Source organism: Synchiropus splendidus, chromosome 5, assembly GCF_027744825.2.
Source record: "Synchiropus splendidus isolate RoL2022-P1 chromosome 5, RoL_Sspl_1.0, whole genome shotgun sequence".
NCBI lineage: Eukaryota > Metazoa > Chordata > Actinopteri > Syngnathiformes > Callionymidae > Synchiropus > Synchiropus splendidus.
This window is the reverse complement of record NC_071338.1, coordinates 4433914-4722271: the sequence shown is the minus strand read 5'-3', so window position 1 is coordinate 4722271 and position 288358 is coordinate 4433914. Positions and strand designations below refer to the sequence as shown.

The 288358-nt window shown below is 41.7% G+C and overlaps 14 protein-coding genes across 44 annotated transcripts; 9 read left to right on the top strand and 5 right to left on the bottom strand.

Annotated features, from left to right (window-relative positions):
• Positions 1 to 3672: 3672 nt before the first annotated feature.
• On the bottom strand, positions 3673 to 6744 carry LOC128758598 (uncharacterized). Of its 3 annotated transcripts, none has more exons than XM_053864721.1 (3): positions 5730 to 6697; positions 4887 to 4992; positions 3673 to 4800 (listed from the first exon to the last, which is right to left on the bottom strand). In XM_053864721.1, exons 2-3 carry the CDS (start codon positions 4945 to 4947, stop codon positions 3998 to 4000), a joined length of 864 nt encoding a protein of 287 aa, XP_053720696.1. In that variant the 5' UTR covers positions 4948 to 4992; positions 5730 to 6697; the 3' UTR covers positions 3673 to 3997. The 3 variants fall into 3 exon arrangements, with proteins under 3 accessions (XP_053720696.1, XP_053720695.1, XP_053720694.1); XM_053864720.1 differs by lacking the exon at positions 5730 to 6697 and adding an exon at positions 6708 to 6744 and having other exon boundaries at positions 3674 to 4800; positions 4887 to 5039; XM_053864719.1 differs by having other exon boundaries at positions 3675 to 4800; positions 4887 to 5039; positions 5730 to 6696.
• LOC128758596 (serine/threonine-protein kinase tousled-like 2) lies at positions 5429 to 21759 on the top strand. Of its 2 annotated transcripts, XM_053864715.1 has the most exons (20): positions 5431 to 6200; positions 7346 to 7440; positions 9087 to 9158; positions 10530 to 10602; positions 11740 to 11777; positions 13039 to 13146; positions 13820 to 13912; positions 14729 to 14839; positions 14903 to 15039; positions 15122 to 15274; positions 16613 to 16679; positions 16739 to 16836; positions 17552 to 17633; positions 17709 to 17800; positions 17885 to 17974; positions 18763 to 18932; positions 18999 to 19137; positions 19322 to 19433; positions 19499 to 19606; positions 21024 to 21759. In XM_053864715.1, exons 2-20 carry the CDS (start codon positions 7351 to 7353, stop codon positions 21201 to 21203), a joined length of 2013 nt encoding a protein of 670 aa, XP_053720690.1. In that variant the 5' UTR covers positions 5431 to 6200; positions 7346 to 7350; the 3' UTR covers positions 21204 to 21759. The 2 variants fall into 2 exon arrangements, with proteins under 2 accessions (XP_053720691.1, XP_053720690.1); XM_053864716.1 differs by lacking the exons at positions 17552 to 17633; positions 17709 to 17800 and having other exon boundaries at positions 5429 to 6200.
• Positions 20916 to 26733, bottom strand: becn1 (beclin 1, autophagy related). 2 transcript variants are annotated; one of them, XM_053864717.1, is made up of 13 exons: positions 26374 to 26733; positions 26096 to 26176; positions 25669 to 25801; positions 25525 to 25589; positions 24969 to 25027; positions 24781 to 24874; positions 24118 to 24254; positions 23850 to 24044; positions 23628 to 23774; positions 23318 to 23467; positions 22787 to 22847; positions 22575 to 22717; positions 20916 to 22178 (listed from the first exon to the last, which is right to left on the bottom strand). In XM_053864717.1, exons 3-13 carry the CDS (start codon positions 25793 to 25795, stop codon positions 22010 to 22012), a joined length of 1347 nt encoding a protein of 448 aa, XP_053720692.1. In that variant the 5' UTR covers positions 25796 to 25801; positions 26096 to 26176; positions 26374 to 26733; the 3' UTR covers positions 20916 to 22009. The 2 variants fall into 2 exon arrangements, with proteins under 2 accessions (XP_053720692.1, XP_053720693.1); XM_053864718.1 differs by having other exon boundaries at positions 20917 to 22178; positions 24781 to 24871; positions 26374 to 26731.
• On the top strand, positions 25551 to 47137 carry LOC128758595 (breast cancer type 1 susceptibility protein homolog). 5 transcript variants are annotated; one of them, XM_053864710.1, is made up of 20 exons: positions 25551 to 25624; positions 27641 to 27730; positions 27834 to 27887; positions 29700 to 29780; positions 29857 to 29945; positions 30024 to 30060; positions 30158 to 30270; positions 31195 to 33534; positions 34280 to 34353; positions 35345 to 35447; positions 35878 to 36056; positions 36137 to 36224; positions 38728 to 38805; positions 39725 to 39765; positions 40095 to 40178; positions 40633 to 40690; positions 42561 to 42634; positions 43423 to 43486; positions 44682 to 44709; positions 46940 to 47137. In XM_053864710.1, the coding sequence occupies exons 2-20, from the start codon at positions 27657 to 27659 to the stop codon at positions 47118 to 47120; spliced, it is 3840 nt and encodes a 1279-aa protein (XP_053720685.1). In that variant the 5' UTR covers positions 25551 to 25624; positions 27641 to 27656; the 3' UTR covers positions 47121 to 47137. The 5 variants fall into 5 exon arrangements, with proteins under 5 accessions (XP_053720685.1, XP_053720686.1, XP_053720687.1 ...); XM_053864711.1 differs by lacking the exon at positions 25551 to 25624 and adding an exon at positions 26201 to 26267; XM_053864712.1 differs by lacking the exon at positions 25551 to 25624 and adding an exon at positions 26543 to 26736 and having other exon boundaries at positions 35348 to 35447.
• Positions 47138 to 61403: 14266 nt separating this feature from the next.
• Positions 61404 to 67648, top strand: LOC128759029 (probable phosphatase phospho1). 4 transcript variants are annotated; one of them, XM_053865626.1, is made up of 2 exons: positions 61404 to 61619; positions 64775 to 67648. In XM_053865626.1, exon 2 carries the CDS (start codon positions 64800 to 64802, stop codon positions 65577 to 65579), a length of 780 nt encoding a protein of 259 aa, XP_053721601.1. In that variant the 5' UTR covers positions 61404 to 61619; positions 64775 to 64799; the 3' UTR covers positions 65580 to 67648. The 4 variants fall into 4 exon arrangements, with proteins under 4 accessions (XP_053721601.1, XP_053721599.1, XP_053721598.1 ...); XM_053865624.1 differs by lacking the exon at positions 61404 to 61619 and adding an exon at positions 63439 to 63490; XM_053865623.1 differs by lacking the exon at positions 61404 to 61619 and adding an exon at positions 63452 to 63550.
• A 9770-nt stretch (positions 67649 to 77418) lies between these two features.
• LOC128758894 (gap junction gamma-1 protein-like) lies at positions 77419 to 84543 on the bottom strand. The gene is made up of 2 exons (XM_053865363.1): positions 84407 to 84543; positions 77419 to 78770 (listed from the first exon to the last, which is right to left on the bottom strand). The coding sequence occupies exon 2, from the start codon at positions 78724 to 78726 to the stop codon at positions 77419 to 77421; it is 1308 nt and encodes a 435-aa protein (XP_053721338.1). The 5' UTR covers positions 78727 to 78770; positions 84407 to 84543.
• Positions 84544 to 90633: 6090 nt separating this feature from the next.
• On the top strand, positions 90634 to 102008 carry dbf4b (DBF4 zinc finger B). 4 transcript variants are annotated; one of them, XM_053865266.1, is made up of 12 exons: positions 90634 to 90734; positions 91112 to 91314; positions 94111 to 94275; positions 95919 to 95972; positions 96042 to 96108; positions 96264 to 96325; positions 96418 to 96433; positions 96845 to 96890; positions 98786 to 98914; positions 99682 to 99817; positions 99897 to 100021; positions 100563 to 102008. In XM_053865266.1, the coding sequence occupies exons 2-12, from the start codon at positions 91165 to 91167 to the stop codon at positions 101725 to 101727; spliced, it is 2115 nt and encodes a 704-aa protein (XP_053721241.1). In that variant the 5' UTR covers positions 90634 to 90734; positions 91112 to 91164; the 3' UTR covers positions 101728 to 102008. The 4 variants fall into 4 exon arrangements, with proteins under 4 accessions (XP_053721241.1, XP_053721238.1, XP_053721240.1 ...); XM_053865263.1 differs by having other exon boundaries at positions 96418 to 96448; XM_053865265.1 differs by having other exon boundaries at positions 96415 to 96433.
• Positions 102009 to 102331: 323 nt separating this feature from the next.
• On the top strand, positions 102332 to 133837 carry LOC128758849 (disintegrin and metalloproteinase domain-containing protein 11-like). 13 transcript variants are annotated; one of them, XM_053865251.1, is made up of 27 exons: positions 102332 to 102653; positions 102781 to 102917; positions 103429 to 103505; positions 103999 to 104065; positions 106567 to 106649; positions 106780 to 106837; positions 108152 to 108215; positions 119205 to 119341; positions 121065 to 121139; positions 121520 to 121591; positions 121950 to 122116; positions 122190 to 122274; positions 122344 to 122434; positions 123897 to 123948; positions 124058 to 124157; positions 124226 to 124297; positions 124995 to 125087; positions 126239 to 126319; positions 126392 to 126442; positions 126532 to 126595; positions 127458 to 127563; positions 128205 to 128324; positions 128842 to 129010; positions 129095 to 129209; positions 131768 to 131858; positions 133102 to 133119; positions 133366 to 133837. In XM_053865251.1, exons 1-27 carry the CDS (start codon positions 102593 to 102595, stop codon positions 133379 to 133381), a joined length of 2322 nt encoding a protein of 773 aa, XP_053721226.1. In that variant the 5' UTR covers positions 102332 to 102592; the 3' UTR covers positions 133382 to 133837. The 13 variants fall into 13 exon arrangements, 11 of the variants coding, with proteins under 11 accessions (XP_053721226.1, XP_053721227.1, XP_053721225.1 ...); XM_053865252.1 differs by having other exon boundaries at positions 102332 to 102644; positions 133102 to 133837; XM_053865250.1 differs by having other exon boundaries at positions 133102 to 133837.
• An 11060-nt stretch (positions 133838 to 144897) lies between these two features.
• fkbp10b (FKBP prolyl isomerase 10b) lies at positions 144898 to 152967 on the top strand. The gene is made up of 10 exons (XM_053864758.1): positions 144898 to 146006; positions 146727 to 146872; positions 147631 to 147820; positions 148002 to 148147; positions 148225 to 148414; positions 148490 to 148635; positions 149478 to 149667; positions 149737 to 149879; positions 151053 to 151216; positions 152583 to 152967. The coding sequence occupies exons 1-10, from the start codon at positions 145810 to 145812 to the stop codon at positions 152775 to 152777; spliced, it is 1707 nt and encodes a 568-aa protein (XP_053720733.1). The 5' UTR covers positions 144898 to 145809; the 3' UTR covers positions 152778 to 152967.
• A 2775-nt stretch (positions 152968 to 155742) lies between these two features.
• On the top strand, positions 155743 to 165440 carry fra10ac1 (FRA10A associated CGG repeat 1). Its single transcript, XM_053864759.1, has 14 exons — positions 155743 to 155825; positions 157188 to 157270; positions 157388 to 157477; positions 157540 to 157585; positions 158339 to 158415; positions 158507 to 158590; positions 159049 to 159133; positions 159657 to 159702; positions 161844 to 161957; positions 162479 to 162521; positions 162599 to 162717; positions 162804 to 162851; positions 163139 to 163229; positions 163338 to 165440. The coding sequence occupies exons 1-14, from the start codon at positions 155808 to 155810 to the stop codon at positions 163378 to 163380; spliced, it is 987 nt and encodes a 328-aa protein (XP_053720734.1). The 5' UTR covers positions 155743 to 155807; the 3' UTR covers positions 163381 to 165440.
• On the bottom strand, positions 165105 to 175057 carry pde6c (phosphodiesterase 6C, cGMP-specific, cone, alpha prime). 2 transcript variants are annotated; one of them, XM_053864756.1, is made up of 22 exons: positions 174434 to 175057; positions 174067 to 174219; positions 173577 to 173666; positions 173337 to 173477; positions 173191 to 173265; positions 173035 to 173099; positions 172842 to 172908; positions 172701 to 172748; positions 172456 to 172605; positions 172097 to 172240; positions 171907 to 171972; positions 171673 to 171828; positions 170810 to 170917; positions 170076 to 170185; positions 168045 to 168132; positions 167872 to 167972; positions 167645 to 167752; positions 167475 to 167538; positions 167208 to 167282; positions 167042 to 167125; positions 166409 to 166562; positions 165106 to 166345 (listed from the first exon to the last, which is right to left on the bottom strand). In XM_053864756.1, the coding sequence occupies exons 1-22, from the start codon at positions 174899 to 174901 to the stop codon at positions 166305 to 166307; spliced, it is 2556 nt and encodes an 851-aa protein (XP_053720731.1). In that variant the 5' UTR covers positions 174902 to 175057; the 3' UTR covers positions 165106 to 166304. The 2 variants fall into 2 exon arrangements, with proteins under 2 accessions (XP_053720732.1, XP_053720731.1); XM_053864757.1 differs by lacking the exon at positions 174067 to 174219 and having other exon boundaries at positions 165105 to 166345.
• Positions 175058 to 177557: 2500 nt separating this feature from the next.
• On the top strand, positions 177558 to 179122 carry rbp4 (retinol binding protein 4, plasma). The gene is made up of 5 exons (XM_053865577.1): positions 177558 to 177767; positions 177869 to 178005; positions 178087 to 178193; positions 178520 to 178732; positions 178807 to 179122. Exons 1-5 carry the CDS (start codon positions 177666 to 177668, stop codon positions 178851 to 178853), a joined length of 606 nt encoding a protein of 201 aa, XP_053721552.1. The 5' UTR covers positions 177558 to 177665; the 3' UTR covers positions 178854 to 179122.
• Positions 179123 to 179550: 428 nt separating this feature from the next.
• cep55l (centrosomal protein 55 like) lies at positions 179551 to 194353 on the bottom strand. 3 transcript variants are annotated; one of them, XM_053865904.1, is made up of 11 exons: positions 194210 to 194353; positions 193390 to 193599; positions 190270 to 190377; positions 188417 to 188470; positions 188075 to 188219; positions 187839 to 187960; positions 185964 to 186157; positions 185770 to 185890; positions 184942 to 185013; positions 184150 to 184275; positions 179551 to 180460 (listed from the first exon to the last, which is right to left on the bottom strand). In XM_053865904.1, the coding sequence occupies exons 1-11, from the start codon at positions 194276 to 194278 to the stop codon at positions 180266 to 180268; spliced, it is 1416 nt and encodes a 471-aa protein (XP_053721879.1). In that variant the 5' UTR covers positions 194279 to 194353; the 3' UTR covers positions 179551 to 180265. The 3 variants fall into 3 exon arrangements, with proteins under 3 accessions (XP_053721879.1, XP_053721880.1, XP_053721881.1); XM_053865905.1 differs by having other exon boundaries at positions 187839 to 187954; XM_053865906.1 differs by lacking the exon at positions 194210 to 194353 and adding an exon at positions 194060 to 194178.
• A 15533-nt stretch (positions 194354 to 209886) lies between these two features.
• nrg3b (neuregulin 3b) lies at positions 209887 to 277493 on the top strand. Of its 2 annotated transcripts, XM_053864596.1 has the most exons (9): positions 209887 to 211684; positions 237742 to 237877; positions 242207 to 242280; positions 254296 to 254322; positions 257071 to 257173; positions 259683 to 259809; positions 265228 to 265319; positions 269387 to 269569; positions 276113 to 277493. In XM_053864596.1, the coding sequence occupies exons 1-9, from the start codon at positions 210853 to 210855 to the stop codon at positions 276693 to 276695; spliced, it is 2157 nt and encodes a 718-aa protein (XP_053720571.1). In that variant the 5' UTR covers positions 209887 to 210852; the 3' UTR covers positions 276696 to 277493. The 2 variants fall into 2 exon arrangements, with proteins under 2 accessions (XP_053720571.1, XP_053720572.1); XM_053864597.1 differs by lacking the exon at positions 269387 to 269569 and having other exon boundaries at positions 276113 to 277490.
• Positions 277494 to 288358: the final 10865 nt, after the last annotated feature.

Genomic DNA, 288358 nt, shown 5'->3' with positions numbered 1-288358 from the left:
TTTTGAAGATTCAACCGGACGGGAAAGAACTCACATCTCCTCAGCAAATTAACCGGTTACCACAGACTCTGTTTCAGTGTCTGAGAAAGAGTCAGGCCTAATGACTGTTGTCCCCCCTCTGTTGACCTCTTTTTTTCTAAGTATTTCCTGAGTAAGTAAAAATGCATTGTTTCAAACTCACACAGGGTATAAAATTAAATAGACTAATTCAACAGAAACTCATGCGAGTTGGATAGCTGTGTCATTTGAACTAATGCTGAAAACTAAAGGTATTTCTTTCTTTTGTTTTATCTTTGTTCACTCAACCTTATTTTCTGAAAACTAAAGGTATTTCTTTCTTTTGTTTTATCCTTGTTCACTCAACCTTATTTTCTGAAAAACTAAAAGTATTTTACAAGTAGAAATTATCTGTTTTAAACACATTTTGAAAATGGTGCATGAGTTGTGTAGCTGAGTCATTTGAACTATTAGTGAAGACTAAAAAAAAAAAGTGTTTTCTTTCTACTGTTTTATCTTTAAGAAATATTTCAAGAATGAAAAACTGTTTCATAAGATGTTCAATAACTTCTAAAACGTTTAAACCAGAATTAATATTGTAGCTACTAACACGTTTAGATTATTTAGTCTACAATGCAGAAACAGCTTGAACATTGACTAATGCTGAAACTTTAAAGTTTTATTTTCAATATCTTATTTTTTCTTTTTTCCCCCCACATTCTTAAGATAATCCTCCAGAGCCACTCAAACCCCTCCCCTCGAGCAGACCCTACCTGACCTTCTACCAGACCTAACCGTTTGTTGCGGCTGCGAGGATGTAGCGGCCTCCCACCCATGCATCACACAGGTTGACCTTGACCTTCGAGGGAAGGGTTATTATTTTAATTCCCTGTTGATATAAAAAAGGGGGAGGGGTATTATTTTAATTTCTTTTTTATATAAAAAGGGGGAGGGGTTATTATTTTAATTTCTTTTTTATATAAAAAGGGGGAGGGGTGGTTTTATTACCTCCGGAAGGGGAGGTGTTTTATTATCTCCAGGGTCATAAATCAAACAGTTTTGACATTTTGGTGTATCCTTCTTCTCTCTTACAACATTTTAAAAGTTTGTTCAAAAGGCCTGAAACACGTCCATGCAGGCACACAGGTTGGGGACTAATGTCTGAACTTGATACCTACTGCTCTTGGTTACTGGTTAGTTAATGGTTAGTATGCTAGTATTCAGACAAACATGTTAGGCATGACAATAGTACTTGGTTTTCTAACTAAACAAATGTTATTGCTTGGGTACAGCCATGACTGAAAATAGTAAATTATTGCTAATAGTTTTAAAAACAAAACAGTCAAAAGGCTCCTTACCGTTAAATACATTGTGTTGTTCCACCAATGTTCTGAACTTCAATCATGAATTCCTCACATCTTATTTACATTTATAGTGTTCAAAAAGTGCTGTTTTCACCCTCCAGTAGATCGTCTCTTTTGACAGATCTGCGGACACACGGGCGAAAACTTGAGCGCAGTTTGAGCGCTTTAAAGGTAAATAAAATGCCCATGATGTCATCCGTTTGATGTGACGAGGCTCAATATTTTTGCCAGCATGACGCTCTTGAGACTGTAAAAACTAGGGATGCTCCGAGAGACAGGGAGAGCACTCAGCTGAAGCAGCTGTCTTCATCCTCTTTCATGAAACTTCCCACTCTGGACATTTACAAAAGTTTCAGATTCAGGTGGCCAAAGAACCCTGCATCTGACATACACAAAACAGCAGCGAATTCGGTCCCCGTCGATTCCGTCTTAAAATGACACATGAGAAAGGCTCGATGAAATTAATGATTATTTCTTAAGCCAGACATGTCCAAAGTCCGGCCCGGGGGCCAATGCGGCCCATGGTCAAATATAATCCGGCCCGCAGCCTCTGTCATAAAATCAATAACGTCTGGCCCGCACATAGACTTATTAAATTGAGCAGCAGTACTGCTACCAGCATATGAAGTAGCTTACACACTGAATGCTGTTACTCAATTACCCAATAGAGGGCAGCAGCACTCTGAGCGACATCACTGCGTATGACGCTTTACCCCCAATTTTCTAAAATGGCGACAATAAACAAAAAAAAGGAAAGTTGACTGCGAGGGCCGACGCTTCAATGATAGGTGGAAATTGGACTATTTCTTCACTGAAATACGCAACAACTGTGTCTGCCTCATTTGCCAAGAGACAGTGGCTGTTTTTAAAGAGTTCAATGTCAAGCAACATTACCAAATGAGACACGCTGACGTGCGACAAGATTACAGGGAAGGAACGCAGCAAGAAATTGAAGCAACTTGAAGCTAGTTTAATCTCACAGCAGCAGTATTTTGCAAGAGCCCGAGAGTCAAATGAGAATGCTACAAAGGCTAGTTACGAGGTAGCAGCACTGATCACAAAGCATTGCAAACCTTTCACTGAGAACCTTTCACTGAACCTTGAACTGCCATGGTGATATATTTCATGTTTCATGTAATTTGCACTCAAGAGTACAATTACTTCTTAAGTTATGTGATATTGTGCTGCATGTGATATGCATGTTGAACCAAAACACAAAAACCAAAACACATGCTTAAGATTTTTGAAATTATAATAAAAAAGCAAATGTGAAACACATAATGGCCTGCTAAAATTTGTTTAAATATATTGTTGTTGTACGTAAAGAACGTCAGCCAAGGTCGGCCCCCCACATTTTTACCGCACCAAATCTGGCCCCCTTTGCAAAAAGTTTGGACACCCCTGTCTTAGGAAATATGTTTCCCGTTCCGAATGTCACACTCAGACCGGCGAGTGTCTGCGAGTGACTGCTGGTTCCTGCAGTTTCACTTTCATGGGGAAACCTGAAAACTCTCTGTGCTCCGTCAAGTGCTGGTGTCGTATTGAATTCGTGGCGTTGACGCCTTTTAATGTGCATGTGCTGCAGGATGCAAACTTTACATGACAGACTGAAAAAAACCTCAGCAGTAGACATGCCATTAACAAGCAAGCGGCGAGTCGGCAGGCAGGGAGGGAGGAGCGAACGCATCACAAACAGCGGGCGGTGAGTGCCAGCTGTCACATGTGATCAGATTTTGTGATCAGCAATGACAGTGACAGTCGAGATCAGCCTTTCATAATCGGTGGCCGATCGACTGCAGCATCCCTAGTAAAAATCCATATATTAGCCGCATCATTGTATAAGCCGCAGGGTTCAGACCGCAAGAAGAAAGTTGCGGCTTATAGTCCGGAAAATACGGTACATTAACATAATGCTTTCCCCAACCTCTCACCCTAAACCTAACCATCAAACAAAACAAATGGCTAAACTTAACCTTTACGCTTAACCAAACTAAAACCCAATTATAATAAATAAAAAGCTATTTTGTCGTTTTAACTCTCAAAATGAGGAATGAGAAAGTGAGGACCGGCCCAAATATCCTCACTTTGCAAAAATGTCCACACTCTGTTGATTAAAAAGATATACAGGTTTTCACAAAGACAGAAGTACAAGAACCCACCACACCTGTGGGTAATTTTAGAGTGACTATTTAACCTAGCGAGCATGTCTTCGGGAGGAAATCTGAGAAACCCCACACGCATGCAAGCTCCATGCAGACAGGTGGTCCAACCCAGGGGTTGAACCCACAACCTTCTTGTTGTAAGGGGAGAGTGCTATCCAGGAGGCCGCTGTGTGGTCTTTCACCACCAGATAACATGTTAAATTACTTAACTTATTTACTCAATATGACAGTTCGTAACTTTTGTTCTATTTCAGTCTTTTGATAAATATGTTGTTGAGTGTTGCGCCGGCATCCACTTTCTTGCACTGTTGCTCATTGGGAACTTTCATTGTTCTTCACTGAGAGGAATGTGGCGTGCTGCTTTTCATTGTTCATGAATTTATTTATTTATTTATTTTCAATGGGAAAATAAAATTAAGAAGTCTGAAACCGCAAAACACTGGTTGGCTCCTTGCTGCTGGCATTTGAAGCTTTTCACTCTCCTTCCTCGTCACTTGAATGGTTCTCGGCCATGAAAAGGTGTGAATTGTCATGGGCTTCAACTTCATTCTCATTGACATCATCACCAACATTATTATCAAGGTCACATATGAGGAGGGAGCAGGCAAGATTTTCGCTCTCTCTGCTACTGTCAGAAGAGTTAGACATGTCATAGGAATATTTTTTCACTGTCCTTACACTCCCATCTTGTGTTCTCACTGCCAAGCCACCAAGCAATGGATCTTCTTCTCCACTTAAACTCAGCTCCTCCTCAGGTACAGCAACTTCACCTGACAAATCCTCTGCATTTGTACTATTTATGCTGTCATCATATGGTGCGCTATTGGAGACGTTGTCAGAGTCATGGCTGTTACTGACGTCATTTGCAATATAGTCCACTTCATAGTTGTCTTGTCTGTTTCCTGCATTTTCCTCATTTGAGATATTACCATAGATGTCAGCAACATCGTTATCAATACTCACATACTCCTCATTTTCATCCTCATTTTCATTGCTGTGCTGCAGGTTGTTCCCATCTTGTCCAACATTATCATTGTTTACAATGTGTTCCCCATCCAGGGCATTTTCTTCATCGTCTTGCTCAACGATAATAAAAAACACAACATTGTTGTCATTGTTGTCTGGTGCATTTTGGATGGCGTCCTGTACCACAATGTAGTTTGGTTGCTCAGTTAGTTCCCTGACAAGGTTGCTTATGTACTCCCTCCATGCAATAATCAATAGATCATGTTCATCAGCTGGTGGATAGGTCACAGGTGGATAACGACGGCTTGGGCCTGCAAGAGATTTCAGGGTTAGTTCTTACATTGTGGACAACAGAAAAACTGTGTAGAGCTGTCAAAAAGACACCAAAAACACTTACGGTCACCGCCATTGTGACGTCCATCTCCCCTTTCACCTATTTTTGCAGGAGGAAATCTCATGGACAGGTCAAAGAAAAAAATCTCTGGTTTCTTTTCAAAAGCAACCTATAGTTGAGGACAAGATCCAGGTCAGTCTGGATGTAAAGGTGGCACTGAGAACAATAGATTGGAAAAAGAACAAAGATGTTGAATAAGTGCACTGCTACCTTCTTAACTATGACACCAATTTTATATGCTTCCTCTTCTTTGATCAAAGCAAAAGCTATGACATCACGACATGCTGTATAAGGTAGTGGTCAAAGTAGCAGTGGAACAGTTTGGAGACTTACATTATTTTAGTTTAGACTAGAGCTTGCAGATCCAAATTGTGAGAACAAGTGGAGCGCAACATTGTCTCTAGATTGGCGTATCTATTATCTACCCTGACATCAGTTTGATAAACACATTAGATGTGCAATTGTAGAGTAACACTTTGCAGTTACAATGTTCTGGGCACTTCTTTCATAACAATGTGTTTTTTCATCACTTATTGTTAAGTATGGTCAAACCTGTTAAGTGCATGTTTATGATGCAGCTGTAGCAACTAGGGCTCATAGACACTAGTCTAATTCCAATTGTCTCACTGTCCATTTTAGATGAATACTTGATTGAATTTAACACGAACATTTCCTTCAGTTACACGGTCAAGATGAATTCACATCATGCTTTTTTAAATACACATATTTCTCTTGGTCATTATTCACTTTGAGCGCTATATTTTTGGACATTTCAAAGTTGATTTAGACTGTCACAAAGTGACCCCCGTGACTTCAGTTGCGTCTCGGCCAGAAGAGCAGCATTACCGGTTAATGGGAGCACAGGGACGCGCTCCGGGTCGCTTGTATTCGCATTTCTGTTGTGATCTTTTGCTACGCTTTGAGAATGGACTCCAATTAGGTGACGGAACTTGTGCCGTTGTAAAACCACCAGTAACGCTCCGTAACCTCTTGCAAACGCCTGCAACAAAATCAGAGATGTGACAGCAGTTGACAGCGGGAATAAGGGGTCATCAGCGGCTGTTTCGGTCGTGCGTCAGCACCTAGAAAAACGAGGAAAGCCCGAGGATCAAGGCCTCCGTCCGGATGACACCAGGACCGGCAGCCGGCCACACCACACTTCCTAGCTAGCATTTGCTAAGCTAACCAATGCCTTCCCAGGACTGAAGTTTACTCAAGCCTAGCTCATGGATTTTCCAACTTTCACATCTTTATTTCGGACGTCTTTACAAGATGCATGGTGATACCTGGGGGAAAGACGAAACACCATTTGTTTCGGTGAGTGACTGACTCTTTAAGTTTCCCCAGGTGAGCGACTTCATCAGCTGTTAGCATGGCTGGTCATTGAAAGCTAACTTAGCCACTTAACCCAGTCCATCTTCAACCTCACAACATGTCGCTTGTCCTTAACTGATGAACCACATTTCCATGAGTAACCATTACGGATGAACCGCAAGCTATTAGTTATAGTTCAGCAGCAATACATTTCGTGATTTAAATTAGCATATTCGTCACCTAACGAATTTTAGGTTAAACAATTCTGGTGCCGGCTTTACTCCCTTATTGTGCTCAACTCCCTTAGTTAACACTTCATGCTCTACAAAATCTCCATTTAAACTCATCTTGGAGCTGCGTGGTGTGGTTTGGCGTTTCCACGGACTTTTCCCCCTGAAGGTGGTTGGCCTTGTTCCGATTTATCGCATGATCCTGTTCGTGGTTTTCGTGGCTTACAAATCTCCCATTAGGTAAAGGAGGTTCTCATAATGTGACCTGATGGTGAATTACATTTTTAACGATGAGGTTTTCTTCTTAAGACCCTGTCCGCTGTAGAGGAACTCCCATCTTAGCTTTATCAATCCATCTGAATCATAGATTGTCTACCAGCCCCATTATCACTTTTACTACAAAGAAGTCAGTGAATCAAGACGCTAAGTTGATGCCATAAGCAAAGTTTAATTTCTACCACATCATAAACTTGTTTGTGAAATACCCACATTGTACTGCATCACAGCAGAAGTTAAATAAGCAAATAAATAACTGTCTGTGTTGTGTTGAAGTAGCATCCTGTCCAAATAGCAACATTCTGATTAACTAACTGAACCAGTTTGGGTACTGAGGGTTATTACTAATGTATCTTAACTTCTCTACTCAGTTTTGCGCTGCATTCATTTCCAGGTAAAATGGTCATGTTGATATATGTTATGTTGTTGGGATTCTGAACCCTTTCAAAGCCTACCTCCTCATCTGAACAGGAAAGTGCCCATTACAAGCATCAGCCGCAATGACAGATGGTACAGTGCAAAAATATGTCCTCATGGACATATCAGCCAACCAATCAGTTATAAACAAATAAATGCATGTCTGTTGATAATGCAATCAATGTTGTGGTGTTGTCTAACTTTCATTGGCTTGTCTTTTTCAAGGCGCGATGGATGGACTCAATAGCCAGGCTCTAAGCCTGGACCCACGGAAGCAGGAATTGCTTGAGGCGCGATTCACTGGACTTGGGGTCGCCAAGGTTGGTGTTTGGTCACAAATTTCAAGACTTATTTCAAGGTTTATTGCAAAAATTCAAAGTGAGTTTGAGTTCCCACGTTTAAGTCGCATTTTTCAAAGTAGGGATGCACCAAAAATTTAAATTTGTAGCCAAAGCCAAATAAAACTCTTTAGAACTCCAAAAGTTTTTGTTTTTACAATAACAATGTAAACAGTTAGCTCTAGGTAGATTGATTTAAAAAAAATTCTCGCTCTCTTTCACTTTCGAATAAAAATAAATAAATAAATAAAAGTTTAACACTGTATGCAGACTTCAAATCACAATTGCACAGAAACCTCGCCATCACAATGGAGCCAAAGCACTTAATATTTAACACCATGGTCCACAGAGAAATTATCAAATAAAGAGGAATCGTGTGATACATGGTCCGGAATGCCAAAATAATTTTGACTTGTGTTGAACTGCTTCTGTTAGGCTATTAGTCACGTCTGATGTTTGCTGCCAGAATGTCCCCTTGTCACCTCCGCAATGCATTTTTAAATTTGAAAGGCCCATTTTCTTATATCACATTGTCGATTTGAAGCGAAAAGTGTTGTTCAGGATGTGGTGTGTGTTGTTTCATTCTGTGATTGTGTCACACCACAATCTTCAAATTTTTTTTTCACCATTCGGCTAAATATATTTGGCTGATGAATGACTGTGGTTACGTGACAGCCCAGAAAACAGAATTATTGCGTTCATTGTTAATTCCCACAAGAAGATTAAAACGTGATTTGTTGGTTTGAGGCAGGGGTGTTCTCGCGGTCCTCGAGGGCCGCAGTGGGTGCTGGTTTTTGTTCCTACCCAACTAGCACACACAGCTTCTCCGATCAGGTGTCTGAAGACTGTAGAGTACAGTTCTAATGTACTGAAGACTGTAGACTTGACAGTTGATTGTCAGTCTGGTGCTGCTTGTTTCACCTGACACCTGATTGGTTAAACTGTGTGTGCTTGACTGGTGGGAACGAAAACCGACAACTTGTAGGTTGATGGCGATGACAGCTCCATGATGGTCGCTGTGTTGAACCGTCACTCCGATGTGGTGATTCTGGACCCTCATAATTCAATTAGTTAATCAGTCAACTTCATCGCTTTCTACAATAAAACAGTCTGAATCTGATGGCAACTACTCATAGTTTGATTTTCAGGTCACTGCTTGTAAACCGGGAGAACATGATGCAATTGGAATCGACAGCTTAATCAAGCTATTATCTAAGTCGGGCAACCCTCTGCATACAACCACAGTCAATATTTGGTGCATCTCTAGTTCCAAGTATTGCTTGTTGACGTGTGGATCATGAAGCATGGATCACGGGACACAGTTAGAAAGCTGTGAGATGAAATGTCATCCTCATGAACAATGGCAGGATTTCCTTGTCAATCTATTCCGGCCCTGTCTTACACTTTGAAAGTTGACTTGGATTTGGATGGATGGATGAATAGATAATCAGTACCAATTCTTGGAGGGCAGAGATCTTTTCCATCTGTAGTACTGAGTACTAGTTTGCGAGTTGTCTTTGTGGAAGCAGATCAAGACAAAGCAAATCACTCAATGTGTATATGTGTATAAATAAATAAATAAATGAATGAATAAATAAATAACTGAGTATGAATGTTTTCCCCCCCAGAATTCTGGCAACAGTGAATCATCGAACCAGTCTCTTTGCAGTGCAGGATCCCTCAGTGACAAGGAGCCAGAGGTGCGTAGAAGCCGGCACCAGGCCATGTATTCCAGTGCCTTTCTTTCCTTTCTTTAACTCAGGTTTGGAGATGTTAACAATATTTAATGTAAAAAAATATTTGCCCATATTGTATCTATCAGCGAAAAAAACGAGTAACAAATTAAAATAGCAGACTGCATCTGAAATCAAGCCCACCAATGCAGAGAAACAATAAACCTCTGAGATGCTGTGTGACTGGAAGATTGACAAGAAGAAGATCCATATCATTAAAATTTTTTGTTGTATTTATTTAGGTTATTTTCAGTCTTCACATTTATTTTTTGAATATATTTTATTCAATTGTAGAATACTCTTGATGTTATGTTGAAAGTTAGAATTTATGGAACAAATTAGTTAATAAATAGTTTTTCTCCTGCTGTTGCTGACTTGTTCTCAGTATGACATCAGTAACAACACTTGAAAATGGAATTAAAATATGACATTGAATCAACCAACAATTGGACTCTTTCCCACTGTGTCTGGCAAAACTGAATAGGGTTATTGCTGAGTTATACAACTGTGCCTATGCTTGAATGTCAACCAATTATGATCTCACTTGAACTTTCATGGAGTGGTCATATGGATGGTTTTACAGCGACCATATATGACTTTTATTCATCACTTGGAACAGGAGTTTTACATTTTCCTGCACATGCATACTTAATCAGAGAATTTAAAAAATATATATAGAAGAACACCTTCCAAAGTAACTAAAGGCCTCTGCTTCTGCTACAGAAGAAAGCTTTTAGAATAATGTATAAAGAAGATTACAGAGCTCATACCAATGACCTGTTTGCTAAAGCAAGTGTACTGAAGTTACCTGAACTAGTAGAGAGACAAACACGTTCATGTGTTTGTCTCTGGTTCATGTTTAGAACCAGAGATGGACTGCTACCAGATCATCCACAAAGACTAAGACTCACTCCTGATGAGGAGGAGCAAAACAGGTAACTTCTACCAACCATATGTAACACTAATCTGACTGATGGTGACAAAAAATAAATAAAACAAATAGTAATAAAGTCTGGCTGTAGCACACACTGTGAAGGACCTCATAAAGTTATATAATGATCACACATTTGTCATAAGGTATTTACAACGTGTTGGAGTAGATTGAAATAAATATTCATTCACTGTGTCATACTTGACTGAGATTAACAAATGACTATCCCTCCCAATGACCTAACCATCCATCCTGTCTTCCTTACTCAAGAGAGTGGTTGGTTTGTTACGTCCATGTATTAAAATATGAATGCCTCACGTGTCTTTGTTTTTTTAAGTTAACCTGTGGGCAAATTCTGTGATGTCTTTTTGTTATTTTCAGTAGGTGTCTGTTCTTCTCTTTGACAGACTCCAGAAAAAAAGAGTAGTGAACTGCGAAGCAGGAAGAGAAAAGTGGATCTCTATGATAACAACAGTCAGGGTCAGTCATTCTCTTTAAAAAGTCCTCATAACCTCTGGCAATGTTATTTTTCCCCTGAGCTTTTATTTTTGTATGCACATTTACAACATATACAACTAGTGCACCATAATTGATGACTGTGAATCAAATAGAACAGAATCATGCCAGTAGTCAGAGTCACTTCAAAAGTCAGTGATGCAAAGAAATGGCCATGCTTTTTCAAATACACAGTATACATGCCCCAAAAATTTCATCTTAAAATTACTGCTCTTCAACCCACATGTCTTTTTCCTTATTCTAAAGACGGGCATCCTTCAGAAGATAAGATAAGATGATATTACAGAGGCAAGGTTCTCTGCACAGTACTCATTTCTGAGAATCCTGATGTATTGTTCTTTTGTCATAGTGCCCTTAACTGTGATTAGGTTCCCTGGTCCATTGGCTGAAAAATATCCCCAAAGTATTCGGAATCCACCACAATGTTGGACAGTTGGGATGTTCTCAGGGTTCAAGGTTTCACCTTTTTTACACCAAGAAATTCAAAGGCCAAGAACCTTCTGTGTGCCTTGTCTGGAGAGCCGGCATCCTGTTGGTCTGCCTCTATGGAACCCAGCACTGTGTAGTGTCCGTTGGACTGATTGCATTGAGATATTGCCACCAGCAGATTCCTGATTCGCCAGGATGGCCTTGTGGTGATCCTTGATTCTTTCTCATCTCCCTCTCACTCTCTCTGGCCATCGCAGGTGTCACCTGTCCTGTTGAATTTGATTCGGTACATGTCACTTTTTGTTCAAATCTAAAGGCTAAACATTTTTCCCCACACATGCAACATCTTATCTTCTGGGTGATACCTTCCAATCAAGAAAAAAAACTTTGAAGAAGTAACTAAGTTAAAATTTATGAATCTATCACCTCAAAAACAACTCAACTTGCCCAAATAAAGTCTCTTTATTGGTTGTTGTTTGCATCTTAAGTCATAAGTTTGTGTAATGTGCGTAACTCGGCCCATCACAGACCTTCCACATCAAATAGTAGTTACATGTTGACTGTGTCTGTTCAGAATTCCGCAGTGGAATTAAATGAATTTGAGCTTTTCCTCACAGAACAGCTGTACATTCCAACTTAACTGTTTGTGTTTGTTCCTGTTCTGATTCACAGGAAAAGGAAGGGGGCAGAAAATCAGTGATTATTTTGAGGTGAGTGGAAATCCATCTCTAGTAGTCCAGATTCCAAAGCCAGTGTCTGATAATTACATATAAGAGAAGAATTATACCTGACATTAAGATGAAGTGCAATAACCAAACTGACATCCACCCCATGACCTTCACACCTTCGCATGGTCCTGCTGATGGCTTTAGACCTAGAACTCCTCAATTTAGCGCTCTCTGTCACTCTCACTCTCTCTTACTCTTACTCTGACAGTTTAGAACCTGATAAGTGGGTTCATGGCTTGAACACACAAAAGTTGGCTCAAGCTTGCAAAATATGACGTCATCTTTGGGCATGTCATATTCATGACTCTTGCAAAATATATTGGCACAGACTATATTGCTACATACCAGATTGTATTGATGCAATTATCTACTATGTCTCCTTGTATGTCGGAAAACCGACACTTTGAAAATATCGGTGTCAGAACCAGAACTGTGCTGCATGAACTGCTTCCATGAGGCTGTGTCTCTGACATGCCTAGCTGGGCCTCCTTGACATTCTGGACTGCCTCAGCAGGAGACTTTGGATCCAGAGTCCTCATGAGTGAGGATGCTATGCCGATCAATCTTTCTCTCCCTTGTGTGAGCAACACCCCAAGATACTCCTAAACCTGGGGAAAAAGCATTCAGCTAAGATGGACATGCATCCTTCTTTTTCATTCTTCCTTTTCCAATTGAGACTTAGACTTTCTTCATTGTCATTGCACAAAAACATATCACTGTATTATGGCAACGGAATTTCCGTCTGAGACCTCCGGTTTCCAAAAACAAAAACTATATGTCCAAAATAAATAAATATCATATATATATATATATATATATATATATATATATATATATATATATATATATATATATATATATATATATATGTGTATATATATGTATATGTGTATATATATATATATATATATATATATAATTATTTTTATTTATTTTTTTTTTTTTTTTCAAACAAACAGCTGCAAAGTATTGCAGTTGTCCAACATTCAGCAACCTGACAGCACCAGGAATGAAACTGTTCCTGAATCTGTGGTCTTTGATTTTGAGGAATTGATTTCCATCCTGGCTGCTCTATGTTCTGTAAAGTTTACCACTGAGAGATGAATGTTGGTGTCTGAGGAAGTCTACAGCTCCAGAATTTCTTTAGGCCAGACTGAAAGTGATTATCCACAAATCAACTTAAATGTTGGGCTTTTATATTCTAGTGAACCTGATTCTCTCACTGTCTTTGTGTGTGATTCAGTTCCAGCACAGCAGCCCCTCATCGACAGGCTCTGTCCACACAGACTCTTCCTCTTCCAGCTCTATCAGATTGCCCCACACACACTCCTGCTCCCACAAAGCCACCCAGGTGAGGGTGTATGCCTTTGCCCATTATCATATTCATTCGTGCTGCCAGATAACAGTTATAATTAGCTAACCTTAATTCCTGTACGGGTTATTTATGCTACTTGGGGTAGAAAATTACTAACTCTAATTTATCAATGGTTTAATACCCTTAGACGACACAAATTGTTATTGTGTGGCTAAAATAAATCTGAAAAAGGGATGTTTCGTCCTATTTTAAACATCCTCACAATTCAGAATTACAGAAAACACCCTCCCCCAAATGTGTTTTAATACTTTTGTTCATTCATCTTTTATTTCGCCTCAGTCCTGATCATGATTCCCAAGTGCTCAAGACGGTACAAAGATTTAACGAGTACATCAATTGGATGTCAATGTGATTCCATTCAATGCACGTTTTTACATTTTTCATCAATGTGTGTGTAATATGAGGAGTGCTGAGTGCAATTGTGTGTGGAAGCAACACCCATAGAAGTCTGGTACCAATTCTACCAATTATCTTATATTTTGTTAGTTGGGATTCACTCATCAAAACAACCCTGCCTACTATTCATATTGTCAATGCCTGGTTCTTCTGCATTGCTGGTTGTCTAGTTTGGTAAATGATGTATTTCTCTATGTGTAACATTAGTTGCTATGTATCATATATTTACATTTTTGTAAATGTCATGCTACAGTCAGAACTGACACTGCTGAAACTGACAGCACTGGAAAAAAACAAGAACTCTGACCTGGAGAAGAAAGAGGGGCGTATAGATGACTTGCTCAGGGTAAGAAAATGTGCATATATTTTTAAAACCTGACAGAAGAACCTTTTCATCCTGGTCGATGGCCTCAACACCAATTTAATTATTTCTTTGTTCAGCATTTCATCATGTCAACAATTCTTAAGATTTCTTGTCATTGTGTGTATATTGGTGCAGTATTCTGCCAGTGTCACAGAGAAGAGATGAAACAATCTCTTTGCAACAGAGACTGAGAAGTTACCTTCTTCTGACGTGTCAACAGATACGAGATATCACAGATGAGCCATGTGTGCAAATGCATGTGGTTGGACAAATTAGGTATCAATTGGATATCAAGAAACGCACCAAAGAGTATTTGGAGGTGTTCATTTCTCTTGCTCCAAGAGAAGAGTCTACTGTGCTTCACAAAGATCCTGATGGGCATGTTGAGGGTGGTGTTAGAGATCTTCACTGCGAGGTTAGCACAGGATGATAGGGTGCTGCACATTGTGTTTGGATTGAAATAAAACGTGCATAACTGTGCGATAGATGGAATGTCCTGTCAGAGGCTCTTGGTGCTCAGACCCTTGGATCACAATAGCCTTATGATATACATGCTTTTCAATAGATTTGCCAAAGCGTTCCAGGCACTTCTCATATATCTTATGTTGCTTTATGTGTGTTTTTTGTAAAGTGATGTTCTGGCATTGGATTCCAAACTGAAGACCCAAATCTGTCAGAAATATGTTAATGATGTTGCAGCGTTCTTATTGTTTGTGTGGTTGCCAGAGATCTGATGGGGACCTTACTACATAATAGGTGTAAGTGTTTCATCAATTGACTTGAAATGTTTCTCATCAGGCCAACTGTGACCTGAGGCGACAAGTAGATGAGCAGCAGAAGATGTTGGAGCGCTTTAAGGATCAACTCAACAAGTGTGTGACCATGAGCAAGAAGTTGCTCATAGAAAAGGTGAGATCTATGTTACGTTGTTGTGTTCTAACTGTGTAACTTGTTGATTCTATTACTTTGTAGTCAAAGCAGGAGAAAAGGGCCTGCCGAGACAAGAGCATGCAGGACCGCCTGCGTCTGGGCCATTTTACCACTGTACGCCATGGCGCGTCCTTCACCGAGCAGTGGACAGATGGGTTTGCCTTCCAAAACCTTATCAAGTCAGCCCCCACTCATAAATGTCTTCTGCTTAAAAAAAACACATGCTCACATCCTGCCTACCTATCTACCTGCTTGCTGCAGGCAACAGGAGCGGATCAACTCTCAGCGGGAGGACATTGAGAGACAGAGAAAGCAGCTGGGAAAGAGGAAACCTCCTGCATTGGCCCAGACACCTCCACACAACATAGAGCAGAACAAGAGAAAGAGCCGGAATAACGGCCAGGAGAGCGAAGTGTAAGGTCTCTAGCTGCTCTGTTTTTTAGACTTTGTTTGAGGTCTTCCTGTTCAACTCTATAACATTAACATTAACATGAGATTTTTAGCTGATATTATATCCCGTATAAAATAGTTTTATGTAAAAGTACAACACTGTATGCGAAATTTAAGTGTTCTTCTTCGATTTCATGATATACAATGGCATAAAACTCATGACTCATGAAACACAAAATCGCCTAATAAGAATTGTGTTGGTGAAAACCACCTTGTGTTAATGTTTTAGTGTTAATTAGGCAGGTATGAATGTAAGCGTCAATTGGGCAGGAGCAAGGCAGTAGGCAGAAACTGGTGAACAACAGTGCATTATCAGTGAAATGTAGCAGAAGAATGTTGCAGAAGACGGAATGAAATATGTGTGAACACATTTGGCAGTTAAATGAGCAAGCATTTCATAACAATATGCTGACGCCATTGGCTAGGTCTTGGACAGTTGTAACAGCGATAGGAGAGAAGCAGTTGCTTTACAGCCACATTGAGGTTACATTGAAAATTTGAACACTATTTGTAGTCTCCATGAAAGAAGCATTGCATGTTGTTGTTTGACATGACTAAGTAAAGCAGTAGTAAAGCTCCAATATCACTCAATCTGAAGAATGAGACAATAGTCCGAAGCACAATACATTTAAATCAAATGGCTCAGCAGGTGAAATACAAAATGCTCAACAAGGATATGAGCTGACCAAGTCCATGTGGGAGAAATAAGATCTGACAGAGAAGGTGTGCTGATCAAGAGATCAGGTACAGCTGTGCTGCAAGGGAATTCAACACTCACCTCTCTGAAGCAAAACTGTCGTAACTAGAAAAGCACTCAGAGAGTGTAACACAATCTCCCAATGGCAAAGTAGCCATCAAAAAGGATAACCTCCTCTGCAGAGGTAATTAATGAGCTCACTTGAATGACTACTGAAACCAAACCAGGGACCTCATCTTATATCCAACACTCTCCCAACTGAGCTATTTCCGCATGCATGCAAGCATGACCAAGGTGTTAAATACAGTTACATGTACATTGAATCACATACTCCACATGCGGTTTACATTATAAAAATAGCTGCTCCTTGTGTCATTTCTCATATTTCCCGAAATATTCCATCCATAACTTTTCAAGTTATTCTTAACACAGACAGACAAATAGACAGAAAAGGCCATCGAAATATAATCTCTTTGGCACAGATATCATCAATGAGAGTGAGATGTTACAAATGTATGTCTATTTTGTGACAAGATAAATCCAATCTTAGACTCCTAGATTGTTTGCAGTTTCCATTCTAACCTTTTCATACTCCATTTCCTCAGATTGTCGCTGGCAGAGTACCACGAGCAGGAGGAGATTTTCAAACTTCGTATTGTTTATCTTAAAAAGGTAGTTTTGTTCATGCATATTCCTCTTTTTGAGTTCTAGTCATGCTTGGTTTTCAATAGGAAGAAGCGGAGATCCAAACAGAGTTAGAACATCTGGAGCGGGTTAGAAACCTGCACATACGAGAGCTGAAGAGGATCCACAATGAAGACAAGTCCCAGTGAGTAACGTGTTAATCACCTGGATTTCCACCAGTTGCATTTGTGTTGCATCTGAAGTCTGTACGGTTGCATGTTTGTTGCCATCTGCTGAAGACGTCTTACAAAATCTCTCTATGCGAGTCGAGTTTCACTTGACCATAGTGCATTATAAACACCAATACTCACCCACTCACTCACACACACACTCACTCACACACAAACACACACACACACACGTTTGTATTGCTATCCCTGTGGGGACATTGTGAGGTTTCTCATTGCCATAATGCTTTCCCCAGCCTCTCACTCTTAACTTAACCCTCCTAAACACATGGTTAACCTTAACCAGGACTCTGAACCAAACTGAAACCCAACCATAATCACCTCGTTATTTTGAAGACTTCATAGTCAAATTGAGGTTTGGACCTGTGGGGACCGGCACAAGGTCCCCATGAAGACATAAGGTTCCCACAAGGATAGTGTTTTGTTAAGAATTGGTCCCCACGAGGCAGTATAAACAAGCCCCCACACACACAGGCACGAACATGCGCCCACACACACACACAGACACAAGTGCTTCAAAGCAGCCAACTAGGTTCTTTCTGCTTGATGTGCTGCCATTGAGCAACTTGGCAATGACAGCTGAGCTCTGGAGATAAACTCCCACAAGGCAACGTGGACCTTGAACATAGTCTGTGACGTCACTCGTGTAAAGACGATTCGCTTTGTCTGCAGTTTCAAGGATAACCCCACACTGAATGACAGGTATCTGCTGTTACATTTACTTGGGCGAGGAGGCTTCAGTGAAGTTTACAAGGTGGGCTAAACAAATTGCAGTCCGAGAACTGAAAGTGAAAATATTCTCGTCACTTAAACATGTAGATGTTTTCAGGCATTTGACTTGACCGAGCAAAGATATGTTGCCATTAAAATCCATCAGCTCAACAAAAACTGGAGGGAGGAGAAGAAACAAAATTACCACAAGTGAGACATCAGTCATTTTCACACATCATCCTGCTGATGTCCTGGGAAAATGACTCAACCACCTGCTTGTGTATCCACTTTCAGACACGCCTGCAGAGAATACCGAATCCACAAAGAACTTGACCACCCTCGAATAGTCAAGCTGTATGACTACTTTTCTCAGGACACGGACTCGTGAGTACTTTGACCTTGTGTTCTGTGCCTGGATGTACTTGTGTATAATGCAAAAAAGACATCTTATCATAGAAAAGGTTTCTAATCGGGGGTTATGCATGTAGATAAAAGGCTACATCAGATTATGTTTACACAAAAGCCACAATTTGTGTGGATGTTGCTTGTCAATAATTTCTCTCTATATTTTGAAAGAGAATGGTGGGATGGCAGTTTGAACTGCGTTGTGCACCTTAAGTCATAATGACTTCGATTTATTTGGCACTTTTTAAGACAAAGCTTGTCACCATTCATACATCAGTCACACCAGTGCATACAAGCTACAATTGTAGCCGCAGCTGGCCTGGGGCAGAATGACGGAAGCGTGGCTGCCAATGTGCCCCGAACGGCCTCTCCAATTCATGATTCATGCACATTCACACAAAGCAAGTTGGGTTAGGCGTCTTGCCAAATTGGGATGGAGCGATGATTTGATCATAAAGATGATTTTTTTTAAATTGTCAACTAATGAAATAGGTGGTTTTTCCAAAGCACTTTAGTTGGTGGGATCCTCCTCACTGACCATGGCAATAAAGCTGATTCTGATTAGAAAAGGAAATTGACCTCTCCTTATAGCAGATCATCTATGCATGAGTTTGAGACCTCCGACTCTCATGGTGTTGTGATGACTTCTCTGCTCTGTGAACATTGAGCTCTCTGTACACTCCTCACACCAGGAGAACAGAAAGCAAACCTTTTTTCGTATTAGTGCTGATGCATCGCAAGTGAACTGAACACAGATCCTCTGCCAGGTTCTGCACAGTTCTGGAGTACTGTGAGGGCAACGACTTGGACTTCTACTTGAAGCAGAACAAACTCATGAGTGAGAAGGAAGGTCGCTCCATCGTCATGCAAATAGTAAATGCTCTCAAGTACCTAAACCACATCAGACCACCAATAATCCACTACGACCTTAAGCCTGGTACTGTGACAAAGCAAGTTTGTGTTACGACATGCGCTGATGCTGATGAGTGCCTACTCTGTGTAGGAAACATCCTGCTGGTAAACGGCTCAGCTTCTGGTGAGATCAAGATCACTGATTTTGGTCTGTCCAAGATCATGGATGACGACAGCTACAGCTCTGCAGAGGGGATGGAACTGACCTCACAGGGTGCAGGGACCTACTGGTAAGTAGTAAGTTAGTTCTAGGGTACCTTAAGCTTCCACAATGACAAGTGTTTTTTATATTCTATCATAAACATGTTGACCAAGAAAAAAGTTCTGCGCAAAAGAAAAGTCATGCCTATTAAGAGATGTGCAGGAATCGGCAGCTCTCAGGTTTGTAATGGTGTGATCTTATGTAACACACAGGTACCTCCCACCAGAGTGTTTTGTGGTGGGCAGCGAGCCTCCGAAGATTTCTAACAAAGTGGACGTGTGGTCAGTCGGGGTGATATTTTACCAGAGCTTATATGGACGCAAGGTGAGCGGTGGCTCAAACGTCCTTTGTTGCTCTCTTCCTGACACCTTTGTTTCTGCTCTCTGCAGCCGTTTGGTCATAACCAGTCGCAGCAGGACATTCTCCAGGAGAACACCATCCTGAAAGCCACTGAGGTGCAGTTTCCTCCCAAACCTGTGGTCACCTCAGAAGCCAAGGTTGGTTAAACATAACTCATTCACATGTTCAGGCGTGTTTTGTTTACTAGATATTCAAACTGCAGCACAGCCCTATAGGCAAGTTTTGTTTAATACATTTCTCCGATAGATTTCAAAGACCCGAAGTGTGCTTTGAGCACTCCTTTGTTGTGGTTGGTCTGACTTTGAGTCCTACTCATCTGCTCCATTACAGTTCCTTCATATTAATCTGATCATCGAATCCCAGTAGGGTAGCTGGCAAAAGACTAATTATACAGCAGTCATTTATTATATATAAATATTATATATATATATATATATATATATATTCTTCATGTTAAATGATGGAAGGTTCTTTAACATGAAACACATTTGCAATGTGACTGGGGGGTCCCCGATCATGATCGGCCGATATCGTCATGATCAGTGAATGCTGAACATTACCTGTCATTGCCAATCACAACTGATCATAAGTGTCAGCTGCCACTGTGATGAAGCCTTCTAGCTGTGATGTGTCCGCTTCATTCTACTTGCTTCTCACTCAGCAGCAGCATGTCTGCTGTGGAGGTTCTTTCAATCTGTCATGCGCGGGAAAATGCTGTGCAGGGAAGCACATAAAAATTAAATACGCCATTTAAAGCGCCAGCACTAGACGCATAGAGTTTTCGGGGCTCATGAAAGTGAGACTGCTGGTTCCTCAGCAGGAGGCTGTTAGCGCAGCTAAAGCTTAGCCCAAGAAATAAATATTAATTTTACTCAGCTAGATGACAAGCCTTTCTCATGTGTTGTTTGCATGGAGACCTTCGCCGTTTTTGGAGTTGTGTGCAACGTTCGTCAGCCACCTGAATTTTGAAACACTTGAAAATGTCCGAGGTGGAAACGTTCATAAATGCAGCGCTCTCAGTCTCTGAGTCCAGCTACATGTGGCCAGAATGTAAACATCGAATTCAATGTTTTTCAGTTGTCTTTTAGGCAGAGTAGTTGCTGCATTCTGCAAAGTTTTTCTATTTTTTTTTCCTCCATGAAGAGGTATATAAAAACCTGTCTGAATTAAAATAAATTAATGATTCATTTTTTCACATCATGTACAAAGAAGGTCTCATCATTTTGATTACAAATTCATTGTCTATCGATGTGATTGGTATCAGTGATCAGCACTCTGATCTGGCTGATTGGTGTTTGTGATCGGCTGCAAAAATCCTGATCGGAGCTTCCCTAAATGTGACTTTACCTGGCGTAAGAAAGGAAAATTTTCTTCTTCTTTTTTTCTGATTATCTAGTGTGGAATTGCTGCTTTGAGGAAAAAAAACAACTAATCATGTTCCTGACAGCTTTCTTTATGAAGATTGTTGATAGTGACAAGTGTACATTCATGTCATTACATGCAAACACATTTAAATTAAATCCTTGTGACTCGTCTTTCTTTTACTGTGTCCAGGCTTTCATTCGCCGCTGCCTTGCATATCATAAGGAGGACCGTATAGATGTGCTCCAGCTAGCCAGTGACCCTTTCCTCATGCCACACATCAGGAAGACCCTTGCCAACAGCAACAACCCCTCTGTCACAGTGCCATTCCCCTCTACTTCCACCTGCTTCAGCAACAGTGCCTCCAACTGATGTGAGTGGGGGACCACTGGAGAACCAGAGAGGATTGATCAGCTGTCTGTATGACAAGTGGAACACAAGTGGATGTTGCTGTGTTGAAGCTGTGTGCTGGTGCTTCACCATCGTCCAGCAAGACTAGATGTTGCAATGTGGGCTCAGGAAACCCAAAGATTTTCATGCACTAACAGACTTCTGGTGCAGGCTATGTGGTTCATCCATGGAAGCACCTGCATATTTGCACAAATGGCAGGTGAGTGTGGACCACGCCTACCTACAGATGTTTATCAACAGCATCCCGTGACACACTTGTAGCGGTCAAGTGCTTTTAGAAGTGTTCAGAGACATGACAACCAAAGCTAAATGTTGACCGCAGAATCACCTCCGATGCTGTGGCGTGACCAACAACTTAAAACGTGAAGTTTCTGCTGAATGGAAAATTTACATTTTGTCAATGAACTCCCTTTCTTCATCTTTTTGTTAACCTGAGGAAGGGGCTTCTATAACGAATGGTATTAGTGTCAACACATCTTATTCAGAAAATTGTAAAATAAAAGATATTCAACTTGGACTGTTTGTTTTCTCATGTCATATAATTTAATGTGGTATAATTTATTATATCACATGGTGCAACAATAAGAAAAAAAAAGTTTGACTTGTTTCCTTCAGATTAATGAGAATTGAAGCGAAATCTCACCCCGGCATGAGGAGTATACACACATCATGGCAATCAAAAAATCCTGATGTATCTGCTCGTGATCTCATCCATTCTTTTTTTCAAAACACTCCACTAATCAGTCCACAACTTGGCCTCAAGAGTTCTATCTGTTGTAGAACTGGGAGGTGACCCAAGCCAGGCCCCACTTCAGGTTAGTCAGCATGAACTTGAGTGCTTTTGTCCATTGCTCCTCTGAATTGAACTGGGTTTTGATGGAGTAGGAGCCACCACTGCCACCAGTGTCCTCAATCTTGCCCTTCTCCACGTCCATCCTGCAGAGCACAAAGACACTTGTGTCAAAAATGGCCATCTACATACCAAGTCTTTTGGTTTTTTTTAAAAATCCCTATCATTGCTGACCTGAGAATCTCACAGAGACAAAGACAAACAACATAATTCTCATCAATTCAATGCCTTGAGTGAGAATCTACAACGTAATTACCATATTTTCCAGACTATAAGAAGCTGTTTTTTGATTGTCCTACAACCTACACACAGGTGTCACACTGACCAACATGACAAAGTAAACAATTAATATTCACACATGATTAAGCATCACAAGAAGATATTTTTTTTCTTCTTTATGATGCATTCAAGACCGGAGCAAAAAACATGAGTGATAAGGTGTATAATGACAAACATGAGAGGGTTGTTGTGTAGAGCTTCACCTGTAAGGGAGACAGAATCCAGTGTCTCCTTTTTCCACTTCTTCTTTAAACTGCTGCACACAGTCCAGGAAGGCTACCATAGCGTGATCAAATTTGTTGTCCCAGAAGAACCTCAGGCCTCCAGAACAGTAGAGAGGAAGTTCCTGCATGGATGGATGTGGGCAAAGGTGTAAGATGAAGGGGGAGGAGCTTTTCGAAAGGCCTGTAATTACCTTTGATTTGTCTGTCAAAGACTCCAGATATGAATGGTTCCCATATGGCACAAGACGATATCTGAGGAAACACACAAGACCGTCTTCAGCTGTGACAGCCTGATATCATCGTGTATAACATTGGGAATGGTTTGAATTTCAATGATTCCAGTCCCCAATTACTTCTTCTGATTTCAAACATTTCTCAATTGTCATTCTTTTAATAGGTAGGGTCACATAGGTGCACTCATTTTAAACTTCAACGAGTCCAGAACTCAATTGCCTGCATCATCACCCAAACCCCATCAATCCAGCACATCTCCACTGGCACCCGGTTCACTTCAGACAAACACTGCTGTCTATTCCAACACTAGTGTCTACTGCAATGAAGATACAGAGCGTAGAGGTAATATGAACGCAAATGTAGCAGTTGGGCATTGAAACTAGGGACAGTATCAAAATATATCAATGATTCCAGGAGTATTGGAAAGTTTGTCCTGGTTCCGAATTATGTCCAACCCTTATTGTGTGTGTGTGTCTGTATGTACGTACCTCCGGAAGCACAGCCCCATCTTGTTGGACAGAGCATGCAGCAGCAGCACCGTTTGCCCCCACGCTGCATTGATCTCATTCCACTCCACAGGGACGCTGGGCAGACGACCCAGACGGAAGTTGTTGATGGTACCGAACTGTCCACTGTGCCTGCACAGGAGGAGAACCATCCAGTAACCTTGTGCAGACACTGGCTAATTAATGGTGGTAGTGACACTATCATAACTGGGTATTTTAATTTAGGGTTTTATCCCCAAAATCCATACATGCATTTTGAGATACGTCAAGTAACACAGGAGCATGTGGATACCAGATGTGAAAGGTGGCGTTGAAGACGTTGGTCTTCTTCAGTCGGTCCAGTTGAATCTGACAGTATCGCATCTGATTGTCCACACTCTTGAGCTCATCATCCAACTCCAGCTGCTGGCGTTTGAACTCACTGTACTCCTTCTGGTACCTTATGAAGACGGAGAATGCAATGTCAACAAAGCTCCTCTTCCTCAGCCACCGCCACAGCTCCGACAACACTCACTGCAACTCCTCTGTGTCCAGCTGCTGGGACTGGTTTTTGCTCTGGGCCAGGTCCTGGGCCACTGTAGCCCTCTGGTCCTCCACAGCCTCCAGCTCCTGGACCAGTGCCATCTCTTCTTCCTTCAGCTGCTGCAGCTCTGTCAGGAGCTCATCCTCCTCTTCAACCTGAAGAGTGGAGAGGAGCTCCAGACACTGCCTGCAGACATGCACACAGTTACGGAGCCATTAAAAGAAGACCTTTTATTCAGATGTCAAGTCGCACTACTCACTTGTAGTTCTGGCACTCATTCTCAGTGATGTTGAGCTGTGTGTCCAGGTGATCTAGCAGAGTTTCAGTGCACTCCTCGCACAGAGGATGGTCAACATCAGTTTGACCTGACATGATGTCAAACAGGTCACTGGTTACCTAAGATTAGATCAGTCAAAGAGAAGTGTTTGGATCAACCAGGTGACAAAGCATCATGATCCTGGATAAGAGGAACACTGCATGTCACACTTTTTCGAGCCACCATCATACCACCATTTCACAAGAACATAGAGAAATGCCTCATCAATGTTGCCACAGTTCTATTCACGTCATAATAATAACTTGACCTGTGCTGACAGTGTCAGGAGAAACAGCGTCAATGCATGATATACAAAGTGACTGCATAAATTTCATTTTACCTTCAGATGGCTGTTGACTGTGTTTGATCGACCATATTGCCTGTTGCATAGAATATTATTGCTGTTAGACTAAAGAATCAAGGTAGTTAAGCCTTTTCTCTGCACTGTTATGCTGCTTTCTGCCTGAGATGAAGCCTTGGTGGTGATGGTTGAAGTGAAGCCCCACCTCTTATGCTCACGGTTCATTGAAAATTTACACGTGGAAACCGAAGACTGTCATTGAAAAGGTTCATATCTTGAGTAGCCCAACATACAGAGGCAGTTACCTTGAGTCTCCGGCTGAGGTTCTCCATGGTGCCCCCGTCAGAAGCTTCTCCAATCAGAGTGAAGCTGTTTGTGCTCTCAGTAGACATCATGCTGCTGAAAGAGATAAAACATCAGTTCACAAGTTTCATACGATCTGCTTAAAGAACAGGGCGTGCAAAAGACAACGATTTCGACAAATGTCTCTCACCGTGCAGGAGGGATGTAACGTCTCGAAACTCCATCTTGTTTGTTTTCTACAAAGTTTTCCTAATGATGAAGGAATAATTTCAGCAAACCAAAACACTTTAACATCGTTTTATTTCTGGTCATGCTATTGATTGTAAGCCTCTTTATCACATTTTCACCAAACAAATATTCCACGCATGTGACCCTGTTAATATAACGTTTGGACAAACCTTCTCATTTAATGTCTTTATTATTACTACTTTCTACATTGTAGCTACATGCTAACAACACAGAGCACAAATCTTTTCTCCATTTTAGCTGAATCAATTCAAGAGTCACCACTTCATTTTGGTTAGCAAAACACAGATAATTCAGAAAAGATAGTAGTATTAAAGACAACATACGAAGCAGCAGCGTATGCAGCACGTATGCGTGAATCGTGTGATATTTGTTGTGGCTGTTTGTGATAAGTCCTGTACATAAGAGTATGCAACTGGAAGTATCAATGATAAACCATATCAGTGCTTCTCAAAAACAAAGAAATGTTTTAGTATGCGCCATGAATATGTTTATCTTGCCTCTGCCGATGTCTCTCCTTCGCTGGTGTCTGTCTGTTTAATTGGAGTTATCGTCACTATGGGAGCTGAAGATTGAAAACAAGGCGGTTAATCGAAACAGGTGACGAACTCCAGATGTACACAAGTTAAACTAGACATACGTACCTATAAGCTCCTGGATCGTTAAACGATCGAGTACATTGAAGGAAGTGTCCAGTTTGAGCGGCTGGCAGCAGCGCTGGCACACGAAGCTGACCTGCATCGTTGTGCTTGACGACTTCGAGCCCTCCATCAACAACTACAAAATAGAAAACAGCCTTTGTATACATCTCACAATTGTCATTGATGCTCCGGACGTCACAACAAACGGACGGTTAAGCATGACAAACCATGAGCAGGGCTTAATGTATTGGGTTGTTAGCCGTGGGGCTAATATACGGCTATAACCGAATTAGCATGCTCAAGTACGTTGTTTCTCAGTGCAACTCAGGTCCCTAGAAGAGACATCAACTACTACATTAGCCATGACACGAGTCGACGGAGTGATTATGCATATACATAAAACGTTTCGATAGTCGTCGCATCATTGTACCTTCAGACTCCAACTTCCTTGTTGTTGTGACCCAATTCTTCTTCCTTTGCGAGGAACACACTGTTTCTTAATTACTGCCACCTACTGGTCAAACAAAAAGAAGACAGGAAACATCGGACAAGCAAGTCGAACAACTAACTCTCATCCAGCCTCTGCTCTTTTGTTTATTGGGGTAAGCGCAGGGGCCATATCCTAATAAAAAAAGCACATATTTATCGAATAACCACGAACCACATGGATTCTACGAACTTTTTTTTAACGTTCATATCTGTACTTACTTTTCAATTTGGAGTATCCGTTTGCATGTAACTATCATAAATACTCAAAAAAATGTAAAAATGTCTTAAAATAACGACAGAAGCAAGATTCCGACTGTCACAATTCTGGGCATTATTTGCTGTCTTTACTTGGGGAAATACAAACGTGTCGACGTCAGTAGATGGTGCTGTGGCCCAAATTATTGACATTTAGCTTCGAGTTATGGCCGAGACTCGGACGAAGAAGACAACAATCGCGGGAAAACTCAAGTACAGGAATAGCCTTTGGACGTCCTCAAGCTAAAACACAAGGCGAATACATCGAGTAGTTGCTCTTTCCTGAGAGACGAAAGACGGAGCTGGCTTTATCGCAGTCACCTTTCCGTAAGATAAAACAGCCCTTTGCCTTACTTCTGTTATTTGCTCATGCCTTTTCAACTCTGCTAGTTGTGCAAGCGTTAACGCAGGCGTTATTGTGTTGCACTTTCTCCCAGAATTGAACTGTAAGTTAAACTTCGTCGTAAATCAGCTTCAACTACTAGAATGAAATAACAAGGATTATGGATTGATACTCACCGCGATAGTCTCAAAACAAGAACGTTCAATTAGCTCACGGTATTGCCTCTCTATTCTGTTTTAATCCACTCCCCCTCTATCAAACAACGCTTCATCGTAAGTCGTTACATTTCCATGTTTAAATCGACTACTGTTCAGTTGACGGAGCGATTACGACGCTACTTTCTGCTCCGTGCTGTCAGCTTGTACAACACAACACAAGACCTGATGAAACCGTCGGTCCATTGTTGATTGATTTGTTTATTTATTGTCTATCTATTTGTACAATATATACAGTCTATTAAATTATGTATATATTTGTATGTATAATTTTGTAGTATGCATTTACATATAACGATGTATATTTTATTAATTAATTTATTTTACGATGTGTTGTTTTAATAGCTTGTGACTTAATGCTTTGCCGATGTTTTTGATGTTTGTATGTCTTTAATGTCTGGTATGTGTCACTGCCAAATTTCTTGTCAATAGCTGCTTGAATTCAAGTGACACATTGAATTATGACCTAATGAACTAATTATTATTATTATTAAGAATAACACTTTTATATAACAATAATAATGATATGTTGCAACAGGTTGTGGAGTACTGTACAGAATTTGGCTTGATATCCTGTATGCTACTATTCAGTGTGCAGTATTACTGGAGTAGAACATTGTTTTCTGCACATGTTGACGACCACTATATATTTGCATTATTTTTTCTCGTGCAGATAATATTGCCACACCATGAAAGAAAGAAATGTTGTGGAAGTCAAAAGACAGATTGCAGTCCTCTGGGAGACTCTTCAGTGTCCAATATGGTGAGTGTCATAAAATAAAATTATCCTCAGTCTGTGTTTTGTAACACAACAAAGACATTGTTAGTTTACAAAAAAAAAGCTCATAACTCTTTTTTATTTTTAGCTTGGACCTGCTAACAGAACCTGTTTCAACCAAGTGTGACCATCAATTTTGCAAGTAAGGACCAATTATTTACAGTTTGAAATAAAGGGTACTCAGGCTCCCTGGTGTTCCAAAAATATTGTCATTGCATTTATTTCAGCTCATTGTACCAATGCAGCCAAATTTATTTTTATATCAGTGGTATGTAACCAGTCCTGACTGGGCTGGTGCAGGATTTTGTTCCAAATGAATGTGCACACACAGTTTAACCAATCAGGTGTCAGCTGAAACAAGCAGCACTACAGAGTTCTAGAGAGACCTGGTTGGATGGGTTGGAACAAAAACCTGCACAACCCTGGTCGTTTGCCCATCCCTCTTCTATAGTGTTTAGCATGATTTTTTGCTAGACACCATAGATTACCCAATAGTTAGTTTTTAAAATATTTTCTGACTGCATGCGGATATTTTTATTTATCATAGACAACCAGTTCTAGGACCTAAATTGCTCTCTGATATTGTCAGGTGTCAGAACAAATGAACCATGTGCTGTGTGCAGATGACACTGATTTTACAGACAGTGGAGAGGATCAAAAACAATTGACAGCAACGGAAATGGAGAAAATTAAAAACTTGCTAGTTATAAATCGACTCACCCTGAAAGTAGAAATTCATGTTTTTTTCTAATCAAAATGTGTGCTGTATAAGAATAAAAATATAGACAGTGTGTAATGAAAACATGCAAATCGTACTTAAATGAAAGAGCTGTATTGAACTCTGATACTCCCACACTTACAACACCTACCAAAGTAACACAAAACAACTGCTTCTGCTGCAGAAGACGGCTGTTAGAATAATGTGCAAGGAAGATTACAGAGCGCATACCTATGACCTGTTTGCTAAAGCAAGAGTACTGAAGTTACCTAGCTAGTAGATAGACCAGCACTGTGGGTCATGTTCAGAGCCAGAAATGGACTGCTACTGGATCATCTTCAAAGACAGGTTAAACTAACTCCTGATGAGGAGGAGCAGAGAGAAAGAGGGTCCTTCTACCAACCATATGCTAGAGTCACACTGAGACTAATGTACACTTCAATGGTGGGAGTGTATGGGAAATGTGGAATTCACTGACAAAGGAAATGAAAACCCAAACACAACAACCAGGGGTTCCCATAGTTTAGATCAATGTATCTGAATGGTCCATGGTGCATAGTTGGTGGTATGGATGAAACTGTATAAACAGAAAATGTCAGGAAAACGTGGCTGACAAATGGTTATAAATTATAAGTAGGGTTAGGGTTTATTAATGAATGAATCTTTATTTCAATCTGCTCAAACACATTTTTGATACTTAACATTACAATTTACATTTGGGTGACCAAAGTATTTCTGCATTTTTGCTACATTACATACAATTCAGTTAATATTTTTTCGTACATTTAAATATTAAAAAAGGAGCAGTTTGAAGAACAGTTTGTATCATTTCTGCCCCTTGGTGCTACTTTTCCTTATTTTTTCCTGACAGTGGTTGTAACTGTGTGTACTGTTAGTCATTTAGTTTAGCCATTGAATTAGTTTAGTTAGTGTTAGTGATTTCTTTTTTTTTTTTGTGGCAGCCTGTGTGTTGCTTACTTTGTTTTACCTCTCTTTTCCAGAGTAATCCTTCAGTTTCTGTGTCCATTTTCTTGAAAACCCAGAGTTTCAAGTGAGAGAAAAAATTCCTGTGTTAGCCTGAGAAGAAGCGGAAAACTGTTAACTTTCCTATCTTAGCACTGACAAAAGAGGTCACAACAACACGAAAGTCTTATAATACCCAAATATTACACATTTAAAGTAATTTGTGTTTTTATAATGTTTTACATGTGAACTGACATTGTTTCTTTATTTCAGATTTTGTATGATGAAACTTTTAGAAAGCAACAAACAACGTAGAGCAGCTTGTCCAGTGTGTAAAACAAAAGTAACCAAAAGGTATGAAGGCTTAATATAGGAGTCCAACTTATTTGCATCACCTGCATCATTTCATGTGTGTTTTTCATCTTCTTAGGAGCTTGCAAGAGAGCGCAGCATTTCAGCGGCTCGTCACTGGATTGCAAGACATGATACAAGCTTACGAGAGAGACAGTGGCCTCAACTGTGAGGAAAATGTGTTTTGTTATGGAAAATTGGGAAAGTAGTAATCGTTTTAAAATTTTGCTTGTTTTATTTTTTCAGATTTCACTGGTTTATCCAAGAATAAGGAGCTTTCATTGTAAGAAAAAAAATGCCAAAACCTATTGCACCCATCACTGTTCCCCAATTTCACACTCATTAAGACACGGTGTGTCTTTGTATTCGTCTGTTACCAGTGTCGGGACATGCAGTGAGATTGAAAGTGAGCAGTGTGAAATATCAGATGGAAAAACTGACCAACATGAAGTTGCTCATGATGACCTCACTAGATCCCCATCTACTGTTGCAGGTAAGGAGGAATATATTTTTCCAAGCATTTTTATTTGCTTTATTCCCACTTATCCACCAGATGAGGCACATCTCTGGTCCATATCCTGAGATTTCAGCCTTGATGACTGCTTTGTAGCACATTCCATGAACATATGTATACATGTACATATTTCCATTCAACTCGTGACATCTAATACACAAATCGTGGTACCTTATTACACACAACCCCTAAAGTCCACCTATCCCCAAGTGGATCACTGACCTGTGAACTAACAGGCCATGTCTCAATAAAGTTTGAAATGAACTGAGCTTTTATTTGGCACCAGAAAGTTTTTCAAACTCCCATTTAAGACTTCAACTACGACTTATTAATGTGCTATGTCCACATGAATTCTGTCAAGACCTAATCATTAGTGGTTTTTATTGCCATTGCAACTCTGAACGCTACCTGGGTGTCAAACACTGAAAAACGATGCCAGCGTTCTCTCGCCAACAGAGGCAGCCACATCACCATGGTCACATTTTTTTTTTCAAAGGAGGGGGACACTTCTACTGTATGTACTGTGCTTACTATGCCTTCCATAATGTAAAAACTAGCAAACTAAATAAAACAGAACTGATTGCTATGTACAAATGAGGAACCTCAAAGATACAGTACTGTGCCACTGGGTTAATTCAGAATTGCGTGAAGTTGCATGCAAACAACCTTGCCTCATTGTACACCAGACACACCAATTTGTATACATTAATTACCTGTGAAAAACTGCATTTGAAATGCCTGAAGTTTTTTTGTCAATTGTAAATGCTGACTCACTTAAACACTTATCAAGTAAATATTGCTACACGCAAAAGTCAAGCATATGATCAACCGTTCAGTATAATTGGCTGATGAAAGTGAAATGAACATCTGGTGACTCTCTTTTGTACTGTTCCTGTTTCCTAGCCCAGAATAGATTTGCACTGGTCATGGGATTCGAGGATGACAATCCAGCCCGTCAGCCTGATGGCTTAGACTGTGGACTTGGCGTTGTACAGCAAAGTCCAGCAATCATGCCAGATGGTTGGAAAAACAACGAAGCACTTATAAAAAGCAAAGAAATTGAAGAAGGTGACAAAAATGCTATTTCATATCTCCCAACTGGACACAAGGCGATCCATTCTGAATGTGAGGCTGGGGCTTCAGTAATAATCACGTCAGGTCAGCTGGATGGCCGAACAAGGAGAAGGTGTGCTCGGAAGAAGCAGGCTAAAGAGCCAGAGCATGTCCTAGAGCAGAAACGGAAGAAGAGTATGGAGAAAGTTGCGATGTGGCTCTCGAAAGTTCCAGCAGAGGGAGTGCTTGGACTGGAAAAGTCAACAGAAGAAGCAAACTACTCAGACAGTTCCACTTCAACGCTTGACATAAAATTGTATAATGTGGAAGTCAATTCTTCTAGTAAAGGGGATCAAGCTAAGGTCCTGGAAGAGCAGGTATTTGGGGCAGTTTACAAACGAGGGCGAAGAGCTAACAGATTTAGTTTCCATCCTCAGAAAACACCAACACCCAGTAGACCAAAGAGTATATCAAACCTGGAGAAGTTTTCTGGTGCTAGTCAGTCTGTAAGAAATTGTCATAATGTTGAGGCCAATGAACAACTGGAAAATGAAACCTGCAGCCATGTTGAGAGAGCTGCATGTGAGACTGGGCGCGACGAGACAAAAAAGATCAATGAAAGAATCATGGTTGACAAATTTCTAGAAAATGAAGCCCACAAGTGTCATGATGAAGATCGTGCTTCGCGTCAACCTCGCCGTTCGAGTAAAAGGAAGCGCAACACACTGCAGGAGTTCGACAGCAATTTGAAAGTTCCCAAGCGAGAGGGAAATTGCATGCCAAAAAAAACTGATAAAAGGCAAGGGAAAGGTGTCCAAGTGTCAAAGCCTCTTGTCCTGGAGCAAATAGATTATCAAGAAACTATTCCAAAGGCTAATGTCCAGGCTGAAGTCGTCCAAATCCATATTGAGAATTATCCTAGCAGTGAGGAAACTACTATGAGGACAACTACCAGGAGTAGCAGCCGGTTTCAATTTAATGAGGCCTTCAAAGACAAGAATGCCCCAGAATCAATGAGAAAAAACAGCAAATCGGACAAAGCACAACTTCAGGTCAAACCTCTGAGCATACTCTCAAGTGACCAAAGGAATGGTTGTATATGTGATAATTACATGCAAGGAATCGAAAACATGGATGAAAACGAAGCAGTAACACCTCTAGCGGATAAAAGTCTATGCAAGATTGTTTCTCCATCCCCTGGTTCAGCTACAGGCAAAGCTGTAACGTATCAGCAGCCTAAGGGTAGCATTGTGCATGTGAGTGAAACTACAGAGACTCGAAATGAAAGTGAAGAGGACAAGAACGATAGTGAGATGGACACAGAGCAGCTTGTTAAAAGCTTCAAATCCACAAAACGGAAGTCTTTCCATCTTGGAGATCCCAGTGAGAAGAGAAGTCCTAGTGTCGGTGAAAAGCCAGTGCTCATTAATGAAACAGTGGAGGGCGATGCTACCAGCTCTAAGAGCAAATGTGTCAAAACTACATCTCAATCTTCTGTAGGAGATGTTGACAACTCAAATTGTAGTGCTCTGATCCCGCCTTCCAACATTGAAGCAGAAGATGATCAAGCGCAGCCTTCTGGGCTCGCGTGCAGTCCTGAACAGGACTCCAGAAGTAGCCTGAGCCCTAATAAGGTGTCTAAACTGTTGTCGCATAGTTCTCCTTGCTCCAGTGTAACCCAGATTGGTGATTCAGGACTCTACCATCAGGCTGTTAAGCGTATTTCTCTTGAGCCACTCTCACAAGATGCCCCTGACAGCATGCAGAATTCTGCTTCATTGGATATTGTGAAAGGAGTGCAGAATGAACTGTCACAAGAAACCCATGCTGGTCTCCTAAATGTGTACTCGTTGATCCATGATGGTCTTGATGCCTCGCACGATTCTGTGAGAACCAACAGGCTCAGTCAGTCACTGGGTGTTCTTCCCGCCAACCAAAACCAACGAAAGGAACCCTTGAGGCTTGAGTCCCCATCAGGGTCTGAAAAATGTGACAATGACTTACCAGCTCTTGTCCAGATTTTGGAAGTATCTGCTCACGATCCTCACGATGACAATGACAGAAAACAGGGTGCTGAAAGAACTGGAGTTGTTACAGAAGAGCAGCAGTGCCTTGCACCTTCGTGCTCCAGTCCTGACTATGTTCAGTCCAGCCAAGCCTCGGTTGACTTGTTTGACCCACCAGCTATGGGTAAGTTCAAAATTGCAAACTGCATGTGCACGTATTCCATGTTATTATCCAAATTGGAATTGTGGATTGTGGAATTCACCACTAGTATGGTTCTTCAATTTATGCTATGTTTATCATGTGCTTAGATGGGTTTCGTATTGAGAGGTTTTTGTATTTCGTATTAAGATTTTTTTCACTTGTGAGTTCAACACTTCAAACAGTAACAAAGAGACTGTTTAAAAAAACACATTTTATAATGAATTAACAGCATTGAAAAATGTATTGCTATTTTAACTGAATGATGAATAAACCTCTTGGGGGCTGAATGTATGCACCAACAGATAAGGTTAAGTGGAGTTCTAAGACAAAATCATTTGGGACAACCGGGATAAAATACAATCATGGTATTGTATGCTATGATGTGTTATTAATAATGTATCAGATTTCCCTCTGCCAGAAGATGGAGATGATTTTATTTATACCAACATTTCAATTAAGACAGTTTCCTTGTAATAACTATTATAACTATATAACTATGTTATAACATTGTATAAAAATAATAGCGTCATGAAGACAATTGATTTACATCATACACACACATATTTCTCAAGACTTTGCATACATGGTCACATTACGTCTGCTGACATTTGTAAACATGTAGCACTATACTGTTGTACTAATACTATAGCATTATCACTGTACTGCACTGCTCCACGTTGCATCAATTTTATAACATAGGTTTACATTGTGCTCTCCATTTCTGCAGCTGAAGCACTGGGTCATCATAACAATGTTTACATGGACTCATCCCAGTTTTCCAGTGATGTCCTTGTAACCCAGGTAAGTGTTTTAGATTAAATTAGATAACCTTTATTTGTCCCACAGTGGAGAAATTCAATGTGTTAACAGTTAAGACATTAAAGACAGCAATGGTGGGTCTGCCACTGAAGGTGCTGCCGAGTGTCATCAGAATGTCCTTCAGGGCTTGAGACAGGTTGGCCATCATATGGATGACAGCTTGTCCACAGTCCTCCTGTCTCACACCTATTCCACTGAGTCCAGAGTGCGGACCAGTACACAGCTGCACAGCACACAGCACCAAAAAACCATTGATCACATGGAGTTGTCGTGGGAGTACTTCTGCAGGTGTCAGGATGAGGTGTTGTGGGTAAAGTCTGTGGTGTAGTGGGTGAAGAGGAAAGTAGCCAGGACCATACCCTGCGATGCCCCAGTGCAGTAAAGCTGCGTGTCCGACACACAATTCCCGGTCCTTGCGTACTGTTGTCTACTAGTTGGACAGTCCACTAATTAGCTTGTATGTTCACACCAGCCTGATTCAGCTTGTCCCCCAAGCAGAGAGGATGGTGAAATCAAAGAACGTAATTGTCACAGTGCTCCCAGCCTCCTCCAGGTGAGAGGGAGAGGTGTGGAGAGTTGTGGTGTTGTCCATGTTAAGCCAAGTAAGTTTTCTTAAAAAACAGAACAAAAATAGGTATAGAGAAGCAATAAAACACTGATTTCCTATTTTGAATGTTTGTCTCACAATTTGTGTGTGTGTGCTAAGGTTCCATTTTGCTTGAAATATTTATGTATGACTAACACACAAAACAAAAAACAAATCTGGGCTTCACACAGCTGTTTTTTTATTTTAGGAAGAATGATGCTATGAAGACATCTTCAATCTACCTGAGTGTAATAGTAATTCAGTTGTCAAGGCTATAGTAATTGTTCTTCTCCATGGTCCTCTGTCTTTAGCTGAGCTCCGGGTCTTCACATTCATACATTAATTTACACATTAACTTAACTGTTTTTTTTGTTTGTTTTTACTCAGCAGAAGATAGAAATGCAGAACGATCTGCTGACGCTGAAGAAGCTCATTGGTCTGGTCACTGAAGTTCTCCAGGAAAAGCAGGAGGACCATACAACATTCCCTGGTAAGCTGACAGATGTCTCACTCTAGTATAAGCCCAGAGGTTGTCAGATGTTATTTAATTCTACTTGTAAGCAAGGTCCATTTGGGTCTGTTAAAACTCACTTGGAGCCTCAAACATAATCCAAGTATGATACTGTATATCTGTAAGGAGCAGAGGTCCACCACCAGCACCTTGGTTTTACCTGCATTGTTCTGGAGGTGGTTTCTCAGGCACCAGTCCACAAATGAAATGTTTTCAGTTGTCCTTTTGACAGAATAGTTGCTGCATTCTGCATTTTTTTTCTGTTTTTGGCTTCTTGAAAATGTGTTATATTAAAATGTGTTTGAATTGTCCTCACTATCGATTTGTGATACTCTGATTAAAGCTGGCATGACATTTGTAATTCATAATTGCTCGTCAAACACTGATATTTCCCTTTCTCTACTTTCAGCTGTGCAACCTTTGAATGCCCTGCAGCAGAATGGAACTGTAACTTCTTTGTCACCTATGGCTCCAAAAACTGAAAAGAAGTCCATTTCATTTTCAGAAGATAGGGGAGGCACCAGAGAACAGGATAGACAGAAAGTGAAATTGACTCTGGTGTCATCTGGACTAGAGCCATTGGAGCGGGTGTGTTCTTTTTCGATGAATGAGAACCTGGTGACTACATTAAGATGGTGAGCACAATAACCTTGCTGCTCTGTTGACAGAAAATGGTGAAAATGTTTGCCAAGCAAGTCAATGCTTGTGTGGTTTCCCGGGTAACAACAGACGTCACCCATGTCATCATGTGCACAGGTGGGTGTGTTTTCCTTGATAGTGTGTCTGGAACCAGAGATACAGCAAATGGAAAATAATGAATTCTTCTTCTTTTTTAATGCATCTTTCGTAGCAGTACTGTCCATATCTGAATGGCTCTACATTCTTCAAATGAACAAATAGATTACTTCTATGTAACTTAAAACAGGCCCCAGTCATAATCAGTCAGCGTGATCCAAATTCAGAAATAAAAATAGCCTATATAATAATGTGAGAATGGTGACAGTTACAGTATTTGAATCCCCTTCAGGGTGCAGCTAGGACACATGTTCACTGATCAAGAGTGTTTTTGAGTCTCATCTTTGGACACCTTCACCTGGGCGCAGAGCCAGGGTTGATCAGACTTGTGTCTAAGCAGCGCACTCCACCATCAAATTTCTCTGCTGCCTCACTGATGTTCATGGTGGCTTTTATCACCTGTAAGCCACTGGTTCCGAAGGTGTTAAGTGTTGGGTGCAGACTCTGCCCTGGCAATCCTCTGTGGCCAACCATGAATGGCTTGCAACCGGCTTCTAACAACTCAGCCTGCAGGCCTCAGCCTGCTCCAGTTACTTCGCCCGGCTGCCTTAATCCAGTTTTCCCAACGGATTGTTAGTTCCTGTCGCCCCACTTGCTTTGAACTCCCGGATGTTCAGACCATGTCCACCCTGAGTGTTGTGCTCGTGATATTATCTGGGAACATCAGCTCCATGCAAGGTCCACAGTAGCATATGGCCACCGTTCAGCTGCGGCACTTCTCCTCCACTTCTGCCCGGAACTCACCCTGGATGATCTGCCTCTTCTCTCTCCCTTGGCCTCTGTGGTAGCATGATGTTGTATGGACTACCAAGGCTTGCTTGTCCAACAGCCAGTGAGCCCACCAAAATGCCATGACTCATCAAACTATTCCTGATCGTATTCCTGAGGTTGTTGTGGCTGCACCAGGACACCAGCCAGTCCATCTCTTATGTAAGTGGACTCATTTCCATCTGAGATGAGCCTGATAATGGTGGTGTCATCCGCAAACATGGTCATCTTAACGGACTGGTGGCTGGAGGTGCAGCAGTGAGAAGAGCCATGGAGAGAGTACACAGCCCTGAGGAAACCCAATGTTGAGGGTCCGAGTGTCTGATACAGTTGTCCCCAGCTGCACGCACTGGCTACAGCCACTCAGGAAGTCCGTAATCCACCTTCAGTGGTAGTCAGGCACGTTGAGCTGACCAAGCTTGTCTTGAGAATCGTATTGAAAGCTGAGCTGAGGCCATGAACAGGATCCAGGCATAGGTTCCTGGGGAGTCCAGGTTCCTCAGAAAGAAATGAAGGGCCTGGTTAACTGCATAATCTACTGATCTGTTTGCTCGGTAGGCAAACTGCATTGAATCCAGGAAGGGAGCAGTGATCGATTTCAGGTGGAATCGAACCAGGCGCTCAAAGGATTTAATGACCACAGACATCAGTACCCCTGGTCTGTAGTCATTCAGTCCTGTTAACCTTGGTTTCATTGAGACGGGAACAATAGTGAAGGATTTAAAGCAGGCTGGAACATGACAGGACTTCCGAGGATGCATTGAAGATGTCTGTGAACACCTGAGCTTGTTCATTGGCACAATGCTTCAGGATAGCAGGAAACTCTGTCTGTTCCGAGGGTTCAGCTTCCTAAACTGATGGAGTACGGCCTGCTCCAGAATGTCAAGAGAATGAGGGGAACAAGTGGGTGTGGCTCGTCAGTGACTGTTTTTCATTGTTGTTTCACCAAGAGACGCTACAGTCCTTTGCTGCAAAGTGGAAAGGTTAGGGAGAGTCCACAGAGGTGTTGCGGCAAAATGGCTGCTCGAAACAACGGTAATTCATTCAAGTCCTGCCCAAGAGTGAGGTTGGTCAGAGTGGAAGGTGAACATGCCCTGTAGTTTGTGACTGCCTTGAGCCCTCTCCACACTGCACTTGAGTCATTGGCTGAGAACTGCTGCCTAAGTTTATCGGAATATACAGCCATAGCTTTCTTCAGCTCCCTCCTTAACCGATACCTCAGCTGTTAATATCACTTCCTGTCCCCACTCTTGCCACCGGCCTTTTTCTCCACTCTAATCTGGCTGACTTTCAGGGTGAACCAAGGTTTGTCATTTGCATAACTGACATTGGTGGTATTATTATTATTATTATGCTATTTTTTATTTATGTTCATTTGTATTTGTGGACATTCTAAAGATATACATTACTTCCTGTCACATGACCTGCTGCATAAAAAAACGCACACACACAAGCTGGAACTTTGGGTTTTTCTGCTCTGACAGCAGCAGACTTGACAAATGTCCCAATGATTTTTGAGGGTTTGGAGTTTGATGAGTTTTACAGGCTCAGTATTTGTCTCTTTTGGCTGAGCTGCTAAATGTTGTATGACATATACATGTTTTTCTTATAAAAGAAATTATTGATGACAGTATTTATTCCAAAGACAGATGCCAAAGGTGTCACTGACATGTTCTAATTGTGATCTCCCCTCAAGATGAGCAGTTGGTGTGTGAGCGAACACTCAAGTACTTCCAAGGTATCTCGAGCAGGAAGTGGGTGGTTAGCTTCCATTGTGAGTATCAATTACCATCACATTAATCAACTTTCAGGTACTTTCCATACAGCTGTACACCATTGTTGAGGTCATTGTATAAAAAAAGAACAGACCAAACGCACAAACAGTGACAGTCAGTGACAACCATTCATTTTCTTAGACTACTTTGTAAACTTGTTGTTGAGACCAGCCTTTTTCATGGTCTCCTGTGTTCTCATTAGTCTGTGGACCTGGTCTTGGATTCTCCTGGTGTTACCCATATTGGGCCGACCCAGTAGTCTCAAAGTCTGGTATAATAATATTATTATTATTATTATTATTATTATTATTCTTATTGTGTTAACAAGTCATTCATATAGATCTGTATCATATTTACCATGTCACTGCCAACATTTCCTATAATATGTTTTTTTTTTTTTTTTTTTTTTTAATGTCATGGCATGGTCAATCTCCGAGTGCAGCAAGTTTAGTGGCACACAACCGAACATCAACTGAGACAGATAATGCCACACCAACAAATACTTTATGTATAACAGCAAACCATTTATAGGACAGTTGTAATGTACATTTTTTATTATGGTATTTGGGTGAGATACTGTGACACATAGTGATGGACTTGACAGCAAGTCAATCAATTAAAGAATAATGCATCAGTGTTCTTTTATAGAGTTACAGTGGTGGGAAAACGTTCTCGGGCTCCCCATGCATTCTACTTTGAGTTAATGGCAGGAATCCTTAACACATTTTCCCAGGTTTTTCATTAGACTTTATTTGAGATCACGTCAAATTTTACGGGTGTCCAACTTTTTCCGTCACTTTATAAGCCGATGAGTGATCAGCCAACCTTCAGTCATTTTTACATCTTCACATTTGCCACTGATCTGATCTTCGCTTGTTAACAATTTAGGCTCATCAGCTCTTAATGTTCACTCCACAGGGATTTCTGAGTGCTTCAGACAAAAGAAATTCCTTGATGAGGTATGGCTGCCTTTGTGCATAAAAGTGTAAATGATTTACTGTTCATCCATTCAGCCTGATGACTGCATTTTCTTATTCTGTTTCTCCCTGTAATGCACTACCACGCAGACTTCCAATCTATAAAGTAATTAGATGAGGATTTTGAGGCCTGTCTTGGAGACACATCTGTGGCTTGAATAATCTGTCCATTAAATTCAATATTAGCCCTACCTTCATGTCGCTGAAGTCAATTGTTACAAAGAAGATTTCAGCAGTATTTTAAAAAAAGGATGTATTTATTTTCATTCAAAGAGGTTGCTCCCTCACTTTTCTCTTTCTGTTTTTATTAGCAACCCTTTGAAGTGAAAGGTGACGTTGTGAATGGACATAACCACCTTGGTCCAATGAGAGCTCGAACCAGTGACGAAAGTCATGTAAGACCCTAAAATGGGAATATTAAGCTGTGATTCCTTGTGTGTTGTTCACTTCCTCCAGTGGTGTGTTATTGTTTTTTAGTCAAACAATTATCGTTCATATTATGCCTGATCAATGATAGGAGTAGACCTTACCAATAAGTGTGTTTAAATCTGTATTGCACCTTTTTTAGTGATGATGTAGCAATCAGCCATTGAAGTCAATATGTCAAGGGGAACATAACTGAAACAGAATGAAGCAACACATGCTCAAACCATTTATATACTGGACCAGTAATAGCAGAAAAAAAACAACTCTTATTCACAGTAGAGACAGAAAATTGTACTAAGTGCTGTATTAATTTACTGTAAATAAAGGTCATAATAATAATCTCAATTTACCTCTAAATGTCCATCTAATACAAATTTTTTTTTCGGATTTGCTTTGACCGTGTTCATTTTTCGCTCCCTCCAGCTTCTGATGAAAGGCTACAAGGTCTGCTTCCAAGGGCCTTTTACAGACATGACTATTGGTAAGCAATGACTTCTATTAAGAAAATGTTTGGTTCCCAAGGTGAAGTCAGATGAGTATCATGCATTTTATAATTGAATGCACGAATAAATAATCATTTAGTCAGATTTTGTGAGAAATTGAAACTACATTTGTTTGAACGTTGGGTATCATTACTGCGTGCATCCTTAGTATCTACAATCAGCAAAGAACTCCACCAACTGTGGTCAATGAATCAATGGGTCATGGAAATGTTATTGACCACATGACTAAACTTCACACGGCAGCCTTGGTTTGGGTGTTTGGTGCTCTTAAAATGCTTTTGAACCACCTGACAGCAGCCACTTGGATTGATGGCCAATTTGGGTAAAACTGTAAAAGACTTCATTGACTTTGTGTGATTGAATACAATAAAGAATAAGCATCTTGAAAAACAAATAAGATAAAAAAGAAGTAAATTCACTAAATGCCACTAGTGCCAAAATGTACTGAGTCAGTTGCAGTGTTTTCCTGTTTTTGTTGTACAACAGCCAAACATTTTATGCTCCTTCAAGAGTAATGCGAACTAGTTATTTGAGTTGTAGGACTACTTCGTCTTTGTCATCTACCCTTTCTTTAAGTTCCAGGTCACCTGACACATAGGCTTATACTGTATAGTAAGGCTGAACTCTGTGGGCACAAGTGGATCATCATCAAGTGGTTCTGATGTAATCAGCTATGATGGTCACATCTCAAACATGTTTAGCCTTTGATGATGAAACTTGTATACTTGAGTGCTCCTTCTGCGGTCTCTCTGGAGCTTCAGAATCATGATCGGCTTTATTGCCATGGTCAGTGGGGATCCCACCAACTAGGAAAGTGCAGTCAAAAACATAATAATAGTACTTATCATAATAAAATAAAATAAACTGAAACAACAACTTATAATAAATAACCCACAAACAACAAGGGCTGTTCACAAATTCATCAATGTGACAGCCGAGGGGAAGAAGCTGTTCCTGATTGACTGCCGCCTCCTGCCAGAGGGAAGTGGGACAAATGGTCCATGACCAGGATGAGAAGGGTTGGCTCTGATCCCACCTGCACGTGTCTGGGTCCTGAAGACGTATAGTTAATGAAGAGGTGGCAGACTGCAGCCGATCACCTTCTCAGCAGAACGCACAATGCGATGCAGTCTGCCTTTGTCCCTGGAGGTGGCGCTGCTGTACCACACAGTGATCAAGGAGGTGACGATGGCTGTGTAGAACTCCACCAGCAACTTTGTTGGCAGTTGTTTCCTTAGCTGCCACAAGAAGAACATTCTCTGCTGGGCCTTCGTGATGAGGGACCTGATCGTCAGCTCCCATCTGAGGTCCTTGCGCCACCTTGAGTTATAGATCATGCAGCGTGACACAAGGAACGTTCTGTGTTCTTTACGACTGATCCACTCCCAAATCTTGGTTTAATAATAATGGTTTTTGGAATATCTCCAACATGTAGCTATCACGGCTGTGTCTCCGAACGCTGCATGAGTTTCTACTCCTGTGAGGTTCTGACACTACAGCATCGAAAAGGAAAAAGGAAAGGAAACATTTATTTGACTCAATTTCATTTTTTGACCTATCGTTCAAAAGAACACACAATTCTGATTGAGTTGACAAATCAATTTATTGACCAGCCCAAATTACCACATTATCTTTGTTTTGTTGTGTTTGCATTGTATATCGTTTGAAATATAATGCAAAGAAAAAATTCACAGCATTGTCCAGTTTGCTGCTGGTAGAAAAGACAGCCGATTAGAGAAGCCCTGTTCAGCATGTAACATTGATTTGACCTACCATACAAACGGAACAACTCTCCGTCTAAATTAGCACTAGTTCTTTGAAAGTGACCTGTGTGTGTATCCTTCTCAGATGAAATGGAATGGATGGTTGAGCAATGTGGAGCAGCAGTGGTCAAAGACCCACTTCTCTTCAAAACTAACCAGGTGAGATTGCCTTGTTTTGGTGAAGCCAGTGGTCAGAAGATGAGTCCACACTAGGGATGGGCCATATGGGCAAAACAATAAATAAATCGATTTTTCTGGCACACTACAGTCTGTTTTGAAAGGCCAACTGTTTTAGGATGAAACTTACCTGTTGAAGTTGAAGTCTTAATTGTCATAAGTGGTCAGTTGTTGTGCATTGTGCTGTCTGTCTTCTGTCCCCGATGTATCTCATGTCTCTTAACAGGTTAACTATGGACCCATGTAGACTAATTTCCTCAATGCTATTATAGAAATATTAGAAATAATGTTAATGAATTATCATCAAATAAACCATTTATTAATCCATATTAAATTCTCAAACCTATTATATAAAGTGGCAATTAAGTAATTTTTTTCTGGGATTACAGATAAAAATCCATGATTCTCTTTCCTAAAATAAAGGTTTTTCATTGGCTTGATTGATGATTTCACAAATGAGTGCGAATTTGTTGATGGTCCCTAACTTCTAGTGTTATACCGTTAGCGCCCCATGTGAGACAGTTTGCTTGCAATACACTAATCTCATGATACGACACAATATTCAGCTCACAATAGGATACGATATATTGCTTAAATCTGGACGCTGAAGAGGTTTTGTAGGTTTTAAATGTGTTCAAAATATTTCTCCTTCTATCATTGACCTTTGCACGTCCTAATTACTGAGCAAGCTTTGCATGTTTAAATTAGCCAGTCGATGGGGAACATTCATGCTTCATTTTGCATCTTTCCTTTGTTTTGTTTCCTTCCAGCACAAGTCTGTTCAGTTGGTCATTGTCCAGTCCCGGCCTGAGTTGTGGTTGTCCACACACAGCAGTGAGTCTTCACCTTTGTCTTATGTTTTATGCCCTTGTCTCAGCTACACAAACTTTGTCAATGTTTCTTTCATTCTGATCTTCAAACAGACTGAACATGTGCTGTACCTTGTTTTGTGCTTTAAGTTGTGTACCGTTGCTTTATTTTATGGGCAAATTGATTTTTGGACTAAGTTATATTTGTTTAGTCTTTTTGTTTTTTTTTATTTTCTTGGTGATCCAAAAAATGATCCAATCTGTGAGCCCAAATCTTGATACTGTCTAAACCGTGAGATTTTTGATCTGTTGTACCCCAAGTTACAGGTGGGAAGACCCATCAGTCATTGTATGAATTTCACCCATCTACCTATTGACAGAGTGAAAAGGCAGTCTTTAAAGAGACTGTGTATGAGAGTGGGGGCATGAAGTTCCTTGTCAAAACCGTGAGGCCTAAGACAGTCTGTACTGCAGAGCTAAAGTCTAACGCGACGTCTCACTTCATTTCACTCACACATTTCACTTCACTTTGACACTCGTTTGTTCCATTTCGTGCCGAAAACTAAATGCTGAATTAAATAAATACAAACCAAGATGTAAAGAGATAAATAATCATTGTTATGAAGTTGAGGTAAAGAATGTTAAAATTTGGTCTTGAAATTCCCCAAACTAGAACAATGACAAGTCATGTGAAATTATGATGAAATTGAAATGGTTATTTAAAATAAATAAATATGCATGTTGTCATATAACCCACCCCTTTCTGGAGACATTTTTAAACAAATACATTTAGTTTCAACAAAGAGAGTCACTAGCTGTAATTATTCACAAATTTAAATCTACTGGATTTTCAACTATGCACAATTGTGCTTTGACCAGGTTCCTTTGGTGGTGTGCCTTGGGATGTTTTCTGTCAACCAAGTGTCTCCACCTCTGCCTCTTCTAACTCTGCTTCTTGTCTTTGTGGCAATAAAAACAATGCAAAAACGTTTTGCAAGAACGAAAAAAACCTCCCTTCTCGGTTTTGTTAACTGCACAAGAGGAAGCGCTACAGGTCTATGCCGGCAGAAGTATCCTCTAGTTAGGTGTCCTCTGGTTTTTAATGGGACTGCGTGCCGGAGCATTACTGCGACTGCTGTTGCGTTTAGGGCAGATGTAGAGGTCTGACATTTCATGGTTTACATTTAACACCGTTATTATTTTGTTTGTGTTTCTAATAGATGTAAAACATGAATTTTCAACTGAAAAGTAAGTGTTACTGGACTGAAAAGAATGACTAAAGTGTTTTCGGTAACTCTTGACTTAAAATACAATGAGTTTTCGTTGACTTCCATTTCTAACGTTCTTCCAGCATTTTCCCGGTCTCTCCTGTCCTCCTAGCTCTCTCTCTGTCATTCACAAACATGTATTCTGTCTTGGTTCCACTGAGCTTCATTCCTCTTCTCTTCAGCTTCATTTTCACTCTCACTATAGATCACCGTATCACCAGCAAACATCATGGCCATGGCAACTCCTCCCTAACTTCATCGGTCATTTTGTCCAGAGCAATACCATGTTTATACAGCAACAGTAGACTGTGTGAAACTTCATATCTGGTGAAACCAGGTCTATGCAGTGATGCTGTCTCTCATTGCCTCTGGCAGAATTGGGCGATGTTGTTTTAGTAATAATGCCTGGTTTGGTAGAAACCAGGCCTCAGAGATCATCATTTCTGCAGAAAAAGAGAAATTGTGAGTGTTACTTACAGCAGCAATTTCTCAGTACCAATTTGTCTGGAGACAGTCATGTGTGATGTGACAACATTAGATCATCGCCAAAGTGAAGATATAGTACGGATTGTTCCAGTCACATTCTATAAATCTTTGCCAAGGGCACTGAGCATTTGTCACACAAGCAGATCAAAAGCGCTACTGAGTTGTTATTAAACCTGATGCGCCTCTTATTTGACCTTCATGATAGAATGATTGAAGGTTCCTTCACCTACCCGCAACACCAAATAAATGTGCTCCAAAATGTAAACTCATAAAGAATAATTGTCACGAAGCAAGCTAGGTGAATCAATGTTTGAAACTACTACGAAGCAGAATAGAAATATGGTATAAAGCTGCGGCATCATTAATAATCAGGTTGAATGATCAGTTTGATCTTTTTGTTCTTTTTGGTTATTACTGTTGATTACCTTTCGGTATGTCTAGGTTCTTTGCATATGTTGGCAAAAATCTGTTCATTGGTCTTAGTTGATTTTTTTTTCCTGCCCCAATATTTTTATGATTTTTTTTTTTTTTTTTTTTGCCACGATTACAGTAAAAAGGGTCATGCAAAATCTTATGTGTGGTCTGTAAGACTAATTGCAAATACAGAGTAATAACACAAATAACTGAATAAAACTGAAAAATTGTTCAAAAACCCCAAAGTACATCTTTCAAAGTGGTACAGCGTGTTGCGGAGGGTAGTAATGTTCCTTATTAATAGTCCATCCTCACCCCTACGTTGGAGCAAGAAAATATCTTTTAGAAAGCACTTTCCTTTCCTCACAGTGAAAGAAAGTTCCCATATTCTGACCACATTTTAAGCAGAACAGGAATATTTCCATCAATTTTGTTCTGCTCTTCCCGAGTGTTGCATGTAGGCATTAGCCATTTGTATTTTTAAGGACTGTCGTGCACATTGCTTTCGCTGAGCAGGAACTTGCAAATTAGATTCAGAGGTATGAGTTGGATCATGATAAAATTAAAACTGTGATTTTGAAATAAAATGGTGGCTTTGTTTTTGCCATCCCTTCCATCCCGTTTTATAAGACTGTCTGAAACAAATAAATTTTCTGCAAATAGCATGCCAACTTATTCCAATGACCTTAACCACCAGTGTTACATCAGCGTGCTCTGCCCTCTACCAAGGCTTTGCATCATGGCATAAGCGCGGGGATCTGCCCGGCCACTAAGCCAAAGTAATGTGCTCTTCACCCAGCAGGGGGCAGTGTGCCTCCACCTACAAAAGACGAGCGCACCTGTGCCCTCATCTAATTAAAATAAAACAAATCCGAGCGACCGGACGACAGTCGTGTTGTTGAGTCAGATCTACTCTGGGTGCTGGAGGAGGCAGCTGCGCGGCAGGAAGCTGCCAAGGAGGCGTCAACGACGCTCCAGAAGCACGCACATTCAGGTGCACCGGTGACCCCACGCCAACCTTGTCGCATCCGGTTTGACAATAAAATGCAGACATTGTGCTACACATGTCTGAGATCAGGGGAGAAACAGGACTGCTTATGGAAGTGCATGTTCTCCTCAGCTTTGGCTCAATGCCCAGAGGTTAAACCATGATGCCAAGCCCTGGTAGAGGGCTACGGACACTTTATGGCTTCACAAATTAAAAGGGAATTTCTGCTGTGGCTTAGACAAGTTTGAAAACACTGACTCAATGTATAGTCAATAGAATAAAATGCTGCTCAGTTTTTAATTGAATATTCTTCTCACCTCAGGTGTACAAGCAACAGTTGTGACTCGAGCGTGGTTGTTGGACTCCGTGGCAACCTACACCCTCCAGGACCTCAACAGCTACACAAGATGAATTCACATCACTCTAGCCGTGTTACAAATCTTCATTTGAGCTATTTGTTGACAATGTTGTTTGTTTTGCAGGTGACCCTTGTGTGTGTATAAAGTTTATCCATGTTTGACACGTTGTCTGTCTTTCGAGAAGCACAAACAGATGCATGAAAACACAAACCCTGTACATATCTCTATGCTAGGGGATGAATTAAAAACAAAAAAGAAAAAGCTCCTTAGGCATCATGATATCCAGTGATGCGATACACCAAACAAGAAATGTCAAACGACTGAAGCTGCTTTGGCATTGTTGGTTCTAGGAAGCATTCTACAAGATCTCAGTCCCTACCCGGAGAGAGCAATCCATCCGTTTTTATGGTTGAGAACCATGGTCTCCAACTTGGAGGTGCTGATCCTCATCCCAGCCGCTTCACACTCAGACGCAAACCAATCCAGTGTGAGCTGTAGGTCACGCAATGATGAAGCCATCAGAACCAAATCATCTGCAAAGAGTAGAGACTGGATCATCAGGCCACCAAACCGCAAACCCTCCTCACCAGAGCTGCGCCTCGAAATCCTGTCCATGTAGACCAAGAACAGGATTGGGGACGAAGACCAACCCTCACTGAAAATGACAGTATATCACTCCAATGGGTTAGAGTGTGTCAAAGTGAAACATTGTACATTCATATAACTGAGATTGTGCTAAAAAAAATGACCCCAAACATGGGAAAAACACCCCCAAGAACTCCATCCTCAAAATTGGCATAAAAGATATTGTTTAGGCAATGAGAGCTGTAGTCGGCTGCCAAATGTGACTTGACAAGTAACTTGTAATCTAACTTAGTGACTTTTAAGTTCAAGTAATCACTTAAGTAACTCGGTTAGGGAGTAATCAGTAGTCGGATTACTTTTTCAAAGTAACTGGCAACACTGGTGCTGACACCCACATGCGGGCAGTGCAGAGGTATTGTGTAGGACTGTGGTTCATAGGAATGGGCATCGAGAAACGGTTACTATTCAGAACCGGTTCAAAATTATCAGATTCTCTGGAATTGTTAATTTGAAATGTTAATTTCGGTTCCCGACTGTAAAGTCCGACTACTGGCTGCCGCCACTGCGCCTTCACGGAGCCGTGTCACTGTCGTCGCCTGCAGCTGATCACAGTTATGGAGGAGTTTGAGTGACGACGGATCGTATTGTGTATGGCTTTGTTTCATTTGCAAAGACTTTAGAACGACCAAACCCCTTCGACATCATTGTTTATGGATGAAAGAGTGTTCTGTGTTTGATCAGTGACACTGGACAACCCTGAGCTAAGAGCTGCATTGATGGTTAATATGGCGCTAACTGAGAGTCAGAGGACATTGATATGTTTTTAACAAGGTCACACACGTCAGATTTGTGCAATGACCGTGCCTGTTTTTACAGTGATGTAGAGAAGTGTCCCCTGTCTGTCTCTCCGGGAAGCATGTGTAGTGTCCTGCACCGACCAGAACCAAACTCAGGAGCTACCCTGAACACATCATTTTAGATGTCATGTTGAGATTATTTCAATAAGACCTTTTAAAAATGAGCAGATTTATTAAATGAGATGCAAACATCTACATTGATGTTCTAAGTTCACATGGACCAATAAAGACCTCACTTTAAAAGATCTGAAGTTCTGTTCCAGACGACTCATGTTTCTAAATCCACGGAGCTTTTTGAACTCTAAATGCCAGTTTCTCAAGTTTCCTTGTCCTTTGTGCAACACAGTAAACCGATCAAGAAGTTTAAAAACATCCTTTTTGATCCTGATCTGACTCTTGACTCCTGACTCTTTGCAAACTGTTTCAGTGAGTAGTATCAAAAATGGAGTTGTGAAAATCTAAAACATTACCCACATCTCTTTTGCTTCCTTTTTAGTGCATGTGAAGTTTCCCAATTCTGTTGTTTCTTGTAAGGGGAATCAAATAGCAAATGAAAGTCAGATTACAGAAACATTGAGCATCAGAAATGGCTACATGTTTAGTGAGACACCAGAGTCCTAAAAAGAAGGCCGTCCTGCGAGATGCATTCGCCGCATTTTTTGCACTCCGCAGTCTTCTGACACACAGGATGTGGAAGGAGCGGTACTCGCTCTGGATTAAATCTATAATCTGCATGCATTCTGAGCTGCAGTGGACCCACGACACGTTTATAGAAGTATCCAATCACAGACTACCAACTTGCTAATATCTGCGGTGGCCACAGTTGTGGGAGTGTATGGAGGCGAAGCTACAGTCTGGTGCACGTCATGTTGACTCGCAGCTCTGCTGAAATCAAAGGACTTCACAGCAATCAATGACGAATAATACAAGAAATAAACAAACACCGTTTTAGTTCACTGCAGGTTATAATATGGTGAATCACGTCTTGATCATAGATCAGATGATCACCCAAGTTTGATAACCACAGCAGTGAGCTCTTGTCGGCATTCAGCAAATCCAACCCTACTTACTGAAGAGAGTTTCACATGTTAAAAATGTGTTTAGAACAGAAAAGACTGAGTCACCCAAGTCATCTGAGTCATCGTGTCTCCAGTCAATTGAAGATCTCTTCAGTCTTAACTTCCAAGTCCAAGTTGAGTCTCAAGGCATTCATTTTTTTCTTCGGGTCACAGGTCATCAAAACAGCAACTTGAGTCCAAGTCACAATGACTCGGGTCCCCAAAGTAATATTTCAATGGAGTGGTCTGCACCTTGCAAGCCTGTAGAGCTATGGACTGAAGTGAAATCATTTCCATCCTTGTGACTCCCTTAGAATCAACCAGCTGAATGTGAACTCTGCCTATGGGCATTTATTGAGCCGTGAAAACTACAGTTCGCTGGCCAACTCTGATACATTTCACATGTAACACTATTCCGGTAATACATGAATGATTCAAACCATTGGAGTTCTGGAATGCTGTAATTTCCATATTTGCATGAGTGACTCATTATGTTTCATATGAGCTTCCAAACAACAATCATCAGAGTTGGTCTAGCTCAGACCTGGGCAAAGTGCGGCCCGGGGGCCAAATGCGGCCCTTTGACTGTATTTATGTGGCCCTCCTGGAGTCAGAGCAAAACTATAAAACTGACATTGTTGTTGTCTCTGACATTTTGTCTTATGGATTGTTTTTTGTTTATTATGACGTAACTGAAACATAACCTTCTTGTTTAATTATTTTTTTCTAAATCTTCTCTCGTGGCTATTTTAGGAGCATTTCTTGTCCCTTAAGTAAATTTTGAAATGTATGAGCCACATTGACAATCTTTAAATGGAATGTGGTTTAAATTAAATAAAACACAACAAACCAACAGTTTCTATGCATTTTTACAGTGTAGATTCATAATCACACATGATTTTTATTTTCTATTTTCTCTTGTCCTCCTCTCTTTGTGTTTGACGGCCCTTCTCAACGGTCACAATATATAACCCGGCCCCTTGGGAAATTTAATTGCCCACCTCTGGTCTAGCTGGTGCACAAATTACACAATCCTTATTAACCTCTTTTGCCAATACACTAATATAATCTATCCATAAATTGCCATGATATATTTCTTGCATAGTCATGTCTTCTTCATCATGAAGGTCATCATTAGTTTTAGCCTTTTTAGGTACACCATTCTTCTTTGGAAAGGAATTTAATGCAGGGTGACATTTTGTCGAGAACAGAAGGTGAATCAAACGGACCTGTAGGTTGGTGTCGCTGCTACATTTATATAAGTGTAGCCTGTGGGATCTAACCCTGAAGCAAAAAAGAGAGCTGGGTATTGACCAGAGTTGGACGTTCAAGCTTCAATGATTGTTAGAGTCAGTGGGTAACATTGTTGATCATTTTGGATGCATTCGAATAATAATTACAATAACAATCAACTCACCATAAACAAGAGACGGAATCACAAAAGTAAAATTGAACAGTAGCAGTTATATCAAAATCATTAACTGTGTATCCCTTTTTCTTCAGATGATTTATATGTTGCAGCCCTATGAACACGCTGCAATGAAGCAAAAGAATTGTTTTTGTTATTGAATAGCCACATGGTATTTTCATATTTGTTTTGAGCTGGAACGGAGGCAGGAGTTTGCGGTTTTCTCTCAATATCAAAGGTAACATGATGGTAATAGACAACAGACCTCTCACACGCATTGTTCCTCGCAGACTGCAAAATCTGGGTTGACAGAGGGGACGGCAAAAGCCTTGTTTTAATCTTTCGGCGTCGATAATGAAATGCCAAAATCAGGGCAAGAAGTTATCAGCACATTATCCCCATCCAGCTAGCAGTGTTTTCTAACAATATTTGTTGGGATAGTGGGTGTTTGCATGTGTCTATTCTTGAAGATTCCATCCCTCTGTGTCTTCAACAGATGAACCCTTTACTGCTGGTCACTTTGCCGCCCGCTTTGCTCATTAACATGTTCGGTCGTGTGACACGCCGCCTACTTTGCCGCCCACTTTACTGCCCACTTTGCTCATTAACATATTTGGTCGGGTGATGCGACTTTGCTCATGACCATATTTGGTTGCGTGACGCACCGCCCACTTTGCTCATTAACATATTTGGTTGCATGACGCGATGCCCACTTTGCTGCCCACTTTGCCGCCCACTTTGCTCGCGAACATATGTGGTCACGTGATGCACCACACACTTTGATCATTACTATATTGTGTCGCGTGACGCACCGCCCACTTTCCTCATTCCCATATTTAGTGGCGTGACACACCGCCCACTTTTATCATTACCATATTTGGTTGCGTGACGCACCGCCCACTTTGCTCATTAACATATTTGGTTGAATGACGAGACGCCCACTTTGCCGCCCACTTTGCCGCCCACTTTGCCGCCCACTTTGCTCATTAACATATTTGTTTGAATGACGCGACGCCCACTTTGCCGCCCACTTTGCCCCGCGCTTTGCTCGCGAACATATGTGGTCGCGTGACGCAGCACCCACCTTGCTCATTACCATATTGTGTCGCGTGACGCACCGCCCACTTTCCTCATTCCCATATTTAGTGGCGTGACGCGCCGCCCACTTTTATCATTACCATATTTTTTTTGTGTGACGCGCCGCCCACATTCCTCATTACCATATTGTGTCGCGTGACTCACAGCCGACTTTCCTCATTCCCATATTTAGTGGCGTGACGCGCCACCCACTTTTATCATTACCATATTTGGTTGCGTGACGCACCGCCCACTTTGCTCAATAACATATTTGGTTGCATGACGCGCCGCCCACTTTGCCGCCCACTTTGCCGCCCACTTTGCCGCCCACTTTGCTCATTAACATATTTGGTTGAATGACGCGACGCCCACTTTGCCGCCCACTTTGCCGCCCACTTTGCTCATTAACATATTTGGTTGAATGACGCGACGCCCACTTTGCCGCCCACTTTGCCGCCCACTTTGCCGCCCACTTTGCTCATTAACATATTTGTTTGAATGACGCGAAGCCCACTTTGCCGCCCACTTTGCTCATTACCATATTTGGTTGAATGACGCGACGCCCACTTTGCCGCCCACTTTGCCGCCCACTTTGCCGCCCACTTTGCCCCACGCTTTGCTCGCGAACATATGTGGCCGCGTGACGCACCACCCACCTTGCTCATTACTATATTGTGTCGCGTGACACGACTCCCACTTTCCTCATTCCCATTCCCACTTTTATCATTACCATATTTTTTTCGTGTGACGCACCGCCCACATTCCTCATCACCATATTGTGTCGCGTGACGCACCGCCCACTTCTCTAATTACTATATTTGGTCGTGTGACACGCCGCCCACTTTCCTGCCCACTTTGCCGCCCACTTTGCTGATTAACATATTTGGTCCGGTGATGCGACATTCCTCATTAACATGTTCGTCGTGTGACACGCCGCCCACTTTGCTCATTAACATATTTAGTTGCATGACGCGCCGCCCACTTTGCCGCCCACTATGCCACCCACTTTGCTCATTACCATATTTGGTTGAATGACGCGACGCCCACTTTGCCGCCCACTTTGCCCCCCGCTTTGCTCGTGAACATATGTGGTCGCGTGTCCACCACCCACTTTGATCATTACCATATTGTGTCGCGTGACGCGACGCCTACTTTGCCGTCCACTGTGTTGACCACTTTACCGCCCAGTTTGCCACCCACTTTGCTCATTACCATATTGTGTCGCGTGACGCACCGCCCACCTTTATCATTACCATATTTTTTTCGTGTGACGCGCCGCCCACTTTCCTCATTACCATATTGTGTCACGTGATGCGTCGCCCACTTTTATAATTACCATATTGTTTTCGCGTGACGCACCACCCACTTTGCTCATTACCATATTGTGTCGGGTGACACGACACCCACTTTGCCGCCCACTTTGCTCATTACCATATTGTGTCGCGTGACGCACCGCCCACTTTCCTCATTCCCATATTTATTGGCGTGATGCGCCGCCCACTTTTATCATTACCATAATTTTTTCGTGTGACGCGCCGCCCACTTTCCTCATTACCATATTGTGTCGCGTGACGCACCGCCCACTTTCCTCATTCCCATATTTAGTGGCGTGACGCGCCGCCCACTTTTATCATTACCATATTTTTTTTGTGTGACGCGCCGCCCACATTCCTCATTACCATATTGTGTCGCATGATGCAGCGCCCACTTTCCTCATTCCCATATTTAGTGGCGTGACGCGCCACCCACTTTTATCATTACCATATTTGGTTGCGTGACGCACCGCCCACTTTGCTCATTAACATATTTGGTTGCATGACGCGCCGCCCACTTTGCCGCCCACTTTGCCGCCCACTTTGCCGCCCACTTTGCCGCCCACTTTGCCGCCCACTTTGCTCATTAACATATTTGGTTGAATGACGCGACGCCCACTTTGCCGCCCACTTTGCCGCCCACTTTGCCGCCCACTTTGCTCATTAACATATTTGTTTGAATGACGCGACGCCCACTTTGCCGCCCACTTTGCCGCCCACTTTGCCGCCCACTTTGCCCCACGCTTTGCTCGCGAACATATGTGTCCGCGTGACGCACCACCCACCTTGCTCATTACTATATTGTGTCGCGTGACACGACGCCCACTTTCCTCATTCCCATATTTAGTGGCGTGACGCACCGCCCACTTTTATCATTACCATATTTTTTCGTGTGACGCACCGCCCACTTTCCTCATTACCATATTGTGTCGCGTGATGCAGCGCCCACTTTCCTCATTCCCATATTTAGTGGCGTGACGCGCCGCCCACTTTTATCATTACCATATTTTTTTCGTGTGACGCACCGCCCACATTCCTCATCACCATATTGTGTCGCGTGACGCACCGCCCACTTCTCTAATGACTATATTTGGTCGTGTGACACGCCGCCCACTTTCCTGCCCACTTTGCCGCCCACTTTGTTGCCCACTTTACCGCCCAGTTTGCCACCCACTTTGCTCATTACCATATTGTGTCGCGTGACGCACCGCCCACCTTTATCATTACCATATTTTTTTTGTGTGACGCGCCGCCCACATTCCTCATTACCATATTGTGTCACGTGACGCGTCGCCCACTTTTATAATTACCATATTGTTTTCGCGTGACGCACCACCCACTTTGATCATTACCATATTGTGTCACGTGACGCGTCGCCCACTTTTATAATTACCATATTGTTTTCGCGTGACGCACCACCCACTTTGATCATTACCATATTGTGTCGCGTGACGCGACGCCTACTTTGCCGCCCACTTTGCTGACCACTTTGCCGCCCACTTTGCTCATTACCATATTGTGTCGCGTAATGCACCACCCACTTTTCTCATTACCATATTTTTTCCGTGTGACACTCCGCCCACTTTGCTCATTACCATATTTGGTTGCATGACGCGCAGCCCACTTTGCTCATTAACATATTTAGTTGCATGACGCACCGCCCACTTTGCCGCCCACTTTGCCCCCCACTTTGCCCCCCACTTTGCCCCCCGCTTTGTTCGTGAACATATGTGTTCGCGTGTCACACCACCCACTTTGATCATTACCATATTGTGTCCCGTGACGCGACGCCTACTTTGCCGTCCACTTTGTTGCCCACTTTACCGCCCAGTTTGCCACCCACTTTGGTCATTACCATATTGTGTCACGTGACGCACCGCCCACTTTTATCATTACCATATTTTTTTCGTGTGACGCGCCGCCCACATTCCTCATTACCATATTGTGTCACGTGACGCGTCGCCCACTTTTATAATTACCATATTGTTTTCGCGTGACGCACCACCCACTTTGATCATTACCATATTGTGTCGCGTGACGTGACGCCTACTTTGCCGCCCACTTTGCTGACCACTTTGCCGCCCACTTTGCTCATTACCATATTGTGTCGCGTGACGCACAGCCCACTTTCCTCATTCCCATATTTAATGGCGTGACACGCCGCCCACTTTTATCATTACCATAATTTTTTCGTGTGACGCGCCGCCCACTTTTCTCATTACCATATTTGGTCGTGTGCCACGCCGCCTACTTGCCCGCCCACTTTCCGCCAACTGTGCTAATGAACATATTTGGTTGCACGACGCGACGCCCACTTTGCCACCCACTTTGCCGCCCACTTTGCCGCCCACTTTGCTCATTAACATATTTGGTCGGGTGATGCGACTTTGCTCAATGCCATATTTGTTCGCGTGACGCTCCGCCCACTTTTCTCAATACCATATTAGGTCGTGTGACTCTCCGCCTACTTTGCCGCCCACTTTCCGCCAACTTTGCTCATTAACATATTTGGTCCGGTGACGCAGCCCACTTTGCGGCCCACTTTAATCATTACCATATTGTGTCGCGTGACGCACCGCCCACTTTCCTCATTCCCATATTTAGTGGCGTGACGCGCTGCCCATTTTTATCATTGACAAATTTTTATCATGTGACGCACCGCCCACTTTTCTCATTACCATATTTGGTCGTGTGACGCAGCCCACTTTGCGGCCCACTTTAATCATTACCATATTGTGTCGCGTGACGCACCGCCCACTTTCCTCATTCCCATATTTAGTGGCGTGACGCGCTGCCCATTTTTATCATTGACAAATTTTTATCATGTGACGCACCGCCCACTTTTCTCATTACCATATTTGGTCCTGTGACACAGCCCACTTTGCCGCCCACTTGATCATTACCATATCGTGTCGCGTGACGTGCCGCCCACTTTTCTCATTACCATATTTTTTCCGTGTGACGCGCTGCCCACTTTTCTCATTACCATATTTGGTCGCACGACGCGCCGCCCACTTTGCCGCCCACTTTACCGCCCACTTTGCTCATTACCGTATTAGGTCGTGTGACACGCCGCCCACTTTGCCGCCCACTTTGCCCCCCACCTTGCTCATTAACATATTTGGTTGCATGATGCGCCGCCCACTTTGCCGCCCACTTTGCCGCCCACTTTGCCGGCCACTTTGCTCATTACCATATTTGATCGCGTGACGCGCCGCCCACTTTGCTCATTACCATATTTTTTCCGTTCAACGCGACGCCTACTTTGCCACCCACTTTGCCGCCCACTTTGCCGCCCACTTCGCTCATTACTATATTTTGTTATATATTTATTTTCATTACCATATTTGGTCATTACTGTATTTGGTCATTACTGTATTTGGTCATTACTATATATGGTCGCACGACGTGCCGCCCACTTTTCTCACTGCCATATTTGGTCCTGTGACGCAGCCTACTTTGCCCCTCACTTTGTCGCCCACTTTGCCGCCTACTTTGATCATTACCATATTGTGTCGTGTGACGCGACGCCCGCATTGATGCCCACTTTGCACATTAACATATTTGGTTGCGTGACGCTCCCCCCACTTAGCTCATTACCATATTTTTTCACATTGCCGCCCTCTTTGCTCATTAACATATTTATTTTCATATTTGGTCATTACCATATTTGGTCATTACCATATTTGGTCATTACCATATTTGGTCATTACCATATTTGGTCGTGTGACGCTGCCCACTTTGCTGCCCACTTTGCTCATTAACATATTTGCTCATTGCCATATTTAGTCATTTCCATAGTTGGTCGCACGACGCGCCGCCCAATTTTGTCATTACCATATTTGGTCGTGTGACGCACCCCCCACTATGCTCATTACCATATTTGGTCATTACTATATTTCGCCATTACCATATTTGGTCGTGTGACGTGCCGCCCACTTTGCCGCCCACTTTGCTCATTAACATATTTGGTCGCGTGTCGCGCCGCCCACTTTGCCGCCCACTTTGCCGCCCACTTTGCCGCCCACTTTGCTCATTACCATATTTGGTCATTACCATATTTAGTCATTACCATATTTGGTCATGTGACCTGCCGCCCACTTTTCTCATTACCATATTTGGTCATTACCATATTTGGTCATTACCATATTTGGTCGCGTGAGGCGTCGCCCACTTTGCCCATTGCCATATTTGGTCATTACCATATTTGGTCGTGTGACGCTGCCCACTTTGCCGCCCACTTTGTTCATTAACATATTTGGTCGCGTGTCGCGCCGCCCACTTTGCCGCCCACTTTGCTCATTACCACATTTGGTCGGGTGACGCGCCGCCCACTTTGCTCATTACCATATTTGGTCATTACCATATTTACTCATTACCATATTTGGTCATGTGACCTGCCGCCCACTTTTCTCATTACCATGTTTGGTTATTACCACATTTGGTCGGGTGACGCGCCGCCCACTTTGCTCATTACCATATTTGGTCATTACCATATTTAGTCATTACCATATTTGGTCATGTGACCTGCTGCCCACTTTTCTCATTACCATATTTGGTCATTACCATATTTGGTCATTACCATATTTGGTCGCGTGAGGCGTCGCCCACTTTGCTCATTGCCATATTTGGTCATTACCATATTTGGTCGTGTGACGCTGCCCACTTTGCCGCCCACTTTGCTCATTAACATATTTGGTTGCATGTCGAGACGCCCACTTTGCCGCCCACTTTGCCGCCCACTTTGCTCATTAACATATTTGGTTGCATGTCGTGACGCCCACTTTGCCACCCACTTTGCCGCCCACTTTGCTTATTAACATATTTGGTCGCGTGATGTGCCGCCCACTTTGCTGAATGGAACAAAATAAAAGCGGAATCATGACACACAACCCTTTTTCTTTGTTTGGAAAGAACCTTTCATATGACGGAACTGATGACTTGGAAAATATGATCATGGTTTAGATAGATTTCTCAGTCAGGTCTGTGAAACGAAGAGGAATGGTGGAAATGCTGCTGAAACTGATCTAAATTATAAATGGTCAAGTTATCACTGACTTCTCTCCTCTTGTCTTCTCTCAGGTCGCTGAAGCTATCATTCTTCTGCTAGAACTCCAGAAGGAGGAAGCAGCCCTTACTCACAATGTGGAACTAACACCGAATGCAGTGGAAGAAGACCAAGAAAAAAACGTTCCCCGTATGTATAGCATTTAAGTTGAAGCAGTCGTGTTTCTAATATAAAGAGCCAAAACCAATATTGAGTCAGCATCTGATGTTAAATACAGTCTGCACAAGATAATTTAAAACTATTGTCAGGAGCTCTGTCTTTGTACACAAATCAGTTTCAGTATTTCAGTGTTCAGTATTTGTACACTTTCTAAACTTGTGTATACATACTTAAAGCCTCGTGCACCAAAGGCTGTGGTCAGATCTTTCCCTCACCCCCACTTTCCCTGCATTTATTATATGTTTGGAACGCTTCATACATGTAAACAAAACCCTGCCAAGTCTAAGAACAAGATGTGTCTCCGCATGATGTGGCAGCACTAATCAAAGTTTAACAGTAAGAATGCTTGCATCGAGTAGTATGTTGTTGTCCCAAAATTACAATCCGGATATGATGATTGGTGACCTTGAAGAAGAGGCTGAACAAGACTGCTGTTTTCCTGAAAGGTCAAAAAGTGGCTATGTCTGAAGAACTAAACAGAGGGCTCTTGTCAATTTAAAAAAAAATTGCTTTTGCAACTTGATCCTTGTTACATGCAGCTATATATACAAGACGGACATTGGACATTAAGTGAACCAAAAATTGTTATTTACTGTTTTAGTTTTTTTTTTCTTCTTATCCACTCTGGGTTTTTTTTTTGTAAATAGGTTATATAAATAATAGTTGGGTTTTTTTGTCACACAGCCGAGATCTTGAATGTGTATCTGCATTTATATGATTATTATTGTGGCTGATATAAATGAATAAAAATATTGAAGAAAAAAAATTCCTGCAGTCTGTTGGTCAGGAAGCTGTTCAGTAAAGTCTTTGAATAAACTGATCCATGTTGATCCAAAAGGATTTTTTGCTGAGACCTATATTCATATATTAATTAGATATTAAATAACATTTATAAATATGCTTTCTCACGCATTGTCTCAGTTTGTGATGAAGATAAGCAATGACATGCTTAATAAACACATATATTTGGTTATATTGGTCTAGAATGTCCATTAAACATGATTTACAGCAGTTCACCAGACTTGTTTGTGGAAGCAATTCGGTGTTGCTCACTGAATCTGCGCTAAGAGTCGATGTTTCATCTTAGACGAGTGTGTCACATGGAAACAGCACACAACAAGAAACCTAGTGATTATATTTATTAGGAATAAAGGCAAATGGAGGGAGGGGGGGACACCTACCAAAGTAACACAAGGCCACTGCTCCTGCCACAGAGGAAGGCTATTACAATAATGGATAAGGCAGATCACAGAGCTCATGCCAATGAACTGTATCAGTTACCTGAGCTAGAAAAGAGACAAACGCTGCTGTTCATGTTTAGAGCCAGAATGAACTGCTACTATCTACAAAGACTGTTTCAACTCCTGATGAGGAAGAGAAGAGATGGAAAGGGAACTTCTAAAACCAATATGCTAGAGCCACACTGCGAGAATCGTACACTGCAATAGTGGGAGGGAAAACGTGGACTTCACGCAAAAACACACACTTGAAAAGTAAATAGTTGAAAGTTCACATTCAAAGTTCAGGAAAACTACCATTAGTAAAAGCAGGAATAATTCATATTGTGCAAAACATTTTAGGTCCTTGTGTTTGTTAAATATTTTAGTGGGAGTATCACATTTGTGGGTAGGTCATTGAATTTAGCAAAGTCAAGTTTGACTGACATTTTCAAAAATGTTGTCAAAGCAGATTAAAGACTTAAAGACTTTCAGCCATCAGGCATTCATACATATCAGCCTGTGAATTGTCTTATCACCATTGCGTGCTTATTTTACTTATTTATTTTTTAATTATTATTATTTATTTGCAACATCTCTGCTACATTCGATTAACCGATGTTGTAGTGAATAAACTCGCCACTGGATGGCAGCATTATTCAGCATTTATACTGTTTATGACCGACGCGGGCTTTCATGTTTAGCACTGAGGTCAGACTTCAAGCTCTCGCTTCACCCGAGACGCTATCTAAATAGGTCGCCGATCTCTTGCAACAAGAGTGGACTTTTGGTAAACATGAGTCTCCGATACCGGCCCACGGCCCAAGCCCACAAGTGCATTCGTTAATGAGGAGGGATTGCAACTCCACAACGAAAGATGTAATCACTTACAATAAACAACAATTCAGGCAACCATATGCTCGCAGAGGGATTTCTTCTTACTTCAGGGAAACAGTGGTTAGTGAAGATCAGACACTGTGTCAATACTGCAAATTACTAGTATTATTTGTCTAATAAAATAACAATAATCATAATCATAATCATAATCATAATCATAATAATAATAATAATAATAATAATAATAATAATAATAATAATAATAATAATAAGCGCTTATTCAAGCAAATGTTTATTCTTATTATTATATTATTATTATACGCCCGAATGTCACGGCAAATAATTTGCCTTTTCTAGATGGAGAACTCAGCACTCAGCACATCCTTTGGTCAAGCCTTTAAAAACCTGATAAGTTCAAGGGTTTCCTACAAAGGACGCTGCATTCTTTTTTCTGCAGGTCTGACCTGGGAATGGACACGTTTTTAAAGGAGTTTCCCGGCCGCTCTTATTGCTCAGCTTTGACTTGATAGATAATGATAATAATTCATACATTTCAAAGATGACTTGTACGGTCTTTGTGCCTATGACACATTCCCTTGAGCTCGTGCAGGCTTGACATCTGCAGTGGAAATACGAAACGGACCATGAGCGTCCATGATACCGTTTAAACGCTCAGCTATGGAGCCGTTATTGGAACAAATGCTCCGTGGCAGAAAACCAGATCACTTTGAGCCCTTTGCTCCACTGACACCTTCTTAGATGTGAGGACGTCCTTTAAAACGTCGACATGCCGGGAGAGTGACATTGTGCTGATTCCCCCAGCAACCAGGAAAAGCTCACTGAGGGGCTCTACATCCAAATAGGACAGTGGGTCGTGACGTCACCATTCTGGATCCCGCCTGCGGACGCCGCCGCACTCAGGCTGGGACCCGGCCACTTGCTTTAAATGGGAAGACCCTCTGCACTGTGGAGGGAGTCTTCTTTTCCACCCTGCCGCGTCACTGGGATGCAGTTATTGAAGGCGGGTTCTCGGTCCAACACCTTGGGTGTCCAGCTCGCCACTGGTAGGTCTGCGTTCGTCGCTATTCTATGCAACGCTGTGTTCCTCTGACCTCTTTAATCCGCTACGTGCCGGCCGGCCGGCCCGACGCTTTGACTTTCAGCGGCTGCCTGTCAAGCACCTGGCTAAAATTAGAACGCTTCGTGTGTAAATGGGGATCTATTTATAATGTTGCGAGCGTGAGAGTGCTGCTGCAGACTTGAGATGCGAAGGCAGCGAAAGCAAGCGATGAATGGCAATACACTGGCTTCCTTCTTGTTCATTCTGACCGGCCTCGGTGATCGATGTCGCCGCGACTTGTTACTTGATAACACGCCATTTGTTAAAGCACTGTAACGTGTCATTGGATCTGGAAGAAGAACCATAACACAAGATGAATGTTGTTTTCTGATGACGGTTCTCACTTTTCCGGATTCCGTCCCACTCATTTTATTTAACTTTCAAATGGATATAGTTTTCGTTCTTGCATTTACATTTTATTCACTAAATATCCAATAAGCTTTATTACATTTGACGACCTTCGAGGGAATGTCCACAGTATTTTAACTTCATACCGACGTTTATTGATTTATTTCTTTTTAATAATATCAAACTCAATTTGGACCCCATAATTCATTTTATTGATTCATTATTATTTTATGGGCACTTTCTTTAAAGGCCTATGAACCATATACAACAATAGAAGCTTGTTATCTTTACCCCATCAGTACACTGATTGGTTCAATCAATGTGACAATGGTCAGTCATGACCAAAGACAGGTCATTATGAGCTCACAGAGATTTGACATCTGCCTTTTGAGCCATTACTATAGGCGAACATGCACTAAAGCTGACGGCCAGTGTGTGTTTGCTGCTTGTCAGGTGAGCAGCCCAATCCTTTCCTGCCACATAGAGACGTGACCAATGTATAACGCTGAATAAACATCATTATTGATTCGCACAGGGGAAAAAAAGTGCGTCACAGCAAAAAGACACACATTTAGACACGTTTAGCTAAAAACAGAGTACGATTTAAAGAATCAAATGATTAATTGGTGAGCAGTTTGTGACGAAGTTCCCTCAATACTTATTGAGGGAACTTAATGTGGCCAATATTGTGTTTGACAAGCTACAACTTGCTCTGGGATACGCACAGAGATGCAATGTGAGTAAACCACGGTGCCCTTTGAAAGCAGTTCATTGACTTATATTTTGGGTTCCAACTGACTCGCAACACAAAGAAAGTTTTGGTCGTAACATTTACTGGACAGCCTGTCCATATCAAGCCACACACACACTAAGAGATATGCGATGGACCATTATGATGCGGAGTAGGAGGACAAGACTCGTGTATTCCAACTGGACAGATGCGCGCCTCGACCTCACAAAACTGCCTGTGAAGAGACAGACTCGAAATCTCTGATGAAATTGGAACACGGGAGTCATTGACATCAGGGACGTTAACTAATCACAGTGGGAAGAACTTCAGTCTGATATTGATAAGTGCACTTGTCTAATGCAGATTGTTTGACACAATCATACCAAAGAAAATTATCCAGGTTATTTGGTGGCCAAATGAAATGGCTTTAAGTTGCTTTCACTCACTCACTGTGCAGCAGTGGAACAGCCTTCAGCAGGAGAGGAGAGCAATGCCTGCAGAGTGCCATTTAAAAGCGGTATATGGATGTTGTTTGTGCTCCACAAAGATAAAAGGCAGTTCACAAATACATTCATACATCGTCAGTTAATAAATAAAAGGATTAAAAGAACTTTTATTGGCCCGTACGCCCACGTTGATCCAAAAGACAGTAACAGATAAATACAAGACAACCTGCGTGTAGTGTGTCACAATCTGGAAATCGAGAAGGCTCTAAACAGCTGGGCATGAGGAAACAAGTAATGCTTGTTAATGCACAAGAGTAGGAGGAAACCAGAACAGTATTAGAGCATAGTTAGGTAATACATTAAGAGTGCTACATGACATTCATTCACCTGGGATCAGAGTGGGGGTTAGCAAACCGGAAGAGATACAAAACAATCATGTAAAATAATTTTGATGAAAGTAATTAATAGCGTTGTTACCTCGCAAAAGTTAATCTAACAGCACTTGTCAAATATAAAACAAGTAAAAAAAAAGAATAATGATGCAGATAATAATTGATTGTCATTGTTGAAAGTTTCTAGAAATGTGGACCATGACAGTACAACGAGAATGGATTGACTCTGGAATTATTATCAGTCCAATTTCTTCCAATGGCTGGCACAACTGCCTCTCAACAAAAAGGTTTAGGGTTTGAATCCAGCTCTGGGTCTTTCTGCCTGGAGTTTGTGTGTTCCCCCTGTGCCTGCGTGACTTTCCAAAGACATCTCAGTGGGTTAATTCTCTAAAATTGCCCTTAGGTGTGCATGTGTGTGAATGGTGTGTGTGTCCTGCGATGGACGGGCGACCTGTCCATCGCATGTATTCCTGCCTCTCACCTAATGACTGCTGGGATAGGCTCCAGCACTCCCCACAACCCTGAACAGGACTAAGCGGGTACCTGAAGAAGGGTGCATATACAGTATTTTTCAAGCTGCAAAGAAAAGTAAACTTTTTGGCTACTTTTTCTATTTATCTTTTTTATTGTGATTTCAAACTGAAAAACAGTGCATCAGTTTAACTCTAGTGATGTAAATGCTTCGATCGACTCTCAACAGATGACAACAGCAGCCATGTTTTCCTGACTCAAAGTCGATTATATTTAATGATTGAAAAGTCGACACATGATCAATAATCCAGAAATCTTTCATCTCTTCTTGAGTATTTGCAGTACACGGAGATTTGTCTCTGTCTGTGCTCAGTGTAGATTTGAATGAGAGGTCACTTAGCTCCAGTGTGAAGGAACCAACATTTCTGCTCTGGTATCCCTCTCCTGTCAAAGGTTAGGTAGGAATTCAAGAGGGTATCTGCCATCTGCTCAATTAATGAGCCATTTAAACTCTTTTTTTCAATGCTGTAACGCAATCATTCCCGAAAACATGTTTGTCTCCCTCGATGCCACTTATGTTTCCCTTCATGGCCATCGCAGCACATTAAAACAACTCTTGAAAGAGTTTGACGGAAGCCTGTAACGTTGTCATCATCATCAGTTGTACTTGTTAATGACTAACACTTACACTTTTTGCTTTTTTTTTCTACAGTGTGATCATTTCTAAAATTGGAAAGATGACGTCGCTGCCTATCCCGACATGTGGCGCATCAGACAAACCACGCTTCCTGGTCTTGTTTGATTTCGATGAGACCATTATCAATGAGAGCAGCGATGATGCCGTGATCCAAGCTCTGCCAGGTCAGCGGCTCCCTGACTGGCTTATCAACAGTTACAGAGAGGGTCACTACAGTGAATACAGTCAGCGAGTGTTGGCCTACATGGCAGAGCAGGGTGTAACTGAAGACGCAATCCATGCAGCGGTGAAGAGAATTCCGCCATCACCAGGCTTCCTGGACCTCCTCCAGTACCTGCAGAGCCACCATGAGGACTTTGAGCTGGTGGTTGTCTCTGATGCAAACATGTATTTCATTGAAACCTGGTTGGAATGTGCAGGCGTGCGGCACCTTTTTTTCAAGATTTTCACCAATCCAGGTAGTTTTGATGAGACTGGACGGCTTGTCTTGCAGCCTTTCCACTCGCACCTTTGCTCTGGTTGTCCTGACAACATGTGCAAGCAGTTGATTTTGAGGGAGTATCTGGCTGGGCGGCAGAAGGAGCGTGGTGGTGAACCTTTCCAGAGGATATTCTACATTGGGGACGGTGCCAATGATGTGTGTCCGTCTCGTGTTCTGGGACCTCGTGATACAGCCTTCGCAAGGAAGGAGTTTCCCATGCACAGACTGCTGATGGAGATGAAGACTTCCCAGCCGGCCCAGGTCAAAGCTAATCTGGTCCCGTGGAACAGTGGAGATGATATTGTGGATGCTTTGAAGAAAATCATGGAAGAGAGATAAATGTTGTGAAGTGATAAAACGAGGAGCATTCAAACAACACTAAAGCGATTTTCTTGTTTCTTGTCAACATAATAAGACGAACTAAAGAAATATTTGTTTCTGAATATCTTGTTTCAATTACATTTCCACATATCAACTGTTCAGTGAAGTTTACAATTAAGTAAAGTTGACAGCTTTTTTCCAAGCAATACATATCAGGGCTGATTTATTTCTGAAAAACGGGATTGAGCAGCTCCAATAGCTGCTATATGCTGCAAAAACTAAAATGTTGTACAGACAATTTGCCGTGCGAGAGTGCTTGTTTCACAAGTTTTGGAGAGCAGCACACATGTTTTTATTGCTATCCCTGTGGGGACATTGCGAGGTTTCTCATTTCCATAATGCTTTCCCCAGCCTCTCACCCTTAACCTAACCCCCAAAACACATGGTTAACCTTAAACCAGGACTCTGAACCAAACTAAAACTCAATTATAATAACCCAGCTATTTTGTAGTTTTAACCCTCAAACTGAGGCTTGACCAAGTGAGGACCAGCCAAGATGTCCTCACTCACACACACCCACACACAAACACACTGGTATACACATGCAAGAAGGACTGGTGCAGCACCACCTCTGCCTTTAACGTATGTAAAAAACATCAAGTATAAATATAATAATCCGTTTATAAAACAATCACTGCTACTATGTGCACAAAGTGCTTAAATCAGACGGGTCTCAGCGGTGGTCAGTGATTTTCTCTGGACTTCATTTGATAGTATGAGCAGCAGTAGCTGCAGCGGCTCCTACCTGACTAGTACAAGGGCCACATGTGAAATCTTGGTGTCTAACCCAGACGAGGTTACACATGAACACTATTTGTGCACTCTAGCAGCGATACATGTACTTTCATGACAGAAGTGTAATCCACATCAGCACCAGTTCTAAACTCTAATGCTGTCCAACGTCGGCTCAATAATTTACTGTGGCAGCCATGTCAAACTACCTTCACATCTTGAGTCTGCCAGTGTAAGCTGTCTTCCTTGTGCATATGTACTGTATTTCATACAAATGATTTAAGAGGGGATGGAGTATTTACTTATCAATAATGTTCTTTAACACAAATCTCTTCAAATGATTACATTCATCTCCACACAGTGGTCTTCTCTTTATGAGAAGCTGCTTCTGTCATGTATATGGCTTCATTGTCTGTACAGCTCACATTTGTTTGTTTACTGAATTGTTTACATGCATAGATTCTGATCATCATGAAGTTGTGTACCTTATGTGTGTCCTTTTTTAACTCATACCATAATACGCACAGGAACATGAGGAACATAAAGAGAAGTAAGCATGTTATGTTAGTATTGTCTAGAAACAATGCATGGACTGGTTCAGTTTTTGTTTTCTCAGGGAGAAGAGGATGTCATGTCAGCATTCTAACATCAAATATTGTCTCATTATTTTTTGTTTAACAAGTGCATACTGGCTGATGTGTGAGGTCATCAACCAATATCACTGCTGCTGTATGTGGCATTCAGTCAATGGAGATGAATGACAACAATAACTTCTATTTATTTTTACTGGATTGCACATACAGGTATGACTTTAGGATTCCAGTTGAGTTGAGTCGAGATCAGTGCGATTCAATCACTTGATGGAAAATGTAATGCTGTAATCTAACCATACTATGTGTGATGTGTTGCTGGAAGAGGAATATAAAGCCATTGTAAGTAACTTGTTGGATTTCAGTGTTTGTTTGATTTTTTTGTTGTTGTTTTTATTCTGTCATGTATGATTACTGTGGGCCCATATACAGAAAGTCTTAAATCAAGTACAAAGTCTGAAGCCCAAAGTGCTATAAATACTTTGGAAAATGTGGTAACCAGAAATTGGGATAGCAATGATTGCAACGCCCCTTTCAATTCCGTGAAGGTCGGTCAGAAATGGCAACAACACAAAAGTCTATTTTGCTTCAAATTGAATAATTAAGACGGGATGCGTTTTTGAAATAACGCTGTGGAAGGTCTGGCAACCCACTCCACCAGTCATGGAAACGCCCTGGTACCTGGCGACCCACCCCACCTAGGCATGAGTGTTACGAACAAAAAAAAATCTTGATAAAAGTTGTAATTTCTGCGATAATAATCACAATAAATACATTTTCATTCTATTCCATGTGCTGGACACACTGCAGTCCCTCTTGAGACAGTTTTATGATTAAACTTATTAGTGGTCTTATTATTATTAGTGTCTCCGACATCAACATTTGTTTATGTTTCGATGTAATAGTTCACTAAGTGAGATGAGAAATTCAATGTTTCACATCTCTCGTAGAACCTGGTCGTGTCTGACACACTGCTTTGCCAGCTTTATTTAGGGGTTAAATTGAGCCGTCTGTCAGCTGTCCCCAATGGATCTCACGTCTTGTTTCTCACGTTTACCCATCTGGACACATTTCCTAGATGCTATTGAAGAAATATTAGAAATAATGTGAATAAATAATTTTGCATATTCTCTAGGAGAGTAGGATAGGAATCATTATACAAACTGTCAGTCCCTTGTCTGGTGTGATACAAAACCTTTTCACAATTCTCCCTGCTAAAATGGAATTTATTGATGGTCCCTAACTGATGCTGGCTTGTAGCATCAGCGCTGTCTGTGAGAGTGTGTCCGGGGGGGGACGCAGCCACCAACATTGGAGCGGATGTCCGTCGAATGTCCAACTATTTTCAACACGATGTTTCACCGAAGCACCAGCGCAGCGTGCAGACGGCCGCATCAGAAAACCTACTACGAACACACAATCTAAAAAAAAAACACAGATCCAGAGACCCACAAAAGGGGGATATGTTGGAGAATAATTTGACATGTGTCATTAAGGACACTTGCAGTGGTTAGTTGAATGATAACTTGTTTCTCAGTGCCAATGGAATGTTGAACAGATATCCACCCATTCTGTATTCCATATACACCAGAGGCGGCTCCTTTAGGGTGAAGACAGGAATGCCTGTTTTGTCTGGGGCTCCCAGAAGGTCTTGTCTCGGTGACTCAGCCTGTAGTTTGAAGAATTTGACCGACGCCAAGAAATGAGATGACGTTATGCTGATGTGGAATTAACTGAAAATGAAATATGAATCACGATTTCTCTTCTTCTCTTTTTTTTTCCTCATAAAATACGTGGTTCATTGCACACATAAACCATGACAAAACAAAGTTGCATCAGCAGGCATATGACTTTTGAGGTGCTGATAAAGATTTGTGGTAGAGATGCTCCGATCAGGGTTTTTGTTGCTGATCAGGATACCGAACACATGGACTGACAATTTATTTCAATTATATCAAAAGGACACTACTGAAAAACATTTAATTTGACGTGAGACGTCACAGGTGAATCTCTAGAGACTATGCTGTGTCCGTGAACTATCGACATACCGTGGCGGGATTCCGAGACAGAGCACTGCATTTATGAAAGTTTCCACTTCAGATGTTTTCAACAGTTTCAGATTCAGATGGCAGACGAACACTGCAACTGACTCCAAAACGGCAACGGACTCTGTCGAAAGGCTGCTCATTTAGCTCGGTGAAATTATTGATTATTTGTTTGGCAATTAGCTTAGCGTTCCGAATGTCACTCTGTGACCGGCAGTTGTCAGCTGCGCTAACAGCTGCTGAGGAACCAGCGCTCTCACTTTCATGAGCCCGAACACTCTCCATGCTCCGTCCTTTTTTTGTAACATGTTCATTTTGAGGCTGTTTCGGGGGCTGATTCTCCTCACTCGTTCCCGGTTTGTCATCCATATTCCTTCAGTTTCTATCCTGTCTCCGACCTATCCAATCCCTACCACGTTCACGTCACCAGTGAAACACGTGACTACAAGGCGCTTCGTCATTGGCTGAAGGAGAAGTCACGAGCATTGTGGGAACTCAGAAAGTAGTAGCATGCACCGCCGCTTGGGAGCGTAACACTCACAAAGGAAAGTAGCATTTGCGATGCAAATCCAGTCGGGTTGTTAATCAAATGTGAATCGAAGTTAATCGAAAATTAAATCAGACACAAGGGTGAATCGAAATCGCGATTTATCGATTTATTGTGCTGGCCTATTGTGCACTCCGCTACCCGGGATAATCCTCTCCATGTCCACTCGCTTAGCAATAAGATGGATGAACTGGTGCTGATGTTGAGAAGGAACAGGGACTTTTCCTCCTCTGGTGTTTTGTGTTCCACAGAGACGTGCTTGAGCGATCTCACTGCGCTTCATCTGGAGGGATTCCAGCTTCACCTGGCGGACCGGGTTCCGGAGCTCACCGACAAAACCAAAGGTGGAGGTGTGTGTGTTGAGAACTTTCCCAGACTGCCCTGTTATTGTGCTTGGTGACTTCAATTAGGTGAATCTGAGCGAGGAGCTTCCCAGGTACAGCTAGGTAAGTTGTAAAATGCAGCGCAGAGCATGCTGAATCACTGTTACTCATTGATGCACGACTCTTATACCGCCCTCCTTTGATCTGCACTGGGACTCTCTGACCACTTGATGGTTCATCTTGTTTCAACATACAAGCAGAAGCTGAATCTTGCAAAGACTGTTGTGAGGAGCATGAAGATCTGGACAAGTGAAGTTAAAGAGGAGCTGCAGACTTGTATGGAGACCACTGACTAGGAGGTGTTCAGGGCTGCTACCAATGATCTGGATGAGTATACAGACACTGTGACTTCATGGATCAACTACTGTGAAGAGTGCATAGTTCCAACACCCACTAAGGTAAGTTATGCAAACCTTGGTTCACAGCTAAACTCAGAGAGATTAGACGGAAGAAGGAGGCAGCTCGCAAGAGTGGTAAGAACTGTTAGAAAGAGTTGAAGTATCGGTTTCATAGGGTGCTGAAGACAGCTAAAGCCGTATACTCAGACAAACTTAGGCAGCAGTTCTCAGCCTATGACTCGGCTGCAGTGTGGAGAGGGCTCAAGGTGGTCGCAAACTATAGGCCACGTGCCCCCACCGCCCTGAATAACCTCGCTCTTGCACAGGACTTGAACAACTTCTACTGTCGCTTTGAGCAGCCATTTTGCCTCAACACCTCTGTGGTCTCTCCAGCCCCCTCTTCGACTTTGGCAAAGGGCTATGCGGTTTCTTAGTGACACAAGTAAGATGAACGATGTCAGTGATGAACCACCTCCTCCTTCTCTTGACATCATGGAGCAGGCCGTGCTCTCTCAGTTCAAGAAGCTGAATCTTCGGGAGGCTGAGTTTCCCCTGCCATCCTGAAGCATTGTGCTGCTGAACTGGCTCCAGTGGTCACGGACATCTTCAATGCTTCCTTGGTGTCCTGTCATGTTCCTGCCTGCTTCAAATCATCCACTATCATTCCTGTTCCCAAGAAACACAGGATCACAGGACTGAATGACTACAGACCGGTGGGACTGACCGTTTGTGGTCATGAAGTTTTTTGAGCGCCTGGTTCTCTCTCACCTCAAATCTATCACTGCTTCTCACCAGGACTCATTGCAGTTTGCCAACAGAGCCAACAGATCTGTGGACGATGCAGTAAACCTGGCCCTTCATTTCATTCTGCAGCATCTGGACTCCCCAGGAACCTATGCCAGGATCCTGTTTGTGGACTTCAGCTCTGCTTTTAACACAGTTCGTCCAGCTATGCTAGAAGACAAGCTTCGCCAGCTGGACGTGCCTGACTGCCTCTGCAGATGGACTACAGACTTCCTGACCTGCTGGAGTCAGCGTGTGTGGCTGTGGATGACTGTCTCCGACACTCAGACCCTCAACATCGGGTCTCCTCAGGGCTGACTTCTCTCTCCATGGCTCTTCTCTCTGTACACTAACTGCTGCACCTCCAGCCACGAGTCCGTGAAGCTGATTAAGTTTGCGGATGACACCACCATCTCAAATGGAGATGAGTCGGCTTACAGGAGGGAGGTGGAGCGGCTGGTGTCCTGGTGCAGCCACCACAACCTGGAGCTCAACACCCAGAAGACAGTGGAGATGATCAGTGGACATGATCATGGACTCCGCCACCTCTCATGTTGGCTGGTTCGCCCATTCCCATTGTGGACTCCTTCTGCTTCCTGGGAATCTGAAATGGGAGCTGACCATCAGGTCCCTCATCAGGAAGGCCCAGCAAAGAATGTTCTCCAGAACCCAGAGACGTGCAGGTCAGATCAGAGCCGACCCTTCTCACCCTGGTCATGGACTGTTTGTCCCTCTTCCCTCTGGCAGGAGGCTATGGTCGATCCAGACCAGAACCTCCCGTCTGTTGGATTTTATTTTATTTTATTCAGTACTTAAATCTTGTTGGGATCCCCACTGACCGGGGTAATAAAGTTGATTCTGATTCTGATTTCCCTGGTCAGGAATTTCATTACTGTTTCAGCACTCAAATCTTTAGATGGTGCTGCTTCAACCCAGAGGCTAAACCGATCAATTACCACCGACGTGTAGCATCTCCCTTGAACCAATTTTATCATGTCAACGTAATCAATCACAAGATGTTTAAATGGACCTCCTTGGACTGGAATGTGAGCTGTTGGTGTCTTGATGTTTTTTCGTACAAATCTCACATTGGTTCAGCACTTCATCTGTTGTTGCCTGTAAAAATGGGGACCAATATCCCTGTTGTCTGATTGTCTTCACCACTTCTCCCCGTGCACAGTGATCTGCACTGTGCACCTCAGAAATCAAAATGGTCAGTAGTGCAGCTGGAGCTACGATCAGACCTTCGTGTGATCGCCAGAGACTTTTATTGTCCACAGTAGCAGTCCACAAAACCTTTTCATTTTCATTGGCGTTTTCTTGGATTAAGATGATGTCTTCAGGTGACAAAATGGCTGTTTTACATCTTGACGCTTCTTTTGCTGCTTCGTCTGCCACATAGTTTCTTCTGATGACATCATCATTTGACAATCTTGTTGGCAATATCACTGCATACATTAAAGCTCTGATCTGTTTTCCATGCTGACTTGGGCTTCCATCAGTCTTTCTATACCCTCTTTGCTTCCGAACTGCTCCAAACAGGTGGCACACACCATGTGCATACGCTGAGTCAGTATAGATGTTTGCAACTTTCCATTTAGCCAACTTGCTTCTGTCAGTGCCTTCAATTCCACTAGTTGGGCTGAACATGGCTTATCACAACTCACAGCTTTCACTGTCACAAACCGCTTTCCCTGACCAGTTGGTGGACGGATTCTACTCCATGTACTTCCTCATTCCGCAGAAGTCCAATTGTCGACCTGCGGAGTCTGAACCATTACATCGCCCGACGGACGTTCAGGATGCTATTGATGCACCAGCTGCTGGAGTGCATCAACCACGGGGACTGGATGACGTTGATCGATCTGACGGAGGCTTGTTTCCACGTTCCCATTCTCCTTTTTGCGTTGGGGGAAACATGCTTTCAATTCAACCGTCTCCCCTTTGGATACTCGCTGGCGTTATGGACCTTTACCCAGGTCGTGGAGGTGGCGCTGGAGCCGCGGGATCAGGATTCTCAACTTTCTGGACGATTCTAGCCTCATCCAGGGAAGAAGCGGAAGCCCACACCACCGCTGTTCTGAGCCATGCCAAGTGTTCACGGTGAATATGCAGAAGAGTGTGCTGACACACTGCACCCAACTGCAATACCTGGGGATCTGGCTAGACTCCTAGGAGATGACAGCTCGACTCTTCTCACACAGCTTCGTGAGGTAAGAAGCAGTCCCGAAGTGTGAGCGCACGATGTAATGTCCCTGATGGGTCTGATGGGGGCAGCGCACCCAGTTGTGAGGCTGGGGCTCCTGTACATGAGACGTCTGCAGAGATGGTTTTGCCGGCAGCGACAGCATCCTTTGCGGGACAAGTGCAGGTTACTAACATTGTCTGCACAAGCCAGCCAGGATCTCACATTCTGGGACTCGGCAGACTGTCCGATCACGGGAGTGACTCTCGGATGCATCCCGCGTTATGTAAACGTGTTCACGGACACGTCTCTGACAGGTTGGGTGGAGGGCATGGACCAGTGCAGTGCACCCCCCAGCCCTAACCAGGTGTTCTTTTTAGTTGTTTTGTTAGCATTTAGCAACAATTATTATATTACAGGATTCGGGGGGGGGGGGGGGGGGGGGTCTGACTTAATCCTCCCATCCGTAGAAGCAATTGCAGGCATGAATTTAAAGCCAAGATGTTTCATAGATCAATGTTGCCATTCTGGTCTTTCCTTGATTTGAAAAACAATAAATAAATAAAAAATAGAAAAAAACAGAAAAGAGTGAAAGACAAGGGTTACTTTTCTCTTCAGATAAAATAAACTGACGGTGTGAGACCCCTAGTCCATTTGATAAAAAAATCTTTCCTTCTGAAATGAGAGAGCAAACAACTATTCTGTAGATATCATAAACATGAATTACTTCTTTGCTTTTATACATCATTTCAGTGTCCCGACTGCAGGTTGTGATGATCCCTTTTTTTAATCTTTATAGACAAGTCTGCCATTATGCTAATTTTGTTTGCATTTATTTCATGCAGACCGCAAATATATTTTGCATCAATTACTATAAAAGCAATGTGAAATATTTTAGCCACAACCAAATACAAAATTTAAACCTTGGTCGTATTAATCCTGAAGCAAGAATATGTGTTATTTTTCGTCAATATCCATGACAGGTCTGGATTCAGTGCCTCCATAAGGAAGTCAGAATGTGCAGATACACTGCAGAGGCCATCCTGTTGAAGCCTTACAGGGAGACTGAGGTGCACATGTTATCAATAAAATGTGACAATGGCGACTCAAAGAACATGCGATCAGATTTCAAAACCCTGTCTTCTAAATTTCCGGAGAAATCGATGAGCAAAAGGACACAGATGAGGTAAGGTACATTTAAGTGCAATATATGTGTGTATGTGTATCTAAATACTAGGCCTATTTAAAAAACACACTAAACTTTGAAGTATAAATTGACTTGATATTACTTAAATCGTAAGTACTGTTGATTCAAGATTTGATTATTTTATTTCTTCAATTCATTGACACAGGACGACTTACTTTCACATGACACCAAAGCTGTTGCAGAGTGGTGCCGCATAGGGCAGCACGAAGGAGCGTGTCAGCTGAACCCGACAGATGCAGATCCTCAATGATCCCCACAGCTGGGAGGAAGAATTGGATGAATCATCCAGTAAAACGTCTCTAAAGTACAGTAATGGTGACAGACAATGGCTGGCATCTGGAAGATGACATCTAGGGGATGCCTCGGACTGCTGGCAACTTGCTCCGTCATCTCTCAGCCCCCTCTTGAGTTGCTACGGTAGCTGCCAGTGCCAGCGATTGGGCCTGCTGTCTCTCCGAATATGGCGGTCACATTGCAATTCTAAGGTTTAGCCGCTTGATAGAGACAGTTGACTACTTAAATTTCCCTCCGTTCTGTAACAAATGGAATATTGGTAATGTGTTTTGTTTTCCGTTATCTACCTTCATTCATCTTCATTCAAGCCAAAACTGGCACTATCCTTTTTAACATAAATGTTCTTCTTACATGAAACAACTTCTTCCGGTTTTGGTAGAGTCTGCATTCTTTGAAAGTCTATAAGAATTTATGTTTTTCATCAGCCAGTTTTACATGTTTTTCCTCTCAAGGGGTCTGAAACAACAACAGGCTGGACAGACTGGTGAAGAGGGCCAGCTCACTCCTGGGCTGCTCTCTAGACTCTGAGAGGAGGTTGGAGACAGGACTGTGACCAAGCTGTCACCACCTCCAGGACGCTGTGACAGCACTGGGCAGCATCTTCAGTAGCAGACAGATCCACCCTCATTGCACAAAGGAGCGATTTGATCAGGTTGTACAGATCTGTTGGACCGATCGATGACCATTGTTTAATGTCAATCATTATCTATGTATTATCTGCTTACTTATATTTTATTTATTTCTTTATTTATATTTATTTTATTTGATCACCATTATCGGTATTTATCAGTCTTGTGGTTGTTTGATAGCTCGTGGTTTACTTTTTCTTTCGCTGATGCTTTGTGGATGTATTTGTTGTTTGTCATGTACCTTTAATGTCTTTGAATTTCCCCACTGTGGGACTAATAAAAGCCATCTAATCTAATCTGACCAGCCAGTTCCAAAGCATCTTGAAGCATCTGATAGTCAGGTACAGTCTTAGCAAGTGTGCAAGACAACGTGCCAGCACAGTGTCTTGGTGTGGTGTAGAAATGTCCTCTGCTTATGTTGAACGGCTGGAGAGCTTGAGAATATCTTGGCTATCATAAGTGTCCTCAGCTGCCTTCCTACATGTTAGTTGCCTAGTGAAAAATGATCTTGTGTTCACAGCAGGATTTGTTGGTTAGGAACTGAGGAGGCTCGCCAGCGGTATCTGTCGCACATTTCTAACAAGGTTGACTTCAAGGAAATTTGTGATGTCAAGAGTTCAGACACTAACCAAGATATTGAAGTCTGACAATGGGTATATCTCCTGCGGCAGCTACCAGTGAGCCACCAACACCTTTTCCCCCACCTCACTTTGACTGTAAATCAGTTATAATTACTGGTTCATATTCAGGGATGCCTTAATTTGAGGGAGCCTGTAAGGATCACCAAGTTCAAGTCATCAGTGAGCAACAGAAAGGCCACAGTGGCTGAGGCTCTGGTACACAAGGAGCCAATCACGTTTATTGATCATTGATTTAGCTGTCCATACTCATTGAATCACACATCCCATCAAAAACTGCCATACATTTGCAAAAATATGATTAAATACAGTAACACTGTAACTACATTTTAATTCACTTCACCACGTTTCATCCAGATGACACAAGGGCACCTCAAACTTGTCTCCGTTGACCTAATGTTGAGACTCCAAGTCTAACCTTTCTATTCTTTATCTTACACTTAACTTCCCAAAACATTTTCTCTGTGATGTTCAAGAATAGTAGCACCATTCCTTCATCCACGCAGGAGCTTCATTCTGAAAACAACAAGCAGCTGAACACACTGTCGTTTGTTCAGTCAACATGGGAATAATTTAACCAAATTCAAGAGATGATGATTGCATCATCATGGCACAGAGGAAGAGGATCACTGTTGGGAAATTACATTACCAATAGAAAAAGGAAAGTGCTAGAAAAGCGAGACACAGCGGGAGGGAGATCCCCAAACTTGAGTCGAACAGCCATGTAAGTGCAAGATGCACCTCGTTTCACAGCCTTCATGTGAAAGTGTAATTGGTGGCCAGAGACATCATTTTAGTAATTTAAGTGAAATGTTAAATTCAGACTGCACTGATTTTACTGAGGAAAAAAAATCAACCCGTGTGTTGCATCTATTTAACCCAATTTCATGTGCAAATGGACAGTAGTATTCGATGCAATCATACTAATGTACAACGTATACATTGACTTCTTGAATGACGGATGTGGCCAAATAAGTGAGAAAAATAAATCATAAAATGCTTATGAACTTTGGAATACCTTTTTAAGTCAGATACTTCAAATTTCTTCACATGCTTAAAAAAGCAGGACCACATTTGATCGAGCAGTCAACTGAAACTATACACCAAAACAATGACAGCTCAAAAGGAAAACGTATAGAAAACCGTTGTTTTCTATAACAGCCTTTTGTAAAATACAGGGCTCACAATGTACCAGAATGTCAATATGACACAGCATCTGCATGATGATCATTTCCATTGTTCAAGGATTCCATATTTGATCTCATTAGCACAAAGGATATGGCATTTCTTAGCCCTTCACAATCATGATAAGGCTTTTGCTTTCTCTGACTCGGTAAGATCATTTTGTTAAACCATTCCCATAGTGTCTGAGCTGGTGGACTGCTTTTTATATTTCTGCAATGATCATCTCCATGCAGTGATCATATCATATCCACTCTGTACCTCTGACTTCTCCGTACTTGAGGTTGCTGTTATTGCCGCTGCAACATCTGATGGAGTCTGCTTTGCTGGAGCAATGTTTGGAGGTTTGCCTTTGTTTACGTTCTTGCTGAGACTTGTTCCTCATGGTTTTTTGAAGCTGTGGGCTGTCCATAGGGACTCGACAGGAAACACCTCTTCTGGCAGCAGAAATGTCTTTATTGTTGGAGTTCTGCTGGCGCTCTTCTTGGGCAATGTTCACGCTGTTCTGTTGGTGGACTATCTTGGAATGAGTTAAGTTATTGCTCAGTAAAGCTTGTTCACCAGGTGCTGTAGACACCAGGAGGGGCTTGACAGTGAAATTGTAGCCTGGTGGTGCAGAGGGTATGTCCCAAGAGCACGGCTGACCATCATACTCTCTGCACTTAAATGCCGGATCTTCCAGACTGCCGGCCGGTTTTGTGAGCCTGTAACACTTAGCTGACTGGTTTTGGTGAGACTGCATTTCCTCACAGAAAGAACCAAAACCAAGGTGAAGCATCTCCCAAATGTTGATGGCGAGACAAAGAAAAGAGACAGCATACATAATGAGGAGAAAGATAGTTTTCTCAGTGGGCCGTGACACATAGCAGTTGACTGTGTGAGGACAGGGCAGAGATGTACACTCATAGGAGGGAGGGACAGTAAATCCATACAGAGCATATTGACCACACAAGAAGCCCACTTCCAGAGCAACTCGTACCAGAAGTTGCAAAACATAAATTTGCATCAGGCCATCCTTTTGAAGCAGCTTACGGCCATCGTGGCGCATCCTGACCTCGCTCTGCTTTTCTCCAACCCCTCCTTTCACTACACCATCATTCTCCATGTCTATTATCTCATAGATCATTGGGTCCTCCACATTGCCATCTTCAGCCTCTTCAGTGCATCTTTGTTGGCTTCTCCCCCCAACATATTGCTTCTTTCTGAGAGACAGAGTAGCCCCTGCTCCACTGTCATCATGCTCCTCCATTTGTGCAATTTTATTGACCGTATAGACCAGATACATAAGAGAAGGAGCTGTAACCACAATTGTCTGGAAGACCCAGAAGCGCACGTGAGAGAGCGGAGCAAAGCTGTCATAGCACACATTCTCACAACCCGGTTGCCCTGTATTGCAAACAAACTTGCTCTGTTCGTCATAGTAGATGGACTCTCCCCCAACAACGGTCAGCACGATACGGAAAACGATGAGGACGGTCAGCCAGATCTTGCCCACAAATGTTGAGTGATTATGGATTTCTTCCAGCAGTCCAGTCAGGAAATTCCAACCCATCACAGCAGTAGCACTTGAGTTGAAGAGGAACAGACTGTACTCGACTGCAGAGAGAAAGGAGACCATGACAATGTGAGTTGGCGAGAAAAAGAACGAACAACTCAAAAAATATCAAAAGCATGAAACATGATCATTGTGACTGGCTGCTCTCTTGAGCATGTTATCCGGAATACCTTCAATAGGCACACTTCATGAAATCTGCCTCAGCCTTCAGCCTTCAATCAAAACAGATACCCCGGCCCGCTGTAAGTGAATGGACACAGTACGTTCACATGACCAATCACGTCGCGAGTGTTTAATTTCTGGGCCCTGGCACTGGCGCATGTAGAAGTCAACGCATATGTGTCCTGTGATTGGATAAGCTCTCCTGGAAGTCTGACAACGTCATTCTGTGACACTGAATCTGAACAGATTTGTCTGCTACCGACAGGTGTTACTGTTGCAGTGGATCAGCAGATGTACTTGACAATACAATTTGCAAGACAGACCTTCCAGGATAAACTGGACGTTGTGAGCAGAGGTTGGCTGACATTTCTAACCAAACCAAGGTTCCCAGTCAAAACATTTATTGACAAAAATAGACACATTACTGTACATAAACTTAAATAGACTTTCATCATGAAAGGAGCTTGCCTGGAGGAATGAGGGACTTGAGTGAGAAGAGGAAGGACAGGGAGCCTGGTTCCTATGATCCAGAAATTGGAAATGAAAAATACATAAATAGATAAAAAAATAAAAGAAATTGAACAATGACATACTTTAATAACCTAATTAGCTGCTTGCTTGTCTTGTACGCTCATAAACTAAATTGTGAATGTCCAACAGAAGAGATTTTGCTGACTTCCCTCCAGACAAGATACTTTCTGTTTCTGTCCCGGTAAAAGGGGCATTGCGGGTCGTAAAGGACGGGACATGCAGCCACCGCAGAAATTAGGGTGTCTTCCATTTTGTCCATTTCTTTTCCAATTTCACCCTCATGCATTACGCCACTCGGAGATCTGGTGTCTGATTGGTTTCTACATATCTCAATGCCAGGTGGAGAACTTCGACAACCCAAACTCTGCCATGGACTTTGTCAATAGTAAACTCGAAGGAGTCTATCTCCAGGTCCAAGTTTTTCTATTACATGTTAGCAACTGTTTCAAATGGTTCTTTTTTTCTTCAGCTTGCAATAACTATTTGTTAACAATCGAATTACTGTAATTTCTGGACTATAAACCGCTACCTTTTTTCTCATGGTCTGAACCCTGCGGATTATACAACGATGCTGCTAATATATGGATCTCGACAGCCTAGCGTCATGCTACCAAAATATTCAGCCTTGTCACATCAAACCAATGACATCACAGGCGTTTTACTGACCTTAAAGCACTCAAAATGCATCGTTTCCAGACGGGCTGTGATGTCAGAACTTCTGACACACGGACGAAAACAGCACATTTTGAGCGCTTTAATGTAAATAAAAGATGAGAGGAGTTCATTGAAGTTGAGAACATTGCCCAGTTTGTTTCATGAGTTAGTGTCAATGCTGGATCCTGTTTTCAAAACTAGTTTAGAAGTGATGCTCATGCATTTTAGAACCACTGACCTTTCTAAGCCGCAAACGGGAACCACTGCACCTGCGGCTTATAGACATGTGTGGCTCATGTATGAACAATATCTATTTCCCCACATAAATTTAGTGGGTGCAGTTAATATCTGGTGCCCTCTATAGTCCGGAATTTAGTAGGCAGTAGGTAGGCACTTTATGTCTGTTTTATTTTATTACCATTTACCATTTCGCACAGCTTTCAGTCATATATTGCACTTTCATTTCCTGAGCATGGAGACAAACAGAGTAAATGATTGGCACATTAAATCTAAACAAACAAACAAAAAAAATCTAAAGCATCTGACCTTGACAGCAAATGGCAAGAATGAGAACAGTTAATTTTTAACACCATTTTGATTGATCCGTTTGACCTTTTCTCTCACCTTTTTTATGTTGCATGTGTGTGAAAAGTGTCTCTCAAAGTAAAGTATGTTAGTTTTGCCTTTTGTGTATACTAGTTTGAAGTACATGTTGTGATGAGTTGTTTGTAGAGCTTGTGCTCTGTGTGCTCAGCTGTCACAACTTATAACTAATATTTTGTTAGTTGATTTGGAATCTGGATTTGGTATGTGAAGATATTAAATTTTGGCTCTAACTTTATAACTTGGAGTAAACTACTCTACTACTCCACAAGCTACTGTAATGACCAATGTCTTAAACTCAGACAAGACAGGGATGTCTACTCAGTCCTTATTTGCTATAGTCATAGAGCCTTTGTCCATTGCCATTCGTAGTCACCTGGAATTCACAGGAATTCCCAGAAATGGAGTAGAATCTCCAAGGTTTCTCTATATACAGATGAACTGCAATTATTTACTTCAAATACAGCACAGTTTTTCAATTCTTGATTCCTTCTACAAAACTCTCAGGACATGTGGTGAATTTTGGGCGAAGTGAGTTATTTCTTATGAATTATTTGAAAGACCTTTCAGTGCACTCATGATTGAAATTACCAATATTTATTCCCTGTTCTTTCCTTCGAGAACTTGATATAATTTTTTTAATAATATTTTTTAATTCATTAGGGATACAGACACAGATTAAAGCTTCACTCTCTTCACAGTGCAAAAGGGGTAGGAGGCATGGCACTTCCATTGGGTGCTTTGCTTAACATAAAAAAAATGAACTTTCTGGATTCAATATGAATCTCTTAAAGATCCACCATTAAGGCTTACCATAGAGGCACAGTCTTCATATCCAGCCTCACTACAATCTTTGTTACACTCCAAGATTTCTTCCATTTCTAGGTATCATTGTCAGGTCATCATTGAAAATATGGGTCCAGTTTCCTCAGTATTTGGGCTTTCAATCAATGTCGACTAAATGCCCACTTGATAATAATCATTCAATTACTCCTTCATTGATGGATAATGCCTTTTCAAAATGGGCCGAACTGGGAGTGAAGTGTATCAAGAACCTGTTCATAGATGGGACATTTGCCTCTTTCCAACAATTAGTCAACAAATTTTCTTTGTCTAAGAGTAATTTTTTTTCCATACCTGCAAGTATGAAATTTTGTCTTAAAAACATGCTTGCTTCCCGACTTTATCTATTCACTCTAAAATCGACATATGTTTGAGTGCTTTTTCATCTTTTAAAGGTGCTGTATCGTCTAATCTATCTAATATACAAAGTCGTTCATAAAACAACTTGGGAAGCCAGCTTAGGAATGGAAATATCTGAAGGCATTACCATCTATGCATGGACAATCTGAGAAGTTTAATAAAATTTGGAAACCTCTTTTTGTTTTAATCCTGGTGATAATAATGGTGAAAACACTTGGATATTGGACTGACCTCCGCTCCGTTATTGGTGGCGGCGTCCGCTTCCGCATCCCCGATTAGGGTTCACTGATCGCAGACACACTCACACAGGTAGCGCTAATACTACGACCCGGCATCAGTGAGGGACCATTAACAAATTCTAAAACATTCAAAGTATTTGTGAACTATTCAATAAGGCAAAGAAAAACAACTATTTTAGGAGAAAGAATTGTGAAAGTGTTTTTCATCACACAAGAGAAAGGACTGACACTTTGCATCATGATTTTGAGAATAGAATATGAGTAAATAATCATTTATTGAGATACAGCAGACAGACGGCTCAATTTAACCCCTAAATAAAACGACCGGGTTCTACGAGAGACATGACACATTGAATTTCTCATCTCTACACTTGGTTAACTATTACATTTAGACATAAACAAATAATGATGTTGGAGTCAAACTCCAGTAATCATTTTCATCGTGAAACAGTTTCAAGTGAGACTGTAGTGTGTACAACACATGGAATGGAATGAAAATGAATTTATTGTGATAATTATCATTATCGCCGAAATTACCACATTTATCGTGATAACTTTTTTTGTCTATATCGCCCAACCCTAGTAAACAAGAAGTATAATTGTCATTAAATTCCACTTACCACTGTATTATAAAGGATATGAATACAACCCTGATGTCAAAACAGGCAGAACATACAGGGCTTCTATTTCTGTCTGCGTCAAGACTGGGTTGCACATTAATATAAAGCACAATGGGTTTCTCAGGCAGGGAGACAGAGGATGGAAGGCAAAGCGTATCCAGTAAATTTTCAATGTTCAACACTGTTATCAGACTTTCAATCACACTTTACTCTGAAGCATCACCAGGACGACGGTGGCCGTTGCACTACACGTTTGACACCAAGGGTGACCAAAATGATCAAATAAAGAGGGAACGTGACACCTTGTGCTTCATTCAACCAAATTGCAGTAACGTGTCACTTCACATGCATTTTAATGATAAGGCAGTTGCAATGACGGAAAAAGAAATGAATTACTTGTTATTAAAAAAACAAACAGCGTTTGTAATTACACACTATATTCCGAACTATATTTGTATTATTTTTTAATAATATAGGAATAATCCCACCTGTTCTTTAATGTTATTTCACACTGACCAAATGACCAAAGAGTAAACATTACCATACGCCGGTGACCCAAACACCGGTGTAATGTAATCAGTGCCCTGATCATCTTGATTCTCTCCAGCCAGTGTTTGAGAAGGTAATTCTCCAAGTCAGAAATCTTGCATGAATACCCGTGATGGTCTCCACAACAGGTAAACACAGTACGTATCATAGAAGTGGACGTGATTATTCTGGTGTTTTAAAATGGACAATACAGAGACAAACATAATAATAAAATTATACTAACACTACCGCTGCTCGCAGAACTTAAGTGTGTGTGTGTGCAGCCCAGACACCTGAAGGGATGGCCCAGTGAGAGCGGTTGTAGATGTGTGATATTTATTTTTGAAAGCTGGTATTTTTTTATGACTAAAAGCAAGTATTTTTAAGGTAATCACTGCAATGAATATGAAAAATCTTTCATTCTTTCACTGCTTCCTTGTTTCTAGTCCGCCCACTTCTTGGCTGTGTTTCGATCCACGCCACAGTTCCAAGTCAGGAGCGATGAATACATATGACTTTGAGGGAGAACATTTGTGGTGTTACTGCTTGAAGCAAAGAATTTTGTAAGGTAAATTTTGCCAAAAGAACGCGACTTTTTATTTGCAAAATTCTGAAAATGTCATCTGTGATGTAGCTCAACACTGGAGAAGCGACAAACCAGTTGCTGTAGCAGCAGGTAACACAGCTCATCCTTTCAAGCTGAGTAGGGAGCAAGAGGGAGGACAGGAGCAGGAGAAAAGCTGGCTTGGCTTCACTAGAAGATAGTACTCAGTAGTTTCCCAGTGTTACTTATTTTCATGATTAGTCTGATTAAATAGCTGGCTTCACAGTCTTTGAGCAGAAAGTCAAGTATTAATACAGTTTTGTTTGAAGTAGTTGTAGTTAATTTACACTGTTGACATTTATGTTAGAAATTTTATTTATAAAGTCAAGAAAACAAAAAAACCCTCAATAATTTTAGAAAAGGTATACATAAAACCACCCACTCACTCGAGTATTTCATTCGCTACGAAAGTTAGCAAATAGTACTTTCAGTATTACCGTAACTAGTGAACAAAGACTATTGCAAGAACGATCCCGTCTCCCCCGCAAAATACAGTCCACTCAGAGATATGAATTAAGAAAGTGTTTCCTTACCGTTTTTGTTGCGAGCCTTGACAGTGGGGGATGAGAGATTTAATGTACCAGTTGCGTAAAATATTAGAAAACAATCAAACTTGGCGGTTTTACCCAGTAGCGTCCGCCGAAATTCCGTTCGAGTCTCTTCGTCAGCCTCCGTGCCAAACCTTCGTAGTGTATAAGAAGAAACGTGAGTCGACAAAGGAGGGAGGATGGGTAAGCGTGCGCGGGCGGGTTCACGCGGGCAGCGTGTACATGTGTGGGATTCAGAAAGCACAATAACTGCTTGCGTCACATTGTAAAATATTGTATATAATGCAATAGTGTTTATTATTTTTATTATTTATTTTGACGACGATTACTAGGATGCATTGCCAAAAAATGAGATAGATTGAGTTTCCAACTTCTGAGAAAACTGTGGAGTGAGACATCACATTGGACTGGGTGGAAGACAAATGAACTGATTTTAAAATATGCAATAACTTGTTGATAGTATGTGTCATGTTTACAATAGGTTCAGGCGTATACATTCAGTGTGAGTGTGTGAGTGTGTGTGTGCGCGCGTGTGTCTTGACAAGCCACCTTCTTGCGAGGACATTTGGCTTGTCCTCACGAGGTTTAGAGGGTTAAAACACAAGTTAAAGTAGTTTATTACAATGGGTTTGTTTGGTTCAGAGTCCTGGTTAAGGTTAGCCATTTGTTTTGGATGGTTCAGTTAAGTTAAGTTCCCACAAGTTTAAGCCTCAATTTGAGGGTTAAAATGTCAAAGTAACTGGGTCATTATAACCAGGGCTCTAAATTTGGTTCAGAGTCCTGGTAAAGGTTAGCCATTTGTTTCGGATGGTTGGGTTATGGGTTAGAGGCTGGGGAAAGCATGAAAGTCAATGAGAGACCGTCAGAAGTCCTAACAAGGATAGTAATATGACAATGAGTGTGTGTGTGTGTGTTCACTGAAATTTAATTTCAGTGAACACACACACACTCAAATAGTTCATTCAGATTTCAGTAACTTTGTGAAGCTATCAGGCAGAACAACTGGCCTGCACTCATCTTCATCCCACATAGCGAATATTTGGACACAAGGCATAGGAATCAGACATTTCACTCACAATCATTGCTATCACCGGGTCTGCATAGCGTCTGAATCTCTTCAAAATGAGTCTTCATTTTGCTCATTTTCAATCTGTGTGAAATGTTTAAAAATGCCAAGAATTGTAAATTATGGAGATGTCCATTGTAGTTACAACTAAACATCCATTCATCCAGAAATGATGTGATTGATACCTCCTCTACCTCACTTGAGGACATAGCATCAAATACAGCAGATATTTTTTATATTTTGATTCTAGTAGCTTCTCAGCGTCTTCTTCCATTTGCCCTCAGTATTTTATCTAAATGAAGAAATCAGAAGCACGAATGCAATATGTGAGGGATATACAGGACATGCATGAAGACAGTAGTGCTATAGGAGTGCTGTCGGATTAAATCAGGGATGTGCTCTGAGCCAATTCTTGTCTGCAATTGATGGTGATGCTGGAGAGGTGGAGGTATGAGCTGAGTCAGTAGAAGCAGTCTTGCTTTGTGTGTGAGTGAGAGAGTTGATGGAGGGTTGTTAGATTTTGGGAGCAATTATTTGGGTTCAGTCCTGCAGAGTAATAGACAACAAACCCTTCTGACCCTTTCAGCCTTTTCTGCTGTTCATCTCCAGGACCAATGCCTGCTCAAACTGCTCCTCTCTTCTTTTGCTGCTCCTGCAACTGACCAACAAGGCCAATGCCCACTGCTATCAGTCCGACTTGTGGCGCACATCGTTTTCTTTCACCGTCAGCAAAATGACACTCTGTGGACATGAAATGCTAACAACATTAATCAGCCTGAGAGCACTTTGGCATTGGAAACCCATGTTCTAATCTGGAGTGACCTCTTACAAGATTCCAGTCCTTTAACCATGTTATCGTTTCACCTCGGGAGGATAATTGAATGGAGAGAAATCAATAGGTTTTATCAGATATGCAATCACCGGAAGGCAGTTATTTAAGAATATAGTGTCACTTGTGATTGGAGATAATGAATCAACAAGTTTATTACTTTTGACGTCAAGAGCAGCAGCATTTGACAATTTTCCACTCCTCTAATAAAATTAATTTGTGGTCCTCTCCTGGCTGATGTCAATTTAGTCTATTTGTTCACTTAGCTCACGGAGGTCATTGGAAAACATCCCTGGGTGAAAGTAATATTTGGCCTATTTGCTCTAACGTACGCAAATTGTACTCCTCGACACACAATGTCAGGATTAATTGAGGGATCAATAATGTTTGCATCCAACATTACTGGGAACTGAAATATGCAAGAGAAAGAGGTCATGTCTTATATAAAAACGAATGATGAAAAAATGTGTTCTTTACAGTCACCTGGTGATTCTTTTCAGGGACTCCCTCAAGGCTCACCACAGGAAATGACATGTCACTTAATAGCGTCTGCATAACCAAGGAGTAAAGTGACCTCAAGTCTGTGGAAAGTCAGCAGGGATCAGATATGAAGGGAGATGGCGTCTAACATGATTGTGCGATGTGAATAGGACCAGTCGAGTGGGAAAGGTCAGGGTCAGGTCAAGCCAAATTAGCAAGTCAGCTGAAACAACAAGCACATCTCAAAGGCAAATCCCTTCGTCGCCCGCCAGTTTTGAGAGTGCAGCGTCATTATCAAGACTTGCTGATGAACTGTCAACTTAAATACTGTAACAACATACACAACTACATACAACTACAGACAACTTCTCTTACGTACTTGTGAAACAGGTTCAATAATAATTAAAATAAGTTTTACGTTGACAAGCATGATATAGTGCACCAAAAACAGTTCAGGTTTCATTTCTTTTTTTTAAATCTTAAGTCACTGTCTTGAAATGAAGAACCATCAATGCCTTCAAGATCACCCTGGCAGGCGTGGATCCAATCACTGCCAGTCGCTGTGCAGTCAATTATGTCAAGTCACGGTGTACAGTTTGATTCTTGGGTGAAAAACACATTTTTAATCACTTTAATAATGTTCAATTTATGAATTGACTGACAGTAAAATATCCTAATAAAACTCATCAATACTATAGTACAACATCAATGCCTGAAGGGAAACTATATATATGCTGATGTCTTGCAACAGCGTCTTAAATACATATATTAAATAAATATTTCACTTCACTTCACTTAAAATCAAGTGAGATTTTATTGAGAACTTGAGAAACATGTCATGGCCTGGACCCAACTACACTGTAGAAATGCAGAGCCCCTACAAGCCATCCAAGATCCTACAATCCACAGGGGGGTATCTGCAAATTGTTCCGAAGTCAAGCTTTAACTCTGGATCCTTGATACTGCAACATGATTCCAGAGGAGATTCAACACGCAACATATACCTCCACTTGTAAAATGATGTGAAAAGGTGTCTTTCAGGGCGAATTGTAATGATTTGTTCAAGAAATTAATTACTGTCGGGAATCACGTGTGCACAGAGCCGAAGTGTGAGTGCTAACCGGTAGGAAAGAGACTTGACAACGAGAACACAATTTAACAACTTACTAATTCAATAAATAACACATTGAAGAAGGAAGAACTCAGAGTGTCACTGAATCAGGAGCAAAACACAAACAGAGCCGAGGAGTAAATCTGGAAACAAACAAGAATTGGAACACAATCACATGGAGGTCATGCTCATGGAAAACAAGTCCATAAAGACACAATGGTGGTGATAAACAAAGTCCAGTAAAAAGCAATAGACAGTTACATGGTGGTCAAAGACACAGAGGAAAAAGGGAGGAATGAACAACACACAAAACATGCTCGTGGTGGAAACACGCAGCAGTAAACACAGGAAGAACAAAGGGAGAAAAAACGGAAAGTGCATGGCAGAACCTCACTGACTTAGGATAAAGTTGACTATTAAAGCTCTAGGAGCAAAGAAGCGAACACAAATGGACTGCACTGACAATTTAGCGCAGGACAGGAACTGCAGAGCAGGTAACCTCGGTGAAGTTGATTGTGGGATCAGTCCCAGGCGTGTGCCATGAGTGGATCAAGCTTGGGTGGACAAAGAGGGGAGAACAAAGAATAGAACCAAAATAAAAGCAGATCAACTCAGATATTTTAAGGACGTATATTCTAATCAATCTTATGAGTACAACTGCTGCCGACGGCGAGATGAGGATTGTCACGTGGTTTCAAGCCACAACTGCACCCTCAGATGAAACGTTGAAAATCTTAGTCATGCATCGTGATTTGTAGTGACTCTACAGCACTTGTATCACATCTCTTGAACTGTAGGGAGCTATGGCTGCTGTAAAATTATGAGGCAGCAGATTTGTTTTATACCGCCCTCTGCTGGAAAAATAATAGTAGCTGCAACAATTATTAATTATTGTATTCTCTCCCTTACCTTTTTTCATTAGTCATTCAAATTGTAAATTTACTTGTTCAACAGCATTCCTTTAGAAGCATTGATTTCAATGACAAAGAGTTACAAACATCACAGTTTGCTGATGACACCATTATTTTTGGTAAATAAATCAAAAGTTGCATATGCCTTATGTGTCATAGATACTTAAAAAAAAATGTCTGGTTTAAACTTAAATTTAAACACATGTCACATTCTTTCTTTGAAAATCTGATACCAATATTTGCACAATTCTGGAAGAAGAGAAATACTTGGGAATTTGCATTACAAAAAATAGTGAACAATAAATACTGAAAGATTTTGACCCTGTTATGAGCAGTATTAAATCTAAATTTAATCGCAGGCTAACAGGAGATCTTTTCTATTCTACTCAGTAAAGCAAATTGCTTATAAAGAGTGCTGTACCCTTTCTCTGCTGTTGATGTAATGAAACCTAAAACTACTGTTTAGCTTCATTAGGAATAGACGGAATAGACCACACAAAGTGAAAAAAATAAACCCCAAAACAAATCATTTCGCTAACTGTAACTGATGGAGGATGAAATGTGTTACATTTGTCCACTCATAAGTATACTATTAAAATTAACTGGAACAAAAGATTCTGAAAAGACCGATGACGTGGAGGAGAAAAACAAGTTATTTTGACTGAAGATAAGTTGAGTCGAAATGAGCCTCAGTGGTGAATTTTATTGATCAGATTAAAACAAAATACAGATTTCTGCATGTGTGAGTGCTGACAGACATGAGCAAAAAACATGTCCTCACCAGACTGCTTCAGGACAGAAGATTGTTTCCCCTTTTTTTTACACTCAGGGTGTGGCCTAAGAGGCTAACTTTAGTGTAACTCAAATTCATTAGTTCTCATTCACTATTTTGTCCCTAGTTAACCACAGTATTATCATGATTTTTGGTTCAACATCTATACCCATTCACATTCCCAGTACTAGAACATCCACAAAATATAAGTGAACTAACGGCTCACTAAAGATGTTGTTTGGAATAAGATCATTGAATTACCCTTAAGCATGTACTTTCAAACTCAATTAAAGAACTACCATTCAAAATAAATCACATATATTGTGATTTATAGATAACCTGACCTTGTTAACTCATAGTCATATGTTCATTTATTTGTCATGTAGAGGACAAATGATCATGCTGTCACACAACTGAATCACACTATGAACAATTGAAGATCTATTTCTCCAAAGCAAACATGTAGAGACCTTTTGGATAGATGTTCAGACTGACCTAGACTCATTAAATGGGAAGAACTTTTTTCAATAACCTGCTTTGCTGCCCTAATGAAGTTGACATTATAAAGTTGATTTTTTTTATTATTTATATATTTATAGTTGTTATTTTTTTTTATATAAATCCAAAATAAACTGACCTTTCCGTGTACTATGACACTCTATTATCCCTAAAAGGATTTAATTAAAAAAGCCATGAAAATAAACTAAAAACTCACTGCTGTGTTTTCCTGTGCAATGACAATAAAGGAAGTCTAAGTCTCTAAACAAACATTCATTCATTCAGTCTGGAAAGCATTGTTTCGAAATGTGCTTATTACTATTGTTATTGCAATACAACATAATTAGATGAAAGTTTTATGATGCTTTCAAGTACGCCTTCATATAATTTGACCTGCATTTTGATTTTGTGTAATACTTGGAATACGTTCATAATGCAATATGAGTAGCAGTGTTGATAATAACCCTGAAACGAATCATGAGACGAAGCCTCAAATGACAATATTTCAGCGGAAGTGACGACGACGTCGTCCATTTTTTTTCCAAATTTACTGCGTGTTTTAAACGGTGGCGGTTTCGTTCCAACCTACGGCAGTGTGTTTGAGAAAATATATTACCTGGTCCTATTTACAGATACAGGACTCAAGGTAAGTTATCAAATTGTGACATCAGTACGTAATAGTAGGATTCTTCTGCCGAAAGTCAATTTTATTGTCTTTGAGGGGCATAGATTAGCTCATTTAGCACCGGAGCTAACATTCTAGCTGTCCGGTAATGTGCCTGCTTCCGATCTCATTATGCAAAGAAGTGCAGTGATGTACTCATGTGTATTCCTCGACGTATTATTATGCACGGTTAACTTTTTCTGTTCAGACACGTTCAGATGTTATGTGTTGTTGTTTTTGTGTGAAGTGCCGCGTGTCCACATATTTATGGTGGATATTGTCTTCACATGATTTCATTTGTTTTTGTTAAGATTTTGTTGCTGATCTTATTATTCACTCTCACATTTACTGATTTTCAGGCTCTTGTTCACCTTGACAAGGGAGCTGGCACGTTTCTCATTCAAGGACAGGTATGCATCAACACCAGGAAGCCTCGACCAAGGGCCTCTTGGGGAAACTGTGTTCTGGAGAGAAGAAACTCGCGGGGAAAGTATTTTATTTGGACAACTTGAAGAAACGACCAGCAGCACTTCTTGTAGAGGCAATTTATTTCCAAGGAGGAGTGAGTATGACAATAAAGTTACCTTACCTTACCTAGTATTGGGAGGGACATTTACAAGACAACCAAAGTACAACTAAATTAAGGATCATAGCGAGGCTACTTTTGTTCATGAACACACTCAACACACAATAACAGTGGTGGTTACTGAGGCTCTAAACCATAGTTGGCTTGGTAGCAAGAGCTGTGCTGATGTGACATTTCTGATGTAATCGTATGACTTGAATATTATCAGGAATCGCATGAATTAAAATTGGTTCGTTCAGCATTTCACTTCAGTGTCTAAATTAGAATTATCGCAATGAAGTATTTTTTTATTCAGTGTAGCAGTGACTTGCTGTCATGAGCTTCACATTCTGGATGTGACGCTCGGACCACCGGGTGTTGCTAAGCGTCAGCTGCGCTAACACTTTGTTCTTTGTCAAGTGCTGGAGCTTTAAATGTGTGTCATCTTTAAGTGACAAATTGAGAGAATCTTCATGACAGACTGCTGCTTCATGGCTGCTGCTGAGTGAGCAGCGAGTAGGGAAGAGCGGTTGCGTGACAACCTGCGGGGCTTCATCAGAGCGCCAGCTGTCACGTGATCGTTTGTTATGATTGGCAATGACAGGTAGTGATCAGCATTCACCAGTCACGCTGAAATCGGCCGATCACGATAGGTGACCGATCCACCTGAGCATCCCTAGTTTTTTCATCTCCTCGAATGCAGCATTTCTGTGATGGCGGATCACTGCATTTAAATTAAGTGATGTCATTATTATTATTGTTATTATTATACTACTACTACTACTTTAGTATCTATCATATTTGCAAAAAAAGTCAGGCTTCCACATTGAAACAACACTTAAGAACTTTCAGTTTTGGACGATTTTGGCAGCACCAGTGGACTAAAACGGTAGTGTTTTGCCTGAAGACAACCAAATTTCCTATGAGCACCAGCAAGCGCATTGTGTTAAAAAATCCACTCCAGTCATCTCCAGTCGCCTTCGGTTGGAGCGTGCTTTCTGCTTCCAGTGTGAAAGATGAACAGCAATATGGTAACGCATGTAATTATGGCTAAACATTATCATTTGACAAATGAAACATTTAACTTTGTTACAGCCCTGGCCCGTCTTTGCTGTCGTCGGGTGACGCGCTTACAAGTTTAGAACAATGATACATAGATAGATAGATAGATAGATAGATAGATACTTTATTGATCTCCGAAGAGAAATTCCCAAAACACATGGAACACATAAAAAAAAATTTATGTCAGTAAACACACGCGCCGACCCCGTTAGGAAGGTGCACCATATCCTGAATATAAACTGTGCCCAACTTGCACAAATATTTAGTTTAGTCTTTCTGGGAAAGTACTATTCATTCTAAAAAGAGATCATTTTGAAAATTACTAAACACTGCCCAAAACAAAAACATGCATTCCCAAGAAAACACAAAGTACCCATTATACTATTGGCTGTAGTGGTTGCAGGTGTTGCTTGCGCGGTGTAGACATTGCTTGCTTCTAATAGCTGTAGAGAAATGGTGTTTCTCTTGCATTGGTCTTGATCACTATTCATTGCCAACATGCTAACGAATACACAGTGGAAATAGAGGCACTATGTAAACATTACACAATGTTATAGGTTATCAGACTGACTTCAAGTTTACTGGCTGACTGAAACTGTCAGTTTTAGACCTCCAAAGTTTGTTGCTTGATGCTAATGAACTGTGTTACAAACAGACCCTTCCAAACTGACTAAATAAACGTTGCATGTCAATTTTTAAACAGCTACACTCAGCACAAGGTGCTACTGATAAGCAGGTCTATGAAACGTCACATTACACACCGGTATTGTCCTGCTTAGTCAGAGCAACATGTTTTACTTATTAGCAAATCCTGCAATCAAATAAATATAACATGACAAAAAAATCCAGTTTTCAAGGAAACTATTACATAAAAATAATGGGAAACTAGTGTCACGTAAAATACAAACTAACACAGTAATACCAGCATGCTTCAGTATTCACAGTTAGTTGCGTGGCTGATAGTAACGGAACTCCGAAAACTACTCATTTGTCCAGCAGGAACACAGCCAAAGCAGAATCGGTAGGAAAACCCTCCTCATCTCTGAGATCAGGCCAGCGAGTGAAAGCCGAGCCAATGTTGAGTCTTGATGGCGCTTTTGTCCGGTTGCTCTCTCTTTCTTTTCATCCATGTTAGCAGTAATGATGATTAGACGTTTGCGTCGTGTTTTAAGCAGCGAGGGTAGGTGGAAGTGACATATGCAGTAAAACAATTCAGCAAATTTGTAGTTTTTTTGGAGGTTAGAGTTACTACCAACCTCCTTGAAGTTATTTTGTGATTATAAAATCATTATAAACGGTCACAATGCAACAACGGCATCAGATGTTACTCAATATATTGCCACAATTTCTCCGCCACATCTTTCGCTAGACTCTACGAAGATACAATCAACCCTGAGCACTCACCGTCTCTCACAGCCACAATATCTACGACGTAAATTAAACTGGCTGATGTTATAAACACAACAGCATTCTACAAGAGACATGAGACATTTAAGTGCCCATCTCTATATTTGTTTAACTATTACCATTAGCAGAAAATGTATTCTTTCCTTCAAATATTTTAAACCTAAGATTATTTCATCTGCAACAGTGAGGTCCACTATTGATTGCATTTGACTATTTTTTTTAGCCATATAAATTATACAAAGTAGATGAGGGTCAATAAATAATATAAAGTCTTAACTTGTTTCACTTACCTAAAATTAATGTATTTATTTTTTCTATCTACAGAGGGTTGAGAGTTTTCTGCACAACGGCGTAAGCTTTGTTGTCACTGGAAATCGAGATGTTTTAAATGTTGCAAAAAAGGAGAGTGAAGAAGCCAAAGGTCCAGTGGTGCAGGAAGATAATATCCTCATCAAAGACAAACAACAACCTAGGCATTCAAAGCTGAAGGTAATTGTCATGTTTTATTTTTTATTTATTTATTTATTTTTTTATAAATCAATTTGTGTTCCCTCCTCTTTCTCTGTATTCTCAATTGGTGTCTTCTGATCCTTGCCATAACTGAAAAAACATGTGACCTATGACACCTAAAACATTGTTACTCTGTACTATCGGGGATAAAACGGACATAAAGGTTATGTTTGACAAAGTTGGCACTATATGCTAATAGGAATACAATGGTATGAATGTTTATATGTGTGTGTGCATGTGTGCGTGCGTGCGTGCGTGCGTGCAGGCGAGCGAGCGTGGCCCAAACACCAAAATTTATCAAGCGATTCCATTTTATTTTATTATAGATGATTTAGTAATGTAGCAGAGCAGTGACAATATACTAGATATGTGTATAGAGAAAATGTTAACTGAATGATTATATAACTGTAGTTAAAAGTTGAGAGCATTTTAATGCTCAATATGTTTTATGTTGTCTGGTTAAATAAAACGTATTGTTGGTACCCGTCGCAGGGAAATGTTTGAAGTTTGTTTCCCGGAAGGGAAAAAAATTTCCCGAGATGACATGCTGAACAATTGAGCAGCTTTTAGCTTAGCTTGGCAAATGTAAGCGAACGCAAAACCAATCGTGAATAACCTCCCAAACCCAAGCACTTGAACAAATGTAGAATGATGAACTTCAACAATCAAAAACAATTTTCAGCATGATGATGCTTCAAATATTAGACAAAGACAAATGCATCATGGGATAATGAGTGGTCAAGGCAGAATGAAGTACAGCAAAGTAAATACACATCTCATTTCATGTCACATGAAAGTAATTATGAAGTGTTTGTTGCTCAAGGGAAAACATTAATTAATATGATCAGATAACAGTGCGATCAGATCATCTTGAAACTTTTTGTTGTCACCGTCAAAGTCCTCCATATAATTGTACAAAGGTCTGGAGCAGGGATGAGATGTGGTTGCCTGGCGAGCAAAATATCTCTCTTCCTGTTCTTGCCTGACTGTCTATTTGTCATGGCCTGAAACCCACCCAGAACTGTATCTTTGTGGTAGTTATCCAAGTCCCTTTCTAGCTCCTGACTAACTCAACAAATCCCAAATACATTGTTAAATAAGTTGGTCAACATCTGATTTGTTCTCATTGTTTTTATTTCATTCAACCAAACAATGCTTCCAGTTTTCTTATTTACAGTGCAACAATTTGTTAGATGTCTGACATACAGTGACCTGTCCCCTTGAGCTGGGAACAGCCATACATTCAAACCGAGATGAGGTGCTCAATTAGACTTAGTCTGTAGAGAAATAACAAAGAGTCTTGTTAATATCAACATTTACATTATTTTCAAAGTCTCCATTTTTTAACTGTTTCTGTTAGGGATGATCTATAATTCTTCATTTCCATTTCTCTGAGAGCATCTAGATAGTTTCCACTGTTCAAAGTGTTTTACATTCATTGTTGTATTTTGTCATGTTCACTTGTGTTAATATGTGTTCAATATTATATGCCTCTGTTTTTGCTGTTGTCCTCGCCGTGTCTTCTGGTGATCAGTGTTTCCAAATCATCAAAGTCTTAGTTTTGTAATCTGTTGTACTTTAACAAGTTTCCTCTGAATGCTTCTTTTCATGCATCTTTTCAGGCCTGTGGCAGTCGAGGGAGGGCTTTGCTGGAAAAAGCCATTCGCAACAACAATGTAAGTCATTACACATTGACAGACAAAAATAACATGAATGTATCATCAACCATTTTCCTTTGTCTGAAGGAGCGGCTGGGAAGCAGTATTTTGGCCAACGCCAAGGCATGGGGAGTTGAAATTTTGTTTGTGGATGGTATCCTTTTGTTGCGAGACCAAGATCAAGTTGACTAATTGATCACAGACGTCACACATAAATATCAACAATGCAAGACTTGACTAGCTGTCTGCATATTTTTGTGTAGTTTCCCAGTTTAGTGGCTTACAGTTTTTTCCTTCATGCTTCTCTAGCTGTACTTCTGTATTTAAAACATTTGAACAAGGACACTCAAAGAAAACAGAAAAAGACTGATGTAAGTTTGCTACTGCTGCTTTCTCACTTTCTCACTTATTTATGCAAACATTTATACAGCGTGATGACTTTTTCTTTCTTTTGCTATAGCAGAATCCTGCTGTCAAAGGTCAGTTCACTATAGGTACAGTATGCACACACAGACAGACAGACACCAGACCTGTTTTTACTTGCCGAATGATAAAACATTTATGGATTGCCTTTTACTCAACACTGCATGATCAATGAATGATGGAAACCAAGCGCTCAGGTGAAAGAGGAGACAATCGCGACATGGTTGACCACTCCAGGGGAGCTTTGTGTGCAGAGAAATGCTCTTGATGAAAAAAAAATAGTGGAACAGTTACAGTATTTTGTTCAGTGTATCATAAAATAAATGATCATGTTAGTCTTTAATTATTGATTCGTTTTTTTTTGGTAGTGTGATTCATATTACAGTTTTATTGAATGTTATCTGAAGAATACAGCTATAACACCGCCTGTATGTAGCTAATCTCTGTCCTTCTCATCATTTTTGCAGCAATTGCTTTGAGATCACCCTTCATTAAAATTGAAGATGTCAGCAGGTGAGCTTCGTTTTCACTCTGTACAATGACTTAAAGTGATAAAAAGTGAAACGGGGGAAAAGCATAAACAATCTAGTCTGTCATTTTGGTAATCATTTTGTCTCTAAATGAGAGTTAGGTTGCAGTAAACAATTTTGTTTTGCTCTCTGCGGCTGCATTTTTATTGACCCTGTGCTGTCTTTTAATGAGTTGCCTCTATTTAGATTGTTTCCTTGTCTGGTGAGGTTATCTGGGGATAATAGTCCCAAATAGTGTGATAAGGAGCAGGCTAATAAGGAATTTTGGTACAATAAAAATGAATTTGCACATTTATAAAGGCCTCTTTCTTGCTAGCTACTACATAAGACTAGGCATGCTCCGATCGATCGGTCACCAATCATGAACAGCCGATTTCAGAGTGATCAGTGAATGGCGATCGCTACCTGTCACTGACGCACACAACAACTGATCACGTGTGACAGCGGGCGCAGAAAGCCCCGCTGGTTGTGATGTGTCTGCTCCTCCCTACTCGCTGCTCACTAAGGGTGGTTTCACACTGCGGGTTCTTTCATGCAGGGCCTGAGTTCGATTCGTCCCCTGCTGTGCAGCTTCGCACCTCTGTGCCTCAGGCGATGTCCTTTTTTTTCTCCCCAGCTGGCCCTCTGCGCGAAATAGCTGGTTTGTGACCCACGATGAAGCACGTCTCAAGGAAGTTGTCATCAGTCGCGCGACAACTTATTTACCACCATCGGGTTGACCACCTTATTTCTCAGTCAGTTCTTAGCTCTACCAGTCATCATCACCTTAGATATTAACTGATGACGGACCTCCGTAACGGCTGGAACAGTGTGGCATTTCACAGCCAAAACTAAACATGAAAGAGTCTCGTCATGTTTAATTTACAAGGAAATAGCGAAACAAGCTGTGTAATACGGAGCGTCTTGATTGATCCACACCACTCTTGCAACCCATTGAACAAAGTGAGCGAGATTACTGACGATTTAGAGGATTTTAGTTAGTGAAGTAAAGATCCAGACGTCATAAGTGAGCAATGAATAGTCTGGTGATCTTCAGTAACTTGGGTAAAATCAGCGTCTTTCCTAGTCGCTGTTTTCAGTTGTCCTTTTGACAGAATTTAGAAGTTAATATTGGAAAATATAAGCACATAACTCATTCACATTTTGTTTTCAGAAATGAGGAACCAGAATTCAAATGTCTTCTAGATTGATTCTTTTGGAACTCATTTCTATGAATCTCCCACCCTGTATGGTGGTTCTCGGTGGTCTACTCAACTGTGCTTTCATTTCCTAATTGAACCATCACAGTGCTGCGGCATAATGTGACAGCCCCTTAGTGCTAAAGCTCCCCAGGAGCATAGCTGTCGCAGATAAGATTTCAACCAGACGAGGTTGCGCAAGCTTCACTGGCTGCTCGACTCTGCAGGGGATCTCCTTGTGCGCAACTCTTTTCATCTGTCCTCTCATTTTCACCTCATTAAAGTGCTTCACTGAAGCTGGTTGTTATTGAAACCACCCCTGCTGTATCTTTGGCTGAACTACCCTTCTGGTTATATCATGGTTGGATACCTTTGTACTAATACACAGTTTACAAGTGCAAAGCATAACTGAGGTAACGGCGCAGGGAAGACATTTGCCAGTGTTACATGTTTCCACTGCTTTTAGAGACGAGCAGGTTAGTCGCCGCATACTCAGAAAGAACAGAGTTCTGCTTGGAATTATGGGGTTATGGCATTGAACTATCTGCAATCCTTAACAACAAGTAATTACCCTTTAAGTTAAGTTATAAATCAGTCAGTTTGTGTACATGTGAAGGTTTAGGGGAAAACGACTTGTGCATTTATTGTGTTTTCGTATTAATTAGATGTAAATATGTGTAATGTTCTCTTGTATCTGCAGGAAGTACAAGCCCTTACATGTGCAGGCCATGAACTTCCCCATTCTGCACTTTTCAAATAGATTTAGTCCCTTTGAGTCTCCGTCGCGTGTACTTGTTAAGCAGGCAGAAAAGGCTCCAGTAAAAAACAGGTGGGTAAATCTCTTCATCCTTTTATATATTTTTATATATATATATATATATATATATATATATATATATATATATATATATATATTAGGGGTGGGATTTGATTAAACAATTAATCTAATTAATTTGGGAATTTGTGATTAATCTCAATTCATCACAGTGTAATGGTATAAGAATATTTGCCACAAGAAGCCACATTTTTCAATTTGAATGAATTTGGTATATTAGTCAAACTAATAATGGACACATACATTTAAACACCAAAATATTGTCTATTTTGCATCAGTTTGACAAAAGCACAATAAATCACAATGGTGGCTATATTCAAGTTTTTACATAACCTTATTTAAACTAAAGCTCTTTGAATGTCTTAAATATTTGTATAAGAATTTCAATTTTATAAGAATTTCAAGTACATTCAGAGTAGGGGAAACCCTGTCCATTGTGTAGCGCAAAACATCCCTGAACAAAAGCAAACAGACTTCTTTTGTTCAGAGATTCCTCCATCCTGCATCAGTGTGATCAGTGGATCAGGAACTCATGCACTTAGAAAGGTTCCATGTTGTCTGGAGAGCAAACTGTTCAATTAAATTAAAACGATTAAATGTGATTAAAATATTTTAACGTGTTAATTACGATTAACAAATCAACTTGTTAAAGTCCCACCACTAATATCTATATATCTATATATATATGTATATATATATAAGGTCTATTTGGTTTCTTCTAGTGTAATGTTTGATATGTGAACATTGGTTGTGCTTATCAGGGAAAGGAGTCATGCTGAAAGTGGTGCAACAGTAGAAGACTCTCACTCGGCGCTGAGCCCGTCACCCTGGCATTATCGAAAAAGGGATCATTCTTTCTGTGAATGTTGCCACCAGCCCTTCTCCAATTTTGAAGAAGTAAAGTGCAAAAATTTGAGATTAGATGGTTGGAGAGGATTTGATATATTAACTAATCCTGTCTTTGTTTTCCTTTCAGCACCTACAGTCTGGTCAGCATCGGGCCTTTGTTCAAGACTCTTCCAACTACAGTCTTGTAGACCAACTGGTGTCTCAGATGCTTCCAGGCTTCAGCCTCATTTCACTACTGTCAGTTAGTGACAGGTACCCACCGTCCAGCTCTTGCCTCAGGAGTCATTCCTGTGGGTCCGGTGTCACATACATATTGGCCGCCTTTATTCTGTACAAATATGGCATACTTCACATTCTCTGCTACTTTATTTTTTATTTTTTTGCAGGAATTAATGTGCTAGAAATTACACATATATTGCACAAGTACTTTTGTTTCGGTCCCAACACTTCATAGAATGGTTTCTTGAGGCATGGTAACTTTTTCTAATGGAATCTTAAATGATCTTTATTCTTTTGCTTTACGGATTACTTTTTCCAGATATACTCTGTTTCTTTTTGTCTCAACTTTGAAGTAATAAGAATAAAACACAAAAAACAAATGTTAATTGGAAGATATGAATATAGACTTGGCACTCTTAATATATCTGAAATTCACAGGCACTGACCTGCTGCTATAAGAATCAACTGTGGCAAATGCATTATCAATTCGTTTAAATTCTGTTGATTGATGAAAGTCTCTGTTGTTCACTGTTGTGCAGCCCAATTCTAACTTCAAGTCATATCATTGTTCTAGGCATTCCGCACCTTCACCGATTCCCTATATGGATGAATTGTTGCCTCTGACTGACGCTGATGGTGCCAACGTAGGTTCTCTCTCCTCCAACCCCAGATGGATGGCTGCGTCTGGCTCTCCTGCTGCCTCTGACCAAGTGGGACCATATCCAATCCCAGATGTAGAGACTCCTCCTGCGAAATTATCCTCCCTGTGCCACGTCCAAGTGAAAGAACCAGATATTTCATCATCAATGGTCATAATGGAAAAGAATTTAGAATTCAACCACCATGACCCAGAGAGCCAACAAACTCAACAGCTCGACCTGTTTCCCTCTTGTGATCCATATTCCCAGCCCCCTGTCCTCAGCCCTCAGATTCCTAATTCTGATGAGTTCTTGGAGCCACACTGCCTGTATTCAGAACCTCCAGCCCTGAGTCCTCAGTGCTATAGTACTGTCGGTGCCTGTAAAGTGGACTCCTACTTGGACTCTTTGCCTCAATCAAACCTGGAAAATCCTTCTCTACAAAAAGTGGATTTCTGGCCCAGTAATAATTCTGACAGGACAACCAAAAAACGTCACATTTCCACTCCTAAGCACGTGCAATGCAAAAGAAGGAGAACCACGACAACCAGTGGTGGCGGTTTGCCTGAAGGCGCTGATGAAATTTTGTCAGGAAAATCCAATGTGGACATTGCTTGCAAAAGTCATTTATCACCTAGTTTGTTTTTTGAGCATTGTGCTGCACAGATTTGTCCACAAAAGCAAGAGCAATCAAACATATCCCGTCTTAGTAAAGTTCAGCCTGTATGGTTGGGTCCTTATATTCAGTTATTTAATGAACCACTTGCATGTCAAGACACCAAGCCATCACAATCCACCTCCTTCTGTATCGATTCCACTCTCATCCCGGATGTGGGGAAGCTCGTGTCATCATCAGACTCAGATTGGGACTGTGAGCTGCTGCCTCAGCTGGAGTCCACTGCAGCTCCAGGACACAGAAACCTTAATTTGCAGAACTGCGAACTTGACAAGGATGTCCTCCAACGACCGCATGCATGGATGCATGACAGCACATATGAGTCCCGCTTACACACCGTTCTTCAGCCAGAGAAATCTGCAGCAACACTCCTTAACAATGCTTCATCCAGGGCTTTGGTGCAGATTGTGGAGGTCCAGCACTGAAAATTCACAAGAATGGCAAAAAATCGTATTTGAACTGCGCAAATGAACAGTGAACACTTTTTAATGTTTTTAATTGCATTTATTATGAAGCTCTATGACAATGCTGTAAACTATGTGCTTCAACTGAGCACATTAAGATGGTTTGACATAAACCGTTTATTGTTCTCTGTCCTTTTTACCTAAAGTACAAGTGGGTCATGAGACTTTTTTTCTCCAGGATTTTTATTTTTTTTGCCATTGTCATTTTTTTAATCCAATGCCCTCCATGTTCTAATAAATTATTATTAATTTAAAGCATACTCTGTTGTCACAAGTTTTAGAGATAGTTGTCTCTTTTAAGCAATCGAGATTAAAAGAAGAAAAAAACTTCATTTCATTTCAGATAGACGAACCTTGACCTACCCGGAAATTGGAATGAGGAGCGTTAGTCACTATTTGCGCATGAATGGAAATTGAAAACACATTTCAATGAGATCGATAAAATCTGCAAGTGTCAGTCGCTTTGCGTCGCTCTCAGACGGTCTGCACTGCTGTCGCCTCCCCCGCCCCCTGCAACTATCCGTGCTCTCCGCTGCTTTCTGTCCTCCAGATGGGTTGCGTTACTCCCAAACCGCACACAGCTGAAGCAAACTTACTCACATTATTAGATAATATTCCTCAACTCGTAGCTCGCTACAACTTTAGGACCAGAGTGAACATTTGGATAACGGGTGATTTCTTTAGCTACCGCTCTCAGTCGGCCTGCGTCCCTCGCACATCGCGCCGCCGCCTTTGATGTGCTGAAGGCGTCGTTGAACGGTCACGCGGCGTCTGCACCTCAGCTGGGACACCGCGTGTCTCGCGAACCACGCCGGACCGAGGAGACATGCTGACAGTGAGATGCCTGCTGTTCACCACATTCTGGACTCGGTTCTACGGTGTGTCTGGTGGGTTTTGGCTCCGTGCGTAAATTTCAATAAAAGACCGACTATCTGTTGTAGTTAGCCGAACGTGAGTTTCAGATCCAGTATCACCCACCGTACGACTCCTGTTCTCCGTATCTTTGTGGTGAAGGTGTTCCGGCAGAATTGCAACCTTTTCCTGAGGAGATTGTACAGCCGAAGAGACTTGTGCAGCAGACCAACTCTCAGGATGAACTGTTCCACGGACACCTGGACACCCGGGTCAAAAACTACTCACGGCACTATCAAGTAAGTGCGGCGTGATTCGTTTACACATAAAATTGATATGCATGTGCCACTTCTAGGACCCTCCCGTTTCTCCTTAGACAGCCGAAGTTAGTTCGTCTTTGCACCGTCATACCAGACCCACAACGCGTTGGTCAGTAACTTTACCTGGGTGTTAATCCGCTGGTGGGTGGGTATGCGCGTATTTAGCCGTCTCTCATGGAGTCCAATGAGGACCCAGGACTTGCCCTCTAATGGTCTGAAACCGACTACAACGAAGGCCGACGGGACGAATGAATTCCCAGATGGACCGACACTATCGATCTCTAACGACCTGTAACGTGAGATTGGTCTGCTGAATAATGGAAGACGAATACCGCCTCTATGAAAAGGGCAGTGGATTATGAAGTCGTCATAACAGTGGAGCTTAGGTTGTTTAAGCGTCCATCTTATTTTAGACATACTTACTTACTTTACTCATGTTTTAACGTTACAAATTTAACTCAATTGTTTTGTGTGTGTGTGTGTTCCTCAGCCCATCCATTTGGCCCAGACCAGCCTCCTGGTTGAAACCTTTGGCAGGAGGTTCATCCTTGACCTGGAACTGAATCAGTGAGTGCACTCACACCAAACGTGATTTGTGATGGGATTGTTTTATTCAACATCAATGGAAATCCCTCACATGGGATATAGTCTCTTTGCAAATGAGTTAGTGTTGGAATTTTCTAATATTGCAGTGGTGTTGTCTTCTTCACCCATATTACCTGCATAGCCTGTTCTGGGGTGTAAATACTGCGTCTTGCCTGTGGAGTCTGTGAACTTACTACTGGATGATGGACTATTGAATATTGATAAATTGCAGTGTGTTTCGTGTATTTTTCCATCCAATTGTGTAGCCTGATTAAAACTGCACTTTTTCCTACTGCTGTTCTCTCTCATTGCACGCAACAATGTTATATGCACATTCTGAAATCTGACCACGCTGCAACCAGTGGTTGCTAATAATGATTACATAATATAATCTTCTACTGCCCTTCCACCCACCGTGTTAAACTCTCTGCAAAAAGAAATTATGAAATGTTTGTCTTCTCTTGTGTTTTGTCAGCAACCTTCTGGCCACTGGCTATGTGGAGCGCCACTACAACAAGGATGGGGAGCCCACCCAACGGAAGGTGATGTGTGGTCTTTTTTGTTCTCAAAAAGCAATAAGCTTTGTGCAGATTGGTCACTTGTAATCTCCCAATAAACTGACTTGGTTGGTGAGGAGACACCAGTAAATTTAAGTACTTTTCCACCGACGAGATTGTCAGGAACACTCAAGGTGCTGTGGTTTTGAATTAAGGAAAATCAGTCTGAATGGAAATCATTAGAGACAATTTGCTGTCGTTCCCAAACACTTCCATGTTTTTAATATGCAGTTGACATTTGACCTAGGAATATTGAGGACTGAGACTGTTTCATGACTGGATTTGTTGCACAGGTGGCAGCCTATCACAGTTCCACACTGGAATTCAATGAGCTTATGGGAGTGACCCATTCTTTCACAAATAGTATAACAGTCTGCATCCCCATGTACTTGGTTTTATATACCTGTGCTCATGGAAATGATTCGAGCACCTGATTCTGAACATCTGGATGGATGAGCAATATAGTGAATATGGAAATATATAATATATATATTGCTTTTCTCATTATCTTCTCACAAGAATTCAGGTTCAGATCTCACTCTCACATCAATAACTAAGGTCTTGTTGAGAATTTTGTAGGCCTCATGTGTCGCAGTTTCAGGTTCAGTTTTGAACGGTGTGATGGTGATCTGGCTGATGATGATCCACCAATTGATCTGATCTTGATCTTCATTTTTTGGAGCACATATCTGCCAGGTACAGGTCTTTCCTTACCCCTTACCTCTCACGGTCCGTGTGCATCTGCTGCATCAGATAATTACATATCCTGCTTTTAGTCCAGTAACTCAACCTCTTATTTATAGTACTTCTCCTTGCTAAGTGCCTTGATGGAGTTAGTGAGTTATGATTTATTTCTCTACCAGAGGAGAGATAAAGATAAAAGACATTCATAAATCCAAAAACAAAGCATGGACACTAAACAGAGCTTGTTGCATGTTGTTTCAGTCTCACAGGGAACATCATCTTGATGTAGTGGTCAGTCATAATTTCCGTTGCCTTTCTGTTCGGGGACGGACGGACGGTATTGGCGGAGGCGTCCTCTTCCTGGTCCCGATTAGGGTTCGCTGATCATGGACACACTCACTGTCACAGGCAGCGTTAATACTACGACCCGGCATCAGTTAGGGACCATCAAGAAATTCTAAAACAGTCGAAGTATTGGTGAAATCAAATCTACTTTAGGAGAGAATTGTGAAAATATTTTTAATCACACTAGTCAAAAGACTGTCAGTTGATTTCGAGAATAGAACTAGGGATGTTCCGATCAGGGTTTTTGCTGTCGATACCGATACCGATCACATGTATTGGCAATGAATTTGTAGTCAAAATGGTGAGACCTGTGTACATGACGTGAAAACATAAACCCTTAAAACATTTTAATTCAGACACCGTTTAATATACCTCTTCAAGAAGGAAAAAAAACGAAAAAAAACGTGCAGAATGCAGCTACTATTATGTCAAAAGGACAACTGAAAAACATTAATTTCATTTGAGATGTCGCAGTTTGGTGAATCTATTGAGACTCTGCTATGTCCGTGAAATATTTACATAATGGCCGTTTGTTGCGGGACTCTGAGACAGCACTGCATTTATGAAAGTTTCCATCGCGGACCTTTTTAAAAGTTTCAGATTCAGCTGGATAACAGATGCTGCACCTGACTCCAAAATGGCGACGGATGCGGTCGTTTCCGTTTCTGCGTAAATGACATCTGAGGAAGGCTGCTCATCCAGCTCGGTGAAATTAATGGTTATATCTTAGAGCTGCACCAACAGCCCGCTGCGCTAACAGCCTGCTCCGCTAACAGCCTGCTGCTGAGGAACCAGCGGTCTGCTTTCATGAGCCCGGTAAACTCTGTGCTCCAACAAGTGCTGCTGGGAGCAAATTTTGAAATCTTCACGGCAGACTGCTGAGGCTATCGGTTGTTGTGATCAGCAACGACAGTTAGTTACTAGGAAATGTGTCCAGAAGGGTCCATATTTAAAGTAAACAGTTGAGACATGAGATACAGCAGACAGCTCAATTTTAGCCCTAAATAAATCTGGCGACCTATTACTGTCTCTCACCCAATGCTCCAACACTCCCCGCAACCCTGTACAGGACTAAGCGGTAGGTACATGAAGATGTATGCATGATTAGATGTGAATTATTTCCTAACGTGGGTTTTTTTTTTATGCCACAGTGAATTTAAAGGGCGTTGCATGGTTTTGAAAACAGATGAGGTCAAATATTCGGTATCAGTCACAGAGTAATGGTCCGAGAGTACAGAGAGCACAAATGCTGATCACTTTAACATAGTGAATCATCAATGTTTGTGACTGTATTGTTTACTTTTGTGTACTTTTTTCATGACTTCAGAAGCCTTCTGATTAGGGAACTCTCAGTCATTACTCTTCATTCTTGCTCATCTGCCCTTGTCAGTGCAGCAGTGGGCATGAAATGCTGCGTCTGAGTTTTGGTAGATTTCTGATACTGTTGTGGTTTTCAGGGTGGAGAACACTGCTACTACCACGGGCAGGTTCGAGGACTGCCGGACTCTTGGGCTGCCCTGTCCACCTGCCACGGCGTGCGGTCAGTTTGTTAAATAATATTCCCATCAAAATGATATTGCTAATTTTTACCACAAAAAGAATATGATGATTCCAGATCAAGACAAAACACATCTTTAAAACTATCACATTCCTGTCCGCTATCATTTCAGAGGGATGTTTTCTGATGGAAACTTTTCCTTTGGAATTGAACCTGCAGCCACAGGAGAGGTAGGCATGTTTTACGCTCACTACGGTCATTACGGTCACTGTCAGATGAATTTGAGTGTACACTTATCTATTAATTATTATTTTTCTTTTAAATGTTGATAAATGTGTTTTCGTTCTGTTTGTGTCGAGATGGCAATTTTGATTTTCACACACATGAATATATGAATATTAATTCCTCTTGTATTCTAAAAATAATATATTATTATTCTGTCATGTATAACAGGTTAAAGGTTAGACAGTCTCGTCGAATGCTGCCAATCCTGTCAAATGTCGAATTTCCGACTGACCTCTCCAGGGACTGCGATATTAAGATGCACTAACATTAAAACTAGCTGAACACAAATGGCAGGATTGAAAGGACGGCTCCACATGTTTTTCAGAAGCTGCCGTGATGGTGTATAATATCATTACATTTTCATTCATCTATTCATGCGATTACTAACAATTGAAAAAAAAAAGCCTCATGGGCCAATAAAAGATCTGTCCATGTTCCCGACCCAAAAGAGTAAGCAAAGATGTCAGAGCCAAGTCTGTGGATTTGAGATCACCCAGGCAGGCGGAGCACCGCCTCCCAGGACATGCTCAGAATAAGCAGCTAACCACTCCTGATTATACCTTAGGTTTGTCAACAGCTTTGTTCGTCAGAGTTTGATTTGTGACTGAAAAAGGATTATATCCCTGCCGTCAGACACAGTGATGAAATGAAGTGCATGTCTTCTGTCATTTCCAAAGTCAGTCAGTGTTTGTAAGTCTGATGTCAATGAGCATCACAGTTCTTCAAGCTTTATTATTCTGTTATTGTAAAGTTTTTTAGGGTCAATCCACAGTATTAGAAGAGACTTGTTTGTCAGAATTATTGACTGTTGAAGTGGTCAAGGTGTCGTTTCTGTTAAACGGGTTTCTGCCATCAGTTTCCGATTCAGAATCTTCTGCTTTCCATCGTCAGACTGCAAGTTATGTATGGAGATCAGTGAAGTACAAGTTGCCGACAGACGCATCTGGAAGTCATCACTTGGCAATTAAATAACCTTGTATCTGCCTAAGAACTTCCGCAGTGTCCGCTAGCTCATCATGGCCTTGGCACTGACCTTGCAATGGCCACCTGGTCACACAAGCTCTCGCCCATTGGAGCAGTGCCCGCCTGTGATTTCCAATGCACCCTATCTGTCGACCCTTAAAAGTTCATATTCAAATAAGCCTGAATTATCTGACTGGAGAACTGATAATGTAACTGCTCAGTCTACAGAGATGCATTTTTCAGTGACCATGTTATCATTAATCTTTCACTTGGGGATATTGTCTGCTTCCCATCAGGACGCAAACCATCATGTTGTGTACCGAATGCCTGCGGTTGAACTCTCCACGCCTCCATGTCCAGGTAAGCTCCAAAACCTAATTTCCCGAGTTTGAATCTTGAAATCGAGCACAGATTTTAGCGTAACTTTTTTCTTCATCGTTAGATATACAGATTGTTTAAATATACTTTTTTGCCAGAGACAATAGTGCTCATCATGTAAGACAAATATATTTACTTTGAATGTTTAGGGTGAAATTTAAAGTGGACTTAATTTACATCAAATGTCTAACGCATTACAAGGTACATGGAGTACGGGAGATGGTTAAATACTGACCCCACACACCTGGCCAGTGTACTCTCCGGCAGATGGTGCAAAGTAACAAACTTAAACGAAGAGTGACACCAAAATTGCATTTAATACTGCATTAAGATAATACAATAGCAAATTGTTCAGTGAGTACAAAATGTCTTATTTAGCTTGCAATGGCTACACAGCTTAGCTCATCTTTAAGATCTTTCATATATCTTTCATGAAATTAAAGCCATTTAGATAATTCACAAGAAGGTGCTTGTGTAATTGGATTTGCACTTATTACACTTGTCCAATCCTCTCTAGATACAGCTACGGTAGGAGCAGTTCAATTGTTACCCTCCCAACACAGTCCCAGCACAGTCCCAGCACAGTTCCAGCACAGTTCCAGCCACGAGAGTGACCCCCCTCTTCTTGAGGGAGCGGTTAAAGTGCATCCCTGTGTGTCACAAGATTGCTGGTTCGTGTCTGGCGTATGCCTTTGTGCATGTATTTTTGAAAGTCATGCATTTTACCATAATCCTCCTTGAAATATCAAGAGGTGTACGTGTTAATGTGTGCGCCATATATTTGACTTTTTTTTTTTTATGTGGCTCATGCCACCAATAACGTCGGCCCGGTCTGTGTGTGTGAGTGAGTCTTTGAGTCCGTATTGAACATGCTGCGGCTTGGAGAACGTGTGGCAAGGTTTATTGTTTATGTTTCAGTCTTTGAACAATACTTTGATATTTCGGGGGAATAGCTCTTACTTTTTCCACCTTATTTCCTGTATAAACAATCATCTCACTAGCAACTTGACAAAAATATCAGCTTTGACGGCCCTTTTGGTGAAGAACCACAAGAAACTGGGGCTCGGGAGCCACGTGTTGGCCAGGCCTGATCTATCTGTTCTCATCCACTTTGATCTGTTCATGAGCCTGGGCCTCTCAGGTAACCCAAAACAAAAGTGTCCCTGACTTTACCTCATGATTCTTATGCTATTATTTGTCAGAAGGAGGCTGAGCAGCACACAGCCCTTTTGGAATTGTAAATGACTTCATATCACGCAATACACACACCCATCCAGACACATTAGCACATGAATATTCCTGTCCATCAAGTCAACTGACCTGGATCACCATTCATTTACCATTTATTTACACTGCACAAAGACGGCCTTTGCTGCACTCGACCTGGGTGTTTGCCTGGTTCGCCCATACCAAGACCCGTCATCTGAGCATAAAAAAATAGTTAGTTACAGTTACAAAATTACTTCTTTCAACATTCACCTTGCACAGAAACAGTGTTCCTCGCAATCCTGGAATCTCATCAACATCATTCAATAATCAGCATGTGAACAGTGAGCTTGTTGCGACAGACAGCAGTGAAAGGCCCAGAACAAAACAGCTTCCCAACCCCGGCTTCACACCTGAGCCTCAAACAACATATTAACACAATATGTTTCTTGAGGCAACATCTTTTTTTTATCACACTTGATCAACTTCTGTCCAGAAATTGTGTGTGATCAAGTTCTGGACAGTGATTCCAGACCAATAGCAAAGCCTTGTTTGTGCTCAAATCGTTTGGGATCTCTGCACTTTGAGTAACCAACGTCAGATGACCATCAATAGTTCCCACATATTAATGAATGAATGTTGCGAGTGGTCACCTCGTTGCACTGGTTTATTTAAATCGTGATTCACGGAAGCAAAAATCAGAACACGACACACAACACTGATATCAGTGCCAAGACGTTCAATGGTGAAAGTGACCGCTTGCAACAATTGCCTCGCTAATATCTTTGATCATAGCTCCAGAGGTCATACTGTTTTGTCCGAGCGGCTTCTGTGCCGAGTGGTGCTTAGCGCGCACGCTCCGTGCATTGAGGAGCCCGGTTTTGCCACGCATGACTGTCAAGTCCATATGGGTTCAGTCTTGTCATTGCAGGGGATTAAATTGCTGCTGCAGAGCAGCAGGGGTCCGTGAAAGGAGTGGTCACAAACCAGTCACAGACCTTTCACCTTTCTTTCGCGGAGGCATCATGGGAAGATGGGAACTTTTGAGCTGCTTCATCTGTATAGATATTCCACTGGGATGTTGGAGACTCCAGCAGCTGTCAACCATACAATTTTATGTATTCATACGAGGTAGACATCATGACTGATTCCTTGCGTCGAAAACCATTCTATCAACTTTTTCTGATTTGCACTGTCGTAACGTTGGTTTGCATTTCCTAATTTACTCTCTTTGGCGTAAATGTATTCTGGTGCTGGGGACTTTATACATCAATATTTAACCATTCATTTGCTCAGATTGGAACAACTCTTTGGAGTGGTCTCCTTTTAGGGCACATTTAGGCAGTTCTGCATTTAGTTTTAAGGCTAGTATTGAACAATGAGGCAAACCTTGATGCTCTAAGATTGTCAATAAAGGTTTCAAGTGAGACAACACGTTAGCCACCTGCTCTGCAGTGCAGACCAATTTTGGCACCGATTTTAGTGATGTGAAGGTGTGTGGTCAAGCTAGAGCCGCATCAGCTTAAAAAACTTAGATTTAGACTTAGACTTTCTTTATTGTCATTGCACAAAAACATATCACTATATGATGGCAACGAAATTTCGATCTGAGGCCTCCAGTTTCCAAAAACAAAACTATACGTCCAAAAATAAATAAATAGATAGATAAATAATAATAAAATAATAATAATAGATAAATACTAGTTCAGAAGATGTACAAATAAACAAATAAACAGTATTGCAGCTAACATTAACACATCTAACATTCAGCAGCCTGACAGCACCAGGAATGAAACTATTGGTGGTTCTGCATCTGATGCTGCGGAACCATCTGCCGGATGGCAGGAGGGAGAACAGTGCATAGTGGGGATGAGTAGAGTCCGCGATGATCCTTTGTGCCCTGGATAAGCAGCGAACATCTGCTATATCCTGGATGGCAGGGAGCGGGGTCCCGATGATTTTCTCTGCTGTCCTCACCACCCTCTGCAGAGCCTTCCAGTCTGATGCATTGCAGCTCCCAGACCAGACGGAGATGCAGCTGGTCAGCAGGCTCTCGATTGTCCCTCTTTAGAAGGTGGTCAGGATGGGGGGGGGGGGCAGGGAAGCTCTTCTCATCTGCCTCAGGAAGTGCAGACGCTGTGCCTACTTAGCCAGGGAGGAGGTGTGGAGTGACCAGCTAAGACCGTCTGTGATGTGCACACCCAGGTATTTGGTTGTGCTCACCACTCACAGCCCTGTCGTTGATGTAAAGAGGGGCATAGCTGTGTCTCGATCTCCCGAAGTCCACGACAATCTCCTTCGTCTTGTCAAGATTCAGGGCCAGATTGTTCGCCTCACACCAGTCCACCAGATGTCGCACCTCCTCCCTGTAGGCCAGCTCATCATTGTCCTGGATGAGACCCACAACCATTGTGTCGTCCGCGTAATTCAGGATGTGGTTGCTGCTATACTTGGGGCGACAGTCGTGGGGCAGCGGTGTGAACAGCAGTGGGCTGACGACACAGCGGATGTTCCGGGAGATGACACTTGACGTGTTACTTTCTACTCGGACAGACTGGGTTCTGTTGGTGAGAAAGTCCAGCAGCCAGTTGCACATGGAGGTCTCCACTCCTAGGTGCTCCAATTTATGTACCAGGTCCTGTGGGATGATGGTATTAAAAGCTGAGCTGAAGTCCAGGAACTGCATCCGAACCAGAGTGTTCTTCTTCTCTAGGTGCTCCAGGCTCAGGTGGAGAGCAGTAGAGATGGCGTCCTCAGTGGAGCGGTTCGGCTGGTACGCAAACTGGAATGGGTCGAATGATGCGGGGAGTATGGAGACGATGTGGTCCTTCACCACCCTCTCGAAGCAGTTCATGATGGTGGATGTTAGTGCAAGCCTCAGTAGCCGCTGCCTGACGAGGCGCCGCCATTTTTTAATATGAAAAAAAAAAAAAACAAAAAACGAACGAACGACTTATCCACACAGACAGTGAGTGTGTGGCAGGACAACATGCACTAGTGCAGTGTCTCCTGGTGGGCACATTATTATGCAATTCATTGTGGGCTTCGGTTGCTGTGAGCGGTCAGCAGGCTGTTCACAGTCACTGTGTAGTCCATCGCTTTGAGACAGGAATATATCAGCGCAACAAAAAAACAAAAGTTGTTGATCGACCAAACTGGACCCACATTCAAAGACTCACTTCACAGAACTCACGGAATTGATACCTATTTGGTGAACTATGAAGAAAATCAATGAGTAATGAGGTGGTTGACTCTGCCTTTGATTGCTACTCATCAAACAGCACAACAAATGTTTGGATAGAATTTGTGATTAAAACTTTCCATGAACTCGCTGCTCAGCCTCTTTTTCCTCTCAGCCTTTGACTTGTGATCATCATCGGGTGCTACGGTACGTAACTATGTCTCGTTCCTGCAAGTCATGTGAGCTTGTTCTTGACGCTGCTGACCAGCACAACGCCTGTGTTGCGTGTTTGGGCTCTACAAATTTGCAGCTGAGAATAAAACCTGTGTGCGCCGCATGTGGGTGACCAAGTCGTGGGTGAGCACGGTTCCAGAGACCCCTTCTTCCCCCGTGGTCGAGTCCCATCCTCCTGCGTCGCTGTGACCCAAATCCAACATCACATGGCAATAGCAGATAGTCATCTTTTTCGTACACTGACAAAAATTTAGCAGTAACCCATTTGACATCACCTCCTTTGAGACAAGCAGGAGAGTTGTATGGAAATGCTTTTTTTGCAATCTGCATTCTCACCTAAACACAGTCGCAGAGTGTGTGTTGGAGTGAGGTCATCTGTGTTGGATGGATTAATGCAACAGGTTTATAGAGATTTCCACTTTTGGTTCTGAAGGAATTAGCTCTGAGATAGGAATTACAATATCCTGTGCAAGGTGGAAGAAGTGACCGGTATACAGACCAACCATTTCGACTTTTGGTAGAATTTGTCATAGACAACAAAGAACAGTGAGGTTTGATTGGCAGAGAGCCAGCTGCATTGTGGAAAAACTGCACAAGCATAACAATCGGACAAATTGTGGCTAAATTAGTCCAGGTTCTAACTGTGTGCCACCACATGTTATTTGACATGTCAGCAGGGTCAACGTTGTTATCAACAATGTCGTCGGTCATGTGAACAGAAGAGATAATGTCATGTCTCATCACTGTTGATAAAAGGAATAGAACTGATTGATTCAGGTGATTGAACTTCAAGGTACGCCGGGGTCAGTACCAGTAACATTTCACAGATGGAATAATAACATGATTCAGAAAGCTGTGGCCTTTGGATATAAAACAAAATTTGAGCATCACATAAGGAGATCTTATCAATACGCTCTGTTAACCCTGACATGTCCTTGGGAACTGTGAATCCCCAATCCTCATCTCCAGGGTGCCAGACAGCCTTTCTTCGTGAGATGAAGCTTCTTGAAGTACTGAGGCATTGAGAGGAATTGGTTCCACCTCCTGCACAAGTTTCAGGGTTGTTTGGCCCATCAGAACTTGCATCTGGCTGAGCTGCTCCTGTAAGATTTGTCAAGAATGTGTCATTATGGCAAAGTACAATCAGTAACACTGTGCTGAAATGAAGGATCTCACCTTTGCAGTTATGCTGCTCTTAAAATATCCCACTAGCCTCCTTGCATCAGTGCGGATTTTGGACAGCCACACCTTGTACGGCTTGTATAAAGCATTATATCGAAATACACTTAATGCTTTCAAGGCTGTGCTTCTTGTGAAAAAGATACATATTGTATGACTAATTATGTATCTTTTGTCTTCGTTTGATTCAGAGGTCAGTCATGAAACAAGGTTTAGGAGGTCCAGCAACAGGTAGCAGCCATTTGTTATTCACATCTGCTGGTGTGCTGATCACATCATACAAATATTTTGTTGCCATCCTACTCTTATGGAGGTAATGAAATCTGAGACAAAACCTTTTATGGGTGAGTTAATTCAGCACTCATGTTTTAAATCATGAAACAAAGAGAAATGTTGATAAACACATCCGTTTTTTTGGGATGTCTTATTAAATCAGACAAGTGACCTTCAATAACAGGAATTGAAATGTGTAAAAGCTCACAATGATAATAAATCTAAATATGGATTTCGTTTTTTTGCTTGCAATGATTCAAACAATTTCTTCATTTTCTGCTCTTCAGTCAGACACTGACCATCTTCACAGTGGGTTTGGGCTTTAATAGGTGAGAAGTTCACAAAGAAAGAAAATGAATTATTGTCAACATTTTATGCACTTAATAATTCATCAGGGTCGATATGTGTGGTTTTGAATAACTAAATCCAAATACATTTCACCAACCGTTTCTCTGATGTCCATGTCCTCTATATCTTCAAGGGTGATAGTGACTGTCTGTAGATAGTTGTCTAACAGCACATGAAAGACTGCTGGACTCAAACCTGTCAGACAAGGACCCCGTGAAGAAACAAGTGCCCTATCATTCTTCCTGCCACAACAAATAGCTCATTTTGAACATGGAATCAAATGATCTGGTTGACCCTTGAAAAGTGCTGTATCACATGCTGGCCCTGGGGAAAGAACAATAGATAAAGTTGGCTTTTAAAATTTTGACATACATTGTGATAAAAAAAAAAATCAGTCGTCCAACCATACTGCACCTTGTGCATTGCCATAGTTAAGAAATGTCGGGTGACACCATCTCCCCTGGCTCCTTCTCCTGTGAAATGCAAGTGCTTTGAATGATTTACCACCACTCTCTGTCTTAACTCTAATGTCACTTGAACATTTGTTCAAGAGATCCATAGAGCTCTTGAACTCTTGAACTTAACAGATGGCCTTTGAATCCAGAATTTTATATTAAATAGATTTGTTTATACCTTTTTACCTTGGATCAAGAAACCCTGTTTTGCGTCTTGCGACTTTTTTTGCGTCATATACACTACCAATCAAACGTTGGGACTCACCTTCTCGTCTGATTTCTTGGCTGTTTATTAATAACAGATTCTCACTGAAGACATCAGAGCTATGAATTAACACGAGGAATTTAAAAAAGTGAGTAATTACTCAAAACACATTTTCTATTTTAGATTCTTCAAAAATCTCCACCTTTTCTTTGATTACTGTTTTGCCCTTTCTTGGCATTCTCTTGATGAGCTTCATGAGGTCATCACCTGAAAATTGTTCTCCTACTGATAGATAGATAGATAGATAGATAGATAGATAGATAGATAGATAGATAGATAGATAGATAGATAGATAGATACTTTATTAATCTCCGAAGAGAAATTCCCATTTCACCTGCAGCATGACAGGTGGATAGTACAAATAAAGACAAGAAAAAAGTAAAATAAACAACAGTCCAGCATGTGAATGTGTGTGTGTGTCGCGAAATAAAGTGCATGTGTGTCTATGGTGTGAGTGTGTAGTGAGTCCGTAGTGTATTTGTCCATTTTATTGTCCTCCCTGAAATATGTTGAAGAGCCGAATGGCGTGAGGGAGGAACGATCTCCTCAGTCTGTCTGTGGAGCAGGACAATGACAGCAGTCACTGAAACTGATCCTCTGTCTGGAGATGGTGTTGTGCAGAGGATGACTAGGATTGTCAATGATGGACAGAAGCCTGTTCAATGTCCGTCGCTCTGCCTCTAATGTTAGGCTGTCCAGCTCTGTGCCAACAACAGAACCTGCCTTCCTCACCAGTTTGTCCAGGCGTGCAGCATCCTTCTTCTTCAAGCTGCTCCCCCAGCACACTACTGCATACATGAGGGCGCTCGCTACCACAGACTGGTAGAAGATCTGTAGCAGCTTCTTGCAGGAGCAGGTGGTTGGAGTCGCACCATGTGACGAAGTCCTGCATCAGTTTCCTGTACTCATCCTCTTGTCCACTCCTGATGCACCCTGATCCTGATGAAATCTCACGAGTGGATTTGTTGCACAGGTGGCATCCTATGACAGTTCCACATTGGAAATCACTGAGCTCCTGAGAACGGCCCATTCTTTCACAAACGTTTGTCAAAACAGTCTGCATGCCTATACACCTTTGGCCAGGCCAAGTGATTATGATACCTGATTCTGATCACTTGGATGGATGAGCAAATGCTTTTGGTAATATAGTGTAGATAACAACAGAAAGAACTAAGATGGACACATAAAATTAAAAGCGAGAATGGTTTAAAGTACAAAATACATTTCAGATAAATGGCTTTAAACTTTCAAAAAAACATAGCCCTTGTTGGAGTCTTCAGGAGATTATACAGTATAGGTGCTGGTTCTGGCTTGTTTAAGTTCTGTTTGGCCTGGTGTGTCGGTCAGAACATGAGGAATGGAGGTGGAGGTCCGGTTTCAACACTTTACTGAAGTAGTAGCACAGCAATGGTAACAGGTGTTATGACGTATTTAGGTAGGTGTGGGTGTGTTTGTGTGGTTCTGTAACAGAAGAAAATGATCAATAATGAATATGCATATATACAGGCAGTAGAATGTGTCTTACATAATGCAAACCCAACATTTCTGCAATAATATCATTATTTAGATTATACAGAGTACAGCACTCTCTCGCAACATGTAGGCCATGGCAAGACAGCGCAACACTTGGCAGCACATGTGAATTACCAGCAAACAACACAGCCCTGCAACAGTCGTAGGAATGTGGTGAAGGGAACACGTACGTTAGAACACAGTAAACCTCCACAAATAAGTACCCCGAATTCACAAGTGCTTTATTGTTGCTTTAATTAACTCTTCCTATTAGAACATATACATTCTCAAATTCTCAAACTTAAAAACCAAACTGGGGTGGAAACCATTCAAGTCCAAACCATTTAAACAATGTTTAACAATGAGGATAAGGCTTGGCTGCTGTTTCTTGTGTAGAGGTCAGTCAGGGCGCTGCAAAAATACGCAAAAATACAGCAGCCGTAACACTAGATGACTACCTAGGATTCCCTAAATCCCTAAAAAATTACGCAGCACTGTAAGCTGCCGTCTGTGAGCGGCAGAGCAACAGTTAGATTCCAACATCATTTGTTTCAGAGAGCTTCCCGAGACAAGGTGCAGCTCGTATTTAAAGCAGAACGGACTTTGTCTAGAGACAGAGTGTGCTGTGTGATAACCCCTTGTTTTTTCTAAACCACGCAGAACTTATGGATGAAAGAGCCACATCTGGCTCCGGAGCTGTGGGTTGCCGATCCCTGGACTATTTTGGCTTTTTAAAACTCCAGTTTCAGTTACATGCCGGTCTATGACACAATGTTGAGGGACCAAGTGTCATCCCCAGCCACATGCACTGGCTCCAGCCATTCAGGATGTCCAGGTAATCCACCTGCAGAGGGAGGCATTTGAGCCGATGAAGCCTGTCTTGAAGCGGAGCTGGGAGAATCATATTGAAAGCAGAGCTGAAGCTGTTGCTAATCAGCATCAGCATCAGCATCATCTGTAGTTTGTGACTACTTTGAGTCCTTTCTATAGTGCAGCTGAGTCATTGGCCGAGAGCTGCTGCCTAGGTTTGTCTGAGTGTATGGCCTTAGCTTTCTTCAGCTCCCTCCGTAATCGATATTTCAACTCTTTGTAGCAGTTCCTGTCCCCACTCTTGTGAGTGCATTTCTCCCGTCTAATCTGTGTGTCCCTGTGAACCAAGGTTTGTCATTAGCATAACTCACCTTGGTGAACGTTGGAACTATGGACTCTTCACACCAACTGATCCATGAAGTCACAGTGTCTGTATACTCGTTCCGGTTTATTGGTAGCAGCCCTGAACAACTCCCAGTCTGTGGTCTCCATACAAATCTGCCGCTACTCTATAGCTTCACTTGTCCAGATCCTCATGCTCTTCACAACAGGCTTTGCAAGATTCAATCTCTGCTTGTATGTGGGTACAAGATGAACCATCAAGTGGTCAGAGAGTCTTAGTGCAGCTCGAGGGAGGGCGGTATAAGAGTTGCGGAGCGATGTGTAACAGTGATCCAACACGCTCTGGTGGGACATTTTACAACCTGCCTGTACCTGGGAAGCTCCTCCCTCAGATTCGCCTAGTTGAAATCACTAAGCACAGTTACAGAGGAGTCTGGAAAGGTTTGCTCCACATGCAGGAGCAGGTCCGTTGGCACGGGCTGTGCCTCATGAACGTCCACGCTCTGATGTGGAAACACTGAAACACGCTGATGTAAAAACACACTCCTCCGCCGTTAGTTTTGCCGGTGAGCTCCAGAACCTGGTCTGTGAAGCTGGAATCCCTCCAGATGAAGCGCATTGTCTGGGATGAGTTCGCTCTACCTCGTCTCCATGAAATACAAAACACAAGAGGAGGAAAAAGTAATATTTTGTGCTGCATCTGTTGTTCAAGGGAGTCAATACAATTATTTAATAAGAAAATACAAAAATATACCAAATAGACCAAAATGAAAGAGGAATCATGACAGCATCAAGTGTTTCAAATGCTTTTTAGTTTATTTGTCTGTAGTTAAACCATTGATGGTACAAAGTACAATTTTGCAAAAATTGATTCCCCAATGCAGGTTGGCAATTTGACAGTCACAAGATATTACATTTTCTATTTTGTTTTTCGTCCTTGATTCAAGGTGTCTTTCACTCTTCTCTCTCTGTCCCTCCGTGTCACCCCCTCCTCTTCCTGCCTGCACAAGCCCTGTGTTCAAATGGCTGTGCATGTGTAGTTGCTTTGGTATTGATTACTTCTCCATTGCACTAAAATAGAATTACCATCAATCTCTGGACTGATGACTCACCAACCTTCTATACCCTTCGCCATTTCATTAAGCCAGTGTGTGCTTCTTTGTCAGAGTGCGTCCAGCAGCAGACCATCCAAGACAGTAGAGGGGAAGCAGAGCTGGAGGTTGGGAAGACTGGCTCAGGAGTCAGTTGGACTCAGGAGGAGAGACCTGCCATTTCAGAAGAATTGAAACGTTCAAAAAGACAAGTCAGTCATGCACACACTCACATGTTTGTTTTTCTATCCTTGTGATGACATTGTGAGGTTTCTCATTGCCGTAATGCTTACCACAGCCTCTCACCCTAAACCTAATCATCCAAAACAAATGGCTTAACCGGGACTCTAAACCAAACTGAAACCAAAGTCTTCATCCTCAAATTGAGGCTTAACCTTGTGGGGACCAGCCGAATGTCCCCACAAAGTCATTACATGTACACGCACACACACACACACACACACACACACACACACACACACACACATACACATACAGACACGTGTAAATGTGGACTTGCGTAGTCTGTCGTACTTTGGTATAGTGTATTTTTAGATAGCGTTGCCGTATAGCATTACTATCTTGCCATCATTCTAATAATGGATACTAGTGGATAATAGTGGTAGTTAGAGGTTGATAGTGTCTGTAAAAGATTCATTTCAACAAAAGTTCTACTCTCATCATGGTTTGGGTTTGCTGATATGTTTCAAGGATGACACGACAGCAGCTCACCATCTCAACAGCATCAGAGTCACATACAGTTAGCTGAAAAACAAACAATGCTAGTTAAGCACCTGAACAAAGTATTTTTTAAATTATCATGTGTAGATATGGAATATTTGCAGTTGCAACCTAACTGATCGACAACCTTTTTTTTTTGGTCAAAACACTTGTTGGAGTGACTGTAGAGTGTCTGCAGTTGGTGTGTTGTTCATGTATGTTTGTGTGGCCGCTGCATGTGGGAGGGATTGACGAGTGATGTCTCTCAAAAAGTTACCAGTACCAGTCTGTACAGTTTGGCTGCGACAAAGAAATAAACCAAAGTAACGCCCTGTCCAAGAATTTTCTTGTCCCTGTCCTCAGCTGGAGCTCGGACAAACCGAGCACCTCCCTGACAGGAAAGGTTTTACACTTATCTTACAATGCATTCCCGCTACAAAGCTTGTTAAACAGTGGATCGTTTGTTCTCAAACTAAATTATAAAATCAATTCATGCTGATTTATATGACAAAAAAAGAAATAAAAAAATCAAATCCATCAGTCAATTAGGTTGCAACTGCATTGCCCTGGTTCCATCTGGTTTTGTCTGTATCAAAACCAACATGATTGACTGCTAGTATTATGCATTGCATGAGTTAGCTCGTTGTTAACCTTGATCATTTCTGAGTTAATAGTACATAGATTGTCTGCACCAGACCAGTGCTACTGATGTGGCAGTCAGTCTTCCAGGCAAACTGGAAGCTCTTACTCTTTGACATGTCGGCGTATTCATCAACTGGTACACCTCATGGCCATCAAAATAGTCATTGGTTGCAGCCCTGGTAAAGTTACAATTCAAATATCATAATAAAGTGCAGCATTTCTTCAGGTTAACTGACAGTCGTACAACCTGCTTCTCTGCTAAGTTTAATGAACAAACAACAGCGCACCCATGTTTGGATGGCAGCTCATGTGAGCGCAGTGCTGGAGATGCCTTATTGGTCTGACAGGGAGATTTGTCTGTTGCACTTCTACTTAACTTATTCTTTACACATTCTTTAAACCGCAACAACATTCTTTTTTAGTCTAACTAAAACTCTAATTTCACAAGCCCATGGAATAGAATTTCACTGACATCAGCATGTTGTGTACCTGTAATCTGTAACTGTCCTTGGTGGAGGGTATTGTGGGGCCAGACTTAATCGCCCCAACATTGTGGGTGTGTGATACATACAGGTCCGTCGAGGCCATCGCACAGTCCAGACGGAGACCAAGTACATTGAGCTGATGGTTGTAAACGACCATGAACTTGTAAGTAACAGCCCTGAGTAATTTATATCATATACACATTACTCCAAATAATTTATCCGATATTGAAGAGACAACACCAGAGAAACAGAGGAGAACTGGAACTTTTTAAACATTAGGGAACATAGTGCTGTAAAGTCCTGCTCAGTAATTCTTAATTTATTCTTACAGTTACTCATGCTCTGCTTCATGCTTACAGCATGATTGCCGGAGTGGAAGAGTTGAAATTGAGAGTTGAAATAAATGTTTATGTTACCATAACACAATGCTTAAGGACTGAACGTCAGTATGATTTTGTTATCTCCTTACAGTCACTTTTCATTTTCATGCTGTCTATATCTGAAAATTTTAAATAAAGTAACTTTCCTTTCCTCTCCTTTTAGTTTGTCCAGCTCCGGCACTCAACCACTAAGACCAAGAACTTTGCCAAAGCAGTGGTGAACATGGTAGATGCGGTGAGAACTCGAATAATGAGGAATTACTTAGGAATAAATGCCTTGCTATTACAGGCTCATTTTTAATCGGAATGTGCAATTATAATAGCATCTTCATGGACAATAATTTATGGGATTAATGTTTATCTTTTTATTGTGTATGGCCTTGTTTTACCCACAAACTTGGAGACCAGGTGACCTGTCAACGAGAGCCTGATCATCCACGTTCTCAATGCTTGGAGAAAAAAACTGCATGTTTTTTTATTTATTAATTTAAAAAAGTAACTCTCATTACAGTTACTTGCGAATACATTTGTACGCGACTGTGTGTCTCTGGTGCTCCAGAGACACACAGTCAGTAAGGAAACTGTGTGCTCAGATTTACAAGGACCAGCTCAACACTCGAATCGTCCTGGTGGCCATGGAGACCTGGTCATCAGAGAACAGGATCTCCGTTGGGGACGATGCCCTCCTCACACTGCGGGACTTCATGAAGTACAGAAGGGAGAGCATCAAGGAGCGCTTTGACACCGTGCACCTGCTCTCGTTCGTGGTCCTCGTTTCTGCCTGCATGACGTTTCCCATCCGTTCTTCTAATGGACGTTTCTGTTTCCTTCAGTGGGAGGACGTTCATGAACAACCGTGGTGAGGCTGCTTACATAGGGGGCATTTGTTCTTTCAGCAGGGGTGGTGGAGTCAATGAGGTGAGACTTTGTTTTCCATCAGTGTTGGCGTGAATTAATTCTCCCGATTTCACTTGTGTGTGCCTATAGTATGGTGGTGTTGGACCAATGGCCATTACCTTGAGTCAGAGTCTGGGACAGAACATTGGCATGCTCAAGAACCAGGAGAGATCTTCGGCTGGTGAGTCACTGGGACAATTGCTATTGGGTTATTCACAGTTATATATCGTGAGTTTGTGTCTCAGTATTTACAACAGTTTCTCCCCCTACTTGGGGGACAAGCAAAAACTGTCCAAGACACCTCATGCACACTTCTCTCTACATTTATATCAGCAAGCACTCTGAGGACAGTGACAAACAACACTCTTCATCAGTCTTTGTCTAACTGCATTTTCATTCGATATCCATCTCATATTCAACTGGATTGAGATTCTGGCCTATTTGCTTGACATTGTTGAATGTGTTCCTCTTGGAAAATTTGCACCAGTTTCCTCTATGGCAAAATGCATGATTTATTTTTCTCCAAAAAGCACTGTCATCAAAATCTTTGTCCAAAAATGTCAGGTAAAATGTTGATGCAATGACAACCCAGTGCTTTACCTGACAGGCAGCAGATTTGTAGATTCAGTGAATATCTGTTTCACACTGTCGTCTGCAGCCCACCATTACTTTTCATTAACCCGATTGTGTCCTTGTTTTTCTTTGAAGTTCTTAATGATGACTTTTGTTCAATCGTTGATGGTTCTGCAGCATCACATGGGCATAAGCGCAATTTTCGAGACCTGCCTCCAGGAGATTCGATTGTTTCTTTGGCCTCATCTAGTGAGGTAAAAGTGAATCAATGTAGTCAAGTTGTTCCCCCCATATTTCTGCTATTGTTACTTGAGGGCAAGGCAGATTGGCGTTTCTGGCTCAACCAAGCCAATCGCCTCTGGACTCTGTTGTGGAGGAAGATGGTATCTTCAGTCAAACGTACGCTGGCAGCAGCCTACGTAACTTGGTATGTAACTGGTAACTAACTTTTTTTTGTCGGCATGATATATCCCCCTCCCAGGTTATAACCTTGACTGCACACATCCAATGTGTCTGGCCCCTGTCACATCAATGACTGGAGATTCATTTGCTCCTTTTCTATCTCTGAAACCACAATGAAAGGACAGAGTTGTTATACATTTGATGTGGGATTGAAATAATCACCTTCTTTCTCACATTCATAAGCCTCAATGGTCATTTGTCTCTCCTCCTTTTGCCCATTATTTCCATTCCCAACATTCTTGGGCTAACGTCCTCTCTGCCTCCCCTCTCCACATGCCCTAATCATCAGAGTCTGACCTCCCCAACTTCATCTCCAAACCTTGTCAAATGGTCTATCCCCGGTTTTCATAGTGACTAGGAAGGACAACCTGCATGGAATCCCAGTCGTGACAAAATAAGGAAATCAATAAGGAAATAAATGAGGAAATAAAATGAGAAATTCGCTGTTGAAAGTTGAAATAAAAATGGCAAAATAAACAGAAATAAATATAAACAGAAACATGCTAAAATGAAAATAAACTAATAAATCAGTGTGATTCATTCCATTGTGTGATTCTTTTTCAGTATGCTTCCCAGTCATTGTGAACTTTTGTTTTGTCTGTGTACAGCTGGCTGCAGATGCCCTGACCCGTGGCTGGGGTGTATCATGGAGGATACCGGGTATGGAATTCAAGATGTAAACAATTTGTTGTAGATACTATTTGAATTCTTCAATTTTATATGATCACAGTTTCAGTGAGTAATGCCCTTTCCCCCCTTTTGCATGAAGCTATTACCTGCCCAGGAAGTTCTCCCGCTGCAGTATTGACGAGTATCTTCGCTTCCTCCAGCAAGGGAGTGGCAGCTGCCTCTTCAATAAGCCCACACGAGTAAAAAGAGCGTCTCTTCTCTTTATCAAACCATGCCTTTATGAATGAGCAAATATGTGGTTGTCTAGCTGCTGGATCCACCGGAGTGTGGGAATGGATATGTGGAGCTGGGAGAGGAGTGTGACTGTGGATCGCTCTTGGTAAGCACTGTATGCACTCACAGGCTCATCCTTAACAGTGGGGATATCTTTGAATTTCAGTTTACTTGTTATTAAGTAAGCATTGTGTGTGAACACTACATCTTTGCTGAGTGGTGTGAGGTGTGCTGGAGGAGGTAGGGGGGCGTCAAACTGAGAATAGGTGTGCATCAGGGACCAGCTGTCAGACCCTTCCTATTTGACATTGTTGACAGAATCACTGATGTGGTTGGTGAGGAGCCTCCATAGGCCATGATATTTGCTGATGATATAGTGATCTGTCGTGAAGCTAAAGATGAGTTGGAGGAAAAGTTGGGCAGGCAGAGGTACAAGCTGGAGAGAAGAGGAATGTGGAAAACTCTGGCTTGCTGCGCAACCCCAGATGGGGAATGTGAGAGGACGAGTAATTCGCAAATCTCCTAATAATTCGCAAAAATCAAAGCTCCTTATAGGTGTAGCAGCATAAAAATGTTAATTCAATCAGGCAAACATCTAGACAGCACCCCAAATCTGCTGCACAATACATGCTTAGTACTTTGTATGTGCAGATTACATCATGCCATTTCCCAGATCATTTTATTTTGAATTTTAAAGTGACTTCCAATGCTGCATAAGCACCTTCTACAAAGGCCTATAGTTGGCTGTTCCCCTCATTACTCCGTACCCTACTTTTACATCTGTACTCATGTCTGTCCTGCAGGAGTGCGCCAAGGATGGAGCTAATTGCTGTAAGAAGTGTACACTGACCCACAATGCAATGTGCAGCAATGGCCCATGCTGCCGGGACTGCAGGGTGAGCTACATGCCTTTAAGTAGGACTTACGAAAGTATAGAGAGTTTCATGTGAGTTTTTCAGTCACTATACATTTTCCTTGAAGTCCAAATCATTGAAAGTTGAGACTATAATCATGTCTTCTGGCCTTGTGATGGTGCATGCTATGCAAAATGCTGGCAGTAGAAGGGCCTTGTAGTCATTGTACACACAACTTTCTAAGACTACTACTGTGGTTCTAACGACAATCATACTCAATCACCAACTAATTGCCAAAATCAAAACAAAATCAAACCACTTCTGAAGCTCACATGTTCACTTGTAGCCAGTTATTTATTTATTTATGTATTTTTTTTCAGAAAAAAAGAAAGTTTTGTTGTTAGTCAACAGAATAACTCATGCACAAATCAACCTACACTTTTTGAAATTTTTATTATGACGGCCAGAATAGGTTAAAGAGAGGTTTTTGTTTATGAAAAACATCTTTACCCCCTAATGTATGCACCTGTGTACACTTAGCTTGCACCAGGGTATGACCCCTTTTGCCATGAGATGGCATTTTGAACTCATCTCTGATGCTTTATTTGTAAAATATAGGGCTTTAAAGAAGATGTTTTAAATGTTTACAGTCATGAATAACAGCCTGTGATGAGGTTTCTAAAGTATTAGGTGCACAATTTGAGAGAGCAGTGCTGTGATGTAATCTCATACGTAATGGCTGTGTTAGGGTTAGGAATCGTATTTCTTCAGTCGTAACTAGATTAGGGTAAGTCCACAATTTATTTATGGTACTTTATTAACCGCAAGGCATAAATTATCGCACATGAGAATTCTTTACATCTTCTTTGAAGAAAGTTCTTTTTCGAGCCACCCGTCTTCCTTTGTCCTGTTGTGGACATTGCTGTCTTTTTCAGAGGGCCCAGCCACATAGGGAATGACGATGCCAATGCATTGCTCGGCATCTTCTTAGTTGTCTATCTTGTTCCTCTGAGGGCATTAGCTCATTTTCAGGTTGTCATAACCAACTCACCAGTTCATGGTGCTGTGTATTTGTCTGATAATGATGATAAATAACTGTGACCAGGCGATAGGTGAGGAGTGGAAACATTCATGTCATTGTCTTTGACTGCTGTTGTCATGTAATAGTCTTTGACTGCTGTTGTTGTTGTCAGTACGAGCTCAGAGGTGTGACCTGCCGTGAGGCTGTCAATGACTGTGATATCCCTGAGACGTGTCCTGGTGATTCAAGCCAGGTGAATTTTCACCCAAGTAATTCAATTAAAAAGGACTAGTCGGCTTCCTGATCCTATCATATTCTCTTTCAGTGTCCTCGTAATGTCCACAAGCTGGATGGCTACACATGTGATGCTGGCCAGGCAAAGTCTATTATTTGATTTATTTTATTTTTATTTTTCTAAAAAGTCTAATTATAGTAATGAATCGAAAAAAATGCTCTCATCAATAGGGCCGCTGTTACGGAGGCCGTTGTAAGACCAGAGACGGACAGTGCCGAAATCTGTGGGGATATGGTATGTTGTGATCATGGTGAGAGTGAATGCTTTGACTTGTATTAGAGTAAACACAGGTTTATTTTATGCCGCCAACCTGGTCTCAAGGCAATTCTTTCATGTGGTCACTAATATTTAATCTATTGAATCGTGCATGGGGTCACGAAAAATGCCTTTTTTTACGTTCTGAACACGTAAAAAAAATGAATGGGGCTCCAGACGCGGCTCATTCACATGCTATAACGTCGTACTGCTGCAATTTATTTGAGCTTCTCCGACCTTGTTACAACAGGATCCCAGGGACAGACAAACCAGTGGACCTACTTCTGAACAGGTAAGTTGTCGTGTTACTCTGGTCCTCACTTCTTCTAGCCTCATTTTGATGGGAAATAACTTTAAATTAAATTGTGAATAAGAACCAAAATCAAAGTCAAACTGGTGAAATTAGTGACTCGTGTGGCTGCAATGTTGTAACAGGGGTCGGAGAAGCTCAAATAAATTGCAGCAGTACAACGTTATAGCATGTGAATGAGCCGCAATTGGAGCTCCATTGATTTTTTTCGTGGTCCACAGAACGTCAAAAAAGGTTTTTTTCGTGGCCCCATGCACGATTCAATAGATTAAATATTCGTGACCACATGAACAAATTGCCTTGAGACCGGGTTGATGCAGTAGTTACAATGTTAATGCTTGATTTTGAGAAGGCGTGACTTGTGTCACTCTAAATGCAAATATTTACATACTTATATTTATATTTATGTTTATATTATTTACTTTTTGCTTTGTATTTCTTATTTACAGCACGTTTTATTTTTTTTAATTAGGCTTAAGTGTAAGTTCTTAGAGTTAAGCTTCAATTTGGAGGACTGACTTGTCTCCTCAGACTCTGCTGACAAATCCTGCTATGAAAAGCTGAACTCTGAAGGTTCTGACAAAGGAAACTGTGGTGTGGACAGCAGTGGACAGGGATGGGTTCCATGCTACAAACAGTGAGTGGATTCCAACATTTCACATACTAAAATCAGTATAGCCATAGCTGTTGCTTTACTGTGTTGTTTTACTGTCTTGAGTCTGTCAACAATGGTTGCTGAAATGTGTTCCCTCTGATGTTTCATCTGTTTTCCTCATGTTGTAAACATGCACAGAGGTGTTGATGAACTTCAGTTCTTCACTTTAAACATTATATCATTTCAATTTATATATTTATGCCATTATTTTAGCCGTTAGCGTCTCGATATATATGCCATGTGGCCAATACTAGTGAAAACTGACAAAATCACGTAACACAATGGATTCCTGTTAACGATGCGTTTAGATTTTTCTCATGAATATTTGTAAATGCACAGATGGTGATTTACAAATTGTCAATGGTTTACACATGTGTTTTGATATCCACAATTGTACATTTAATATTTGCAAGTTGTATTTTGGTCTTTACAAGTAAATGTGTGTTTGTAAATATGTAATTTTTCACTTTCAAAACAAAAATATGTTTATGAAACAGAAAATTCCGTTAACGAAAAGAGATTTGCATTTGTGGATCAGCAATTACAACTCAATGACTCAGATCACTGCATAACAATAATCCACTGCACGTTTTCCCCACTTCTAATGTGTTGTCTTCTTCTAGAGATGTTTTGTGTGGGTTACTGCTGTGCACCAACCTGACTGAGAAACCCATGTTTGGTGAGCTTCTGGGGAAGCCCACTAGCCTAACTATCCATCACAACAACAGATACATGGACTGCAGGTGACCAGACTCTTCACTCTGTAGTGGCCAAGATAGTAATGTACAATTTACGGGCCACACGTCAGCCTAGCGGTTAACACTCTCACCTTGTGCCAAGAAGGTTGTGGGTTTGATTCTCGGACTCTCGAACTCTTGGCCTTTGTGCATGGAGTTTGCATGTTCTTCCTGTGTGTATGTGGGTGTTGTTAACCATATGGAATCCTGGAGAGAGGCAGGTGTAGGGCTGGGCCAGTTTCTGCCTTCTTATTGGCCTCTTTCAGATGTCTCGCTCTCTTACCCTTTCTTGTGTTCTGTGACACTGTCATTGTCTCAGACTGGTGATTGCGAATTATAATTTTTAGGCAGCTACACCCACTGGACGTATTTGGTATATCATTATATGCAATATCCACGAACATCGGCTACTGTCTGTGCTGAGATACAGACGATTCACTGTGTCAGTTGTTGATATTTGCTGGAGAGAGTGATGTCATCTTGTCATCGTATAAGTGAACCAGCTCTCCCGTCAACTCCATAGAGCGGGTCATGCTGTACTTGACGACGGTGTGGATCTGGGATATGTGGAGGACGGGACACCGTGTGGGCCCAACATGATGTGTCTGGAACGGCGCTGCCTCTCTATCATAACTTTTAACCTCAGTAAATGCTCAGGATCCTCATACTTGCATGTCTGCTCACATCATGGGGTGAGGCAGCCCTTTTGACTGGCTCAGATCTGATCGCACTGGAAAATAATGACTAGAGTTGACAGCAGTATTTGTACCCGACAGACCTGCAGCAATGAGATGAAGTGCATCTGTGATGCTGACTACACTGGGAAAGACTGCAGTGTGTTTGACCCCATCCCTATCCCCACCCCACCTGACAACCCAGAGAAGTACAGAGGTCAGACACTTGACTTTCAGTTTGACAATGATTATCCCATAGTCTGTGCATGTTTGTGTGGTGTACATGTATGTTCATGAATTGAATTGAATCTGCAATTCGTTGTAGATGATCCAGTAGCAGTCAATTCTGATGCTAAACATGACCAGCAGTGCTTGTCTCTACTAGCTAGGTAACTTCAGTACCCTTGCTTTAGCTAACAGGTCATTGGTATGAGCTCTGTAATCTTCCCTGTACATTATTCTAACAGCCTTCTTCTGTAGCAGAAGCAGTTGTTTTGTGTTACTTTGGTAGGTGTTCCCTCACACCTCAACTCCGTAGAGCAAGTGTGCAAGTACAGTGCAGTGTTGTCAACGCTCTTTCATTCAAGTTGTACTTTTATTAGTTGTATGACCTGTTACAATGGGAGCCTTTCGTCCGTACTGAAACCAAGAAATTATGACAGACTGAAGAAACTGTGAGCAGCGAGTTTAAAAGCGGTTGGACCACATCAAGCTTAAAATCTAAAAGGGAACTGTCAAAAATGCATAAAATACTGGGCCCAACTGTTAAAATTTTACCTTTTGGGGGGATCACATCAAGTGCAGAGGTAGTTATTTTCTTCCTGGTCAAAATCTTAGCTAAAACATGCAAGGTTGGTGAATAAAACGATGGAAATCAGAGCTGACGCTGCAGCTGATATAAAATGTATGTGACAGTGTTGGCAACAGAAGTGCTAGATTTTTCAAAGGGAAAGATGCTGTTTAAAACCTGGAATAAAACACAGGGGGTTGACTGATTTGTTAAAATGAGATTGGAAAAATGACATCTTTTTTCTTCCTTAAATGCCATCTGCTAGTGGTTTAACCACTGTATGTGGATATTGTAAGATAACATGCAGCTTCCTGGTTTACTAGAGTGAAGCCCATTGGTTCAGCAATAATCAGTGTTTATAGATAGTAGAAAAGACAGATGCAGATAATTGCAGATTTTCTTGTTGAACAAACAGCCATACAGATGGATGAATGACTGAATGAATGATTGAATGAATGTATTTGTGGGTGGGTCAATAAATACAGTGCCTATCATAAGTATTCACCCCCTTGGATGTTTTACCCTTTTACTGCTTTCATAAATCAATCATGGTCAATAAAATGTGGCTTTTTTAACACAAAAATGTATTGGAAAAAACTCAAATGTCAAAGTGAAAAGAGATTTCTACAACGTAATGTCAATGAAATAAAAATATATAAAGAAATAGAATTGTTTGCATAATTAATCACCCCCTTTTTAAGTTAATGGTCTAATTCAACAGAGGTCCATCAAATTATTGTAAATAGTCTCACAATTAGTGAAATGAAGATCACTTGAGTGGTGTGGGTGTGCTTCAAGTGACTGAGTCTAAAACACCGGTGTCCAAATAGTCCAGCTGGTGGCTCAATAGTCTTGGCTACAATACAACACCATGAAGACAGAAGAACACTCCAAGCAACTCAGGGAAAGGGCGATTGAGAAGTACAATTCAGGGAATGGATACAAAAAAATTTCCAAGGCATTGAACATCCCCCAGAGTTCAGTGAAATCCTTTATCAAGAAATGGAAAGAATATGGCACTTGTGTGAATCTGCCTAGATCTGAGCTTTATGGGAGAGTGGCAATGAGAGTGGCACTGTTGAAGAAAAGTCCTATTAGATCTCAACTAGAGTTTGCCAAAAAGCACGTGGAAGACTCCATGGTCAAGTGGAAGAAGTTTCTTTGGTGTGATGAGACCAAAATAAAGCTTTTTAGCCATCAGACAAGACGTCATGTTCGGTGGAAACCAAACACTGCACATCACCAAAAACACACTGTTCAGCATGGTGGTGGTAGCATCATGCTGTGGGGATGTTTCTCAGCAGCCGGACCTGGAAGGCTTGTAAACATAGAGGGCAGGATGAATGCTGCAAAATACACTGAAATCCTGGGGGACAATCTTATTCAGTCTGCACGAGAACTTAGATTTACTTTCCAGCAAGACAATGATCTGAAGCATACTGCAAAAGCTACACAGGAATGGTTAAAGAAGAACCAGGTAAATGTTCTGGAGTGGCCGAGTCAAAGCCCAGACCTCAATCCTATAGAGAATTTGTGGCTGGACTTAAAAAGGGCTGTTCATGCCCGATACCCACGCAACCTGACAGAGCTTGAGCGGTTTTGCAAGGAAGAATGGAGCAAAATTGCTGTGGGCAGTACAAGACTTATCGAGACTTATCCACACAGACTCGCTGCTGTGATTGCATCCAAAGGTGCATCTACAAAATACTGACCGGAAGGGGGTGTTTAATTATGCAAACAATTATATTTCTTTGTATATTTTTATTTCATTGACATTACTTTGTAGAAATCTATTTTCACTTTGACATTGAAGAGTTTTTTCCAATACATCTTTGTGTTAAAAAAGCCAAATTTTATTGACCATGATTGATTTATGAAAGCAGTAAAAGGGTAAAACATCCAAGGGCGTGACTACTTATGATAGGCTCTGTATCTTCGTCTCAAACACTGGTAGTGTCCACTGACTGACATCTTCCATCCTGTAGGTCCCAGTGGCACCAATATCATTATTGGTTCGGTTGCTGGTGCGATTCTGGTGGCAGCAATAGTTTTGGGTGGGACTGGCTGGGGATTTAAGTAAGTATTGGGTCGCTGTTGTTTATTATATCAATCAAAGTATAAATTTGCCAATACTTTTTGTACTTTCCCTCTATATTCAGAAGTTTTTCTACCCCTCCTGTATTCTAGCATGTAAATCACAATATGTTGATGGATATAGAGCAGCAGTGCTGGCGGTACTTGTACGTCCATTCCTATTGGGCCACTGTCCTGCAGCGTTTTCTTCCTATGCTGTTATTAAGGGTGATGTCACTTCCAGTCCATTAGGCACCGAACGTCATTAGAATATACTGTCGATGTTATTAATGGGAGAGTAAAAAAGTTTTCTCAAATGACTGACAATAACGTAATCGAATGTTTACACAGTTTTGCTAGCATGTGCTAACCTTACCACTAAGTTGTCTTGTTTTCTCAAATTCTAACTTACCTTATTAGCTTCAGCCATTTCCTCTTCTCTCTTTCTTTCGCAGGGAAGCGATAGAATGAGAGGTTAGAATCTTTTTTTTGTTTCACTTCTGTTAAAACAGAGTGGAGCACAACATGGAGGCATATTGACAAGACAACATATTGACAAGAGAGCAGTTCGGACCCAGTTGCGACGTCAGGACTGCTAGAGACGTCACGATTTAAAGAGCGGATAGCCAAGGTCTTCTTTATGTAGAGGAACAATTCCATTTCTCAGAGGGTTCTTTGGCATGAGGGGCGATTTTAAACTTCCAGTGACCAGAATGAGAGGGTTAATTACCTGCTCCCCATTCACTCCTGAGACCTTGTAACACTAACGTGTCACATGACACAGAGGAGCAAAAATGGCTAATTGCGCCTAGTTTGAACACATTCATCCTCGGGTGTACTCACGTTTGTTGCCAGCGGATAGACATCAGTGGCTGTGAGATATTGAGAGGGGACAGTAAATCTACCATGCTACCTGTATGGTTAAACAAAAGTAGCAGAAAGATAAAAATGTTGTAATGATATCAACAGTGATAAGACATATTCCTCAGTTCAGTTGGTTATAAAGTAAAGCATTGGAGCAGCAATGCAAGATCATAGTGTAGTTTTTGGGTATTGCTCCTTTGGACCCTTCTCCAGTCTTGTTAAACGGTAACATCAGTTTCACACTAGCAATGACTCCTGCCCATAAACCACACTTTTGTGGGGTGTTTTTTTCCTGGCAAAAAATAATTCTCTGCTTAATGGCAAAGGCGTGTAACCAGTGTTTGTTTGGTCGTCTGACACACTCTTCCCCATGTGTCTGCAGGAACATCCGGCGGGGAAGGTATGATGACTGCTGTGAAAGCTGATAGTGTCACAGAACAAGCCACTCGCTTCTGTCCCATTTTTTGTTTTACTAAGTTTTGTGTTGTGGTTGGATGTCAGTTTTATAAGGTGTACATTAATAAATAACCCAACCCCCTTTTTAAATTGCTGGTTGCCATTTCGCAACAATGTATTTCTGCAATCATAACCCATATTTCATCTCCCTTTTCTTTTCCCTTTTCTTACTTTATCTCTCCTCATGTAGAACTTCCGGAGTTTGATAATCGGCATGTCCTCATGCAGGACAACAGGAGAGGATCTTTGTTCCTTCTCTAATCTTTTTTATTATTTTATTGTTCTCATTTTCAAATACTCTTCATTTTAGAAATCTAATCCTTGCTCCTCTGTACTTCCTGGGTTTCCTTGCATCTAAGGTGTATCATTATAAACACTGAGGTACAGCACCTGTTTTAGCACGATTAAATTAGTGCTGGACAACATTTTTTACATCATAATTAATCACTTAATTTCCTTTGACTAATTGTGATTAGTCATAATTTGTGTATATGCAGTCACAAGTATGACAGTAAAGAATAATGAATCTCAAAGGTGGCATGTTGTGTGTGTTATTTACATCATATACTTTAGATGTCCCAGTACTTTATCAATTGTTAATCAGTGTCTTTCTGAAGGAACATTCCCAACAGCGTTTAAACATACAATGATCCTGCCTCTCCTAAATGTCCATACTTAGCTATGGTCTTGTGTCTTCTCAACTTGTAGAATTGATGAATGAATGAATCTCTTTTTGAAGAATTCCAGTCTGGTTCCAGATCAGGACATAGCAGAGAAGCTGCTCTTCTAAAAGTAACCAACAACCGTCTCTTAGCAACAGACCAAGGTGAAAACTCTAACTTCTGTTTGATCTTAGTGCAGCATTTGATACAGTTGACCACGAAATTATGCTCCACTGTCTTCGCTCCCAGGTGGGAATCAAAAACACTGCTCTTAGCTGGTTCCAGTCTTATCTCTCTGACAGGAAATCTTCGGTCACCACATGAACTTCATCAAATTTACACGGCGTGTGCCACAATGTTTCAGTTAGGTCCCATTTTATTTTCAATCTAGATGCTACGTACTTGTCCTGCGTCAACCTGTGTACCTCCACTGCTATGCGGATGACACATAGATTTACTTACCCACAAAGTAAATCTAAACCAATTCTCAAACAGGCCGAGCTTCCCTGATAGCAGCCTTGTCCCCCTGTCCTCCTGTCCCCTGTACGGTGGTTTACGGGTTGTGAATGGTTGAGTCAAAGTCGATCCGCATTCAGCTCAACCCTGGATGTACCTGAGGATGTAGAATGTCATAAGCTGGAAAAGAGTGTTTTCAATCCTTGTCAGACAATTTCATGTATTGGGCCATCACCTTAGCAACAGGTGGCTCCTTCCACTTGTGCGCTGCAGAGGCAAATCATTCATGACTGCATATGCGGAAAATTAATACATTGAAAAAAGAAATGTGTTTTGTCTTGAGTGCTTGAGCACACCCAGCAGACACTGAATGGATTTGTCAGCAACTGAAGAAGTGTGACAAAATAAGTTACCTTTAAATACTGTAATTTCCAGACTACATTTTTTCATATGGCGCGAGAATATGCAGCTTAAACAATGCTGCAGCTAATATATATATTTTACCGGGAATTGTCCTTCTTGCTTTATTTACTAAATTCACACATAATATGAACTGCTCAATTCCCAGCCCGCCACTGTTACAGTGATCCAAGTCCAAGTTGCATCTCAGGCAGGAGGGTTCTCTTTCATAGCATTCGTTTCATGTCTCACGTTGGGAACAAGCTCAGCCTAACATCAGGGAACGCGAAGCCCTGATCGACGTATTCCAACACTTCTTCTTGCTTTGAGCAGAAGTTCGAAATCGTTCACCAGGGCCCACCTACGGAAAGCTTAACAGTCCACAGACATGGGACAGGCGCCAGTCAGTGGGTCTGTTCTGATACTGGCACCAAACAGTGACAGACAATCTGTGGAAACAGCAATATTCTCATGATAAAGTAGTGATACTTAATGAGTATTAAGCCTTGAAGCTAATGGCCATGAGGCTAACAAACATGGTTACGACAACGGACAAAGAGAAATCAGACTAAAGTCTGCTCCTGCGGAAACACCATCTCAAACTGGGAAACGCAATTTCTTGACTTCAATAAAGTGAGAATTGTATTTTATAAATATTTATTGAATAATCTTTTCAAAGGGAGTGAGAACACAAGTTCTCAGTAGGAGGTTGAAACTCTCACTGAGGAATTCTCAGCGAGCATACACTTTAATCACTGGACGGGAGAGGTACACAGGAACATTGGAGATAACAAGCAAGAATGTAGCAACCTTGAGCATCACTCTGCACTCAGAGTTCTGAAAACAAGAAGGAATGGTACAACCAAAAAACAATGAGGCAGCCTTCACCAGAAACTTTCCACTAGTCTGAACAGTAACAATTATTTTTCCATCACATGTACCTAGGACTAAATCAAGACAAAGCGGCTTATGATTCAATGGAGGACATTGCGATCTACTCTCACTCAAAGTGCTTTGTCGTCATCTAGTACAACTGACTCATGCCTCTGCCGACGACCCGCTCTTGTCCTCGACAAGAACCGCAGCGGAGCCAATGGACGACTCTATTATGACGCCGCCTGGCGGCACACAGGACTTTTCTGGGGGAACCTGTTTTTGCTGCGGGCCCATCATCGCGTCTGCTAGAGGATGACTGATGAAAACTCCAACAACTTTGCCAGTGGCTCAATGTCAAATGTACACTCAAACAGTGACGTGACCCCCTCCCAGTGAGCAGAAAGCGGGAACACCATTGTTGGATCCACAATATTGATTTTGTTAAACAGCATCTTTTATTGTTTTAAGTGTAGTTTTTTTGGTTTGACCTAGGGGTGGTTCACTTACGAGCCTGGCTATTTAGGACGGTGATGAGCACCAGTTGTTTTTTTGTTTGAACTTGCGCAGGCATATTTTAACATGCCTGCGGCATATTAAAGGTTCCATTTCTTTTTTGTGCAATTGGAAAAAAAATTTTGGAAAGAAGTCTAACTTTATTTGTGTTACTTTACCTTCTGGAATATTGGACATAAAAGAGCTGTGCACAACAAGAAAACAGGTATTGGCTCGTCATTGCTGACAGAACACGTGTACAACTGAGTTGAGCCACACTCAGTGTAGCACAAGAACACCGAAGGACACTACACCCATCTTCACTCACTGCACATACATTACCTAGATATGCTAGCAATGTTTCTGTACTTGTAAAGTATTTTCTGTCGTTTCGGTCTCGAGGCAATTCGTTCATGTAGTCACGAATATTTTATCCAATGAATCGTGCATGGGGTCACGAGTAACGCCTTTTTTATGTTCCGAGGAACCCCAAAAAAATATTCTTGACACATGAAAGAATTGCCTTGAGACCGGGTTGTTCTGAAGGGACACCATGTGTTAGTCAGAACAGGCAACACAACAGTAGTAGCATATATAAAGCGACAAGGAAGTCTAGGAGCCCTCCAGTTACACATGGTAGCCCGCAAACTAATTGTTCAGTGCAGCAGGTACTTTCTATCATTTAAAGCCACTCATGTTCAGGAAGTCCTAAACAGAGGTGCAGACCTTCTGTCCAGGGGAAATTTACTGTACGCACAGTGGAAATTGCATCCAGACACAGTGAAACATTTTTGGGAGCGCTACAGATGCTGACTTGGGAGAACACTCATTGTCGCCTGTTCTTCTCACTTCACAATCTGGATGCACCGCTTGGGGTGGATGCATTAGCTCATCATTGCCCTAAGGCTCTGCTGTATGCTTTTACTCCAATTGCTCTGATCACAATTACACTCACTAGAGTACGACAGGATGGATTGAGAATGATGAATCTCATTGGTCTCAAATGGCCAGCAAAACACTGGTTGGTGGAAATATCGCAGCTCCTCTACAGGGACCCATGGCATGTGCCGATACACAGAGATCTGTTGTCTCAGAGCCAGGGGGAGATATTCCATCCACACCCAGGGAGAGTGGCTATGTGCACTTGGCCTGTGAGTGGTTTAAACTGAAATCCACTAGTCTATTTTCAGGGGTCATAGAAACAATACAATGTGCACTGCCCCCTCAAAAGGGTCCCTTTACCATTATAAGTGGACTGTCTTTTAGAGGTGGTGTACTGAACGGAATATTTCATATCAGTGTTCACCGACTATAATTCTGGCATTTTATAAGACATGGTGGAGAAGAAGAAAGCGTTCTCCACTATCAAATACACGTAGATCACATCTCCTTAATTTGCTGCTTCATGAAAGGTGAATGTCATAAACTTAAAAACAGTTTCGAAATCACTGGTGCCTTCATGGGATTTACCAGGTGTATTTGACACATTATCCGTTGGAGCAGGTGGAAATTAAAATAGTGGCTATGACAATAGCACTTTCACTGTCTCTATCCACAACTGAAAGAGTGGGCAAGATGCATGCTCTCATCAGTGAACAAGGTGTGTACAATATTTTCGCAGGTGACTTCACACCCCAACCCCACTTCTCCGATTGAACTTCCATCTCTTTACCCACCACTATTCTTGTCTGAAGAACATCTGTACCTTCGCATGTTGTGTAGGCCGGGGGCCGTGTTTGTGCTTTGATCCAGCTGACCATGAGGAACGTCTGGCTGGGTCATACCATTCTCAAGGAGAAGGAGCGTTGTGTGCTCATCGGAGCACCGATCTCGAAGGACTCCTTGTTCGGTCCGGTGGAGGACGTCATCGCCAGGGTGCGCACAAGACGAAGAAAGTTCTGGGCCATATTGTGCTCTGGTCCCCGCCCCGAACACTTTCAAGGTTCGTTGATCAGGGATGCGTAGTCCACCATGGTAGCGGCCAGGCATCCTCAGCGAGACGGGGACTGTATCCGAGGCCAGGGATGGGAGAGGCTCGGCACCAGGACAAACCGGACTCCAACGACAGAGTAGGTCATTCCCAACGCCACCTCCTGTGTTTAAATTTGTTTATTCTTTACCACCTAGATTAAAGCCTCCAACGATGGTTGGAGTTCTGTGTTCACCAGCTCTTTTGTTGTGAGCCAGCCATCAATCGATCATGGATGCGTATTTCCACGTTCCCATTCTCCCCCGTCACAGGGGATACCTCCGGTTCGCGATGGGGGAGACATGCTTTCAATTCAACCGTCTCGCCTTTGGATACTCGTTGGCGCTACGGACCTTTACCTAGGATCTAGGATTGTCACCTATCTGGATGATTGGCTGATTCTAGCGTCATCGAGAGAGGAAGCAGAAGTCCACACCACCGCTGTCCTGAGACATGTCAAGTGTCTGGCCTTCGTGGTGAATAAGCAGAAGAGCGCTGCGCCCAACTGCAATACCTGGGGATCTGGCTAGACTCATTGCCGATGACAGCTCAACTGTCGGATATGAGAATGACGTCACTTCTCACCCAGCTTCACAAGGTAAGAAATTGTCCCAATGTGCGAGTGCACATGATAATGTCGCTTCTGGGTCTGATGGCGTATGGAAAAGGAATTATGAACCACAGAGCCAGACAGACACCGGACGAGCCAGTCAACCAGCAGAAGCAAGCCAATCAGAAGAGTTTGGCTTGAAATGGATAACATCAGAAGAATGTGGCAACCAGGACCTAAAGTGACCAGGCCCAATCAATGGAGACTGTGCCTTAAAAGATGAACTGAAAGTGTATGAGAAGGATCAGGGCCAGATACTCTTTGTCTCACGACACTGTAGTAGTTAGTTATTGTGATTGTTACGTAATGTTTGCAGGCTATCCACGCGATCACGGTACCCGTATGGACCACTGCTTGTGCTCTGTGCATGTGCAGGAAAAAGCGTTCCAAGTAAAAGACATACAAAACCTGACTCCAGACCCTGTGTATTGTTGTTGCACCAAAACACTGCAGTGGCGAGAAGGCAGTAAATAATCCACATCAGAGAAGCTTGTGGAAGATTTTGGATGACTGAAACTGCTCCTGTAGGTGTGTTTTCATCTGTTTTGACCGAAAGTGCTAGCAGCTAACCTGGCAAAGCGAGCCACGGTGTTTGAAGAAACAGGTGAAAGACTAACGAAAAGAAAAAAAGACGACGGAGGTAATAACTTTAAAAATGTTAATTCCAGAATTTGACAGAGCAAGAGAAGATTTTGATTCATATTTGGAACGATTTGAGAGATGGCTGGTAGCAAATGACATAGATCGAGAGAAGACAGCAGATACATTCATAAGTGTTCTGGGCCCAACAGATTACTTCGAAAGAACTTGATCGCACCACAAAAAGTGAAGGATGTGGACTATGAAGACCTCACAAAAGCTCTCTCACTGCATTTCAAGCCAAAGCCTATTCTGATTGCAGAATGCTTCCGATTTTATAAACGACAGCAGCTACTAGATGTCACTATTACACGCACAAAGGCCTCTTCAGATACCACCGTCTTGCCTATGGTGTTTCTACAGCGCCATCAGTGTTTCAACACACAATGGATCAGATTCTTCATGGGATGGAAAACGTTGTGTGTTTCATGGATGACATTTTGGTCTCTGCACCAACAAAAGAAAAACACGTGGAAATACTAGATTAAGTCATGGAAAGACTGGAAAAACAGGGAATAAGAATTAAGAAATCAAAGTGTGCATTCTTGCAAGACTCAGGATCGATGCACAGGGACTTCACCCATTGGCAAACAAGGTGGAAGCCATAGTAAATGCACCGGCTCCACAGAATGTTACAGAGTTAAGATCATTCCTTGGATTGCTTAATTATTATGGCGAGTTTGTGGCAAATCTGCCTACATTACTGCATCCACTTCACCAGCTGTTACAAGGAGACACACCATGGAAATTGACTCAGCAATGTGAAGATGCATTCAAGGCTTGCAAACCGCAGCTTCTGAACAGTGAGAGTCTTGCACACTATGATCCAGAGAAGCCACTTAGGCTTGCGTGTGATGCCAGTCCATACGGTGTTCCCGCGGTAATTTCACATGTGCTACCTTCTGGTGAAGAGCAACCCATTGGTTTTGCTTCAAGAACTCTTACATCAAGTGAACGGAATTATGCTCAAATAGACAAAGAAGCATTGAGCATAACATGTGGTGCACCTTTATGGGCGGAAGTTCATGCTGTTGACAGACCACAAACCTCTTTTGGCCATACTTGGCCCTAAATCGACTGTTCCAACTCTTGCAGCACTGCACATGCAGAGCTGGGCTTTAATCTTACTGGTATATGATTATGACATTCACTATAGATGCTCGAGTGACCATGCTAATGCTGATGAATGATCACAACTTCCATGCCAGCAGGACACTGATGAAAGCACAATTGTGAGTGAGATTTTCTGTGTGTCACATCTTGATGAGTTGCCTGTCTCAGCGAAAGAGAAAGCAGAGGAGACCAGACATGACCCACTGCTCTCAGAGGTCATGGATTTGTCACTGTCAGGCCAAAGTATGTGCAACATACAGAGCTCAAGTCATTTAGCATGAGGAAAGGCCATCTTTCTACAGATAAGGGATGTGTTCTCTGGGGGTCAAGAGTCATCATACCACCATCATACCACCAGAATCAGAAGGCGACTGTTGTCAGATTTGTTTGTAGGCGATGTTTACTCAAAATGGATTGAAGTCCTGCCTACACAGCTCACGACTGCTGAGAAGACTGTGATTGTTCTCAGGAACCTTTTTGCATTATATGGACTGCCAAAGGTGCTTGTGTCTGACAATGGCCCCTCTTTTTCATCAGCAGAGTTCAGACGGTGTCTTAAAACGAACACACCACCCTACCATTCTGCATCTAATGGAGCAAGCCTGAATGGAAGCACAATCTGTGTCACCCCAGCATCGACTTGCTCAGTTCCTGTTCACTTATAGGAACGCCCCTCACACAGTCACTGAAGAGACAACCACGCACTCGCCTGTCATAACTGAAGCCGGACATGTCAGAAGTGGTGGTCTAACATCAGCTGCAACATGACAAGCAGGTAAAACCTCTTCTGATGTTTAATCCAAGAGACAGGGTGTTAGTTGAAGATTTCAGACATCCTAAGAAACTGTGGATTGCACGGGAAGTTTTACAACAAAGAGGTCCAACGACCTCTGATGAGCGAATAGGTCAACGTCAAGCCATTGTACATGTGGATCACCTTTGTGAATCTAATGGTGTGATGACTCCGAGCAGAATGGGTGATGGTGATTTCCTGGATTACACAGACAGAAGATGCAGCTGCTCATCCACGTCAAGAAACTCAACCAGAGCATTGTTATCTACATAGGCAGAGAAGCGTAACAAACACACTAAATCTCTAAGTGTTCATGTAGAGAGATTGAGTTATATATTTAGCAAATAATCTAAGGCGGAGGAGTGTAGTAGTTAGTTCGTATGATTGTTACGTAATGTTTGCAAGCTATCCACGCGATCACAGTACCTGTATGGACCACTGAGTGTGCTCTGTGCATGTGCAGGAAAAATCATTCCAAGTAAAAGACATACAAAACTTCGACTCCGGACCCTGTGTATTATTCTTGCACCCAAAACAGTACAGTCAGGCGTAGTTGTTGACCCAGTGCTCCGGGTAATTAGACTCCTCTGTCAGGAAATAAATTATTTTAACTTGGTTTCTTGGTAGTCACTCTCATGAGTAAATGGATGCGTGGAAGATACACTGAAGGTATGTTCGCACAGGCAGCTACATACGCGAGCGACACAACTGATTTGCACACAGGGTCAATGGAGTTGGGCCAATTGACGGCGATCAGTGGTGACCAACATGGCCGTGACGCTACTGGAGTCGGTGACGTTATGTGATTTGAGCTTCAGACAGCGATTCCAGCTACTCAAGTCGACACAACTGAGCTACCATGACAGTAGTTCAAAAAGTTGAACTACTGCGGCCAGTCGCAGTTCATTGACCAATGCCAGAGTGACGTGTGCAGGAGGAGGAGAAGCTATCAATCTCACTAGGTTGCCCTACTTGTTTGTGCAAAGCGAGAAGAGGCGTTCCTGAATGGGTAGACCCCAGATCTCATAAAGACCCCTGTCCTACAGCAAATACTGCAACAAAATCAGGCAATTTTGGCGGTAACAACTGAAAAAAGTCTGCTGAATCCAGGACAGACTGATTAGTGCCTGCAGTTAATAATTCAGCAAGCTTCACTTTGTCTCCTGTGCCTCTTTAGGCCGGTTTCTGTCTCGGGGGGCCTGAGTTCGATTCACCCCCTGCTGTGCAGCCTCGCACCTCTGTGCCTTAGGCGTTGTCCTTTTTTTTCCTGCTCAGCTAGCGGCGTTTTGCACAAAATAGCTTGTTTGTGACCAACGACGAAGCACGTCACCACCACCAAATCTCGAGAGACCCCTGAGAACAGGGGTGGGACCCAGGCGCCGCGCACTGAACCACTGCACCACCTGATTGGCTCTAGAGTTCGACAACAATCGGATGTTTCAGTCACAAAGTTATTTGCAGATACAATGCGAAATACGATGACAATTGTAATCAACGCATTGGAAACAAATTGCAAAATTCCCATGAAATGTTAGATTGAGTTATAGTTTAAAAGTAAAATGATAATTTGAACACTACTTCATCATGTAAACATATGCTGTCACACAATATTCAAAGACATTTGTTTGTAAGCTCACAAATTGTAATAGCACACTAAGGTCTTTTTTGTTCCCTATTTTCATCTTGTATGTGACAATCTTTTGTATGTACCACAAAACATTTGACAGTGATCTGGAGGTCTATTGAAAGTGATGCCATGGTATTTGAGTCTCTCATCATCACCATGTCATTCCAGGTGTTGAGGTGTTGTAATCCATTTAATAAGCAATGCTCCAGCAAACTGCTACAAGAGGCAGATTCTGTCAAATATTTAACCATGTCAAATGAGTTACCTATTCCAGAACCCCTCCTGTGGCTTGACATTCACATTGATGATGTTATTGTGTATAACGCAGCCTCTGTATGCAGTCGTGTCCCGTTAGCTACATTTACTGACTGTTTTTTCTTCATATTGAGGTGTAAAACCTTTCCAGTCTCCGCACTGGACCATGGTAGAGTGTCACAGGGGAGGTGCTCCTCGACACCTCCGAGGCTGGAGCGCGCACTCCAGTTTTATGTCCTGTTTTCGGCTGGAGCTCGGACAGGGATGAGGCGAGTCTCGGACAGAGCGTTACTTGGTTTATTACTTTGTCACAGCCAAACTGCACAGAATCGTGATACAGATTTTGAACAAATCGCTTCTCGAACGGCTGTCTGGAACGGATTGTGGTCGAGAACCGAGGTATCACTGTACATACCTAGTACACTTTCCAGTCCTGCTGAAAATGAGCCTAATGTAGTAAGAAGACCATTTGCTGAGAAACATATGAAAGAGGTGTGACATTTCAAGTTGCGCTGCTGCCTGAAGCTGTTCTTTGATTTTGGATAATTGCGCAGTATTAATCAGCAATTAGAACCATTGGTTAGAAAAATAACTACTATAACAAGCGTTGTTTGCTTAGGTTTTCGATAGCACATTAGTTTTACACCAGGCGGGTGTGCAGGTTTCTACTGACCTACTATCTAAGGAACTGACCAAACCTGGATTATTTTGATTAAACATGATGGAGAAGGTCACTGTTTTCTTAAGATATTCCGAGGGTGCTGTCCAGATGCAGGTCAGCAGGCAGACTCCTGAAAGAATGAAGATGGGGGAGTAAAACTGTGGAATAGGATGTTGCGCAATTGCTGAGTAGAAGTGCATAACATTAAGAAATATGCAACAGATAATTTCAGACATGTAAAAGATGTTGTGAATCACATTTGGTAATAAAGTAGTAGTACATGCATTAAAGAGAATGGACTACAGTCATTACAATGGTTTAGAATTTTTTCACAAAGTAAAGCTGGAGAACAGCCATAGATCTGTACACATGTTCATCTTCATTTGTATTGACAATAATTTGGCCTCCGGAGTTTTGGCACAAATCAGAGCTGCTGGTCACCATTTAGGTAAAGTACCTTAAATTGTGGACAATATGAGTCTATAGTGTGCTTTGGATGACACATTCTCCATAGTGCCAGTGCCCAGTGGCATGGAGCTGACTTCTCAGTCACCTGAAGAGACCTCAGCTCATGAAGGTCCTCCTGAGCTCACTCAGGTCCCCTCCACTTCCACCTCATTAAAGCAGAATTCTGCAATGAAGCTGGAGTTGGAGCAACAGAAAGGTAGAGTTACTGTTTGAATCTGAATTTGAAATTGAGTTATGACACACTGTAATTCTGAACAATACTAATGTTACAGAGTCCACACATGAAGCCACCCTTCTGCAGCCGGACCTCACACGTAGTCACCTTGGTCTGTAAAGTAACACAGAAAACTTCTGTCACCACCGTCCACTTGATCTCTTGTCTGAAATGGCTCTTGAAGTCTGACAGACTGCATAAGGATTGTTTCACGTCGATATATATATGTTTCATGTCTCTCTCTCTCTCTCTCTCTATATATATATATATATATATATACACACACACACACACACACACATATATATATATATATATATATATATATATATATATATATATATATATATATATATATATATATATATATATATATATATATATATATATATATATATATATATATATATATATATATATATATATATATGGGACACTCGCATGGTGATTGTGCATTTCTAAATTTTCGGGTAATTTGACTTGCACTCCGATAAAGAAGAGTTCCTCCGCCTCCAATTCCTCAGCCAATAAATCCGCACAAGCGATTTCCTCCATCGCGTTCCTCGTACAAACTACAAAGTGACTACAACAAACTGAGCTCTCCCGTAGTATCCGCCCATCGCCCACTTCGCCATCATCTCGGGACCGCGCAGCCTGGTCTGCGGACGCAGCACTGACCGGCGATACAGTACCTGCTACCCGGTTCCCCACTGTACTAACACTGTACCATTCTGGGTAATGAAGTTCCCCATTCACCAACTTCATCACGTCACAAAGACGATGCAAACGACCTGGTCTATTCCACAGAGAGAACCACACCGACTTGGAAGAACGTGTCTGGTGTGGTAGTGGTCGGCTGCAAGGCTATCGTGGTTACATCAACGTGCCATTCAAGGGGGTTTTGTCATTTCTCCGGAGACAATACGGATAATCCTCAAGATTGTGGATCCAGAGGGAGTGGCGAGCAAGGCGTCTCCGTTACGAGATTAATGTCGACGTAGTAGTACGTGATTAAACTAGTCATATCACGATATAATCTCGTAATATTACGACTTTAATCACGTAATGTTACATTAATTTTGTGTGTGTGTGGGCCCTAATCCTCCGTCGCAGTTGACATACATCCGCGCTGGAACCCAATAAGAAGTAAAGAGCCGGGATCACGCCTCTCAGTGGAGAGTTTTGTCTGGCGTAGGCACCAGGCTCCTCCCATATCCCTTACGGCCCAACATTCCTCCGCCTCGGTGAGAGAAGGATGTCCACGTTTACAGCTGTGAGAGCAAGGAAACCTCTGGCTTGACGCCGTTCCGCGTCTTCACATCTCAGCAGCCTCCGGCGACTCACTTCCTGTAACACGGTTGTTTTTCACTGAACGCTTCTACGTTACTGACAATCACATAATGTTCTCCTACTGCGTGCCTCTTCTGCTCCTTTTTTCGTGGGTTTCCGTGGAGTGTAACCCGAGTCCAGTGGTATCTGAAGTGATCGTGGACAGATATGCCATTCCCGAAATCTGCTCCAGAGAGGCCAAGAAAGGAGATTATGTCCGTTATCACTACAACGCTTCTTTTGTGGACGGGAAAACGTTTGACTCGAGGTGCGTGCAATGATGTTCTTATGGTCTTTCAACTTTCGTCATTACTGTGTTGAACCAGCTAGAAGAGCAACATCCAGTATGGAGGTTACAAAAAGTTAACTGGTGACATTCACACCGTAGAGTCACTCGTTGAACTAAGAACCGCAAAACGTGTCCGGGATTTCTAAGCCGTTTCTATGTGCATTGAAGGATGTAGACGTCCAAGCACAAGAGTGTGAAATGATAATAATGTTGTCAATAATTCGAGAAATGCATGAACTGTAAAAAAAAAAAAAGAAGAAAGAAACATGTATTGAAATATGTCCGTTATACTAATCTGGAAGTAAAAATACATTTATTAATTCCACAATTAAAAAAGCAGTTTTTGCCGTTTCAGTGTAATTGTTCTTCGTTCAGTATTTCTTGAAACTTGAACTAAACCTACACACATTGCTGTAAACTCAAGACCAGATCTAAGTCGTCATTGACAAATCAATGTCATTATTGTGGAGGCTGGAGACTGTCATTTAGTTGTTGCTCTGCATCGATGCATTTCTTGTCCCATTTTTAAAATGGATTATTTTACTCAGAACTCCTTAATATAAAGTTTTACTGGCATATATACCATTGTGTTGGTTGAATTTCTGTTTCAATTCTCCTGGGCTACCATGCAAATATGTGTTTCCTGAAGTGTTCAACATGAATTCTCCATCAGTAGCCCACTTCACTGCTTATTTCCAGTCTTCAGAAAGGAATTGCTAAAGTTGGCTTGATTGGGGAGGGACGCCTGATCGCTGGTGTGGACAGAGGGCTGCAGGGCATGTGTGTCAACGAGCGCAGGACCATTACCGTTCCACCACATCTGGCCTATGGAAGTGCTGGTGCAGGTCAGTGCATCATTTAACCTCTGAAGACCTGAGCATTTGTTGAGTTTTGATTTTGCAATTTGAGATAGGAATTACAGGCACTTCATGTTGTCTAGTAAGGAAACTTGTTTTTGCCAAGAAGAATGACCTTGTTTGTGGAGAATTATTAGTCACACTGCTGTTATTAATAATGATTATCTCCTTCATCCAGGAGTTGTTGTTGCAGGAGTCTTGTGTCTTTGTGTGAGCTTGTGTTCCTTCCTTCTTTTTTCTCACTGAAAAGGCTCCATGTGCATGGACAGTGTCCCTAAATGTGGCTAGTGAATCAAATCTTTAAAAAACAAAGTATAAACTGATGATGAAATGTAATGTCTGTGTTAGTGGGCCAAAGTTGAGATTAGCTAAATGAAATCATGTATAATGTGCGAGTTGTATGCATGTTTTTCCTTGTCCATGCCCTTTAGTTATTATAGTTGTTATAGTTATTTCAGATGGGAGTGATCTGTGCCCATTAAATTATTGTAGTCTTTAGCAACTGTTGAGTGAAAAGTGAGTGAAAATGACTAATTTGTGCTGTTCTTGAAAGTAGTATACAAAACTCAGTTTTAAAATTGAGCTAGAATTGCATTAATGCATGGGTAAAAAGACATATCACTTGGCTTTGTGTTTGGAACATGACATTTGCCGGCTGAAAGTGAAAGATTGGTGAAGAAAAAATGTGCATTGTCAAGTTTCCTTACATGTCATTTGAACGAAGAATGAAGCATGTTTCTTTGTAGATGGTGTGGTTCCGCCTGACACCACCCTGGTGTTTGACATCCATCTGTTGGACCTGTGGAACCAGGCAGATCTGGTGGTCACTGAAACAATCACCACGCCAAAGGATTGCAAGCGCTCTGTGATGCGGACTGACTTTGTACGTTACCATTTTAATGGCACACTCCTCAACGGGACCCCCTTTGACTCCAGGTGAGGGCATATTCAAATCATAAAATTAAATAAGGTTCTCTTCATTCAACGTATCTGATTCACCAGTGAGATTGTTTAACTTGTGTCTGAATGACAGCTTCTTGTGTTTGTATTTGTCATGCAGGTATGTTTCTGTGTCAGGTTTTGTGTTTGACTTTGCTCTTGTATGAGCCCTACGCAGCTACAGCAGGAAGCAGACTCAGAACTCCCTGGTGGGTGAAGGTTGGCTCATTAAGGGCATGGATGAAGGTCTGTTGGGCATGTGTGTGGGGGAGATAAGACATATTGTCATTCCGCCCTTCAAAGCCTATGGCGAAAAAGGATCAGGTGAATATCAGTTATGTTCTTAGGTTATATTCAAGTTGTAATATCAGTACTGACGTCCTAATACCTCAACCCACCAGGGTCAGAGATACCACCCCAAGCCACCCTGGTGTTCGATGTCCTGCTAGTTGACATTCACAACCCTAAAGACAATCTTACAGTGGAGCAGCAGGTTGTGCCGCAGTTTTGCAGTCGCAGAACCGTTGCTGGAGATTACATCCGCTACCACTACAATGGCACCTTCCTCAATGGAGTCACTTTTGATACCAGGTGAGATAAACTGGAGGTGATATTTGAATGGAGAGCTCTGACTTTCTTTTTTTTTAATACTTTTTCTGTGAGTAGCTATCAGAGGAACAACACGTACAACACTTACATTGGATTGGGCTATGTGATTGCTGGTATGGATCAGGCTCTCCTGGGGGTCTGTGTGGGTGAAAGGAGGCGGGTCATTTTGCCACCACATTTGGCCTATGGAGATCAAGGAGCAGGTCAGTTGATCGATGTGATTGATGTCTACACTAGAAAGGAAAGAAAAGGACAGAAAATCAGCCTTTTTAAAAAAATGTGGATCCTTGAAAAAAATCATAGCAAGACACATTTTGCATTTTTTTGTGAAAGTGCTACAGGATGTGACATTTCTCCATGACACATGGACTGCGACTCTGTGTTGTGGGAAACAACACCAAAGTACGGCAGCAGAGCGTGCGAGGACTTGTGTTAATTATTGTGATTTGAATTGTACTTTTAACTCAAAGGACATTGTGAGGTATCCCATTGCCATAATGCTTTCCCCAGCCTCTCACCCTGAACTTAACCCTCCAAAACAAATGGCTAACCTGAACCAGGACTCTGAACCAAACTTAAGCCTAATTGTTAAGACCCAGTTATTTTGAAGCCCACACACAGACACTGCATCATTAAAGCGAGTCCGTGAGAAATAGTGAACTACTATTTTATGGTGAGCAGATTGTAGAACTAAATAAGTACACTGAATGCGGATGAAAGTATCTGTGATTCAATCCGGAGTGATCTCATCCTCTGACATGGAGTGACAAGTCAGAGGATGACAAGTATCATGTGATCTGCACACACATGACTGAGTGGATAACTATTTCTCCACCTTCCAGTGGAAATCGGGGGTCGTTGTCGCTTCCCTGCAGGAAATTGTGAATTCTCCACTGCTGTGTCTCCTTCATTGTTTGATCCAGTTTCTAATAGCTCTTTGTCATTGTCTCTGTTTGCACTTTGTAGCTGGGTGTCCAACTTGTAATGGCTGTCATGCTGTAACTCTCTATTGATTTGTCATTCAACAATGGTCTCCAACTTTTAGGAGACATCATCCCTCCATCAGCTGTGCTCGTCTTTGACATTCACGTTATTGACTTTCACAACCCCAAGGACACCGTGGAGATTAAAGTCCTCCACAGGCCTGAGGTGTGCAATGAGACCACAGCAGTCGACGACCTGGTACGCTATCACTACAACTGTACCCTGCTGGACGGCACTCGACTCTTTTCTTCGTGAGTACACGGTTATGTGAATTTGCAAGGGCGGCCATTTTTCCTTCCTAACAATGAACTATTCTCTAGGCACGACTACGAAAACCTTCAGGACGCTGTGTTGGGTTCAGACAAGGTTATCGATGGACTTGACGAGGGTCTGAAGGGCATGTGTTTGGGCGAGAGAAGAATGATCACAGTGCCACCTCACCTGGGTCATGGAGAGAGAGGAGGTCTGTTGTTTTGGCTTCTTCCAGCAAAGGGGTCAACTGTTTCTTCGTCTTCTTCTTAATATAGATTACAAAAGTGCTATATGTATCTATGAGGCAACATGTCCATTCACTTTGGTTGTAATATCATGAGGTCAATGTTCTTTTCCATGTCGCTAATTGACTCAATTTTTAAATTAAGTTTGCGTTCAAACAGGCATCTCCTCCTTTTCTTTCAGGAAGCAGGAAGTACAATGTCTCACATAGGCTCTCAGACCAGGCATTTACACTTCATGTTAATCTTTGAAATTTGAATTTAATTGAATTTGCATTTATTGTGTGAGCAGGACAAATACCAATATATGGAGCAAGGCTCTCAAGAGTTGCCACCTTTTATATACACTCCACATTTGAACAATTATAAGACTTGCTCTGTTCCATGTTTGTTGCATATTTTGAGGGCAGCACAATGTGTCAGCTCTGTCTCTTTTCAATGTGACCCTCGTCTTCCTCTCTTCCTGCTAGTAGTAGTTGCCAGATCGAATCACAGCCAGACATGGAGAATGAATGTTGTAGCTCTGAAATTGGTCACGAGCTTACCAAGCTCTTCAAATCATTTCTTGTTCACGTGTACTGCTCTGTTTCTTAAGCAATGTGATAATAATTGGTGCCGTTTCAGTGGTTGAACATGTTTGCTATTACTCCTATTCAGATCATTTAACATATTTTGGACCACAGGAGTTAAACATATTTAACTAAATAGTAGCAATTTCCCCACAATAACATTTTAGCATAGATGGCTCTTGGAGCTAATTTCCTTTGTTGTTTTTGTTGTTAGTACGTGAAAAATTAAGTATGACCTTCATAAACTTTCACCTTCACGTTGCAGATATTGGATATATTGTTTTTTTTCATGTAATGTCACATCATTAATCAGAATCTTACTTCACTTCATATAACATTTTATTAGGACCATTGCATGTTTTTTACAAAGTGAACTTTTTTTTTTTTGATGACTTTGATGTGCTTGGCGTGTTTTTCTGCATGAACCATTAACTCCTGATGGAGTCAAACTTTGCTAATAATGATGTTAGTTAAAAAAGAGGTCACATCTCAGAAATTCTTTATGGAGCGTTATATTCATGATAATAATTTGATGCACGGTGACTGCTGACCTAGTTTGTGTCTGTGTTTCAGCCGCAGGTGTGCCAGGCAGTGCTGTGCTGGTGTTTGAGGTTGAAATGTTGAGCTTTGAGAAGGGTGTCCCACCGGGCTACCTGTTTGTCTGGCTGCAGGACAGTCCTGCTCAGCTGTTTGAGGCCATGGACACCAACAAGGACAACCAGGTTCCCCAGGAGGAGGCAAGTGATATTTGTATTTGTCGAATTGATATTTATATTTAGTTTAAGAATGAAACTTTTTTCTTTGGGGGGATGGGAACAAATGGTTCTTTTGTTTATAGAGGTTGCCAATCCTTTAATTTCTGTTCACACTGAACAGGAATGATGCATTTAAAGTACTATATTCATATTTTGTGCTGCAAAGTGCTTTTAGTCAAACTACTGAAATTCCAAACTTCTTATCTTGGAATATACATTATGAATGTTATGAATGTGAATGTTTTTGTAGCCTAATATATTTTGCTTATACAAACTACAGTTTTGCTGGAAATGCAAATTGGGTTCCCCTAAATTGCAAGAGACGTTAAAAAAATTATACATATTCCATTTGAGGAGTCAAGGCTTGATGACGATCAGTATGAGTGACTGTTGGTAATTTCAGGTATTTTTCCCTCTCTCTAAAGCAAAGCAGAACGATTAGGACAGTGAAATGTGAAAGCAGCATTGTTCAGTCAACAAAGCAGTTAATCCTTCACAAGTCTGGTGGTTAGCAGGCAGCAAGTCTTATGTCCGCAGGGTGAAGACCAATGGGCACGTACCCTTGTGCAGCCCCTGTGCTGAGTGATTGTTCCGTGCCCTCTTTGGGACACTCATCACTTTTGTATGCACCCTATACAGATGCAGTCATCCCATTGAATGGGTGGCTTTCAGATTACATATGATCCATTCATACAGACCAATATGCTCCTCCTGTGCGTACTGGTTAGTGTGAAGGCCCGTTATCGCTCATGCTATGAGGGCCTCATAGTTGGTTCATAATGCGATAACCATCCCTTTTCATGATCAGGATGAGGGCCGGTTCAAAGCTGCATGGCTGTTTTTCATGCCATAATACCAAGTTCATCTCACTTTGGGATCAGTAGTGATATATGCTTGCTCATTTAGCCATCCTCTTCAGTCAGGATGGCCAAAATGTTTTTGATACATCATTATAATTGACCAGACGCCACCAATCCGGCAATGGAAAAAAACTGTTTTGAAATGAATAATTAATTGCAGCAAAACTTATTTTATAAGGAATTTATCCCTCCCTCATTGAATGGTGTCATCGCTACTGATCTACCGCACAGTAGGAACCTACTGGCTTGACTAAATGGGTGATGCATATTATCAAAAACTCCCATTAAATGGGGTGATTTTGTGTTGAATGCTGAATGAAAATCCAATAACATTTATGGACATTTTAAAGGGTATTTTCATAGTTTCCAGGGGTATTATTCACAATGAATTTCAAAACTACGTGGACATCAAACTTTCAAAGTGGACACAAAATGGACAATGAGTTTTTGTAGTTATTGTGTCATTTGCTTTTCATGTGTTATTGCAGTTTGGCGAGTTCATTAAGCTGCAGGTGAATGAAGGAAAAGGTCGCTTGAAGCCAGGACTGCCAACTTTTCAGGTATTATCAGACATGTTCCAAAACCAGGACCGAAACAAAGATGGAGTCATCACCCCAGATGAGCTGAAGCTGAAAGCAGAAGAGGATAATGAGAGGGAGCAGACGAGACACGAGGAGCTGTAAGAAAAACACATTCACTGATACCAAAAATGTGCAACATACTTTCCTTGTTCTGCACCACATTGAACCGTCTGTGGTGATGACAAGACTGTAGTGTCATGTATGTTTTGATTTGTCTGCATCTGAGTTGCATTGAACTGATGTTTTTATTTGTTGATGAAATAAATGAACACCTTCAGTTGTCCTAGTTTACAACGTGGAAACACTCTCCCCTTTTCTTTAAAAAATCATCTAAAACTATAATATTTGTCTCTTTAAAAAAAGTTCCATGAAGAAGTGAAAAAATCTGATGACACTATGATAGCAGAGACATGCTGATGAATTTTGATCTGTTGCACTGCAAGTAGTAGTAGCCCAACACCTGGGATTATTTCCCAGATTGAAGTTTTTAAGATAATAGTTCAGACATTTCTGACATTATTCGTGTTATATAATGGCACTATTGCTTGTCTCCTCAAATATTTTTTTCTTCATCGTGATCTATACAGTAGAATGTGGGTGATTAGCTTTCTGTATGTGTACAGAGAAATGATGCAGTGATGAAGACTGACTTCCTACCTTATCAAGGATGATACAAGTAGATGTGTACTTGGACCAACCTGTTCAGGAACTAGATCATGTAGTTTTCTATACACATAAGCTGTCTCAGTCGATACACAAATTTTGACAACATAGAAGACTTCCTGTGTATGATAAACATTGACTACTGGTCGTGTAGAAATACAGATCACAAAAGCCATCGCTCACTAGAGGTTTAAAAAGAGAGAAGAACAAGAGCAACACCAAGAAGACCTGGAAGACACTTTACAGAATATTAGAACACGAAAAAGAGAGGATAAAACACACACACTAGAGTGGGAGGAGCCACAGATGTTTAGGACTGGAGCAATAGATGTGGTATCTCGTTTTGAGAATAAGACATCTGTTGACCTTTGACTCACATCTGTAACGTCTTACAAGAAACTGCAACATTTCTGAGCAGGATGAAAGTCACAAAAGTCATCACCCTCCCCTAAGAAGGTGACAAGCAAAACTTAATCACAGACCAGTGTCACTATTGCCTCAAGTCTCCCAAATACTACAAAAACTGTTCTCAGACTAGATACATTCTTAGATATTCAGCTGGAGACCACAGCTACATTCTCACTCGTTCGAGTGAAAAATGCATACGTGTTCACAGCAGGATTTGTTGGGACTGAGGAGGCTCTCTTCAGATATCTACTGTACAAACTTGGTCCCCATCAAAGTGAGCTCCGGAGGTGTGGTGACACATTGTCATGAAAAGTATTTTAGTTCAGAGAACATGTTGTAGGAACTCAGTCTGTCGTCGGTTTTGAGGTGGCACCATACTTCACGGAAGTGCCAGAGAAGTAGCTGCCACTAGGCTGATTCGTCAGTCCTGTACCAACAGAAACCAACTGCAAATCCTTTGTGTGTCATTGTCGTTTTTCACAGCAAAAGATGTCCCCATACCAGTTTTTTGCCAACCGTGTACCAGTACTGACAGTTAGTATTTGCTGGCACTGAGTACAAATACAAGTAATTAATAATGCGGTAACAACCATTATATATCGTGATTTATATTTTGCCAGCACATGTTCCCTGAGCGATCATGACACCACTGCCGGAGATTTCACTTATTTCAAGTTTAGCCTGGGCATATGCTGACATATTAATCCCCATATTTCTGCCATCAACTGAGTCAACAACTATCATACAATCAAGACAATTCAGCACACAATATGCTAACCAAACCAAAATACTACATTTTAAACATTAAACACATAATAATATCATTGGGAGGAAACAAGCATAACAGCTTGATAATAGACAATAGATAAGTCAAGTCCAAATGTTTTAAATAGACAACAAAGTCCAATTTTTCACTGAATTTCAGTAAGTTTGAACATACTGCGTTGTCAATTATAAACAATAAATACTGTAGCGTGAATTACTAGGATGGCACTAAATTAACAGAAAAAAGTAAGTAAGAGTAAACATAATAGCGACACTTTAAACTTAGACTTTAGACTTCCTTTATTGTCATTGCACAGGAAAACACAGCAATGAGACCTCAGCAACGAAATGTCATTCCTTGGCTTCTGGTTCCAATATTAATACTTACATAACAATAATAATTATACAACCAATGAGTGCAAAAACTGATACTACTGAGTGCACAGTAAGGGTAAGTAAGTAAAGTGCGAAACTGAATGACCTGTATGTAAAATGTACGAACAAAAACCGAACCATTGAAGTAGCTGGGGAGGTTACTGCACGAATAGGAGACAGCTACATCCATTTTGTAGGGGTGTGTAGCTGGGTTTCGATCTCCCGAAGTCCACAATGGTCTCTTCAATATAGTTGACATTCAGGACCAGGTTGTTCCTCTTGCACCAGCCCAATAGATGTCGCACTTCCCCCCGGTATGCCAGTCCGTTGTTGTCCTGCCTGATATACTACTATACAGCATACTGTGCCTGGGTCGACAGTCATGGGTCCTCGGGGTGAACAGCAGGGGGCTCAGAACACATGCCTAGGGGGATCCGGTGTTCAGAGAGATGACACTGGTACTGTCGGCGAGGAAGTCCAGCAGCCAGTTGCACAGAGGGGTATTGAGACCTAGAGCCCCCAATTCATGTACCAGGTCCTGGGACATGATCCTGTTGACTGCTGAGCTGGAGTCCAGGAACACCATCCGTACATATACACGCCGTATACAAACCCGTACGCAGGCGCGATTATCCAAGCCAAATGTATGCGCATGCGCTTTTACGTGCTTACGTGTAACGTGGTTCTTCATAACCCTCATCTCTGTATTATACATGTCCATCTATATATACATGTACCGCGATTTGACATTGTAAGGGGCTTGTAGTATCTTCCATTTTTTTGCAATTAAAATAAATAAATCTGTATTACACACCGTTCCGCCAGATGGCAGTAAAGAGACCTACAGCCAATATGCATACACTCATAACAAAAAGAAGAAAACGTACTTGTTTTGGATGTTGACGTTGTCGTAGCAGACAAATGGAGAATCTAGCTAAAGTAAGTCCATGTGTGTGACATGAACTGAATCGGATGCATGTGAATTAGTTTACTGTGTATTTTTCGCCTGGACCTGTGCTTAGTTGCCCGGCATATACTTGGTTGTCCTCCCGTGAGGAGGGATATTAAGTATGAAAATATTCTGACCTATGAATGGTGGCGTAAAGGATGAAAGGAATTTTCGCAAACATGTCTTAAGTACAATTAACCTCTTCTATAAAGGTTGGCCAGTTCACTAGAGAACTCTGACAACTCGGATATTGCCGTCCTACAATAAATTCAGACATTTAGTTCGTGGATAGCACATTCAATGCGAAACATGCTGAATCCATCACAAGTTAAGGCTGGTCAATTAATCGATTTTTTAAATTACGATTATGTCTTCCTCCGATCATGAAAACGTGATAATCGTCATGAAACGATTATGTAGCCGGACACCCGTCTCCCCAGATTCTCTCATTCTGTCCCGATGCACCCAAACGCTGCACCACGCTTCGTCAACGTGAAAATAGCGCTGTGGGAAGCTGCTCTGTAAAGCACAGTGAAGAGCCTCTCGAGATCGAGGCTCTTCCTGCTCTGTAAAGCACAGTGAAGAGCCTCTCGAGATCGAGGCTCTTCCTATCAGCGTCTGTTTACACGGCGTGCTAATATTAGCCACTGTGAGCTACAGACTGGGTCATCTGTACAATGGAACGGCAGCATTCAGCGTCAGAACATCCGATTGGCAGACGCTCATCCAGCGTTCTGAGTCACAACGGCAGTGAGACAGTGGCGATGAAATCAAGCGCTCCATGTCATTCATCACGCTGCAGAGACGCAGGGAGAGCGCTCACATATAGTTTGGAGTTTTATCATCAAAGGAGTGACTTCTCTCATGATCTCATGAAAAATGACCAAAAGTCAAGCTTGTAATGTGAATTCACATCTTTCAACATCAGAACCGCAGACGAATCTATGCATCCCAAGTGCCTGCTCAACTTCAAATATTTTCTCGTCTCCACTGATCTCCAAACCCAGGCCATGCAGATTGGAGTTTCTCGAGAGAAACATTGAACCTACATGATGAGGGTTTAATATAACTGTTAAATTATTATTAATAATTTGCACATTGTCTTATTGTATTATTGTTCAATAAAGTTTGAAAGTTCAATGACATGAAAACCTTATATCCTTGAATAATTGTGATTATGATTTGAATCAAAATAATCGCCATTATCATTTTTGCTATAATTGTCCAGCCCTATCACAAATGCAAATACAATATTCAGTATTTATTTTGATTCACTGCACTCCACTGCTTCCCCATTCCCTCCAACTGAAGTTTTTCTTTTCTTTTTTTTTTTGACCAAACACCTGGTCTAGGTGCACGGAGCTGCTGGTGGCTATGACTCTGATTTCAGTGATGAGGATTTACATGGAGAGACCTTGCATAAAGGTCATAAACGGTAAAACTACCAATTTTATTGTTGTGGCCTGAACATTTTAAATTTTGTCATCTGTCTTTCATGTTTTAAAGAGGCAAAAAAAGCAATACACTGCAGTTGTGCTTTACTATTCTTCAGGAAACCTGATGAGATCCTCCAGAAACCATTTCGCCACAATCCACATTCTCAGGTGACTCATCAGAGTTTCCATTCTGATGAGCTGGATAGGTAAGATAAGTACGTTCATTTCAATACATAAACCGTAATTTTTCTCTTATCCTGTTTTGCAGGGAGGAGGCCCGGAACAGAAGAGCCCACTTGATATCAATGAATGCAGTATCCTTTCTCAAATGAGGGACCCATTGTGCATCTCATTGTCATTTTACTCTCCTGACATGCACCAAAATTGCCTGTACTGCTGATGCAACTGTTTATACTAGTCAGTGGTTATTAACCAACTTGGCACTTCACTAAGTGTCTCCAATAAGGGAACCACTAAGTGTTCCGTCGTTGAGTTTAATTCAAAATGACAATGCTATGAAAATTAGTGAAACATATACCCTCACAGATATTTGGTAGTGTAGCATATCATACACTAGTTGCTGTTCAATGGATCTGTCACACTCAGTGTGTGTCACACAAATTCAAGGCTTCACTTGCTCCAGGTGCTGCCCTGCACAAGTCACTTGATTGATACAGGACAACCATAGAGTAGATGGTGAAACAGCAGTGTTTTTCTCTGGGTGGATCACCACAGCTTGGTCTACATTAGTAGCTTCCACTCAGTTGTAGGGCTAATATAAATAACACACCCTATAAGTTGTTGTGCCTTTCTGATCATATCGTCAACCAGAATACTTGGAAAAAAACAAAAAATTAAAATACTACATAGGCTATATATAATATATAGACTATGTATAATAAATAGACTAATAAAAACATAACCGATGCGGGCGGGGTCTGGCTAACCCCATAATAAAGCATGTTGCATTAGTCCATCCGTGAAGTAATAAAAGCATGGACGAGTTTTTCACAATATGCTGTAATTTACATGGTTCATAATCAAAAGTGCTCCTTAATCAGCAACAGTTCGAAAGACATAAAAAGTTTGTTGGTGACTACATACTGTATTATGGAGGCCAGATGAGTGACTTTAGACGCTCTGTGTAAGTTTCTTGACCCCGTTATACTGTTAACTGTTTAGCATTGTAATCTTAAATTGATGTCTTTATTTATTTATTTATTTTTTTTACCCAGGGGCAATGATAAAAACGACCTGGATATTTTGCTTGAGAATCATCGTTTTCTCTGGAGGGACGAGGATGAAGAGGACATGACTTGGTCTTTTTTCTTGTTTATTTTTTGTACATAAGAAATGCATTTTCAAATTTTCTCTTTCTCATTATTATAGTTATGGTATCTTATTCTTAATAAGATTATTTTCACTTTTCTAATGTCATTGCTGGCAGTGAGCTTAGACTACAGGTGGCAGTGTTGCTCACACAGCACAGAGCATAGGCTAAGTGGAAAGTGTATCTGCTCTCTTTACTTAGAGACTAACAAATGCCTCAAAGTATTTGTGGGTTCAGATGGTGGTTCAGAACATTTACTGCAAATTTCATTCTGTTGTACTGTTTTTTTTGTTGTGCTAACAGACATGCCACCATGGCGGAGATACTATCTTGCCAGAATCAAGTTGTTGCCCGAGGTCTAACCGGTGGCTCTCAATAGTATAACAATGCAGGCAATGCGTTAACAGACTACCTCACAGTCCAGTGAATGCTCCCCCTTTTCCCCAGGGAGAAAGAATTGGCCAAAAAGTATTATGACAAGCTGTTTAAAGAATACTGCATAGCTGACCTCAGCAAATACAAGGAAAACAAGGTAGGTGTATGGAGGTATGCCCTCCACCAGTGTCTCCCATTGTTATTGGATGACTATGTCTGATCCCCTTTCACAATGAATGAAAATCCTGGGTCGCATTGAACGACGTAGGTGTAGGGGGTTACCTTGATTCTCTTGCAGTGGGCAGATTTCAAGTTGAATGAGTCCATTTCTTTTCCACTTTGCACATATGAGATTATTGGTCTGTGTCCCCATCCTATTGCCAATCCCCATCCCCCGCGGAGCAAGCCTGTGCGCACTGGTTTAGCACACACTTTCGACGGTGTTCTTGCAAACTTTCTTGCTATGTCACATACGCAATACTCTAGCCGTGTAGTGTGCTGGCCGCCACTGGAAAACACTTTATCCAGTCCTGCTTATTGATTCTACTTTCCTACCTCTTCCCGTTATTATGCTCATAACCAAGTATTTATATGGAGGGCAATGGAATTGGAAATTTATTTTGAAATGATGCATGGCTACAGATTTATATAATGAATACAAAAAAATTGTTTTACCACAGTTCGGATTTCGTTGGCGGAGCGAAAAGGAGGTGGTTTCTGGGAAAGGTATGTGGACATATTTTTTGTACAAGAACTGAAATTGTGGCTTATTCATTGCATATGTTATAGCATGTACGGTTTAGGTACAGAAATTAATTAAGCCTTATGTTTGTTGTTTTCTGCATTGAACATCAGATATTTAAAAGTGCATAGCCTCGGTGCTATCAAGAACTCATGCAGGGCATACTGGTTTGAATATACCTGAGCACTTACTTGCCAGATACCAAAAACAAAAAGTAAGAAAAGAAAGAAAAGTAAAGTAAATCATGCTGGAATTTTCAACTTTATATAATATGGTATGAACTCTAAAACCACAAGACTGGAGAAAACTAAATCTGAACAGTCAACTATTCTGCAGATTTACGATGGCAGCCTTTGAAAACTGGACATTTTGTATTCACGTTTATACCGATTGATGTACTGGTGTTTTTATCTAGTCTGGGTGAGACTGACCAACCTGCTGGACAATGACAACATTGCTTAGGAATGTGAAACAAAGTTCTCAAACTAAACTACTATTGTTTCCAACTAATGTAGTAAAATTCACTGACATTCACTCACTTTGCAAGTACACTGATTTCTGCTTAGCTCCTAGAGCCAACGCAGCTGGAGCCAAACGCAGTATCAGGTCTAGGTGGTGTACCAGCAAATGGAGGAGGGGCCAGCTGCGGTAGTATGCAGAGGGTTCCCGGAGTAGCTCACCTACCTTGAGAGAGGCACATCTCATTCCTGAGCGTTTCATTATGTTGTGATATAATTAACCAACTTGTGATAAGTTTCTACCTAAAGAGTGCATTTGAAATGCTGTACATCATAAACATTATTCTTTTCTACACTCATGATCGGTGCAGGATTGAAGGATCCCCAAGGTAGCAGGTTGCATTGTGAGCCCATAAATTATTCCCAGGCGGATCCATGCAGTGCAGTGCTTATTATTATTATGGGTCCATATGTACTGGTACAGTTTTTAGTTATTTCTCTGTTAAGAATTGTAACGATTCCTTTTCTTCTTTCTTCTACTTTCTTATATTTCTTTCCACTAGGCGGTGACAAACACAAGTCAATTCAGAGGTTTTTTTTTTCCTAAGGGACATTTCACACCGATTTAAATGCGGTTGTTGTTTAGCCATGGAACAACCAGTTTATCAAAGCAATGGAGTCTTTTGTAGGTCTTTATTTCTTGAGCTGTAAGACATAATGGTCAATGAGCATGTGGTGTTTGTAACTTTTGGTGGTGCCGACAGAAATTGCTGTTCACTGAAAAAGAGGATTTTGCCCCCCTGTAGATATTACTCAATCATTACCTTTTTTCTCCAGTGGACAACAATTTGACAATTTTCTTTGAGCAGTCTCGCCATTTAAGAATACACAGTTAAAACAGTAGGAGTAGTAGTGGATAGGTGAGCACAGCAGATTTTTACTGTACCATTTTATTCCCATTTAATTGTACCCAATAGATAACCCTTGATCAGTAGTTTTGCAGGTCTTGTCAGTGGCCAGTTATTTATTTGTTTTTACTTGGATGTCGCATAAAGGGATTCCACTGTGACAATCTTGCACTTCTTAGACAAGACTAGCTCTGGCTCCTAACACTGCGTTGTGACATCATCCAGTGAATGGTAATCATGCCCGCACCTGTTGTGCCTTCATTCTATCTAGATCTTAGGCTGCTTACTTGTGGATTTAAGTGCCAATGACGTAGGAAGATGGTAGTCTCTTTTACCTGGCTTATTTAACTTTACTCACGTGTAGCTCTCCTGATGTGTCGGGGTGCCCCTCAGCTGCCAAACAAACAGCATGGAGATCCCGTGATTTCTTTCAGCTGCGTGAGCCTTTCCAGCAGGAACTCATTTACCTTTACAATCATCGTAGACATAGAAACGTGCTGTGTTCATGGCTCACATTTGTGAAAACTCTGAGAGGGCCAGTTCTATTTGAGGACAGCAACTTCTGTTAGTGTTATTGTCCTCATTATATCAGCTCATGTCTCATTTGCTGGGCTTAACGGCTGAATTCAATGTGAGGCAGTAATTAATGTCTTTGACCTTATTTTTTTTTTTCTCCTTAGCAATGCATTTTTGTGCTTTGCATAACATTTACATTGATACAGTAATTGGATAGTCATTGTCTGTTCTTTCTTGATCCAGGTCAGTTTCAATGCGGAAACAAGCACTGCGCAAAGGAGGAAGGCCTCAAAAGCTGGGAGGTGAATTTCGGCTATGTGGAACAGGGCGAGAAGAGAAATGCTTTGGTGAAACTCAGTACGTTTTTCTTCCCATTTTCTTTCATTATTCTGTTCAACTTGACTTGCAAGAGGATTGGTTTAATGTCTGACTCATAATAATCCTCCTTTCGGTGTCATATTGCGGGAATCCCCTTTCAAAGATTACGGCTAGAAGACCAAGTAGTCATAATGAGCTCATCGACTTTTGACGGGTTGCAGGCAGACACTTTGACCTCCTTTTAAATAGTCCGTGGGCAGACGGGATGCTGCCCTCCCACCAGCATGGGATGAAACACTGGGCTCCCAAGCAAAAGTGTTAAAGGCTATACAACATGAAGCACCTGTAAGGCCACATTGAATTTCACGATGAATTTTCTGCGCTTTAATGGATTTAATAAATTATGTTTATGAAAGTATTCATTGGACCTGGTGTAGGAGGGCGTGCCTAGGTACCTTGTAGCAAATGGCAAGGTACTTCTACCCTGATGTCCAAATTTTGTCTGAAATCTCTGAATTGCCATGTAAATCCATAAAAGCTTTGCTTCATTTACATTCCAGGGCTGTGTCCAGAATGCTCTTTTAAACTCAACTACCATCACAAGTAAGCTGCACACCATCAGAAGAGAGATGTTTATTGTCTTATTGTTTATGATAATCACAGCTGCTCTCCGTTCTCAGGAGGAGAGAGGCCAAAACGACCAAAAACCTCCGTCAGGAGGACAAAGAGGTTTTGGAGAGGAAGAAAAGAAGAATGTCATCCTCCGACACCAACAGACAAGAATGCAAGCACAAGCGAGGTTTGTTTCCTTATTTTCATTGTTGGTGTCTTATTTCATCTTGACACTTTTGACTGAATGTTGTGTTTACTGTAAAACCTTTGCAGATCACTCCTCCTCCTGCAGTTCTGACCTATCAAATAAAGCAAATAAAGGTGACTACATTTGTGTGTGTGTTGTGTGTGTGTGTATTGTTGTTTCACTCCATGTGTGGTTTTATTTATATATATATATATATATATATATATATATATATATATATATATATATATATATAGTTACTAACCACACATGGAGTCTAACATTTATGTTCGAGTAGTATGTTCTTGTAGTGGATGCTGGAACAAGGAAACCTTCTCTTCACCTACAATATTTTTTTTCAGTGTGTTTAAATGATTGCATTCCATGCAGCCACTTATCGATTTTGTCTCTGCCTCATTAGACTCTAAGGCTTCTGAGGATCAGGAGCAGGAGGGCCAATCAGAGTCTGATCACTGGCGAGGACCAGCCCCTGTGCTGGAGGAGAAGTCCAGGTGAGGCTTCTTTTACACCCTGTGTGTTTGCTTGATGCTTCTGAGACCAGCTAGTATACAGTTGGTTATGAATAATAAATTATATTTCTCTGTTCTCTGTGCGCTCAGGAATGAGGAATTTGATCAGTACTTTGAGGACCTTTTCCTTTGACTTACACGGGAGACGCCTGTCAGCATGAGGAACACTCTGAGGACGCAAGATCAGCAAACCACATTATTACATTGATGTGTGGGGGACGCACTGAATTGTCTGTCTCAACATATGAGCTGTTGTTAACATGTTAACACCAAAACAAAATGAATGTTTTCACTTTGTGTCACCATACTGCTTCCCAAATGTGCTGAGAGTCTAATGTGATTGTGTCCTCACCTTGTTCGTTTATGCCCTGGTCAACCTAAATAATCGGAGTCATGACACTTTAGAAACAGGAGTCTTGGATTACAGACTTCATGAAGACCTAATGATCACCAAACACGACTTTGATGTTGTTCCTGCCATGTGTGGCGTTTAGATGGGGAGGTGGCATGCACAAGTGATAAGTGGAGCGAAATTAGCAATGCCAGAGAGAAAATAGAAGAAGGATTAGCGCTCAGTGTCCCTCTGACCTAGGACAGCCGAGCCTTGATTTCCGTTCACCAAGAGGCAAAGTGCGTGAGATTCCTGTGAGATTAGTCTATGGCTTAAACAAGAAGACCCACAATAACCTTCACTATACTGTGTCTGGAGTCTTAACAGGAGAAGAGATTCTGAGTGTGATTTGTTTTATTGTCAAGTTCAATGTCTTGGACAATGGGGCTTGGGACTAAATGTTGGAAGCATTGTTTCTTTTGAGGAAACATGATGCAGTGCAGCATGTCCTCACCATGTTTGGTTGGTTTTTTTTTTTTTTTTTTCCTCCTTGATTATTGTATATTGTTAATTACCACACATCATGCATAAGCTTTCACCTTGAGGCAAATCCACAGAATTCAAGTGGAAGGAACGTAGTTCAAATATAGACATTTATCCCTCTGTGTGCAGCGCATGTGAGATGATGTGTCTTGTTTTACTTTCTGAACAGCAACGATGGCAGAAACACAGCCTTTGATTGATCCAATTTTATCTTCATGTGGGACTCAGAAACTGTGAAAAGCACCTTGTTTCTTGCTTCAACTTCTTCCAGATCACACAGAGAAGCCATGTCATAGGCATAACAAGGTGCTCTCCTTTTGTCATGCTAGTGTGTCTGAAACGGCTAGTTATAAGAATGTAAACCAAATGTAAACCAAATGTGACTATCTTCCAACAGATTGAACAGATTAATCATGACAATTTCTGAATTATGTTGAGCCGCTCTAGAATGACCTGTGCGAAGCTGGGATGCAGTCACTGAAGCCACTCAGGCTAACTTGTCTTTTTTCATCACCAATAACATTTCCCTGCATGAGGGAGGGGAACCCAATGTCAAGAGTAAAATTTCATGAAATCACTGCTTTCCATCAGGAGGTGGAACAGTTCCAGACTGAAAAAAAACCCCCATCCAGAACAGTTTTTGCGCATTTGTTGCGTTCAGCAAGCAGCAAGAGACACCATGAAGTGCCTCATGTTTGCAGGAAATCAAGGGCTATGTGCAGGATTCTGCTTGCCAAGCAGAAGCATGGATGCTGAACTCAGCCTGACGCTGTTGTACTGCGCTGGGATCAGAATCAATCCACTGATCCGCTTTCCCTGATGGCTCATCCAGCTTTGGAGACTTTAAGATCCTGGCACGATAATACACTAAGACTGAATGTTGATGCAACTAAGCTCAAAGTTCGTCTGTTGGACCGTGATGTGTGCGTGAAGAAGAGATCAATTCACACCTTTGTACTTCTGTGTCAGTTTGCAGGGAAAAAAAAACACTGTATAGATCACTCATTTTTATTTGCCAGCACACATGCGATGACATACAGTTTTGGGTTTGTTTGTTTTTTTTTCACATTAAACTGACTGCAGTGGGGTAACATACTGTGTTCACATGGAAAGTTACAGAGAGTGACAGGGACCGCTGTGTGAAAGAGGAGCATGTATTAAACAAATGTCTTTGAAGGATTTCAATAGTCTCCCAAGTTCACAACGAAAGGGTTCCATGTAGTCCCTAAGCTTCCTTAGAAAGATTAGGTTCCCTTGATTGATGCCCTTTGTGGCTGGCGATGACGTAAGTGATGTCTGGGCTGCCGAGTTGAGAGTGATCCTTAAGCCGTTGCCCAGAAGCGAACAGGTACATTTCTCCAAAAATACCGTCTTCCGGTTAGGTGACCCATCATTCCCCTCAGATTTGAGAGGGGGAGGTAAAATCTACACCTATTTCGCTCTAATATCATCAACTTTCTGCTGGTCATTCACTTCAGGCTGTCAAACATTTCCCAACAAGGACTGAATACAGTGTTGTTTAGAAACTATTTCACATTTGAAAAAGAAATCCAGTTTTGTTATACATGAATGTACAAAATAAATACAATACATACTGTATTGTTCTTAAAAGCTGGACATTACAAGCCTGTTTAAAGTGTAACATCTTCTTACCCCTGATATTGCCTCAGCTTTTTGTTTTCTAAACAATTACCTTCATAACTTTTTTTCTTACCCAAAATTAAAATGGCTATGTTATACAATTTTTCTGTCAAATATTCTGTTCTGATCATTCACTCTGCTGTTCATCATACTGCCAATACAAGCAGCAACATGCACCATGCAACGTCAAACAGACTTCAGAAGTATTCTTCTCAACAGTTCACGAGTGCGTGCAAATACGTCCTCTATGCTATGGGAGGTCATGAAACTGCATACATATTTCTGCTAGAGCCACACATTTTGCCAACTCCCTCTGGTTTCTCAAGAACATTTAGGATAACCGTATTTTGGAGGGTGGGTCCATTTTGTCTACAAACTGGCAAGTAGTAGTGGGCTAGTCAAAATCCTAATTTGAATTTATGATAAATAAAGCTGCTAACTTCTGCTTTTTACAAAAATATCCAAAAATGAATATGGCTCTTTTCACCATGCTGAAGTCGCCCGGAATATCTCTTACCACTTGTCCAAACCGGGAATAGAAGTTAAGAAACTGTACATGTTTTGGATTTTCCTCCATCACCAGCTGTCAAAACAAACATGAGGGTTAAAGAACTGATGTTCTCCCCTTTGAAGGTATCTCACATACCTTTCCTGGCTTCCTCTTCTTCCAACTTCTTCTTCTCGTCTTCAATGGCTTTCATCTTGGCGTTGTACACCTCAGCCAGCTCATTCCAGTGTGACCTGTTGTTGTTCAGGCCATCAAACATGGGCTGGATCTCTTTGTGGAATCTGGCAAACTCCTGCAGCACAAAGAACATTGCAAATAAAAACCTTCACAAGTGTGCACATCACCAAATGCAAATTAAAGGATTTCTACTTTAGGTTCATACAAAGTTCACATTTGCTTCCAAGAAAACTGGTAATGTAACCCACTGTTCACCTGCAGTGAGAAAGATTGAGTGATTATGATGTGTATAATCATAAATACATGCTATGCAAGTGTTTTTTTGAGCCTGTTACACTATGTGCAGTTGTTGAATGGCAGTCTGTCAGAGACATTCTGATCACTGGTGCCTGTGCAGGCTTTCTTGTTATCACGTCTCTCCAGCATCCTTGAATGACCAGATCTGGTACAATACCATTAGAACCAGACTAGAGCAGTCCAAATGAGGACTAGTGTGTTAACCCATGGAACTGCAGTACATGAAGCCATATTTGTCCCTTCCATGGCATGGCAAGTTGTCCTCACATATTCTAGGAAGCTACTTTAAGCCCTTACCTTGTAAACAAATGAACACACAAAGTCAATGAAACCACATTGCATCTTGGGCAGCTGCTCAGAACAGTTCCTGTCCATCATGGGCTGAAAAAGAGTCATCAAAATATTTTAAGTTCCTTTTCTGGGAAGAGTGATTGAAAAGCAGATGATGTATTGCTCCACTTACAATTGGTTGTTGGTCCAAAACCGATCGCTCCAAATCTCCTTGCTCCCAGAATTCAGCAGCAACCATCAGAGCTACCTGTGGAAGGTAATAATAACAATAATAACAACAGCAATAATAATAGAATAACATGTGATCTATTTGTCCCCATTTCACCCCACCATTCCTCCCACCCCACTCACCAGACCAGCTTTAAGAAAGCACTCATTAGATAAGGCATACTTTGTGAAGGGGACACAAAGATGAAGGAGATGAAAATCCTGGACCCACCTTGCTCTGAACCTCCCACGGTTTAGTGATAGCTGACAGGTCACAGCCTGTCATCATCATTGCCCTGGAGGAAAAGGAAAGCAAATGTTAGCCACATTGCTATTTTTGAGGTTGTTGCTCTGGGCTCAGGCAGTGGTTATATTTGAATAAAGCATGCAGAAGACACCCACATAACAATCTCCTTTCTGATTGAGTTATTTGAAACATAGGCAGTGGCCTCCTTCTCATCTGTCATGGGCTCAGTGGCGTTGACTATGTTTTGGAACATAGTCCTCTTTCTGTATGACCAGAGAGAAAGAGAGCTTAGCAAAATGAACAGCAGCCAGGCAGTATTAAGATGGTCATCAGCTTCTAAAATGCAAAATGAGTAGGGGCAGAGGGACAGAGTGTCACACACTTGAAGTAGAGGGCCAGGTCTGTGGCGATGATGCAAACATCAAACAGGTGCTGCACGTTCTCAAACTGGCGCTTCTGAAGGTTGCAGAAGATGTTCAAGCTCTGTTGGAAACAACAGTGAATAATGAGGTTTTCCCATAAAGCACCTGTCCAAAGCATGATGCAGCCTCATACCTCCTGAGCCATCAGTGTTTTACTGTACTCCAAATGGTGCCTTTCCATGATCGATGAGCCATGTAGTTTGGCCAGTGGAGCTGCACTCCTGGTGTCAAACCACATGTTGATTTAGAAGACTGACGGGAAACATAGGCTAATAGTAGCAACTGTGGCATCAATCCAAAACTGGACCTTGAACTACCTGAGTAAATTTAGATTTTTCATTAAAAAAAAATGGTGTCAAAGGACTATACATGTTCATATGTATATATATGAGACATATATAAGAAAAAAATGTTTTTTTCAAATGTTTAGACACATTATTCAAAAACAAAAACAATCACAGAATGATAGACAGTTTGGAATCAGGAGCAGGAGATCCACTGCCACGGCATTGATGAGTGTAACAGATGACATAACGGCAGCAACTGACCAAAAACGGTATACGATTGCAATATGAATGTGCTTTAAAAAAAAAAAAAAGCATTCAACACTATCAAGCATGAACTGCTGATCTCAAAAGACTACATGGAGGTAGATAATGTTAAATCAAGACAGAGAGAGATAAAATGTGGAGTGCGTCGAGGCTCAGTTCTGGGATCCACATGGTTCATGCTACACATTAATGATATCTGTGAGGCTTCAGAACAAATTAATCATGTTGCTTTTTTTTTGCAGATGACACGTTTTATCAACAGTGGAGAGGATTTAAAAACATTAAATGAGAGAACTTTTCATTGTGTCTGGCAATGTGCTTACATTAATAACTTCTGGTTTGATGTTAAATGTAAGACTTTGATTTGAATTTAATTAATTAATTTAATTTAATTTAATTTTTTTTTAATTTAATTTAATTAATTTTTAATTTAAAAATTTGATTTGTGTACATAGGATCTCTTCAGATCCTATGTACACAAATCAAATTTGATGCTAAAATGTTTTTATTAGGTATTTATCCTGCAGGAAATAACTATACCAAATGTCAACGGATATGTATGGATCTTTGTTTTTCGGAAGCGAAGCGCATGATCGCACTGAAGTGGAAATGTGTAAATCCTCCAAGTATTCAAAACTGGTTGGCTGAACTGAGCTCCTGTGTTGCCATGGAAAAGATGTCTTTTTTGATCAAAGGGAAGGAAAGTGTTTTCAAAGGGATCTGGGGTTCATTTCTTGAATATCTCAAACATGGAAATCTAGACTAATGTGGACTGATGTTAAGAGATCCTCTTACCCTTTGCAACTTGATGCTTGTTACATGCAACTATATGTACAAGACGGACATTTTTACGTGAAGTAAACAAATGATTATTTACTGTTTTTGTTTTTTGATTATTTTTTTATTTTATTTTATTTTAATTTTCTATTTTCTTTTTTTTTTTTCCTCTTTTTATCCACGCTGGGTTTTAGGTTAATAGGTTATATAAATAATAGTTGGGTCTTTTGTCAGACAGCCGAGATCTTCAACGTGTATGTGCATTTATATGATTATTATTGTGGCTTATATAAATGAATAAAAATATTGAAAAAAATAATAATAAGAGAACAAGCCAATAGAATGAAAAAAAGACCTTAATAGAGCTTAAATGTGCACAAAAAAAAACGATTCAAAGTAACTGAAGGTTAGCAACACACAAAAGGACTGAAACACACAACACACTCAAAAAACTAATACACACACTGACGTGCACAAAAATCTGACTCTATCAGACAAATTATCAGTGAAATCTGCTTCATTCTCTGTATCATGTAAGATGAACTATTGACTGAATTGTATGCGGTGCAGCAATTAAGAAGCCATGTGATAATAGTTGTACAATTGTCATATAAATTGTCATGCGTCATCAGCAATGTTTTACAGGAAATTGAAATAAACATTCATTCATTCAAGTTAATGTTGCCTAGCAACTAGTGGTTGAGATTCAGTGTGTTTCTTTTTTTGTCATAAATATAGGATTTAATTACCCTATAATAGGACATGTGCTATGTGGCTTTATCTTGGTTTAAGAGACTCTAATGGACATGAAAAGCCTCCATGTTGTTTTCACTTGCTTTGTCTGGTAGAGGTTGTTTGTTCCTCTGTGGTCGATGTCATGGCAGAATGCAGCCGCAACCATGGCGAAGGCATCTAGATCAGAGTAGTACTTCCTCAACTTTCCAGTCTGTTGAAACAAAAAGATTTTGTGTTCAGATTAGTGACATCAGCACTGGCCTTTGCCTTCTCTGTGAATGAATGCACACAATTAAACTCACGAGAGCGCAACGCCAGGTCATTTTGAAACCCTCATTCTCAAATTGAGGCTTAACCTTGTGGTGACCGGCAAAAGGGCTTTTCCCCAAAATTGGACTGCACTATGATAGATATGCTTAAACACACATACACACACAACACACTGGTTTGTCAGACCGTCGTTGTGGGGACCTCTTATTGCCATAGTGAATTCCCCAGCCTCTCACCCTGAACCTAACCGTCCGAAACAAATGGCTAAGCTTAACCAGGGCAAAAACCAAACTGAAACCCAATTACAATGAGCTTCTTTTTTTGAAGACTGAGGCTTAACCTTGTGGGGTCCGGTAAAAGGGCCACAAGAAGGTGTTTATCCTAAAGTTGGTCCTCGCCAGGCTAGATATGCTTAAACACACACACCGCTCAGAATGATCACATCAGGAATAACAATCTAATTTTACCGACTGACATCTGGCCTGAGGGTTTTCTTTCAGCGTTGGTTATCCTAACTGAGCAATATTATCAAGTGTTCCTGGGCATCAACGACAAGATGGATTACCTGCAGCAGACAAAACATTGTGTGGCCTACGTTGAAGCCATGTCTCCAGTTGTGGTAGGTGATAGAACGATAACCCTTCCTTACTGTGTACATCCATCTGGTCAGAGTCTGGATGAGGGTTTCCAGAGAGAGAGAGAGAGAGAAACACCATCAATAAAGTCATCTTGCAAAATGTAAGGTCTTCAGCGAGAAGTGACAAAGTTCAAATCAGCAGTCCAGTCCAGCAATCCAGTGGGTGTCCGTGTTAAGAAAAACAAATAATCCAGGAAAAGAACATTGCCCCAGTCCAAAAACAAAACCCATTTATACCATCAACTGGTGTGCTGTAGGAAATGATCCAGTTTCACCCACTTTGTTTGGAGGTAGAGGTGGGCGATATGGTGACATCAAATCATGAACAATTAGAATGCATTGGTGAGCTACCATTGTGAGTAGACCACATGGATTCTGTCTCATTCTTTCTATACACTAAGATCTATGTTGACGCAACTGGTCCATCACTTGCTGCTAAGCTGCACACACACAGACATACACACACTCACAGCAAAGATGCCGCTCAAATTTGTCTGAAAATTCCCCATGACAATAAAATCATGCAAAATAGATTTAAATTTTAATGAATTTAAAATAAATAAATCATGATGTATTTTTTGCCATATGGCCCACCCCTTTCTAGAGACATTTTTCTGAGGTTCCTTTGGTGGTGTGCTTTGGGATTTTTTCAATCATCGGAGTGTGTCGTGGCTTTAAAAAGGTAGAGAACAGTGACTTATACTGACCAGTCCCACGTTTTCTATATACCCCAGTTTGTCTTTTTGCTAACAGTGTTTTACATGAATTCATTGTAGCGTGGCCTTCCATACCTCTGCAGGAACTTTGAACTTTTCCACCACACCAAGCTCAAAGAACATGCGAATGCCTGCCTTGATGAGTTCAAATTCTGAAGAAGGAAAATCACTGAATGCAAATGAGTACAGATTTTCTCCTGCAACGTTATCAGCTGGTGGGCAGGTTCCTCGCTGGAAAAACAAGATTAGGTAGATATGATAATTCAATTTAGTCACACTGTAGTACTTTTAAGGTGGATGGAAACTTACCAAAAGCTTGTACATTTCCTTCTGATCGCAGTCCTCAGGATCGGCATCAAACTTCTCCTTAGTGTTCTGATGAGGAAATGAGGAGAAGAACAAAGAGTTGATAAAAGACTCCGTTATGAGATGCATCTTGACGAAAAGCCTGGCAGTTCAATGACATGCTATTGAGACGTGCTGATGGGGAAATACTGACCAAAATGGACTGCATCTCATCATTGGTGCATCTTGTCTGGTACATAAGCATCTCCTGGGCAATGTCTTTCCTGTATTCCATGCGATTAAGCTTGTCATAGGTGTCGCAGTTCAGTACAGACCAGCCAAGGAACTGTGTTAAAGCCTGCAGCACATGTTAGTATATATAGCACATATTATATCACAAAACATCATTCACGTCATATATATATATATATCTATATATATGACGTGAATGACGTCATATATATAGATATATATATAGATAGATAGATAGATAGATACACAATACACACCTCAGTGAAACATCTAGCATAGCTTTCATATCAAAACACTTTGAACAACGTATGCATTGCTGACCTCAGTGATCTGTTCATCGTATTCATCAAAAGGCTTGCCATCTTTCCTGTTGAAGAATGTGGCAATGCCCACGATTTCCTCTTTTTTGTTGACGATGGGTAGTGACAGGACATTTTTGATAACAAATCCTGTCTCATCCACTGCCTCTTTCTGAAATGAAACCCCATTTTGCCAACATTAATACTACTACTGTTACTGAATCAACTCAGCAGTGCTCAGTAGTGAGGCACACTGGAGCACTCTACCTGGAATGTGAAGTATTCATCAGCTGCCACATTCATCATGTTGCAAATCTGCAAACAGTAACATTAACAACTCATTATTCCCACAAGATAAGCATGACATCATATTTCAGTGATGCTGGTGCCAAGTTTGTGGGGACTTACAAAGCCGTTCTCTGCCACATAAGTTGGAAGTCCACTAACAAGGGCCCAGTGGTCTGCAGGTGGAGCCCTGAGAGAACACAGTAATTACTGCAAACAGGGAAAGGGAGTGTGTTCTACTGAGCTTTCTAGATGAACAATGAAGGGAAAAAACTGTCTCTAGGTTTTGTTCAACCGGGAAGTAAATGCTGCTCACGGTATGACTTTGATTTCCTCTTTGCCTTCAAGCAGGTAATCAATGATTTTGTAAAAGTTGACTTCCTTGATAAAAACACAGAGTCATAAATGTAGTTTTATTGAACCTTAAAGAGAAATAGAGGCCAAAAATTTGAATGACATTGATATTGTTTACCCTTCCATCTGGAGTTTTTGGTCCTTTGTACGGTTCAACATCCCCCAGTTTTACTGGCCATTCATCGTAGAATTCCTGTATCATAGAAGCATATTAGAGTGCAGCGGCCCACCGAGGTCAGGTCAGACCTTAGGTTATGAACAAACCTTCTCTTTGGTCATGTCCAAAAGTCCAACTGAGTACCTGTCACAGTTCAGATAGGTCCTCACAGTGTAAAGGGCTTTGTGGAACTGCCGCTCTATGTCTGTCAATTCTTCAAAGACTTTACTAGCTGACCAAAGTAGAACCTGGAACAATGTTATTTGTCAACAGCTTTCTTGTGGACGCAAATGTGTGGAAATCACACTTCAAGTGATTTAGCAACGGAAGGTTATAGCAGCTGTTACCTGACTCCTTCGTGACTCCACGTTGAACATGTAGGCCGTGTGATGCTGCAGGGCAATGACTTGAGCAAAGTTCATGTATTTATGGAAGAGCTTTGAATAAAACAGAGTGAAGCTCCATTAGCATGCTAAAACATGTTTTTTGTTCTCCATCTCTTTATCTGAAATTGTAGCAATATATTGGCACATTGGTGCATCAATAACAAAACATTTTGAAAACGTATTTGATGCAAGACTGTGTTATGGAGTGATTTCTCAGCCTGCACACAAGAAAAACACACCTGTGATTGAGTCGCTAAATGAAAGGGAGTTATATCAACGGCGTCAACGTAGTGTAACTGTTTTTGTGCTGCAAAACAGTGAATTCAGGTGCACTAGATATCTTTCACTTCTAATGGTATAAAAGCTAACAGGTGAGAAAAAAGACGACACCACCACACATTCATAGTCAGGCTTGCGTAGCTGACAATGGCACGAGAAGAGTCATACTTACTGCTTCATCCTCGGGAGTAAAACTATTGGCTCCTATCTTATTTAATACTGTGACAACTCCGAGACATTCTTTATCCGCCACCAACGGAAAAGTGAGCATGCATTTGGTCTTGTATCCAGTTTGCCTGTCCACAAAGTCGCAAAACTTCTTATTCTGCAAAATAAATAAATATTTCGATGAATGAAGTCCACTTCTCTGCCTATCTTCTTTTCAGCAGTGCAAGGTGAATATTTTTCATTCAAATAAAGACACAAATAAATAATGCCATCTCCAGCTCAGATATTGGTCAGGATAAATTATGTTTTCTAAACAATCAACTCTAGAATGAAACACACCGGCATTGCATCGCTTTTTTGGCTGTTCTCACCTGAGTGACATCGGGAACATTTTGTGGCTTTTTGGACGATGCAGTCAAACCAACAATGCCCATTTCAAGTGGTATAACAATTTCACTTTGTGGGTGAACCAAGTTACTCTCAAACTTGGATGTTGGGGTTACGTCAAAGATGTTGGTAGAAAGCTCTGCAGTCCCATTTCTTGACCGGCAAAGGTAGTAGCCAGCCCTGTCCGCTTGTAAAATCAATGTCAACCGCTGTAAGACTTTGTGGATAGACTGCTCCATGTTTCCTTGTTTCTGCAACTCCTGGACCAACTCAAAAATAATGGCTGCTTCCTGTACGGAGTTGACATCCTTGAACGAAGCGGTGTCTTTGACCTCAACCTGAGTCGAAAAGGCTGCTGTCAGCACCTCCGCACGGACCTTCTTATCGAAGTATTCTTTGGCAAATTGGGGGTTGTTCTCCAGGTATTTTTCCACGCTATCTTTGTCTGCCATGGTGAACAGATGGTTTTCAAGCCTTTATCCCAGAAGCATCACCCAGGGCGGATGAAAAAGCAAGTTTGGTTGGTAGGCTATTGGCTCTGATGGCAGAGTAGCAGCATCCTAGAACACGGTCCTTGAAGGAGTCATTGATGGTTACAGTGTTCCTCAAAGAGCAGAACAGGATCTACCGAGGCTAAGAGGCTGAAAGGATCAAAGTAGCGGCTAATTAATGTGACGTCATGACATTAAACCCCTGCTTTAAGCATCTTTAACCTGCAAATCCCAGCCTGATAATTTTATATTGGACAATCCTCTCCACCTGGGTAGGACACAGAAGGAAGTGAAAGGGTGGCATTCTGGAACGTGACATTTCACTGCTCTTCACATTGACTACAAAGGTTCAAGCACATTGAACACATGCTTGCTCCTATTTACAAGAGAGACTGGAAGGCAGGGAGAGTGGGGAGAGTAAAGGGAGTGTGCTCATGTAATTCAAGGAGAGCCAGTACTGAGTTATTTAAATGACAACAGAGATGGCAAAAAGTGAAATAAAAGCTACACTTGAATACTCAATAGGGAAAAAAAATGAAGATATGGATGTATGTTCTCCAATTACCGCGATTTTGGTATTGACAGCTAACTACAGTAGTTTGGCACTCTGGTCCTCGGCAGTGCAATCCGTGCTATAAAATGAGAAGGAATGAGATAAGTCAGGAGAAGCAGATCAGTTGCAGGAACTACTGCACTGAGGGGAAAAAGATGAGTTCAAGTATTTGGGGTCAGCCATGTAGAGTGATTGACAGGTCACAGGAGGGGGAGTGGAGAGAGAGTGCAGGCAGGTTGGAACATGAGGAGCAATGATTATATTGACAAGTGAAAGCTCAAATGTGGTTGTTGCTATTAAAGACAGTGTGAACTCATTGGAAAACAATGGCACAAAACCAACATGCTTGCTTAATTATATAACTGCCTTAATTATAGACCTGGTCAGGTTTGGGATTAGACGTGCTCTGCATCTTTAGTTCTGATACCACCAAAGTACTTGCTGAAGCTGACGCTTGAAAAATGGTTGTTGTGTGGATGAGCTAATATTCTCAAACATTGTCAGATGAGGACATTTCAGTGCTGGTTTCTAAAATCTGTCACAAGTGGAAAACAAAAAGGGTTAAAAATAGCCCAGGTAAGGTGTCTGGTCAACACTTTGCCAAGTGATCAGACAAGGAGTTCCTTACTATCTTTTGTTGTGGGGATTAAGGCAAGCTTATTAAGTGAGCAAGACAAAGGGTTTGTGGGCGCACTCTCTGTGGTGCATTGTGCCTTTACACAAGAAGTTCAAAATGATACGACGATTGCAAACAAAGGTTTTTATTTTTACAAATGTATGGAATTGGTTTTCTGCATATATCACCTAAGATGACTACAATTTCAAAGTCAATCAATGGAAAGAGATTAGCTTGAGTAATATAGGTGACATTTCTGGGTTTCAATATAGACAAGCAGCTCACAAGGAAAGAGCACATAACTAACAGAATGAAAATATCCAGACAGATGTATATGATGAGCAAATGCAAATGCTACTTGGATGAGAGCCTGAATGATCTGTTTGCTAAAGCAAAGGTACTGAAGTGACCTGAGTGAGTAGAGAGACAAGAACTGGACTGCTCATGAACTGCAACTGGGTCATCAACAAAGTGTTGAGGAGCAGAAAAGAAGACAGACCTTCTACCAACCACATGCTAACTAGTAGGAGTGAAAATCAGACAGCCTTTCATGGCACACTGGTTGAAAAGCACTGCTCTTCAAAAGTAAGTGACAGTAAAACACGACACAACATTAACACATAAGCACACAACTGATTGACACTTACACAACATAAGGGAAAACAGGGAAAACTGTCTGAAAATAAAAATACAAAACATCAACATATGAACTTCTCACATCTAGTGTTCACAAAGTGCATCTTTCAACACAGTTTTTGTTCATCGTGAACATACGTCAACAAAATCTGACGTATGTAGGGATTCGTAGTGTGGGGACTCAAATCAAATAGTACTTTTTCAAAATACTGACGCTCCTCTTTCTATAACAACAAGTTCATCCAAGACCATTCATATAAGCCCTGACATGCAAACAAGGGTGCAGAAATTATTTCACAACATCATGTCAGAATGAATTACTGCTCAGCCACCGGCCAAATTCCAGATGTTTTTTTGTTCTTCCTGTGTTGCTTGACAAGCAGAGGCCTGTGGTTATGTAAGTGGCAGATGTCTGACTGTTGTTTATGCAACAAGATCTTCTGACATTTTCACGTTTCCTCACTTTCATATATATATATATATATATGTATATATATATTACTGCTCGGTCAGGTTTGTATTGCAGACACATTTATGTCCACCCACACATACACACAATTATACAGTATATATACTGTGAACATATATGTGTCTGCGTTACAAGCCTGACTGTGCTATGTTGCAACACTCGGAACGCATCGATCTCGGGCTCAGCACTTGGTCAATAGTGCTTCAACATAAACCAATAGGACTGTGCTCTGTAGTTATGTAAATGTTTGTCCAATAGAAGGGAAGCTTGCAGTGGAGGCAGAATTGGGGGTGGCTGTGGGGGGGTTCAGCACTACATTACGCAACAGAGGGAAAGTGAATATAAAGACAACAAGCAGAGACCCAAACATCTGTGAGAGCAGGCCACTTCAATAGTCACAGTCTGACTCTTCTCCTTCTCTCTTCAGATTGACATCCTTTGTCAAGACAGAATGCTGCGGTATATTGTGGCCCTTGGGCTCTTTGTTCTCTCCTGTGCACAGGACTGCCAGGTGGCTAACATCCAGGTCATGCAGAACTTTGACAGGACCAGAGTGAGTACAGACCGATCTGCTGGGCAGTATTATTGTTTTAACTGACTGCTTCACCGGTGCTTATAGTCCAGAAATCTGACGCCAAGATATTTCTGTTTAAGTACGCAGGCACTTGGTACGCTGTAGCAAAGAAGGATCCAGAGGGTTTGTTCTTATTGGACAACATCGTAGCCCAGTTCACCATCAGTGACACTGGCAGCATGACAGCGACTGCCGAAGGCAGGGTCATCATCCTCAAGTGAGTCTTCTTTTCAAAAGTCAAAGTCTGCTCTCTTCTTCAATGATGTGACCTAAAGGGATTCTTGCCTATTGATTTTAGTAATTGGGAAATGTGCGCAAACATGTTTGCCACATTTCAAGAAACCGCTGACCCAGCAAAGTTCAGGATGCGGTACTGGGGAGTTGCAGAATACCTGCAAAAAGGAAGTAAGTTTGATTTAATGTCATCGAAGATGTATAGTCAAGGAGCCTGGTTTGTTTGTTTGTAACGGTTTGATGTAACGGGTGATGCCAACTGCATGTCAATCATTTCAATTATGATGAACAGCCTCTTCAGTTATGTGGTTGACAGGTTACAAAATCAGGTATGTTTGGAAAAACGAAAATAGTTCCACAAAACACTTCCAGTTAAGGACAATGGTCAGATGAAATAATCGATTAGTCATCCATTACTGTGCCAGGAATGTTTGTTGAATTGTTGCTGGACAACCTTTGAGCTTGTTTAAGCAACTTGTTTTCTTTTTTGTCCAAAGATGACGACCACTGGGTTATTGACACAGACTATGACAACTATGCCGTCCACTACTCCTGCAGACTGCTAGACAGTGATGGCACTTGTTTGGACAGCTACTCCTTTATATTCTCTCGTCATCCAACTGGTCTTAGAGCACAGGACCAGCCCATTGTCACACAAAGGAAAACTGAACTTTGCCTGCTCGGCAAATACAGGCGCGTCGGACACTCTGGTGAGTGATCTTAACCAATGGCCATGTAACGACTCCTCATTGATAAGAGAATGTGTCCTTTGCTTCATCCACAGGATTCTGTGAAAGAGATGCGCAGGCTTTGCCGAACAGCAGTGTTTAATTTCACAGACTTGATTCTCTCTTTTCCCATGGAAGCGGCAATTTCATTTTCACTGTTTAAATTGAATTCTGTATAATATACACTGTACAATTGTTGCCGCAAGACCATTGACAGCTTGTGGGGAAAAAAAGCCTTTTTATTTTTCAAATGTGTCAAGTATATTTATTTAGGATAGTTAGCACAATCTAATCCCAAATACCACTTACATGTATACTTCTTGAGAAAATGGAAGCAACATGTCAAGACTCTGAAATAAACAATTCATACTCGCCCAGTCCATTTCTTACCTTATACATTTGTATTCTCAAAATGTGTTCTATTGACATAATTGACAGTTGTGTGTATATATATAAATATATCACAACATTCACATACCTATGAATAATCGCAAAGGAGTTGGATTACAATGAATGTTTTGAATGGACTAACAAGAGGAGAGGGCTGTTCAGGTGGATCACTTAGTGCATGGGAAAATAAATAGCACACCTTAGCTAATAGCACACCTTAAATGGTAGTTTAGAGATCAAGGGAAACAGTGCTAAGCTTAAAGCATCCAGGTGAAAGGAAATGACACGTTTTCTTGCGGTAGAGGATGTTAATATCCAACGGCTCAAAATCAACTATGGAACAATGCTCAGCAATGATCAGTTGTACATAGAGAACAACGGAAAACCCTGAAAGTAGCACTACACCAGGCAACACAAGAAAAATGCCTTTATTGCATATTTCATTACAACAAAGAAGTGAAAAATAAATTCCATATTCATAAAGCCACAAATTCCACCGCATGTATAACTGACATAAGTCTAGCTGGTCACATTGCAGAGCCAGCAGGAATAAAGACACATTAACCTCTATTCCCCTACCAAGAGGTCCATCACTAATCTGCTGCTTTAAATAGTTGAGTACAAGGAATTACCTCAAGCAATCGCATTCCAGATTTACAGAGTCAGACTTTAAATGTCAAGGTGGTGGGGGGGGGGCAAAAAAACTGGTAACACGTGATTTCATGATCACAACAATCACATCAATAACAGCAAATATGGCACTTAGAATTTAAAGATTTTATTTCACCATCCAAAAGTACTGTCTAAAAAGCTCTGATAATTGTAGAAAGACTTCTGTCAGAGATCAGGTCTGAAGTTTGAGTTGAAAAGAACAGCTACAAATAAATAACATTTCTAGGCACACAAGAATAAAAAAAGGTATAAATACTACTAGATGATAAAGTTCTCCATAAACCAGCTGCAAAGTTTAACCATGATCTTGTGACAGATAAAATACATTTTACTGCTTCCTTCAAATGCAGTTAATGCCAAATAAGAAAAAATAAAAAATAAAAAAACAATGATTTAGAAACAGAAGAAACATTTCCTCTGAAGGAGTGTCAAGGGTTCAGGCAACCGGCCAGCTCAAGAAACACACAATTCGATGTGAGCTAGAAGCTCTCTGTAGCGGCTCGCAGGGTATGTCGACTGACAGTTGGGGCACTCCAGGAAACTCTCATCAAGCAGGTCGGTAACTCTGGAGCAAGACCTCATGTCATCAATGACATGCTGATGCTTGTTGTGAGAACTTGGCTTGGAGAAACAGATCTTTTCCTTTTTCTGAAACACAAAAACAGCTTGGTTATGTCCTGCATATTATCCAAAGTGCCAGGCATGTCCACAGACATTTAGGGGGCTGGTGCTCAAGCTAGGAAAAAAACACGTCAAATGATGAGGGCAGGACTGACTTTATTCAACACAACATGCAATCAAACAGAGAAGTACTTTTATAGTGTATTTATTGATTCAACACCACCGTCTTCAGAACTATACGCATTAGTATTGTGGCTTACTGATCAGGGCACGTCGTCAGAGATCATTAGGTTGCAGTCCAACGCAAGTCTATAAATGAAATGCATTCTACAGTCTGTCAAAAATAGTAAACAAAAACAAGGTCACTTAGCGTGCCTTTTAACAACCAAAGAGCAAATAAAAAATGAAAAATATCCTAATAAAAACATCAATACATTGGCTCAAGGAGATTGTACAAACACTGTTTTTCTGTCAGATTCTGGGTTGGATGAACTGACTGCTACTCTCGGCATCATGAGGAGGCGTGGGAGGAGTAGCAGCACTAGGTTGTGAACGCTGCAGTGCAGGTCAAGAAACAAGTCCCACACAAACTCAAATAATGCCCTGTCAAACACCCAAATACATTTGGGCAGAATTGATGAGAGTAACTTTTCTATCTTAAGGATTTACTAATGAAGGGAAAAAAAGGGCTCCAGCCGGGGCACTCTTCTCTTGCAGGGTACAGGGTGGGGATGCACCGATGCCGATCCGGGTATTGAGTATCAACCCTTAAAGCTGGATCAGGTATCGGTGAAAAATTGCCAATCCGGGAGCCAATTCTGGCATTAAAATTTATGTTTAGTGCACACGTTGATGTCATACACGGCGACCGTGAGCCAGTAGCTCACAACAGATATAGTGTTGCTGAGTTTTCAATTTCTACCCGAAGCTGAGTGGATCACAAGTTTGCTGGTGACTTGAATGAATGAATGTCTGCAGCAGTCATGTCATGTCATGTCATGTCATGTCATGTCATGTCATGTCATGTCAACAACTAACAACTTGCTTTGTAATAAACAAAGCTGTAAACATCTATTTGGACCAAAATAACTTATAACAATATAACAACAATAATAACAAATAAATACGCATCTGAGTCAAACAAACGTTAACAGACATGAACTCAGTAACTGTTGCCACAGTAACACTTTGAGATGCAGAGGTTCCCTGGGCAATTGTTTTACTTGGCTGACCCTGATTAATTAAAAAAAAAAAATATATATATATACATTTTTTTATAATGATTCTTTCCCTTACTACAAGCCACTGTGTTAACAGCTTTGTGTGTACATCTTTTTTCATATATTTATGCAAGAGAAGCATGCAGTTGTATCAGCTGTGACAAACATTCCTCCGATTAGAAAGCAATGAGTTAGTTTTGTGAACGATTGTTTTGAAGTTTGCAGTTTCCTCCCGTCATCGGTGTCAGGCGGTAAACAAGTATCGCGACAGCGATGGGCCAAAATACAGTTGTGAAAGCTTCGAGAATCTGCAAATTTGGATCATATTCGGCAAAATAACAATTTAAACACAATTTAATGAAAACCAATGAGATCGCACTACAAGTCGGGCATTATACAGGCACTAATTAAGACATCCTGCTGAGAAAACTGGGCGTCTGGTTTTGAGTCCTGGAGGACATCCGTTATTTTATGTTTTTGTAGTTTAGGACGCCCTCTAGCTAAAAGCCTGTTTTGGTTTCATACAGCGCGAAGTGCATTCCCATGGTAGGATTTCCCAGATAGTATTTTGAAGCTGTGCAGCAGCTGTGATGTAGCGCAGGCAACATATGGTTGCCTGCCAAATATTACAAACTTGGTATTTATTGTTTCAATAAATATCAAGTTTGTAATTCCGCAAGAGGTCATTTTTGCTTAAAGCATGACCAGTGTTATCCTACAACAAGTACTAATACTTTAACACTTGAATTGGATCGGTATTGGTCGATAGCCGAGGACCAGGAATCAGTATCGGGAACATAAAAGTCGGATCGGTGCAGCCCTAGAACAGGGGGCTAACCACTGGGGTCCATCTGTGCTCATCCCTGCATAAAATACCATTTGCCAAAATTAGAAGCAAATGACGCTGTTGTATGTCAATCATCTTATAAGCAAAGAACGATCAAGGGATGATGATGATGACGATGAATGTTAAGGTTTCTAGTAAATCATAACTGGCAACTTCCAAACGGTTAGGGATTAAATCTTGCACCCATCATGCCATCCATCCCATGATCCATTGTCGGTTAAATGAACAAGCTCTCGTGTCATCAGGTCTAAAGTCATAATAAGAAATGTAGGCAAACGGAATCTGTGAAGCAGAGCATTTTGTCTCTGTGCCACACAGCTTCTGCTACACGTAAATGATAATGGTGCATGGCGACCATAATGAGAACTTTAAATTATATTCAGAAAAGGTTTGCTGCTCTGCAAATAATCAAATAGGAAAACACACACTGGAGTCTCAAGTGGAAACATCATAGCCAGTGATGAACAACAGGCCCGAAGGAAGTGGCCATGATGATGGTGGTATTAGGCACTTTAAATGGAAAAATCCCCAAATGAACATCAGAATTCAATGTCTATAATGAGTGAGCGGCAGGGCAACCAGCGGAGAGGAGGGAGTAGAAAATGGAGTTCAAGTATTCAGAATTAGTTGTAGAGGCTTGTGCGAAGCGTGACTGTGAAAGGGGAGCTTCAATGTCACTGTATGGTTTAGAGACACACAGTTGAAGCTGATCAGGTTTCAGGTTTGGGACGGACTAGCCCAAAAAACGCTTCCCCAATTTCCTTCCATGCATCAATAAAAATCGGTTTTCATATATAAACCATGAGGCAGTGCCAGGATCTCACATTATATTTTCATTTTATACATGCAGCATGTGAACAGATTGCCCAGGCTAAACTTGAAATGTTAGAAGTAAAATCTGTGGCAGTGGCGTCATGTTTGCTCAGGGAACGTGCTGAGAAAAAAACATTGTCATAATTTAAAATGGTTGTTATGGTATTACTAATTACTTGTATCGAAACTCTGGATCAGCAAGTACTCAGATGTCGAGACATTCCTAATGTCCCATTTCGCGTAGAACGAGCATTTTCGGTATTTGGGTTGTTACTTAGGGACTAAGGTGATTCGGCATGCTGGAAAGCATATACAGTGACATTTTAAATAAACGAATTGAACTGCATCAGAGGTTCAAATAGACTCACAATTGGGTTATTGTTTTGTTTAGTTGCTTTATTTATTGCGAGTGCATTTTCAGTGCCTGCACAACAGTGTGATAAATAAGGTTAATAGATGGCTATCAGGGATTCTGCCAGGACTTTTTTGTGCCTCTTCGCCCCCTCCACTCTTGTGCAAAAGGCAGTACAACAGGATCCGATAGTGTGCGCTTTAAAATAAAACTATTTGCAGAGCAGCGTCACTATTCTGAATACAGTTTAAGGTTCTTATTGCGGTCCAACAATGTGCACTGATAAAGACTTATCCTCATAAAAATGATCTATACAATATTATTTACATTTGCAATGTCTAAATCATTACCCACAAGGTGCGCCATGGTTGTTTACCGGTACATGTAACGCAAACACCTGACTGTTAAGGTTTGCCTTTGAGCCAAAGCAACCGCAAATAGGATCATCAAAGTGGTCTGACCTGCATTATTACACAGTACTTACTGCATGGTCCAGATGAGAGATGTCATCACGTGCCTTGCGTAACTCCTTAAGCACTTTATGCAACTCCTCATGGATACACTGACGATTGGCCTTCTCACTTTCAAAGTCCTTGGTGGACAGCAAGACCTGAAGACAAGGTAGTGCGGGAGTGAGACTTCAGAAATGTTCATTGGTCAGTCAGTTTGACAGACAAGTTTCCAATGAGTCTTGGTTAAATGTTTGAATGTACATTTGAGTCAGTTGGAGGAGTTTAGCTGTTACTGTCTGCTGTTTAAAATGAATTCAATCAAATTAAATTAATCAAATTAATACAAATGTGGGAATCATAACACAAAAACATCCATAGCGAGATAAATACAAAACTGCAAACATTCAAAAATACAGAGGCTTTATTTCAAAACCTTAACATTTAATATTAGTGTTGCAGCCTCACAGGTATTGTGGTCTACCCCTGCAAAAGAGAAGTCAAATATTTCTAACTCAATCATCCAACTGATTGGATTGTGCTTTTTCTGAGAACAAATTTAGCTTACACAACGTTAGAACAGTGGGGCACTGCAATAAAAGTAGGTCATTTATTGATTCCACAACAGGTGATAAGTGATGTGGAAAAAACGTCAGCATTTATTGGTATCAGCTAATGTATCTCCCCATTGTGGACGAATCAAGTCATTTATCTATTTATCTATCTCATCACGCTACAACGGACACTTGCGGTGACAGAACAGTGAGAAATAAGTTGAACAGAAACATAAGTCATTAAGTGGTGCTCAACAAAGTCTTAACATGTACCTGTTGCTCAAGTGAGGCCATTTGTCTTTGTTGGTCCACCTGGGAGAGAAGAGACTCCTGAAGCATTTTCACCTGAAAGCAAGTTAGATCTGTGAAGCAGAGCATTTTGCGTCTGTGCCACACAGCTTCTGCCACACGTAAATCATCATGGTGCATGGCCATAATGAGAACTTTAAATTGTATTCAGAAAAGGTTTGCTGCTCCACAAATAATTAAATCAGGAAAACGCACACTGGAGTCTCAAGTGGAAACATCATAGCCAGTGATGAACAACAGGCACGAAGGAAGTGGCCATGATTATGGTGGTAAATGAACATCATAATACAATGTCTATAATGAGTGAGCGGCAGGACAACCAGTGGAGAGGAGGGAGTAGAACAAGTGAAAACAGAGTTCAAGTATTCAGAATTAGTTGTAGATGTGAAGAGTGACTGTGAAAGGGGAGCATCAATGCCACTGTACGGTTTAGAGACACACAGCTGAAGCTGATCAGGTTTCAGGGTTTGGGATGGACTAGCCCAAAAACGTGTAAGAAAATGTTAGAAAAGGAAGCACAGAAAGAAGAGGAAGGTGATCTTTGGGGTTCATAGATAAGGTGAAAGAGGACATGAAATGGATAGTTGTGACTAGGGAAGAGGTACAAGAGAGAGCTGACAGCTGACGAGACATGCAGAAAGACAAAGAAGTACAAACACTTTCTTATATAAAATACGTTCAATCTGTCCAGCTCAGTCGTGGTAGCGTTATCCAGGCAAATGCATGGATCTAATAAGGCAAGTTGATTTATAGAAGACAGTAATAGGAAGATAAGATTAAGGAAAACGTTACCTGCTGCAAAAGTCCAGTGGATTTTTTTCTTTCGACTTCCAATAGCATGTTAATTCTCTCCAAATCCTCTTTCATCCTAACTTCTTGCTCCGAATCCCATCTCTCCACAAACCGTATGTTTCTGGAATATACATTTCTCCAACAAGTTCATCAGCTATAATGAGATTGGGTGTTTTCAAACTTCAGCAGAATACCTGTCATCTTGTTGCACTTTTTGCAGATGGAATTTAACCTTCTCCAGCTCGCTGCACTTCTCCATGTATTTATCAGAGAAACTGGACAACTCGCCACACTTGTCCTCATACACTTTCTTTTGAACCATCAGCTCCCCTTGCAGCCTGATGACCTGCTCTCTTTGAGACTGAAGCTCCGCTTGAGTTTGACTAGTCTGAAAGCAGCAACAAAATGGAATCAATGCAAGGGCTGTGAAGATGCAGACGCATGATGATGAAGGAGTGTGTTTTAAATTGTTCAGCAAAGTGGCTCAAATGACAAGATTTGATTGCAGTGTAGTGACAGTGAACAAAGTGGTTTATTTGAACACTGCTTCTCTTACACAGCCAAATAAGCGATGACATCATCCCCAGGTGACTGACAGGAACAAGCAATGCTCCAATTTGTTGACATTCTTCTCCTCATACCCTAGTGTCACCGTCACCCCATTTAGCAACTATGAGTTCTCCCGGCGACCCCCATTGAATACAACTGATATTTTACACATTCTCAGCTATCTTAAAAGCATTCTGGGTGTCATTATATACGTGCCTCAACAAGCCGACATCCATCAGCAATGGCATCCAAAAACATTCAGAATGTCACGCTCGGACTGGCGGGTGTTGCTCAACATCAGCTGCGCTAACAGCCTGCTCCTGAGGAACCAGCGGTCTCACTTTCATGACCCTGGAAAACTCAGTCAAGTGCTGGCATATTTAATTTTTACGTGCTTCTCTGTACAACATTTTCCCATGCATGTGCTGCAGGAATCAAAGTTTAAATGACAGATTAAAATAATCTTCACAGCAGGTGCTGCTTCACAGCTGCTGCTAAGTGAGCAGCGAGTTGGGAGGAGCGGACACGAACACAACCAGCGGGTCTTCAGAGCGCCGGTTGTCACATGTGATCGGTTGTTGTGATCAGCAATGACAGGTAGTGATCGACATTCACTGATCACGCTGAAATTGTCATGATCATGATTGGTTGATCAATTGGAGCATCCCTAGTTTTCTGTATTAAAGATAAGTTTAAAACTGTGAACCGAAGTCCAAACTCTCCACAACACACAGCTGTCGGCTGTCAAACGCCGCGGACCAAAAGAGCACAGTGTGACATCATGGTCTCATCACGTTCATGTAGGCTAGTACATTGTGGAGACTGTGTTTGGCGGTATATTGTGTACGACAAGTTATCGCCCATTCCTACTTGACACCATGCAAAGTGGTCAGTATACATTTACCTCAAAACAACTCAACACACAGGCACTAATTTCTAAACTGCACAGTACAGCCCAAAATGAAAATTTTCGAATTGTGTACAATTAACCATTTTCCATTACTCATGAATGTTGCAAAGTCTCAGGTGTAAATGGGGAGCAGGTGATTAAATTTGCCATCATTGTTCTCACACTCATACAATACTTGTCATTGGAAGTTTAACATGGCACCTCCTGCCAGAGCATCTATGAGGATCTAAGCAATAGAAATGCTGCTCGACAGGCGTACCCAAACTGTTCCAGGAAGAGCCACAGTGGGTTCTGGTTTTTGTTCTAACCACCTACATCACCAACTCAGGTGGTAAAGATGGTAAACCGTTCATTGTCAGTGATACCTCATTGGTTATTGTGTGTGCTTGATGGGTTGGAAAAAAAAAAAACATGCACCCACTGCACTTTTGTTAAACAAGGTGTACACTGACTACTTTACAATGCATCAAAGTGTCATTTCTTCAGTTTGTCCCATGAAAAGATATGATTAAATATTTGCAGAAATGTGAGGCATGTGCACACTATTGTGATATACTGTATATGTCATCCTTGAGTCCCAATGGATAAGATACATCAATGAATAGATTACCTGTGCCTTCTGCTGGATGAGTTCATCTTGTGTTCGGCTAACCTGGTCTTTCTGGCTCTGCACTTCCAAAATCAATTGTTTATAGTCCACTTGCAGTTGAGCTTCTTTGTCGGAACCTGTTGCTTTAGGAGAAAAAAAACCCAGAATCAAACTGTTTAGCCATAAGCCTGAACAGACCTGGTGATTTTGCAAATAATTTCCAGCCAAGTGTGTAATGCACATTTTAAAGGTTTTACCATCTAAACTGGTCTCATTTTTTTCTTGCTGCAGTTTCACATTTGCCAACTGCTTCTCCAACTCCAGAGAACGTGCAACAACAGACTGGACGTAGGCTTCTCGCTGCTGGTCGTACACCAACCAATGCCGGTTCTTCTCAAGAGCCTAGATGACAAAAACATCTTTATACACTGGATTAGGGATAGATCCTGGAGATTCCCAGCTACCAAGAAAAAGTATGCGAAAATAATCACAAGCAAAATAGTCCTTGAACAAGATGAGCCACTGGCCAACTTCGGCTTATAATGATCAAAAGAACAGGTGACATGTAAATGAATGAATGTGCAACAAAGTGGACTCACATCTCTCAGCTGGTCCTGCACCACGGACAGACCTCCAACAGTTGCTTGTTGGTTCTGCAATGGGAAAAATAATTTTGATACACTGTTACTGATGTGCAGCACAAAAATTACCGCACACCACCAAGCCAGCTACCAAAACCATAGTTGCTGTTTCAAGGGGACTTTCCAGTATTTCCAGCCTCTCTGACTCATTCAGGTTTCAAATGTTAAAACTTAACCGTGGCTCTTAACCAAACTTAAACCCAATTATAATGACCAAGTTATTTTGAAGGCTACATACTCAAATTGAGGACTAACCTTGCGGGGTCTGGCAAAAGCGCCCCAGAAGGGGGTGTTTTCCCCAAAATTGGACCTCACTAGGATAGATATGCTTAAACACACACCCACCCACCCACGCAAACACAGGTTTGTCACACCATCTTTGTGGAGTCTGCTCATTGCCATAATGCTTTCCCTAGCCTCTCACTTTAAACCTAACCACTCAAAACAAATGGCAAACCTTAAGCAGGACCTAAACCAAACTAAAATTAAATTATAATTATGTTATTTTGAAGTTTTAATCCTTAAATTGAGGCTTAAACTTGTGGGGACTGATTCTGAATCAGGGGCTAGAGAGTCCGCGAAAAGCTCGAAACGCAGCCGCACTCATCCTCTGTCGCCCTAAAAAAAGATCAGAGCCAAGTTGTATCGTTTGTCCAGAAATCTGGCTCAAAGGAGGAGAGATTTGGCAAAAATCGAAAAGTTAGAGTGAGCAATTAAGCTGCTTAGAGTGGAGCAGGAGAGGGGAAAAAAAGTTGGTTTTGCGTTTGTAAACTGCGATTGTGGGCAAACGGTGGCGCAGAAACATGAAAATCACCAGTTTTGTATTCACACTTGTCCTCTCGTAAAATGTTCTCAGAATTACTGCAGCACTTGCAGCCGCTGCAACCGTGACATTCACCTCCATTGAAATTGCATTGAGGAGGAGAGGCTGTTGCGCGAAAATTGCAGCACAGTTACTCGTTTTTAACTCAGCATCCTGGCCAAACGGTAGACTGTAGACACATGAAAATCGGGTCAGTTTTCTCACGGTGTGCTCGGTTTTTCTGGTCTTACTGAATTCTCAGACGCTTGATGGTTTCCATCAAACCAGTCCACGTTCAGTCAGAAACAACACACCAGCAAAACAACAAGTCGCACAGATAGTCTGAAGGTGTTTGTTGCTTCACCGAAAATATAAGTTTCCATCCAACTTTCAAGCCTACAAATTTTGATGATGAAGAGCAGTAGAAGACTATTACATCGGAGACTTTGGGTATCTAACAAGTATGTGTGTATATAGGCTGATCTATTTCGCATGACTGTCATCTGAGCAAACGTAGCTGACCTACGCCAGACTGACCAAAACATTTCCACTACCTCATCCACATCCTGCTCATTTTGCAAAAACAGAATACGCCCACGTATGATGTCACGGTTCCCGAGTTCGAATCAACTTCTGTGGATTCCAGCCGTGAACCTGAATATCAGGTTTCAAACCAGTTTTTTTTCTCCGGTCTGAACAAGTTGTCTGGTTCAGAATTGCATTTGGGAACAACAGTAAAGTCCTCTCAGAGTACGGTGTTTTTCAGTATCCTATCACTATTTTGTGAATTTAGATTCCTATACAACTCCATTAGCAAGCGAATGAGACTTACATACGATAACTGGTAAATTGTTGAGACTGAAAACACAAACAACTTCATACAAATGTACAACATATGTCCAACCAATTAATAGCACATGGAAAAATTCTATAGTTTAGCTGCTTTTTCTAGGAAAGAACATACCGCCAGCTGATTCAGGGAGTCATAGAAGGTTGTAACACTACTCACCATGGATTTCAGGCTTTCCATCTCCTTTGACATGCTCTGAAGCAATTCATCCTTCTGCTCTACTGCCTGTTTTTGTTGTGTCAATTGAGCTTGCAATGATGCTACTACCTGAAACAACAATATACAACAACAGATATACAAATATAAAAAATGTATTTCATTCCAAAGATATTTCAGTATGTAATGTATTTTGTACTGTATTTGTTTGGAGAAGAAGACATATATGGACAGGCGACAAAATGAACATCTAAAAAAATAAAAAATAGGTACGTACATACATGTTACTGTTTTGCATGTCTCCTCTCGTATTTTTGCCCATTCATTTTCAGTGATGAGCTCTAATTGAGCTGTAACTTGTTCAGGTAGGAAGGTCTCCTTGCCATCACCCTGATCTTTAGCTGCCTCCACAGATTCTCAATTTGTCCACTACTGTTCTAGAATTTTGGATTTACATACAGACTTTGGCACTTTGCAAAGGGTATGCATAATTTGGGACACGTCACTTTCTGTTCAAATCCAAATAAAAGCTAAGGCTTTTCTTGTACAATTGTGTCTTGTACATCATGTAATCATCTTCTGGGAGATACACCTGTCCTTTCCAATGACCGATCAAGAAAACACCAATTGGTTTAAGAAAAGTGACCAAGTCAAAATTTGCCGGGGGTATGAATAATTTCAGTCTGTATATGAGGCTCTGGAACAAATTAACCTTATGTTGTTCACAGACGACAAACATTTTATCAACAGTGGAGTGAATCTGACAATTTAAGACATTGAATTGAGTATCAGAGGTAAAATTTCTGGGTTTCAGTGAAGACTCTTCAGGACTAGTCACCTGAACAACAAACTGGACTGGACTAAAAACATGGACAGAGTGCAGTGAACAGTCCTATGACTCTGTGGTCGCATCAGCCATTTTCTATGGAGTCGTGTGCGGGACGGGCACTATTATGGACTTGGACAGAAAGTGGCTGGACAGACTGGTGAAGAGCTCAGTCCTAGGTTGCTCTCTCCACTCGGTGGAGGAAACTGGACACAGGACGACTCTGGCCACGCTGTCATCCATGATGGTCAACCTGTCTTGTAACCTTCAGAACACCTGATGGCACTGGGCAGCACCTTCAGTGGCAGGCAGCTCCACCTTTGCTGTATGAATCAGCGATTTTATAGCTCCTTTCTGCCAATTGCTGTCAGATTGTACAACAGTAAAATGTGATGGACTGATTGATAGCAACTGATGATTGTCAATCATCTGTTTACATCACAACATCACCCACCCCCTCCATGAGCTCCTGGTCCAATACAGAAGCACATAGACCAACAGACTGAGACTACCCAACTCAAAGACTGAGCGCCACAGGACGTCCTTTCTTCCCGTGGCAATAAAAAAACGTACAATTCATCTATGAAAAAAATCACAATGAAGGATTCTTCTTGCATCTGCATTTTCTTGCACATTGTTCACATGGTTTTTAAGCTCTTTAGTATAGCTTTTTTGCACTTTATAATATTATTTCTTTTTAATTTATTGTGATATGTTGAGTACAGAGCATGTTACAAACATAATTTCCCTTGGGATTAATAAACTTTTTCTGATTCTGATTTATACTAGGGATACTCCGATTGATCAGTCACCAACCGTGATCGGCCAATTTCAGCGTGATCAGTGAATGCCGATCACTACCTGTCATTGCTGATCACAACAGCTGATCATGTGTGACAGCCAGCACACTGATGAAGTCCCGCTGGTTGTGATGCGTCCGCTCCTCTCTACTTGCCGCTCATTCGGCAGCAGCACGTCTGCTGTGAATTTCTTTTAATCTTTCATGTAAAGTCTGCAGCGTACAGCACATTTTTTGGGCCTCATGAAAGTGAGCCCACTGGTTCCTCAGCAGCAGACTGTTAGTGCAGCTAATGCTTGGCAACACTCCCCAGTCCGAGCGTGACATTCGGAAAGCTAAGCAAATTGACCAAGAAATTACTGTTAATAGCTAGCTAGATGACCAGCCTTTAGCAGGTGTCGTTTACGCGGAGACGGAAACAACTGGATCTGTCGCTGTTTTGGAGTCATGTGCAGCGTGAGTATGAAACTTACGTCCAGAGTGGAAACTTTAACAAATGCAGTGCTCTCTGTCTCGGTGTCCCGCTACAAGCTGCCACTATGTAAATATTTCACGGACATAGCAAAGCCTCTTGACATTCACCAAAGTGTGACGTCGCCCATCGGATTAAATGTTTTTCAGTGGTCCTTTTGACAGAATAGTTGCTGCATTCTGCAAGATTTTCTATTTGTTGCCTCCTTGAAGACATGTCTGAATCAATGATTTAATGGTCCACTTTTTCACGTCATCTTCACAGAAGGTCTCATCATTTTGATTACAAATTCATTGTCAATCCGTGTGATCGGTATTGGTAATCAGCATCAAAAATCCTGATCAGAGCATACCCAATTTATGCAATGTATCATTTATATATTTTATCATTAGCTATGCATTATCTATTCACTCATCTTTACTTTTATTTATGTACTCATTTAGTCATGATATTTGTTTATATATTATGGGCATTTCTTTGTCTTGTGCTTGCCTATGTTGATTTGCGTGTTGTGCTGATGCTTTGTGGACGTCTTTCATGTTTGTATCTTTAATGTCTTTGATATGTGTCAGTGTCTATGTTTTATGTTGGCTGCTGTGACATGTTGAGTTTATCCACTGTGGCACATGTAGCAGCTCACATGGAAAAGCACATAAAGAGCAGAAAGAAAATATCAAGATAGCTGTATATTCTGAACAAATGCAAATATTACTTGAATGATTGCATTGATGAGCGTTGAGAACACTGTACTGTACTCTGATAATCCCATGCCCCATGGAGTCGGGGTGTTAGAGAACTACCAAGACCACTGCTTCTGCTACTGAAGGTTATTAGAGTACTGAAGTGTAAAAATTTAAAAAAAGGAAAGCATCTTTGAATTAGGATCTCGATTAGAGAAGCATGTTATAAATGCCCAATTTATTCTGCATTTGCTGGAAAAAAAGCAACCCCTCTTCGACCTATGATAAAATAAGTATAAAATGAACGCATTGACATTTATAACGGAAGAATGATCACACTCTTTACCTCCAGCAGCTTGGGTCTTTCAGAGTCTGGTGATTTCACATGACACTTCAGTTCATCAAGCTTCTTCTTGAGGTGGGCATTTTCTTTCCTGACCCGTTCCAACTCCATCTCACTCTTGGCGACAGAGCCATGTGACCTGATTCCAAACTTATTGACGAGCGAGTCTTTCACACCTTTGGATGCCATTGCTGACTGCCCACAGTGGATAACCTGAATCGAGGAATGAAAACACAGTTAAATGTCATATTTTGATGCAAATTCATGAGGAGTGGCAAAACCCATACTTGTCAGAAATGAAAGAATCAGTGAAAAATTAAAAGGCCAAAATTCTAGTGTCAGTATTTTTGAAAATCAAAAGAGAAATGATGTGCTTGCTTTCAGTCTCACAACAGCGGAAAAAGAAGAAACAGTAAAATCCCTACAACCCCAGAAAGACACAAATGACTCAACTTGGCATTAATAAGCAAACGTTCATCTCCTTCCCCATTGTTCAAATCCCAATAAATTAAACTATCAACCAACTGGTTTTGATTAGGAATAACAAGGGTTTTACCATAAAGCAGAGCTAACACGACGTATTTGAAAAACGACACGAAATTTTTAGTTTCATGAGTCAAACAAGACGGAGGCGCAATACTATACACAAATTCACTTCCTGAAAGCTTCCTACCCTTTGACTTAAACGTTGTAGGTCAGAAAACCTGTGACCATTTCACCTTTATTTCAGAAACAACTGTCATTCACACACGAGTAGTTTCGTAGTACGAAGTACACCACACGTTATGTAAGTCACCGCAACGAATGAAAACATAACACTTACAAAAGTGATGTAGTTGTTACCGACTTCTCCAGTCGCGCCCTTCTTCTTCTGAGATTTGAATCGTAGCATACGTCATATCCGTTCCATAGAAGGATGTGCGTGTTAACAATAGGTCGAAATGATAGGTTGCTGAATAGTAGGTTTTCCTGAATGCAATGTCACTGCGGCCGCATTGAATCCACACACACATATACAGAACGATCTGATCCTTGCATTTCTTAAGATCGTATATTGACGTTTGTGAAGACTTAGTCAGTACAAGTAAAGATCCGGACAGCGCACGCGCGCGCAGACGCATTGGCCTCTCTCTATTCGCCATAATTCTATAGCAACTCTACGGGGACAAATGGCAACACAGACCGCACGATTCTCGAAAAAAATGTTTTACATCAATAAAAGCTTATACGTTGCTAATTAAAACCACATTATTGTTTAAATTACCTCACGTTATACTAAAACTTCTCTTTATGCGAGATAATATGAAACACGAATCATTGAGTCATATAGTAGACGTAGTAATGCCGTCATAGAACTACCAACAGTGACATCTCGTGGTGAAATGCGTATAGTGCATAAGTGTGTATAGTGTGTGTGTCACTTCGTTGTGACACAACAATGTTGTTTGATTCGATTGATAGTCTTCATCAGTTGACATTACAGTTAAATAGACTCGAATGTAATATGTTAGTATTTTTTATTTGATAATATTCGCTCAGCATACAAAATACCCACACACACAAAAAAAACTATAATTACAACAAAAGTAACCCAGAAAGAGGTCATTTGACTTCAGTCATCCTTTCAAATATTTTGAGGAAATAATTTTATTTGGTTATTATTATTTTAAGAAGAGGTAATGTTCACAGTAGAGCCATTTCTCGGAACTGAAAACATTGGGGGTTGAGCCCAGACACATTTAGGGGAGTCTATGCAAGGATCCTATCAATCTCTATGCTTTGTTCTACTGTCAGTCAAAATTAAATTCAATTATATTGATAGAAACAGAATGATGCACTAAAGGCTATCTAATCTTATAAAAGCCAGAAATAAACTTGAAAATCAGCAGGTTTAAAAACAGAGGGCATGATCTCAGACAGGTCAGGGAGTGCCTGGACCTCCACATCCTCACATGAGTTTCAAGAACAGATCTACTGACTGCCCAGATGTCCTCAACCAGATCCAAGCTGTCCTTCTCAGACTGAGAGGTGGAACCTAAACTGCACTGGGATACGCAAAGAAAACATACAATTCTGTTTGACTGGAAGAGAGAGAAGTACACCAGCATCGCTTTCTGTGTCGTGACTCAGAGAATGAGGAGATTGAAGACAATATCATCAGCAGCAACAATAGTGGTGATATCTCCAAACCAATGTGTGAGGAAGCTAATAAAACACTTGGCCTCAGCTGCATTGTGGTGGATGAAAAACTTCATGTCATAGTTTCAGTTAACTTCTCAAAGAGGAGGGCGATGAACCTTTCAGGAGACAAGACATGCAAATATCAAAAATAAGAGAAACCTGGAACACGACTCTTGGACTGCCTCAGGGAAGATTCAATCAAGCTCTTTGAAGAATACGACTCAATTTGGCAAGATTAAGTTGTCGTCACAGCCACATCTCCCGAAGGTTTAAATACCGGACCAACCTGCCAGTCTCCGCCTGTTCGTCAACCCTTCATGGTTTGTCTTCAAGCTGGATGTTCCGCTGCTTGCCACTGCCTGCTGATACCCTAGTCTGAGTTATCTTAACCAAACTTCTCGGTCTCAGAACTTCAGCCTGCCTGCATCTCCTGCACCCCAACTCCACAGCCTGCACCTCCTGCACTTGAACTGCACAGCCAGCTTCACCACTGGACTCCTGGACCCTCACCAGCCACTCATCTGGGATCTCCACCACAGCACTAGAAGCCGACTCTTGCTTTTCTGCACAATTAAATATCCAAATCCTGATTTCCAGTCTGCGTTTGAGTTGCCTGCTTCAAACACGTCAAAAGTTTGATATAAAGCAAGAGGGGTGACTATTCTTGGTAACAAGAGAATATAGTTTACAGCCAATATACTTATGGCAGACAAAAATGGATATGTTATTGTGGATGACACACTTAAGCAAGTATGTTTTTTTTCTACAGTGCTGGAACAGGGCACTAGGGGTATGACCAACAGCGAAGCCTCTGGAGTGCCGAGCATACTGAAGAACCGTTAAAAGGCAAGGCATGTACCAAATAGAACGGGGGATGCTCCCAAATCATCCCCAAAGGTTTGATTGCCAAGAAGAATGAAAATGAAGACAGGGAAAACCTTTACTTCCAGATCTTTAAGCTTAATGGCTTTCAAATTGTACTGTTGCTCTTAATGTGACTCCTGACCAGTGATGCCCATAATGCCCATAGTACTTGGTACTTAGTTAGTAATGCGTTACTCTTTTATCAGCACTTTTTAACTAAAGAGTAATTTTGTGCTTTCAATGCATGTACGTCAACTTACGTAAACAACAGCAGCGTGAGAGAGATACACATAGTCAAAAATACAGCCACTACTTTGAATTTCTATCTGCTGTGATTTTCACCCTTTTTTACATTTACGAAATCCTGGGGCACACAAGCAACCAAAATCAAACAAAATGACACTCTTACACAGGACAGAGATAATATAGTTTATAAATGTATTTTGTACTCAGTGTGAAACCTGGGCCTGTTTGGATAAACTCAAAATGAATATCCTGGCAGGAATGGTAGAAAGACACACACAAAGGTCTTCCTCAACAGATCTAAGTCTCACTTTACTTTACTTTTGAGAATGGGGAACTTCTTGGCAACAGATAACCAAAAACTGTCCAAGGGAAGATGCGCGAAGTTTAGCTTAAAACCACGATCCTGTTTCAGTTCAATGAATTTGTCTTGCTCCTTCAAAGTCATGTCCTTTCCAGCAACGGATGCTGAGCTGAATGGGTCCCTAACCCAGTCAAGGCACTCTGCGAAGGCTGAAGAGAAGTAAAATGACAACCTCTCCTCAAGAGTTTTCAAATGCGTGACAATCACCTCACACATTGCAGCAGTGTTGCCATCATGCAGTTTCTCTGTGAGTGGGAACATCTCAAGGTTTCCGTACTGCACATGTTGCCAGAGCTGCACCTTTAAATGGAATCCGTTAATTTTATCATTACTGGTAAGCAGGTTTTCATTTCGGCCTTGCATCCGTGTGTTCAGCTGATTGATTGATTGATTCCGCTGATGAGATATATCAGCCATGTTTACCAGCTTTGCACACCACACTTCCATCACTTGCTAGCAGCTTTGAGTAATCGGACCTCTCGTTGGTCAGAAAAACCTCTTGTAGCTCATACACACTGGTCAGTGCTTTGCAGATCTACAGCCACCGGACTTCCATGTGGAGCAGTAGGACTTTATGTTCCACTCTCATTTCGTCGCACAAAGATGCAAATAAGCAACATTTGAAAGGTTGCGTCTTCACATAGTTAACTATGCTCTCAACATCATCCAACACTGAAGCTAGATCTGCTGGTTAGGTCTTTGCAACGAGGGCAAAAAACAGCGCGTAATGATAACTCCTGGGGTTTTTTCTTTCACCCCACTTACAAAGCCTTTGATGCGCCTGATCATTGCAGACACTTGTGGAGTTTTCCCATGTAAGTTCAGTTTTGTCAAGATATTCTGACGTGACCAGAAATATTTCCTCTCCTGTTGATTTTTCTGGCAGTGCCTAGCAAAATGGGAAGTTCTATTTCATATGTGCTCTGCCCTCTAACGGCCTTCACTATTGGTTAATCCACATCAAGGCACTGGCCTCGGCCTGAGACTTCAATTGATTGGCTCTCCGCCGAAGAAGGCATCACCCACCACGTATAACTGTCCCCTACTCCCGCCGCTCTGCTCCTTTTTCCACTCAGCCTGCGACTACAACCATCGAGTTAACATGGAGCCTTCCTGTTCGTCCTGTGCTGATTCTCTTGGTGAGTCGGACAAGCATGACACCTGCGTCCTCTGCTTGGGCCCTGACCACCTGAGACTGCTAGACTCGTGTCCCGCCTGTGTGGCTTTTCCAGGAGAAGAGCGCCACAGGCGGGCGGACCTAGCATGCTGGAAGGGAGTCGACCAGGAGTCTGCCTCCCTTCCAGCGACTCAGCCTCCTCAACCCGCTCCCAAACCAGCTCCAGCGAAGATGGTTTGGGCGGACCTCACGGAGGAGGATGAGCGTTGTTTTTACGAGGAGGAGGTCCACCTGAAAATTTTCCCGGACGACGACGACGACCTGGGAGTGGTGGACGAGGGGGAGAATATTCCAGTGGGGCCTAGCCAGAGCAGGTACCCAATGGATGAAATGCCCCAACTTTTCCGTGAGGCAGCGGAGGAGTGTCCCTCCCTGTCCAGATGGAACCGGAGAAGGAGGATTTTTCTGTGCCTTTTTTTGTACGCAAAGGCAGCGAAGAAGGCGTCCAGACTCATGGTCTCTGTCCCTAAGATGACCAGGCTTTGGGCCCACTCGGCAAAAGACCTTCAGGCGCCCTTGACAATCAAGGTGCCGCCAAGGGGCTACGCCGTTTATTCTATGGTGGACAGCGTTGATCCTACCAGGGGGCTGCCACCTCTGGGGGACACGCTGGGGTTTTGTCTGGTGCCCAACTCCTCTCTCTGGACTGGCAGTAAGCAACGGCTCCCTGAGGAGAAAGACCATACTACCGGCACCTTCCTGGACCGGAGTTATGCGTGCGGTATGCATGTTCGCACCCTTGCTAACAACATGACCTCCTGGCTGCGGCCATGGACAGGCTGTTGTATGAAAAGGAAACTCTGCAAGGGCACGAGCTCCGGAGGATCCAGGTGTCGACTGCGGCCTTCCAGGGGATGGCGTTGGCTGCCTCAGTCGACGGAGCGCGCACGCTCTTGCCCAGATAGCGGCTCGTAACCGGTGGCTCGCCAAGACGGGACTGAAGGGGCCGGAGAAGCGGAACCTCATCGGAGCCCCTATCACAGACGACACGCTGTTTGGCTCCAATGTTTCGGGTTTGGTGGAGAAGCTTGAGACACAGAAGTCGTCTGCTCAGCTCTCCAAGCATTTCCGCCTGGCTCAATGTGGGCCCCAGCCCTCACGTTCCAGAACATTCAGGCCACAGAGACGTCCGGGAGGAGCCATTTCGCCTCCGCGAAGCCGACAAGCCCTCCACTTTATTCGCTGGATCTTCGTCTGCACCTCGTGGCATAGCACCCGCTCACAAACGCCAAAGGTCTGCATCTGTTGTCAATAAACCACAGAAAAAGTATCTTGTGTCGTCAGATACTTTTATTGCATGTGGGTCATTGCATTCGGGTGCCGCTTTTACTTGCCGGCCTGAGCCCGGTTCCGTAGGCCTCACTCGTGTTCAAGCTTCAGGTTCGCTAGCTAAAAAAGCTAGGCTAACACTAGCTCCTTCGACCTCCGGCCATCTTGCACCGCCCGTGTCAAGTCGGCCTGGTCCGAGTTCTTGGATCTGTGGATCTGTGCGGCCCCTTGGTTGAACAGAACATTGAGCAGGGGCTGCACACTTCAGTTCTGTTGCCGTCCCCCCGAGTTCGTGGGGATCCGTCTCACGTCTCCTCGCTCCCCAGCAGAACATCTGTGTCTGGAGCAGGAGGTGGAGTCGCTCCTCCAGAAACGAGCGATCTCCCTGGTTCCTCAGGACGACTGCGGGAGAGGGTTCTATTCTGTGTACTTTCTGGTCCCCAAGAGGTCAGGAGGTCTCAGACCCATTCTGGATCTGCGACAGCTGAATGCCTTCATCTCTTCCCGCTCGTTCAGGATGCTGACAATAAAGCAACTGCTCGAGTGCATCAGGCCAGGGGACTGGATGACCTCCGTGGATCTGACGGATGCGTACTTCCACGTCCCCATCCTGCAGCGCCACAGGCGCTACCTGAGGTTTGCAGTGGGAAACAACTGTTATCAGTTCGACCGGCTGCCCTTTGGGTACTCTCTACTGGTCCAACGGACCTTCTCGAAGGTGGTGAATGCAGCGTTGGTGCCGCTCAGCTCTGCGGGCATAAGAATTCTGACATATCTGGGCGACGGGCTCATTCTAGTGGCTTCGTACAGCGAAGCGCATCGTCACACGGAGATTGTGCTGTGGCACATCAGACGTCTGTGCTTTGCGGTCAACCTCCAGAAGAGTGCGCTGCAGCCCAGCACTTGCACTCAATATCGGGGGTTTCTCCTCGACTTTCAGTCGATAGCGCATCTGTCAGACAAGAGGTTGCCGAAACTTGTCCTCGCAGTGACGGTGGCGAGAAGATTAAGAGATTAAGAGGGAGCGAGGTGATGACCTTGTTAGGCCTCATGTCAGCTGCACACTCGGTGGTCAAGCTGGGTCTCTTGCACATGAGACACTTTCAACGTTGGTTTGCGCGTCTCAGGTTCGACCCAGTCAGAGACAGATCGAAGTTGGTGGTCCTTCCAGCCCAGGTTCGACTGGATCTGATCTTCTGGGCCTCCAGCAGTCGTCTCCAAGAAGGTGTCCGTATGGGCTGCATCCAGCGATACGTGCACGTGTTCACGGATGCATCCCTGTCGGGATGGGGAGGCACGCTGGGAGAGGAGTGCGTGGGAGGACTCCCACGCACATAAACCAGCTGGAGTTGCTGGCGGTGGAGAGAGTGCTGGAGCACTTTGTGCCGCGTCTGGAAGGCCATCACATGATGGTCAGGTCAGTCAACTCCACGACGGTTGCCTACATCAACCACCAGGGGGGAGTGAGAGCTCCCTCGTTGCACAGAGTGGCAGCACGCATTCTACTGTGGGCGTCCTCTCATCTTCTGTCTTTGAGAACGCGTCACTTTCCAGGTGTGCTGAACGTGGACACGGACAGAATGTCCAGAGGAGGTGTGCGGCAGAAGAATGGGGTCTCGTGCCACACGTGGTAAGGGCGGTCTGGGCTCGCTTCGGGGTTCCGGTCGTGGACTTGTTTGCGTCAAAGGAGAACTACAAAGCCCCTCTATGGTTCTCCTTGAGGGCGTTGGACAACCCCACCCTTGGGGTGGATGCTCTAGCTCACGCAAGTTGGCCGCAGGGACTTCTGTGTGCTCTGTTTCCTCCGCTGAGACTGTTGATGCCATTCCTTCTTTGCGTGAGGACGCAGAAGTTGACGGTGATCACGGTGGCCCCTGACAGTCCCGGGACCAGATGGTTTCCGGACCTGGCCAGCATGGCGACGGGTCCACCCTGGATGATTCCGAACTTTCACGGGGCTCTGGTGCAGGATCAGGGCTGGGTTCGGTCCCATCCTGTTCTGGGTCGACCTCTCAAGGTCTGGTTGCTGAAAGGGTGAGACTGCTGGACATGGGGCTGTCGAACGCAGTCATCCATATGGTGCAGAGCTCCCGTGCACCAGCCACTAACAAGCTTTACACTTCCAAGTGGCGTGTATTTGCTAACTGGTGTGCAGCGAGACAGCTTTCGCCGTCTAACTGCTCTGTGGCGGAGGTCTTGTCCTTCCTACAGGAGCTGTTGGACAAAGGCCGGGCGGTGTCCACACACAATGTGTTTGCGGCCGCCATTTCGGCTGGGCACCAAGGTTTTGGCCAGGTCTCTGTGAGGAGTCACCCGATCATTAAGAGATTTCTGCTTGGCGCTCGGCGCATTAGGCCTCCGGTGAGGAGCCTAATTCCGCCCTGGAGTTTGCAGGTGGTTCTAGAAGGGCTGTGTAGGGCTCCGTTCGAACCACTGGTGGCCGCTTCGCTGGATGTTTTGTCCTTGAAGACGGCTCTTCTTCTAGCCTTAGCTTCAGCTAAGAGAGTGGGCGATCTGACAGCCTTGTCTGTGAGCTCACGGTGTATGTCGTTTGGTGAAGGTCTGACCTCTGTGACCCTTCATCCAAACCCAGCTTTCAGAACGAAGGTCATTACGACTTCTTATCGATCTCAAGTCATGATGTTAAGGGCTTTTTATTCCCCACCTCATCAGACTGATCAGGAGGCTAGGATAGCTTGCTATGTGGACAGGACCAAAGACTTTCATGTGACTGATGTCTGTTTGTCTGCTGTGGAAACCTGTAGGGCAAAGCTGTCACTTCACAGCGTCTTGCCCACTGGGTTTGTATGGCCATTTCTGCAGCATACTAAGCTGAAGGCTCTGTGGCCCCGGAGGGCCACAGGGCTCATTGAACTAGGGCCATTTCCTCATCTGCTGCGCTTTTCGGAGGTGCTTCTATGGAAGACATCTGTCAAGCTGCTTCTTGGTCATCTGCTTCAACCTTTGCTCAGAACTATCTGAGAGACATGACGGACACTTCAGTGGCTCACACTGTTTTGTCTGTGCGGGGATCTTCGACCATGGCTGGACACTCTGGTCGTTGAGTTGTTTTTTCCCTTGACTGGTCTTCTGTAAGGCCATGCTGGAAGTGAACTAATCCCTACACCTACCGCCGTGGTTTTTAACCAATAGCGAAGGCCGTTATAGGGCGGAGCACATATGAAATAGAAATTATGGTTACTCACGTAACCCAGGTTCTATGAATATGTGCGTTGCCCTCTAACTTGCCCAGCAGGCCTGTTTCCACTGAGTTCCAAAAGGAGCAGAGCGGCGGGAGCAGGGGAGAGTTATACGTGGTGGGTGGTGTCTTCCTGGGCGGAGAGTCAATCAATCAAAGTCTCAAGCTGAGGCCAGTGCCTTGATGTGGATTAACCAATAGCGAAGGCCGTTAGAGGGCGGAGGACATATTCATAGAACCTGGGTTACTTGAGTAACCATCATTTTACTCTTACAGCTTGTCCATCCACAAAACGTGCTGGCAATGTCCACTAATAACCATTTACTCATCGAGTTGCAAGGCACTTTTCTTACTGATGCGCATCTTTTCCAAAACAACACTTCCAATGTCCGCAGACATGTAATCAATATGTCTTAGCGATTGTATTATCTGAGTGAGGTCGCGTCAGGGCCCAGCATCTCATTTACAATAACTTTGCAAGCTGGCAGTATTAATGTTTCAGCCACTATGTGGGACTTTTTTGATTTAGCTACAAGTTCAGAACAAGGTAGCTGGCTGTGAGTGCATGCTCATTTACCGTTTTTTCTCCAAAACGTTGCCTGTCTCTCATTGTTTGTACGTAAGCATAAAAAATAGTCCATTGGCTTGTTTTGAACAGAAGGGTGTTTTGTTTGGAGACACTGTTTAAGTTTGCTTGGCACAATGTCGCTGTTAGATAGCTTCTCACCACACACCAAGCACAGGGGATTCGGTGCCGTTGCATCCCAGTGAAAGTAAATCCAAGTGAAAGATAGCTTTCGCTGTATTGCCTCAACTTCACCATGTCTTTTTTCTTGTGTCCGACTCGTACAAGGGCCTTTATCTTGGTCAGAAATTTATCTAGGACCATGTTTGGCATTTGTAGTTTCCCTTCTCAAAAACTTCTCCATCACTGTCACTTGTTTTTTTTATTATTATTGCAAAAAATCAAACATATAGTCATGAGCACGTCCATTACATGTCAAATGGCTGTCACAAAGCATAGACATATACAATTATACAAACAAGACCATCTTTTACAAACATCAACATCTTCTAACAAATTACTATTGAGTTTCCAAAATGAATTCCTGAATTTTTTGAAAGAGATCCATTAATTTTAATTAAAAATGGCTTTGTGATCAGTAAGAGGGGTGGGCCAAATGTCCACACTCACATCTTCCTTTTCAAGATTTTCTGAGATTACTTGACAGATTGGAGCCAGATACATTGCTCCATGTAAACTGTTTTTTATTTGGATACTTAACTCTCCAGATGTCGACAAGATTGAAGGTGCTAATAAAAGTAACTAGATTTGCATTGGATTTATGGCTTCTGCTGGGAGGCCACTTGTCCATTGTATAATTTAAAACAACATTGAAGTCGCCCCCTACTAATAACACCACTTCCGGATATTTAGTTAGAAAATTGGTTAGAATGGCTGTAATGGATGATAAAAGCACATCATTCTCCTTTTTTGAATTATAACCATAGATATTTGAAATGATTAAAATTCTTTCCCTAATGTACTTGTGAGATGAATCATAATGTGTGTGTAAAATCTCACCACCAAAAGTGTTTTTAAGAATAGTTACTCCACCCAATCGTTCTGTTCCATGAGAGAACCATAAAGTATTTCCCCACTGACTTCTCCAAAAAGAGGCATCCTGTGCCACAGAGTGAGATTATTGAAAAAAAAACCAAAATCTGATTTAAACTGCTTGACGAAAAGAAAGGAAGCTTTCCTTTTAGTGTTATCACGCAACCGCGTTAAGAGAAACAATCGAAAACGATTGTCAAGAGGCTATTTAGCGAGTAGTACAGGTGTCACCGAGATCAGCGCTTTTAAAGGCATTACATAAACTTAAGCATTCATAATCAAGTTTAAGTAACTTGTAGTATAAACAGAACAAAAAATATCCAGCAATTCAATACCAGTATATACAAATGGTAAATGAATGAACTCTGAGTAAATAAAAGCCGAAACCCCATTTATCAATAACGTATCCTCTTGAGTCAAGTCCTCTCGAAGCACAGTCCGTTACTGGTGAGAAACTGGTTGTTCTTGGCAGCTTTCCAAATGGCGTCTCCGTAGCGCTGTGACAGTAACCTAATGAAGATGCTTCGTGGCTTTGCCGCTCCTTGAATCTTCTTTCCCAGCCGATAGGTAATGTCGATCGTATCTTGTAGCGTCTCCTTCTCAGACGGTAAAACGTCTTGGCAGGCTTTTAATACCTCTTCATGGGCGTTCTCCTTCAGCTCGGGCACTCCGTTGAGTCTTGAAACAACGATTTGATCTTTCCAAGTCTGAAATCCGACTGGTACAGTTGATGTTGGCTTCTTCATTGACTTTCACTTTACTTTCAATGTTCATGATCCTTTCATTGATATCCATTAGCTCACAAACATTTTTTCCAGCGAATCACTTTGTCAGTTAATAAGGTCTGAAAGCGCCATCATTGGACTGAACAGACATACCGGTCGGCTTCTTGACTGCAGGGAGTTTACATACTTACGCATGCCAGTAAAAACGTATAATTTCCAGATTTTACTGTTAAAGATAGACTATTTTGACAACTATTCAAAAAACATATGATATAACCAGTAAACACAATTCGTAGACCTTGCGCATGCGTGTTTCTAACATCCGGTTCCAGTCCCGGAACTTCCGGCACACCGCATCAGGCAGGCGGACCACATCCAGGCAGTCACAGCGACAACTGCCGAATGAACGAGCGGAGACGCGTCGATACAACAATCCAATTCAGTGTTCAGCGTTTAGCGTTCGCGTAGAACGATGCACTTGCTTACCGAGAGAGATTCGGAATCAGCATATTTTTAATTTTTAACCGCCTCCTGATGCATCATTACAACCCTATTAATTAGGTCATATTTGACCATTTCCCATGGCACACCTGACAATCTCTCATGGCACCCCAGTGTGCCGCGGCAACCCGGTGTCCACAGTGTCATGCTTCTGCGTAAGGGAGCTGGATCCAAATGCAAATCCATCACAGAGAAAGCTAGCAGTAAAAGGTTCATCATACAGAACACAAAATAAACACAAACAATAACGGCAACCGATGACATTGGAGCAAACATGGAGCAAAGAGACAACATGCAGGGAAGGGGGAAAACAAGCGGGTGTCAATTTACAGCCAAAATCTGGGAAAACAAAAACGGGCTAACGGCCTGAGTGAAGGAAACAAGTAGCAGGTGGTCGAGGTGTTTATAAGGAAGGCTTGCCAGTAAAAAGTAATTTCTTAGACTCTTGTGATGTAGCCAATCGGGAAGCCCAATAGAGGGCACAGCACACAGGAATTAGAAATTCACACCAGTGAAACAAGACGGTACTGCTCATTGCCTCTGGCTGCAATGCGCGACATCATTATAACTGTGCCTGCATTTTTAGGGAAGACAGGAAAAAAGCATGTGCGTGAGCCATCAAGACTTGTGCTCAGCGTGTTTTCAGATTAAAATTGACAATGAGATCCAGTTGACAGAGTGATTCAAAGACACATTCTCACTCATCCCACTCATTTTTTTTCTCAATGTGACCACTATGAAATACTTTGAGTTACATCCATTTACAACAACCTTTCCAGTTCTGTTGAGACAGACTGCATGAGAGTGAGCGGAAGCCTCTGTAACTTTTGTTGAACACTCTGGACACCCTCACTGACCATTATTTGGTGGCTAAATCCTCTAGCATGGCCCAGTTTCACCCCAGACTGTTCCAATTTTGGTTATAAGGTAGCTTATATGTTGCTGGTACTGTTGTGTTTTCATGCTGCACTGTAGCTGATAGGCTTCAATGTGGAGTAGCGGCAGCACCTCACTGAAAGACTTTTGTTCAAGAATGATTGATACAGCCAAAACGTCTACCACTAATGTCACAGGGCAGGAATTGGACTTTGCTTATGACGTATGTCTCTCCACCATAACATTTGTTGCTGGAATGAAATGGGCAAACAATGCCGCTACTTCTGACTCATGTCGTACATGCATTTGTAATTATATAGAACAGATGCTATCCTTCAGTGCCCAGACAGTTCCTAGTGTTGGTTGACTCAACTCCCTTCGCATGAATTGTAAGCAGGTAATTTGTGAATGAATGAATGAATTATTATTAGCAATTACTAATTAATTTATTTTGTCCATTAACTTTGTAAACATTGAAATAAATCAAATAAATAAGGCAATGTGTTCATTTTGACAGTGTTTATCCTCCCTCTTAGTCAAAGTGGGAAATTCCCCAGTGTGGGTCAAACAAGGGACCTAATCTAAACTTCCAGCGCATTGGATCTTCTTTAATTACTGCTAGTTATACTAGTATTACTACAATCAACAGAAGTTGACAGTGTTGAGCTCTTTAAATGCGTATGTTGCCCAGACGCCCAAATATTTAAATAGTGAATGGCTCAATGGCAAGAGCGAACAGTAAAGTAACATTGTCTGGTGCCTCAATGTATTTGGACAAAAGAAGGAATATTGTTATGTTGCAACTGGTGAATTATAGAGGATGTGATCCTTCCTCACTTCACCCGTCAAAAGAGATGAAAACCTCCAAGACATCAAGTATCTTCTTCTTCTTTTCCTTTCGGCTTCTCCCTTTAGGGGTCGCCACAGCGGATCATCCTCCTCCATCTCACCCTGTCCTCTGCTTCCTCTTCTCTCAAACCTACAAACCTCATGTCCTCCTTCACCACATCCATAAATCTCCTCTTTGGCCTTCCTCTTGACCTTCTGCCTGGCAGTTCCAACCTCAGCATCTTCCTACCAATGTACTGGCTACCTCTCCTCTGTACATGTCCAAACCATCTCAATCTCAATCTCTCTAACTTTGTCTCCTAAACACCTGACATGTGCTGTCCCTCTGATATACTGGTTCCCGATCCTATCCATCCTGGTCACTCCCAGAGAGAACCTCAGCATCTTCATCTCTGCTCCCTCCAGCTCTGCCTCCTGTCTTTTCCTCAGTGCCACTGTTTCCAAACCATACAACATTGCTGGCCTGACCTCCGTTTTGTACACCTTCCCTTTCATCCTTGCCGACACCCTTTGTCACACATCACACCTGACGCTTTTCTCCAATTATTCAATCCTGCCTGCACCCGCTTCTTCACCTCTTTGTCACACTCTCCATCACCCTGGACAGTTGAGTCGAAGTACTTAAAATCCTCTACCTTTTTTATCTCTACATCCTGTAACTTCACCTGTCCACTTGGCTCCCTCTCATTCACACACATGTATTCCGTTTCACTGCGGCTAACCTTCATTCCTCTCCTTTCTAAGGCAAACCTCCACCTCTCTGGCTTATCTTCCACTTGCTCCCTGCTATCGCAATGTCATCTGCAAACATCATTGTCCAAGGGGCTTCTTGTCTAACGTCATCTGTCAACCTGTCCATCACCATCTCAAAGAGGAAGGGGCTCAGAGCTGAGCCTTGGTGCAGTCCCACCTCCACCTTGAACTCCTCTGTTACATCTCACCACTGTCTTACACCTGCCACTCCAGACCTCCTCATACAATACCACAACTCTTCACTTGGCACTCTGTCGTACGCTTTCTCCAGGTCCACAAAGACACAACCTTCTGACCTTCTCTGTACTTCTCCATAAATATCCTCAAAGTAATCTGTGGTGCTCTTTTTTGGCATGAATATGGTAACTTCTGCTCTTAGTATACTTTCCACTACTCTTTACCACAACTTCATCGTATGGCTCATCAACTTTATCCCTCGATAGTTGCCACAACACTGGACATCTCCCTTGTTCTTGAAGATGGGCACCAGCACACATCTCCTCCATTCCTCAGGAATCCACTCACTCTCAAAGACCTTGTTAAATGTTCTAGTCAAGAAGTCTACTGCCACCTCTCCTAAACACTTCCACACCTCCACAGGTATATCATTAGGACCCACTGCCTTTCCACTCTTCATCCTCTTTAATGCCCTTCTCCCTTCAGCCTCACTAATCTTTGCCATGTCCTGATCTACGATGGTCACTCCTTCTTCTCTTTGTTCTCTCTCATTTTCCTCATTCATCAGCGTTTCAAAGGACTGTTTCCATCTCAGCAAACCAACTTCTGTTATCAGTCAAAACATTTCCCTCTCTATCCTCGATCACCGTAACCTGCTGCACGTCCTTCCCATCTCTATTTCTCTGCCTTGCAATCCTGTACAAATCTCTCTCACGCTCCTTACTGTCCAACCTCGCATCCTCGTAGGCCCTCTGTTTGGCTATTGACACCACTACCTTTGTCTTTTGCTGAGCCTCCCTGTACTCCTGTCTACTCTCTTCTGTTCTCTCAACATCCACTTTTTCTTAGCTAACCTCTTGCTTTGAACACACTCACTGCACTTCTTCGTTCCACCACCAAGTCTCCTTATCCACTTTTCTTTCAGATGACACACCAAGAACTCTTCTCCCTGATAATCTCAGTAGTTGTCCTGTCATCTGGAAGTCCATCTTGGCCACCGAAAGCCTGCTTCAATTCCTCCCTGAAGGCAACACAATAGTCTTCCTCTTTCAGCTTCCACCACTTCTTCTTCTCTGCCTTTGCCCTCTTCACCTTCCTCACCACCATGGTCATCCTGCACACCACCATCCTATGTTGTCTGGCCACACTCTCACCCACTAGTACTTTACAATCACTAATCTCCTTCAAGTGACACCGTCTACACAAGACAAGACATCAAGTATGGTGGGATTTAAAAAAAAATTGCAGATTTTTTTCCCCATTCTGCGTAGGTTTGACTGAATCATTGTGTTTGTCTGAAAAGAAAATGAGCATCCAATGCTGTGGATGTTCAATTGTCCATGTCAACTATATTAATGTTATAAAAAAAATCATATTCATTCATATTGTGTTTCATGTATTCTTTTTGTGATTTGTTTCCTTGGCTAGATCGGTGTTGACAGAAAAACCAGGTCTTCATCCCACTACCTATTGAACTAACCAGTCACGTTAGCGACGAGCTTATAAATTGTAATCCTGGTGGATGTCAGCTGTTCAGTGCTGCTGGTGGAAGATTCCTCACACTAGCTTCCTCCTCCCATCTCATCGCTCCCTGGGGTGTGTCTATGCCAGTGCCTCCTCTTCTCACACGAGCGTGTGTGTAATGGTGATGCTTCCCCCTCCCCCTTGCCGTCTGCCTCTGCTGCAGTGCCCCAGCATCCGTGCCGTCTCACTGTTTCAGTCTGCTTTATTTCGCCTCTGCAACGCTGAGACGGATGGAGTAATATGTTACGAGCAAGACGGTGTGGATGATAACAGGCGCAGCTGTCCTATCGAGGACGCTGATGTAGACGAAGGCACAGCCGTGGAGCCACTTGACACGGACGCACAGCCTCCCTTGCTTCCTCCTTTCCATCGCTTCCTGTCGCCTTCACCACTGTGGGAATGCAGCGTAGGTAGAGGAACACTGACGCGTAAGCACACACACACCATCAGAGACTAGCTAGGAGTTGGGCTAAACGCGGTCTCCTCCGGACAACCCCCTCCCTGGACACGGATGAAGGAGGTCTGCGTAACGAATCGACCCTCGACGGATCATTGGGATTATTCCATCGACACACCCGCCCATATCGTTGGCGGAAACGGTCCATCGTCGCCGCTGTCTGGATTTCATCTTCCATCATTTGTATTCTGGATTATGACATGGAAACTCGATAATGGACACGCATTCGATTATCCGAAAATGAAAGGTGACGTAGAAACGCGGGCATAGCGGGCCGACTGTTAGCATATCAAGAGCCGTGCAGCCATGTATATAGCTATGGAAAAGGGCGGTTGTTGATCGGCTCACTTGGAAATCAATGGCGCCAGTCCTCAGCTCAGTACGCAGCTAATGACTTACCACAGTTTTTTGTTTTCGTTTGTGCATTTCTTTTAATTGTACCAAGGCATTACAGTATTTGGATTATTTGGATTAACCATAGCTTTGTTAGTGGTAAATTACCGTGAGGCCCCCCACAACACAGTGACGATTCGCCAACCCTCCACCGACCACCAGTCCATAAATATGAATTGTGTATTTCTTCGTTTGCATTTTGTTAATGAACCATACTCTCTTATTTTGTGCCCCTGGGCAAACTGGCCACCTGTTTGACCTCAGCAATAGCTAAGAGTGGTCAAACTATCACAAGCATGAGTGACAGATCGGGTACTGGCACACTAGCACCGATGATGCTGGATGAGACTGGTAATGGACAGGCTTCTCCCCGAGCCCCAGGGCCCCTACGCTGTGGTCCCTGTGCCATATGGCCTCGTCAGCAGACCTGGCTGTGTGCCGTCCCACTGATTATGGGCTTCGTGGGACTTGGCCTCAGTCTCATGTTGTTGAAATGGATTGTTGTTGGATCTGTTCGAGATTATGTTCCAACTGATCTTGTGGATCCTAAAGGTAGCATTGGGCAGGACCCAATATTTCTTTCCAAACCCAGTGCCATGCCCAAAGGGCCAGATTCGTTAAACATTACCACGACAACAGCTGCAGCTGCCACAGAAACGATAGTAAGTACAACACCTCTAGCTGCAGATGTAACTGCCCGTGCACCAAGATCTCGATCTGGACCACCAGCTAACCACTCATCAAATGGCAGTACTGCCAACGGAGAGAGCAACCGAGCCCCGCATCTTCACAACCAAATTGGCAGCCGTTTTAGCGAGACTGTTGTTGCTACTTTTACCACTCCTTCGACACATTTTACGTCTGTATTTAGTGGCAAGGAGGGTACACCTCGCAGTAACGTGAGAAAAGGAATTCGGAATGGACGACATGGACCTGGGAACATGAGGCCTGGATCAGGCTCCACATCAGTTACACCTACTTTTTATACAACTACTGCAAGTACTGGGAAGACTGACACCAAGGTGACTACCTCGCTGCCATCGGCCCCTGTAAAGCCAACGTCGCGCTTGAGTCATGGTCGCCAAGGCAAGGTTTCAGTGACAAGGCCACACCACCGCTTTAAAACACGTGAGTTCATGTTCTTCTCTTTTGTCTTGTCATTTTACTTTCAATGTATGCTTCATGGATTACACTTGGAGACGATCGCTACCCATCTCTATACACAAATAATCTGCTCTAAGACAGATGTGACTCAAAGGAATCCTGGTGGTCATTGTGATCATTGTCAGTTGACTAGTCACAAATACAGACGAAATGCCGCAATAACAAGTCGACAGAATGCATTATTCAATCTATCCAAACAGATAATGATCTTCTATGTTCAAAATTGTCCTAATTTTAACTGGAATGTGAGTGAGGCATACTGTTTTGTTTATTTGCTTGAATGCACAAGTGAGCCACAGCACACCCAGGAGCTTTTTTTTGGTAGTATTGCTTAATATGACACTTGTTTATCATGATACATTTTGCTAATTTAATGGCTTATTTGGTGTGTTGGTTGGACTGTTGGTACTTGCGTATGAGCCTGAGAAAAAACACATTTTCTAGACATTGCATCTCTTAACGTGTCTCTTTGACTGTGTTATTTCATGTCAACAAATGTCTTGGGACGTCTGAGTGTATTTTTTTTTGTATTTTATTTTTAATTGAACTCAACACATTTCTGACTGTGAAATAGAAGCTACACCATAACACATCTTTATTAATGCAAATTATCATTGAATTAAATTTGACTATAACTAAAAGTCAATTAAGTTAATTAAGGGCGAGACAAAGCTCCTTTGGCTCAGACATGATCCTGGCTGGAGAGCTGCACCTTGTCTTGGGAAATTTCTCCACGGGGTGAGCTTTTCACCTCAGGCGACTGAACAACGTGTCCAGCGCGACTCCACACAAACATGATAGATGCCGGGCAGTAAAGGGTGTGATCACTGTCTGGGCGCACAACATTGTTCAAAAACAACTTCTCAAACTCCCAGAACACTGAGGTGTGCAGCTTCAGGTGCAGGAAAATGGTGCTGGGTAGAGGGAGCGCTGCGTGGCAGTCCAGGACTCGCAATCAATGTTCCTTCCAAGCTGCGCGCGTGCGCAATTGCGCACAGCTGATACGATCTCAGCACACGAAATATGAAAATATATGAAAATGAAGCCCTGAGTCCTTAACCGGCAGTTTCCACAGGTCCTTCGGTGCAGTGTTGCTTAAGACCATCCGCAGAGTGACACCACCACATACACAATAGAACTAACAGCAACTAAAATAGCTGCTATTTGAAGTGAGCTATTGGAGCTGGATGATGTTCGCTTGTGGTCCAAAATGTGCGCATGCACTGAACCTATTGGGGCGGCGGAGTTACGCACAGGAGAGAGAATCATTACAGCGCAGGTTTCAGACTACACAGACTACACAGACTACACAATACATGGAAACTACACGCTAGTCAGGTGAGGAAATTCAGCTTGACAATTCTGTTTAGAGATGTAAGGATTACCGGTGTAAATGGAATACCAAAATCAGTGTTTCCCTAAGGTTTTTGTGTTTGGAGGGGTGGGACCTAGCGATCAGTCAACTTCATCTGACCATTGTACATACATACATTGTCAATTAACCACTGCTTAGTCCTCTTCAGGGTTGCAGGGAGTGCTGAAGCCTATCCCAACAGTCATGGGGTGAGAGGCGGGAATACACCCTGGACAGGTCGCAGATCTATCGCAGGGCACACATACACACACCATTCACACACACATGCACACCTAGGGGCAATTTTAGTGTCCAATTAACCTAGTGAGCTTGTCTTTGGACTGTGGGAGGAACAGACCATTGTAATAGTTCACAAATGTTTAAAACAACGATGGATTAATGAGCAATTTGCATTATTCTCATTGAATAATGGAAAATGCATGAAATTAAATAAAAGCAGTTTATGAACTATATAGATTTCTTTAATATACTGTATTTTTAACTTAATAATAATATTATATTCAAAAGCTATGTCTAGAATCTTCATGTACGAGTAAACTGACATTGAACCATCTTGATGTTGAAGTCAGATTACACAGTTGATGGTGCTGGACACTCAAAGAACTTGAAGCAACTTTTATCAGTTTATCCTCATTATTTATTCTTTGTTAAACTGATGAATGGACCTCATGATACCATCTATTGTGAGATCTACATTTTATCCATTTGAGGCCACCATGGCAGTTCCTGCCTGTGCCTATTCAGACTGCCCAGTTATATCTTATATCTCAAATTTTTTCACCTGACCAGCCTATTGTCTATTGTAATGCAATGGCCCAGCACTTGCCTCTCTCCTGTGCAAGCGGACGATTATCTAAATACTCTGTGTGCAATGGTTAAAATACATGTGTTACATTCAGAATGTCAGACACTTGAGAGCCTGGTGTATTGCACATACCACACAGATGGAAATGAGGACAACTGAATCTGCACAGAGAAGAGAGACGTGACACTTTGGGCGGGACCGGAGAGCCAGCTTTACGACAGCCTGCAATTACACTCATTTACCTGTGGCGCCGCGAAAGGCAAATATTCTCATCTAATACACGACTGCTTTCACAAACATGAGTCTTCATGACCCCTCAGTCACCAAGACTAACGCAATTTGTGCTTCAGCAAAAACTGAAGGCACTTTGTTTCTACTCCAGGCAACATGGAGCAGCATGCTCTTCTGCATTTCTTTTGTTTTGGTGAATTTGAAATGAAATTTTAGTCTGTTAATTACACAAATGTATTTTTTCCACCGGTGATTTTATTTTATTTATTTTGTTTTGCTGGGTGACAATTTTTCTCTCCGACTGATTTTTTTGGGGGGCGAATGCCCTTCCATACATGTGTCCTCATCTTGAAAGAAAAATTATGACTGCACTAGAAGTCTTTCCATGGTGTCTGTGAGTAATGCGCAGGTGTTTATCCTGTGTCCATGATCCTTTGCATGAAGTGCTTGTATTGCCACAAATGTAGTCTCAGCCGATGTGGCAAATAAATTGTCTTATTTTAAAGATTACATTTCTCATAAATAGGTGAACATTGTTCTTCCACATTGTTATGCTGTTAAGGTGACATTTAATCTTTACAAAACCATAAATACAACATGAGAGAGACGGGACCCAGTGTTGTGACCTTAAGGGAGTAGAGTTGACAACATCAAATTAAATATTACTTACTTATCATATCATATCATAGTTAAGTGCTGATGAACGATATTGTGACTTAGTTGGAGCCTAAAATATTTCAAAACGGTTTTACTGTAGAAAAGAGGGGTGATGTTGTAATCAGTCAGGACAAATGAAATGTTCTGCAATATGCATTCATTTTCCTGGCTTGCGAGCTACTCATAAGTTACTTGGTTTGAATGAATGAATAAATATTAATTTCAGTCCCAAATCAAACACACATACAACTACAGTCTTTCATCTGATCTTGTATCTGACTTGTGAATCTTCCTCCATAATGATTTTTGAATGTTTATATAATCCAATTTTATACATTTGCTGTTAAGGCCATCTAATCTCATCAAATATTGATATTCATATTTGTCATTGTCTTTCATTTTTATAGCACTGTTTTCTTATCTGTTATGAAGCATGTGAAAAGAACAGTCCATGTTTGTGTACCAGAGTTGTGAAATGTCTGGGATATAGATTCTTGAACGGATCCTGAAGATACTCTTTGAAACCTGGTTGTAGAGTGGCTCAATTTGAAAGTGCTGGATCGTTCTCTTTATGACATGAATAATAAACAAACAGATAAATTACTGTCTTTGATTGATTAATGACAGTGTTTTGGTAAAATATGCAAATAAGTCTGAAGAAGCTGGAGCTTGAGAATGAACCTCATAGAATGATTTCAAAGAAAGCTCTGTTCCAGGTGCCATAGGGCTCAGCCTGTGTGCTAGAGAGTGAATGTTTTGTGCAGAGGGGACATGATTTGCAGAAAATGGAAAGCAGCACATCCACTCTCATCCAAAGAAAAAAAATCTAATCTTCCTGCTTGTTTTTGGATTTCAAACTATCCAGAACACAGTGTGTAAGAGAAGAACAATATGTGACACTGCTGCAGTCCAGTTCAACAAAGACATTTTATCTTAAATCCGTTATCAAGTACTGCTTCCCTTCCTCTCTGGATAGACTGCACGGCAGAAACATCTCATTAAAATCAAGTTCAAATCAAATTCTTAGCTGTTTTTGAAATTAGAACCTACACAGTAAAATGCTCTTGACTGATATTTAATGTGAGTAATCCATTTTTAATGATAGTTTGTTGTCAGTTTTGGGGAGACAACTGATAAATTTTAGGTTTGCACCGAACATTCAATGGCTAAATGTTTTTGGCTGAATAGTACAAACAAAGGCAACAATGTGAAGTGTGACGTGATCAAACACCGTGCAGTAGGGATGGGCGATATGGATGAAAAAAAATTATTGCGATACATACATTTTCATTCTATTCCATGTGTTAGACACACTACACTCACTCTTGAAACTGCTTTATGATTAAACTTTTTAGTGGACTTCGTCTCCAACATCATTACTTGTTTATGTTCATTTAGTGTAGGTAACTAAGTGTAATTCAATGTTTCACGTCTGTCGTAGAACCCGCTCGTGTCTGACAGACTGCTCTGCCAGTTTTATTTAGGGGTTAAATTGAGCCGTCTGTCTGCTGTATCTCATGTTTCTTCACAGTTTGCTTAAAGTATGGACCCGTCTGGATGCATTTTCTAGATGCTGTTAAAGAAATTTTAGAAATAATGTCAATAAATGATCATTTAGTCATATTCTAATCTCAAAATCATTATTCAAACTCTCGGTCCTTACTTCAGTGCAGAGGTGGGCAATTAAATTTCCTTAAGGGCCACATTAGAAACTTAATGGTTGTGAGGGGCCATCACAACCCCCTCACAATGTAGTCATCATGTAGTGATGATTACATGATGGAGAAATATCTATTAAAATATACACTTAAGTAACAAAGACAAAATGAACCTAAGAAGATGAAAAGTAAGTAAAGAAAGTCAGATTCAGAAGTGTAAATGTGCCATGAAACCTACTGAAATATTTTATCTTATAAGCACTTAATTTGAATATTAATCATCTATGGACTAGACGTTCAAGATAAAAGGGCAATTTATTTCTAAATATATTTTTAATATTCCTGCAATGTATTTTGAGGAATAAGAAAAAACACAAAATGGTTAAGGAAAAGAAGATTTTTTTTATTTTAAAACAAGAAATCCAATATTGCTGCTGAAGTGGTGGTGGTGACTAAAAGAGAAAGAACAAGAGACATAAAGAGAAAGAACAAAAAATGGCAGAAAAAATAGGACATATTAGTTATAGTTTTAGCCTGACATCAAACTGCATGTGTTGATATGAAAATAGGCAGACGACCGCGTCAGGAAACATATTAGGACAGAGTGTGCCGCGTGTTTATTGAGTTTATCATGATAAGCAAAATTCTCATCATGGAGATTGTGTCTCAAATTTGACAAACATGTATGTTAATGTTGTTGTCAACTATTTATGCAATATTTAAAAAAAAGTGAAAAATGTAACCACGTTGGATATTCACTATTATTTTGCATTTGGCCAAGCATTTTAAATTTTATTTGACTGTAATTTTGGCCCAAATAAAGAAATGACACATGATTATGTTTAAAAAAACGAACCACAGAACAGTGTCTCCAACAGACACGGAAGTAAATCGAATCAAATGCTCATCTGTGGGGGATGTCAGCGATAATCATGTAAATATGTTTGGTGAAATTAATTGAGCAGAATAAAAAACAAATAATGGATGACATACAAAAATACTTCTAATTCTAATTCTCGTACGTCTTCGTATTTGGTTTCATCACCTTTTTAAAAAATTCTTGGAATTTCATGGCAGTAGAGTTCTGTCCCTGGTGTCTGTGAGTAATGCACAGGTGTTTATCCTGTGTGGTGCGTCATCGATCTCATGATCCTTCGCAAGAAGTGCTTGTATTGCCACAAACGTAGTCTCAGCAGATGTAGCAAATATATTATCTTATTTTTAACATTACATTTCTCCTAAGTGGGTGAACATTGTTCTTCCACATTGTTAAGGTGACATCTAATCTTAACAAAATCATAAATACAACATGGGAGAGCAGAGAAGGGCCCCATTGTTGTGACCTCAAGGGAGTCGAGTTGACAATATCAAATTAGTTATTACTTACTTAATATCATATTTAAGTGCTGATGAACATAAATATTGATTCCATAACAATATTTTGATTCAGTTGGAGCCTAATGTATTTTAAAACAGTTTTACTGTTGAAAAGAGGGGTGTAATCTGACAGGACATTTAAATGTTCTGCAATATGCATTCTTTTCCTGGCCTGTGGGCTACTCATAAGTTACTTGATTTGAATGAATGAATGAATACATGTTAATTTCAGTCCCAAATCAAACACACATACAACTACAGTCTTTCATCTGATCTTGTATCTGACTGAATCTTCCTCAGTAATGATTTTTAAATGTTTATATAATCCAGCTTTCAACGTTTGCTGTTAAGGCCATCTAATCTAATCAAATATATACGGGGGTTGGACAAAATAATGGAAAATAATGTTTCCATTATTTTGTCCAACCCCTGTATATTCATATTCATCATTGTCTTTCATTTTTATATATAGCCTTCGTCTGTTATGAAACATGTGAAAAGAACAGTCCATGTTTGTGTACCAGAGTTGTGAAATGTCTCCTCGCACATAGATTCTTGGATGGATCCTGAAGATACTCTTTGAAACCTGGTTGTAGAGTGGCTCAATTTGAAAACGCTGGATCGGTCTCTTCATGTCATGAATAAGAAACAAACAGATAAATTACTGTCCTCTATTGATTAAGGACAGTGTTTTGGTAAAATATGCAAATAAGTCTGAAGAAGCTTGACCTTGAGGTTGAACCCCATAGAATGATTTCAAAGAAAGCTCTGTTCCAGGTGCCATAGGGCTCAGCCTGTATGCTAGAGAGTCAATGTTTTTATTCCATGCGTGCAGAATGGAATTGATTTGCAGAAAATGGAAAACTTTTATTTCATACGTCTTGATATTTGGTTTCATCACCTTTTTTAATTTCTTGAAATTTCATAGCACCCATAGTGCGTGCACTTGTTTATCATAGGGGTTACCTCCTGGGAACACTCGCAATAGCTGAAGCAACATAATGGAAGGAAGTACCAGCATCATAATGTAAGTTCAGAGCAGTAACTACTCTGTAATAAAAAAAAAAAAAAACACTGAATGGAATTCAGATAATCCAGAAGCGATACAGAAACAATGATGCACATAGGAAAGTTTTGACATTTACTAAATTGGTGACAATAAAAACACTAGTTTTTAATCATGAGAAGTAAACTTCTCTCCAGTCTGTAGCTGTTGTCACATGGTCCGTCTCTTCATACAGTAGGAGCTGTTCAATAGTTACTCTCCCGGCACAGTTCCAGCCGCTGGAGTGATCCCCCTCTTCATGAGGGAGTGTCTTTGAATAATGTAAACCCCACCTACTCATTTCATACACAAAGCCCAGAGTGACTAGTGAGAGCTGGTCTCACATCAACTTTGGTTGTGTTTTGAGACAACTCCACAGCGTGACTAGGGCCACACATCATCACTCCACTCAGTAAAGAGTACCATGTCTCAGGAATAGGTTACTTGAGGAGCCCGTCTGTGGCAAGCTCAGGTGTGAAGCCGGGGTTGGGGAGCGATTTTGTTCTGGGCCTTTCACTGCTGTCTGTCCCAACAAGCTCACTGTTCACATGCTGATTATTGAATGATGTTGATGAGATTCCTGGATTGTGAGGAACACTGTTTCTCTGTGGGGTGAATGGTGAAAGAAGTAATTTTGTAACTGTAACTACTTTTTTATGCTAACATGACCAACACTGGGCGGTTCTTGGTATGGCTGAACCTGGTAAACACCCAGGTTGGCATGCTAAACTGCAACAAATGGCCATCGTGCAGTGTAAATAACTGATAATCCAGGTCAGTTGTTTGATATATTGGACAGATATGTTCATGCGCTAATTTGTCTGGATGAGCGTATATAATGTTAGCATAAGAATCATGAGGTCACACAGAGTCAAAGACACTTGTGTATTGGGTTACCTGAGAGCCCCTTGCTCATGAACAGATCAAAGTAGATGAGAATAGAGTGGTGACATATACATATACATATGATGATATACATATACTGTACTATATCACTTTTTGAGTTTATCAAACAGATTTATGGCTAGTCGATTATTTTGACTCAGGTCTGTCACATCCAACAGACTTTGTGAGTTTGTGTGGCTTGATGCTGACAGACCAGTGGAACTTAAGTGCTGTCATGAATAGCCAACATCTCCCTGGAAATATAATGAATTTTGTCTAAAACTCTATATTATAACTATATTGTTGTCATGAATCAGTCAACTGTGTGCTATTTAAACAACACATTGCAGTTTGGAGTGTCGTGTGGTGAGATTATGCAGCAAAATTAACTGCTGGTTTTATACAATTTATTTATTTATTTAAAAAAATGTGCAAGTAAAAAGGCAAAGTGCGCAGACAGTTTGCAACTGCAAAATGTTGACTCAAAATTGTGGTGTTGGGTCTCAGGTGTGAAGGAAGGAAGGGATGAGGCGAGCTCCTTGATTGGACGTTCATTGTTGTTGTCAGTGACAACAAGCTCTCTTTTCTCATGTTGATCGACCATTCGGGTGAATAGTGCGTGTGATGCAGTCTGACCGGAAGATATGGAATATGTTCCACTGGATTTAATGATTTCACAGCAATCGCTAATGAATAATAATACATATACATATATAATACATATATAATACACATATAATACATCGCACAAGTTTCACTTAGATTGTGACGAATATCTGAATTTTGAGCTACACCGTCCATGGGGTGACCGTGTCTTGGTGCACACCACTCCCACACCCATCAGTGCGATCAAGTTCTGGACAGTGACTCCAGATCAATTGAAAAGCCTAATTTGTGCTTGGATCGTTTTGGATTTCCGCTCATTGAGTAACTAATGTGACCATCATTAGTTCTCACATATTAATGAATGAACGTGGCGAGTAATCGCCTTGCCACGCTGGTTTGTTTTAATTGTGATTCATGGAAGGCACTGATGCCAGTGCCAGGATGGTGAAAGTGACTGATCTTGACGGCTTACAACAATTGTCTCGCTAATATCTCAACCATTCTTTCATCAGCGCTCGTGGGTTCATACTATTTTGTCCGAGCAGCTTTTGTGTCGAGCGGTGCTCAGCGCGCACGCTCTGTGCATTAAGGAGCACTGTCAAATCCATACACAGTTACAGTCACGTGTTGTTTTTAAGCGATCTGCAGAAAGGTTCAGTTTTACTATTGAAATCACTGAGGGCCAAATGTATCCGCGCATTTTGGCCATGATCTGCAGTACTACTGTTTGTCACCATATAATTCTGTAGTTTCCAATCACCAAACCACATTGATGACACTGTCATCAATTAATGTTTAATAAATGAGGATTAATGCGGCAGTGTTTCAGGTGCTTTTTAGCTTTTGACAGATTACAGTTGGCAAGTGCATTCTATGATATAGCAATGCCAATTTGAATGAAAAAGAATTGTTCAGGTCTAGTTAAAGGGGATGTTGAAAATTAAATATTAATGTGTGGATGTGTGTAGCTAGAAGAGTAAATAATTAATAGTTTTTCTGTTTCATCATACTCCTCTGAACAAGGGCTTAATGTCTCAAACGCGGTGATGGATGTTCCTGATTGTTGGCTGGTCTTTGCTTGCTCACTGTGAGAGGTAATGGCTTTCAGGATACTATGTCAAGACACTAGAAATGCAAACTCGAAAACCCAGAAATATACTCAATAGCGTTCTGAATACCCAAGGTATTAAAAATGATTCATACTTAAAAAGGCTATGACTCATTTTTTATACACAAGAAAAACAGCATCACAGACCTCTTAAGTAAGTATATTACATAAATAAATAATATAATGAGAAAATGAAAAAAACACACGAGTTGAAGTTTTCACTTGCAGTGTGTAATGCAAAATTAATAACGCAAGTATACATTAGAGCTACTTGACACTAATACATGTTCTCTGCCATAGCTCTTTTCATTTTCAAAGGAAAATCCAAATAATATTTTTGTTGTTTTTCAAACAATGGGAGTGTTGGCTGAAAGGTTTTACTGTATTAATTCCAAGTCGACTTTTCTGCTCCATTCTACATCGTTAATGCAAGAAAACCCTTCTGAGTAATGGTAGCAAGCTCAGAATGGCAAACTAAATGCAGCTTGTGTGGACAACACCGGTTTTGGTTTCTCTTAGCTGACAAACATCATCATCAGTTTAATACTATTGTAAATGACAAATGAGAGCTTTACTTAACTGTCGGAAGTCATCTTGAATACTAGGGTGCTTAGTGCACCCAGTGGGTGCGTGCAGAGTAGTGGGCGTGTGCGGTCTTGTAGCGCTCGTGTCAGCTCCTTGGCACATTTTTGTTTTTCAAATTGCAGAGAGTTGACAAGTGTGCTAGTGTCGATGTGGTCTTCCGTACAATGTCAGCATTGTTTTCTGTGTCAGAACTTCACTGGAGCAGACTCTCATCAGCACTTCTAGCTGCTTGTTGGAGATGTTCCAAAAATCAATAATGAAAGGAAGTTGATAAGTGCATAACAACAATTGCAGACAACAGTCTGCAGAAAGAACGCTCAAGTACATAAATTTTAATATCAATAGAGTGACTTCTTCTCAAAAGGATCTCGTAGAACGACACCTGAGAAATGTTGGTCTTCTAGCTGGGTGAAGTTAATTACTTTTGGGGCAATTTTCTTAGCTCTACGAATGTCACGATCAGACATGCTAAGCGTTAGCTTTGCTAACTGCTTCCTGCTGAGGAACCAACGTTCTCACTTTCATGAAAACTGAACTATGTCAAGTGATGGTGTTTTAAACGCTGTATTAAATTTGTGGCGTTGAAGCCTTCTAACGTGTTTGCCCGCAGAGCATTTTTCCCTTGCATGTGCTGCAGGATGCAAACTTTACATGACAGATTGAAAAAAAACTCCACAGCGATCTACCTCTACAGTACTGTCGTACCTATAACCCTCACGTCGGCTATTTTGAATGGCATTCGACTTATGTCCAATCCATCTTACGACCCCTTGGTCGGAACCGATCCCAGTCGTAAGTAATATGTTTACTGTCTTGCCCATGGAGTTCCTGTCATTAGTTAGTCAGTAGTCAGTTAATTTGGGACAATTTGAACAGAGCAATGTACTTTCCAAACTGGAATCTGGACACTGTGGGTAATGGATTTGGCCAGCTTTCTGGGTTCCACAATAAAGCTGTTGGTGCTGTTAATGGTTATCACATAGGGAGTTAACCTCCATCGCTCCAGAGATTGGACTATAATCATTACCCAAAATCCAGGTATTGGTATTGGTATCGTGAACATAAAAGTTGGATTCAAAGCAGCTAACCCACACAAACCTGCCATCACCACCATCATTCTGTCCAATGTACGCCCGCTGGAGAACAAGCTGGACCACATTTATTCCGGGATACGCTGAAGGCGGTGAGAGACTGCTGTGGCTCCACAATAGCATGCCTGATGGGGTTATACAACTCAACCAGCTAATATGCTGTTGGACAGACAGAACTCTTATTGAAGGAGGTAAGACTCATGGTGGGGGACACCAGGCTAATTGCTGTCTGTGCCTACCAGAAACCATGGCTCACAGGAGAGGGCTACATACTGCTGAGGGTGAGGAACGTTGCCTTCAGAGCTAGAGACTGGGAAGGATGACAGCAAAAACAAACCTGTCACATGGCATCAGAGAGGAAAAGCATCAGTACTCCAGGAGGATACAGAACTTCACAGACTACACGCCCAGTCCACAAAATGTTTGAGCGGCTGTTCAGCAGATTTTGCAGTGAAAACAAGTCTGCTAGACTGCACAGACACACTTATTTAATCATTTTGCATCATCATATTGCAATATCACAACAATTGAAGAACAAGTCACTAACATCTCTTATATGATTGGAGGATGTCCTAACATGGACTGTCAACAAGCTGAGAGATTAAGTGTTTGGGGGTAGGTTATTTTGAGACACTATTGTAATATTAAGTCCTGTTTGTTTCACATTAAAAAAAAAAAATCATCAATGAGGTTATTTAACTGTAGATTTGACTTTGGAAATGACGCTGCTGCTGGTGACACGCTGACTAGATACTAGATTGTTGGTTCCAATGACCTATATGCACATGGTTGCTTCTAGGAAAAAAAAAAAAGGTCATTCAAGGTTTTGCCCTTTTGCACCCAGAATATTGAATGCTTCTCTCATGACATTTAAAGAATATTAAAATGACCTCTACTGTATGCAATCCGTTCTTTTGTTATTGTCATGCAGTATGATTTTTTTTTATTACTTTTTAATTTATTGGAGTTTATCAAAAATATAATTTTAATGATTATTGACTTAGATTAATATGAACCTACTATTCAAAACTGGCTTAAGATTACTTGTAGTTCACGCGGCTGCTTGGTTGAGTATTGAGCCAGATGTGACCTTAGTGGATGGTGTTTGTGGTCTGCTGGATATACAGGACATGAAAGATGCCAAGCCCCTGTGATTACTGCTTAATCCTCTCGAGCATATCATGTGCTCCATGGTACAGCGGCGATCCTTTGTGACATTATGGTGGCGGATGATGCTCAACAGCTTTGTCCCTGGTACTCTATCTTGCTAACATCATTTCTTTTTCTTAAAAAAAAAATTACGCACTTTTTATTGCTTCTTGACTTTGTGTATGTCTACCAGCTTCTCTCCTCATATCTATTGCCTGATGTTTGGGAGGATGGTCAGAGACGGAGAAGAGATCAGTGGGGATTATCACTGTCTGAAGAATACAAATACATTTCTTTCTGGTAGAAAGCCATAACACCCTGCCCCCCAGAATCACATCGCAGTAGTGCTGGAGGAAAATGCTTTAAATAAATCGCAACCTCGTGCAACAGGCAGTGAACAATGTGAATAAAAACCTGAACCTGAATCAGGCTATTAAAATAATGGGTCAAATTTTCTCCACCCTTAATCTATTATTTGCTTCATTGACCCAATGACTGTTAATAGCAATGTAAACGCCAAATGCCAAATGAGGCAAATGTTTATTTTTTAAAATAGCATCATCCCACAGGCGGTGCATTGGTTGATCTAACATTGTATGCCTTAATGTTTTGATAATTGCAGTTAGCCAGAAAATGAAGCATGAATCCCTCAGCACTGCTTATTGAATCTGTTCCCAGTTCCCTACCTTATGTCTTCCCATTCGGCCTCAAAAATGAATCAATCACTCAACTTGAAAAAAAGAACTCAAAAGGAAAACTGATGTGCAAAAAATCCCAGAACTATGAATCCTCTTTGAATTTTCATGCCCTTCTACAAAGTAGACATTGTTACAGGCACCTATCACAGATTGTCAGATTGCACTGTGTGAAGGTTGGCATACAGTTTCTGATTTACTTAACTAAATTACTAAATCTAAATACAAAATTATAAAATCTTTTGTGGAGTTTGTGGAGTTGCAGAAAAATGAAGCATTGACAGATTGACAGATAACACTGAGAACTCTTTTGAGTGTATTCATTTTGGACTCATTTATTGAGTATTGCATTTTGTTTTAAGCCAACTATTTAACAGTGAAGTAAACCGGGATGCTCTTGTTTAATTCATTGTTTTATCCATCGTTAACAGCACAATTGTGGGTAATGTTTGTAACGAAGAAGAGCACGGTGTAGCACGGATGACTCCAGAACATAATAAGAGTCTATTTTTCGCTCTGATCTTGGGAACGTTTGCAAAATAAGTCACAGATGACATCATTGGTTCATATATGTTAATGGGGCTATGGTTAGGAGCAATCGTGACGATGTGTGGTGTATTGAAATGTTCAAATCAACTGAGGTCACATTTCAGTTGTTTTATTATCATATATTTGATGGATTTGATGATGACAATCAACCTCTCGCTCCGCAACCTCGCTCGTCCTTCTCTCTGATGACAGCACTGCGTGAACGCTCTTCATACGAGTTGTCGGGGATTTTACCATGGTTAACCATTGCCTGCTAACAGTTACATACCTAGAATGTAGTCAAAGGAGCCGCCTGCATGTGCTGGTCTGATCCAAACCAAACTTGTCAGAAAACTAAGCTAACAAAACCAAGACTAACTTAGACTCTCAGTAGCTACTAATGTCATCATTGAGCGGTTCTTGTATTCCAAGTGTATAAAACTACAATCCTGGACCAAAGGCCAATGTTTCTAATAAGTACACGGTTGGTTTGAACCTTAAATTCTCATCATGGAGATTGTTTTCAGTGATCAAACTAACATGGATTAGTCCATTCTATCATCTTCACTATTGCCCAAGAAATCGTGTCGGCTAATCTTTTTGAATTATTCAATCACCAAATTATGATGCTGGATGAGTGTAATGAAGACAGTGGATGCTATTATTTCTCTGGAAAAAATGACATGAATGAATTTTTCATCCCCACAGGTAATTTCTTCTTCCCACCATATGTAGAAGTGAGAGCCCATGGCACAGGAGTTGATGCACAAGTCAGGTGTCATGATGAACTGTAGAAGAGGAGAGAATTAGTAAAAAAGAAATACAGCTTCTATGTGAAGTTTGAAGTATAGCTGTACGATATCAGTTTAAAAAAAAAGACCTTTATTTGTGATATATGTTGTGATATTAACTAGCAAGAATTCTCACCTGTGATATTTTAACATAATTTGGTTTAAGTCAACAAATTTATATGGCTCACTATATTTCAAGTACTCAAGTGTTTTGTTCACAAAACCCAACAATAAAATAGAAATTAGAGGTAAAGTTGATGAAAATTTGTGAAAAGATGAGAAAAATAAAAATGGCTGTATAATTCTGTTACGGGGTAGAAGGCCTGTGTGGTCAATGGTCCAGAAGAGTGTTATTGATTGACTGGATGGGCGGTTGCCATAAAAAAGAGTGTATTCCTCATAAGATCCCATAATGATGATGCTGAAAGGCAGTTTCAAGTTCTTTAATAGTAAGGTGAGGTCCTGAAGTTTGAGGAAAAAAAGAGAAGAGTAAATGAGAGAACACCAAAATGAATGTTGTCTATTATCCATGGCACCGCCCTATTCCTCTTTGCATTTGTGAAAGATGAACTTTTCCAAGTTTGTGACTTTTAGATATATATATATATATATATATATATATATATAGTTTTTTTTAATATATATTTTTTCTTTATCAGATTGTTCACTTGAACACGTTGGTTATAATGCCATGTTAAACATTTAATTGATGCAGCTGTTCGGGGGAGAACTTATTATGCTTCTGAAATGTATGCTTCTTATGAGCTCAGAGCAGAGCTGCCTGGTAAACTCCAAGAGTCTCCAAAGAGAATATCTGAAGAACACAGGCCAGAATAGTCCAAAATGTAAACACGAAAGCCAAGAAACACATCTGGACCTCTTAGACACTGGGCCACGGATTATGCTTCTGTTTTGATGTGGATTGGGGAAAAAAACGTTTTTTCAGACAGGTTTGAACCCATGGAAGACAGTGTGGGAAAACAGTTGCCCAGTGTGTTCAGCTATGCATATTGTGAACACATATAACATAAGTAAAAATTGAATGAAAATTCAATTTGGAGTGGATTTAGAGTAAGAGTTTGAGTAGTAGTTGGGGTTAGAATACAAGTTAGAGTATGTAGGTAATGGTTAGATTTTAGATGTAGAGGTTTGGGTTAGAATTTCAGTTAGGTGGTGTGCTGCAGACATGAGAGAGATTAATGCAGTTTTTAATTTGTGTTACAGCATTGTGTGGATTTGGGAATATTTCTCTTGTACTGTAAGTGAATGCCCATTTGAATCTCACAAGAATTCCTGGTAAAAGTGTTTTTAATCAATATTATAGAGACATGGGGCATCAATTTAGCCCTAACTAATAGTGATTTAAGGTGTGGATGTTTTTCATATGCAATGACCACAGTTTGCTCATGGATAAGTAACAAGTTATTCTCAATATTGGTAAATGTTGATTCAATTGGTCCATCAAGGTTATATGAGGATGGGGTGAATACGATAAAGGAATAATTATGTTGAGGTTTTATGATTAAAAAGGTTTTATTACAAGATCTGAATATGTTCTCATGGCTGCGTACAAGTGGGACTGATGAGTCCAAATGTGATGGAATCTGAATAATTGTCATTTTATAATATTATAGAAGGCCTGTTTAGGATGGTGACTGGTTTCATGGAGCAGTGCATGGTGGGGATGGGCGATAAACTTATTGTACACAATATACCGCCAAAAACACTATCCACGATGACAATTCTGCATCTCATGACAAATTCAATAAACACGGGGCGCACTCACTGCATTGGACCTGCATGCATGAACATGACAGCGCACATGCTCTCCAGCGCAGAGGCGTTTGACAGCCGACACTGCCATGTGACAGTTGTGGAGAGTGTGGTGAACTTTGGTTCACAACCGTGGTTTTAAACCGATTTTTAATACAGAGAAGCATTGATAATGACATTGGTCGACTCTGAGTCTCTGGATCAGTGTTTGTTTTATAAGATGGATTTATAAGATTGATAGGTATTCTGATATGTGTGTCTGCCTTGGTTCATATCATCACATGCTGTCACCCTGCCTCTGTCAGACATGAGCGGGTTCTATGAGCGACGTGAAACATTGAATTTCTCACCTCTACACTTGGTTAACTATTATATTTAGACATAAACAAATAATGATGTTGAAGACAAAATCCACAAATAAGTTTCATCATAAAAAAGTTTCATGAGAGACTGTAGTGTGTCCAACACATGGAATAGAATTAAAATGTATTTATCGTGATTTTTATCGTTATTGCTGAACTTTATCGCAATAACTTTTTTTGTCCATATCGCTGATCCCTAGTGCATTGGTGTCAGTAGGTTTAAAATATGAAATAATATTAATAATAATAGTGTCTAGGAGATTGGATATGCGAAATTGAGTACCTCTGAATGTAGTAATATCTAAAAAAAACATTTTTTTTGGAATGGATTTCTACGGAGCCCTGGAAGTGACATGCATGACTTTATTTTTTTTTAGCCGAAATAACAGTTATCTCGAGATAAATTTTATACACTCGTAAATGTCATTGCGTGCGTAACTGCCTCTCTGGCAAAGCATTTTCTTACACATCCTCCTGTAACCACTATGTCTCCTATGGCTTTGTAATTTCGTCAACATTGTCAATCACTGTCTGCAAGTCAGAATATTGCAGATGGCAAAGTCCCTGCGCTTTTAGCACTCTGATCAAGTGCCTTCTATTCACTCAATACCACATACAGCTAAGCTATACGTATTGGAATTGGCATGCATGACTTAATTTTTTTTTTATCCCGAGGTTATCTCAAGATAATTTTTATATCGTGATAATTTGTATCTTGAGATATTTTTCATCTCGTGATAAAAAAAAAAAAAAAAAAAAAAGTCATGCATGTCGCTACCAGGGACGCGTCATACATATAGCTTAGCCACGTGGTATTGTTTTGAGTAGAAGGTACTTGATCAGAGTGTTGAAAGCGCACAGACTTGCAGACAGTAACTGATAACGTTGACGAACAGTTACAAAGCCATGGGAGACATAGTGGTTACAGGACAATGTATACAAAATGCTTTGCCAGAGAGGCAGCTACGCATGTGAGATAACACTTATCTCAAGATAAAAATTATCACGAGATATGCATTATCATGAGATAATTGTTATCTCGGGCAGAATAAAATAAAGTCATGCATGCCACATCCAAAAAATATGTTTTTTCACTTCAAATTCCAATTTTGATAAACAATAATAATAATAAATAAAGAAAGAAATCCATTAATTGCCCAGCCCTACTCTAACAGGTATCTTACAGGTAAAAGGAATTAAAAAGAAAATAAGTCATTGTCGTCTTAAATGCTCAAGGATTACCATGATGTCAAAGCAGTTTGGTCGTCCTATAGTTGCATTGTCCCTGCAAACGAAACAAAGCCTTATGAATGCTTTATCTTTATCTGTCGCTGCACAAACTCCTTCATACCTGTGATTAGCTGCAGCCAGCGGTGGTGATGCGGCTCAGTGAACGCGCAGTGGCAACAGTGAGTAGGGTCGGACTTCACAGTCGGGAATCGATAAGGGGAACCAAAATTAAAATTTCTTAGCAATTCCAGAGAATCTGACAATTTTCAACGTCCATCTCTACTTGGACTTGATACCGAGTACAGGATATCCTATGATACCATTATATAATACGCTGATAATGTAAACACAAGACTCTAGATAGTTGAACTTTCATTGCAAACTGCAATTCTGATCTTGCACTGTAACCTAAAAAGCACCAAAAACTTGATCGCACTGAAGCATCGCCATGGCGATGGTCGGCACCGGCCCATCCCAATTCCAGAGACCTTATACAACAAAGAAAGACAGAAAGTCAAAATCATTTCGACTTGTGTTGAACCACTCCTGTTTGGTCCCCAGCCGACCTGGCATTAGGCCAGGGACTTGGTGCTGTCACCGCTGACAGTGTAGTTCAAGCTTCGATGCGTGTTGCTTGATCACTCTCTTGGCCAATATATTTAACCACAGAATGTTCGGTCTATCCCTGTTTATTTTAGGTTATGAGGTTATGACGGTTAACAAATATGGCAACCATAATGGCCAAGCTACGGCTGCAAAAGGGTTGAGAATCATATTCAGCAAAATAACTGGGCAGAAACGCCCTTTTCATGGACACCAGTGTGATGACGCTACGATACAGGCACTAATAATTGTCCTGCCGTGAAAAACTAGGTGACCATTTTTGATATTTTGCAGGACACCCCCTAGCTAAAAGCCTGCCTGACAACTTTGTTAGTTGTCAGGCAGGCTGTTAAAAGGAAGACTGCGCAGTGACCTGAGCCATCATTGAACCAAACAGTCATTGTATTTGCCCTCTAGATAGTGTTTGTACCAGTCTATGAATAACCTTGGAGATTTCTTTGACTTATATAAGTGTTTTAGATTTGTTCTAGCTGCGCTGACTGCATGGCCAATTGATTCGGTTTTCTTCAGAAAATAGCATTTCCTCATTTCCTGGTTTTATTAAGATGGATCTGTGTGAGCTGGTGTGGTTTCCACTCACTCAACTTTAGCAAGGCCATTGGGTGACAGAATGAATGTTGGTTGAAGATGTACAGTGTAGCAAAAGCCCTCAAAACTAAACGACATTGTCATACTCAAAACATCTCATGCTCACTTACTCGCATGAACGCTACTTCTACAGGATTCTTTTCCACTGTCATTTCACAAGGCACTTCTTTGTCACATCAAATACCTTTTTTGTTTCATCAAATGAGTTGGACTTTCAGTTCTGGATTCCTCTCAGATGCCAGAGGCAGCAATCTTCTGTACTTTCCACAGTACTATAATAATTCTTTACCTCCATCTCATGAATGCATTAGTATGCTCACACGTGCTTAAAATCCTGGATTGAGATAAGGAGGTAGACAGGAGGTAACAGTACAGCGCAATGTAGGATGTTCAAGTCGTTTGCTAATGCTTGATTGTGTATGTTACTGCTAATAGTTGTCACAGCTTGACAACATGAACATGACTCATAGAGAATTTGGCAAATACGTGTCCATATATATGACTTTGTAAGTTTTAGTCATCAAGACGTTTTGTGCGTGCGCAAACTTTTTCAACGTATGCCAGCCTATTTCTCATACATTCTACATACACAGATGCAAGTTGTTGCAAGCATGTAAGTTTTGTGATCGTTGACACACATGACAAATATAACTTGCAAGTTCCTCTGATGACGTGTTATCGGAAAGATGATCCAGTTCTTTGGTCAGTTTATCAGTGACTGACGTCTCATTTTGGGAAAATATTCTGTGTGTAAAAATAAAACGTGTAAATAAAATGTGTAAAAATAAAACAAGTGTATGAGGATGACACACACGCAGACACACACACAGGTTGGTCACATCTTTGTTGAGACCCCTCATTGACATAATGCTCTCCCCTGCCTCCCACCCTAAACCTAAACATCCAAAACAAATGGCTTTACTTACTCTTGGGTTTAAGTTAATTATTTGTGACATGCACACGCACAAACACAATCTCAGCTCAGCTTTTTCCCCTCTAAAGAATAAAGCTGATTTCTGTAGTATTATCATAAAACATTTTTTCACACCAACTTGATTGCATATTACAGATTAATCCAAATCTTAAAACTCCAGAAGTGGCAATATCATAGAAATACGACAGATGGAGAGAGAAACAACTCCTAATAACAGTTTGATTAGAATCCAGTTGCAACAGATTCTTTTGATTATCTGTAACAAAATGGATTTAGATGAAGTTTGCGTACTCTAGCTATTGATAATTCAAGGCTGAAGGTAATGTGCTTGCTTTCTTTGCGAGTGACTGGCTCTGATAAAGCCCTGTGTCTAATTAATGCACCAACAGCACGTCACTCTGGGTTTTTGTGCTTTTCCACTGAAGTAAAGTAGTTCAGGAAATCACTGACCTGAGGGGAGTGCGGCAGGAATGTTGATTTGGCAAGTGTTGCTGCCAAGACTGTGTCCTGGCAGCACCACTTGCTAAAATAAAATAAAATATAATAATGTAATAATAATGTAAATAATAAATAAATAACCCACAAACAACAAGGGCTATTCACGAATTTATCAGTCTGACAGCCGAGGGGAAGAAGCTGTTCCTGTGATGGGAGGTTCTGGTCTGGATTGAGCATAGCCTCCAGCCAGAGGGAAGAGCGACAAACAGTCCATAACTAGGGTGAGAAGGGTCGGCTCTGATCTGACCTGCATGTCTCTGGGTCCTGGAGACATACAAGTCATGAAGAGGTGGCAATCTGCAACCGATCACCTGTGCTGCGGTCTGGCCTTGACTCTGGAGATGGTGCTGCTGTACCACATGGTGATAAAGAAGGTGAGGATGGACTCGATGATGGCTGTGTAGAACTGTGTAGAACACCAGCATCTTCGTCGGCAGTGATAATTTTCGTAGCTGCCACAAGAAGAACAGTCTCTGCTGGGCCTTCTTGATGAGGGACCTGATGGTCAGCTCCCATTTGAGTGATGGTGGTTCCCAGGAAGTGGAAGGAGTCCACAATGGAAATGGCCATTCAGCTCCAGGTTGAGGTTGCTGCACCAGTACAGCAGCCGCTCCACCTCCCTCCATCTCTATCTGAGATGAGCCCATTGATGATATCAACTTGTTCAGCTTCACTGGTGGCTGGAGGTGCAGAAGTTGATGTACAGGGAGAAGAGCCATTGAGACAGTACACAGCCCTGAGGAGACCCATCAGGGTCAGAGTGTCGGAGACAGTCGTTCCCAGCCGCATGCACTGACTCCGACTAGTCAGGAAGTCTGTAATCCACCTGCAGAGGGAGTCGGACACGTAGCGCTGGCGAAGCTTGTCTTCAAGCAGAGCTGGGAGAATCGTGTTGAAAGCAGAGCTGAAGTCTACAAACAGGATCCTGGCATAGGTTCCTGGGGAGTTCAGATGCTCCAGAACGAAATGAAGATCCTAGTTTACTGCATAATCTACAGATCTGTTGGCTCGATAGGAAACTGCATTGAGTCCAGGAGGGGAGTAGTGATGGATTTCAGGTGAGAGAGAACCAGGCGCTCAAAGGACTTCATGACCACAGACGTCAGTGCCACCGGTCTGTAGTCATACAGTCCTGCGATCCTGGGTTTCTTTGGAACAGGAATAATAGTGGAGAATTTAAAGCAGACTGGAACATGATAGGACTCCAAGGTTGCACTGAAGATCCGTGAACGTTTCAGGATGGCAGGGTCAAGTCTGTCCGGACCCGCAACCTTCCGAAGATTGTCAAGAGACGGAGGATGGAGGTGAGGGGGTTGCTCTTCAGTGACTTTGGTCATCTTTCTTGTGTCACTATGGGACACATTGATGTAAAGTGGAAGGGGGGCTGAAGTGACCACAGAGGTGTTGGGGCAAAATGGCTGCTCGAAGCGACAGTAAAAGTTGTTCAAGTCCCGTGCAAGAGCAAGGTTGTTCAGAGTAACATTGACACATTATTCTGGATTCAGGTCACTCCTGGGCTGATTTCCTGTCTGAACGATCCATCGTTGTGCGGAGTCACGTAAAAAATGGAACTGTCGCAGGCCTGAAGCAGAGTGGAGGTCCGCCATTGCGCCGCGCACACTGATAGGGAGTATCTTTTTGTGTATGGACAATACATACCTGTGACCTTGTGTGAGAGTTGACAGCACTGTAGACACTGTAGTCAGCACAGAATATCGTGAGGGAACACTGTAGTAGATATCGGGTGCTGGCATGAGCAAGTATTTGTTAACTACAACTACGGTGAAACAGGCCAGTATCGGTGCAAGTACCTGTATTGATGGTGCGACTTCCCTAGTAACAAATTTACAAACGTAATAGAGGTGAATTAAATAAACAGTAAGACAGTGTTTTTCAACCTTTATTAAGCCATGGCACACTCACTGAAAAAATCCCAAAGCACACCACCAAAGGAACCTCAGCTAAAGCGCAATTAGTTAAAAGTCCTGTAGAAAATCTGTTTTATTTGGCGAAAATAATTAGCTACTGACACTCGGCTAAAATTGTCTCCAGAAATGGGTGGGTAATATGGCAAAATATGTCATAATAAATAAAGTTTCAAGTTCATCATAATCTCAGATGTATTTTGGAGACAAACTCGCAAGGTTCTGGTCAGTGTTAGTCATAAAGGAAAAACAAAAATATGACAATTTAGGCCAAATAACTTTATTGTTCCAATTTGGGTAATTTCCAGACACATCTTTTACATTACTGTATTTGCATCAGCTTGCTTGATACCGACAACTGTTCTTTCTTGCCTCACATTGTGGAGAAAATATGTTTGGTTCTGCATTTAGTTTTTAGGCAACTTGTTAACCATGGAGCAAACACGATACTTTACGAGTGTCAATAATGAAGTGAGTGAAGTGAGACGTCACGTTAGCTGTTAGCTCTGTTAGCTCTGTTAGCACTGTTAACTCTGCTAGCTCTGCAGTCTTTAGGTTCAGGAGCACTCCATAATTCGGTTGTGAAGGTGTGTGGTCAAGTTAGAGGCATCGGGTTTAAAAACAGCTCAGTTACACATTAGACCGGCTTCTTCGCTTTAAGTGAGTGGGAAGAGGAGCACTATGCGCAGCTGCACTGCAAGTGATGGACGAATCAGCGCCTCAGCGATCTTTAGTTTATAGAAAGAATGAGACTGAATCCACGTAATCTTCTCACTCACTTCTTGGTAGGACGTCAACACGTTATGATTTTTCATGATTTTTGTCATCATATTGCCCACCACTGTGTCCGGACAGATTAGGTGAAATTTAGAATTTCCCATGGCACACCTGATCACCTGATCATCACACCAGTCTCTCACGACACACTAGTGTGCAGCAACTGACTGACAAATGCTGCAGTAAGGGACACAAATATTTGATGAAACTGTTCTCATGCTTGCATCTTATTTTGAAATGGATGTCAACACTGAGCCAGGGGTTTACATTGCTGAAAACAAAATTAAAAGACTTGTCTGCATCCGAGCATAGCCCATCAGCTCTGTGGAGAAATTGAATGTGGCTGCATTGGGGAGGGAGTTGAGAATTTATTTCTGTGGTGGCTTGGCCTGCTATGTGAGTATAGGTTCATTGTTCCGGTTTACTTGAATCGTTATCCAGCTTGTACTGCAGGTGTTGTGCTTTGTGAATAAAAAACATAATGAGGCTTGTGAGGAGCATGAGACATCACTGTCCAGTTGTCATTGTGGCAAATGGTGGAAACAGCCACTACTGACTTTGCCAATTTTGCTTATTTGAGGCTGTCTTTGCTATTGTCTGCATTGCTGGGATAAATATTGAACTGATGATAAGTTGGTTTTGAGTGTTAAAGCAGCTGTAGGTAGGAATGGAAATATTTGCTTTTGGCGGAGCCACAGGTAAATGAGTGTAATTGCAGGCTGTTGTAAAAGCTGGGTCTCCGCTCCTGCCCCCCATCCCACGTTTGTTTTTGAGGAAAGTGAAAAATGTTATCACAGAATGCAATATGCACAACACTGTCCAGCTTATACTTGCAAAGACAACTCTAGAAGCATTTATCATTCAACATCAGAGGCCGAACTCCGTCATGCAGTCAGTGAGGAGAGGCAGGATCCAGCGAGAGGTGGAAGCACCGAGATTATAAAACTTTATTTCGACTTTCAGAATGAAGCAAAGGTGAAAGTTTGAACATTTACTGATTAGCTGATGACAGACAACAAACAACTATCTTTTAGTTATGAGAAATAAATTTTTAAGATCTTTAAGATGCAACGTCATCAGGGTCAGTCTCCTTCACATGTCCGCCTGGAATGCATGGAATACACACTTGAGTTCCACGAGCAACGGACTTATGTCGTTGTGCTATTTTTCTCTTCCCTTTTTTGCACCGCAGTTTATCTGTTTCGCTGCAAACATATATACACTACACTTACATACAAACAACAAGCATAAAGACATTTGTTTAATGATTTGGCAACACAACAGAGACAGCAGTGAACACAAAATTGACTTACAAGTCGAGTAGAAACATCGCCACTTCAGAATCAGAAGAAAATCCTTTGGTAGCTCTCAGTTCTCGCCAGGCTGTAAATGCACCGATATTGACTCTTGTCTGAGATCTTGCTCTTTCGGTGTCACACTTTCTCTTCTTGGACTCTTCACTACTTCACTCTTGCTTCTGCCATGGTGTAAATTGCAGGTAGCCCTGCCCTTTTGCCGTAAAGTGTTGCGGTGGGGGTGGAGTTGGGGCAGTGATGCCACTTACAGAACACGCCTCCGGGCAGCTCGCCCAAACAAAGTTACAAACTCCAAGGGAGCGTTCAACAGAGAGCTGTTTCAGTGATTGCGACCCTGTGTCATTTAGAGATCTCTGCTCAGACTGAATTAAATAACCAGCATACAACTAATTTCACCTCAGTTCTACAACCGATTATGACCCTCGATCGCACCGATGTGTTAATCCTGAATCTACAACTCCTGGAGAGACCAACGAGTCCCTTGGTATACATTGACCCCAAGTTCTTGATTGAGTTGGGTTTTAAAATAAATGCCTCAAATATTAAACTTGGGTGTTTGATTGGCTGCTCTTTTCAGCATGTTTTTATCCGTCATGTGCAGACAGTGGGCACCTGGTGGGGCGGGCTGGTCACCGTGCTTTCTCTCGTTGAGATAGTGACTGACTTTCACACATTTGTAGATGTAGATAAAATTGGTCTGTCTGATTCATTTAGAAAAAAAAAATGCTAATGCCGCTATGATCAAAAGCATAAGTCAGGTGTGATTTTTTTGGTGTTCAATTTATTACATGCAACCTATGTAACCTCGTTGAGGCTAATCAACATGAGCTCTGATACAAATAGTCATGTCTGTTACACTTAGCACCTGTTATAAATTGAAAGCATAATCTCGGTAAATCATCCACAACTCATATCTGAACTTCCTACATTTACAAACCAGGATTTTCCTAAATCTCCCTTATCTCCCTAAATCTTGTAATAGTCAGAATGTTTATTATGGCACCAGTTGGTCCTCTTGTTTTGTGGTGTGTGGTCACGTGGGTGTATGCTAGATCCTGTTTTTCAGTCCCCTCTAGATATTTTGCAATACACCCCAACGGTGACAGTGGAACTTTAATACAATCAATTAAATCAATTGGGGAACCGCCTCGTTGGCTGGCTATGCCAGGCTATACCTGCTGACGGTGCTCATCTCCCCGGCTGTACGCTGATCATCACACTGTACAACAGTATGTAACTAATTGTATAAAGAGAGCCAGACACCTTGTCTGACTGTTAGTTTTGTCCTTGTGAATGTGTGAATGAGGACGTGCAGGACCAAACCAAGCAAAAATATATAACCAAATCCTGAATGTTTATCCTTCAGTACGGACCCCAGATCTTAACTAATCTTTTGATGCTTCCACAGCTAGCGCACCCACCTCGCCCAGCATTCGTTCTGAGGTCTTCAAGCCATGCGTGGAAGACAAAGATCTGGCCTTCTGTCTGAATGAGGGTGTTTGTTCCATCATCGAAACAGTTGCTGGAGTACATCGACACTGCAGGTGAGTTAGTCTGAGCTGCTCTACTCTTTGAGCAGAGCTGATGCCACCAATCTCAGGCGAGGAAATTACACCATATTGTCTAGTTTCTCCTAGACTTCAAACGTTTACATCACACTGACATATTTCTGCAACCGTTTACATGTATGGATTAATCTATCTGTTCAAACAATATGTTTAATTTGAGGTTGTATCATACACAGTTGATCTGCAAAACACAGGTGAGAGTTGAGTTCCAAGATGGCAAGGTGGAAATTTAGAAAGAAGTGTAATGACACAGTCAATAAGATTCATCATTCTCTCACACTATGATATGCAATGCTCCCTCGTTGATCGCGAGGGTTACGTTCCGAGACACATGGTAGTTGAAGCACCATAATGGAAGAAAATAGCTGCACCATAATGTAATTCTGGGTTAGCGCGTGACAGGGCTGATCATCAGATTAAATCTCTACATCTACTGATGTAAATATTGAGCCTTTTATTGAATTAAATATATTTAAAACTTCAATCATGAAAAAAATCTCCAGTATATCTCTGTTGTTTCTCTCGCAGTGAAGCTGGACTGGGTCAAAACACAGCTGAGTTGCTTGTGTTAAAAGTACAATTGAATGAAATTGAATAATCATGGAAGTCATTTGCGGTTTTCATGGCATTTTTGTCAAAGAAATTAACTTGTATGCGAGGTTGGACAGTGGGGGTAGTGAAAGAGATTTGTACAGGATTGTAAGGCCGAGAGATAGAGATGGGGAGGACGTGCAGCCGGTTAGGGTGATCAAGGATAGAGGGGGAACTGGTTTGACTGATAAGAGAAGTGTGTTGCTGAGATGGAAAGAGTACTTTGAAGAGCTGATGAATGAGGAAAATGAGAGAGAACAAAGACTAGAAGGAGTGAACATGATAGATTAGGACGTGGCAAAGATTACTAAGGCTGTAGTGAGAAGGGCATTGAAGAGGGTGAAGAGAGGAAAGGCAGTGGGTCCTGATGATATACCTGTGGAGGTGTGGAAGTGTTTAGGAGAGTTGGCAGTAGACTTCTTGACTAGAACATTTAACAAGGTCTTTGAGAGTGAGTGGATTCCTGAGGAATGGAGGAGATGTGTGCTGGTGCCCATCTTCAAGAACAAGGGAGATATCCAGTGTTGTACAGAGGGATAAAGTTGATGAGCCATACGATGAAGTTGTAGGAAAGAGTAGTGGAAAGTAGATTAAGGGCAGAAGTTAGCTTATGTGAGCAAAAGTTTGGCTTCATGCCAAAAAAGAGCACCACAGATGCAGTGTTTGCTTTGAGGATGTTCATGGAGAAGCAAAGAGAAGGTCAGGAGGAGCTCCATTGTGTCTTTGTGGACCTGGAGAAAGCTTACGACTGAGTGCCAAGAGAAGAGTTGTGGTATTGTGTGAGGAAGTCTGGAGTGGCAGAGAAGTATCTTCGAGTGGTGGAGGACATGTGTGCCAGGTGTAAGACAGTGGTGACGTGTGCTGCAGGTGCAACAGAGAAGTTCAAGGTGGAGGTGGGACTGCACCATGGCTCAGCTATGAGCCCATTCTTCTTTGCCATGGTGATGGCCGGGTTGAAAGATGAGGTTAGACAAGAAGCTCCTTGGACAATGATGTTTGCAGATGACATTGCGATCTGTGGTGAGATCAGAGAGGAAGTGGAAGATAAGCTAGAGAGGTGGAGGTTTGCCTTAGAAAGGAGAGCAATGAAGGTTAGCTGCAGTAAGATGGAATACATGTGTGTGTGAATGAGAGGGACCCAAGTGGACAGGTGAAGTTACAGGATGCAGAGAACAAGAAGGTGGGGGATTTGAAGTACTTCAGCTCAACTGTCCAGGACAATGGAGAGTGTGAGAAGGAGGTGAAGAAGTGGGTGATGGCAGAATGGAATAATTGGAGGAAAGTGTCAGGTGTGATGTGTGACAAAAGGGTGTCGGCAAGGATGAAAGGGAAGGTGTACAAAACAGTAGTCAGGCCAGCAATGTTGTATGGTTTGGAAACAGTGGCACTGAGGAAAAGACAGGAGGCAGAGCTGGAGGTAGCAGAGATGAAGATGCTGAGGTTCTCTCTGGGAGTGACCAGGATGGATAGGATCGGGAACAAGTTTATCAGAGGGACAGCACATGTCAAGTGTTCAGGAGACAAAGTCAGAGAGGCTAGATTGAGGTGGTTTGGACATGTACAGACGAGGGATAGCGAGTACATTGGTAGGAAGATGTTGAGGTTGGAACTGCCAGGCAGAAGGTGGAGAATAAGGCCAAAGAGGAGGTTTATGGATGTGGTGAAGGAGAACATGAGGTTTGTAGGTTTAAGAGAAGAGGAAGCAGAGGACAGGGTGAGATGGAGGAAGATGAGAAGCCGAAAATAAAAGAAGAAATAACAAGAGAATAACAATGAGATTAATAAATTAAAATTGTTTTCATTCTCTTTATTGTCTGCAGAGCAAAACACCTTCGCAGGGTCACACTGTGCCCATTTTATGCAGTCAAATTGTTTCTGATCAAATTGGTTATCTTCATTTGGTGACATCCCAGCATGACAGTGACACTCAAAAACAACTCAAACTAGCCTAACGAAAATTAAATTGTATTCCAACTCCAACTTGTATTTTCTAACGCCAAAGCATTCAATGAACCAGTGCTGCTGCACAATTCTCTGTACCCCTTCTTCTCAGTAAACTTTTTGCAGAAACCCTGTATTTTAATTTATTTTTTTTATTATTTTAATCGATATTTGTGTGTATGTTAAAGGGAATTGCAAGGTTATTGTTTTCTGCTCTCAGGAATATTTTTTTCAATTGTCTTTCAAATGTTTTCTAGTTTTCAATATCTGATCTTATCTGAAAAATCTTCTGAGTCAAAGTTTCACATAAGGTGTTGAAGATCACAGATCTGTTAAGTTATAAGTAATGAAAGCGTTTTCAGTGAGGACTCTTCAGTGACCAGCAATAAGATTGGTGTGAGAAATACCAATTACGCAACTTCATCTAAAATCTTGCAGATCTCTTCTCTACCAAGATGTTCTGTGCACAAAAAGTTTGGAAACGGGGTAGATTAAACTACCCCGTTTTGAAACCAAAAACTCATTTCTGTTCTGCTCAGCGTTGGACTACGTGCCCATTTTCTTTCGTTTTGTGTTTTTGTCTTGGTTAACCAACTTCTTGAATTATGCCTTTGGTCTTTTTTTCTATAACCATGCCCCAAAACAGTACATTACATATTGACACCTGTAAAGTGCACTTTTTGTCATGGCTGTCTGTGGGATCAGACCCAGTCGCTGGATTGTTGCAGGCTGAAGATTCGGGAGATTGAGGGTAGATTTAACAAGGTTTATTGACAATTACACAAGATATCAAAAGACGAACAGGAACGGAGAACCAAGGACGCCGATCCCAGAACACGGAACGGGAAATACACTCAAGGGCAGGAGAGAAACCTGAAACAGAAAAGAGGCGAATTATAATGAAGCCTAACTAACGGGGACAACGCAAACGCACTCGGAAATTAACTCATGAGGCCCAAATAACAGAAAGCGCTCGGTTGTGGTTCCACACCCCCCCCCACACACACACGAGGAAATAACTATTACGAGAGGAAAATAAAAGGTGAGTTGTACAAAGAACTCACACACAATCAAATAGCGAGAAATGAAAAACAGAAAACTGAAAGAGGAAAACAAACAAAGGAGGTGACAGAAAGAAGATCAAGCACGCACGGAATTTGGAATATAAACTGGAGTACGAGAGAGCGAAAGACGGAGAGAGAGCGTTTGCGGTGTAAAAGTCAGTGGAGTCTGATCAGCGGAATGGGATCCAGCTGCTGCGCTGCTGTGAAGCTGACAAGAGAGAAGGAAAAGGAAACGACACACCAGAACAGGAAAATAACAAAATGAAAGCACAAGAGAAACGAAACATAACACTTTGCACGAAGGAGTGATTTTTCACTACTGTTACACAGGTTACACATCTCTGAACTTTGATTGGACTCAAAGTGCATTTTTTCTGTCACTGTTATTATTTATTTTTCATTTAGTCATGTTTATTTATTTATAGCATTTATTAATTCGTCGTATCTTGATTGATAATTTGGGCCTTCATTATTCATTGTCAATAAAGGCAATCAATCAAACATTTATTTAATGTGTGTATATATGCAATGTAGTGTAGCTTTGTATTTTTCTTTTTACTGAACGAGATTCAATGAACTGAGTCACTAAAAATAAATGCTTTACCCATCACTAGTTTGTTCATTTCATGTTTTCTAGTCCTTCTTAGTTTATCCGATATATTTGCTTGACTTGTTTTCACTCTAAAAGAGACATCTCTCTCTTCATTAGGTGCAAGGAAGGCTACCATGGATTGCGTTGTGACCAGTTTGTGCCAAAGACAGATGCCCTTCTGTCAGACCCAAGTATGTTTCCTTCTTTTCTTACTTGCAGTTATTAAGTTGTTTATGAAACTGTGATAGCGTTACAGTCCATTATTGAACAGTCCATTATTGATTGACGGCACACATCCCTTTGTGTGGTACATAAGATAAAATATCCTGTTCTTTCTAATATTGATTACTTAATTTTATAGTGAAAAGTTCTTAATGAATAGCGTTAATTAAAATGGCGTAGTCACTCTTCAGCTGAAGTCACTATTTAGCTGTTGTGATGTAATGATCTTTACCGATCAGAGGCTCTTAGATTGATTATAATACGTTCCAAAGTAAAGCAAATATGACAGACGGAATTTTTGTAGTTTATTAAAGAAGAGCAATCATTCAGAAATGATTCAGAGAGAGTGGGTCAGCTGGGCAGCACGGTTAGAGGGTGTTGTGAAGTGCTGTTGAAAATACAACTGTGTGCCAACTGTCGTGATGAAGCCGCTTACCCCAACCAAAAAAACACACACATTCTGTGTGTCTGAGCCTTTCAACTGTCCTCCAGTAGCAGGCGAACACACAAACTGGATACCGTTGGTCTAGCTGCTCCTGCTGAGGTTCACTATGAAGAGGAGATTTACGGAAAGAGGACATGGTAGGTTTGAGAGAAGAGAAGCATAGGACGGGCTGAAATGGAGGAAGATGATCCGCTGTGGTGACCCCTGCAGGGAGAAGCCAAAAGGAAAAGAGGAAGATCTCAGCCCAGCTGATAGCATTGTCTCACGTTGCAGACAAAGGAGGGACTAGTGTCTTAGAGTCCTGGGGCTTGTTCTCTTAAATAGAGAATGAGAGACCCATTAGAAAAGAAAAGAAAGAAAAAAACAGCTGTCACATTCATATGAAGGTCTTTGTGAGTGCTGATCACAATGTGCCTCGTGACCAACACTCTGATGTGACTGTGATATGATGATGTGATTGTGACTGAGAAACCAATGCACACCGGCCACCCCGGGCAAACTGACTCGCTGAGCCTCCTCTATAGAGAGGAAGCCTTGCTCCGAAATCTGCTGGGAGCAGGAAGAACAGGAGGAGAGGCAGGTCACAAGAGGCAGGTGAACAAGAATTTATCCAAAAGCAGCACCTGTCATCACAGATCAGGTTAGAGCAGCGCCTAGGTTTCACATACCTCTATGAAGAGATGAAAACTTAACAGGAAGAGTTCTACGACTTGCTGAGGGGAAGCTTGCCCAGGCAAAAGAAACACCGCTTGTATGCTGACTATGGGGGTCTGCACCACGAACATCACACACACATCAGAGCTCTGGACAATGAGTGAGTGACCGCTTGTCACACGTTGAGAAGTTAAACTTCAGTGGTTTACTTGCTACCCCCACAACTCACTGAAGCACTCACAACTCAATACTAACAAATCTTGCTAACACACCAAAACAACAACAGACACCCGCAATAGCACAACAACAATTCCACATTTTCATGACATTTTACAATATTCATACTCCGTGACACGCACACTCACCTCTCAGTTCACAGCACAGACTGAGGTGAAAACAAAAAAAAGTAAGTTTTACAAAATAAAATAATTGTGGTGAAATTTATGGCAAAACAAAACAGTATTTTCCACTTGCTATATTCACCCCCACTAAATTTCACCAAAATAAACCATTTCCCATCACAAAACAATGACAAATTGCACATCAATTTACTTGGCTATTATGCAAGGAAACAATGCAAGGAGTTCAACAGTAATTTAATCTAGGGCTGGTCAATTAATCATATTTTTATCACGATTACGATTATTGCTTCCTACGATTATGAAAATATGATAATTGTCATGAAACGATTATTTAGCTGTCAGTCAACTCTGCTGCTCTCATTCTGACCTGAGGCACTGCAAACGCCGCACCGCTCACCGCCCCGCCCCTTGCTGAGACGCTATGCACCTAACACTCCCGATAAGGATGGAGCAGGCAAGGCAGCCGTTGGTGCCGAAGAGTGCCGTTGGTTATCTGGTCTCACTTTGGATTCCTTGAATGACACACAGAATAAACTCAATGCCGGTGTAAGGTTTGTGATGCCTTTGTGGCTGCTCCAACGAGCAACACGACCAATTTGTTTATCACTTGAAGGCGAATCACGAAGTTATACATGACCAAGTAATGAAGGAGCAGAAAAAGCAAGGCAAGGAAGGTAAGGAAGCTTTGTTGTCTTCTGCCTCTTGCAATCAGACATAGATCAAAGACACTCTTTATAATTCAACAGCCTATCCATCCAGCTCTCTGAGACATCAATAAATTACCAACACCATCACGTTCGTGCTAGCCAAAGATGTGTCCAATTAACACCGTTAGCAAGTCAGGATTCCAAAAACTGGTGACTACTTTGGACAAGCGCTACACGCTACCGTCATGTCATCACTTCAACTGAGTTGGCTGCCTTCACTGGTGGAGGTATGTCGAAAAAAGTTGCACACAATGTTGGTAAGGCTGAATGTTACGCTGCTACAACGGACCTGTGGTCAAGCTACACCATGGACCTATACTTAAGTTTTACGCTGCACTACATCTACACTGACTTCAAAAAACAAGGTGCCTCGAGGCTTAACCACATACACAAAACATTGCCGATTGCCTGAGGCAAACGATGGCTGCGTGGGATTTAAAGGCTTAGGACCTTGTCTGTATTACCAGAGATAATGCCGAAAATATCAAGCTGGCAGCTGAAATCAATGGCTGGATATGGTTGTAGTACTTCGGTCACAGGCTACACCTGGCCATAGGTAAGGTGGCTCCCATCTCACGGAGTAATTAGTAATGTGCTCCCAACATGTTTCCTGATGTCCAGTTGAACCGTTCTTTGCCCAAATTGCCCATGGGATGATAGGCTTTGGTGTGAGATTTGGAGACACCTGACAACTGCAACAACTCCGACATCAATTCATTCTCAAAACTGGGTCTTTGGTCTGAGTGAATTCTTTACGGAAATCCATATACACTAAACACATAATCCCACAGTTTCCTTGCTTGGCTGTCTGATTGTGGCACGGAAAGGCATGTGGCATAAGTGATCTGTTATCACCAGAACATTAACTGAGCGCTTGTGCTTGTATTCTTCCAACCCAAGACAGAAGTCAAGACAGACATCAGCTCCATCAGGGCTGAGGTTTTGATACTTTCTAAAGGAGCATGAGCAGACGGTTCAGCCAAAACATATCTCTCACAGCACTGTACATACTCCTTTACATTCCTTGCCATATTGGGCCAAAAAACCAAAACGCTGCCTTGCAAGATGGACACCGTCCAAGGTCGTTCCTATCAAACGAGGAGGCAAGACCAACTCCATTCTCTTCAGCTTGCTGACAGGGTCCCTTATTTCCCTGTATAGAATCCCATCTTGTAGCTTCACCCACTGCCAATGTTTAAGTAAAGACAATGTTTTCTAACTGAAATGCTGCCTCTCTCGTCCAGAGGGTTGTCGTTTGCGCACTACAAATAGTAGAACACATGAGATGTCGGGATCTTGCGACTGGTGACCTTCCAACTCGCTCAGTGACAGTGATGGCAAAGTGTTGAGACCACAAACATGTAGATTCTGGACACATTGGGCAAAATGAACAACTCTAGTCTCAACAGCATTTTCCCAATCCTCATGGCTCTGGGGGACTGCCTTAACATCAGTAGAAGTCGAAAGCAGCTTTGTTGTCTGTCCATCAAACTTAGGCTTCATCATAATGTGAGTGAGTGAGGCACTTGAGAAAAGACTGCCCCCAAACTGTCAAGGTACGAGGGACTAGGGAACTAAAGACCATGTATAGAGGACGTGACCAGGACCCAAACGCAAGCGGTGATAGGCACAGGAAGGCAGGAACGCGTTACAAATAATATTTTAGTAATTAACAAATAAACAGAAAACGTCACAGAACCGGGAGAAAACTAACTTAATTACAAATTAGATCAGGAAGCACAAAGAAAACAGGAAGAAACTGAAACACTAACTCAGGCACTTCAGTTCAACACAGAGAAATCCAAAAAGCTAGCCAACAGAACAAAAGACCGAAAATAAGGAGAAACAGGAGTTAAACGAGCTAGCTAGCACACAGAACAAGAAGCCGAACACAGGGAGAGACACGAGAACCAGGAGTTACCACGGGGAACGAGAGGAGTCCAAAATCACAGGAACCAGAGGACACGTCACAGGGAACATGGAAACACACATGGACTAGGAGAACTGGCATGGAACAAAGACAACGATCTGGCGCACGTTGCTGGAGCCCAGGTGTTTTTGAAGACAGTTCGTCAGGGGTTAATCGGTTCCAGCCGTGTGCCAAAGGAACAGAGGGAAAAAAGCAAAACCAGGACTCGGAGCCTGGAAGTGGAGCCATGACACAAACCATCCAATGATGCATCGATAGACAGTAAAAAAAGGTTTTTGTAAAGGCTGGGTGAGCCAATACAACACTGCCCAACAAATCTCCCAACAGCATCACAGTCAGATGTAGTGCTGTTTAAAAAATCGATTTTCCGATTCTGAATCGATTCGTACATCAATTCCATAAAATCGATTCGAATGTCCAAAGATCAGATTAATTAATTTACGTTTCAACACATATTCTCCGGGTGAAGTCCAACCCCTTTGACGACCTCACGAATAACGTGACGCGAACTTTACCACTAGCGGGTAATTCTGCACGCTCTGTCAAAATAACTGAAGCGATTGCGGGCTTCATTTGCAAAGATATGCGCCCGTCTTCCGTCGTTAAACGAGGGCTTCAGGCGGCTATTGAAAGTAACAGAGCCACACTACGTTATGGTGTCTCGCAATTTTTTACATTTTCACTGGCTGAGAATATCTTTTTTTTCATTTTGATAATAACATAAAAATGCATTAGTATTAAACAGCAGCATCTTTTGGGTGAATTTTTAATGTCCTATTTCTAATAATGCACCAGTCCCATGAGCAGTCACATCTGGCGTTCTGTGTCTGGATCTTTATTATCATTTACTATGAATCCTTCATTCATTTCCTGTTGAATGTCAATATGATACTAGTATTAATACGTTGCGTAACTTGTCATGTGATTATGGCAACAGCTCAGAAAATGGTTTAAATACTAACCTGAATCGAGATTGGATCGGATCGGATCGAATCGAATTGAATCGTGATAATCGATTCTAAGTCATGAGAATCGGAATCGAATCGATTCTTGAAATTAGAATCGATACCCAGCCCTAGTCAGATGTCCAGTCAGTAGGTGTACGTTTCCGAAACATGCCAGCGCCCTTTGCTGGTTGTTTCCCTTGCCTCGTACTCCTCATACTGTTAGAGCAAGCAAAGGTTTTGCAAGAGCTGAGCAACCTGGAATGAAACTCTGATAGAAAAAGCTCATGCCCAAGAAAGACTTAATCCTTTTCACCAACCTTGGTGGGAGTTGTGTCTCCCTTCCATCTAGTAGAGCACGACATCACATCCAAAAACTGCCTACACTCACAGAACTTGTTATTGCAACTGGCAGACACCAATTTCCAATAACCTGCATCACCTCTCATGGCGTGCATCAGATACTTGAGAACATTGGAACCAACAATAAGGCTATCACATTGACCAGGTACGAACAGAACAGGGACTTCACATTTTATCCCGTAGATTGTCAGTGTCAAGTCATAAACACATTTAGGATGGGATTGCTTTCCATCACACTCAACCAAAACAATCCTATCAACAACCCGGGGTTCTTTCTTAAGAGCACCAGCTTCCCTAAGAAACCGCTCTGCATGCCATATATCCTGAATCCATCATGCCCTTTAATTCAGCAATGTCATTCACAGTAACCAGCATGTAAAAAAGTTCAAAACATAAAAAACTCATGAGATGGTGATAGTGCGTGGACAGGAGTCTATACATTCTGGAGTGACATCATTTGATTCAGGAGACTAAACAAGGAGTTTATGTCGCTCAAATCAGTATTGTGTGTGTAGGTATTTGCTGCTGGTGTTGCACAGGGTGATACAGCAGGGGGCGGTGTCAGAGCCTGGGTTACTGGAGAAGTGAGTACTGGACCTGGCTCTTGTAAAGTAGTTGGGGCAGAGAGATGCCTGAGCAAATGCATCTCGCTCCTCCAACAAGGTCGTTTGAACATGATCACATACTCACTACATGTCTCAGAGAAACTTGTAAATCAGCCTAGTTACGCATTCTGAGCTCACGTTAAAAGCTGTTAATGCACTCCTGAACCTCACTTGTAGACCACTGTTATGCCGCCTTGAAACTCAGCCTATTGTGTTCAATGGGATCGGGACAGTACTTGATAAACATCATTGACACTTCTCTGCCAGGATCCTCAATGCAGCGCCCCAGTTGTCTTTTTGTGTTGGCATTTGTCCGCAACGTCATTCGCCTCGTTCAGTCTAATCCGATATTCCATCACACTCATTTTGTCGTGGTTTGGTACTGTAAAAGTCATTGTTATGGATGAATAAGTCAGATCCCCATAGTGTTGCTTCAGTGGTTCAAAAATAAAGTCTGGACCCTGTTTAAAGTCATGTGAAGCGCTATATCGCAGTGTCACCTTCACTATGTCTTTTGTCTTTCCCATAAGTTTTGCTAACACATCCTGTGACTGCTCATGTACTGGTGTGTTAGTCTTCCTGAAATACATTTCAACCATATCTATCCATTCACGGGCCCTGACTTTATCACTGCCGTCACCCTTGAACACTGGTGGTTGTTTGGGATCAGCCTGCATCACAAGTCTAACACCAAACAGATTCAACTGAGAAGGCACCTGCTTTACACTGTCACCCTCAGATGAAACAGAATCAGCACGTTTCTTGCCAGTTTGTAGCTGCGTCGCAATAGATTGACCAATCTTATCTGCCAAATCTGTGATTAGAGCAGCCAGCTCATTTTCTGGGAATGACTCTACCCATTGAGGTGCAAATGTCTGTACACAGGTAGATGTGAGCCTTGGAGTACTCAACCCACCAACTATGTTGTGTACGATGTTGTGTGCTGTTGTTCTCCCGGCGGAAACTGACATTTGTGGGAATATTATCGTTGTCAGCCATTTTAGGTTGATGTACAGTGTTCACAAATAAACAACGAAAACGTTGAAAAACCACTACAGATATTCAACTGTACTGAAACAAAGAAGAACTACTGGAGAATCTAATAAGTTCAATTAAATGTCCTCCTTGATGACACTCACTGAAATACAATGAAGAAGTATGATGAAATGGATGAGCATCCCACGGTGATCGAGCTGTCATTGGTGCTTGTAGAGATCTCACTCTCAGGGTTTCTTTGACGTCTTTTTCCATCTTGGTCCTGTAGTTGGCCATTTTAAACTTGATGCTTTTTATCGAGCCAATCCATCTGCTGTTAATTCCCGTTTTTTTTTTTTTAAACAGGGATGTTTACTCACAAGTGCTTCAGCTACCACTGCAATCTCTCTATCACTAGGGTAAGCCTTGAAGCGATATATGGTAGATGCCATTTTCTCTAAAATATTATGCCTTTGATCCCTTGACAGCTGAAGAGGTTCATCATTCTTTTTAAACTTAGAATTTCCTGCTTGAAGTGTCAGCTTGACGTCATATGCAAATGTGGGAATTTCAAAAGCACCTGCAGGCGATCTGCTTAGACGTTCAGGCGATGACACGTCGGAAAGAAATATGAACACAGGCATTTTGTGGTAATTCTTGAATGTCAACGAGGCAAGCGAGTTTTCCATCAAAGTCTGGATCTTCATATTTCAAATCAAATCTCAATCAATTCATCTACAGAGGCTGGACGGGAGCTGAGTTTCTGAATTTTCTGACGTGGTCTTCCTCCATCATTCGGAGAATCGTGTTTTCCGGGGCTTCAGCTGCTATTGCTTTAAAAAATAAAATCAGAGGTTAAAAACACAACAACATGCAACATTATGGTGCATCTATAAGGTTTTTTAAATGTTTATAATGATATATACGTATAGTGTTAGATTATACTGAGCACAGCTTACAATAAATGTTTCTAATTTGTGAACAATTACTTAGCACAGATTGGTTTTAATGTTGTCACATTTGTATGAACCTCTTGGGAGTCACCAACAGCTGCCCATCTATTTTGTATGCAGAGAGTGGGCTTGTATCATTGAATTCCAATTGCAGGTGGATAGACAGGCTTCCCTGTGTGGCTGACAGCTCATAGGATCGAAGATGATCTACACACCAGGAGTCACAATCACATCACAGAAAAGAGACATTGTAACTCACAAGGTAGATCTGTGGTGGTCTGCAAAATTTAGACAGTCCCCCGCTGACTCCAACAGACACAAACGTTCTATTGTCTGTGCCATCAATGGTCACTTTGACCTACGATAGTACAAAGAGCAACTTCAGTAGGAATGATTCCTTCTAAAAGATCATGTAGTAGATCTGGAGGAAGACGTGATACGGTGGAAGTAATCAAGTAACTCACGCAAGACACAACCACTTTTGACTCCAAACTGGCTGCTTGAACTCTCATCTTGTACATCATCATTTTGTACATGAAGGTCATGACTAGCATTGGTTCTCAGAACAAATTCATCCTTTTTTACCTCAGTTGCTTGAAACTGTTCGCTTGTGGCTATACAGAACCTGCTAACATAATCTGCTCTGAATGACTCCATAAAGCCGCCTAACCCATGTGCAGCCAGATTGTCAGCAGAAATACAGAAGGTTGTGCATTTCACATTCTGACCAACAGATTTAATGAAAACACCATCCAGTTCAAGTGTGTGAACATCATGGAACAGTGGAGCAAATACAGCTGCGTATCCACATTTCGGGAGGTCTGTTACTTTAGCTAGCACAACTAGTTGTATAGTGTGCATTTCTGATCGATACTTCTGATCGATCGGCACTTTTGCTAGGACCCAGTATACAGCACAAAGTTTGTAAACTTTATGTGATGTGCCGAGAGGGATAGCTTTTCCAGATTGTCAATATATAGCTGGATTGCCAGGTGGAACATACATGATTCTAAATGGTACTCTACTGGAATTACCAATAATATAATAATAACAAATAAATAAATAGTTGTGCTCTATAAATGTCTTTCTTTGCTTATAAAAGGACAACTCTCCGCCGTTACAGGTAGTGCTTAATACAACATTATAATCCATGACAGCACTGACGATGTCAGTGAGTGTGGAATCTGTGATATTGTGACCGTGTCTTTGCAGTATATCATTAATAACATCCTTGCTCAACGGCTGAGATAAAGAGAAGATCTGATTCAAGTTGTCAACTATTTCTTGGGTGCTCTGAACTGAACGCCCATCATCTGAATCAATGGTGACATTAGAGCAAGTAGCATGGAGATTCTGCTCTGAGTATGCTCACAGACAATGTCACTAGAAAAGTGTGATGCAAGACTCCTTTGGTGCTCTCTACGTTTATGGGAGTTAAATGAAGAGTATACATTTGTGCTATAGTCACAACCTGTGTATGGACATACCACTGTCTAATGCTTTGTGTGATCTTATATGACTGAGGACTATAGACTCTGAAAATGGTTGCTCAAATGTGCATCAAGAACATCTGAAAGTTCCTGTCATATTTGTTGCAGCAACATGAAAACACACAAAAATATTATTTTACAGGACACCTGAGATCAGAACTATCAAACTATCAGATATCAGATAAGTAAAGTAACTAACTATCAAATACACTGAGATTGCTTAAAACAAAATTATGTGTTAGCCTGTTAGGCTAAATCTGCAAAATTTTCCACAAATAGTGTACATTAGATAGTGCCACTGCATTTTCCAAAGCATTTATGCACGCATGTGCACACTGTCTGGCAGTTTAACCTGAATTTGCTGAATAAAAAACGCTTTTATTCAAACCACACAAATTAACATTTTAACTTTTAGCAAAGTGGTGCTACAGTTAGCTTCTGGAGCAGAGAATAGTTTTTAGCTAAACACAACCTCATAATGTTAGCCATTTTGATTTTCAAAAGGCCTTTATTTTGGCGGAGCTCAGCATGGGTGTACCTCAACGCTGAGCTCCGCCCCGTTCGCTAGGCTGCAGGACCGCGGTTGTTAGTCCTTTTTAAAAGTACGTTGAACCACCAGAAACAAACATTCAACTGATTTTTATTTGACTACGGTACTTACATTTCATCAAATGGAGCGGATCTGAGTGCTAAAGTCGCCTCCTTCTGTCCCTTGGTGTGCTGGTACGATGATCCTGGTCTAATCACGAGTCCTCCGCCTCCCTGGAAGAGGAAGTGCACAGGAAACAAAGTTATCTGTACTTATTCCAATGGATTATTTTGAGCATTCAGATTTATCGCGCACATAGTTGTATGTAAGTCAGTCTAACTTAATATAAACCATCGTTCAATTGAATCAAAATAAAGCAGTTCAAATTACTCAAAATAGAACAACATGTCATATGAACTTCACATAATTAAGTTAATTACGAGAACATAAAAAAATTGAGTTACCATAAGATTCGGGTTTACAGTGCACAGAAGTGTGGTTGACTTGTTCCCTTTGTTTTTTGAGCAGTGTGTGTATATGCCATATGCAGCTGGTGTGGCGTATTGAACAGGTTTACAGGTTTATACGTATATTCTACTTGTACTGCAGAGATTATGATGTGGCTGACCGGTAAACGAATATGATATGATAAATGTTGAAGCTTTAACACATGGCCGTGAATAAGTAAGAGGTAGTTTCACCATGCATGTTTCCCGAGGTCACTTACTTGAGTTATTGACAAACTATCGGGCTGGTGGAGGATTGTGTCATCAGTAACTGAGTCAGTCAAGTTATTCATGGACAGTAGATGGAAATTGCGTGGCTGACAGATTGACCAAACTTTCACTGCAGACACACCGCTGCCGTGTGCTGCCACAATGCTGCCACAATGCTGCGCAGTGAGGAGCGGAGTGGGGCTTCATCACATGATCAGTTGTTGTGATCGGTAGTGATCAGCATTCATCAATCGCGCTGAAATCGGCCCATCATGATTGGTGACCGATCGATCGGAGCATCCCTACTATATACACAGGCCATTCTGTCTGTGTAATAGTGACTGTTTCCCATTGCAGATTGGACTCCATCTAGGCTGGCCGTTGTCAATGGTCATGGTTTTGATTCATGGAACGTCGGGTCTCATCATTGCTTTCCATAGATGATGTGGTGCTATTGTGTCTAACAGGCCGAGACCTCCCATTCTCACTGGGGTAGTTTGAAGCTGATTGTGAAGTATCCATCCAAAGGAGGCTGAGGTCAGAACTGCTGCTCCTCTGCAACAAGAGAAATCTGAGGATTATGGATATCAGGATGTTTTTGCTACTTCATCTGGCTTTAGGTTCTAGAGGCCTTTTTATTCATTATCTATTACGTTTTCAACTTCTGCAACACATGAAGACAGCCAAACTAGACATTTCACATATTGTTATGATTTGTTTTGTCTTATTTTTCGATGTTCTTTTTATTTCAAGTAAGTCCACCGCAGTGTGTCATAGAACCAATGTTTTATAAGCAATTTATTGTTCAGGTTCCATTTTGAGGCGGAAGAGAGACGTGATGAAATGATAACAAACATTGATGATAGAGGAACCAATTATTGGACAGACTCGTGTATAATTCTTTGCGTGGGTTGAAGTTTGAAAAGCAAAACAAACAAAAAAGAAATGATTCATTATAAAGAAAAGCTCACGTTTTGTGTAACTACTGTATTTGCGCACAACAAGTATGACTCTGGCTTCTTACTGCAAGTGATTTGGGTTAAGGGAGGAGTGGTGCTTCGGCCATCGCATACAGTTCTCGACTAAAATAAGTATTGGATGACCTTCCCTTAAACTCCATTGTAAGAGTTCATTACCTGCTGCTCAGGGGGCAGCATGTCTGTAGAGGGTGTCAACTTCACTTTTGGGTTCTAGCTTCCTGAGTCAGTTATGTTTTGAGTGAGATTAAGTTGTAACAGTTTTACTCTTTTGTCTCTCCCTTTTTCCCCACCTCTAATTTCTCACCACACCATGTCGCGTGGAATGGAATAGCGGATGAACTTGGGATTGAGTTTATGGGTAAGACGTCTTTCCCTCAAATGTCACGTGTGTCAATACTGAGAAATGTTGCATGCAAAGCATAAACACTTTTTGGAAAAAGAATATGGGCCAGTTGCCAGTGGGAAATTAGCTACGTGTGCCTGTAAGAATGATAGAGTCGTAAAGATAAACAAAAGCATAACACACCCAGCATTCCTCTATAGTTAACAAAAATGATCACACCAGCATTAGTTAATTAATTATTGTTTGATTTCCTATCAGCACTCACGTACACATCACACAGACTATTCAGGTCTCACACAACCATAAGAAAAATAGGTCAGACGACTTGATAAGTTTGAAATTGCCGACATTTCTGCCCGATTTTAAGAGTTTTTACTTGATGCTTACTTTTAATTTTTAAATGTGGAATTTGAGAAAAAAAATACACATGAATCTTCAAACACAGATGAGTCATGAATAACGCACAAGTCCTGATACACGGACTAGTTCCAAAAAAACGTGATGACCCTCAGTCTCACTACGAGAGAGATAATCAGGACCAGCCTTGAACCAATGGTAGACATCTGTGTCGATCTGTCTCAATGTGATGAAGACATCATGAGTATGATCCAGGCCAAGCTCCACCTTATCTGGGAGATGGAGTAACACCAGAATGTTCACAGGCCATGAGAGTGTAAGAAGGGGCCAAGTATAACCGTTGGAAATTACAAAAAAAAAGCGCTATGCAAAAAAAGTATTGTTCAAGAAGAGTAAGTACTAAGCCTCAAGAATAACAACTGAAGATGTATGTTTGTAAGGTATGGTGTGAGAGAACTTTAGCAGGCGCGATAATTTTAAGCAACTTTAGGTTAATCGATGCTTACAAAAATAATTGATATGGTAGATTAGAACAGTGATTTTCAACCACTGTGCCGCGGCACACTAGTGTGCCGTGAGAGATCGTCAGGTGTGCCGTGAGAAATTATCCAATATCACTTTTTTTTTTTTTAATTAACATTTATTAATAATTTTCTGCAAATATTATGTCATTGTCCAGTGTCCGTGCTGTAAAGGCTGGCAGAGTAATGTAATATTTGTCCGTGTGGCAACACGTAGCTGATTGCCTCGTTCCTCCAAGAGAATTAGTGATGCACCTGAGCTGTTGAAGAAGAGCTTCGTGTGTGTCTTTCTTCTATTCCTGCCAGGATATCGGCTTTGTGTTCATCTAAACAGGCCCAGGTTTCACACTGACTGAGTATAAATAAATTGAGAAATTATATTGTAATTAAATATACTATACAGAGTGTCATTTTGTAACATTTTTGGTTAGTGGTGTGCCACAAAATTTTTCCAATGTAAAAAATGTGCTGTGGCTCAAAAAAGGTTGAAAAACACTGGATTAGAAGACAACTAAAATAATTGTCAAAACACATAACATTTGACACTGCAAGTTGTAATCGACAAAATAGAGAAAATTGGGGAGGGACTGAAACAGTCAACGCATTGAATGAAAAAAAAAGTGCCAAGACAATGGAAGGTAGATGAAAGAATGCTAATTATATTTGGAAGAAGGAGATAAGAAATGTGTGTGATAAATTTAAAGAAAAGCATTTTATAGCTACTTAAAAGGGATCAAAATAATGACGCCAAATGCGTAACAAAAATATGGGAAAAAGCTAGCGGCAGAAAAAGCTGCTGGATAAGGAGTGTTCAGTAATTTGGTAATCAGTAAATGTGATATGCTGTGAATACTCGTTTAATTAATGTTATTAATTGGGGATATTTTTAGGATGATTAAAACTGTATTAAGAATAAGTGAGATATTATTGTGGAAAATGTAAAAGGTACTGGTGGTGATCAGGCAATGTTGGACCAAAGATCTTTATGGATTTGTTCATCGGTCATGTAAGACGTCTGTTTCATGTCTTGAGTATGAGTGTTTTTCTTACAGATTCTGTTGAAGGAAACAAATCATGTAATATTGAGAAAAATAATTTCAAATTTGTATAAGTTAAGATGATTTCATGGAAGGAAAGAGATGACACAAAATTCATTGCAGGTCCTCATGGTTTGTTCGGAATAGGAAAGTCTTGAGTTACACAAAACACTCACACGCGATAAAAGATAAACAGAAAACAAAGCGAGTAGAGCAGAGAAGGAAAAAGGACAAAAAAGAACAAGCATGCATGAACGAGGAACAGTCAAAGAGAATAGGAGGTGTGAGTCATGAAACAAAGAGTTTTACCATCTGGCAACACAAACTGTTATACAGCTGGGCTGATAGGTGAATGGGGCACATGAAAACGAACACAACACAACTAAACAAACAAACCCACACCCCACTGCGTCAGTATAAATTACTTGAAAACCTAATTTAGACACAAATTCTGTAATACACACAAATATATATTTACAGCAGGACTGGCAAAAGAGAATCATTCTTACTCATGTTTTTGGTATCACTTCTAAGATTTGTCAGTATTTCTCATATTCACAATTGTACTTACGTAATGAATTTCTGGAAACATGGCACAGATAGAATTTACAATACAACCAGATCCTGGTGAGCTGACTCCAAGTGAAAACTTGTGTAAAGGTTTGAATTTTTTAACATCATATTTTTTCTGAGTAAGTTGAAATAAGGACCCATTGCCTAGTCAAACATGTCATGTTTGATTACTTTGTGTGTCTATACACAACCCATGTTGATGTACGTATTTCTATTTAAAACTCTCTCATAGATCCCTTTGTATCCAGGCTGAATGTCCTACTCTTTCTCTACAGAGAGCGGTGACATTTATCAGAGACAAGTCCTGTCCATCTTCAGCATTGCCTCGGGGATCTGTCTTCTTGGGGTGGCATGTATGGCTCTCTACCACCGCAATAAGTGAGTAATTCCGTTCCGCAACACATTTGCCCCTGTTTTTGCAAGTTCATGCCTTTTTGTGAGAGTGTGTGTACTAACCATATCTGTCTGGTGGACAGTGATGTCGGTTCAGTAATGAGTAATCTAACACATTACTATTGCCAACTCATTGTATTCACTTATTTTCTGGAAGCATAATTTGCTTTATTCTGCTGTGTCTTGGTGCATGACGTGCATGGGTCAGTCTAGTTTTCAGCATGCGGGGAGCTCACGTGTCAAGATGCTGGCGATACAGACTTAAACTGAGGAGAGATTTGCCATTTCTCACTGAAAATACAGTCTCTTATTTTGAATTTGTGGTTGCTAAAGATGACAGTATAAACCCTACACGGTATATGGATGTGCATAAATGTTGGTCAAAGAAAGCGAAAAATGTGTCGAAAGTGCGGACTTATAACAATATATTACTTTTTAAATTGCCTTGATAGGTTGAGACTCTTAATAAAATTATTTAATAAAAAACGCTTGGGGCTGAAGAACCAATACTGATTTTATGTTCTGCCTTCTTTAGAAAGTAGAAAAGAAATTCCTCTGCCCATGCTATGGAGCACCAAGATGACAGTTACTGCAGCAGTCACATAAGTGCAGCTATTGTCTCCAGGTGGCCAACAGAAAATGTGACACACTGGCTGTGTATACATGTCTTGTTGTGGACCGGGTCATCATCAAAAACACCGGGGGCATTTCGTGCATTTTCAGATAGGCCATTAAGTATCATTTTGTTTTATGAATTTGTGAACGTTTCTGACAATGAAAGAAAATCTTGTGTACGGCTTTCACAGTGAGAGAAATATTGTTCCCATACTTGTATTATTTTTGTGTGTGTGTGGTTTTAGATCCAATGTGTTAATACATTAACTCTATATTCACACAGCCGAGATTATGCATGACCCCACACATGGCCAGGAAACAGATGGAAAAACACCGCCTCAAAATTGCAATTTGTTTACACGACGATGGCTGTACTTGGCTGCTAAATGTGACTTGTAATTGAATGTAGTTACTTTTAAATGAAATTAATCAGTAAAGGAACTAAATTACTTTTTAAAGGAGTAATCAGTATTCAGTAGTTGGAGTACTTTTTCAAAGTAACTGTGGCAACCCTGCTTGTGGGTACCAATTGTTGAGGTAGAAGAGCCAATCACGATAACTGGGGTTAAGGTTGGTTCAGAGTCCTGCATATGATTACCGATTTTTTGGATGACTTGTTTTAGGGTGAGCGTCTGGGGAAAGCATTATGGCAATGATAGGTCCTCCCAAGGATGTAGATACAAACGTCAACGTGTGTTTTTGTGTTTTGATGATGCGCGTTGCGTGTTCTTACACACGGATTCATGTTGAACTGTAGAAAGTTTACTATGATAGATCTCGGCGGGGCAGTTGGTGCAGGCTTCGAAATGCTGGTGTGCCTATTGGATTTGAAGTGATTGCTGGAAGTTTGAGTTGTTTTTCAAGTAATTCACCAACTTCTGGAACGGCTTTCAAGGTCAGCCATTTTTTGGTGGTTTTAAGCATGGGTGAATCAGGCAGCTGCCGCCATTATGAGGGTGGGGGAGAATGGGCCGTGGTAAAAAAAATAAATAAATAAAAAATGGATGGCGCAAATATTTTTTTTCACGCTGCGCCAGCACTACTGCCGCATGCTCCAGGTGCAAGTGAAACACCCGACGGCGAGGTTTCAGTTCACTTCTGAGTCGACGGTGGCGGGAGACGGACAGGGATCCTCCGTAGCGCGAAATGAGACCACTTCGGATTAACTGATCTCTTTTTATGATGAAATCTCACATGATCAAACGTATTAAAACAAAGTGGACTCATCAAAGAGACATGCCGATTTTACCGTGTTGAGGAGCTCTTTTACGTGTGCTCCTTCCTTAAAATTTCTTTGTTTCCACGCATTTTTAAAACTAAAATTAATGCAATTCTGTGTGGTTTTCGATGTGAAATGACACAGGCCACTAGATGACGCTGAGTGGGCAAAAACACCATGTGGAGACATGCAATAAGTTGGTCAGCAATTATAAGAATTGTTTGTTTGCTGTCATAGCCATTAACGGCTTTTCTATTGATTATTGAGGAGCAAGTGAAAGCAAATTAAATGTCCCATTTTCTTCTTCTGCACTTGAAAATTGACTGAAATGTCTATCACATATATATGTCTAATGAAGGCATGTTTGCTAAACATTCCATTGCTCCTTCAGACACTTAAATATCAGCGTTCAAAAAGATTTTGGTGTCATTTTCTCCTGAATGCAATGCATCTATGGAGCAGCTGCATGACAAACAGTTGAATTTTCTCAGTCAGAGAGTCCAATAACCTGTTTTTGTTGCCAAAATCAACAAATGCTGCACCAGTGGCTACACGCTGTGTTGCTTAGCATTTGAAACAGAGCAACACCCTGATGACGACTGTTTTAATGTATATTCAGATCTCTTAACTCTTTTTTTTCCCCTTCATTTCCTACTGCAGAAGACATCGGGAAAAAATTGTGGCTCATTTCATGGACCGCCGCACCTTGAGGGACTGTTCTGTTAATGCCTCCAGTCTCATGTCCAAATCAGCTGCAAGACATCATTTGGGCCAACAATCTCCAAGGGTAAGGGAAACTGAAAATATTTAATTCATTGTTCTTGCCAAATTTTGCAAACTCAGTATAATTTCTCAGCGCAGACATACTTTTCAAATGATACTTTTTCAAGTGACCTTTTCAACCCTAAACACTTTTCACCTGACTTGATGGCACATCCAATATATTAGAAACTATTACACTACAGTACACAAAAACTTTGGTTTGATACGGATCTCAGTTTTAAAATTTCCACAATGTGGCAGGACAAAACGGTCCGGAGTCGCTGGTTGAGAACGTGATGTTTTTTATTGTCTCTCGGGCCACAACACTCAAACACGTTCCCCCGCACAGCCTCTATATATACCCTCGGTCAGGACCCTACCCATCATACCTCTGGGTGAGAGGCCACACCTCCCGAGTGCCCACCACACAGCTCCCCCCCGAACACCCAGAGGGAAACACAAGGGCCTCAGGGCCTTAAACAGTTATTTATTTATTTATTTATTTTTTTTTGTACCAGTACAAACAGCAAAACAAAAACTTGAACTTTTACTTGAAGTCGGCATAACGACTGTTGGGTTTTAACAATCTGCCGAAAATACTCCGTTTCTCCTGGAGCGCAACTGTTGGAGAAACGTCTTCGGCTGCCGGCTCTGCACCAGAAACTGTTGTCCTTGAGGTCTCAGCCGGGGGACGCCCACGACGCGGAACCTGGCCTGGCACCACATCTTCCCCTGTCACAAAATGAGCAGGCTTGAGTCTGTCCAGTGATATATGCTCACGACGGCCTCCCATATCAAGCACAAAACATTTGTCACCCCTCTCTAGTACCCGAAAAGGGCCATCATACAGGGGTTTAAGTGGAGACCTGTGAGCATCATGACGGACGAAAACAAAACGAGCCGTCGCCAGCTTTGTCGGCACGAACGACTGCGGAAAACAATGGTGCACCGGCACGGGGGCTACAAAAGACTCAGTTAGCATGGGACCACGAAACCCTGCCGGCCCCTCAGGCAAAAACTCCCCTGGCAGACGAAGTGGTTGACCGAACACCAACTCCGCCGGAGAGGCATCTAGATCCTCCTTAGGAGCCGAACGCAACCCCAGCATCACCCACGGCAAACGATCAACCCAGTTTGCGTCACAGAGGGCAGCACGCAACGACGCCTTCAGAGACCGGTGAAAACGCTCACACATGCCGTTCGATTGCAGGTGATAGGCAGTTGTGCGATGGAGTTGCGTCCCCAGGGACTTCGCTAGTCCTGACCAGAGCTCGGAAATAAACTGGGAACCTCTGTCTGAAGTGATGTCAGACGGAGTTCCAAAACGTGCGACCCAAGCGAAAAGGAACACACGCGCCACCTCTGCAGTAGAAGTGGATGAAAGAGGAACAGCCTCTGGCCACCGAGTGGTGCGATCCACCACTGTGAGCAAATGGGTGAAACCTTGAGAAGGTGGTAGTGGCCCCACCAAGTCTACGTGGACGTGATCAAACCGCTTGGTTGGAATCTCAAACGGCTCCAGAGGGGCCTTTGTGTGCTGCTGTACTTTTGCCCGTTGACAAGCTACACACGCGGCTGCCCAACTTTTCACGTCCTTCCGTAAACCAGGCCACACAAATTTCTGCCCCACCAGCTTAACTGATGCCCGGACTCCCGGGTGAGAGAGAGAATGCACCAACTCAAACACACGACGTCGCCAACCTATTGGCACCACCGGCCTGGGGCGACCCGTGGAGACGTCGCACAGAAGAGCTGGACTGCCCTCCTGCACCACTGCCTCCTCCAGCTTGAGACCAGAACCGCTTGACTTGAGACAGAGAACATCTGGGTCCCCAGTCTGGTCAGCAGCCATCTTAAAAAAGTCGACCCCAAGATACACAGGGCACACCAACACCCGAGACAGGCAATCCGCAACTGGATTTGCTTTACCGGCGACGTGCTGTATATCGGTGGTAAACTCGGAAACAGCAGCCAGGTGGCGCTGTTGACGAGCAGACCAAGGCTCTGTCACCTTGCCCATGGCGAAAGTCAGCGGCTTGTGGTCCACATATGCGGTGAACTCACGGCCCTCCAGCAGGAAACGGAAATGACGCATAGCCAGGTAAAGTGCTAAAAGCTCTCTGTCAAACGTACTGTATTTCCGCTCATTGTCCCGTAACCTGCGACTGAAAAATGCCAGTGGCTGCCACACACCAGCCACGCGCTGTTCTACCACAGCGCCCACAGCAATGTCGGAAGCATCAGTTGTGAGAGCAATGGGTACCTGGGACGCAGGATGAGCCAAAAGTGTTGCGTTAGCCAGAGCAGCTTTCGCGCCGTCGAAAGCCTGCTGCCTCTCGGAGGTCCATTCGACCTGATCGTTGGCCTTTTTCAGCCTCAAAGCCTCATACAACGGCTGCATAAGGTGAGCTGCGCGGGGCAGGAAACGGTTATAAAAATTAACCATGCCCAAAAACTCCTGTAGGGACTTGACAGAGACCGGCCTAGGGAAAGCTGACACGGCTTGCACTTTAGCCGGTAAAGGCACAGCACCCTGCGACGAAATGCGATGGCCTAAGAAGTCGATACCTGGGAGGCCAAACTGGCACTTGGCTGTGTTCACGATCAGACCGTGATCATGGAGACGCTGGAAAACCTGCCTAAGGTGCAGCTGGTGCTCCTCAACTGAAGGACTGGCCACCAAAATGTCGTCCAAGTACACAAACACAAATTCCAGGTCGCGCAACACAGAGTCCATCAACCGCTGAAAAGTTTGTGCTGCCCCCTTTAGGCCAAAAGGCATGCGCAGGAACTCGAACAACCCAAATGGCGTTATGACTGCGGTTTTAGGGACGTCCTCTGTACGTACAGGAACCTGATGATAACCCCGCACCAGATCTATTTTTGAGAACACCTTCATGCCCGCTAAACGCACCGAGAAATCTTGGATGTGTGGGATGGGATAACGGTCATGCGCAGTCACATTATTTAACCGATGGAAGTCTCCACACGGTCTCCAAGAGCCGTCTGCTTTCGGCACCATGTGTAAGGGTGAGGCCCAGGGACTGTTCGAGCGCCGCACTATACCCAAGCGTTCCATCGTAGCGAACTCCTCCTTGGCTATGGCTAACTTAGCCGTGTCTAGACGCCGAGCGCGCGCGAAAACCGGAGGCCCCACCGTGGGAATGAAGTGCTCCACTCCATGTTTGGCAACAGAGGACGAAAAAGCAGGCGTGGAAAATCGGTCAACAACTTCTGATAGCCGTCTCCCGTTGCAACACAGCTGGCATGCGTCAACGAGCCGGGTCCTCCAGCCTGAAATGAGGCAAAAGTCACCGCGTCAATCAAACGACGGTTAGCCACGTCCACCAACAAACTATTGGCACAAAGAAAGTCCGCGCCGATGATGGGAACAGCGATGGATGCGATCACAAAATTGAAAACAAAACTGTGTCCATTGAAATTAACTGTCACCGACCTAGTTCCAAAAGTCTCAATGGAGGATCCGTTTGCCGCACTCAAGGACGGCCCGCGCCCTCGCGCCGACAAGTCCGCGTCAGCCGGAGGTAAGAGACTTTTCTGCGAACCTGAGTCCACCAGGAATCTTCTTCCCGAGAGCGAGTCCTTCACGAACAGCAGCTCCTCATACTCGCCAGCGCCCACAGCTGCTACTGAGCGCTGGCTCTGTCGTTTCCCGGAGCCTTGAACGAGCAAGGAGGGATGCAGCGGCGAGCCTTGACGCCAAACCGACGATGAAAGAAACAGAGCTCATCGCGCCTTCGCCGAGGAGAGACACCGACCGCCATCGTCATCTCCGCCTCTTGCGCCGTGATCTGCTGGGGATCCGCTGTCACACTCTGTACGGTTGCTCGTCTGGAAGTCATCAGGATTCGATCCGCCTCTTCAGCCAAACCGCGGAAGTCGCCGGCGTCCAGGCTCGGTGAGTTCGCCAGAGTGGAGCGCACCGTCAGCGGGAGCTGGCGCAGGAAAAGGTGAGGGAAAAGGAAACCGCCGTCCTCCGACCCGAGTAGCGACAGCATCTCGTCCATAAGGTCCACCGCGGAACCGTCGCCCAAGCCCGGTAGCGACAAGAGTTTATCCGCTCTCTCCGCGGCAGACAAACTATAGCGCCGAAGGAGAAGCTGCTTCAGCGCGACGTACTTGCCGTGTCGTGGTGGGGCTCGCAGCAGTTGCATGACGCGGCGTGTGGACTGCCGGTCCAGAGCCGCAACGACCAAAAAGTACCGTGACTCGTCTGCCACAACTCCACGCAGGTGGAAAAGCGCCTCGACATGCTGAAACCACGGAGCCGGATCGCTCTGCCAAAACTCCGGGAGTTTAACCGATCCCTCCAAGCTGGTCGGCTGCGGGAACTGGAGCGCTGAAGCCGAGGGGGAAACACGTCCCTCGGCTGAAGATGAGGGAACATAGTCCTCGTCCACCTCGAGCATGTTCAAAAACGGGGTCACCAATGTGGCAGGACAAAACGGTCCGGAGTCGCTGGTTGAGAACGTGATGTTTTTTATTGTCTCTCGGGCCACAACACTCAAACACGTTCCCCCGCACAGCCTCTATATATACCCTCGGTCAGGACCCTACCCATCATACCTCTGGGTGAGAGGCCACACCTCCCGAGTGCCCACCACAACAAACACTTCTGCAACTACCAACCTACGACCTGGTTTATTGTAAATGCTTTTCGATTAAGATTTTGAGCACTTGAAAATGTGGCTTTTAGATTACCCTGGTTTTCTATAGTTCGTCAGTTACACGGTATGCTTTCATCTGAAATAAAGAAGCCCTGAGTTAAATCAGGTTTGTAGGAGCAAATGACTGTATTTTCTGTTTACAGTTTTTTGCTGAGTTGCGTCCATTAAAAGACTCTTGAACACTTTGGAAACCTGTTTTGATTTCTTATGAATACTGTGACATGTTTGGAAATATTGTGAAACTCCTGACTCTACCTAACCTGATTTTGTGAATCACTGAGGCGTGAAAGAGAGGTAACCACATGTGCCACAATATCTCGACTTTACCAGCTCTTTAGTACCAGCGGGTTGGTATCAGTACATACAGTCCAGTCCGAATAAATTCAGCCTTATTATATACTGTGATCAAATTAATGTATTTGATGAATTCTTGTAAGATCTTTTTCCATGAAGAAAGTAATTGCATTACTAAAAATAAAAAATAAATAAATAAATAAATAAAACTTTTAAAAAATCATTGGAATGCATGATTTTCTGGCTCATAGTATGCAGTGTCATGACGTAATGTTCACATCTGGAACAACTTCATTTTCTCCCCACTTTACCTGTTACCAGGAACATTTTGCCTTCTGCTTGTGCTCTGATTTATGCTCTGTATGGTATGAAAAAAGGATGCCCCATGAATAAATCACAATATGTGCTTTTACCACAAATATCTTCCACCAACTGACTCGTGCTTTTGCTTTGTTTCACAGTGTTGTAGTGATGTAGTTCACCAGCGAACCACTACAGCACCAGTGGCTCTGCCTTCTCTCTTCAGAATTCTGGCTGCAGGAAAAAACTTCAGGTGAAACTGCTGACTTGTTCTTGCCTCTAAGGAAGTCTGTGTATTTTATATTCTATTATGTGGAATTAAGGACTTGAAATCTTCAAACATATAATTGATCAATCAAAAAACATAATACTATTAGATTATTTACATACTTGTATATGAGACTGTCCAGAGGTATCATCACAAATTCTGTTTTTGTATTTCCTTCTCTTAAACTTGCCGTCAGTGGAGCAGCAGGGCTGCCACACGCGCTGCCATGGGGATCTTAACTGACTGGGATCTCTACCGACTGGGAGGGAGCAAAAACAAGTCATATGTCCCATTAGAATATGACTTAAGAGTATGATTACGTTACATATTGATTAAGCTATAGCTATCTATAAAACGACACAAGTGTCATAATTGCGAGGCTAATATGACCCAAGAGCAGATGACTTCAAATTTACAGAGGACTTGGACGAGCGAGAGTTCTGTTAATCAAGTATTTATTACAAAGAACACATAAACAATACACGGACAATAATGAAAACGGAGGGCGACAAGACCAAAGTGGAGTGCAGAGGACAACACACGAAGGGAGAGGGAAAAACCTAAAATAATAAACAGGCGTGAGATACACAGCGCTGTAAAACGGGGACAACAGAAAACTATGCACTCGGATTAACACTCACGAGGCTCTAATATAACTAAAGACGCTCGGTAGAGGTGAAAACAAACACTGTAACCGAGGAAATAAACTAGCACAACGGCACAACTAAAACACTTGAGGAAGTTAACACGGAGCTAACAGTAGAATAAGGCGAGAGGAGAGAAAAGCTAAGCGCGAAGGAGAAGAACGCAGAGAAAAATGGGAATCAAAACCAGGGACAAGAGTAATCACAGGGGAACATACCAAGATTCGTCAACGGACCATCTGGCGACAACACACTGGGAACCGGGGTAGATATACATGGAGGGATCATCAGCGGAATGAGTTCCAGCTATGTTTTGCCATTAAGCTGGAGGAAAACGGATACAACACAGGAAGCACGGAAACAAGGAGACTGGAAGTAACAAAATAAAAGCACGAATGAAAACATGAAACCTAACAACGAGCCTTCTTTTACATGGTCTGGAATCATTTCAATGTATCATAGATGTATTTATGCTGTTGTGGAACTGAATAGATCAAATATTATTTTATTTCAATTCCATCACCGTGAACTGTTCTGTGGTTGGCTCTCTTTGGTAATCACTGTTCACCTGGTTCATGTCACACAAGGTTCACTAGGTTCAGTAACATGAATTACTAGGTGGCAACCTTGTGGTTACTTTAAATGCATTAATTTTACCTACAAGTCATTGCTATTTTAATGACGTGTTTCACGGTCAAAAGACATGAAAGCACCTCAGGCTCTTCACAGAGACCTAATAAAGCAGCAGTCCCCAACCTTTTTATCACAGCGGACCAGTCAACGCTTCTCAAATAGTACGTGGCATGGGGTGTATGAAGTTGCCACTTGGAACCGTCAGATAAGGCCTCTGCACGAACTGTCTTCCTCTCGACCAGTGCCCTAATGCTCTCTGACTCTGGTCGCGATGTAATGTTTAAACATTCCTTCAAAAACAAAACTGAATATAAAGCGCGTGAAAATTGTAAATCACCGTATTGTTAAATCAATGGGAGCCCTGAGCTTGTTTCTCTGCAACGAGACGGTCCCATGTGGGAGTGACGGTAGACAGCTGCGATAAATCTATATTTCAAGTAGGACTTATTGGAAGTCGTAGGCTCTTCTGTCTCTTCACTGAGCCTTTTCCCGTTCGCAAAAATGGCTGTTTCCTACCGAACCCCTAAGGGAACATGACCAAAAACAAAAAAAAGAAGTTTCGCAAGATCTCGCAATATATTTTCGCTAGATCTCGCAATACTGTGACGTTCTGGGTTTATGCTGCAGTTCCTTTAAAAGTTCAATGGTGACAAGTGAGTGAGGCTGGAGCGTGATGCTGCGCAGGGGGTGAGAAAGAGTTTTTTGAGAGTTGTTGAGGAGAGCGAGGAGCAGCAATTGTTCTGTTTTCTGGAAACCACGACACAGTGTTTGAGTGAAATAAAAGAAGAAATTAAACGACGGAACGACTGTTTTTGTCTACTACCAGCGGACGCTACAATACTTTTGCAACAGCTCACGCCGTTCAAATGTATTGATTCTACTTAAGTATTGGTTTTAGAAGCATTTACATTGTGAAAAAGAATCTGAATGAAGAGAATGTTTTGAAATACTTGTTGCACTGATTTTCAGCATAACAAAGACACATGCTTACTCATTCCAAATAATATCCAGTGTTCAACCACAGTGCTGAAGTACTGTTTGCAAGGTGCTAGTTTCAAAAAATGTTTTATTAAAAAGAGTGACTGCTACTACTACATTGATAGAAACTATTACATTGGTAATGAGGGATTGAATACCATTTGTTGTGGCTGAGTTTAGCTATTTTGTGGAGATATCTTTTTTTTGCATTTGTATATTGCTGTTTTATATTTTTGTCAATTTGATTACATTCACATCCTTAGTTATAAAAGTAAAATATCGCAAGTTACTCAGTACTTGAGTCGTTTTATCATTAAATACTTTCTTACATTTCTGGCTACTATGCCCACAAAAAAACAGTCCACGTCTATTAGTTGAGGTTTTGTCATCGTTTTGTCAATGTCAATGACTTCCGCAAACAAGTATATGTCAGCCACTGTTTTTCGCTGCCGTTCAGAGAAACCGATCACCTGTGACTGCAGATAGTTGAAGTACTGGTTGTTGTGTCATGTGTCTACACTACTCTTGCACACTGAGCCAGCGAGCTGCTGCAGCAAGTCACTAAGAACTTGGCAGCTCCGGATGATTTATTGAATTTGTGATGTAAAGTTTGCATCCTGCAAATGCAACTAAAAACCCTGCAGGGAAAGATCATTATAAGGCTTCACACATTTAAGTACATGACATAGCCTTCTAGACATCCACCACACTCTCACATCGGATTACATGTTTTGTCAGTTGTCCTTTTGACTGCATAGTTTCTGCATTGTGATGGCAAGGTTTTCTGTTTCCTTGTCGCACTTGGTATGAGTAATTTAATTAAAATTTGTTCGAGAACTCAGGAGAACTGAGTTCAAATGTTCAAGTACACATGCACCTGTACACTACAGACATATAGTTATTTATTGATTGCATTGATTATGTATTAAGGCCAGAGTGAACAGCTAACAATAGCCCTAGTAGTTTTTGTAGTTTATCCAAATTGTGGCAACAACGAAGAATAATGTTGATTCATTGGCATCAGAAATGGCTTGTATGAAAGACAGTGCCCCATGGAATCATCTAGTCTTGTATTATGTGTATTATTCTGTGAGTTTAATTCATTTCAATTTGGACAAAGCAGGTTAACCGTTCCTACCACCAAACCAAGCAATAACTGCTGCAAGTCCTGCAGAAGCCCTATTGGAACTTGCATGGAAAAAAGATTCAACCCAAAGAGGTGAAGGAGAATCAAGGTCACTTCCTGTATGGTTGTGTGCCAGAAATTTGTTGAACTCCAGGTGAGATGAAGGAGAAGGCTTAGAAGATGAAGCCAAATTATCTTGATGAGGTTTTGGAGTCAGATAAATAGCAGATGACTTGATCGATATGTTGTCTCATTGCCAAGTGGTTTGATCGTGTCCTTCACCCTCACAAACAGTATCATAAATAACCTTTCCCCAGTATACGTTGCTGTAGCTTATGTTGGTGTATTCAAAATGAAGGTAAATGTCGATAAGAGTTTTGTCAGACAAATCTGACCATTCTGACTTAATCCAATGATGAAACTCTCTTATTTAGTAAGACTTCATTTTTTATATGATAAGGTTAATATAGAATAAATGTCTTCTATATGAGACATTTGTGATTCAGCTACAAGTCAAGTTATTATTTGGATTGACAACAAGACATCTGTCGGGGCTGTTCATTCATTGAGTCTTTGGTATCGTAGGAACGTCTTTGGTATCAGACACTCTACTATAAATTAACAGCCAGTTGAAACATGCAGTACAAATACCTTTTCTGTATCTGTTTCAGGAAGGGCTCACTTACTTTCTACCCGATTCAACGACAGAAAGAAATCAGTGTCTTCAGCACCCCGCCCATTTCAAGAGGAAAACTAAAATTACTGACAAATCTCAGTGATAAAGTGGCGAAGTGCAGACATTTCTATAGACCCCTGCAGGATGATGAAACAAGTGATCAGGGGCCTGTCTTAAGGTACAACTCCCATTATGTGGTGTGTGTGATTGTTTTCAAACCTTAGATGAACCTGGAAGATTGAGGATACAAATTAAGGAAAGACAAAATACGGGTATGAGAGAGATGCTTCGCGAAAATTGCTTTATGACTGAAACTCATTTACTCCACAAACAGTTGATCTGTGAGAATCAACTGGTAAAATCTAGCCCTTCTAGCCCTAGATCTTCCTTGGACCATGGAGTGCATGAGGCGAATGACCTTGGTTGGGTTGGTTTGTCCTCCACACTGTCAGCAAAGACAATGCTACTTACAAACATAGAGGCATGTTTTCATTAATGTCATTGGTGCAATGTAGACAATGCAAAGTTCTTTTAATCACAAAACTGTTTGAAAATGATTCAGGTAAGGAGGGATCGGACACTGGTCTATAGTTCGAAACTTACTGATACTGGTTCAGGTTCTAGTGATGGAGGGTGTATAAGGGAAGCTGTGGAGGCGGAGCACAGGGCGTAGGAAGTCCAAGATGAGCTGAGGGTCCAGAATGATTTATTGGGTGATCCAGTATCTTTCTTTGAGTCGGTAGCCCTCCCAGTCAGCAAGGATCCCTTGGCCACGATGTCTGCGTTCAAGATTTTTGTGAACTGTATAGGAAGGATGGTGGTAGATGAGGAGAGAAGGACGCAAAACCTGTTGTTGCTGTGAGGACACACACCATGCTGTTGGGGACAAAACTGAAGATCAAGAAGGAGGGCGACGTGGACGGGCAGAGTCATCAAGTTGTGTGTGCAACTCGATCAGTTGAGGCTCACACAGTGTGGGTGAAAGACATGTGAGGGACTATGAAGCGTTGGTTGGAGCATTGAGGAGGCGACTCTGTTTTGCATTATGCACCAATCACCATAGAGATGGAGAGCTCCACACTTGCTCACATGCCTCCTGACATTCAGAGAGAACTTGCTTGTGATCACTTCCTCCAAGGCTCATCCCAGGACGCTGGTGGATGCTCTGGATCTGGCAACGGGTAGAAAATTGCTCTGTTCTCTGCAACTTGGATGTAAATCACCTTAGGTGATGGCTACTGCAGTAACCTATGCAAACACATCAACCTGTCCGTCGGCGGACGTGAAAGGAAAGCTGGCCATCTGATCTGTAACTGCCCTTGCAACACCTTGAACCAGGGAAACGGGACGGGGTCTGCATGAGACCTTGCAGATCCTCAACAACCAGTACAAGAAGCCTTCTGACATTCTATATACACAACTTCAATAGGTGGTAGTTCTTGGTCAAAACTTGGGTGGGAACTGTTTCATTCCGCTGATATGTGCTGCTTCCATGTGAGATAAGACCAGGTTTAAGGAGAGTCAATTTGTTTCCACTGAGTTTTTTATTTTCTCTGTTCACTCTTTTCGGTGTACTTAATGTAGTAGCAAAAATCAGGAGTAGACATCAGAAATGTCTACTTCTCTTATGTCTTCTGGCCATCCTGCCTTCAGAATGACCTATTTGTGAGCTAGAAATACAGCATCGAGCTTTGTCGCCCCTCATGGTCTCCTTGAATGCCTCTCCCGCTTTCTGTCTTGTTACCATGGATACACCATGGATACAGCTCTCCAGAAATGGGAGCTAGGAGTCACATGACAGTAAACCAGGTAGGGTGGTAAAAGGTTTTGCAGAGATAATGTGCGTAAGAAAGAGCGCACAGATTTAAGTGCCATAAATAGTGAGAAAGGTAAACACGTTAATACCGTTCTGTCTAACCTTTTGCTGACTATAAATGCCAAAGATATTGTTGGTTATCATATCCAGTGGGAAAAAAACACTTCTACTAGTCACACAGGTCGATATAACTGGAAGCAAACTATAATTTACCAAAAAGGAGACGAAAATTGTTATTTGCTTATGCTTCAAACAATATCTCAGGGCTGGAAGTGACATTGCTTGAATCAGTCGGACTGTGAATAGTTGGGTTCAATAGTGGCCAATAGTCTAGAAAAATGCAGCATAATCATTAACAATGCAATGGTTTCTCCATGATGCTTCATGCGTTTGCTGCTTATAGATGAGAGTTTACATTACATATGGTTTCCTTCTATAAAATAGCCAACTGATGTGACTGTCAGCAGGATTCAAATTGCCAGACGCAGGCCAACGTGTGCTGTTGAGTGTGAGTCAGTGACATCCTACACTTTTTGTATTACGTCACTTCTCTGTATGTACGGTTCCTTCCACTGCCTGGTGAAGACTGATGAGGAAGTCAGGCTTGGAACCGTGAGAGATTTTAATCTCTGTGGAGTTCACATATTATTTAAGAGTGCAGTGACACTAGGGATGGACAAGAACCGTTTTTCTATTCAGAACCAGAACCATTTCTTTTAATGTCACACTAGTCACACACACATTTGTTTTTTACATTGATAAAGAATAGTCCCCTGTCTGGGTCCGGAGGACGCATGTGTGGTTACCTGCACCAATAATATGTAGAACCGAACTAGGGAGCTACACTGAACGCATCATTTTAGATGTCATGTCATTATTATATTGTCTATTAAATGAGAACTGAGATAGATATGTGCACAATGTTTTTAAATTGCTCACAAGGACCAATGAAGACTTTAAAAGATTTGAAGAACTGGAGCTCTCTGTCAACTGTTTCATAATTCAGGCTTCACAGGGTTAATCCACGTTCCCGTTCAGACCTATGTACTGATATACATCAGTTATGAACCAAACACGACAAATGTCGAAATCATCCTCATTTGTCCAGAAATTGAGGTGGTTGATGAATCATGAACAATGAGAACATGTTGACCATCTACTACGTGAGCAGATATCATCGATGCATTCTTTTTTTATACACTCTAGATCTATGCTGATGTGTTGACTCGTCTGACAGTCGCAGCTGAGCTGCGCTCGGTGCTCCTCTTCCCACACACTCACAGTGAAGAAGCCGGTAGATTGCTCAACTTTGAGTTGTTTTTCAACCTGAAGTTCACCACACACCTTCACAGCAGAATGATGGGGTATTTTCGGAACCGCAACACCAAAGACCGTGAAGTCTGTGCCGCAGAGCTAACAGAGCTATTGGCTAACGTGATGTCTCACATCAAAACTGTATTGACACTCAGAGACTAGCAATGTTTGATTCTTTGTTTAAAAGTTGGATAAAAATTAACTGCAGAACCAAGCAAATTCCCTCCAAAATGTGAAGAGAGGAAGACTAATTGTAGTTATGAAACAATCTGAGGCAAACAATGTTAAAGATTAGTCTAGACATTCTCCAAACTAGGTCTTTAGCCTAAATTGTCAGAAACTTGCAAATTAGTGTCAAAAACACACAAGATTGTGATCGATCGAAACAAAATCGAAAACGATCTAAACAGTTACTTAAAATAAATAATAAACCATGACATGTTTTAGCCATATTGTCCACCCCTTTAGTAGACATTTTTAAACAAATACATGATCTGCAATTTGTTTCTACAAATGACATGCCTTAACGGCAGAGTGCTAGTTGCTAAAGATTTTCACATGTTAAATGGGATTTTCAACAAAATATTCGACTCAGCACAATTGTACACTGGCCGACGCTGCTTTGATGGTGTGCCTCTAGATTTTTTTAAATGAACCAAGTGTGCTGTGGCATAAAAAAGGTTGGAAAACAATGCACTAAATGAGTTCAGTTTTCCTTGTAAAATGTGCTCCACAGTAAACCGTTCACAAAGTTTTAAAACGTCTTCTTCATGGTGCAATCTGACGCTTTAAAAACTAACAATCATTACGAACCAGTTTTGAACAATCGTAAATGGAATTGATAAAATCTGACGCACAAATCTATTGAGTCAACTTGACTAGTTTCTCTTCCTTCCTCCGCACCATTCACAGCAGAATGAGTGTGGCTGGGGAGAATGAGATTTCAGCTCCAGCAAAACATGACTGGTGCTTATTTTCCAATGTAAATATTTCAAATCATGGAGAGTTTTGTGCAAAAAGACACATGCTGATGTGTTCAATAGGGGTCCGATATCATTGTAAAAGACAGTCTAATAGGCAGATAGTTCCTTGTTAAACATATGATCACGCAAATGTTAAATGGCATGGTTACGACTCGGGTTCAGTACATGTAACCAGTTCCATGAAAGTGAAATACATGTTTAATCACACAACATCGATCCCACAGTTTCCTTAGTTCCACCAGTCAGTGTTCTCCACTGGTAACGCCTGAGTTATTGCTTTGGTTGGAAGGTCCTGTATGAACAGAAAAACTATTGTATCATCTATATCAAACATACCACAAGGCATGTCACTATGTGCATGCTTGTGAAGATGGAACCACATCCAGTGAATACAAATGTCCATTCTTTAGTAAATTCTTGGACATACGTGGAAGGAGAAGACAGAATGAGAGATTGGGCATTATTTTAGACTTTTCTAGTGTTTTTGGTTCATTTGTTGTCTATGTAGTTGCGTTAAGTGTTGGTGTTATGCTTAGTGGGTTTAATGTACTGTAGGGTGAAAATTGAAGGGACTGAAACTTGTAAATATACTTTCCAAACAATAAAAGTGTTTTATTCATCTGCAAGATTCCATGTCAGCAACGGACATAAATCACAGTTCACAACTCAAGAAGTTTACCGTTTAAAGAAACTACTGCAAAAAGTTAGACCAAAACGAACTTTTTTTTGGTACTTTTTATGCGAGGTTTTGAAGTGGAAAGTTTAAATGTTTACGGGGCTAGAGAAGTCAAAAAGAGGGTATTTATTTTTGACACAACTAGGACAAAACATGATTGATTCTTCTTACAGGAAACATGTACAAGTGATTTTAACAATAAGCTGGACTGGGTGAGGGGGAGTGGTTTGAAGTCATGGCACTAGGGATGCTCCGATCAATGGGTCACCGATCATGATTGGCTGACATCAGCGTAATCGGTGAATGCCGATCACAACAAACCGTGTGACAGCCGGCGCTCTGATGAAGCCTTGCTGGTTGTCAGCCGTCCTCTACCTCCCGCCCTCCCTGCTGCTCACTGGGCAGCAGCATGTCTCCTGTGGAGTTTTTTTCAATCTGTCATTTAAAGTTTGCATCCTGCAGCACATGCACAGCAAAATACTGCGCAGGGAAGCTCAGTTTTAGCCTCTGACCAAAGATTTAGAGATGCTCTGAGTTATATATTGTCAATTAGCCACCGCTTTGTCCTGTTCAGGGTTTCGGGGTGTGCTGGAGCCGATCCCAGCATACGGACTGTTTTTAGACAAGAAAAAGGAATTGCACCTGTTGAAGACAGTGGTGGGGCCGCAGGAGAGTTCAAATTCAGCTTTTATCTCAGCAGCAGACAACACATGACAGGGTGTATCAGAGATCTGAAGATCAGATTTGGCGGTAGAATGTCTATCTCGGTTTATCTTTCAGGAAATCTAGGACATATTGACACGCTCAAAAGTAAAAGGCTAGAATTAGCCAAACTGTTGGACACCATGGTCCAGGGAGCTATGATTTGGGCCCAGATGCAGAGCGAACTGCCTTCTTCAGAGAAAAATCACCCACTCCTCATTGTCAGAGTCTGATCCCAATGATCCCAGCCAAATCCAAGAGAGAGCGTTTTTATCAGCAACTCTACACCAGTGAATGAAATATCCACCAAAGACTTTTAAATTACTTTTCCAGTGGGATGCCTCGGGTCCAACAAACGCCTCGAATGTCCACTCACCAAGAGGTGACATGTTCAACATTCTTTAGAGCATGTCTGGTAGGAAGACCCCTGGAATCGACAGCCTTCCTGTGGAAAATTACATGGCCTGTATTCTCTGTCCCAGTTTGTATAGGATGAGTCAGATACACCAGGAGAAGTGACAGATCCTGAATTACTTGGTGGAGGAAGCAAAAATGGCAGTGTATCTGACTTGCGGGGACCAACTGCAGGATGGGCACTTGCCAGACGTGGAGACTCTATGGAAACAGAATATCAAATCCAGAGTGATGCTGAAGTTGTATTTCCAAAGGGTCCCCCGCTACACTGAGACATTTTTTGTGCAGAGGTTGAAGGACAACTTTGCACAATGAGGAAAACATTATGACGTCACCCTGGCTTATTTAAATATGAATATTGCCCTCGTCATTTTACCTGGAAATTTTTAAAATCCATTTGTAAATAAAGTATTTTTTAAAAGTCAACAACAATCCAGTTCTCTTGATTCACGTTCATTTGTCAAGGGAATTTGCTTATAAAAATTAAAATTACTGTACTGTAAATAAAGACAGAACAGCACAGGGATGTTTATTTATTAATCTATTTGTTGGATGGAAAACATACAGTTAATCAATAACCATATCATCTTGAGCATGAACATTTACATTGAGAAAATAGTCACTTGTGTTTTCGTCCTCCCCATTCAAAACCCACAAAACTTGGGATTGGAAAAGAAAACACATTCATGCAATGACAATACAGGCTGCTTACACTCTGGAGAGACTGTTATTCATAGAACAGGAAGAAACATGACTGTTTTTCTGGCAACAGGATTTGATGTGTTGAAATCTAATTCTTAATTTAATCCTCCACAGACGATGTTCCGCTGCAGAGAGAATGGATGAACTGCCTAATAGGACCAGGTATTTTAAAGGAAGAGAAGGTGGGAAGCAGGTTCCCTGCACCTGTCTGAATAAAGCAACAAGCAGCCCTCCGTCCCTCCGTACCTGCCCGGTGCCCATAATACCCTCACTGCAAGCATATGACACCGCGGGAGTGCCGAAAAGCCAAAATGAGGGGATCCTTAAATACACCCCTGTGGTTTCTACAAAGGGGCATCCACTCGCTCTTCCCTGTGAAAATGTCGTGGCAGTACAGGGTTTTACACCAAGTCAAGTGGAATCCGAAGCTTCCACACTGGAATTTTTACAGGTATTCAAACAGAGACACATGTCCCGCTCTGTGGCACAGTCCAGGTCTACTCACGGGGACCCTTGTGTGGACACAAAGACAATAATGGCTGTGCAGCATCCAGGAGAGACCAGTGTTCAACATTCACTTCTACACTCTAACAGCTGGCCAATTTGTTCAAAGGCAGCTGGCCAAAGAGTAATGCAGGACTGGTTTCGAGGCTGCAACTTCACAGAGAATGGAAGAACCAAATCCCTTACCAGCTGAATTTGATTGTGCAGATATAAGAACACTGTATCCAGAAATGATTACATATGCTGATGCCTAGAAATCTGATGTCCTGACGTGACCAGTTTCACAGGACCGGTAACAGGACGCCATCCAAGTTTATATAACGAATTAAAATGATGGAACTACTCACAACATATGGCACACAATATTAAAAGACATAAAGAAAACAAGCAGACATTGCGTGTTGTGAGTTCCAGAGACTATACAAAAAGATGCAAGTGGGAGCTTTACCTGGAAAGTGTGTTGGCGAAAAAAATGACCACTATGTTTTTTTCATGATTGTAAAGAAGACTATATATATATAAAGTGAAAACAATTGTAAAAACAATTAAATAAAGATAATGGTGTTAATTGAAAGCTTGTTCATTTACATTTTATGGTGTGTAACTCACATTCTTTAATGTTCAGATGACTAAATGAAGTTATTGACTTATGTCTAATCTTGACCAGGGAGGATGTGCAAAATTGCACAACATGCATTCACGATAAATACATAACAGAGGTCTGGGATTACGAATGTTCTTTTTATTTATTCTTTTATGTATTTATCTGGAAGATGGCATTCTCCGGATTTGGCATTTTGATATTTCACATTAGGATTTTAATGTGCATTTTATTATGTTTATGTTGAACAGTAGCTATTTATTAAATTATCATTTAATTATGCTTCTACTATATTTTTTACAACGATTTTTTATCTCAAGTATGAATCGATTACAATTACGATGATAATTATATATAATTTTATTGTGTGATCAAATATCATGTTAACATTTAATCTTGAAGTGTGTATCTGTTGTATCTTCTTTGTTGTACTGTAGATGCTACAGTAATCAGTGTTAATGTCCATTGACAGTGCAGGAGAGAAAAGCTTGGTCTGATCATGGAAAGGGACAAAGCTCCCACCCCTTGTGTTTGTTGACTTTTGAGGCTGTAGGATGAGCAGATGGAAGAATATTTCTGATGCTTATCGGATCACTGACAAAGAGTTCACCAACCGCACACTGGTCTCAACACTTGATCAAATGTAAGCCATGATCAAACTTTCTACACAGTGTTTATTCTTGGCTCGGTCTGCCCTATACATGATTTACCTGATGTTTATGTACAAGAATGCACTGTTTAGGGAGGATGCAGGCCTTAATGCTGATAGAGCTGATAACAGGAAACAGGGATTTGTGATGTAATACGAAGTATTTTAGTAAATCAGTTTCCACAGCCACAGCAGATGCTCAGCTCTTTGTCTTGAGCTGAGCTTTGTTTTATCACATTCTCATTGACGTCTTTTAGGACTTTGTAAAACCATGGCAAGCTTGAGTCCTACGCTACGGATACTTCCCCCGTTCTGGCACTGAAGATAAAAACGTGGACTCACCACTCAGTAAGGGGGTGCCACCTCCTCCTGAATAGGAGGTGCCTGGAAGATTGCTTCCACACTAAAGTGCAACTGCTGGGTAACAAAGGCTAGAGAATTGCATGCTTCAGAGAATGTAGGTGACATTTCTTCTCCTTCAGTGTGCTCAGCCCTCTACCTAGGCTTTGCTATTGATTACAACCCCTAGCAAAGACAGGGGATGAATGTACTTTCAGCTACAGTAGGAGCATTTCAATTGTTCCCCTCCCAGCACAGTTCCAGCCAGCTCCCAGCAAACTTCCTGCCACCTTCAGCAAAGTTGGTTTTACACCAACTTTGGTGGTGTTTTGAGACAACTCCAGGGTGTGATTTGGGCTCCACACATCATCCCTCCACTCAGTGAAGAGTCCCATGTCTCAGGAATAGGTCAATTGAGGAGCCCGTCTGTGGCAAGCTTGGGTTCATGAGACGACTTCTTCATGCTGTTTCCATTCTCAAATTTAGTAATTAGTGGTGTGCCATTGTATCAGTAGCTTTTAATTTGAATACAAAAGCTCAATGTCCCATTATTTTTATTTTTTTTTTATTTCAATAGATCCAATCATTCAAGTCTGGTGACTCCTGTGGAGTTTTGACACAGTTGATCTCTTCGGATGCCATGCGTGCTCCAGCAGCAGTGTGTTTTGGATCATTGTCCTGGACAAAGCGATAGTCTGATCCAAAATGTCATCTTATGTATGCCAGAGCATGCTCTTTATGGATATAGAGCCGGAGTGGCCAACCAGTCAGAGGCTAGGAGCCACGTTGTTTTACTGTGTTGCTGAAAAGAGCCACATCCTACAAATACAGGGGTTGGACAAAATAATGGAAACACCTTAAAGCTTTTTTAGCTTTTAGCATCTTGTCTTCACTCCACTGAATTAAACGGACTTCATCACGATCAACAATGAATAATAGGTGAAACACAAGCCAAAGACAAAGTGAAACATGGAACTAAGTGATGTAAATCGTGTTGCTCGTGTATCTGATGACGGACCAAGTCTTAGGACCGCGACTCACATCGTCCCCCTCTCCTCCGGCTCCAGCTTGAAGCGTGTGCGGCGAGGTTTATTGTTTATGTTTCAAAGTTTAACGCAGGTCGGTATCGTTGAACAATATTTGGAAATTTCACCGGAATAGCTCTTACTTTTTCGTCTCATTTCCATAATAAACGATCATCTCAACAGCAACTTGACAGGCCTGATCTGTCTGTTCTCATCTACTTTGATCTGTTCATGAGCCTGGGCCTCTCAGGTAACCCAAAACCAAAGTGTCCCTGACTTTACCTCATGATTCTTATGCTAATATTTGTCAGAAGGAGGCTGAGCAGCACAGTGGAATTGTAAATGACTTCATATCACGCAATACACACACCCTTCCAGACACATTAGCACATGAATATTCCTGTCCATCAAGTCAACTGACCTGGATCACCATTCATTTACCATTTATTTACACTGCACAAACATGGCCTTTGCCGCACCCGACCTGGGTGTTTGCCTGGTTCAGCCATACCCAGACCCGCCCAGTGTTGGTCATCTGAGCATAAAAAAGTAGTTAGTTAGTAGTTACAAATTGCATCTCTCTCCATTCACCCTGCACCGAAACAGTGTTCCTCACAATCCTGGAATCTCATCAACATCATTCAACTTGTTGGGACAGACAGCAGTGAAAGGCCCGACAAAAGAGCTCCCCAACCCCGGCTTCACACCTGAGCCTCAGTCGCGGTCCTAAGACTTGGACCGTCATCAGATCCACGATCAACACTTTGTCATTCCCTAAACTAAATGTACGGCTTGTGTTTCACCTATTATTCATTGTTGATTGTCGTGAATTGTGTGGAATGAAGATGAGACGCACTAGTCTGCAGCGTCGCTCACACACAAAAATGTATGAATTTTAACCACTATATCACATGAGCGGCTGTTCAGAGCCTTACAGCCTTACATATTTGTAGGATGTGTCTCTTTTCAGCAACACAGTAAAACAATGTGGCTCGTAGCCACCCCTGCTGTAGGGACATCATGGACATCATCTTCGTAGCCTAGAGAGTCAAAGAGCTCAACTGCGTGACTGTGAGGACGACAATGCTTTCTGCGATATAGAAGTAGGCATCTATGGAGATCATTCAGTCTCCCAATTTGATGCACTCCAGAAGTCTCTTGGTTGTGGAGAACCTGAACTGCTGTGTCACCATGAATCTGATAAAACTGAGGCCCAGAACGGATTTTAGTTCACCAGATAGCCAGATCTCAGATCAGAGAGGTCTTTATAATACTGTGACTCCTCCTGGTATGTGGTCGCTAGGCACATGCAACTTGAAAGATTCTGAGAGCAACATCTGGCTTTCACTTATGCTGTAGCAGCAGAATCGGGAATAGAAAAGGGCCAGTGAGAATTATGGGAAAGATGATGTGCTGTCCTGACAAACAACAATCCTGCTGCTGAACCACTCATGACCGATTGCTAGAGCTGATGTCACCAAGTGACTCTGACATTATATTTTTGCCACGTAGTAAAACACAAATGAACATCATTTGAAATCAACTTTTGGTCATGACCAAAAGAACGAGATACTGATACAGGCAGCTGAAATGAGTTTTCTCCGAGGTGGTTTGCATCTCCCAAAGAGATAGGGTGAGAAGGTTTGTCTATTGGGACAGAGACTCGGAGTAGAGAGGAGTGAGTTGAGGTGGTTCAGGCATGTCATGAGGATGCCCACTGGGCGCCTCCCTTGGGAGGTGTTTCAGGCATGGCCAGCTGTGAGGAGACCGAGAGAGGAATTACGTCCATGTTCCTGTCGGAGCTGGTGGACATTGCAGGGGGAGAAGGGCGTTTACCGCAACCTTCAGAAGACGCTGCCCCCAGGACCTGGCAACGGATAAGCAGATGAGGATGGATGGAATCAACAAAACTCTGAGAACTGAGAAGATGTGCCATAGTGGAATACAAAATGGCACTATAGAAAATAAAGATACTTAAAAAAAAAAAAGTCACATTCTTTTGAGACACCGACTCATTCATCAATCAGAAGAAACAGCATGATAGCAATTTTGATTGATTGTTTACTACAGGGAGAATGTTGAGATTTCAGCCTAATAATTGGTTTAGTTGTATATCTCGATAAATATCTTCCACTCGTAAGTACTATGGTTTGCATATTCTAAATATGCTCCCGTTTTTTTGGGTGATGTTACTATTGAAATCAATTTAGTTTGACGATTATGAGACGTACTGTTTTGGTTTATTCATACTATGCATGATAAACAAAACAAACTGAAATGTTTGTACCATCGTAATCTTAAATCTGTGAGTACAGCGCTCGCCACGTGCAGGAAACCAGAGCACAGCGCGAAGAATTAAACACAAATCCTCGCTCCACACAACATCTTCACACATGCACACAAATCAGCATCCATATCCGAACATTCAAAAGCAGTTTCACGACACATCCACCTCATCACTGTCCTGTGTGCCGACAAAAGATGACAACACGATAGACAGGTGTCTCGTCTAGAGTCCAAGTGTCGTCTGATGAAACGTGTTCCCAGCGCGACTTGGTGTCCCCCTCGCAACAGACAATAGTTCCGCCTCACACTTCTGTCAGTAATTAAAAAAAAATGTTGCAAAAACCAAAAGAACATCACTCCCACAATAGCCACACAATCGACATACGTAATACATCTGACCCATTTAGGAGTGCCACATAAAGTTTATAATGACATCAACCAAACTGTCATCTGATGATGTGGGAAAATTCGGGATCTTTGATTTAATAAAATGTCGGACTTGCAGGAATCGATAAAAGTGTGCCTTTCCGAGACCAAATTTTTCAGATAATTGTTCGAACAATGCAAATTGATTTGCTATAAAAACATCTCAGAACTTCGTGATACCATTCTTGAAACCCCACAATGGGGGAGTGATGAGGAGAGAAGGGCAGGTAGAGAAAGTAGGACACAAAATATGACACACAAAATTAGCTGACCAGTAATAAAAGCGAAAATTTGGAAGAGCCAGTCCACCATTAGCCTTTGATGTTTGTAAATGAAATTTGTTTAACCGAGGTCCTTTGCCTTTCCATATATATAGAGTAAAAAAAAAAAGATTTGGGGATGAAGGGAAATTTCACACGTAATGGTTTGAAAGAGATACAAAAATTTGGGAAGTATGTTCATTTTAATAGAGTTTATTTATCCAATCAGAGTGGTTGATAGAGGCAACCAGTGAGTCAAGCTCTTTTTCACTTGATTTAGCTTAACTTATTTAACTTAAGGAAATTCACTTCCAAAAGCTCTTTGTGTTTCTTCTTGTTACTTTAGTGCCAAGATACGTCAACTGTTTTTAACAATCTTCAAATGATTTATTGGTTAATCTCCTTGAATACGAAGAAGTTCACTTTTGTTTAATTTATAACCACAAAATTGACAAAAAGTACTTGGAGTAATAACATAAAGGGCTGAATAGAACAATCTGGGTCAGAGATGTAGAGAGAGCTCGATCAAATGACAATGGGCTGAGTGGGCACCTCTGTCATGTCAAGCTAGATGCAGTTGGGCACAAGTAAATATCTTAATCCTAGAAATAAAATTTCCTCCAAAGCCAAATTTCTCATTACGAAACATTACGAAAAGGTATTTTCATTCAACGTGATCAAATGCTTTCTCTGTATCTAAGGAGTGCACGCACTCTGAAGCGTGTATAGCAGGAGAATACAGGATGTTGAAAAGACGCCTGGTATTAAAATAAGTATAGCACTTTTTAATGACGCGTGTTAGAGCCTCACAAACAATTGTAGGTAGGACTTTTTCCAGCCTACGGACCGGGACCTTAGCTAGTGTCTTGACATCAACATTCAACAAGGATACTGGCCTGGAAGAGGAGCACTCAGTAGGATCTATGACCTTTATGGCAATGACGGTGATAAATGCCTCATATAATGATGCTGACAATTTGCCACGATCAAAGGACTCAGACCTACCAATTGTAGTTGTGGAACAAGTAAACTAAGAAGTATCATTATTTAGTAGAGTTGACTGTAAAAATGGCTGAATATACCATTGATTTCCATGTAATCTGAAGTGATCGTTCCAACCTCCTTTTTTATTTTTGAGATCAGCTGTTTTACATTTGCGCTTCTCAGTTGATTTGCTAGGAGTTTCCAAGACCTTTCCCCATGTGTGTAGAACAGACTCTTAAGTTTCAATAGTTGCTTTTCAATGGGATGCGTCGTGAGACTTCCCTCAGCCTCAATCGCCAGCAAAAAACAGGATGTAAGGGTGGATCCTGAGGGAAAGCAGAACCATCAGAACTTAAATAAAACAACGCCAGTTCAAACTCCACTTTGAACAAAAAACTCTATACTCACTGACTCACCCGAAAAAGTTCAACACAGTGTTAGTTGTCTTTTCTTTGGCTATTGTTGCAGGAGATATTTGATATATCTCCAGGCTTCTTCAGCCAACTTCAGTCACTTCTTTTCGCCGTTGCAGAGTGTGATGAGACGCCGAGCAGGAAACCACGGCGAGGGTTTCGCGTTGATGAAGTTCTCTCATGACTTCTCGATACTCTGCCCGCTGAGCCAGAACCTCAGGAGTGTAGTCATCCACCACACAAATCTTCTGTCCAAGTAATTCAAGTTTCCCTCTATGTCGAGAATGACAGGTCGTGGTCGCTGCTATGACATGGCTCAGGAAGGACCGAGGCATATGCCCAGTCCACCTCTGTGGGTGATGTGAGAGTCTCTGATTTCTGAAAAAACTCATCGTCCACCTTCTTTGAGTACGTTCTCACGTTGACTCTGGCCTACCAAATCCACGAGCTTTCAAAGTCGCTGACACTCAGGCTCAGATCATCCGTGGCGAGTTCGAACGACGAGACTGCTGACAGTGGTCTTCTACTGTCTTCTGGACTTAGTCAAACTTCGTTTCAAGGACAGCGAGTGCCGCCCTGGACCAAGAGGCTGTTCCCTGTAAGTCAGTCAGATCCCTTGTTGCTTTTGATGAGCTCTTTAAGGTTCATTTTTGTTTCTCTCTTCCTACAAAACCACTGTTGGCAAAGCTCAAGACAGGCCACATGTCACTTGGGGTTAGGTGTTGGACCCATCGACTGAAACAGTTTACAAGTTTACAAGTTCCAAACATCTGTCCATCTACCAGGTTCACGTTATGTGTTTTGGGCGGTGTGTGACCATTACTTTGCATTCCAAATGTCATTCAAATGAGTACAGGAGTTCAAAGTATTTGATGTGCAAGAACTGCTGTACTTGAGAGCTGTATATAGTAAAACGTTTTACTGTCAGATTGATGTCTCTCTAATTGTCCCAGACTGTCTGCCATTTAATGAAGACTTGAGTACTGCTATGTTTGCTATTGAGGGGAATATAGTTTTTATGTTTATTGATCATTGTGCACTGAATGCACTTCACTTTGTTTTTTATTCAATGCTGTGATAAGACATGGACTTTTTTGTGTGTACAGTCAACACTGTTTTATGATACTGTAGTATTAAAGACAGGGTTGAATAGGTTTAATGCCCATCAAGAGTAGTTCTAAGAGTTTATTCTGATCACCACTAAAAAGTTCTCAGTATCAGTAGTGGATAACACTATGGCTGTTGATTTTGTTCATAGTGGTGAACCTTAATTGACATACTTCAGTGTAGCGTGCAGTAAAAACATTTTCAATTTACCTCTGAAATTTAGTTTCAACTTTGTGCTCAGTGCACATTTTACACTGTGAAGTGGGACCATCTGTTCACTGGCATTGCGTTCAATGAATTCTTTCTGATTATTCTTTACTCTACTCTTTCTGCATTTGAATGAGAATGTAGTGGCATGGCCTCAGCTGTCTTCCCCGAGTGCACATCAATTCAATAGACAGGTTTGAAAAAATACAAAGTCCAAGGCAAGCAACAATAAAAACCGACTTAGACATGAACTCACTGAATGAAGACATTATTGAAAGGAAACAGCCAAGTGCTAACATTGTGCACTCCCAAGAAACTGCAAGTCATCAATTTGAATCTGGTGCTCAATACAAAGAAAAGCTACTGTACTGTATGATGTATGTCTTATTTAACACTGGACGACCTTCATGGAAATTATTCACAGTTGATGATTTTTTTTCTTAATTAAATTAAAAAGAGCTATAACATTACTTAATAAATGGTTTACCATTGCATTGTTTATTCCCATATGGAAAAGTGTCAGAAACAAAAATGCTATTTCAAAGTTTTTGCTTTGATTGTATTTTTGAATTGATTTGGTCATTATGACGGTTCATTATGAATTATGCTAACCCTCTCTCTAGTTGTCTGCCATTGTATTTATTTTTGGTAATTCTACAGGAGGATTTGTGGTTTAGCAGTCTTTGCTGTTTGAATGTATATTGAGAAGCGTGAAAAGTGTTTCAGTCAATTGAACCTCTTTTCAGTGTTAGCTCGTGGCAACAGTCCCAGGACACAGCTTACTGCCTGACTCCTCTTTTTCTGGGGTGTGTGGAAGAGAAGGGTCACGATCATCGCCAGTTCCACTCCATAACCTTAACTGGTCCCATTCAGAGTGACGGGGGTCTCCTCACGAGTTATCCCGTCATGTTTAACTGGACTGCTTTAAATCTCAGCAATGAACTTGAATGAAAACTGTGTAAAAAACCTTTTTTGTCTGAGACACACAAGAACGTGATGATTGAGACAAGTAGAGTAAGTAATGAATCGCTCTGTCCACCAGAGGGCACAATCAACTAAGGACAGTACAGGATTTGCCAGTGTTTACTTGTAAGGTCATCATACAACCATCACATAAGTCACTAAAAATGAAAGACGCACAGCTGTATAAACAAGGAATGTAGTGGTTGGAGTCAAAGAACTGCGTATGAGGAGATTAGACAGTGAGAACATGTTGGAAGAGTGGACCATAAATTCATGGAGTCAGTGAGTTATTAAAAAGGGGTTCATAACATATCAGACCACAAGCCGAGTTGAAGACCCCGGGTATATGCCTTGGCTCACACAGTCTTCTCATCATTATCATTCATTTTAAGACCTGCTTTACTGGTCAGTTTGTTACCATTAAGTCTGGACATCCGAGCACTTGAGGATCCGGACACAGTGATATAAGTGCTTCGCTGTGTATTAACTTACAGTATTCCACTGGAGTTTATGGAATGTCTGTGCGAAAAGGTTAGTCCCCAAGAATATTTTTTATGAACTGTATACATTTGTTTTCAACTTATGTTATTGTTTACAATGGTTTCTATTGATATTTATAACACATTTCTCCTCCTAAATGTTACATTATTATTTTAACTGATTTTAACAAATTGGTCTGATTTTCAAACGTTCATGGTCTCAGCTCTATTTCCTCAGTTACTTCCAAGTTTCCACTCCTCACTTTGTGATATGGGTTTATTTCAATGAATTGAGCAAGGGCTTTTTAACCATTATTATGTTTACTACAAATATTATGTTCATACAATTATTAAGATGATGCCAAATTAAATATAGACGAGCAATTATCCCGAAAGAAATCTATAATAGCCTTTAAATGAGTATAATACATTTATTTGTCTCCAGATCGGCACGAACTTGCAAGATATAGCCTCTGAGGAAAATGCTGGCCCTTATTGAGAATTTACCATAGTCCCATGACTCCCTCAAATACCACAGAAATACACATTATCCTTGTACTGTTTACATTAAATTCATCATTGATAAATGATGTGTTTGAAGGCCCAAACACATATATAACGTGAAGGATGTGAGAAAGGTTTGATAAAATCCTCCCAGCACCATCTGTCCTAAGCCCAACCATCATCTTTCAGAGCCTACAGAAACTACTCTGTAGGCTCCAACTATAATAACCAAAATTCAAACAAAACTCCCATCTCATACTTCCTGCTTCGACATCCAATTCACATGTCAATCAATTGTTCACTTAATAATAATCTTGTGACCTCAGAAAAGTTAGACAGGCTTATCATGACTGAAACTCAAGACGACTCCCCTTGGCTTTACCCTCAAACACACACCCAGGTTATCAGTAGGGAGATGTGGGGGAGCAGTGATCCACAATAATTGAGGAATAAAAGTACACTCCTACTCTTTATCCGGCCTCTAACTCATTCAAACAGCTCAGCTGTATTAGTAACTCAAAAGTACCTACCCTTGTCACTGGCTCACGCCTGCTGTAAAGGGGACATCAGTCCATGACTCCCCTGGCTCTTGGATGTCCCTGGTTGTCTGATTTGGTTCATGTTGTCAGGGGGAGGTGTTGGAGTCACAAGGGTTGGTTTTTCATGGACAGCATCCAGCTAGCGCCATTGGCAATCAACACAGCCATCAACGTGGGTTTCAGTGTCCACCTGCTGTAGCAAAGACCTGCTTGTCCCCAACAGATATCTAAGAGGTTGGAGCACAACTTCAGACCTTCAATGCTGAAGCTGACCCACCTAATTGGTGACATAGTATTGTTAACCACTTTCCTGTCGCAGGTTTGCACCCACCTTGAGGCACTCTATTCTTTTTCACACTTCCTGTTCTGCTGCGAACATGAATAAACATTGCATGAGGTCAAGTCTGTGTTTTCGTTTTGAGTTGTTTCTTCTACTGCAGTCGATGCCACTGAACACATGAACACATCTCCAGGGGGGAGGTTTCACAAAAATGAATCCAGAAAATGAACAAAATTGAAAATGCAGCAGATATGCTCATGCTCCGACCAGCCCAGAGAGCGAGCGATGAATTAAGTGTGTTTTCGACAGCATCAGACAACGGAGCATGTGCGGCTGTTCAACATGACAATATCCTTCGCTTGCTTCCTGCAACAGCAAAACACAGTTGGGGACCACTGGAGGAATGGAAGGGTTGTCACTTCTCCCCACCATAAAAATGGCGAACCAATTGGAACACTGAAAACATTCTGTTCATAATAAAAGTCTCGAGTTTCATACTGACCACTCCCCTAGCCACCCAATCATCCCCCATAAGCAGCTCAGCAACCCTGGTGCCCGGAGAAGTATTTAAGAGTTACAGCAGAGAACAGATATGGAAGAACAGCGTACATAATAAAGAGCACAGCAATAAAAAATAAAAAAATTGGGTGCTCTGGACAACACATTTGCCAGAATGTCCAAACATTTAACATGGTGGACATCCATGATCATCTCCACTGTCTTCTGGGCCTTCAGATCAAGGTTGTTGTGGCCGCACCAGGACACCAGCCGCTCCATCTCCTTCATGTAAGTGG

Bases quoted from the DNA above. Each gene is read 5' to 3' on its own strand.
- LOC128758849 (XM_053865250.1), top strand. From the start codon at position 102,593: ATGCTGACAGTGAGATGCCTGCTGTTCACCACATTCTGGACTCGGTTC. The intron at 106,838-108,151 runs GTAGGCATGTTT...GCTTCCCATCAG, and splicing joins AACCTGCAGCCACAGGAGAG to GACGCAAACCATCATGTTGT. The intron at 121,140-121,519 runs GTAAGTAACAGC...CTCTCCTTTTAG, and splicing joins TTGTAAACGACCATGAACTT to TTTGTCCAGCTCCGGCACTC.
- nrg3b (XM_053864596.1), top strand. From the start codon at position 210,853: ATGAGTGACAGATCGGGTACTGGCACACTAGCACCGATGATGCTGGAT. The intron at 265,320-269,386 runs GTGAAACTGCTG...TATCTGTTTCAG, and splicing joins GCTGCAGGAAAAAACTTCAG to GAAGGGCTCACTTACTTTCT. The intron at 269,570-276,112 runs GTACAACTCCCA...AATCCTCCACAG, and splicing joins GATCAGGGGCCTGTCTTAAG to ACGATGTTCCGCTGCAGAGA.
- LOC128758598 (XM_053864720.1), bottom strand. From the start codon at position 4,947: ATGAGATTTCCTCCTGCAAAAATAGGTGAAAGGGGAGATGGACGTCAC. The intron at 4,801-4,886 runs GTAAGTGTTTTT...AATCTCTTGCAG, and splicing joins ACGTCACAATGGCGGTGACC to GCCCAAGCCGTCGTTATCCA.
- fkbp10b (XM_053864758.1), top strand. From the start codon at position 145,810: ATGTTCTCCTACTGCGTGCCTCTTCTGCTCCTTTTTTCGTGGGTTTCC. The intron at 147,821-148,001 runs GTGAGGGCATAT...AGCCCTACGCAG, and splicing joins GGGACCCCCTTTGACTCCAG to CTACAGCAGGAAGCAGACTC. The intron at 149,668-149,736 runs GTGAGTACACGG...ACTATTCTCTAG, and splicing joins GGCACTCGACTCTTTTCTTC to GCACGACTACGAAAACCTTC.
- rbp4 (XM_053865577.1), top strand. From the start codon at position 177,666: ATGCTGCGGTATATTGTGGCCCTTGGGCTCTTTGTTCTCTCCTGTGCA. The intron at 177,768-177,868 runs GTGAGTACAGAC...TTTCTGTTTAAG, and splicing joins AGAACTTTGACAGGACCAGA to TACGCAGGCACTTGGTACGC. The intron at 178,006-178,086 runs GTGAGTCTTCTT...TATTGATTTTAG, and splicing joins GGCAGGGTCATCATCCTCAA to TAATTGGGAAATGTGCGCAA.
- becn1 (XM_053864717.1), bottom strand. From the start codon at position 25,795: ATGGAGGGCTCGAAGTCGTCAAGCACAACGATGCAGGTCAGCTTCGTG. The intron at 25,028-25,524 runs GCAAGATAAACA...CTTCATCATTAG, and splicing joins AAGGAGAGACATCGGCAGAG to GAAAACTTTGTAGAAAACAA. The intron at 24,045-24,117 runs GTGAGTAGTGCG...GCATGTCTGCAG, and splicing joins AATGAGTGCCAGAACTACAA to GCAGTGTCTGGAGCTCCTCT.
- LOC128759029 (XM_053865626.1), top strand. From the start codon at position 64,800: ATGACGTCGCTGCCTATCCCGACATGTGGCGCATCAGACAAACCACGC.
- fra10ac1 (XM_053864759.1), top strand. The intron at 159,134-159,656 runs GTAGGTGTATGG...GTTTTACCACAG, and splicing joins GCAAATACAAGGAAAACAAG to TTCGGATTTCGTTGGCGGAG. The intron at 161,958-162,478 runs GTACGTTTTTCT...TTTACATTCCAG, and splicing joins AAATGCTTTGGTGAAACTCA to GGCTGTGTCCAGAATGCTCT.
- LOC128758595 (XM_053864710.1), top strand. From the start codon at position 27,657: ATGAAAGAAAGAAATGTTGTGGAAGTCAAAAGACAGATTGCAGTCCTC. The intron at 29,946-30,023 runs GTGAGGAAAATG...TTATTTTTTCAG, and splicing joins GAGAGACAGTGGCCTCAACT to ATTTCACTGGTTTATCCAAG. The intron at 35,448-35,877 runs GTAAGCTGACAG...CTCTACTTTCAG, and splicing joins GGACCATACAACATTCCCTG to CTGTGCAACCTTTGAATGCC.
- dbf4b (XM_053865262.1), top strand. From the start codon at position 91,165: ATGCATCAACACCAGGAAGCCTCGACCAAGGGCCTCTTGGGGAAACTG. The intron at 91,315-94,110 runs GTGAGTATGACA...TTCTATCTACAG, and splicing joins CAATTTATTTCCAAGGAGGA to AGGGTTGAGAGTTTTCTGCA. The intron at 95,973-96,041 runs GTAAGTCATTAC...CTTTGTCTGAAG, and splicing joins AAGCCATTCGCAACAACAAT to GAGCGGCTGGGAAGCAGTAT.
- LOC128758894 (XM_053865363.1), bottom strand. From the start codon at position 78,726: ATGGGTTGGAATTTCCTGACTGGACTGCTGGAAGAAATCCATAATCAC.
- cep55l (XM_053865904.1), bottom strand. From the start codon at position 194,278: ATGCTACGATTCAAATCTCAGAAGAAGAAGGGCGCGACTGGAGAAGTC. The intron at 193,600-194,209 runs GTAAGTGTTATG...TCCTCGATTCAG, and splicing joins GTAACAACTACATCACTTTT to GTTATCCACTGTGGGCAGTC. The intron at 185,891-185,963 runs GTATTCTGCTGA...TGTATATTCCAG, and splicing joins AAAGTGCAACAAGATGACAG to AAACATACGGTTTGTGGAGA.
- pde6c (XM_053864756.1), bottom strand. From the start codon at position 174,901: ATGGCAGACAAAGATAGCGTGGAAAAATACCTGGAGAACAACCCCCAA. The intron at 167,973-168,044 runs GTATGAGGCTGC...TGTTTCCAACAG, and splicing joins AAACACTGATGGCTCAGGAG to AGCTTGAACATCTTCTGCAA. The intron at 166,346-166,408 runs GTATGTGAGATA...TTGTTTTGACAG, and splicing joins AGAAGAGGAAGCCAGGAAAG to CTGGTGATGGAGGAAAATCC.
- LOC128758596 (XM_053864715.1), top strand. From the start codon at position 7,351: ATGGATGGACTCAATAGCCAGGCTCTAAGCCTGGACCCACGGAAGCAG. The intron at 15,040-15,121 runs GTCAGCCCCCAC...TGCTTGCTGCAG, and splicing joins GCCTTCCAAAACCTTATCAA to GCAACAGGAGCGGATCAACT. The intron at 15,275-16,612 runs GTAAGGTCTCTA...CCATTTCCTCAG, and splicing joins AACGGCCAGGAGAGCGAAGT to ATTGTCGCTGGCAGAGTACC.